This window comes from Camponotus floridanus, unplaced genomic scaffold, assembly GCF_003227725.1.
Source record: "Camponotus floridanus strain SB8 unplaced genomic scaffold, Cflo_v7.5 scaffold52, whole genome shotgun sequence".
NCBI lineage: Eukaryota > Metazoa > Arthropoda > Insecta > Hymenoptera > Formicidae > Camponotus > Camponotus floridanus.
Window position 1 is genome coordinate 71,300 of NW_020229681.1, and position 222,365 is coordinate 293,664.

Genomic DNA, 222,365 nt, shown 5'->3' on the forward strand with positions numbered 1-222,365 from the left:
TAAACTTTAAACAGGTAAATAGAGAATTCTCATCGACGATAAGAAAGAAGATAGGAAATTTAGGATAATGCCGCTGCAAAATTTTTCAATTGCAAAATCACGAAATTATGATCGCGAGTCACTGTTTTTCTCGTGAGAAAATTATGACACATCGCTTGCTGCGATTCATCACATGCCATTACACGAACGGAACGTGTTGTAAAACTATCGACAGGTAGCCAGTCGTGGTAACAGTTGGCATCTGTCTATTGATTGATGAAGCGCACAAGCGAGGATATCGTTGTCTATGTATGTTGTATCTAGACAACGATATATATATATATATATATATATATATATATATTTATTTATTTATATATTTATATATACACATATATCTACCATTCATGTCATTGTACTTGTGGCATACGTAACCGGTGCACAGAGCATTTGATTTTTTAACAGAGTTCAGAGGGAACGCTTTGCTCTTGTCACTATCTGCTGTCCTGAAAAGCAATGCGTTCTAATTTACGAGAGTGTTCCAGCAAATACCAGAAAGAGCATATGTTGCTTTGTATCTAATATTATTTATCTATACAATAGTTATATTATTTATTTAATATAATATAAAAGAAATCAAATTTTGAACGAATTTATATATCTCGACGAATTTATATTCATGATACATTTATAGTAACATTTTGTTATAATCTGATTTTATTTTATAGAGATAGCATTATAATTTTTAAATTCTTATAACAGTAATATTACAATAAAATTTTGACATCGTAATAATAAATGTAATAATAAATGAATTCCTGCGATAACACGATGCTTTGGTATTAATTTATTTTTCTACAAAGAGAATGTGCTATGTGAAAAAATTCGTAGAAACGCACACAATGACGCTAAACTTTTCTGTTTTGTATATAGCTGCGTCGAAACGTCTCTCGAATTGCAGAAGCGTTATAAAAATAAAATAGTATTCGCGTTTTATTAACGACTTCTGGAATTTGAAGGCGTATCCGATAAAAGCAATCAATGAAATTCACGCGAAAAGCGTGCCGACCGAGTTTATCCTCCCTTCCTTCCTTCGGCAACACATAGAGGCAAGTGTATCTTTTTTGTATCCTATTTATTTCATTTTACATTGATTAACGTACGCGAAAGCACGGACGCGGATTCCATTAGGGATTTAAAAAATTTCTGTTCTTTCTCTCATATTTGCTATTCTCTTCATCAATTCCAATCTCATCTCTAATAGGTTTTTTTCTCATCTGCAATCCCGATGTACGCACGATACTTGATGTATATTAATATATTGGTCATATACATATATATATATATATATATATATATATGTATATATATATATATATATGTATGTATGTAACATAATCGACATTTGTGTGAATTTTATTGGAATTAATCTTGCGACTAGTGATAAAGTTAGATATTTAATTTTAATTTATTTTCATTTTACAATATTTCTTCGCTATTTCTTTTTTTACAAAATAAATGAAAAAAATATTATGTAGAATATATATATATATATATATATATATATATATATATATTATATAGCATATTTAACAATATCTGCAAATGAATACATGATATTCTTGAGACGTTATATCTAGACTATGATAACGAAGTTTGCGAATTAATTTAGTTAAAATATAGGTCAAATTTGATTGTGTCAAGAAGGTGACAGAAAGGTGTGTTGTGTGACAGAAGCTACATTATATGGACTTTCAGCTTTGATCATCATTGTCTTTGCGCGCGCTGTGGAAAGGTAAACAGAATCTTACCCAATTTACGGGACGCTTTCACCGGGCTCGATTTCATCGCGTCTGCTTTTCGCCCCGGCTTTACCCGAGAAGCGTCGTGAAAGTTTTCGAGTAAAGCAAGTATGAAGGTAGGAGAATCGAGGAAAAAGGGGAGAGCGAAGGGAAAAGATTCTTGAAAAGCCCCGTGCCATGGTATCGTACATAAGGAACATCTCGCTTGTAAAGTTTAAGCGGCCTTGAGCGCAGCATCTTTGAACTCGGTTGCAGAGTCTTCTTCTTCTTCTTCTTCTTCTTCGATCACAGGCAGGAAACCGATAGTTCGTCGAGTATCTTTTCTAGGGTAGTCCCTCGCGAGCATCTAATAGATTTTGCAGTCGTAAACAAAGTAACCGTCCCGGATACTTCGTACAGTCCGACGAAAACTGTCTCATCTCCGAAAGTCGATAATATGTCTTGTTGATAACAAAATGATATTTTCGTCATGCAGATAAAATTTTGTTTTATTCACGGCGTAATGTTTAGCTCCAAATGTATCTTCCACATAATCCGCTTAAGCTACTAAAGAGAATATATGGATGTGTAACGTAGAACGATACAGCCAGAAATAAAAAAATTGTGCTCTCTCTTTATGTAAAAAAATCAGGATACATTTAGAGAAAAATTAGTTTTAATGAATCCTCTTGCCGAGAGAGATGATTATATCCTTTTCGCGCGTTTCTTATGGAATTAATTATTTGACATTTCATGCATTTGAAAGAAACAGGATTAATCGCTGAAAAAACGAATTGAGTGATAGCTTATTATAATCTTTTTGTAATGTTGTTAATTTATTGAAATCATTGCTAAGTTAAATGAGCAAATCTTTTTTGAAGATATTCATAAAGTTTGTAATTTAAAATAACAACTACGCACTTTTTTTATAAAAAAGGAAGAGGATAAATGTGTAAACGATTTGATAAAAAAGAAATAATTATGATATTGATTTTGTTAAAAAGCGATAATCTTATTATTGGAAAATTATTTTGTTGTCCAACAATCCAATCTCAGTTTTAATGCCAGTAGTTAGCAAGTATTGCGCGATGATATTTTTCGCCGTTGTTTTTTCATCCCTCTTTTCTTGACGTAACTTATCTTTCTCTTTCGGAAATATACGTATCTCAGAAAATGTACATCGACGAAGAAGAGCTGCACTTTACCATTTCGAACTTACGATCTCACGATTTAGCTGTTCGTGACCGGGATTTGAAGCGGTCATCTAAGTGATTGTGCTTCTGGCGTCAATTTAACGAAGAGTTTCGTGATGCACAAGTTGAAGCGTGAGTTTACGTAATATCAGTTACCGATAGGAAGCTTTATGCGCTATATATATATATATATATATATATATATATATATATATATTTTGCGATAAATTAAACACTCGACGATTCGCAAAGTTATAAGATCGGGTATTGCTAATAATAGTTTGCCAAGTAGTATTCCCGAACTAGTACACTCTAGAATCTAAACATTTTTTAATTAATATCATTTTAGATCGGTTTCTCTCTCAAACTGACATTACATATTACATAATATATTACATAATATTACATAATATTACATAATTCTTCGAATAATATATTACATATTACATAATATATTACATAATATTACATAATATTACATAATTCTTCGAATAATATATTACTGATTTTTAATTTTATAAAAATGCACTCGTCAGGCTTCCATGAACTTTCTTCGTTTCAGTTTGGTCACGAATATACGCCAAAGGCGACGGGGATCGATCCGTTTTATCTGCGCGGTTCACATTTCTTGTAACAATAACTCATCGCTATCGCAATTACCGAGAGAACGATTACGACGCCGGAGGAGATCCGGCGTCTCTATTACGGATTCCGTCATTGAGGTAAGACAGGAAGGGAGGTTGCGATAGGAGAGGGAAAAGGGAAGAGAAGTTCTAACTGTATGCAACGTTTGATTGGGTGCAGTAAGACCTTTGAGGGGATTGTTTAGAACAATATGACCGATCCACGGATCAAACGCATAGTAAGCTAGGCTACAAGCTACTTGCCGAATAAATATTGATTTCCTTCCTTTTCTCTCAGTCTTGTGAGCAGAGACGGAATATATTCTTGGGGGCAACTGTCAAATTCACCAGCGTAACAAAGTAAGCGTGCGTTAACAAAGGTCGACAAGCAAACGGAATAATTTGTGTGTTTACCGGTATTTACCTCCATTACTACTTGTATGGACGACAGAGAACGACCATTTATTCTCTTCCCTAAATCTCTATATGATGTAAAAATATTATCTGTAATCTGAATCTTTATTCTTTATGGGATTTAAATTCATAAATTTTGAACTTATATGGATCTCTTTAAATGTAAAAAATACATTTTAAGATAACGATTAAAAGAGTAAAGATTAATTATAATTATTATTCAAAATAAAACACTCTTTTTCATTCAATTTTAAATAACAGTAACAACATCTTGAAAAAAATAAATCATATCAATAGATAATATAACGCGATTCTCGCTATAGATTTTTTATTCCGTACATGTAAAAAAATCGCAACTCTCATCACGTTAAATTAATAAAAAAAGACAACGATTGCGTGGTAAATGATGATAATTCTTGCATTTTTGGAGCAATAGAGAGTCTCGGGATATAGAAGACGCCAAGTTAGCCGGCGCGATAATATATGAGGTAATTTTCCCGACAATATTCCCAGAAATTTATGAGTTATTAATTTTGTGAACCTTCGACTATCGTCGTATCTAACCGGGCGGCACGTGTCATCTTTACGTAATATCTCTATTATGATTGACTGCTTTTCCGTACGTTCGACAACTCGCAGGCTTCGTTCGTTATTGCAAACTCGTCGAGTTCCAGTTTTACTTCATTGGCACTTCATTATATTCCGTTATGCGTAAAATAAGTTCATTCAAGTCGGAGTATATTTACGATTGTGATTGTTGCATGTTATATCGTATCTTATATTATTATAATTTACATATATACTGAACTTGAATAAACAATTATATAAATAAGTTTCAATTTTTAGGATAAATTTAGGATAAATTTAGGATAAATTTAGGATAAATTTATACTTTATATATAAATATATAAAATATAAATTTATATTTATTTTATATAAATAGATATAAATTTATATAAATTTCTTTTATATAAATTTTATTTATATTTTTATATATTTATTTATATTTTATATAAATTTATATTTAAATTTTATTCTTAAAAATATGAAGATTCACTAAAGATCACAGTAAATATTTTTTCTCTTTGTATTTCTTTCTGTATTGACATTAATTAACCAACCTGCCATAGCGAATAGCCATAGGAAATGTTTTTTTAATAACGAATCTGCGCGAAACATTGGGAAAATTCTTGTAATATTAAATATTAATAATAGTAATATTAATACGTGTGTGTATAAAATGGCAGTAGATCTTGATTCGTATTTATTAAGAACCACGTGTCCAATCAGAATCACATGCCAGTTGCATTTTAATTTCCACAAGTAAACATGAAATAAATGGAATAAATGCTCGATATTCTAACGAAAGCGAATCGAAAGCGAACCTCGAACCAACTCCGTTAGATCGATTTTATCAATTCACCCAGCCTATAGCGTTGCATGTTTTTTCTGCAAAGTTGATTTATGCATAAAGTGCAAATTAGCAGTGTATATGTAAATATTTCTGTGTATTCTAACCTTGGATTTATTTTTTTTCCTCTTCTTTTATATCAAAAGCTAAACTCATCATTTATATATTAAACTTTTTTTTTAATATCTTATCGAGAGAATTTTAACATATCTTTGATGAAAATAATTATCGTTGCTCTGATTTGAGAATTAAAAAATAAACAGGTCACAGCGATATATATATATATATATATATATATATATATATATATCGTTTATTTTTCAATTCATCAAATTTTTTTATTATAAAGATTGTAAAATAAAAAATTAAGATATAAAAATTAAGATAGAGTTCGCAGATAAACCAGTATTACGTACTAACATCTGTGAGCAAACACACATTTGATCCCCCGATAAGAGGAATAGAGCGAGTTTCGATCCTCCCCGATGAATAGGTCTTATCGAGTTGTATACGGCTTTGGGGCATCATTATGTATCGTTCAACGCCGCAATAGCGACATACGTAGTGCGCTGTCTATTGACTCTTGTTTGTGCAGCAGTATTATATATCGTTGGCTCATGTCATCAAGGGAAGAGTGCGAAAGGAAGAGTTGGTTCTATCTACGTATCTCTTATTCGCGAAGGGTTGCGAGATTACACGCCTTCAGATATTGTATTCCCATCTCTCTATCTCTTACACCATCCCGAGGGTTAATCGGCGCGTTGTCCTTTATTTCGAAGTAATGTTGCGTGATAACAAGCAAAGTTGGTTTGACTAAGAGCTAAACTCAGCGAGAAGAATTATCGATATAATTGACAGGTTTTTAAAGATTTTTAAAGAGTACGAAATAATGGATGTGAAGTGCTGAATCATTCAAAGCTCCATGATTATTTAATAATTTCAACTTATTTTTCCTCTATCGTAAAGTATCACGGATTATTTTTTTAATAATAATATATATTTCAACAATATATAAAATTTTAATGTTTTTTAATAATATTTTGTAAGATATTAATTTCAGGCTTAATTAGAAATAGAAATTTAAGTTGGAGGCTTTTAAAGAGATATAAATTGTAAATTAAATTGTAAATTAAATATTTAATTATTATAATGAATATTATATAAAAAAAATTATATAAAAAAATTAATACAGTTTAATATTCAATGGAAATTGTATAATATTATTATATGACTTTGTGAACTCTATTATACTTCGATCTTTTCCCTGCAATTTTGCAGCAACGCCATTGCCATCGCTGCGTCGAACGCTTTATCTTGGGGTAATGTTGCGTGATAACAACGAACGGGTAAAATCGTCCCGTTGGGACGATTATTAGTGCCGTCTGCAGTTCCGTAAAGACTGGCAAGTCGATAAGAAACTTATAGAGAGCCGCGTATTATTATTTCGATGGGATATTTTTATTCGAAAATTTGATTGCATATTAATGAATCCAATTCTTGTCGCGTTATCTTATCGCTTTTATACACAACATTAATATTTATTTTTACTTTCTGCCTTTTTATTCAAATGAAAATGCTTCAAAAATATTTTTCTATTATTTAATCTTATTTAATTATTATTTGATTTTTTGTATTACATATTTTTCAAAGTATTGATTGGTAGCAATTTTATTGCTCGAGAATTGCCTATACTAAATTTTATAACATACGCAAAATATCTTATTTGTGTATTTGCAATAAACAATAAATCATCAGAGAAGTAATGGCAAATGCAATTGTTCAGAGTATCTTTATTATCTCTGAGCTTGTTTATTTTCAAAAAAATAATATTCCAAACGGTCACTTGAGGCAAGGAGAAGAGTGGCTTTAGTCAGACAGAGAAAGTTCTTTTTGTCAACTTATCTTTTGCGAATATAATAAACGCGATATAATAAAATACATATCACAAAGTGGTGGAAAACTGAAGAAGATTCAAAGGTATAAAGAAAGAGGAGTGTTCAAGATTGGATACGACTTATATAGCTTGACTCTTTTCAGTGGTTTACCATCGCTCGTTGGTTTCGTCTGTCGAGTGTCGGAAAAGGATGTGCAATAGGAGCAAAGAAAAACAAGTCCGTCGAGCAGAGAATCACCGGGAGCAGTGAAAGATGAATAGAACTGCTGTGCTCCTGCGCTTTGCCGAATGATGCCGCCTGGTCTCGACCAGCGGTAAGCAAGAATAGCTACTTGTGAAAAATGGATTTCAATGTGGGTTCAACGATTGCTTCGACAAAAGCTAACAATACTACCGCTTTCGGCTTTTCGCATTTGTTATTCCAATTATGTTAGAAAGACTGTCTGTTTCGTTATCGATTGATGTAATTCTCTATCGACGGATGCTATAAATGCAATATTCAACTCGATATTCAGTGAGAGATATTTAATTACGGCAGATTCTCTTGGAACATTTTTAGAAACCTTTCCAGAACGTATATACGGTATACATATATATACATATTTCGGATACTTCGCAAGGAAATAATAATAATTGAATATAATTGATTAATATAATACATCATTAATGATACATATTTAATGACAGAAATATTTTTAATGATGATTATAACTAAACACCTCTCTTTAATTAATAAAATGATTAAATAAATTTCAGGGATTATACATACAAAAATTATAATTCATCTAATCTCTCGAAATAACAGATTTTATATAAATAAAATGTGATATTTTTTTACTAGATGGATATTTTGTTGAAATGCTGGTTGTTCACAATATTTTTTTTTTTAACGCAATATGGATATTGAGATATAGAATAAATATAAATGCAAGTAAACCGACATGACAATATTGATCCTCTTGAGCGGCAAGACTCTAGTTTCTGCGTTATCTTTCTGTCTATTGAATTTCGTTGTATCTTTTTGATAAAAGTTATTGAGGGGCTTTTTCTCTTATCGAAATTGCATTTTACCCGTTTGCAATATACCTGTCAATTACACATGTTTTCTATTTTCATAAGATTTGAAGATTTTTATATTCATATAAAAGGAACATATAAAAGAAATCCGATGATTGTCTTTGATGCTTCTGTAGTGAATATTTATTGCAAACGGAAATATCACGTACGATGACGTTCTGTAATCATGTTTGAAAAAAATCGAGACGCTCGCTTATTAAAATTTTCATGGATGTAGTGTAAAAAATTAAACGAATTGCAGTAGTATTTTCTATCCTGAATTTTCTGTGCTCCCAGTCGTGCATATTATATATAAAATGTTTTACGCGGGATGAGTAAAATTTCAGAGTAACACTGTTAAAAGGCTGTTATGCGGGGGAGAACGCTATCTCCGTAACGATCGATTTCCTTGAAGCGTGAATTTGCGTACCATCACCGACGGTTTTATCGTGGCTGCGATACGGTGGTGGTGAGATGGATCTAGAGGGTGGAAAATGGCAGACGAGAGATAGAACTCGTTCGGTTTTATAATTTGACACGAAATTGCTCACTTCCGGCATGGTTATATACTTACGTCGATGTAATTGCATACTTACAGTAGTGGCTTTCATCGTCAGGGCTCTTCTATCGGTTTTGATATACAACAATGGCTTTATATCATGGTGTCTTACACACAACAGATTGTCGTAAAAAAATATTTAATAAGATGCGAAAGGATGAAGGTGCACTTAATATTTAATTTGAAAAGGTTTCTTTAATCTGAACTACTTGAGATTACAGAATCTTTGGCAGACAATTGTCAAAATGTGCACAATAATAAATGTTACTTTATAAAAAAGTTAATTTATTTTTTGTTATTTAAAATATGACTTATATCTCACGTTATTAAATACAGCCAATTGTTTTATACAAGTTTTATCGTAAAAAGAAGTTTGTATGATATTTGCGAAGAACAAAAAAGGGTGACAAAGATAAAGAGAGAGAGGATTACACGATTCCTGAAATAATTGCTACTTTATTATATACGAATACCATTCATACGTCGCAAGTGAAAAATATTATGTATTCGAAGATCGAGAAGGGAGCCCGCTTATTTTCTCGACACATTTTATTATGTAATATAAACTTATGTGTTATACATCGCTACATATGCTTCGGCTTAATCGCTAGTCCTATCTGCTATCCTTACAGGGCTAGAATGCACAGTGACTTGTACAGAATAATCATCATGGCACTCCGCTTAGCTCCTCCATTAATCTGTCATTGATTTGTCATTGTCACGTAGACCGGAAACGCGCGAAAGAGGAAAGGAAGAATATGTGCATTTTTATATTTGAATAAATGTTCAATAAAATGAATGCAAGACGCGCAAAATATAAGCAAGTTGTCCGATTTATCATATTATTCTTTCAATAATAAAAAAACAAATCGTATATTTGGCGCACAAATTAAATAATTAATTTGCAAAGTCAGGGTGAATTGGAGCAATCATAATTAGATGATAAAGTATACAAAAGATATTTGTGATATTCAGATTGTATCCAAAAGGGAAAAGTTTTGCGATCTCGAGCTCAATTGAGGAATACAAAGAGAAGAATCGCATTTCAAATTATCATGGATCTTGTTATAAATGAACTCTGTGATTCAATTGCACCGAACTCAAATACCTCTGTTCAACGATAATGATTTTACAGTGACTTGCGTCGCTTTTTTTCAAGAGTACACTCGATCCTTTCCTCTTTCCGTGTCACAGAAGCCCCCGTTTCTCACGAAAGCGTTCCCGTTTAGTTTACAAAACGTTTACCCTTAATGCATCTAAAACTGCGAGACGGCAACGGCTCGACCCTCTTTCCTATATATATATATATATATATATATATATATATATATGTATATATCAGAAAAAATGAAGAGAACGGCACTCTCTCTCTGTCTCTCTCTCTTATCGTTATACGGTATTGTTCCAAGATTTTACAATACGCCGGTTGGATTTCCGTCTCGGGGATTAACTCGATCCGATATTTCACTTCGACCGCGCGCTCCCGCCGCCAGCGACGGCTTCCAAGGGATTCTCTCCGGCAAAGATCAGCCGCTAATTATCGCGGACGAACGGGTTTTAACGAAATAAGAGAGAAAGAGAAAAAGAGAGACAGAGAAAGAGAGAAAGTATCATAAGTACCGCCGTAATTAAGGTTGTATCTTCGTCTCGTGCGTTTTTCTATATCTTCGGCTCAAAAGATAAACCGAGAGTTATACATCTTTTATATAAATTGCGTTTTATATTAATGATTTTAAGAGAAATTCTTTCACAAAGTCGATCCTTTCTCAGGGAAAATTTCGAGAGTCGTCATGTTTCGTTTGTACTCAGTTTTATTATGTAGCTATTATTCTGATTGCGACGGCTTTTTGCCTGTCTCTTCCTTGAGAGATTTGCACAAACGATTTCAACAACTTTAAAATTGAAAAAGAAATCTGAGCACAAGAGAGAAAGAGAGAGCGAGAGAGAGAGAGAGAGAGAGAGAGAGGGAAAGGGGAGGGGAGAGCGAGCAAAGATGATTATGTAAAAAAAATATATCTTACTCTACACGAGTATTGTCGAAAGGTGTTGCGCAAATTTTTCCCACTTTCAAGATAATTATCGAAGCGTTCTGAGATGCTAAGCGGCAATTTGAAAACTTTTACACGTAATCGACTCCTCTCACCATCTTTATCCGTTATTATTGCGACGATTAGCCTTTCATTTCAGTTTCAGCGCTATGAACAAACGGAGATGGGTACAGACATTACGCAAGTGTGGCATGGGAGTTTGCACAGTACGCTATATTCTTCGCTCGTACCATTATTTTTCATAGCGTGCTTATTTTAAATTTCGCTAGAACCAACACAACAGGGAAATCATTATTGTTGTGTCACGTCGAAATTGATTTTGAAAATTTACAGTTAGTTATTTTCTTTTATTATGGTGACACATGATAACGGACACAATTGCGCTTTCCATTTTCGAAACATATGATTAAAAAAAATTCAAATAAAAGAAGATTGTATAATTCGGTTAAAAAAAATTGTATAATTACAATACTTTAGCTACGTAAACCTCTAGTCTCGCCACGTGTTTAGCGCTAAACGCGACTACGCAATTTTTGCAAATTAAATGGCAATTATATTATTTTTAAAATTTAATTTAATCAATCATATATCGATCTATTCACGATCGAGCATTTAGCGCTGAATATCCGATGAGAATAGTGGCTATGGACACTAATAAACATGAAGGACAAGCCGTGCGTCGACAATATATACGTCGCGTGCGGAATTCAACATTGAGTTACTTTTAGATCCATCCCTCTCTATGAGATGGCTCGAATTCTTAGTTCGTTTCTTACAAATGAAGCTTCGCGCATTCTTCGCAACCAACGCCGAATTCCGCATCGCGGACGCGATTAATACGGATCTAATAATTAACGAGTGTTACAATTAGACGTTAGTTATTAATTATTATCGTTAAATTTATGCCTAAGATATAATACACTCACCTAAAACGTACCTGATGATATCTTTGTAAAAATTTCCCTATCACGTCACGAGAGAGAAACAAATAGACTGAAAGAGAGAGAGAGTGAATGGGAGCGGAGAGAGAGAGGGAGGAGGGAAGAGAGAGACAGAGAGAAAGAGAGAGGGGGAACCACTCTCGATGACGATGGAGAAAAAAAATCGTTTTTGCGAAACACCCGCTCTATCGGTTCCTGCTTTATTCCACGGTGTTCTCCATCGAGCGAGGAGACGCTTTGCGAAAAACACTCACGCGATTTTGTCTGGGATTTTGAAAATCTGTACGAGCTACCTTGTCTATACGAGTGCGCTGAAAATCGCTCTTACGCTTTTTTTTTCTTCTCGCGAGATATTTTAACTTTTTCGATCATTGCACGACATTTCGAAAAAAAATTGCAAGCGTATCTTGCAAATTCTCTCGAAAATGGAATTCTTTTGCGAACAAAAAAGTTATACTCTATAAAGATTAAACTAAATGTAAAATTCCAAGCGTAGAGATAAATAAAAAAAGAGAATGTACAATTACGGGAAGATATAAAAAGATTCTTTTTTTTAATCAAGAAAAAGATCTCATTTAGATCTTAAGTTAATTATTAACTTTATTTGTACCTTGTTTAAAGAGGATTTCATCGCAAATCTCTCGCAAACAACCGTTTTCGTTTCGCGATAGAAAATAGCGGGCCGATAAAAACTTCGCTTTAAGCTATGTACGAGGTTCCCAGAAACATCGGTTTAATTTCAGCGAGACTATGGTATGGCACGCGACGGTTAAATTTCACCGGAGAAATTCTCGCACCTGAGCGTGTAGTACACGTCGATCATTCGCGGTATATTATTTGTACCGGCGATTAAACTATCGGTTTAATTGCACGTAACGTTTTTCTTCCGGAAAGTTGGGTCAATTTTCCAATTATGCCGAGGTTCATTTCTACCCTCGATCGCGTGCAAAGATCGAGGCGTGTTATCGCCACGTTCCACGTTAAGCTCGTTTTCGACGCGAGTTGAAATCGCGAATTAATTTAATTTTCAAGGCGAGATTCTCTCGTTAAACTAATATATAGATCGAGGAAATCTATACGTGTGCATCCATACATCTTTGGTATCTTTATAATCTCAGACGTGTCGATATGACTAGAGACACATAGGTAATTCGCCCTGTATTAGTGAGATGTTGCAGGTAGATACATGATTTTTTTTCTCTTTTCGTTTTTCATTGTAACTTCACCATAACAAATTCGACAAACACACTGCTCGATTGTTCAATTACTTTGAAAAAAACGAAACACGCTCCGACGAGTGAAAAACGAGCTTCAAACGCATTTTAGTGATACACGTGGAAACGCGATACGAGTTAGCTATTCGGATTTCTCTTTGGCAATCTTTATGTTTTCAATGTTCGGGGGTTTGCGAGCAAGGATACATATGTATCGCAGGGTAACATCAAATGACGATAAATGAGTAATAAATAATGAAGGTATAAGACTCGAAATATAAAATTAACAAATTAGTTTCAATAGCAATACGAGTCGAGCGTCGATGTTATGACACATTTATTTATTTATTATACAATAAAAAGCATGAATTAAAAATAAAAATAAAAAGAAGGAATAGCGAAACCTATTTCGACCCTATTTTTGGGTCATCTTCAGCGCAAATATGATGGCGTGGTAAAAATATAACAAAGGAGTTACATATCTGAATCGATGAGATAGGATGCCGTCCAAAGTAATACTAAATGTCTCGGTATCTCATTATCTTGATAAATGAGTAAAATAAAATCGCCGAGTAATCATGCTTCTCCGATTATGTAATAATCGCGAATATCGTGATTGCTTTGAGCCGCATCAGAAATACATCGTGCATGATCGTTTGCGTCAACATACGTAGTATCATCCGGAATCTTTCAAATAGCCCTTTATTTCCTTAAGATATCAGTTACCGTTTACGAAAATTTTTCTGTAATATATATTGTCAAATCACACACAAATCGCCCTCTAAAGCATAGCCCATAGTGGTACATTTCCAGCGCCAAGTCGATATAAAAGATATTCTCCAACTCGTTCAACCTTACGTCATGTTCTCCGTTTTAATTTAATTTCTCATACGTCACGTCCGTCCCGTTTGCGTGCGCATTTCTCGCATAAATCGCTCCTCACCCGCCTCGTCCGCTTGCCAGCGCGACCTCTCGTCCGAGAGCGAGTCACTTTGGTACACGTGTTCGTGAAAGGAGACCCCCGACGATGACTACCAATGGTAGTCGATGATCGGTTTGCTCTCCGAGCACGGGTTGACGCTGCCGCACCACTTGGTCTCCTTCAGCGGGGGACACGGGGTGCCACCTCGGCGCGGCTTTATCGTGACCTTCCGCGTCCTCTGGGTCTCGCCCACCCCGCAGCTGCGACTGCACGCGCTCCACGGACCCCATTCGCCGACCTTGCAATCTCTCGGTGCGCCTGGAATCACGAGTGCAATTATTCCGCTCGAGCGGGTCTGCGGATCCACGTCTAATCTCGCGACGTGCAGGGAAATTGTTGAACTAAATGACTGTGATAGGTGACCGCAACGAAAATGGAGAAAGTTCTAGCTTTAAAGAGAAGTCTCTTAAATTTTACCCTGATAACTCTCTTGAAGACTAGGTTTGGAAAAAAATCAATTTTTAAATAGTATTTATAGAATTTTTAAATAGTATTTATAGAATTTTTTTAAATTTTAATTAGCTTAAAATCGAAGAATCATGCAGTAATGTTTCTCAAGTCTCGACTAAGATTGTCTTCGAAAAATCACAACTGAAGCGATAATCCTGAGATTAAATTACAACAAATATTAGATTTATGCAAACATAATAATCAATTTTCTCACTCTTTTCTTCTTTATCTTTTAAAATTAAATATTTATTAATTTTTGTCATTATCTTGCAATTTGTTAGCTATACTGTTATCAAATCAAATAATATATACCGCTATGTAAAACAGAATACAAAAATCTTGCACACTAGATCCTCGCACGCGAGGAAAAGGCTGCATTCACTTGGCACAGAAACCAGAACGGCGGACAAACGCGAGACAGAAAGGGTGGAGGCTACAACGCGGATGTGAAAGACGAAAGAGAAAGAGAGAGGAGAAGCGTGGTAGTGCGCTTTGATCATTTACGCGGGAAATATGGCTATTGAGAGCGCTCGGTTCTTTTGCATTAGCTACCGTCAGTGAAAAACTGCATCGAGGGTTTTGTTCGGTTCTCCCGTTTTCGTCATGTCTATTAAAAAGTTAATTAGAGACTCGATTAGATAGCAAAGGCAAAAATATCAGCGAGGGATCGAAAAACATTCTGAATTATGGTCCGTAATCATTCTTTGTCGGATTAGCGATGATCAATAGGGGTGGCTATCGATCGCGTTGCCTCGATATAGTGTCGTTATATCACATAAGATACCATATAAGGTACAAAAAGGCCATGAAAAATATATCATGCAATAAATAGTATTATTCTAAGAAATATAGCTTTCTACTGGATGCACATGATAAAACTTAACATCGCAGGTGACACGATTTGTATTCTGAAATTCTTATACCCACGTGTTCTAACTCGCTTGCCCTTGGACGTCAGCCCGTGATGCTTCATCCTGAGTCTGTGCTGGCGCGGATCCGCCAAGTTGGTCGCGTTGCTCGCGAATGAATAACCGATACTCGATACATTCGACGCGTTCGCAATCTTCCTCTGGATATCCTCGTAGATCTGCGCCTTCTGCGCCTCCGCCGTTCGTCTGTAAGTCTGATAATACGGCCAATCGGATCTTCCTGTCTCGCTGTACTGTCTCGTTTTATCACCGTCGACGGTGATCTTCGAAGTCCGCGGCATCGGGGTCGCGTTGTACCTCGGTCGCTGCCACGAGGCGTACGACGAGGCGATGCTGTTGATGATCGCCGCCTTGTTGTCGCGCGGAACGTCCGTCACGATCTGCTGACCGTTCCCTGTCGTGCTCCAGTATCTGAAGTCAGAAAAACATCAAGAAGACACGTGTCATTAGATCAGGTAACTCCAGCAATTTCAAGGTATTCCCGCTCTATACCTCCTATATCGATCCTCGGGAAGGGGACTCGAGGGAGACCGCGATGTTCACAGGAGGAGCCGAATATAAATTAGTTCATTAAAATAAAATTGAGACTTTTTAATTAAAAGACTCTGGAATTCGGAAATTAGAAATTCGCTAAGTCTCGAAAACTTTCGCGATGCGAAGGTGGAAAACGCGTGTACGTGTGCAATTCCAATTTCGCCATGCACCCCCCGACGATTATTTACGTCAATATGGCGTTTCGTTAATATTATTCGCGTGTAATTGTTATTCGATGCGCGCACTTTGACGACGCATCGGGCAATGCTTTAACGCGAATCGGCAGAATTTCCATTACTATGTCCTGTCCATATACTCGCAATCAATACTCGATGAATATACATGGAGTCGGTCGGCGCGGTGCAGCGAAACGCCACAGTGTAGACAGCGCCTAGACAGTAATAAGTTGGACGAGCGTGTTAGGTAGCAATTACTAAATGGAACTGGCCAGGTATTAGTGGCGCACTGAACTTGTCGGACGCCATTTGCCAAACGTATACGTATTACTTGTATGAAGCACGAGATATGATGCCGTGCGAGACAAAGTTGAAAATTAATTATTTCCAGGAGAAAGTAAAATTCGCGAATTTATCAATAATAAAAATAATTTGATTTGAGTTCTGCCAGTCGATTTGTCGACTGAATTTAACTGGCCAATAATTACAGCTGCGTTGCACAACTTACGATTTTATTATATATAATAAATATATTTATCGATAAATTTAAGTATCGTTGGACTACGCATTGATATTCGGCCTTTGTAAAATCATAATTATTGTTTATTCGAGAAAGAGAGAGAATATACGTACAATTAAAATATTATAAAAGCATGTACATTGTATTTAATTATAATTAACATTTTTATTTGAAAAAGAATAATTAACTGTATAATTAAAATAATATAGTGGCAGAATAATGACTATATAATCTTGAAAAATATAAAATGTAATTAAAAATAATTCACAACGTGATGTATACATATAATAATGACACAAAAGGAAATAATAATAAAAAATAAAAGAAATGTAACGTATTATTTTATATTCTCTCTCTTTTCTCGTAATATATTAATAGATTCTACCTCTAATATCAGTTAAGGCTTGAGTTTACTAGTTGTTCACTAGTGCATTGAGGCTGGCACTTCGTTTACACGACACCTTTCTCTAGATTTTCGCCGCTCGAGCGCGCCGGGATGGAATCGGTCGTTCATTATGGACCGTTTCTACGGGGGTTTTCGTCGTAGTTTTCGTCGGTACGTGCACTCCGACGAATCGAATTTAGCGAGCGCACTTGGAGGCGTGTGGATGTGCGAAAACAATTTCGAAAATTGATTTACGGTTGGCATGTGGTACACATAAGAGAACAGAATCAAGGGGTTGTCCGGCAATCTCGAAACTTGCGTTTCATGCGGGGGAAACTTATTCATCCCCATTTTCTTCCCCTTCTTCTCTCACTTTCTCTCTTTCCATCTTCTCTTTCTATCTTTGGAAAAGAGACAACTTTTGCCCAAAATTTTCTCAATTCGACGTTGGATTCGGCTTTATTTTCGGCTTAAAATAAAGTTTATGACATGTAGATTACCAGTTTCAGAGAAAATGATGGCCAAATGATAAAATAAGTATTATTTATAAGGGTAGAAATAAAAATTTTTACAGGAGTGAAAATTAAATGGTAACTCGGTCCATCTAGAAACTCGTATATTATCCGTAATTTATGCGTCGTAAACTTTATTTTAAACTAAAAATGAAGTTCAACTTCGAATTGGGAAAATTTTGGGCAGTACCCTATGGATACCTGCTCGCACCTTTTTTATGGAAAATTGGCTTTTCGTGTATTTTCGCGCAACGAAATGAAAAATTTTCATCGAGAGCGTTTATTCTCGCGATCGTTGGATGTTTCCCGGCGCGAAATTGCCGAGCGCACGTGACATTTGCGATTTCATTATTATAGCGATTTGCGGTGAAAATTTGCACCGGACGCAATCGATTAGAAAATTCTGTTTAATCATGGTAATTACAAATCCCAATTGTAATTTGTGATCCAATTAAGCAATTACACTTTGCAATATGTAGGCAATGCAATCGGTGCGTATCAGTTTCGAAACGCAGCTACGAATTTGAAATTATCTAATTATCATGATTATCTTCTAATCTGTGAATCCCTCTCGTTGGCCTGCATCGCACGAGTGAATGAATGAGCGATGAAATAATTTCGTAATTAATTTTTTTCATAAATCTTAGCTACATTTTATTATTTATCAACGAATGCATGCCGTTCGAAGAACGTAACTCTAAATTGCATTCGCCGAGATAACTTCTTCTGCTATTAAAGATACGCCGACATGGCTCGTTTAGCATAACTGTATTTTCTACGTGATATTTGCATGTATGCAGATTTAGCATAAGTTTACTTTTTCCTACGCTTTAAATATTCCTCCAGAAAGTTCCAAACTTTACGGTTGGCTAAGAACTCGAGCTGGCGTAGGTCGGTATAATTTTTTAATTAAACTGACCACTGTTGCTCTGTCGTTGTCAAGCGAAAAAATCTACACAAATACGAACAAACGTGAATTTAATTCGCTCTTTACAAAATTTATTGTCATCCAATTACGAACGAAAAAGACACGTTGGGTATTTTAATTCATGGGCACTTTTAATTTCTGTTCGATCAAACGCAATTCAGAATCGAATGTCAACAATTGAATCAATCGTCCTGTTTGAGTTGCAAGGCAATTCGTGGAATTATTTTATCGCAGGGAATCGAACTCTCTATATTTAGATCTAATCGACTCGTTACACTCTACCGGACTTACGTAACGACATCGTCTCCGCCGATTATGGTCACGTCCACAGGAAGTTTGACGAAGTGGGGTAAACAGTATATGTATATCGCTGGCAATCAGTATGGTCGAGGGTGTGGAGACAAGTACAGGAAATTGTCTTCGTTATTACTTTACTTCGTAAAACAGAAGGACACTTTTCTTGGAAATGAAATTTTTCTCTCTTCCTCTCTCCTTCTCCGATCGATTTAACTCTTATTCTACTCTAATATTTTATATAAGAAAAGGGAAAGTGTGAGAAGGAAAACCTTAATAAATCTTCATTTACCGAATAATAATATCGTCTCGTTTGAGGGTTCCCCTTATCGCGTGCCGTTTGCTTTATATTGAGTTTCATTTTCCGGGCGTTGAAACTTATTGCGGGTCGTTAAATCTATAAGAAACAGACGTCGTTTCATTCCATGGCGATGGCGGAAAAGAAGATATTAGCTCTACTTTATTATATATTTTATTTATTATATATTTATTATGTATATTATATATTTATTATATATATTATATACTTATTTATTATATATTTATATATAATAAATAATATTTATATTTTTATATATTTATTTATCATATATTTTCGTCGGACGGAAGTCGAGAGGTAGTTAACAATTTTACAACGATACGATATGCAATGCCCCACGTTTTACATTCTTACTAGGGATTCTCGATCCAGCGTATATTCTCGACGCAATAATTTAATTTATGTCACGCTCATGTGTGGAATTTACAAGCGCGATGAACTTAATACGTGGTAGAACGCGATACAATGGACACCGGTGAATTAATTGCGCGCTAATGCGTTTGCATCTGACGGCAGAAAGGAGAAGTGGAGAGGGGGACTTTGAGCGTTAATGCATGCATTTCATTGTCGGTCTCTCGGATTTTCGTTCCATTATATGCGTTCTCGTCTGCGCGTCTCAATCGCGATAACGCGTAACATGCATGATTTTTAATATAAGCTGCTCTTTTTTGTCGGTATATTTTTTCAATTGTACATGAAGTATTAGGAATTGTGATTTATCGCGCGAATTTCATCAAAAGTCTCTTTCAACGGATAATTTATTTTTATGTTTCTTTTTTTTCATCTTGCGACGTGATTTGTCTCATTATTGATTAATTATTCGTCATTAAAAAAATATGCGTATGCATATATATCTCTTCGCTTTAAATTGAGAAAATTCAGAGTACAATTAAAACGTGAAAAAAAAAATAGTCTGGATTTCCGGAAAGATTCCAGAGATATATGAAATTGTCTAATACGAGTGCGAACTATGGAGATTCTCCAACGGTACGACAGTAATAGCATTTACATTTTGGATTATGCAAGCTGTTTCCGTAGTCCGGCTCGCGCGGATTATCACAGAACTCGTGAGAGATATGAAAAAATGTTTTCAGAATATTGCGGGCCACGCGCACACACATGCACCTATACACACATACATATATCTATAATATATTTAACCGAGAATTGAGGAGGAGGAGAGAGAGAGAGAGAGAGAGAGAGAGAGAGAAAGAGAGAGAAAGAGAGAGAGAGAGAGAGACACACGCAAAGTTATTCGCTGCGATATATCGTTGTGGATATTTCATATCCATCATTGACACTGATGGATTAAGATGTCCAGATCTATTTTTTGGAAACGAGACGTCTCGCTCGGACAAGCTAACTTTAATTTCTTTGACCTCGCGTGCGCACCATTGAAAAATACGCGCGTGGAAATAAATTATGGGTGGCGGGAAATAAATTACGCCGGGTGCATTACGATTGCCGCGGGTTCGCGACTCTACTCTCTCTCTCTCTCTTTCTCTTTCACCTTGCGATAAATACGGAGGCGGAATGCATCGGGTGCGATACCTAAGCACGTCGTCTGTTATAGTTACTTCTTGTTACACTCTCGCCCTCCTATCGCAGTAAATTCATTGGAACGTGCTATATGCCGAATGTTCTCTCTCTCTCTCTCTCTCTCTCTCACACTCTTTCTGTCACGAATGGTACCTATTACGTTTAGCGTGCGATAGAGATTTACGCGGTCGCGTTTGTGCTTCTAGTGAAGTGCACGCGGTTTTATCACTCTGTCCGGTAATTAACTTTATGATTACGCAAAAAGCGTGAACTTCGCACACGAGTTTCATTGAATTCGCAGGAATTCATAAAGCTTGGCGAAAAACGTATTATTCTTTGAAGTTCGCGATTCGTTGAAGTTCGTTATATCAAGATGAATTTCACCGGTAAGTTTCACCTTGAAGCCTTTTCTATTTTTAAAGATAAATGACTTCATTGACGTTCAATTGTTCTATCTCGATCTGTATATTCAGATATTTATTCAGATATTTATTTATATAAGATGATGACAGTAAGCATTATATGTGTTTAACGTCAATAAATTTGTACAACGTAACTTGGCAAATTTTTATGATGGGAAATCATTGTTTTAATCCAAAATTTATTTGTAACTCAAGGATTGTAGTTCAAGGATGCATATATTTATAGTTTTGTTGCAATAAAACTTTCGATACGTACATTTCCAACATTTATATGCAGATAAGCAATGCGGATAAAAGATATTTTTTTGCAGAAACATTGTAAATAACGTATAATATGTTTTCATTCTTTCATTTTACATAATATTTATACATTTTAATGATCTTATCACAGAATAAAAATAAATCATTGTATGCGGTGTGTGCGATTGTTGTCCTGATTTTGATTTATTATTTTGTTCCATCTCTTCGTGTGCCTTCAACAAATTTATGGAACCGGAGACTATTAATTTGTTTATTTGTGCAGTTTTATTGATATATATGGAGTAATATATTTCTCATGATAGAACATCGATGATATGAAAAAAAAACAAAGAGAAACATATTGTTTGGTTAATAGAAATTTTTTTACCGTAACAATGGGGCGAATTATTTTTATGAAAAGAATATAATTCACTATTCTGGGAAGCATAAAATACATATTGGCTTCGGGCACAAAAACTTTTAGCTAAATTGAAATATTGCTGAACGAGATTTACCTTTTATCAATTTGCTTTCCTTTTATTAATTTACAATTATGTATTGACATTACTTTTAGCACATCTAAAAAATCAATTTTCGCGCGCAAACACATATGATAAAACTTATAAAAATTTATAAAAATAGCTTATATAAATTATAACTTATATAAATAGCTTATATAAATTATAAAGTATCGCTATAGTTCTTTCATGACGCTTGTTTCACAAACATAGTTCAATAATGCAGAGATATTTCTTCACGATAAATTTACAATTTTATTCATTACACGAAGAAGGTTTGTGCTCCCTAAGATTAATCTCTGGTTGTTAATCCCTCGAAGAGATCAGTTCAATGGCTGTTCAGTAATGAGATATATCGTTACCATGGTCACATTGTTCCGTTCTGAAACTATCTTAGTGCGCGGGTCCCGGACAAGGAAATGACCGGGATGATCCGGTCGTAAGATTTAATCTGTTAAGACAAAGAGCAGGAAAATAGAAAGATCTCGTCCTAAAGTGGGGCAGTAGCATCAGTAACAGTCTCGAAGGCACAATAGCAATTACCAGAAAACGACGATCGTTCCCTGCCGAGTGGCCAGATAGCGTCGAATGGAATCGAATCTGCGGTAACGTTCCGAGGAGATTGGCTACTCCCCGCAGAAGGGAGGATTACAGATCGATCTCGAGTGTCATCGAACGTAAGCTTTATCGATCTTGACGGCGCGTTAACCGGATATTGGATGGATACTAGGAGAGGCCTGTAAAGCAAATGCCTGGTCGGTTTTCGCATGATCGCTCGCCGATTGTGCGTATCGATTCGATCATTCTCCGAAATATTTTGCGGTCTTTGATACAGTTCCGATCCGGCATCAGGTATCGCAGAAACGTTAATTGTGCAATGATAGAAGAGCACGGAAAATACAGGATATTTTGGAAACCACTGGGTGTATTTTTCGCTGTGAATTTTTCGAACGAGTCGAATAATCGGAATTGTTGAGAGTTACATCTTTCTTTTCGAATGGCATTCAGAATTTTATCCTGATCGGCTTTGTTGCGTTAGTACGGGATATCGAAGTATAAGAAATGCATCATAGATTGGATTTTTTCGATAGGATATGATAGAGTGATCGAAAGAACACGCGAGAGTGAAATAATTTGTTTGGAGAATTGTACGAATCGACGCGAGCGTAAATATGATTGTAATATATTGATAACAAATATGAGACAGCAACTCTTGATACATCACGCAAATACTCGAAACTATCAATCTTTAGTCCGATGAAAATACAATCGAATATAAAAGATGTTTTTCCGTGCAATTCTCGTCTCTCGCTTTTTTTGAAGTTTAAATCTCTTCAGAGCCCTTTACAGTAGTAAACATATTTAATATTAAATATTAAAAATATTAAAAATTAATAGAGAAAATATAATTTTATATATAATTTTTTCTCCCGTATTTCGAATTATTAATATTTAATATTTCATCAAGCATATCTATAAATTAATGACATATATTTCACATCATCCGCGGATTTTTCTACAAAGAATTAACTTTTCGCCAACTGTAATATTTCGCGCTGCGCACGGTCAGCTCTTCAGTGGAGAAAATATCCCCTTTATTTTCCCAATTTCGTCGGACAGCTTGATCGAAATTGGAGGTCATGAAAATCTCCGTCAGCCATGTCCGCCCCAGTAGAAGTAAAACAAGTATAAAATGTCGGAGACGATATAACAGAGAAAGAAAAAGAGATAGAGCAGCACGTTACAACGTTATTTTCAAGTTTTTCTCCTCGTTGATGTCGATATTTTCTGTCGGCTTTTAACCTCCGGTCGGATATTACGGCGAGAACTACCGGACACGGTTGCACGTATCGCAAAAATTGTCGCGAATCATCCGTAAAATTAGTATCGCAATCATCCATTAGATATCAAAAACCGTACACATATTCGATCGCGATTTTTAGAAAAGCTTCTTTCATTCTCGAAAAGCTTTACCGCGCTTTTATAATGCTTCAAGTTCGTAAGAAATATAAATAATATTCGCGAATATAGAAATGTACAGAGTACGAATCCTGTTACGAATAGCGGAATATGTGAATATGGAATATGTGAAGAGGATATAGAATTTTATATGGCAATTGAAAACATTGAATTTATAGCAATTTCAATGCGTCTTAAATACAAAAGATAAGTATAACGTGTATTGTGTATTATACGCGCATATTTATTATATCCCATAAAAATATATATTGCTTTTTCATCAAGGTGCTGCTTCTCTTATTTATAATTATACAAATTTACTAATTATACAAGATTTATAAGCTAAAATTAAAATTCAATATGAAATTTAAAGCACATTAGCAGTATAATTTTTTACTACTTTACTTTATTACTTTACTACTTTTTATTTAAGAAGTACGTTTAAATATGTCATCTATGTTTGAATCGTGTAAGTATTTATTTTCTGATTTTCATTTAAGTTAATGAAAATATTTTATGATTTACTTTTCATTACGATAAAAGTCCGATGAAAGTCGCCCCGGTGGTCGATCTTGAGTAACTTCAAAGTCGGGTCTGAAAGTGCACTTTCCGGCGTGTTCGTAGGTATATAAAAAAAGTGTAAAAAAATCATCGTGCGTAGCACGTAATATTATATCGAGGTAATAGGTTATACTCCATTTGTATTTAAAACATCGAGTAGAATCAGACGCGACACCCACGGACACGCATAATATCGTTATTGGTATTCAATGTTGGCTGCGTCCTTTCCAATCCGACTAGCTGTGTTTCACGATAAATTGCATTTGCGGCTCGAGGGGTAGCTTCAGTGGGATTTTTCGCTCGATAAACAAAACGAAAGGGGGAATATTACTTTTCGTCGCGTACAATACATACATCCTGATCAATTAGCCTATTCTGTTGGCCTTTTATATTTTCCAAACCAGATTTAGATATCTTATAACACGCAATTCTCTACTTTTAGAAGTCGTACGAAAAATTTACTATTATTATAAATGGAAATATGATATTTTTATGTAGTTAAATTTATTGGAGAAAAATTTGTAATTTTTTATATATATTTATTCTGAAAAGATCAAAGTATTATAAGAGTTAATTATGATTAATTTGCAATTGAGAAGTTATATGAATTTTGATCATTATTAAAGTGTATTGTTTAATCGAGTAATGACTAAGTTATATGAATTTCCCATGTCAATATCGGAATTAAGTAATCATTTACTTTTTAATGATCTCCTAGATATAAGGGAGAGTTTTACTTCGGATGTGGAAATACAAGCACATTTTATACCTGCACTGGGAAAGTGGTCTTAAAACATTCCCATAAATTCTCCTTAAACTTTTATTCTCGTGCAATTGGGGCGAACGGTGTTAGCAGTAATTCACAGTTTGCGTACTCATGGTGTATTAGAAATAGAAAGTAGACAATTTTATTAAAGTTAACTGAAGAGAGACTCGAGAAGATGTTGTTGGCGTGATATGGCGAAAGTGAAAAGTTGTGTCGTCGGCGGATGAATTTTCTTCTGAGGACATATTACGGCGGTTTCGCTCCATTATTGCGCAAACGTTATACCGAGTTGTCAAATGTCACAGGGCGAGTACGATGATTTTTCCGAGGGTCGAGTAAGGATGACACATCGTGAGAAGAAAAAAAAAACCTCGCGATCTTTATGTGCAAACCTCTCCCCGAGCTCGAGCTCTCTGTCGTAAAAGTTAAAGAGAGAAATAGAGCGAGAAGGTACACGCTGGAGGGACGGACAAGAGAACAATCTCGTAAGGGCATGAAGAGATGCCGGTGGAAGGCAAAGGAGAACGATTCCTGTCATAAAAGAGAGCGGCGAAAGGGGTTGGATGAATCTCTTCTCGAGCGTGTGTTGAGCCTTTCATAAGACGAGAGAAACGCGAGAGTGACCCAAGAGGAAAGGTCAATACTTTGGCCGGCGACAGTATCGGACACTGTGGAGGGAAAGAAAGTCCCTCACAAATACGTGTCGCAAACTACCTGAGAAGTGCATGGCGATTGAAGGTGGAATTCGAATTTTTTTTATGATTTTTGGGAAATATGTTATTTTCGTATATTAGAAGTATATTTGAAATGCTACTGTGTGTTTTGTAATATTATTTTCTTATCCATTTATATTTCACAAGTTACAGAGAATCAAGCACATTCGAATGAATATCTTTACTTATTGTTGAAAGATACTATATCATTTTTCGAAGTATATGTCAGATTGTTCTCTCGATAAAGATCTGATAAAAAGCAACACATGTCGTTTACTTTAAATATTTGTCGCTCATAAGCAAGGTAACTCAATGCTTTGCACTGTCATAAAATTCCACGACTTTTCGCGCACGTTTGCCTCTCTTACAAGAGGAAAAGCAGCGAGATAGATGCAAAGACCATTTTCGGGCAGTCAATGACGCCGTTTCCAAAATTCGATATCAATACGCGGATGTTGTCAGACGATTGTCGCTCCTCTGGGATGAAATACGCTTGACATGAATGTGCGCGTCCATTGAATACATACTCGTCATTTTTGCGATCCTCTCTCATATCGCTGGGAAAAGGCAACCATTTACTATCTACCGTTCTCAAGTTTAAGAGTTTCGTCTCAAGGTGACATCCTGGACGAACTAAAACTCGAAGAAAACGTACTAGGCTGCTGGGCTTAACGAGCTGACTTGAACTTTGGGCTTCCTCTCGGACCCTCGGTTTTATTAACTGTGGATTTATGACATACCGGTGTCTCCCTTAGTCCTCAATCTAACGTGACTGAATACTCTAAGAAGCGAACATGAAGAAGATATCGCATCGTAAAAAAATATTTAGTCACATGATGTGTCTATAATATTCGCATATATTAGAAATGTCGAAAATTATACATATTTATATAATGGCTATTGTTTTATTTTAAATTATTATATTATATATTCAGATGAAAAATAGTATCGGCCCTATATAATGTAATTTATCGTAGAGTTCGAGTCCTTTTATGTATACTATATCTGTGCATCTAAATTTAATTATACTTCTTTAAATAATGCAGAGAAAAATCATTCATTTATATACGTGAAAAATACTTCATGTCCTACATTCTATAAATATTCTAAATTTCGGTCAAGATAAATTAAAATTTCTCTTTTCAAGTTTTTCTTTTAAAATTTTATAACCGATACGACTGAATCCGAAAACGCGGATACGTAAAACAAGAGAAAATTCTTTTATTTTTTTACAGCCCATTTTGGATTATCAAATATGTATGCGACCCAGCACATACATAAAGTATAACTTTCTGCTCCCGTTAATCCGTAAAATATAAAATTTGACGAAGGAGGGCGAGAAAAGACCGACCGTGGTAGTACGTGGAAATGTGTACCTGTATCTTTGGGTGTCCATTTCCCTTCGTTCTTCAGCTATGGCCTCGTTTAGATCCCTGTTCGGATCGATTCCTCTGGGAGCCTCGTTGTTCGCTTGGAGATTGTCGTTGCTGATGAATTCTACCTCGACGTCGTCTTCGTGATACGATTCTGTCAGGGTATACTCGCGCAGCTGAAACAGCAGCAAGAGCGAGCACACTTTCAATCAACGTTTCACCGGCACATCAGTCGAATAAAAATAAAAAGGAAGAAAATACCATCGGTTCTCTATACCGCGGAATAAGCAATGAGGCATGCATATTTATAAACCAGAAATAAATGTGCTCTTCGAGAGTTTATAAGCATTTCGTTGCGTTTCACATGATCTACATGCGCGCAGTATGCGAATTATGCTCGATGAATAATAAACTTTTAAACATCAATGAACGGATTTAAGAGGAGCGAACTTTCTGAACATCTATCATATTTATTGCACAATACAACATAAGTACTATATATGTGCGTATAATTAATTATAACGCAAGTTACTTTACTTATTTAATTAATTAATTAAATTTTTTGTTGCATTTTATTAATTTTTTATTTTATTATTTTTTACTTTTTTATTTTATTTATTTTTTTTATATTAAATTTTTTTTATATATTTCTTCTACTCTCAAATGTAAATACATACATACATGTATTATCAAAAAACAGAATTAGTCTAATTAAATGTTTAAGCTTTTAGACATCGGCACTATATAATTTTTTTTAATCTCGGCAAAGCATCATAATAATAAGAAATATTACTTTGATGTATGTAAGGTTTCCTCGTAAGTTTGTTATATTTTCATCAACAGATTCTTTTAGCAATCTAAAAGTGGGAAAGAGAAGAACGCAATAAAAAATTAAAGATGAGTCTTAAAAACTTCCAAGATTTAATAAGGGATACAATGAGAATGTATAATATATCCTGATCTATTTAAAGATTAAACATTGACCGACCTTTTTCCCTTCCTTTTAAAAGTAGTTGAATTTTTCATCACCATTAACCGAAAGCCCCTTCTTCCTTTTACGATGAATTTTAATAAATGGGAACACAGGTATTTGTAATTGAGAATACCGGATGATAGATATTACTTGGAAAAACATATGATGTTACCAAATATATAATTTATAATTTTGTTTTAATTACTTTTTCTAATAACTTATTTTTTCTCAATTTAAAAATAAGCCTGAAAATATTGTTAATAAAATAGTTGTTTATTTCTTTTTTGTTAAAATAACTATATATAGTCAATCAGGTGGGCAACGCATTAAGCAATTGTTGACTTGCTTTTAAAGCATCGTAGAGAATGATTGGTGGTAAGGTGCTTTCGTGTTGCAGTAACCTTACGATTAATCACTCCCAGTGGCCAGCAGGGTACGACCGAATTAAAGCCAATGAGACTTTATGGTGCTTTACCGAGCAACATACCGCCGTTTTTCTCCGTTTGCCCCTTAGTCGACTCGTTTGTGTTTCTCGCTGAAATTTTCGTAACTCCTGCACTTACTTCGTTGCGAAAAAACAGCATTTTGCACACGTGTGCGAATAAAATACTTTATATTCAATTTAAATAATGTATTATGAGCTTTTAATTAAACTTTTACACTTGTAATGTTTCCAAAGAAGAAATAGAATTTTATCATGAATTGTGAAAAATACTAGTGGCTTATAAAATTTATTTAAAAATTATCAAGAAAGTAAAACGTGAGCGTAATTCCACATACAATGTGCGACATAATATCAATATATATTTTACGAACATTTTGGGATTTAGGAGAAAACTGTACCCCATTAATGCATCTTGACACTTTTATCCGTATTTTTACCGTTAATATCGGACATTTATTCTTAATGAAGCTTGCAGATCGCTGCAGACGTGCAAAAATTAACGATTTGATATCGATTTCCTTTTAATCAATAAATGATGTAAGAGTCACAATTATAAATAAAAAGTAACAAATATACCATGTATCGAGCGAATAGTACACGGTAAAAAACATTTTGTATTTCTGTTAAAATTTTCTCATGTAAAAATTTATGTGTTAAATTTTTAACATACTTTTATGTTAATGTAATATATTATCGTTGCGTTATTTTGACATTTCTGCGTTGTGTTAATATTCACCGTTTCTAAAAGTTAAAACAACACAATTAATATAAATGCATAAATTTTTGATGAAATATGTTATATGTTAAAATGAACAGATAAGTTGTGTTATTTTTCTCTCTATAATAGTTTCCATATGTTAAATCGACATATCTCTTCTGTTTATTTATCATAAAAATATAAGAATAACATTTTCTTTTAATTAAATTTAACATTATAAATATGTTAATTTAACATAAATTTTATTTCCAGATAAAGTTTAAGTGTTACACTTTTGTGTTAATTTTTAAACATATACTTGTGTTATTTATTTACATACTTGCCTTCTGTTAAATTAACATTAAAATTAAAGTGGATAAATTGGGACATTTGAAATATGTTAAATTTAACACAAAATTTTTTACTGTGTATCAAAAGAATTCATAATCACTGCTTATTATGATAAAATTTTCAGTGGTGTTCTGGTTATTTTAAGCAACTCGCTTTCTTAGATTATAATGCTATTCAAACCAAACTAATTGCCTTACTTTCACGAGTGGTGCTCATTTTAATTATTCGACATACTTTGTTAAGTGGATAATTAATTATACGAAATGTAAGAACAATAGTTTTCTCAGAATTTTGAAAAAAGAGAAAAAAATAGTTATGCATAAAAGAAACATTTTTCATCCATGTTTTATACATTTCTTTTTCAAAATAATTGACACATACTTGAAATCTATGAGAAAAATAGAACAGTTTCCAAAAAAAAAAAATATAAAAGTACTAACATTCTTTTTTTGTATTCATTTATATACTTGTGGAGACCATTGTGATAAGTATTATACAACTTTATCTGCTTGCCTGTGCTAGTAGGGCTTTGAAATTGGAGCAAGCGTTAATTACTGTCTAATTAAACTTTTTAGTCGATAAATGATGTAAGAGCCATCATTATAAATAAAAAGTAACAAATATACCATATATTTTACCGAGCGAGTAATATTAAAAGAATTCATAATCACTGCTATTATGATAAAACTTTCAGTGGTGCTCTGGTTATTTTAAGCAACTCACTTCCTTAGATTATAATGCTATATGCTATTCCAACCAAACTAATTGCCTTACTTTCACGAGTGATGCTCATTTTAATTATTCGACATACTTTGTTAAGTGGATAATCAATTATACGAAATGTAAGAACAATAGTTTTCATAGAATTTTGAAAAAAGAGAAAAAAATAGTTATGCATAAAAGAAGCATTTTTCATACATGTTTTATACATTTCTTTTTCAAAATAATTGACACATACTTAAAGTATATGAGAAAAATAGAAGTTACTAAAAAAAAATATAAAAGTACTAACATTCTTTCTTTGTATTCATTTATATACTTGTGGAGACCATTGTGTTGATAAGTATTATACAACTTTATCTGCTTGTTTGTACTAGTAGGGCTTTGAAATTGGAGCAAGCGTTAATTATTGTCTAATTAAACACCGCGCGAAGAGCGACAGCTTCTCTCTAATCGTGTTTCGGTAATCATTTCGTAAAATCCCTCACGATGCGATAGTAGCGTTGCTTCTATTCGCGATGGAGAGCTAAATCAATAGGTAGATGCAAACTAAGTGCAGCATGTCAGGCAAATATTTCTCAACCTAACATATAGCTTGTTAGATATTCTTGAAATGGCTGCAGTAACACACAATAGGAAAAACAATACAAATCTTCTTCATAAAAATATTTCTTTGTTGAAATATACCGTAATTGATTTATCGGAAATAATAATCTTGATATAAATAGAAATATTCTTTTTTGAAGGAAAAAAATGGAACAATAGAATTCCATTTCTCTCATTTGATTTCACTGGACTTTAAATTCTATTTTTCTCATTCTAAAAACATAAACAGATATTTTAACGAAATATATGCCAATTAAGCTTTTTCATAAATCCTTCATTTTTCAAATAAAGAGTGTACAACGGAAATATTAATAGAACAATAGAACGAATGCTGTTCGTCAATTATACATATAAGTACAAATGTGTATATAATACTTGAGCTACTAATATATATTGTATATACATACATACATATAATTGTAATCGGGTGCTAACAGCGATACTAACTACGATCCGCGATCTCATATTGAGAGTCCGGGAGGAAACTCGCGGTACATGTTGAATTAATAACAGTCCAATTAATAGCCCCTCGAAACCCCTACGTGGTTTCCCAATTAATCGACGATAACATGCGTCCCCTTCGAGAATATCGAACGTCGAGATTATTACTGTTGCTAAGTGCAAGTACATATAAAGCGCGTATCCTAATTAATTATTCAGATAATGAAAAAATCACCTATTATTTATCACCTATTATTACTATTTTGTGTAAAATCTGTGTACCGAATCATCGGTCATTTGATAATAAAATTCAGTTTGTCCACTCACTCAGAGAGAAATTCTGAATTATAATATTAAAGAATATAATTTTCAATATTATTTTAATTTTAAAATAATTAATTCTCCACGAAATATTTTTTTCATTATTTTATTCATTTTTTCGTTATTTTAGCGATAAATATAATATATGATGATTCTATATCGATTAAAATTAATTTTTTTTTTCGAAATTAATTTTTTATATTGAAGATTTATATAGATTAAGACTTGTTATTGTGGATTCTAATATAAGAAAAATTCGTCGAGTTACCGCTGACGACATGCTAGGAACAAAAGGTTAATTATTTTCTGACGTAACATAAATTTACATTTTCTTTTATTCTCTTTCACAGAGAGTATATAATAAAATATCTGCAAACACAAAGCACTTTCACACACTTTTGTTTTCCTAAAGTGTGAAAAATCTAATTTGTATCATAATTTTTTTAGCGGTTGGATGATAGCGCGTTTAATGCTTATTAAAATTATATCGTTTTCAATGTCTTTGATAACAATCATATTCTTCATCCGTAAAAAGCAATCCTCCTTTGCATTCTGTCTTTTTTTTGCATTTTTGTTTTTCTGTCAACTTCTCGCGTATTCAAGTAACAATATCAACGCAATTAGCATTGATTGGCGTCTGCATATAATCGTCTGATGAAATCGTCAAAACGTTTATGATCCGGAAAAAATGGAAGCACGTCGGCTGGTAAAATTCGAAGAGGATTTACAGATCTAATTGAAAAGGTTGGCAATCACAGTGAGTTGCCATCATTTAGAGAAAATAACTCGATCTCTCGCGAGCAAAAATGCAAAAATAACCTCCATTAAAGCAGATTAATCCTGCGAATAACAAGTCTGTTTTTGTCATATGAAAAACCGATAATTGTTCTTCTTTTCTATTTTACATAAAGAAAATTGCGCTAATGGAACGAGCGATACCAGGATAATTAATGCAATTCGAATTTATATTTTTTATTTTTATTTTTATTAGAAATAAACTGATTTAACAGAATGAAATTAATTATATTACTAGCATGAAAATATAAATCTAAACAATGCGATAGCGCATATATAATTTGCACATGAAGCATCTTTTTAACTTCAGACGCACAAGTAGTTTTACGTGCATCTCCCCGATTTTTTTGCCGTTGTTTTTTTTTCCTGAAACGCGCAGCACGTCGAAAATGGCGTTTATGAAAAAAAAAGCTTCCCATGGCGCACAGTCCAGGAGAAGGTCCATCCGAATAAACTCCACCTGGCAGCGTGTTTTGTCTGCGTAATAACTTTTTCGTCGGGAGGTTAGTGGTTTTTCAGAGACGAGGGTTCGATCCGCGGTGGATACATTTTTCAACGGGCGCATTGTCTCCGTCGTGTGTTGTCTCCCTTCTCTCTGTCACTGAAAGGGGACGAGAACAAAAAACGCGGCTGACAGATACGATAGAGAGAGAGAATGAACTTTGTGTCGGGTACGAGGAGCGTTCACGAGCACAGAGGAGGCGATATTACCAGCCAAAACAAACCCCGGATAACCGAGAAAATTAGCTTGAGCATACGTCGCACTACCGAGGGAATATCGAGCTCGATGTAAAGGACCACCTGCGCTGCGTATTAGCGCGTAACTTCGATGCTTGTGTCGCGTTTATGTCTATTTCCGTTTTTACACGATTTTGTTCATCATGCGAAAGGCGACCATCGCTCTCTGTCCGAATGAGGGGCTTTTCTGTCCCGATCTCTCGGCTCTTCGGATTAAAAGTATAATTTAATCGTCATCTCCAAGCAAGTCACTATAGAAAGCATAAAATATTATATATGTTGCGTGATTAAGGGAATTAATTAAATTAATTTTATTGAAATAAAAATATTTTAACGAGCGTACAAGTCTTAATATCCTAAAATTAAATTTTTTTAAACAGTTACATCTCAGTTGAACCCCAAAAGATTTAATTTCCAAATCTCATTCAAATTCCAATTAATAAAGTTTCCAAAGACTTTTAATTGATTCTGTTTTTAAATATGAGATTATTATACCAGAATTAAGGAAACGTAAAAAGAGAGAGAGAGCAAGTATATTGACATAAATAGTCACATGTACTTAACGTTATTAATGACTCAATTATTAAAGTTTGTACATTTAATAGCACGTTTTGCATTTAATACATGCGCGCGATTATAGATATTTATACTCTTATGAAATATTTGCCGGTCTTTAATTATTTTATTACTGCCGATGCGAGGGAGAACATACATAGAGTTATTTGTATCGCGCAGGGTATTAATAAACTTGGCGCACAACTATGTAAAACTACGTGCGTTGTAACAAAGTGCCGCTATAACTGTAAAGAAATGCTCGCTCGCGTCTTGTAACGTTCTCGCACTATCGCTCTCCCGCGCATAAATCAAATGTCGCCGTATGAGATAAAGAGTTTGCAGCGAACGTTACGCTCTTCCATTAACCATCCATGAAAACTGTGTAAACGCGCGTGTTTTTTTTTTCCTCCCTTTTGCAAGATATTAAATGAATGCGTCCTGAGATACTTAGCGAGATGAAGAAAAGATAAAATCTCTTTTGCTTCTTTTTCTCCACACAATTTTGCCCATTCTCAATTTTCATTTGATATTTATCGTTATCCGCTGGACTATAATACGTAGCAATTTATATTTGACGTGAATGAAAGATTATTAGCAAAGATTTAGAAAGATTATTTAGCAAATAAATATGTAAAATGAATAATAAATTCATGAATATTTTCATAATAACTCTTTTTTATTTCTTCATATTTTTTTCGCGGTAGCCGTATTTTGCGTTTTATTTAGAATTTATTTTTTAGATTTTACACGCGCAGATTCCAACTCGCTGTATTTCCGGTAATAGAATCTCTTCACTTGGAGTTCGTGTTATTTCGCTCGCGGCACCCATTCGCGCTTATACTCGCATGTCGCTTCCGTCATGAACCCGTCCGTAGTCAGCGGACGATTCACGATGGTTCGAAACGTAGAATTGAAATCGTAACGACAGTCAAAGTTATATCTCTCACCTTCACGCGATTCCCGCGAATTCGAGGTCCATGCATTTCGAAGCGTCGAATAGAGTGAGAGTGAGAGAGAGAGAGAGAGTGCACTCTAGGAAACTAATTCACAGGTGATGTCGAAGTTGGGTGGAAAATGTAGAGAGGAGAACAAAGATGGAGATAGCAATGAAAAGAGAAGGTTACAGGAATAATATGACATATGAAAAGTGCGTGTTTTTGAAACAAAAAAAAAAATATTCCAAATATGATATTATGAAACAAGTAAATATTTAAGGATAGATATTAAAAATTATCTGAATTATATTATTTATATCTCAGATAATTTCGATATCTTCGAACATATATGAAAGATGATTTGTAAATAATAATAATTGATAAATAATAAGATTAAATAATATATAAGGAATAATAAATTTACGAGTGAGAGAGTACAACGGTACACGCGAGGGGTTTGGAGTAAAATGAGTACAGGAACTGTATGTAGGGAAAATGGCGAGGGACAGCACCGTGAGATAAATCTCGACGCTATTTACGTGGGGTATATTTGCGCGTTCATTTGCCGCGGAGTCGAATGTCGCAGGCTCGTGAACGAGGGAGTCACGAAGCGATGAGCAGACCAAAGGGAGGGTGCAACAAGGGTTGGACTGGCCTGGCCGGATGGCCGGAGGGAAAGAGAGGAGTGGGCGGGGACGTAAACACAAATTTGAAAATTTTCTCTGGGGTCTCCCTCACGTGCAAACGACACCCGCCGTTCATTAGCGCCCCATGTCGTCCGAAACCTAATCTACAACTCATACACACACGTGCGTGCGACACGCGTAGAGGAGAATCGCGCAGGGTTGGATACGACGACAAGAGAGAGAGAAAGAGACAGAGACAGAGGGAGAGAGAGAGAGGGAGAGAGAGAGAGAAGGAGAGAGAAGTCGTTCGTTATTTACCCGATAAATTCAAACAACTCTCATAAATTTGCGCGATCAGTTTTTGGCTCATCGCCGGGATAATCGCAATCGGTTCCCTTTGTTTCTCTTTTTCGGCATCGAGAATTTTACGGAGAATCGCCCAATTTATTTCAGGATTTATTATATTCATACATAGCCGGTTTTTTCATTTCTCAATGATACATTCGTGAACTTTCATGTCAAATTACATATTTTGGAAAGTATATTTTTGATTTTCTTCCCCAATGCGTCAAAATTGTATTAGAAATAATCATCAAAATGGATTTCTTTATTAAAATAAAGATGATTCTGGTTTGAATCAGATCTGTATTTTAGTGAGATTTTATTTCAATACATTTATATTTTTACTTCAACTATAATTATCTGTGTTCAATAATTTTTGCCCAATAATTCACTTTCAATAACTCAAATTTTAAATTTTCGCACAACAGCTTTTATTTCAAATATTCAATTATACTTTATATTTTTATTCAGTCGCTTAATTCACTTTATTTGTCTTATTTAATTTTTATATCATTTTTATTCTATTTGTGTGTGTGTGTGTGCATATATTTAGAGAGTAATTATTCCAGAACATTAATATATTAATGTTAAAGCTCTTAATAAAGAGCTTGTATCTAGATGAAATTTTTGCGAGATCTGCAAAATTAATGATGGCTTTCTCTCTCTCTCTGTCCCTCTCTCTTTCTCTCTTTCTAATACTTTTTAATTATACAATTAAAAATAAGGTACATTAATGATTATTGTGTATCATGTTATACATATTTCGCAGCATTATAAATACCTGCGAAATGTATTATATATTGTTTCTGCGAAATGTATACCGATAATTTGGGTACATGTCAAGCAACGTTTGTAACCATAGAATAGCATTTGAGTTAGAGGCGTTATTACTTCGCAAACAGTGCCATAACTCTGGGAGAGCCATGGTTTCGTCTCCCTGGCTCGTCTCAGACCCTCGGGTAACTGCGCAAAGTTCTATGCACCGGGTTTAGACATCACGTCATCGTACAGTCATACTGGGAATATGTAATTACGTTGAATCATGCAACCTGAAAACGCGACCGATGTTAATATCCCTCAAACATTTTTAAACAAGAACTGATTTAGTCCAAGACTAATTGATACTCTTGCGCACATTATATGTGTGCAGAATAATAAAAACAATTAAAATATTGTAGAATAATGAAAAATGATTTCTCCTAATATTTTATGATACAGTAATATTATGCTTTTCACATCACGATTTTTTAATATTCGCGTTTGCATTTTCAAGCAAGATGTTTACCACTACGTATATCGAATATGCGATTTTCCGCGATTTTTCAACGTTTCTGCATAAAACAGCGCATAATCCGAGGCTCTTTTAATGCGAAGATTTTTGCAATATGAAATAATCCCCATTATTATTAAAGTATTCTGAGACACATTTCGACACGGGCTCTCCAGAGTAATCCGGCGACTTTATTGCGTGCATTTCGTGGAGCGACGTTTTCCAAATCCGCAGTCAAAACGGATCGTGACATTTCGTACGAATTAGAGCTTTCTGCCTGTGAGACTTTGGTATTAAAATTCGAGAAGTCCCATTCAGTCGTTTATCGGAAATGCAGTTCGGTTACACGGTTCGTCTGATTTAATTGCGTAATGTATCGCGCGCGCGCGCTCGTGTGTTTGCCGAGCCAATAAAACTGGCACGCCGATCGTTTTTGTCCGAAAATGGTTCTGATAAAGTTAACTGCAACACTAAACTCCGTTGGACACAATCATCGATTCCTTCGTGTAAACGCTTGCGACGATTTTCATTAGTACAACGCATTGTCCTAGCTAAGAGACCTTTGATACCAGACTCTTTGAGACTGGGAGGAGGTAAATAAAGAAAGAAAAGAAAGAGATAAACACGAGAAACAAAGAAAGAAGAACATGACAACAGGATGAGAAGACTATAAACGGAGAAAACAAGAAATGAGAAAATAAAGAAAAGAATTTCAGATATCTTTTAACGGGAGTAAAAAACGTTAATTTGTTATTAATTGTCATGTATTATGGAATATTTTAAGTGATCAAATATTCCTTTAATTTTATATTTTTCTAACAAAAGTAAAAATTACATATTAATATTGTATTTAATTTCTAGTCTATTATTTATTACTGTATTTATTTTCTCTATTCTATATTGTATTTAATTTCCATTCCATTTTTATTCTATCGCGCGAAATGTTATCTAAAATAAAAGATAATATTCCGTTTAGATTTTTATTACGTGCGTTTATTTATATCTGTTAGCACTATCATGAAAAATCGAATGGATCTTTCGTGTAAAACTTACACTTGCCATTTTACAATTAGCAGTAATTTAAAATTTAAATTACTCGCACTCATATGATTTACATTAAATTGTTTGACATTTGTCAAATGATCTACTGACAATATGTACTTATTAGTCTTCTTTTATTCATGCGATTAAATAAGTTGTGCTGAATTTTTCTCACGTGAATTTGAATGTCGATTAGGTTTCGTTGAAAATTATTTGGACAGTGGAAGAAACAAACATTTTTGATCGATTATTACTTGATTCGATAAAGATCGATGATTTTCGCCATTGAATATTACATTTCTAAATTGATACTCTTTCAGTGTAGTGTTATATTAAACCAATCGTTCTTTTTTTACAAGAAATTACGTCCGAGCTACGATCGAGTGTGCTAAGCGCATTTCGATTACGTCGCTCTCTTTGGCAGGACGATTCATCACCGATTGGCTTCAATTTCAAGCTGTCATTGGGCGATAATTTGCGCGATAATAATAAGATCCGGTGGATACGTATTTTCTCAGTTTTTGAGTTCATCGATCGCGAGAGCACGACTATACGGCATCCGCGCTGAGACGTAAAACGTCTGCCGCGAGTAGCTGGCAATCGGCTTTCAAAGTGCCACTACTACTTACAGAATGACGCTGTAAACTTGACGGAACGAAGCGCAGATGCTCACCCTCGGCCTCGCTGTGTGTCGTGTCGGGGATCATCTCGTCATTCATTCATGGCAAGAGAGAACAGAGAGAACGCGGGACGCTCGTTGCATATAGTATAGAGCGATGCGGCTCACCGGGGTGGAATATCCGCAGTAACCGTTGTTCGTGAGAGCGGCCCGGTGTAAATTAATTCTGTAAACTTTCCGCGCCGTATCGCGGACTTACCGGATGGCGAGGGAAGGGAAGGAACTGTCGGACTTAGAACGCAACGCCCCGCGCTCCGTAAATATGTATTATGTAAATTATTAATTACCGATGCCGCGCGCGCCGAGGAAACCGTGTTTCACTCGCTGTCAGTCTCTTACGTAGTTAGACAGACTAACGAATCACAATTGAAGTCGGGGGAGGGGGGGGGCTTTCGAAGGTGCCGTTAAGCGTTAACAACTTGTTTGAATAGGTGTACCTCTGCACTCGTTCTTTATTTACTTGCTCATCCCCTGTTTACGGAAGTATCAATAATTAGCTTCTACGAAAAGATGCCGCTCATAATCACTTGTTTTTAAACTTGGCTCATTTTCGATGTTAATTTCGATGGCGTAGCGGAAAAGGAGCGATTTACATCTTGAAACTTTTAATGCGAGATGCAATTATATCATAATGAGATATTTAATATTTGGCAATTAAAAATGTAACGAATAATAATTTTGACAGAAATCTGGAGAAATGTCATTTCTCTTCCTCCCTTTCGATTCGGTCTTTGACAGTTAGGCTGATCCAGAATGACGCTAGTTAAATCGTCATTTCCCCTCGACGGAGGAAGGATTTTGGGAGTGACGTTTCGGGAAAGGGGTCGAACGCATTTCCGGAAGCGTTCTAATTTTACATTGCGGCGAGCAGCGTGACGCTCGTAAATCTGCGGTTACTGAGGTCCGTTGGTGATGCTGCAGCCCGTCTACTATTTCTCTCTGAATTACCCGACGTTGCTGGCCACATCGCTGGATATCGCAGTCCGCCGACAAGCGATATCTATCCCTGCCGTGAATGCACGCGTTGCACGCACGTGCGCGAATAGGTGTTTGCATATCCGGCGCGACTCGCCGGATGTCGGTGTGATTCTGCGATGTTACTACTTTTTGTTTATTTAGAGTAAGGATGACGAAACTATGGATCTCATATCTCGGTCCGTAACGATATACATGATGGCAGAGCAACGGAAAAACAGAAAGAAACGAGCGGAAATGTTCAATTAAATAAAGCAAAGTACGGCAAAAATCGGATAGTCAACCTTAAACCAACTCAGTTTTCGTGAAAAAAAATGAGGAAACGGGATAAAAAGTTTGCGCTGTGCACTCTTGTTCCATTAATTTTTAACAGTAAGTACGTCCGTAATATAATACCTTATGCGAGGATGAGAGAACAGATACTTGGCTCTCGATCTACTTACTCGCGTTTCTATTATTTCTACTTGTATTTCTAATATTATCTTTGCTCATATTAAAATTGATTTATAAATCAATTTAAAATTAATTTACAATTCATTGTGTTACATAATTAAATTATTTTCTAATTTACTTTTATTATTTACATATTCAAGTATACGATTATAATATTTTGGCACACTTTTTATGGTCCTGAAAACTGTTGAAATTATATCGCTAATAAAAATTAGATGTAAATATGCGCATGTAAAGGGTTCGAAATTTTATCTTTTAATAATATTAATACATTATGCGATATTTCCATATTTATCTTTTCCCTTTCATATTCTTATAATATATTCGCAGAGTATAATAAGAATATTATCGTAGCATAAAGTAATATACGTTAGTATAGTGAATATTTTTACAGACACGCATGTGTCACGTATACAATGAAAAAATCGATAAATCTTAGAGTTCTCAATTATCGCTCGTGACAATAAATGAGTTATTAATAATATTGAGTTAATAATATTGAGTTATTAATATTATTTATAAAGGTAAATAATTATGACGAAAACGAATTACATAAGTGCCAATACTCATAATTACTGACACTCGCGAAATAATTAAACGTTTAAATCGATTAAAATTATTACAATGTGCGCTCGCGACGTGATAACGATATAATCTCGTTTACATATATAATGCTTATAATAAATTGAAATTATAATGAATAATTGCAGATGAAATTGTCGAATACTGAATATCTTTACGCGTCAACGGTAAGAAATTTTTTTTTACGCGAACACGTAAAAAGAAGATAGAGATGTTAATTTTATCATTATATATGAATAATATTTAATTATTTTTTGTAAAGATAACGAGTACAAGAATTTTCCAACTTTTTTATACAACTTTATATAACAATTAAATATTGACAAGCATTTCTCTCGATTACACGCTGTTATTAATTACTAATGATGAATTAATAATGAGTTTGAAATAATCGAAGCTTTTATTGCTAAATTCCATTAATAATTCAATTTAAATACGTATAATTAATCCGCAATCATTCGAATGACATTAAATTAAAAAAATGCAGATCTCAACGGGTTCGAAGACTTTTAATCCATGCTTTTCGAGTTTCTCTTTTTCAAATTGCTACTCTAAGCGATCGATCATACAGCTTTGCCACATGGCACATTCGATCCTCGGAATCGCGAACTATGATCGCGTGCGTAGCCAGTAATTCACCTCGCGCTCGAAGCCTTTTTGCGTATACCGAGGTGCATGTGCAACGTAAGACAGACCGTATTCCGCGCTATTCCGCAGAGAGAAGCGCAACACCGCAAAGCCACTCCTATATCACCTTGTGGTTTTGGTTAGAGAACAGAGAAAACAGAGAGAGAAAGATAGGGAGAGAGAGAGGAGATAAAAGAGAGAGAAACACGTATCATTCGCGCGTGGATACTGCAGCAAATGGTGATAAGAGCGCCAGCTGAAGAGGTTGCACTGATGAACTATTCTTGAAATGGATTAATGGAATACCACACAAAATTGAAACTATTTGTACTCTCTGCTGAAACTGCCCGTATACCATTTCTTTGTGCGTGTATTTATAATTTCTACAAATTCCTTTATTATAATTTATGAGTAATTTATATTACCATATATTCTCACGGTTCGCATTGCAAAATGATATAATTTCTAGATTTAATATTTTTTTTTAAATAGATCGAATATCATTTAAATTATTAAAAGAACAATAAATAAAATAAAATAAAAAATAAAAAAACTTATATATTTTTAAAACATATTTTAGATAATGATTGATAAATATGTTTCTTTAATTTTAACCTCCCTATATATGAATAAAAATGTATAAGCGAATAATGTAAAATGATATAATTTCTAGATTTAATATTTTCTTAAAAATAGATCGAACATCACAAGTTATTAAAAAAACAATAAATAAAATAAAATAAAATAAAAAACTGATATATTTTTTAAAACATATTTTAGATAATGATTGATATAAATATGTTTCTTTAATTTAGTTTCCCTATATATGAATAAAAAATTATAAACGAATAATAAGAAGTAAAAATATTTCTAATTGCTGTGCAACAACAATCAAAGTTTCAGTTGCAACGATAATTAATTTAGAAAATATTTATATATTTTCGTAGTACCGTTCTAAAGGAACTTCCGTTATTACGCAAACGCGCAATTATATTTTTATAAATATTCCCGGTTATCGCCAATTACGATGAATCGCGATCGTTAGCGCGAAAACGAGCTTCTCGTGCTACTGGTGTGCATCGATTGCTCGACAGTTCCCATTAATCGGATTTGCCCGGCATAAAATCTGTTAATACCGGTGGGGTCCGCGGTAATTAGCAACCGGTGGCCGGCACTGTAATTTAATAATTGTCGCTAATTTTACATCGTTTACTTGCCGGAGGGAAACGAGGGCGAGAGGAGCGGATAGAGTTCGGCGTTTGCGTCGCACGGGAGCTGCTTTTCTCGTGACCACGTTGGTTAGTACGCCGATGGTTAGAGAACCGTGACAAATTGCAACGCGGTATGGCCGATCGAAACGGCCAACTGTAGAGGCGATCAACGAATTTCGTGAAATTGGAAACTGGAAAACCGAATCGAACAGGGGGAGAGGGAAGGGAGAACTCTGGAATTTCCAGATTGACACGCGCACGTGCCAAACCACCATGTATAAATTTGCCAGGCTCATAATTGAATAACGATGTTAAAGTCCATGTCATCGACAGGTTACGTATCCTTATTTTATAATTTTGATTCATTTTTCGAGTAACTTATCGTTTTTTTGTCATTTACATTTTCTTTGTAAACGCACTTTTTTTTAATAAAATTTATTTCTTCTTGTTTTTTATTTGTATACAATCCAGCTAAATAAATCATATTTAAAGAAAAGTTTCTTTCTCACGAAATTTTATAAATCTTATTTTAGCTTTCATATAACAATATTAAACATATAAAATATATTAAACATATATAATATTAAAGATTGATAAGCAACTATGAAATATTAAGTTTATATGTTTTAGAATTTATTTTATTATTATTTTTGATATGTGACAATCACAACGAAAGTATATATAAGTGTAACATAATTATATAATTGAGCTTTTAAATTGTTATATTAATTGAGCTTTTAAATTGTTATATCATGCATTGAATAAATTATCTTCAATTAATTGCCATCGTTGAATATTTCTCTCCGAGTGTCACAGCAATGAAAATTTTACCTACGTCGCTTCCTTATCCATAATGTAGCTTTCCATTACGCGTCAGCGTAATTAGCGTAATTTAATAAAGCTTCGTTCCGTACTGTCACGAATTACTGAAATATCAGTTTATCCGGCAATCGTTGCTTTCGTTGTGGATTTATACGGTTTGGAATTGCATAACAGTCAAGCTACCTCAATAACGAGTATCTCGCGAAAATGTTTTACTTTTTTTTTTGATAAAGTGCATCTATACTCGACAGCTTGTGCAAAGTTGCCATCAACAAATTCTCCTTAAATATTATATCATGTATTTTTTAAAGCACACCTAACAATCTCAGAGATGATGTTTTAATTTATCATGTATATAATTTCTGATTATATACAAGTAGAAATATACAAGTTAGAGCAATTAGTGTAATTTAACAAGTGTGTATCTTGTACGGTTTTAAATTGCTTTGCCATCAAATTTGACTTTATGTGCTCTTTTATTTAATTTACTCCGTGTTATAAATTTATTTGATGTATTTCGTTTGAAATGTCAACATGTCTAGTTTTTAGTTTAGCAAGTCTAATTAATTACAGTATAATATTTATTTCATGTTTTTTGCTTTTTATTAAAATGATTACACGAAATAATTGCTAATGTTAACGGAGATTAAAATTTAAATTTTATATATATATATATATATATTGTGTGTGTGTGTGTGTGTGTGTGTGTGTGTGTGTGTAATTTGCAATTAACAATTCCATATGTTTTCTTTACACTAATTGATTCCTCTCATTATTTTGTACATAAAAGTATTAAGGTAAGATGATTCGAAAAATGAATATTTTACAAGATATTTGATGGTTATGTAAAATTAAGAAATAATTTCAAGCTTCATAACTCGCAAGTACTTCATGGAAAAATAATTTATTATAGTGTTTTGGAAAGCTCTCGAGGTAAGCAAGAATATGCAATGAAAAATAGGGGGTTCCATTAAAAAAAAATGCACTTCTGGTCTGAATCGCCTATTTCCGGCCAGAACCAGAAGTTGAAAATATTCGAGCGCATCCGATTTATAAAGAAAATGTTTTTACTTTTTTTAAATAGTCACTTCTCTAGTTTTTAAATGGGTGGTACGGGTGGTGTGAAACACCCTGTATATATATGATTTTTTAATGTCACTCATCGAAGTGATCATCGCACTAGCGATAATCGCATTTGCAAGGTGTTCATCGATAACGTTTGTCAATAAATTATTAGCGGTGCTTATCGGCACTGCAATGATTTGTGAATTGCAATTTGTCGAACGCGCGATCGTGCATGATTAACGAAAAATCCATTATTGCGTTTGGGTGATACTTAATGACGAACAAATACAAAGTAATATTATTAATGAATTTTATAAATTGTTAATCAACATTGTGAATTAAAAATTAGAAGATATTCCAGAAACCAACATACTTGAATGAGAAATGATTATGTTAATTTACACATAGCACTAAAAATTTCTCATTCGCCTATTGCATTACTTTTGTCAATATAAATTGCAATTTATCTGCTTAACTCTTTTAAATATTTAACAACGCATTGAATATTTAATAAAATATTAAATTCTAACATCTTTCTTCTGTATATCTGCTGCATACATATACACTAAAAATATGCAAAAAGACAATAGATAAAAGTTGCAATTATAAATATTACGTATTAGTTGTTAATATAACATATTATAGGGAGTGCACACAGACGTTGAATTACACTTTGTTTAATAGATGCGATTATCGGTGGTCGATTTTAATACATTTATCATATCACGCGTATCAGTCGGATGTACAATTTATCTCTCTCCCTTTTCCTCCCTTTTCCGATAGGATAATATCGCGTTGCGTTATTATCGCTAATCCGCTTCAGGATCGTTTTGTCGAAATCACACAATGGTGAATTTTGTAAGCGGGTCGGCGGGGTATTGAATCAAAATTGTAATTTCCAATAACACTTTGCACGCGATCGGGCAATGCTGCAGGGATGATCCTATACTAAGCTCGATAATGCGGCCTGAAACTCGATTTCCGAGGTTATTGATATCGAAACTACCGCTTAGGATTTTAAACTTTCGCATTAATCTCGCGATTTCTGCCGTTATATCGGAATATATTGTTAGAATATCTCGGGATTTGCAAGTCTCTTGCGAGCAGAATCGAAGATGAATTTTTGTAAAAAGATTAAAGTACTATAAAGCATTTCCTCTACATCGTTGGAGAATCTGTACCAATGTTTAATGAGATTTTTGGTTTACGTGGAGATAACGGATTAAGTCGTAACTTTGTCTCTGGAGTTTCTCAGACGAAGTTTCGCTGTCGCGTGACTCGAGGAACAGTCATGAAGTTAAACAAAGCGAAGAAAAAAATTTACTTAGAAACCCATTTAACCTCAATATCCCTCGATTTCTCTCACGTAAGTATTACAAGTATACAATCGTGAGTTGGAAGAATAACACGCTGTACACGTTTTTTTTTCTTCCTTTACGTATCATATTTAAAGTAAATTATAATTTACCAAAATATATAAAGTTAACGCGTACACGTCACGTGATGGAATCTATTTGGGAAAAAAAAATTTAGCAGGAATATCTCTCAAGTTTTATTTTTTAACTTTTGTCAAACGAAAAACAGGGAACTTTAAAGAGATGCAGTTTCGGCCACAACTAGAATTAAACCATAAATAACGTGTCAGATTTTTCCGACACGCAGCCAGTATTCATCTCGCTCTTTTCTCGCGATCCGCGAAGCGTGCTCTCGAAAGGCGGTCACAATGTATTCATCGCGCTCGTTTATCACTGTCCCTCGCGTATTTCCACAATGAGAGTCATCGACGACGGAGGAGCGTTCTCGCTCGGCGACAATATGGGGATGCGCCGCGCGAGGGGGATGGTTGCTATTTTTTTATGGCTGGACGAACGTTTAACAATGCAATACGTCCTCCCTATCTTGCGCTGGACGTCTGTGTCGGCTGGTCAATAAAAAAAAAAAAAAAAAGAAAAAAAAAGAAAAATGGAAATAAAAAAATAAACGCCGTCGCGCGGTGCGCCGCAAGCTGCAATTCCGATTCCGCCGGCGGCTTTAAAGTCAAGTTGTTGCACCTGCTGCAGCGGCGACGGCGGCGAGCTCGTGTTCCGCGAGCCGATGAAACGGAGAGAGAGCTAAATTCCGCGGAGTCCATAAATTTTTGCTTCGTTAGAGAATAGCTCCGGCTTCCTCGATACATACACGTACGTATCGGCGGAGCATATTTCACGTGACACGTATACGCTGGACGTGCGAGTATATCGGTGCAACATGGAAAGAGTTATTTGCAGGAAACAATGTTGATATGGAAATGTCAAAGTTCCATCGTGGTCCATTGCGCTGCGCGCGCTATTTCGCCGCGGTAACGATTTTCCGATCGGGTTCTCATTTAATGAATGCAATTCGTTATTGATACAACGTAACGATAACGTGTTAATCCTTATACAAGTTTATTAATGAAATTTTCTACAGGGAAAAATGTATTATCAAATATTTTTCGATAAACATTTTTAGCTTTTTTATATTTAAATGAAAGAAGTGGAAAAATTTTTTTTGTATTTAAATAAAATAAAGATCGACGAATAAAATATATATTTATTTTCCTTTAAATATAATATTATTATGCGTGCAATATAATTAGTAATGGAAGAGTGTTTCTTTATATTCATTAATTTCGATTATGAAAAATTTAGAAAATTGTTCCTCTATACTTTACGTTTTCTTCTTTTTCTTTATTTTTAATTTACATCTCCCTTTCTTTCATTTGTCCATTTCATATTCCTTCAAAATAATATCCGTTCTTTCTAGCTAAAAGCAAATAATTTTACTCATTTATGCACTTCATTATGTGATTAAAAAAGTATTGATCTTTGTGTTTGTATGCTGATAGGTAACTCTATAAATTTTTTCTGATATAAATTTTATATCATCGTGATTATTTTTTTACTTTAAATATATTTAATCTTTTCATTTTTTATTAACTCTTCTTTAGCTTGAAATCGTCGACCTGATATGTTTATTTCAAGTGTTTCATCTAGCCAATTCGAGTCCGCGCGATACTCGTTTATTTCATTATTGATTTTATATAAATCGCGCAACCGCGCTTGGTAACGTCCTCGTCTTATTTTCATGCTTCTTCGGGAATGAGGTCGAAAGTATTCCGCACAATTCGCAGGTATCCGCTTGTGTACGAATACGATACTTTTTCGACGTATATAACCTCGGTCCAGAGAAAAGTTTATCCTAAGTACGCGGCGTGACTTCTTTCCAACTTTGTGCGCGAAATGCCAGAAATGCCTGCGAACGAAAACGCAACCGTTGTGAAAATAAATTTCTACGGGGTTGAGAAAAGACTTACGACGTGTCACCAGTTATAAATTCTTGCGTTTTCGCCGATACTTCGAAACAGACGAGATGAACGAGGAGAAAAGTAACTTTATTGGTCGGTTCTTCTTGCTCTCTCTCGTCGTCTTCGATTGCAAGTGAATTAAATTCGACGAGTTCTATCTTTTATAAAAGCCAACCTTAGTTTCCTCTCCAGTAATTTTTCGTTCGTTGAAAAATAATGTTTCTACAGTATTTTTTCCCAAAAGTAACGGATAGGACTTTCCATCGTTAATATATTATACTGATTTTCTTTTAAAAAGGGTATTTGAATGTTTCAACACATTCGCTTCCTTCTCCTTCATAAATTTTATCGTTATCTTATTATAACCAGAGAAAGAGAGCGTGTTCATCTTTCTTCTGTCCACGTAAATCCCTGTACCGGTAATAACTTGCACGTGATGCATACGGAATATTACACATTTGTATACATTCTCACGACAGCGCGAGCAGAAAAATAATCACGGCTCTCTTCATGCGGAGGAGCGAAAACACGTAGCCGGTACTTTCGAAGGTACACCCTTGATGTTTGCTCCGTCGATTGCGTGCTCGGAATTTTCGTCGGATACACCAATGTATTCCGCCATTTTTCCCTAACCGAAATCCAATTTCCAACGTCCTTGAGACGACTTGACTGTATAAAAGGGCAAAAGTTGTAATCATATTTTTGATAATAATTATCTATAATACTTCGTAAAGCTTGTAATCAATCTAGAAGTCATTCAGATAATATGCACTGCCGTCTGTAAATGTCAAAAAATAGAGCGGCATAAGAACGTGTCATAAATTCGTGAATCATCGAGAAGCGAGCCATCCAATGTAAGGATATCGGGAAATTCGCGCAAAGTCGGGAGATTTTGGACATAGAATATATTTTCATGCACATACATGCACATACACACGCGTCGTCTTTACCGAGGTGGTTCCTTATCGCGAAGTTTAGGGCGTTGACGTTGATGGGGTGGCACGGGGGTTGAACTGCCTCCCCCGTGCCGAGAGGCAGGCAAACGGCCCCTACTGCCTCGGCTTAATCTGTTTAATCTGCCTAATCCGTTCCATGCCGATTCTGCTCGCCGCCGCGAGTTTAACCCTTTATCTGCAGCACTCGACGATAGTAATTCATGCATTACCAGTCCCCAGAGCACGATCACGTGTTTCCCCCGTGGGAAGATTTCGATATATCTATTCTGTAATTCGGATGGTATTTTTGAGCTTGGTAAATTAGCATATATTGCGTCTGAAGAGCAGTCATTGAATAATTTTATTCTGATATTCGAATTGAGTTGATTCATAAATAAATAAATTAATTCGCGAATTAATTGTTAAAAATAATCGATTTGCATTTTTCCAGCATCGATCCTAGTGAGAAATACAGGCTTGACAGATAAGATATCGAGAAATCGTACCTTCGATATGCAGAGATATGTATATATTCTCTAACACAATTATAATATTTACATTAATTCGACGCTCCGCATCATTTTCGAGTCGATTTAACTAATTTGCCTCACGATTAGACGCACCGCAGTCGTAGATTACCTCAATTTATCCATATCCGCAGCCAGTAATTCATACTCTAGCATGTCCGCGCGCAAACCTCAAGAGGAACACTAATTATCTCCATGTGAACAACCGTATTCGAGAAAATTAACACGCGCGTATTAGCTGTCCGTATAAAATTCGTGTTGGCGTCAATATTAACAACTGATAATCAATCAAAATAAATATTAGCCATCTGCAAACGTTAGCTAGTCCACTTTCTGTCCACAGATACCTTGTGTTTAAGAAGTAAATATTATTCAGTGGCGATCTCATCTCATACTGGCTAAGAAGTATCATTAGATAAATCAATTTATATAAAAGTCTTTTAGAGCTCTTAATACATATAATAATTAATTATTTGATTGAGAAAATATTGTTGAAAATAAAATTATAAAATATGTTTTAAATAAAATTAAATATAAAATTATGAAGTAAAAATCAATTAAATATATAATTACACATAAAAAATATTCGTGTATATTTTGTCATTTGAGAACGACGTCATACACATTTTGAACCATTATAAAATGAACTTTATGTTGTATTTTTATTTCGATCGATATAAAATTATGAATAAATATTCAGAATGCAAATAAACATTTTCAGAGAAAATTTCGAATTAAAACCGTATATATATTGTTACTTTTTAATTAAATTTCTTTTTCCACCTTCATAATTTCTTTTTTTCTATTTGAGAATTAGACACATCTTATTGTTAGTCTCTTTGCGCAGATGCCAGTGTGCAAGTCGCATTTTTCGCCAGAAATTTAATTTCGCGCGAGAACATGTTATCCATAATAAAACAAATTTTTACTACAAATAATATGTTAATAATATGTTTATTTGTTATTTTAGAAAATTTATAATAAGTAAAATAAGTAAATTTATAATAAGTAATAAGTTTTTTTCCTCCTTTTTCATCGGGTTATTCCAGTTTCTTTTTACATTATTATTATTATATACTCTTTACGTGTGCATATAATATATATACATAAATATATTATTAAAATAAAAATGTGAACTAAGAAAATTACTAAATCGATTATCAAGATGCCGCACGTATCTTAAGCGTGTTTCGCAACAAAATTTATAGTTTATTTTAATTTTAATTTCTCTACTTAACTCCGTGCCACCGTTGTTCAAAGCTCTCAAGCAGTCAAGTGGCGTAAACAAACGTCCTCGATTTCGCAAAGCCGGACACTTTGGGGCGATAATGGGCGCGTTGTTGTACGAAATGGGCATTACATTAGGCGGTCTGATTTTCACTTTAATGGAGTTCCGGAAGCGTGAAGTTTAATGGAAACAGTGGGGTTGCGAGCGCAGTTGCGAGAGCAGCTCTCTTTCTCGATGGGGCTGAAACTGGCTCTTGATAGCTACTCGTGAAAACGCGTTACGCGTAGAAATATATCGATGCATATGTGTTACAGTGATTATATAAATTTATTTTGGACGCCAGGTTCTAGGCTAAAAAAAGTGCAGCACACGCCAAGTAACGACGTTTCTGGGAAGATTTTTCGAATAAAATGCAAAAATCCTCGAAAATGTTACAACGTTATTCCGTTCAAGGCCCCTAATGAGTTTGAAAACGCTCAAATATCAGAAACGGAGCCAACACAAAATAAAATAAAAGTAATTAATAATTGAAAGTATATTGATTTATATCTCTAGCAATCAGCAATGTCACGTGCGATTCTTTTTCTATCTTTGTATTTATACAAAATGACAAAAAATCTGTCGGAAATATTAGTAAGTGTAAATCACGTAATCATAAACGAGGAAAAGTCAAGGAGGAGGTGAGATGGCGAGAAAACGAGAGGCGAATATCGGATTAGCGACAAAAGTTTGGTAATTGAGTGATAAGTGAGGCCGAGAGCAAGGGACAGGAATTTAGTAGACGGACCATCCCTTTGCTCCAAAACGGAAGCAAAGAGTGACACGAGTCAAAGAGAGGTCGGAAGCAAAGAGGTGAATGATGAGGAGGAGTAGGAATAAGGGAAAGAAGGAGATAGAATTAGACCGTACGCAGTGATAATTAACGAGTTAATGCGTTGTTGCCTCTCAAATTTCCTTCCCGCAAGTGTCATGATGTGGTTAGAGAAAAAAATCTCGAGAGACTGCGCTTCGTCTGAATTTCGGATCAACTTAAGTTACTTAAGTATTCATGTACGAACGGAACGAGCGTAATCTCTTTTCGCGACATCGCGATTAAAATATTTATCTCAAGCTTTATTCCTTATAAATCTTTAACACGTACGCGTCTGGAAGCTTTATTAAAGTATCGATTGCTTATTATTCGCTAAACGATGATTAAAATCGTGTATTCTTACACATTAATTTCATTCTTAAAGTACTTATACTTTATATTTAAAGTACATTCAGATTTTGTAACGAAGTTTTACGTCTGAAACAGTTTTTGCCGTAATGTTAATATTTAACTCTCGGATAAAAAACTGGGTTAGAGATATCAGTTTGGCAATGAGGAGGAAGATACTTCGCGGAGATAGCTTCGATGTTTGCAGGAACGCAAGGTGGAGAAGTCTGTTCGTATAGCTTCGGAAAACAAATATTTACGTTGAGCCAAGCCATCCTTCTTGCGCGTCAGAAACGTATTTAATGCCAGCAATAAGGAAAGGGATGCGGGATGATAAAGGCAAAACAGCTCAGCGATCTTGTTTCGAAAAAAATTCATCCATTGCGAAATATCGGGAAAAACGTCGATATACCATTAATCTTTTTAAACAAATATTTAAAATATTTTTAATTAACTTATTTTAATCCATTTTTAGAAATCAGAAGTGTATAATTTCAATATTATACTTTGTGCTTGATATTCGAAAAATTAACACAATGAAGCAATATCCGGTCTCGTCTATTCTCGGGCCTATTATTGGGTCATCTCGTATAAGAAGAATTATTAGATTGTTTAAACAGTGAATTGCATTTAATCAGTTTTATGCTGAAACTGATATTGTCAGAGCATTTATTATACGCAGCAATATCAATATCGGGGAAATAAATTAATGGCTATTATCGAAGCCCGATGTTCTTTTAATGGGCTGCTACGCTATGCATGCATTTTATCAAACGACAAAAGGGTTCTTATGAAATCGAGATATTAAATGCATAAACGAACGAGAGATAATATTGAGCTATTAAAAAACGTATATAATTTATATAGCCTAATTTTAAAGAAGGAAAATACAAAAAGCTTTGAACAAATAATTAATATAAAATTTCATTTATCTTATTACTTTTTTTTCATGATTTTACATCAGGAGTAAAAATTTTTAAATTTTATATCACGTCAATAAGTAATCAGATGGTTTATACCAAAATTTGACTTTATATAAAACCGATAATATAAATAATTATCTCGCGATAGGTCAATTAATAACGGAGAATAAATGATCGTACATATAATATAGAGAGTAGTGTAGTTAGTTACGTACCTTGGTGAATGTGAGGGTGGCTATCGGTGGTAGACGAGGTAGATTCGGATAATAGAAGCTTCCCGCGGGATGTGCCGGATATCGGGATGTGATCCTGTAAGCGATTCCTTGGGGCTGCGTCGGCCAGTTGGCAGCCGTGAATGTGAAACCGTTATCCGTGCCTCCATCCAGCGGGTCGAGCTGTTGAAAAAGGAACAGCGGAGAGTGGTTTAAACGGGGACGTGAATTTCCAAGCATTTGTGGATTTTAGCGAAATGACAAAGCGCGCGGCGCGACTTGCGGAGATAAATGTATGAATTATATTTCGCGACCGGCGCGATACACGAATGCCTGACTTTCCGGAGGCTGATTCAAACGCGATTCACGTTGTATCCACGTATGTATGTACATAAATATTTCATAATGTCACGTAAATTAAAGCGCTTTGATATGTTTTCCTTACAAATAACGGTGATTCAATAACCTCGAACAAATAATATTGATCATGTAATGCAGAGATAATTTCTCTCTCACGTTATCTCTCGACATTTTTCGGATTTCAAGCTACGCAAATTTCGATTTTACCGATTCGACCGACAAAGCTTGATTGGCAGAAATGATTTTTGAAAAAAAAAAAAAAAAAAAAAATACATTTCAACATCCTCTTTCACGCGAGACAATTTTCGACCATATTGACACGTTTCGGGCAACATTAATTTGGCATCGCTAGACGTAATTACCTCGACGGTTACGGTATCGACCCAATTGCCCTCGACGCACAATTGGAAGGAATCCACGCCTACGAACCAATCGGGACTGGGATTGATGCGCGCCATAATGCTAATTAGAGTGTGATTGCCATCCAAGAAGGCTCGAGTGACGCTCGTGCCTTCGCCTTGAGGTATCGGCGGGCCCGCGAAGGAGTGCAAGCTATTGGGCGAATCCCCGTCCGTGTCCAATCCATCGGCTCTTCCGGTTTCCACGTACAATCTGACGCCCGTAGACAGTCTCTCGCCTAATCTGTAGAGGGTGTAAGTCGAGTCGTGCGTTCGACCTGCAAAATAATACGCAATTGCACCTTAAAATATTTCAACTTTTTCGAAAAATTCCGTGATAAATCCTTGCATCGTTAAAGGAGAGAAAGAGAGGAGATCCTCTCTCTCTCTCGATGATATACATCAGACATATTTCGCAATATGAATATTTCATTCGCCCGAAGCGGCGCCTGTTTGTTCACGTTACGAAACGCGACGATTACAGTGTAAGCGTCGGTATAATCCTTATCCAAGCGGCGGCGAAACAACGACCGCGCCGCGATGCAAATGCATTTAACAATCAATTACTCTTGCCAAGCAGCCCGAACCCGGGAAAACCGTCTCTCGTCGTCCCGCTTTCGTTGCGGGGCACGCTAAATAGCGCGCGTTTAAGGCGCTTCGTTAACGGTTTCCTCCTTTTGTAGTCGCGAGCAGCCGCGGACGACGAAAGCCGCTCTCGAGATAGCCGAATTAATTCTGAACGAGAGAGAGAGAGAGAGAGAAAGAGAAATATGGAGAGAAGGAGAAAGAGTACTGAATTTATAGTCAATTAATGTACCCCGCTCGAAAGTCGTTGTCCGCCATTCCGGAAATAATGCGCCACCCTTACAGAGCCTTACGCACAAACACACGCACATCGACTTCCCCCTCACGCGACTACATATGCATACTAACGCAATCCTGAAAAATCCCTCGGACGATCGTCTCTGACGCTTTTCACCCCGTGTCTCGTCGGTTTCACCCCGGACCGGCATTCATCGTCACACACGATTTAACGATCGATCGACGGCGAATAAACTACGACCCGGGCGCCTCTGAAAAACTAACGTCGCTCCAGACAGGGGGGAGGATTTTGCGGTATTGTGCGCTACACGTGCACAGCTTCCGCTGCGCCATCCGTTCGCTTCGCCTCCACGCGAGTCTCCTTTTTACCAAGGACTCGCGGAATTTTAAAACAGGGATCGGCAAAACATCCGGCGCAATTAAACGCCGCGCGTCGCGCGACTCTTGGACAATTTTTGCGGTGCTCGTGCATTTTAAAATACGATAAACGCTTGAAAGTTGAATAGGAAACAATTGTTTTAATTAATTAATCTCCATTTGCAAAGTTTCACATATTTTAGGAAAGGGCAAAATAATTACACGCTTGGCGGATGGATAATAATTGTAAGATTTTTTTTGTCTACGCTGTATATTAATCAGCTGTATTTTTCTAATGCGTCGAATTAATCGCCGAAACGAGTTACGCGCTGCGGCTTCTCGTACCATTGCCACGAACAAACTCGAAATGTAGCTTTCAAAGGGATCGAAATAGTTCCCCTGCCGAGTTCGAAGGAGACGTAATTAGTTACGAAATTAGTAGAAACCGCGAGGGATATGGACTGCGTGCGTTGGCAGATTTTACGCAGAAAGTCCGAAACAGACTGTTTCGTTGCAGTTTCGACGTGGCCCCGTCACTTTGTCGTAAGAATCGAAGATTGCAAAATTCGATGAGAGAACATATATTCGGATATTATTATTTTTTACTCTGTTACTTTTAATTAAAAAATTATACTCTACGTTTCTCGAGCACAAACGTAAAGATAATTTTCATATAATTTTTGCGACTTACAAATTGCAAAATGACATCTTTACTTCATTTTTGTTTTATGTTTTGCTTATGATACGATTCGATAACTTTTGTACATGGCAATGTTATATGCTCCCTAAACGAGAGCGAAATATTTCTTCTTTGATTCGTTAATTAAATTGATATATTTTCCATTTTCAATTAAATCTCAGTAAATTATAATCCTTTGTACAACTCTTTGTGCAGCGCGCTTGCGAGCTAATTCAATGGACACGGTAAAAATATTAGTCATTTCGTTCATGGTAAAAGTAAGCTAAAAAAGCTATTAGGATCGGCTCGTGGCTTAAATTTGCCTCTTTAATTAGATTAATTAGTATCGACCCGCTTCTCACAGTCGCTCCAATCTGATCCCTGTCTGTCTTGCAGCACCTTCCCTTCCATCTTGCTCTCGTGTTCGCCTCGGGCAGACAGAATTTATGAATGAATATTATCCCGTCCCTTTGAAGCTCTCTCTAATCTGTCTCTAACCGGCCGGTAATTTCATCAAGACTTAAATAGACGTTGATTCCATCCCGCAAATTACATTCGCAAACAGTGGCGTTTTATTAATTCCGCTCGTTACTGGCGAAGTCGCCTCTTTTCAGCCAGTGCCTCGTTCTTTGGGCGAACTTGTATTAATGATCACTATTCAGGAAAATCTTCGGAGACACGTCTGTTTTATATTCCGTGAATCGCGGAAGTGAAGAATAAGAATTCGCGGGAGGAGATCAAAATAAAGTGAACGTACAAATAAGAAATAGAGTCCTGTCTTTTTTATTTATTAGATTTATAAAAGAAAAATACTAAGTCAACGCGTTTGATTTTGCCTTCAAATTTAATTATTTTTTTGACACGCGTCATGAGAAATAAATGCGAATAAAATTCATGGTTAAAATTAATAAAGTGTATTCTCGCGACCAACCGGAAATTTATAGATTTTTCATGGGTGATTTTCTCCACACATGCGAAATTTTTGCGCGACTGATAAAATTTAATCTAAGAGTTGTTCAATGTTATTAAAAATTGAATATTTTTGAGAAATACTCGATAAAAATAAACGAATTTTGCCGTAAATATTTATCATAAATTTGCGCACGTAAGTTTAAAATAAATAAGAAATTCGATTCGATCAATCTATCGAAACTGTTCGAAACTTCTATTCGCTTGCTCTCTCTTTTTCTGTTTATATGCAGCGACCTCCATATTCGAGTGGTAAGAACAGGAGCTATGAAGCTTGGAACGAAGATTGACGACACGACGAATACGAATAGTGATCTTGCGATTCGACTCGCGAAATTCAATGTCACTGGATTTAAACTTTCTACGACAAAATCAATCCGCTCTAACGGCTATCATAATTTACCTTGTCGAAGAATTCACGCGAGGCGCTGAACCGCGAATCCTTTTACGATAATTGTATCCTTAAAACGCGATTCGATGGAAACGATCGCGTATTATCAAATAATTCACGAACAGTATTAAAATTTCTATTTATTTAGCAGAAAAACTTGATAAAAATTCAACAGTACATGTATATTAAAAAAATAAATTATTAAATTTATTTTAACCTTTTAGTGTAATTTTCAGCATCTCGAAGAAATGCATAAACGATAATATCAAATGAAACACGATGATCGCTTTTCGAGAATATTCTAGGAGTAAATCTCCGCATAATATTCAGGCAGGTACTATATCAAACATATCCCGTGTCTTAAAGCGGTCGAATTCCTGATGAACAAGAGGGATAAGAACAATGTAGAGCCGGCAGGAGAAGAGAGCTCCGGACCACCCGGATTGGCTCGTGGTGCTTCATTCAACGAAATCGACCGGGCCGTAATTGAAATGCGAACAAAGCTCTCTCGTGACAATACGCGACCTTTAATTAGTACCGCGGCCTAGGAACGCGCCAACGGCGACGAGCGGGATTCGTCGAACTTATCCGTGAAGTTTCGGGAAGTGCTTAGCGCAAACAAGCGTGATTTGACAAATTGCTCACGATCGCGCCGAGAAAGACGAGATCGTTCATTCCGGTGGCTGAAGAATGAACGTCTCGACAGCGCGCGTCGACATCGAGATTGATAAATTCGTCGGCGATGGCAGAGGGTAGAAGTCGGATTGATGGTCGCGCGGAGCTGAGTTTCGAGCCGACTGTAAATGTTTTCGGTTCCTTCGTGTCGGGGGGGAGCAGGAGAGAAAGCCCGGATTGGACCGCCCGGATGAAAATCCGGGAGCAGGAAGACCAGCTCTCCTCGTCTCTCTCTTTGCCGGCAATTTTCTTTGTTCGTCTTCATTTTCCCCCGGAATTGGCGCCTGAGAGAGAAACAACTTTTCAACTCTTTCCCGAGAGTGCCGAGAGGTCACGAAGATACTCCGCCCTGGAATAGAGGAGAGAGGCGGCGCGAGAGGTTACGCTACATATATTCGATATTCGATCCACGAAACCCTCCTGTATTCCATGAAATGTTCTCCGGAGCTCGGATCATGGAAATTATAAGGATCCGGGAAGAGAGGCCAAGTCTCTTAAGGACGTGCGATACCGCGCACAGATCTCTTGCTCCACTTTTTCCACTCTATTCCTCTCGACACATTCTAATATTTCGAGGATTTTGTCCTATTCCCGCGATCCTATTATCTATTTGAAAGCGCACTTTCGCGCTTCGTTCTTTGTTCGGTTGAATATCCATTGAATACGGTTGCGTGCAGCTTAAAAAGTGAAATATATAATAGAGAGAGAGAGAAGGAGAGAATTTTTATTTTAGCCCATCGTACCTATTTAAGATGATGTGTGTTTATTCGCGTTTCTTAGCTGCGCTAAACTACCCTGTATGTGAATCATCGTCTTCAGGCGTATAATTTAACTGTCACAATATATTTTCCGACGATGAAGATCAAGCGCTATTCCTTTATTATCTCTGCTCCAGTTTCCACAGCGAGTTTTAATATCTCGAGGATTTTATTTCAGTTGTATGATTATTATCATTTCAGGAGGCCTATCTTTGCGTCACCTTCTTTATTCTCCGCCAAAATATCTCTTGATAGTTCAACAGAAAATAATAGTCACTAAAGAAAGGCTTTATTACTTTTTAAGATCATAGCTGTGAGTGCTCTTTATACTTATAAATCGCATTTCTTCTACTGCGAATAATTAAACTTTATTTCTTCTACTGCTTTATGTATATTGCTAATTATAGCGGTATCATTTCATTAAATACCACGCACTAGTGCAATCCTTTCTTTCACAGCTTTGTAAGAAACGTTTCACACTAATATTCTTTTATTTTATCGACTCAATTACTTTTTTTATAGACATATCTTTTCTCATCGTATTTTCGTATTTCAGTTAAAAGATTTCTCAAACATTTCTTTTTATGTAGTTTAAAAGAAATAACTATATACATTGATCAGAAGTGTAATAAATAAATGACATAATAAATTAATAATATAATAAATTAATATTAATGATAAATTAATTTAAGAAATACGGATGTATATTACTTTAAACAAATGGAATATACTTTTCATATTTAATTTTATGATATTATATAAATGTTATATAATACATTATATAAATAAAAAAATATATTAAATAAATATTATATTATATATAAAATATTAAATAAATATATATATATATATATATATATATATATATTTAAAAATTAAATTAAAATTAGCAAATTAAAGCCATAAAATTTTATTTAAATATGTTACATATTTTTTCGTGCAAATGGAACATTTCGCGCAGTGAGATAATATGAGCGATAGACTGAAGTTTTCGCACAATTTCTACATATCGCTTCCATCTTTATCGGTATTTCGACCTTATATATCGCCAACTTGAAATCTGTTGCATTGACAATAGGTTTTCTTCTCATCGATTTCTTATACGCTGCAGCGGCCCTCCTTTCAAACTACATGTCTATACTTTCCAATTTTACTCTACATCGTTATCATGCTTTCTTAATCTCGTGTTACTTCACTCTATAGCTATCTAAAATTTTATAGGGTAGGAATTTATATGCTAATACAAGGTGCATGCTTTGAAGGAAGTTTAATATTTTTGACGGAGAAAATTTTTTGAACGAATTTCCTTGTCTACAATACTTTCTAAAATGTATTCTTAACATGTATAATGATGATGCTAAAAGAAAAAGAAGAGACATTTCTTATTTAAGATGGTCCTCGCTTTTTTTATCCTGTTATAAAAATTGAAGAAATTTTTCGTTGATCGAAAATTGCGCATCGACATGCATCATCCGTCAGATTTAGAAATAACTATCAATTTGTGTCCGACATTCCGTACGTTCTTCAGCGAACATGTCTCTATCCTTCGTACATCTACGAAAAAGACGATAAGAACGAGTCGCGTTTCATCTTCAGAGATTTAATAGAATATACCGCGAGAACCTACATTTTGGCACCGATGCCAAGATAATAATATGCCGACAAATTTTCTCGGAAATGTATATACACAAAAGTTTCGCCTAATCAGTTCATTCGTATAAGATTTTCTCATTTCATGAGATTATCTCGTTTTATTCTGTCTGACCCCAATCTGTACTCAACTCCTTGAAGCGTAATGAATAATTTATTACAATATATCTTGTATACTCACACTAAATCATTATGTTTTATATATATTATATAATATATTATTCTACCGGATTTTATATATGTACTATAAAATAGATAGAGATTGGATAAATTTCAGAAGTAAACGTGCATAGAACTTCAAATTTGGACGTTTAAAAGTTTAAAGTATTAACGTTTCCACGCTACCTGAAGTAGTTACAAAAACGTCGGAGCAGCTCTCGTTCAGTGTCCAATAAAATCGTGTTATGCTGCGAATGGATGGCCTAGTTTTCGTACAATTTCGCGGCGATAAAGTCAAAGAAGCTTTTACCGTGCTGATGTAGCACACGGCGAAAGAAATTTATGCGTAGCCATATGGCCAATAAATTGTAGCTATATTTTTCTACACAGATACACAATACATACAAGCTACGCCGAAATGAACATTAGCGAGGGAAGCCCTTAATTCCTAAAAATTAACAACAGAGATTATATGTGTTAAAGAAGAAGAAATATCATTACATTTCTCTTGTGCCTTTTATTTTTGTATTACATACAGAGTGTCTCAGTTATCTTCCGTCATCTTTCAAAGACAGATTCCTGGGATCATCTGAAGACGATTTTTCCTCAACGAAAATGTCGAGGCACTAATAATTTTCGAATTATAAGTGATTGGAAATAAGGGGTTTTTCGTAAACTAAACTTTGTAGAAATAAAATACTAACAAAACCACATTCTTTGATTAATTTTAAATAGAGTTTACTTTAGTTGAGTTTTAATTTAAGACTTAATTGCAAAGATATATGATGACAAAAATCGGGAACATGCAAATAATGATGGCCTTCATTGACATTTTCGCTGAGGAAAAATCGTCTTCAAATGATCCCAGAAATCTGTCTTTGAATGATCACGGAAGATAACTGGAACACCCTGTATATTTTTTAATGAATATTTTAAGTCTTACAGCATTAAAGGATATTTTATTTTTCTCGAAACGAAGTTACTGTATCATGGGTCGCACTCTCTTCCGTCTTTGTTTCTCTTAATCAATTAAGCTTCTTATCATTCAATTCTTAATGAATTAATTCCTCCAAACTTGTCCTCAGTTCGTAAGATCCCTCGGTGTAAGGAGGCACTCTCGTGCGAGGTGGATCGACGTGTCCCTCGCGAATTTAATGAAGTACCGCAAGACTCTCCATTCTGGCACCGATGCCAAACTCTACCCATAATAATACGGGTAAATCTACTCTGGCGCGCGCCATACATTCGCATGCACACGCGTGCGCGCGCTTCCGGCTTTCCTATATGTGCGGGTCGTTTCGGGAGGCAAAGGTTGGCGAATACGGGTGACGTTCCGGGGGATTTTGGCCCGGTGGGAGGGTTACGGGGGGGAGACGATACGGAGGAGCTCTCGAGCGAAGTCTCTCCGTGGGTAGCACGATCCAACTTGATACAACTTTCCTAACAAGCCGGTCTTAACTTGGCGAGCAACCGCGAGTCGTCTGTGCATCGCTTGCAACTGCGCCTCGCACTGCATCTTCCTTCCTCGTCTCCTCCCCGCGACGCGTGTCCACGACACCTGCACCTGTCCCTGCCCCTGCCCCTGCTCGACCGAGTCCCTCCGCGGATGTTTGAAACGCGCGAGCGGGCAGAAACGTGTTCCTGCAAAGTGGATAAACTAATTTTGTCGCGATGATACTGTTATTTCGCGCAGTCGACCAGCTTTGTACATCGTGCGCTCTAAGTTACGAGCATCTTACTGTGTCGAGGGGGAAAAGGGTGAAAAGAGACGATTTCTCGACGGTAGTTTACGAATTTTGGGCTATTAATTCGTTCCTTTGGCGAATAATCTTTGAAATCTAAACATCTATCAGTTTTTTAAGCTCCTATAAATTAAAAATCCATGTATATTCTTTTTTTATTCAGATCTCTTAAAAGATATCTTATACTGAGAAAAAAAATTGTTAACACTCGATTAAACCATTCAACTAAATTATTACTCTTTTAATTGAAATATTTGACTATTTAAATTAAATAATACATATTAAATCTAACGTGACATCTTTTTAAACTTAAATATTTCAATATTTCAATTAAAAAAATAATAATTTAGTTGAACGGTTTTTTGGTCAAGTTAACAACTTTTTTTTCTCAGTGTATAAATAAACCAATAAATAAATGTTGTATGTGTGTTATAGATAGTTAATATATTTAAATCTAATCATACGCATGGTTGAAGAACCATAATTCATATGTACAGAGAAATTATATTACTATTATATATACGTCTATTATCAAAATTATATATATGTGTAAATTAGGCCGTTAATTCCACATGAATTACAGTATCGAGCATATTGAATTAACGTTAATTAATTGAATATCTGGCTTATGATTGCGGTAAAATTATTTAATTATTATACATCGAATTTTACAACTTAATCTTCGCACAATATATTTGCAACTATGTGGATGATAATATCAAATCGCAGTTATAATTAGATAATTACAAGTAATTATGCCAAATTATGCCGCTATTTAACATTTTAATACAATTATGTAATACATTTATTCCTCTATAATATTGCTTATATTATTATATTCTTCTAAAAAATATTTTATGAACTTGCAATGTATAGAGTTGATTTTACTCTTCTATTTGTCAATATTGTGTAGGACATTATTTGCTTTCTTAATGTTAATTTTTCCATTCTCCAGCGTAAAAATAATTACCGTAGCATGTTAAATATAGTATCGATGCGGTTTCTCACTCGGATCGTTAAGGACATCCTTTCATTCGCCGCGAAAACGTTAAGGAAGATTTACAGCTGCCGGAATTTGAGAAACTTCCGTCCAGTCGATTTACCGTCGCTTTTTCCAACACGCGTGCTGCAATATATATCGATATCGATCCGTTTTTCCCTTATCGATGAACCGGCAAATGGAAGGTAACGTTTTCCGGAAATGGGACATTTCGAATGCCGAAAATTGAGAGCGACCACCACTGCCCCAGTGACGGTGGCTCAACGAAAAGGGATTTACGGAGCAGCGGCTTCACGTTTAGGAAGGAAATGAACATTTCGTTCGCCTAGATTCTCCGGGAAACGAGTGATTATTGAACGCGTAACCGAAGGGCACGATTGGCAGAGACGGAATCGCGGGTCGCGCGGGACTAGAAGCCGGTTAACCGGTTCTGTCAGTGAAATTTATCGGAAGCGGCAATTATCGTAACATCAAACGAAACGATCGACGATCTGTGAAGCCGCGCGAATCATTTCCCTCGCGAGTGAAAGGGGGAGAACACAAATGATGTGCCGTTGTTATCATTGAATATCAAAATAAACAGAATTATAAACGAAATACGTGCGATTACGAAAAATAAAAGAAATCGATAAGTATTTTCGACACGTAAAGTACTTCAATTTCTTTCTAATAAAAAAGGACCCAATTTGACAATTAAATAAAAATTCAATCAAAAAACCAATTAATTTACACAATTAATTTTTCAATTACTGTGCTGCATTTCCATTTTAGTTAATTTATTTATATATCATTTATTTTCTATTTTAGTCTTTTTATTTTTTATTTACTTTCTATTAAGAAAAATATATCGTTGATACTTTATTTCGTACCAAATGCAATTTTTCATCAAGAATATTATTGTCATAAGCATATTCATTAATTAAATAATTGAGCATGCAATACAATTTTTATATATTTATTTTATTTATATTCTATGTTTATATTTTATTTATATCTTATATTTTATGCCATGCTAGAGAGTTTTTATTACTTCGCTCATATATTATTAACTTTATTCACATAAATCTTCTGTCTTTTTCATCTACTTTCCTCTTCATAAATGATATTATTCCCCTTTATTTGCGTTTTATACTAGACCAAAACAAATTATCTATCTATCTATGCAATTTACACACGGATGATGATGTCGGACGATATTGAATGAGCACGTGGTTCATTTCCATTGGAAGGCTCGGGAAAAATCGTGTCTGCAACATCAATATTTACACGATCTGGCTGTCGTCGCTCAATGGAATAATCGTCCATTTCGCGTGGAGGTCGCGCCGCGAACAGCCATATAACGTGCGGTGGCCGCAACGCGCCGAATTTATCAGGAACAATAACTAATTTCGCGTAAAGCCGTATAAATTATGAATCGCGCCGTCCTCCACCTCTCTCCGCGATAGGTCGTGGACGCTTTTCCGGGCGCTTCGATTACCGTAAAACCCGACGCGCTGCACCGCGAGAGCGTGTTACAAGCCGTGCCAAACAAACGGGTCTCTAACGAACCCGTCGAAATGTCCGCGTGAACCCTACAATTGCGAAACGTCAGAATAGGTGTTCGTCGCTCGACTAGATGCGTTTTGTCAACTCGGTTCCGAAGCTCGATCAGAATTTGTTCTACGAGTCAACACGAATTATTGTTTTAAATTCCAAATACATTAAATTCTATCTCAGATCTCTATATTAAAAAATATATGGAATTTGTATTACATAATATTAATATAATATATATATTACATAATATTTATATTACATGTATTATATATTTATTATATAATATTTATACAGCATATGTATTTTATTATTATCTATTCTTTTTTTCTTTTAGTATAAAAATGATAGATCTTTCGATATAAAAAAATTGATAAGTGGTGGAAGATATATGATTAATTTTTTAATAATTTATAGAGCTATAGTGACTGAGAAAACCAAGTTTGTGTAATGTAACAATTTATGCCGAGATATTGCGAGAGAAAAATCGATGTTTATTCCCGATTTGGCGCTCACTGCACATCATCATTCGACTGCTAATCACTGTCATTTCGCCATTATCGATTCGGCAATCGTGTCGCGAAAGTACGCGTCGTTTTCAAGCGGTTAAATTGCGCTCGATAATTGTTTCACGCGCTGAACAAGCTGAATAAATTATGACGACCGCGCTTGATGGCAATTCTCTCTCTCTCTCTCCTTCCCCCTCTCTCCTCTCCCTCTCTCTCTCTCTCTTGCCCATCGATTAAAGTAGATTTTACATGGAGCGACATAAAGCGCGCGCATAGAGATCGCTCGAGGTCATGCGATTGGATGCGATGGTATATCCACGCGAAATAGCGTAAACAAGCGGCAAACCGACATATTCACCAAAAGTACCGTATCCCATTTCGTAATTCACCGCGAAGCATTTAAACGACACGCATTAATGTCGCGGATCCTCCGCGCGCGTGACTATTTCATTAGAATTTCGAAACTGTAACAGAGTTTTACCCGCGTTAACCGTATCCTCGTATTTGCGGCTGGAGATAACGATTGCGAAAAGATGTCGCGAGATACCTGAAAGTATGTTGAACCCGCTATAACCGCTACCATTTTATTTTTGTTCAACCTCCCTGTAAAGTCGAATGGATTTTTCTCGGATAGAGAATTCTAATCTGAAATTTGTTCAATGGAAAAAACATGCGAGAAAGAGAATAACCATTTTGTTTAATCTTTTTAATCCTGAGATGTCGATTCCGACCTTTAAATTGCTCTATTACGTTACAATATTTATTATTATATACAGTGAATATAAAATTCGTACGTATAATCATTTTCTTAAATATTTGGAAATTTATTTTAAATTTTGTTATAATTTTTAAATCTTAAAAGCTATATTTAGTGTCAAAAACCTACGAGAAATGAAAGCTCTCTTTCTTATATTAAAAAAAATATTTTTTTATTAAACTGTGCTAAAGATACTTAACAAAAAGTGATGACAACAAATATCCATCTAGCTAGAGGAAAGTTGTTCTCAATTTTACGTCAAAGAACGAAAGATTCAAGATCGCATATACTTTTAATCTTAAATGTGTAACAATTTGAAAAATGTAATAAAATCATATTAATTCTTCTCTCATTTCTATAGACTGCGATATAGTCTCGGAATATATATTCAAGTGGACTCCAAGAGATTCCATTATCGTCATCAATTAAGATAGGGTAAATTGCAATTGCGGGGTCCTACCGAGGCAGTCGCTATCGCGTGCGTCAACGATCGAAGTTAACGTCGAACACGGTGCGGTCTAAGTAATTGGAATTAATTATCGATACCGTTCCGGAATTCGTACACGTTGCGCCATTTTGCCGCCATTTCGTGCCGCATCCGCAATCGCGGTCGTTTCTCTTGCGCGAAACGATCGATCGATCTCGGTCGGGAACGAATTAACGTCGGATAAATATTTTCTAACGAACATTAGGCAGCAGTGGGTCGGCAATTTGATCCTTAACGATTTCCGGTGCACTCGTCGATTATTTTTCCTGCGATGTTAACGTTGATTTCTCACCAATCTGGTGATTCGTCAATCGATGGATGGATGCGGATCATCAACCGCGGTTATCCATTAAAGAGTTTTAATTTGCCGTTGACGGTTCTCGTATGTATATAAATCGAGCCGCAATGAATTGTGTGTTTCGTGAACCAACGGAAAGTGTCATTCGTCATGATGATAATGATAATGGAAATCGTCCGGTATATCGAACACACGATTCATTGCTGCTGCCATTGTACCCGAATTTTCCATTGTGGAAAATTGGTCGATGAGCAAAAAAAAAAACACGATTTGTTCTCGTCAGATCGTGTTGTTTTGGAACATTGTAATCCTTGATGCAAAATAGATTGAAATATTTCGATATTTTGCTTTTTATTAATACGTGACTCGATACATTTTGCACCGCTTAACCGCGTGCGGTTAGAAGAATTAAATTAGTTTCATCAGAGAGAGAGAGAGAAAGAGAGAGAGAAAAAGAGAGAGAGAGAGAGAGAAAGAGAGAGAAAGAAAAAAAGAGAAATATTTTCCAGAATTTGATTTGCGGTGTATATGACATGCTACAAAGTTTATTTTCGATAGTTAGCTCGCGAATATAAAGTGAACATATGATTGAACTGTCAATAAAAGCGTAAACGCTAATGTATAATGTGTAGTATAAAATAATTCAATAATTGTTTAATAATAATTTAATAATTTAATTTAACAAATAATTAAATAAATAATTTATTAAATAATTAAATAAGTAATTTAATTTAATAAACCTTCTGCAGCATATTAAATTATTGTTAAACTATTATTGAATTATTTTATATTATAGTATAAGAATTTTGCTCAATCTTAAATAGAGAGAGAGAGAGAGAGAAATATATTAAAATTTTCGCAAAAATCTGTCGGATGTTTCAATATTGTGCCGCGATTTGTTGCTCGCATCAATCTATAACGTCAAATGTGCGACTTCTTGTTGGGAATCAATCATTAATCGCCGTCGATTCTATTCGCGTGTAGTAGATCGCGTTGAACATGGTCGCATAAATCAAGCGAAACGGGGCACTTTTTACGTTGCTAACGGCTGTACGGAAAATAACGGCGCATACGTATCGATTAGGCAATATGGCAGAAAAAAAAGATTATTTACGACAGTCAACAGCGATTATTGATATACCAACTTTATCCTTTTCATGAAAAAAGCTCACTCTTTAACAAATTTATACGAATTAGAAGAATATCAATGAAGAAAATTAATAACAGAGGAATTAAAAATCAATTAAAAATTAAAAAAACATATTTTGCGACGAAATACACTAATGCAATTAAATATTTATACAAGCACTTTACATGTACGTAGCATCGTATATTATTTCTCTCTCATGTTAAAATGTAGTTTTATAAAGAAACAAAAAATTAAAAAAAGAACCAAGAGGCTCTTGCTTTTGACAAGACTGAAAATAACATACACTTTGTGTTGGCGCGAAAGTCTAGAAACGTAGCAGAAAAAAAACACGCGTTTCTATGCAAGCAAGTTCTCTTGCACGAGTTGCTTAATCTGTCCTCTGCAACGAAGAGATATTCTTTTCTCAGCATCGCACGTGAGCGTTTTTAACTCGTAAGAGATAAAAGGAGAACAATTTCGCGTCTTCGTGTTAAAGCGCGAATGCAATAATCTACCTTCTGCCGTTACGTTCTACAGTTATGAAAATGGCGAGTTCGCGAGCAGTGAAAGAGAGGTATTCGCGCTCGCGACAACCGACTAATGCGCAAGAAAATGCGAGACAAAAGCGCAAAAGTTGAAAACGCGACGGCTTTTCATAAAACCGTTGAATTCAGAGTCACAGAGACTAGGCTACTCAATCTACAGGCAACAAAGAGAGTTTAAACGCTTCGTACTGTTTTAAATCTTTGACGACATATGATATATAATTCAATTGTACAGAGTATGACACGCAGAAGGTAAGCGAAAATTCCGCAATGATATGCGCGGCTATCTTTAAATTAGCTTTATTTTGATTTCTATTTAAAATTATATAATTCTATATCTTAGACATCAAAATATTTATCGTGTTTTGCGAAATTTTTATAAATAAATAGAGATAATATTTGTACACCTCTATATCAAAATTTAGTGAGTAATCATTACCATGCATAAATTTTTAGAATTTTATATTTTATGGAAGAATGCGAATATGATTAATATTTTTTGTGAAATTTCTCAGGAGAGATATATACAGAGTGTTTTTAGGAGGATAGTAAATATTTTGGGAGATTGTAGTATCGATTATTTTGCGTAAAAAAGTTCATATAAACATGTGTCAATGGATGCAGAAATACAGTTGTTTAAAAAACGATAAATGACTTATTTATATTTATTGACTATTTGAATGATAAAAATTGACAAATAATTTACAGTCAATTATATAATATTAATTGTTCGAAAATTCCATCGTCAATCTCAATGCATTTTGCAACTTTTATAGTAACTCATGTATATACATGTTATGTATACATGTTATAAATTATTTGTAAATTATCTGTCAATTATTTGTTTTGTATCATTTATAAATAGCCAATAAATACAAACAATAATTATCGTTTATCGTTCTCTGATATCTCTCATAATTGCTTTGTACACAATAATTTCAAATATCTGGCTGTATCTCTATCACTGACAATAGGATATATTTATATGAATTTTCCTACTCAGACTAAAATCGATCTACAATCTCCCAAAATATTTATTATTCCTGAAGCACTTTATATGTATGTGGCGAAAATCTCACGAGTATACCTCGACGTCGATTACAAACTCGCAGTGAAGCGAACATACGAAACGACCGTCGAAATCTCGCTTCCACGAGCCCCGTTTCACGCACCAAAGTTCAAATGACGGGAATGAGTTTAAAGCATTTCCTTCACGAGTACATACTACGCGGCTACACTGATTCGCAGCGATTCGAGAGGCAGAGAGAGAGAAGACGAAAATGAGGACTGGAAGGCGGTTAAAGAGTCCTGGAGCGTCAGCCAGGTGCGAGGGAGGATGAGGGCCTCGCGAGAAAAAGATGAGAAGACGGTGGCAAAACAGACGAGAAAGTAAGACAGAAAGAAGGAAATCAGAGATATAGATGGAACGGGGAAGTGGAACGAGGGGTGGTTGCGCACCTCTTGGAAATGTTACCCACTTATGCACGGCACATTTAACTCCATTCCGCGTTATAGTGCAAGGAGCTCGGAACCTAGCCAGCTCTCTATGCGTGACGTATGCACATGCACGTGGAAGAGAACGCGCTAGCCGGTCTCATGAAAGCTGTAGTCGGTAACATAATCGCTTGTTTTAACACCTCTGGCTTTTGTATGGCTTATGGGTGTCCATAAAGATACATGGAGAAGACGAGGGCGAGGTTCTTCGCATGTCGCTCTTTAAAACATATGTTTCTTTCGCAAAAAAAGTTAAACTTTTGAAACATATGGATGCGCTTTTTGTTCATATATCGCGAAGGTTAGTTAAATTTTCTGAGACCCAAGTAGGATTGCACGAGGTACCAAGATTAGTCTTGATATTGTCTTGTCTTGTCTTGAATTAGAGAGAGACAAGATTAATTTCTGTTTTCTATGAAACAGTAAATGTTTTTTTATGTAAATAGACGGCATTTATATCGATTACATAGTAATAATTATAATTAAAATATAATACAATAGTCATAATTATTTCAAATTATATTACAAAAATTATGTTAAATATTATTTAAATAATTTTTTAATATTAGATAAAAAATTGTTAATAAAATCGAGACAAGACAATACGAGATTTTTGCTACCAATATTCACTCAAGACCAAGACAAGATTTAAATTTTTGAAAATTTTCAATACCAATACAATATTTTTACGAATATTGTCTTGTCTTGCATCTTGTACAACCCTAGACCCAAGTGTATCGCGCACGCATCCGTATTTTTCTATGATCGTTGCCGCCGTATGACAGATAAATCAGGTCTCACCCGCGAGACGCGAAACGACAAATGGTGAATTTCTCGCGATCGGTCATCCGATATTCATGAGCGTACGCGAATCGATGTATAGTTCATATACCGGGTCCATATATACATGGATTCACGTACACAACGACACACGTGTCGGAGTCGCGCGCCACGTGGGAATAGGAGTTATTCGCGGGGGAGGAGGAGGAGAGGGGAAGAGGGAGGGGGCGTGAATATAAATGAACCGCGTGCACGCGCGCGGTGTAATATCGTGTGCCGGCTGTAATTTCCAATGTAGCTAACTAAGTTATGTATACATACACGCAAATGTGCAGTGCGTGCAGCCATGAGAATCCGAACGTGCCCGCGGCATCGCGCATTGTTCCGTAGATGCAACTGGAAAAGCTACCGCATCGTTCGTTCGAAGCGAGATCGATATTTCGAGTCGGGTTGAATTTTCAACGCCCCGAATATGGAATAATTTTTCTTTCTTTTACGCTTCAACGATTGCTGGAATAAGCAGGCACGGAAAATATGTTTAATTGGAATAAATTTGGCACTGGTGGTTGTTCGTTTTTTCCACGCAATTAGACAATTCGAAATTGAATTTGAATACCATTTATTAAATGATTTATTTTTTGCGCGCGTACAAAAGTTGTGTATTTTATATGTCGGTTTTTTTTTATATTTGTGTCGTTCATGCGTCTGAAGAGCATTTTTGAAAAATAATATTTTGTTGCGCGATATGAATACTCTATATGCACATACTAGAACATATGGAATATTAATTTTCCGCTATTTGTAATTTTATATTTTATTCCATATTTTTAATATATTAAATATTTTCCGAAGAGAGAAAAATTCTCCAAATTTTTCCTAATACCGATTCAACGGGTGTGTCGCTAAATTAGCGAGCATTCGTGCATGGTTCGTTTGTCTGGTCGAGGGACGAAACTCGACGGCACTTTCTCATCTATGAGGATCCTTCAGATCGTGACTCAGTTTAGAAGTCGCGAGGACTTCGTTAGTGCGGCTTTTCAAGCTAAAAGTCAAACATCAAGCAACTGGTGTGAGGGGATTAGGACGCTTTGTTACTTCCCCTCTTCATATAGATAAAGGCATATCTTAGCTGATGAACTCTAAAGTAGACACGCGCACATCCTATAATTCGTCATTTTGTGAAAATTAATTTCGGTGGGAAATATCGAAAATATTCATTCCAATCGATTTGTTTCGCATATGCATTATGTATAAACGGGTTAAATTCTCTGCGTATTTCTCTCTCATTATCGATAATTTTATACAACTAATATAATCGTATATAATTACGTTCGAATTGTATTAAAATGAATTTTCAGCTTTGTAATTTAATTTGTTTATTCAATATTTAATAATGCAATGTTATACGCGATCTTTTCGCAGTATAATATTTTAATTTCATTACATTATATTTATATGTCGATACAAATTTATTTTAGCACATAATATAAATTCTAATTTTATAAAATTGCGCATTTTCAGCTTTATGGTTTATTATGCAAAAATTCTTCTCTGGTCCTATATTATTCTGCAATTGCAAAATTCATTTCCATTAAAAGGTCGTTTTGCAAGCTCTTCTAAATAACTAAATAAGAGTCATTTGGCGGAGATTTTTTTTATTTCAACAGTAAAGCGCACAATGAGTCGAGAATCGTACATCAAACGGCATAAATAAATGCCTCACATGGTCGTTTTTTTCCACCTTATTCGCGGTATCGCTCGACCATTGTTAGTGCTTCAACATGCACGGCGGTTAAGTGCACGTTAAAAGAGAGCCGAGAAGCGGGCAAAAGAGAATGATGCTTAGAAAGGATTGCAGTGCCACGCAAAAGCAGAGGTGGCTTTAGGCATCGCGACAAAATCTGCGGCAACGGTTTTAAAGGCGCCACTGCAATTTGTCAGGCTTTCTTAGGTGGTCACGAGATCACAGGCACGAGGTCAAGTGTACTCTCGCGATAAGAAACGTAATAACACTTCTTGCATCTTCTGTTTTTCACGTTGCAGTCGCGGATATTCGTGTGAGTTAGAAGTTAAATAGCTTTAAGATATTTCATATACAATGTTGATAATATAACATACAATATTCACTCTTTTAATTAACCAATTAGTCTATCTAAATGAAAAATTCTTTCATATAATAATGGAAAGGATGCGAATTATTTTGCATGATGTGAAACAAGTAACAAGAAGTTCATTCAATACGCTGATAGGCAAAATTTCTCTAAGTATTTAGTTCCTGAATCAGGCATTTAGTTCCTAAATGACATTTCTAATAAAGCTCTCTTGTCCATTGGCGAATTATTCTTGACAAGTTGTACATGAGCTCAAATTCTCATTATGTAGTTCGTAGTCGCGGAAAATTACTTCTGTAGTCATGACATACCTAGTCAAAGTTGTTAGAGTAGCGTTTGCGGATTACTATCATGAGAGAACTGTTGCGAACATCTGAACATTCAGTTCGCCAAGTTGCATGAATTGTGCAAATTGAAAAGGTAGAACTATGTTAATCCGGCAAAAATGTTGGGTACAGTTTAATCGGTATGATATTATATACAGGGTGTATCAGGGCAATCTGTTCCCAAAAAAGTTCTTGTAGGTTATCTCGAGAGCTTTTCCAAACACTATAATAAAGTATTTTTTTCATGGAATACTTTTCGAGTTATGGAAGCTTGAAATAATCTCTTAATTTTACATAAACTATAAAATATCTAGTAAAATGTTCATTTTTTTATTATCTTACCTTAATACTTTTATGTACAAAATAATGAGAGGAATCAATTGGCGTAAAGAAAATATAATTGTTTCGAAGAAAAAATATGTAATTTGCAGTTAATAATTATATATTTTTTTTCGAAACAATTATGTGTTTTCTTTATAATAATTACTAATTGATTCCTCTCATTATTTTATACATAAAAATATTAAGATAAGATAATTGAAAAATGAATATTTTACTAGATATTTTATGGTTTATAAAAATTAAAAAATTAAGAAATTATTTCAAGCCTTATAACTCGAAAAGTACTCGATGAAAAAATACTTTATTATAATGTTTTGAAAAGTTCTCGAGGTAAGCTACAAGAGTTTTTTTTAGAAAAGAGCTTTTTTTAGAAAGAGGTTGTTCTGACACCCTGTATATAATCACGATGATAATGTACATATATGCATATTTTTAACAATTAGCAATTGTCAATTATCGAAATGATAAATTGACGAAATAATTCAAAAGAATTATATATAATAACCGATGACTCAAATGTATAGCTCAAAATGTAGCAAACATTCTTGCGCGTGTTTATACGATATACATATAAGATTAGATATGACTGAATACATAATATACGAGGGGTTGTTCCATACTAATCAAAATACATCACATGAAGTGTACGTGCACATGTAAGGATCTTGGTAGTAAAATATGAGGAGACGCCAAAGTTCCTTCTGCACAAACAGTTTAGCTAATAAATCATTAAGCAACTCGTCACCCGAGCAGTGTCCTCGACGAAGACGAATGATATTAGATCCGCAGAGATGCTCTTCGTCGAATGGTTAATTCCTTAAGTAACTCACGTGTCTGCGCATGCATGGCGACGACTTTGCTCCGAGAGCGAAATCCTTGCAACGGTGCTTGCTAAAGGATATTTGTTTTTGTTTAATCACGATCCATCGCAAAGATCAAAAAATCCATAATTTATCTAAAGTCTTATGTATAAATCTAAAGATTAATTATAATAAATCTTAATTCAGATATAAAATCGTATTTGAAATAAAAAAATTGTAGAATAAAAAAATTGTAGAATAAAAAATTATACGAATTGTGGTTTTATTTCACACATAATTTTGTTCTGTATAAAATAAAATTAAAACGGAATGTTTTAATAATATGTGTGTGTGTGTGTATGTATCTGCGCGCGTACAAGTATTGTATAAACTTCATTTTCTATATAAAGATGATCTCTTATCCAATTTTTATAATTAACTGTCTCGTTTCTTTTGCTGGGAGATAAAAGTATAAAATAAAACGATGATTTTTAATCTAACTTTATTCCTCAATCAAAACGTAATATTATCGATTCGAAAGAGAAATATATAGAAATTTTATTAGATTTTATCATGTTACTTTTGAAGCACAGACATACATTGAAAATTACTGTTTACTTTCAAACTGGAAAACAGTGGCCAGGAGGCGGTTACGTATTATTCTACAGACAGCAATAATTTTGCCTACATTGCACGTAATTCGTTTTGAATAAAACAACGAAATAAATTTCACTAAATTAAACAGAGAATTACGAACCATTGTGCGCGCAGTATAATAGATACAGTTACGTTTCAACAGGTTAAAATGCATCGTGCGTGCAAGTTATTTTTATATTTTTTATTTTCTCTACCGGAACTCACGAACCTGGTAGTTGCGATAAAATATGGCCAGCATAGTTGTTTATTTACTATTTTTATGACTACCTCAGGCCTGCATACCGGAATGTCTAAACTTGACATCTTTTGTTCACGTTATGCGGACCAGGGTGCCGTGTATCACGGTCGCGATATGAACTATAAAAAAGCGTTTCACTAGCTGACCAAAATTCCTCGCGTTGTGTGACTTTACTTAAAATAACGCCAAATTTAATAAAAATTTGTAACGGAGTCGACGATGCTTGTCACTCGAGGAACCATTTGCTTTCTAAAGTAGAAAAGAAGCAAAATTGCGCTTCTCAGTCAAAATTTCAGAGATGTCCCAGCCAGAAAAATTTGGAGTATACGTACGCAAGTCGCAAATTTTCACAACATGTGTATATATGAAAATATGCATAAATTTCCGTGAATCCTCGCATAATTTTTTAGAAATACAACGTAGAAAATATTTCGAAAATATTGCCAGCGCAAGACTAGGCTAAGAATAAATTTTAAGACTTAATTCTATATCTGTTAAGAATGTTATGAATGGGAATTTTTAATTTCATCGTGGAATTTGCAATCCTAAAATTATCAAGTCCATAATTCAGATCAAAAATTGCGTTATTTTTATCACGATATGTGTTAACAGATAAGATTAGAAAAATTCATTTGCATCTGATCAATGATACGTATAATATTAAAGTACATTCGCAGCTGATGTTTTATATATTTTCATTCAATCATTTGTAATTTCTTGTTATTGAAAAGATGACTGAGGGAAAATTCATACTTGAAGCGAGCGAGTGTTTGTGCTTGTTTCGATTCATTCATGAAGGCTTTCTTACGCAATTACGCAAGAGACAGTTAGAGAATGACAACGTTTCGCGCATCCAGCGGTTACTTTGGTCCGGCTCCGGTCAGGTTGGCGCCTTGTATATTTATAGATTGACCTAATCTCTCTCGAAGAAGAGCGAGAACGAGGAGACATGCGACAGATGGAGAGTTACCGCGTATCTCTCGGCTCTACGTTTTCCGTGAACGCCATCATGTCGCTGGCATCCGTTTTCGCCACTTTGCATAGGCGAGGCAACGACGAAATTAACGCCGAAGAGGTGAGTAACCGGCTCTGCTTCGGCAACAGCTTCTTGCGCCGCTTCTCCCCGCGGACGTCTTTACTTTATATAACTGTCCGCGATACTGAGCTTAAAGCTCTTATTCTTTTTTTTTTTTTTCATTTTCTCTACATCATGATTTTTTTTACATATTTTTATAAATTTTGATTTTAAACCATTATATGACATTTAATATACACGTATATATTTATGTGTTATATAAATGTGTTATATAAATTCGTATATATTCGTAAATTGATTGAATAATTTATTTTCAAAAAATTCAACTATGATTGTGTCATGTTACATAAAATATTATTAATTTTGTTAAACTTGTATTTAAAATGAATAAACCTAAAATATAGGTGAAATAGAAGAACTAATACGTAACATTTAAAATTCATTATACAAATTTATATAACGCAGAAGCGATAAAATAAATTTAAGAGAAATATATATATATTTCTCTTATATATATATATATATATATAAAGCCCCTTACATCATCTTGTGAATAAGATGATGGAGTTGCCGCGATTTCGGGTTTTGCCGACTACATCGCATCTTGCGGAAACGCAGCGATTTGTTCTGTTTTCGAATGCGAGTTGCGTAAACAGTGGCAGAAACGAAAAATAAAGGATGTATGTACGTACGTAGCTAAGCCGTGATATCGTCTTATCCCCATGGGAGACTTTAAGCCGGCCAAAGCTTAACGATCGCGGGAAACGACGGCCACTTTGGCGAAGGGAAAACGACTGCTCGTTCGCCGTTTCTCCTCTTCGTCTTGAGAAAAAGAAATCCTCCCTCGTCGACTTACCCTCCCTCCCCTTCTGACGGCCAATTAAGACGACCGATTACCCTCGCTCGTATTATTCGTCTCAAATAAAATTCGTTACGTTTCTCTTCCTCTCCTTCTTTCTTCATGTCGAATGTCCTCGCGAATGTTCACAATCGCGGAGACACTTGTAACAGGAGAATGCGACGTCATGTTTAAAGCCGCAACTAGTTTAAAAAAAAATTTCTTTAAAACTTTTTGATTTAGGAGTCGTCGCGCTTTTTTTTCTGTCGCGAAAAACCCCTTTCACGCAAAATTATACGGTCTCGGCGAGGCGTTAAAATTTTGCGCGCGCGCGCGCACACACATACATACATACATTTTCTCGAATTAATTTTAACAGCGCGCGCGGTGCACCTACAGTATTTACGTAATAATGATACTACTTACTTTCAATTTGAACAAATCTCGTGAATATATAAACTAAGAATGACATAAATGACATAAATGACTATAGTTTTTCAGATGAAAGGGATGAAAAATATTACAATTATACGGTGAGAATCGATCTATTTGATCGAAAGGCGCGGTAGAATTTCGTATCTTTTTTTTTTTAGGAAATCGAAGCGAATTATTCGAGGTGTAATCGACTTCAAATGATGCATTAGAGCGCGATGCTATCGAATTAAGCTTCGTTTCACGGGCATTCCTCATTTCTCTCGACAAGGGACACGAAAAAAGGGAAGAGGGGGGGAAGGGGGGGAACGTCGTTTAGGGAAAAATCATGAGCTCTCTCTCTCTCTCTGTGAAACTAATCGCATAAATCTGTCTGACCAATTATCCTTTGAGGTGCTTATTCGTACGTAACGTTGCAGCTCGCATCCGACTCCGCTTATTTCATAAGTTAAGAGGCAAAGGAGAGTAAGGGGGAGCTAATAATATTCATCATTCGCTCTTCTCCCGCGAAAATCAACAGTTATGTATTCTGTTTGCCGACATCGTCTCGCTCCGCCGCTTGACGTTATCGAGAGGAAGAGTTAGAGGGGGGGGAGGGGAGGGGGACGAAGAGGAGGGAGGAGTCCTTTGATCTTCGCGATGAATATCGTCCGTTTGCGTCGACAATTATGAATTGAGTAATGAAATGAAATACGTGGCACCGACGAGACTCGTCTATCAACGATACGAAATCAAGTATTTGAGTTTGCGATTCACATCCTTGATGCAAATTATCGTATCTTGCAGGTATCATCTTTTCTCGCAAGCTCGATAATCTTATATTCGTATAATTTCGCAAATATATCATAGACACGATAAATATGTCGCAGCGGTGTGTGAAATATCAGTCGTCTCTCTCTATTTCGTTCTCGACACGCGGATAATCCTCGTGCCCTTCGTGCGATTCTCGCCATGAACAAAGAGAAAATGGATAATGCTTGACCATTTGCGCATACCGGCTGTACATTACTCGCCTCAAAAGCACCTCTGTTACCACTGAAAGCGCCCTTCGAGGCTATTTGCCAAATGATTTCCCGCTCGAGATACTCGTCTGTTTGCTATACATGCTGCATACTAACTATAATGCAGCATTTAGGGGAGCTCGCCTATTCGTCTCTCTCTAAGGATGCTTTGATGATAGAATGATCATCTCTATCGTCCTTTTACAAATCATGCGTAGCAAAATGCAAAAATAAAAAACGCATACAAGCACACATGTTGCAATATTTAAAAAATATTACGAAAATTTAGTTTCTAAATATATATGTATAATATACTTGGATACATTTTTAGATTAATAAATTAATGGAAACAATTATATATTATATAATTATTTAAATTATATTTATATTATAATATGTTCCTTTCGCTTTTATTTATTGATTGTGCTTCAATTTTGAGAGATAAGAATTAGTTTATTTATATTAATATTATATAATGATAATGATATAATACATAATTACATATACGCTTAATTATATTTCGATTATTCTATAGTCTGCATTAATTCTAGTTAATAATTAAATGATTACTGCGTGCATGCAGTTGCATAATACTTTGGGATTAACCATGATTATGTTATCTCGTTATTCGATATTTGCACATTAATAGTGTATGTTGTAAACGAGATTAAATATTAATATTTCCTAAGAATTTAATTTTAATTTAAACAAAAATAAGCAATATGCTGATTTTCAAGCAAAAATCTTTTGCAGCCGCTATTTCAAATTTCAATATATGTGATCATGTTTTTGTTCTCGTCTGTTCCTTTTAATATCGTGTTTGGCTTAGTCCGAAAGAAGAATGACACGACAAGCATTAATGAAATGAAGGCGGCTTTTTTTAACCTTTTAGCCTTTATCGCCGAACACTGTGTTTGGTACCAGACGCGAAATTCGCGTAAATATAAAGCTCTTTATGTTTTTTACATGTGTTAGGCATTCACGGACGCCACTGAAAAGCAAGGCTCTCTATCGCGACGATAAGGATTTTCGTCCCTCCCTATAACGCGCATCATAGCGTTATAACAGCGACTATATCCTGTAATCTATACATATATGTAGGTAAAGAATTTCACGTTGAAAAAATACCTAACATAATGCCAGGCAAACTCAATAGATAGTAAAGTGTGGCATAGATTTTTACAACGTGTTAAAGTATTGTTTTATAAAGTTTATAATTCTGTACATATATGACAATTAAGAAAGTAAACTAACAATTACTACAAGGAAGAAAGCATAGCAAAGGTCACAATTATATCACAAAAATGTTTTAATTAAGTTTTTTTTTACTTTAATTTTTTTGAAATATATTCTAATGTTTAATTTATTAGCAGCGAAAAAAATGTATCAATTTAAATAATTATATAATACATAATTATTTCCATTAATTTATTAATCTAAAAATATATCCAAGTATATTATACATATATTTAGATAAATAAATTTTCATATAATTTTTTTTAATATTGCAACAACACATGTATGTTTGTATCCGTTTTTTTATTTTTGCATTTCTTTTCTAATGTTTAATTTATTAATTTAATTTATTTATTTGAAACAAAGGCTAATCGTAAAGAAATTTATAATTATATAAATATAAATGCTATATATTATAAGAAAAGAAGATAATATTTGTATTTTCTTCTTTGTTCAAAAATGTAGAATTGATATTAAACTTTTCACCAAGAGATATGCAAGATCACGATAAAACCAGTTGCTTGAAGAAATCGTAAAGAGAGAGAATTATCGCGACGCGAAAAGTTGAAATCTCTATAAAACCCCGGTGATAGATCGAAATTGTTAAATATTATCGACAGAAAGTGCTCCCAAGGTTTCCGTCGAATAAAAAAGAAAGAGCAGCTCCCCGTTACGTAGTCTTCGGAAGACTTTCGGATAACGAGCCGTCTTTGCCTCACCCGAAACGACCCAATTCTCCTGTGGGAATCTTCGGAGGTGGAGGAAGCGATAGTAATATCGATCGCGATAGACGGAGGGGGAGAGCATCTGTCAGGAAGAGATGAACCAACGGCGAGTAAACGAATCGAACGAAGAGGGCTTGCGATCGTTTGTCCTTCCGTCGCGTTTGCGGTGGAAAAAAATCGAGCTTATCGAGCAGGAAGGAATCCCTTCCGGGTCACTCTCTGCAAAAGACAGACTGTGGATAGGAGGAAATAATAAAGGGACTTTGTGACTGCAAAAATGTCGTATCGCAAATGCAATGCAGAAGCGCACGATCGATCGATGAATTATATTGGTATATGAAAATGTACCGGTTGATGTACAGACTAACGTAAATGTTATCATAGGTTCACTCGCTGTTTCCTCATACATGCTGATTCGTTGTGATAATAAATGATAAGAGAAATAAGAATAACAATATCGAAAAGAGAGAGAGTGAGAAAAGAAAAATAAAGATATTCGATAAAGATATTTCTTTGTATAAAAATAGAGATTTGATTGATGAATTAATTAATCTCAGTTTGTAATTATTAATTAAATTTAAATACACTTGTCAAAAATATTACATTTATCGTAATCGTAAGAAATTTGAATGTCTTGTAATCTTCATCCTTTTACATAAAAAAATATCAACGGGATATATTATCATAATCACTTCCCTGGAGGATTCATCAGAGTCCCGACAAGAGGGTCGAGTTCGAATAAGTTCGCCGCAGACGGTTGGTCGTTCGTCCTTTTGTTCCACCCGATCGAGAGAAAAAATAATCAAGTTTACCGAACCCCTTGTGCTTTTCGGGAAATTCCCTGTGAAGATATACGTAGGGCAGAAGGAAAAAAAAGAGGAAGCGTCCCTCTTTGTTTCATCGTGTCGTGCTCTCCTCCCGTTGTTGGATTTTCTTCCTCACAACCCTCAAAAATCCGCGGTAGTTTCTCTCCCTCGCGAATCTAGTTCTTTTTATTTCGCTCGATTCACTTCGTCTTTTTTCCCACCCTTCCATCGCGACCTTTCTTTCGTCATTTGGTCTATCTCCTATAACCCCCTTGGACTTTCATCGATATCTTCTCTCGTGACTTCTTACATCGCGAAAATATCCTTTCTTCCAAAATCTATCTCTTTTCTTCCAGCTTGTTTTCTTAGTGTATCTTTCATTTACGTTTCCGTCCTTTTGATTATCTTGTCTGCTTTTTTGGCTTGTTTCTTTTCACCAATTTTTGCTTTTGCCCGAAAAAACACTGATTTGATGTATTATTCAGAATTCGGTTCGGAAAAAAATATTCTTTTTTCTTTTTATCTTCTTTCTTTTTTCTACTACAATTCTTTATTCTTCACTTAATTCTTTTTTCGTTTTTTTTAATTCTTTTACTTTCTTCATCTTTCCTCTATTTATTCTCTAACTTTTTTGGTCTCAAAAGGCTAATTAGTTATGTTACTAGATGAAGAGAAAGCATTAAGTGGAACGGAGATGCGTTAGAGACGAAGACTAACCGCATGCAATATACGGTAAACATTTGTGGCACACATATTCGCTGAATTTTCGTGGAATAAATTGCACCGCGACCGTGGCTGCTTTCGATTTGAATATTTGTAGCATGCTTGGTTTACACATATTCCGTATGTGTATATTTAATGGAAGTTCTCTCTATAGAGTTTGTCCATACTGTATTGACATTTCAGGCTATCGCAAATAGTATTGTTTTATACGGTTGTTTTATGTGCGACTACGGCACATGCAAATGAATAGACCAGTCCAATACAGTAAAAGTTACATATTCGCAGCGACGGAGAAATTTATTTATGTCCCATTCGGAGAAATCACATGCTGTAAAATAGTATTCATCAAAATATATCAAATGTAAAAAAAAAAGAGAAAAATGGAAAGCTTTTATTTCCTGCAATCCATAATATAAAGAGGAAACTGAATAGTAGAATATAAAAAAAATGTAACAATGAATTTGTATATCCCGTGCATGTATCACGCATACATCCAATCTTGCAATAACAATTCCTGACGACCAGTCTTGAAACGAGAGTTCCGGACGTGAAAATGTATAGGACGCGGCTCGACGTAAATGTAAATGTAAATGCAGAATATTTCCGGCCGTGTCGATGGGGATGGTCCAACGATACATCAGAGAGGGAGCGGCGCATGACCTGACGAATTAATTAAGGTCGGGATTATGGTACTCAATGGCATTGTTTCGGCTCACTTTACGACCGGGGCGTTCCCAATATTCAGGGAACATCGCGTATAAACGCGCAAATTTAAATTGTGCATGTCTAGAATTCGCTTGTAAAAATTAGACTGAGCAAATATGATGTTTGCATAATTATTAATAAGAAAAGTGGATTTCTTACTAAATATTTGGTGTTAATTGTTTAATGGAAAATTAGTCTCTTTTATTATCATTATATAAAGTGTACTACTTATTATGCAGGTTATTATAAAATGGAAAAAGAAAAAAATGCTATAAATTCTTTTTTCAAATTTAAAAAAAATTTCCTTAAATACATAAAAAACAATATCTTAAACATTATGCTATTTAAAGAGAATTGTACAGAATTTTTCATTACTGTGAAATTAAGTTAGGGAAATTAATTAACTGTTTATTAGTAATGCAATTTCATTACGAATAAAAATGCTTGAAAGACTCTCTCAATGCGCAGCTTAATTGAAAAATGTTCGTGTTGTGGTTTGTTAGTCGTTGCAATATAAATCAACGTTTAATGTAATAAAGTGCCGAAATAGCTCATCTGACTGTAACACACGATAAAAATCCTAATTTTAAAAACTCGAATTATTGCCTGCCGCACAAAATCGCTTTTTGATGGTAGATTTTTTTTTTACAGTAAATCATCCAATCATAATCTTCATATTTTTTAATTTCAAGGTACTGTGAGCGATGTTGTTATGTTTGAATAAATTGTATTGATGTGAGCGATCATATAACTGAATGAATATAACATCAACAATCATACGTTTACACACAGTATGTTTATCAAGACAGGTAATGCGTAATAAATTTCATATCGACGCGAAATCAAATTTCTACTTGGTCAAATTAACTAAATGAATTCTTATATTCCATGCAATGATATTTACACGCGTATGATATAATAGTATATCTGTGTATATCTATATATCGATAATAATCTGTGTTTGACGTAACATTAAATTTTGCTTTTACTTCATTAAATTATTCGAACCATTTTCATCCACGCGAATTTATGCATCTCAATAACATATTCGTACGTATATATTTATGTATAATTTACGTTTAATGCGACATAAAATTTTCCTCTTACTTTGTCGAATTAACGAATTGAATTGCATAAGTAATATATGCTTTGTGTTCATTATCGAATGATACACGCTAAAAATTATATTTTACAAAATCCAAATATCTCACACGTTCTTGCAAAGATAAAAAAAAATTTCAGTTTAATTCTTTAAAAGTGCAAACTAATTTTATTAAGTACTATGTGAAATTTGATGGTTTTTGCAAAACTGCGAATTCCATTAAAAAAATTTTGACATTTATTTATAACATTGCGAATATTTTTCATTATTCAAACTTTCGAAATGTCTACTTTATTTATTGTTTTACATGCGCGCGTGTATTTTGTTCGTATTTTATTTAAAAATGAAGCTTTTATATCTTCTCGTTACAGAATGAACAGGTTTCGATTAAACGCGAATGTACGTTCGCGAGAGATGTGTTAAATCTTTGGAAAAAATACGTCTCTCCCGAGAACATTTGCATTAATTAGTCAGAATATCTAAATCCAATCGCATCCGTAATCATTCCCGTAGAGCACCGGAAAGCCTGCACCGAGCAGATTGACCGTTCACCGGCGCTTTTCCGTCGTCCGTTACAAATGGTGATTGGCAGAGAGTGATGTCGACGTCCAATCGACAGCCGGATATATACCGCTGAGAATTGGCGACCGCTTATTGAGCATACAATCTGCCGATCCTGACCGCAGGTAATTCGCCACCCTCCCTCTCCTCCCCACCCCCGCTGGATCGCGTATTTCGCATTCGTACAACGCGCACTGCATCTCGTTGCAGCTTGTTGTTTTTCACGCGTAGCGCCGCGCCTCGTCGGACGGGCTTTGAGCTGGGAATTAACACTCTTTTCGCTCTATCCGCTGCGATATCGGTGCATGTTGCCCATGCCAATAGAATTCTATCAATCACCGATAAAAAAAAGGGGCTATCATAATCGTAAAATTTCAAGCGAGGGCAAAAATATAGTTCTTTATTTAAAAAATATAAGAAAATGATGTAAATTTTCTTACATAGGGTGTTAATAGTGCGAAAAATTTTGGGAAATGATTCTTTGTCGAAAATTAAGGGGGATTTTTCATATAAACATATACTCCTACATCCCTCCCCCTGTGGAGTTACACTCCTCCAAAAAGGTTTTTAGGTTTTTATTATAATTTTGTTTTTGTTCCAATTTTCCTAACATTTACTCTAATTTTATTTTAAAATTTAACTTCTTGTAATTTGAAACCCATATGCTATTTAGCATCGTGCTGTGTACGATAACGTATTTTTTTTTTCTTGAAAACTACCGATTTTATGAAAAAAATAAAAGAAATAAAAAAGTTTCTAAATAAATCAAACTTTTTAATACATATTTTTAGATGATCATATTCCGGCCCATTAAAATTTTAATAAAATTTTAATAAAATTTTAATAAAAAATTGAATAAGGTTGAAAAAAATATTAATAAATAACCTTTTTATTAATAGAAAATATCCACCTAATTTCATTTCTTTAATTTGTTCCAAATTTGAGAAAAAAATAACTTAATTTTTACCTCCATTTTTGGAGAACTTTGTAACTTCACACGGAAGGATGTAGAAGTATATGTTATATAAAAAACCCCCTATAATTTTCGACAAAAAAATCATCTCCTAAAATTTTTCGTACTTATTAAGAAACGCTCTGTATATTTTATTCAACAGAAAGCTATATTTTCTATCTTCATTTAGAATTTTGCGATTATGGTAATCCCTTTTTTTATCGGCGATTGATAGATTTATAGCTTTCTTATAAAAATGTTACTTCTTATACATATAAATATTATTTTCTTACATATTTCTTTTATAATATTTATACAGGAAAGTATTTTTTTACACATTAGAATATTATTCTTGGGGCAAAATATAAGACCGGAGAAAGAAATAGAATATTATGTGGGGACATAGTAATATTCAAAAGTATGCAATGCGATAACCTTTGGAAAAGATTATTGCAGAATTCCAACATTGTTTCCCGCGATGGAAAATAAATATGAGACATTTATATCGTGGTTGCGTGTAATATAAAAATTCGCGTTCGCAATATGATATCGGTCGTGAAAAAATGTCACGAATGTGCGCCGGATATTACGAGAGCGAATTCGAGATTGAAATGTTCCCGTGCTGTTTGATCATTTTGACGGATAATTTTCGCAGCGCAGTCGAATCGATGAATATGATAACCGAAGTCAAAAAAAAAAAGATTTGCGCATAATGGTGCGTTTTGCTTGCTTATTTTCATCCACATTCGACGATGAATAACCGTCCTCCACTTATTAACGTTGCATTCGTACGGTGTAATTCGCGTCGCAATTTCATTTAACCTGAATTGAAATTAACCGATGAAACGTACAATATCGCGTTACACGAGCGCATTTATTGTAAACTTTATGCTCGCGTGTAATCTCGTAATTATTTTAGCTTCGCGCGCGTTTCCTTGATACACCATGTAATTCGGTTGATAACAATAACAATTGCAATGTAACGATTATCGCACGGCCATTCTCAAGAGTATTTCACGCGCGCTGCATCGCGGTTTCCCCGCCGCCCGTCCTTCAAATTAATGACTTTGCAAATACGAGGTGCATCGAGAAACACGCACCTGTTTAAACAAGCTGATACTCAAATCCAAACTTCCCCGTGTGTATATAACGGTTATCCATCAAGCATCCTGTCTTACCATTGTTAATAGTGCCGTATCGAGACCCGCCTATCCACAACAATACAGTTTATATTGCTCCCACTTGAGGGTCGGTTTATGCGTCCGTAAATTAATTTCCATCATAATTTCGTACGGCTCACTCGCGATAATTAGTCACGAACACAACGTGCGTATAACTTTGTTAATTATATATCATCGTATGATATAAATGAAATCAATTATAACTGCATCGCGAGGGTCTCTCGATACGTAATATGCAGCCTTTTCTCATGCGATTTATGTCGGATATACCAAGGTGCTAGTATAAATATATTAAAGGGTAATAATTTAGGTATTGTTGCAAATTATCTGGGAAATGTAAACTGGAATGTGTTATACATATGCGTTAGTACAAGTGCGTCTACCTTCGCCTCAAGCATATTGAATCATTCAGAGGTCATTAGGCCTTCTGAGCGGCCTATTAGCCGTGTACTCGGCTCCTCTGTAAACCGGCATGTTGCATCGCATAAATACAATTACCGCGATATATTACATAATAGCAAGTTAAATTACTGGACGTCTCGAAAAAAAAGAAAAAAAAAAAAAAAAAACAGTCGGAAAACGCGATCGTCGCGCGTGCGAAACGCATTCATTTACTCATTCACTCCTACCCTCCCATTCCTCAGTGAAGTAATCCGTTAATGAAAATATTAAAAATCCGATCGTTCGGATCTCGCTGAGGGTTTTTTCAAGCGTTTAATCACGAAAGAGACGAGCGAATTAAACGAGCGACTATCGATCGCTCGACCGGATTTCCAGGTCGAACTGCAAACGTCGACGGTTTATAATACCCACCCCCTCCCCCCGCGTAATTCCCGCGGACTCTCGCGGGTGGCGGACGGTGCAAGTTGGTTGCAACTGGCAGCCAACGAGTGAAACGCGAGCATTTTCGGCCGGCTGCGGAGATTTGACACACTGCCTCAGATTCTAACCGATCGAACCGTGAGAGAGGGTGCGGAGAAGCGAGAGATGCTCTCGTCAAGTGTACGTGCATACACACGTACTGCGTACCGCAATACACGAGCGGGGTAATCAGCCTTTTGTTCCCGCGCTAACGAGGTGTGGCGAGAATCGCGCGGCTACACGTGTATGTATAAAGGTTCCGTGTACCGAACCCACGTACATCTGCGTGCTCGCACTTGGTCGAAATGTTAAACACGTACCGCGAGAGTGTACTCTTTCCCCCTCTCCCTCCTTCGTCGCGCATGCCTTGAAACAGCTGACGTAAACCCTACCCGCGTAATTACCCTACATAGACAATTCGATTTTTAATTACATCCAAATGCGAGAATTAAAAGCTATCGCGCAGTTTCTCTTCAAAGTAATATTGTAATTTAAATTTAAATTGATTGAAATTAAACGATAAAGTGCGCATATAAAGTTTTCATTTTAAAGAATTTTATGCGTATTATGGACAATTTCGAAACATGATACGCCATATGGCTCGATAATATATGTACGTGGTCGTATAATGACTGAATTTGCAAAATTATTTCCTTCATAATGATACGATAAACAATTGTTATATTATAATAGTAAATTATCAATCGTCGTCGGTCTACGAATTAATTGCAAAATTAAGAGCTATTATATGAAAAGAGACGCACGTTTCGCCCGCGTCTATTATGTCCGCGCAGAATACATTTCATTTCCAGTTCCAACAATTAGTTTACATAGTAGAATTTAATTTTGCGCGTTGCGATAATGTACTTGTTTTCCGAGTAAATGAAATTGACCTGATGTATATGTTATGGCGGCGCATTAGTCGACCGTTCGTTAATTATGCGTTTGAAGTAATCTCTCCTTTGCAAGAACGAAGTACATTAACGTACACGTATAATATTAGTTTATAAAAAAATATAATCTCCGATATATATACATACATATATATATATATATATATATATATATATATATATTTACTTTGAATTCAAATAAAAATTTGCGTAAAGAGGATTAAAATAACACATGTGTATATTTCTCTCTTTTTTTTTTTAATATCGTCCGATATTGAATTTCCGTAAATTTGTACTGTACATTTTATGTTTAATTTTCTGAAATATTTTCTCTTTCCACATAATAGCTCTTAAAATATTCCCTGTATTTTTAGAGAGCGAACGTACCTGTTATTGCTATCCGATGCATTTAACGCGAAACGTCTACGCGAATAAAGTAATTGAAGCAACATGGCCGATCATCATCAATCAAATGTATTTCGTCTGTTCAATAACGTCTGTTCAAGCCCGATCGTTTCGAGCGATTGAGCCGATCGATCGGTCGACCTATCGCGACCTATTGGAGGCTGCTGATTTCCGGCGAGTACTTGGGCCCGAAACTACCGGATTTTCTCTAGCGGCGATGGCGAACAAAAACATCGACCAACCCCGAAGAATGCGGCATCATTTAATCTCGCTATGGGACCGCGCTATATCGGCTACGGTTGGCATGCGCCATCGCTCGATTGTACCATCCGAACGGCCGTCGACCCCTCGGAAAGAATTTTAATGAAAGGTTTTGGAATATTTTTCTAAACATCGCTCGGAATCAGAGAGATCGCGAGCGAACGAGTTACTCTGTTTCCCTTTCTCTATCCAAGTACTTTCAATTATGTTAGCGGGAACGTGAGAATTTTCCAACAGGTATTTCTCGACAACGAAAAATCCCTTTTTATATCCCCTCTTGAGAATCTCCATGTATCTCTATTTTTTCATTTCCGAAATAAAAATTCGAAAATAAAAATTATCTCTCGTTTCCGTTCGAGGGAGATTACGTCCCGTATAATTTCCTTTAATTACGTATCTCTAAAGGGCATGGCTTTGTAACGCAACATCGATACGTTCGTTGCAAGTTTAAGATAATCAAAGAAAAAAATACTTTTGTCACGAAAGAACCTTCGATATCTTGATATTTACAATAGAGGGGAAATTCCCGAGTGCTCGAGAATGTAAAGAGTTAATAAAGTGAAAGTCACAAACTGTGTTCCTTTTGTCGATGCTTGCGCGAGTACGACTGCAGTCGAGAGGAGGATACAAAGGACCTCGGACGAAAAATGAAAACGTAGATGTGCGAGGAGAGGATCTCTCAGCAAATACAAATGTATCCTCCGGTATCTCGAATGCGGTTGTCCCGGGTATAGGGGAGAATCTTCTCCCTCTCGACTCCGACACAAATAGGTTCTAAAAAATCTCTTAATCGGCTTCACCCTTGTAGCTCGTGATCTCCTCTCGTTGTCAGGATATAGGGGGACGATGAATGCGGTAATCCATCTCGTGTCTCGTTCCTCCCTGAATCCGATTGTATATCGAGGCTTCGAATAATTCGAATAATTCCTTAATTGATACAGCATCGTTCGCGATAGTGGCTTGCGGAAAAAACTCGCTGTTAAAAAAATAATTGAAAAATATATATTTAATTAGGGGAAAATAATTAAAAAAAATAATTGAAAAATATATATTTAATTAAGGGACTTTTAGCAAATATATTCAAATGTATAATTTCACATTTCTCTTCTTCTAATTTCTCTTCTAATTATCGAGTGAATGTTTCATATCGCGTTTCACTATGTTTGAAAATAATCTCTTATTTATGTTATGACTATTCATGACGCGCGCATACGTTTGCAGCGCAGAGGTCCGGTTTTACCCGGCGCGAACCGATGATGCGGTATGCCGCGTGCGGTAATACGCTCACAAGCCAATCGGATGGCTTGCGGTGGTCTGGCGTACCGCATAGTAACGCGTGAATAGAATTAAGCCTTACGGATCCCATCCCAGGACCGGCCATGTAGCGCAGAGATATATGCTATATTTACATCCCTATGCGATTACTCGGGGCCTAATTTGTATAAATTTGTGATGCAATCGCTAGGCGCAGAATTACTCATCTACTCGATCGATCTGTTTATCTCGGAATCATGTATAGCGAGACATGTGGACATGAATATACAAATGTGATCGTATCCCTTACTATGCAAAAATATTTTGTACAAAAATGATAAGTAAATTATATAAAATTATTATTAAAATAATAATAAATTGTTGTTATTAATAAGTTGTTATTATTAATAATAATAAATTGTTATTAATAATAATAATAATAAGTCTTTATTTTAAATTATAATAATAATAATAATAAGTTATTATTATTCTGTATTATTATAAGTTATTATTATTCTGTATTATTATTATTAAAATAATTAAAGTATTATTATTATTAAAATAATAATAGTAATAATAATAATAAATAATAATAAGTCAGAAATTATATTTATATATAAAACATTAAAGTAAAATTATTTTGTAAAAATTACTCGAGCAATATTAAGATAAAAATAATAAGTTTAAAAAAGTGAGGAGATTCGAATGGATAATAAATTCGACGAGAGCAATTACTGGAAAGATCGGAACATCTGTTTTGCGACGTCGTTTTATCGACGGCCTTAAGGCGTGCACGAAATTTATGAAATATCGCTTTAACGCGCGGGTCTCGATCCGAACGGAAGTATATTGGACCGGCAGTTCGTGTCTACGAGCAAAATGAAACGGTCGGCCGGCGGTGATGGTGGTCTGGATGGTGGTGGTGGTGGTGGTCGTAGGATTCGCGAGAACAGATGGAGAAGGAGAGCAGTATTTTATATTTCCTTCGGACCCCGTGCTTTCTCCCTGTAACCAGCAATCTCGCTGCTTTCGACGCCGTAGCCGCCCGGAGACCGAAACTTTATTCTGTTTGCAGTTCGTCCAACGCACTTTGCTCGCTTACGTTTCTTTCGTCTCCTCGTCGCCCAAGTTTTCCATGAAGATTGCGGTGTACCAAGCCAAAACTTCAAATGGATGCTCGCGAGTGTGCCGCGATACAGCATCGGGGATTTTCCTCTATTTTTCCTTCCCCCCTCCCCCCCACTTTCCATTGCTCGGTCGCTTTTACCTGTCTCCACCGCGTACAGGGAAATTTGTTCTCGCAAATTACTTTTCCGCTCTCGCGCCCTCCCCGACTAAATTCGGCACGTATCGAGCAGACCCGTGTCTCGATCGTCTCGTTTATTTCCATTTCGCGCGTTTTCCGAAAATTGATACGTCGTTTCCTAACAAGCGTTACGATCTATCATCTGCCACATTTATTTAATAAATTGTCGAAATGTTGAAATATACATTCGAATCATCGATAAAATATCGACGAGAATGATATACGCTGCGATGAGAAAGAGTATTCATGGGGCGCGAATCTGCTAACATTGGGCGGATAAGCCGACTATCTGCCTTGCATAGCGCGGCTCTTGCCACATACCTACTTGCAAATAAGGGAGGTACGAGTTCCTAAACTACTTTCATAAGTATTATTTCCCTTCGGCTGCCGAACGGCTTCAAACTTCTATCCGCTCGCAAAAGAAACAAGCGAGGAGTTTAGACGACTCTTCACGCGCGCGCGAGAGAGCATAATGCAGTCGGAATGCATTTTCCATGGGGAGAGATCCTGGAGACGTGCGCGCGAGGAGTTTCTCGCCAAGCTCCTCGTTTAATCCGCGCGCGTAGCGGCTTTCCCGTCCAGAATTACACAATGTATCTACGAGGCGAGCATCTTCACGGAAATCGTATACTTGTAGCCAAAGAAAGGCGAGATCGGTAAAATAAGAATTCAGCTCACACACACGCAAACGCGTACACACGTTCTAACGACGAGTTTTTAAATGAAACTCCTAATTTACCTAATAAAGTAAAGTAATTGGAATCCAAATTAAAAATTAAGAAATTTTCTTAAGACGTCGAGTGTCTTTAATAAAATTTATTTAAGAAAAAATGATTTCTTTTGAAATTTTCATAAAAAGGAGAAAGAGAGATTGGATTTTTGCTTTCAACGTGTCGTGCTGATTTAAACTGCGATTGATTCTGATCGACGCGAGAGCCACGACTGCGACAGCTTGTCCGATGATTTTCTCACGACTCGATGAGATTCATGTGAACGGAAGGAGCGCACGTTCGAGGATTCAGCTTGGACCAGCTGTTCTTCACGAGAACGATGAAAAACGTTGAAAGTCGGGTTGTTATTCATTCGAGGAGGGGGAGGGAAGACAATTTTTTCGCGGAACAAGAGAGGAAGAGAGAGATCAAGCGATATTGGCTTTTCCGCAAATGTTTCCATTCTCCGTAACATGGATACGCGACGCACGAGCCAATAAAAAAGCGTTCTCTGTTAAAAATTATTATTTCACGTATGCGTGCGGAATATATATACAGGATGTTTCTTAATAAATGTGAAAAATTTTAGGAGATGATTCTTTGTCGAAAATTAAGAGGGATTTTTCAAATAAACATATACTCCTATATCCTTCCTTGTGGAGTTATACTGCTCCAAAAATGGGAGTAAAAAATAGGTTATTTTTTTTCTCAAATTTAGAACAAGTTAAAGAAATGAAATTAAGTAGATATTTTCTACTAGTAAAAAGATTATTTATTAATATTTTTTTCAGCTTCCCGTATTATTATAAGGGGATGAAACTAGCAGTCCCTATTCAATTTTTATTAGAACTTTTTAATAGGCCGGAATATAATCATCTAAAAATATGCATTAAAAAGATTGATTTATTTAGAAACTTTTTTATTTTTTTATTTTTTTATAAAATCGGTAGTTTTCAAGAAAGAAAAATAAAATACGTTATCGTATACAGCATAATGCTAAATAGCATATGAGTTTCGAATTAGAAGTTAAATTTTAAAATAAAAATAAAATTAGAGTAAATGTTGAGAAAATTGGAACAAAAACACACAAAATTAATAATAAAAACCTAAAAAACCTAATTTTTACTTTATTTTTGGAGGAATATAACTCCACAGGAAGGGATATAGGAATATATGTTTATATGAAAAATCCCTTTAATTTTCGACAAAGAATCATCTCTTAAAATTTGTCACACTTATTAAGAGACACCCTGTATATGTAGACACACATATAAATTTTTTTCCTTTGTTGAATGCTTTGTTAATAATACTATGCTTTGCGTGCGGAAAATCTGCCGATGGGTCGCGTGGACAACAACAGCGGTGTCAACGGCAGATTCCGCAAAAGCGGCGTGACATTCGGGTTGCACGCGCGACAGAACGTTTACGTTCGTGGCCGTTATTTAGAAGTCGATGCACCGGCCGCGCGAGCGAGATCTGTGAGTTTTTAAACGAGCGAAACGCTCGAAACAGAATTGAAAATTCGCGAGCCCACGGGGCGTTTTAATTCCACCTATCTGGACTAACTTTCGAGCGGATATACACACCCGTGGCATTTTATTCCCGAACTCTTTTGGCCGATCACGTTCAAAAGAGAAAGAGAGAGATGGGGAGGGGGGGGAAGGGGCGGAGGAAAGGGGTGAAACGATGTCTTCTCGACGGCGCATCCAGCCAGGTCGATATAGTTTTGCGGCGGTCGCTTTTGCGATTCCACCTGACGTCACATCCTCCCGTAGGCAGCAGCCGGTTATCCGGTAAATACCTGTCAGTCATAAGAGCGGGCAGGATGGAATTGAAAACCGTCGCCCTTCGCGACGCCGCTCGCTGGATTCGACGATTGAGAAATGTGGCGTGCGAACTATGCAGACACGATGTCACGAGCATATTGAATGTGCTGGAAAAAAATGTGCTATCTCACTGCGAATGATGGAGGAAGGTGTGTCTCGATTTGCGAGAATGCCATAAATTAATTATTTTATAAATGTATAATTGATTATATCATCTCACAGGAATATTATTGCATCACCCGCTCGAATGACGGAGGAAGGTGCGTCTCGATTTGCAAGAATGCAATAAATTAATTATTTCATAAATGTATAATTGATTATATCATCCCGCGTGAATATTATTACATCTAGACGCGCAGTTTGATGATATAATAAACTTGTCAAATGCAAAAATCGTTTCGGAGCTCGCTTCTTTTAAGTCGATTTAACTGCTTATGCGAATTGAACGATCATTTATTGAATTTCACGGAGATTTATCGGTAGTTTTTTCCAATTTAATTCCCGCCTTAATTAATATCTCGAAAACGCAAATCCACACGAGGAGAGAGTAATATTTTTTCATTTAGCACAACGAGCTTGAATTATCTGACAACACGCTTTTATCAGACATTCGGTTGCGTTGCAGCTGCCTTGTAATGCTTTACACGTATTCCGTTCACGTTGGGGAGATCTGGGGGGGGGGGCGGAGGGGGAAGGGAGACACACTTCTCCGTGCACGCGAGGAGGTCGCCGAACCAGCAGATATACATTCGCGACGTGGGATGGTCGACCGTAAAAACACGAACGGAGCAATTGAAAACTCGGGTTCGTGCAGTTTATAGATATTCCTCCCTCTTCCCGCCCCGGGCTCTCTGTATATTTCTGCGGTGTGCGTTTTCCGCAACGCGCGCGAGCGGAAACGCGTATTAGAGGCGAGGCGAGGCGTGCTATTCTCCGCGGAAATTCCTATTCGTATGCGCATCGATATGCGAATTCGCCATGGTAATGCGAATCGGGGGAGATCGGCCACCGGGCGGCACCCTCGAGGGCGCTTACAATTTTTTTTTCCTCCCCCCTTCACCCCTCCGGCTCGATTGCGATCGTCGTGCGGTCGGGTCGGAACATGAAAGATCGGAACTTTTCGGGAAAACCACGAAAGGCCCCTCGAAACTGGTCGATGCCTATGGCCGATCGGACTGTCGGGTTCTTGTTTCATTCGATGTGCGCCCATTCATCTTCCAACTCGTCGATAAATTTATCCGAAGCGCGCCGTTCAGTCGGCGAAGGAGCGAGAGAGAAGGGACGAGAGGAGAACGGCCGGCCATATCGTGCTCTCTTCCCCTCGCTCAGTCGGTCGGAGTTGAAAAGTTTTCAGTCATCTCGTGGAAACTGGGATCGGCATGAAGGCTCGTCAATATCGGCCTGTGCACCTTTAAAAAGCCTGGCACGTCTAGGCGAGAGTGTCCCGCGACTCAATTCTAATGGCAGGTACTCCGACTCGATAAATCAGCAGTTCACACGGGGAAAAAAAATAAAAAAGGAAACGAGAAATCAACATTATTTACAAGAGAGAAACATTTTTACTGTTTTAATTCTTTTTACAACCGGTCCGCGGCTACGTGAATTATTTTTCGGACCTGACCCCGCAATAATTCACGTCGCTCCTGCGTGGACCCACAGTCACCACTCGCTCTACCTATCTATCTCTCTTTCATTTCGCAGCGTTGTCCCGCAACCCTTCCAACTTTTTTCCCTCCCTCGATTCCCCGTCGATATGTTTGTCTCTCGACGTATGACGCCGATTTTCCGAGAGAAATTTCGAGAGATCGATGCTCGGTGAAAGCATCGAGACGGGCGAGAAAAATAGGAGAGACAGTAGGTTAAAACAAAAAGCTTAACAGAGGGTTTAGAGAGAATCCGCTGCATAACAAGAATTTATATCTCTTCGCTAGGAGACTCGCTTCTTTGTGTTTCGTAATTTTAAAAGTAGGTGAGCGTTGACGTACGGGAGATTGGTTTCTTTTGCCCGTCCAATAAAGGAAGGACGAATGAATATTTTCGCAGGTGAGAAATCTCCATCACGAGAGTGAAAGTCAGATGTCAGATGTCAGGTGTTCGGAAATAATTACGTGACGGTTACTCGAACGTTACTGTTTAAATCATTAGAAATTTTATTTTTAGCGAGGAAATTGACGGATATTGATCTCTGTCGAATCGGGAGGAAATTAATGCGACGTCAAAGCTGTTATTATTCGAATTTTGCATACAAGCCAAAATGCACCGACTACTCGAGAATATTTTCCTTTTCTTGTCAGATCTCTTCATCGCGAGAATTCTTTATGCTCTTCTTCCGAAGAATTTCTCTCGTACGATTGTTCTCGGAGAAGAGCAAGGAGATTTAAAAATATAATTTTCCATAGAGAGAAGAAAAGAGAGGAGAGAAGAAAAGAGAAGAGAGAAGACAGTCTGGAAAATAACCTTGTGAAGTCGTTTCCATTGATTCTAACTGTCTCGAAAATTTCATATCTCTGCTTCGCTGAACCGATTTAAAGCGATTCTACCTGGCATTCGTGATCCCCGAATGCTTATGTCGCGATGGTCGGTATAAACCTGCCAATCCTTATCACGTTTTTCCGGCAATATACTGATCGAGATATTACAAGCCATATTTTTACGAGGTCGCTCTATATTCCTGCTCTTCAATATTCGCGGAAATATCTCTTGATAAAAGAACTGTCGTATACGGAAGAAATCTTTTATAATATTTGAATGTCACACACCAAACTCTCTTTCTCTCCGTCTCGATGTTTTTCGTCGAAAATACTTTATACGTCAAACGAACATCGTCTACCTCGGAAAAAAGTGAGCTTCCGTAACGTTTGTCTTAAGGAATTAATCGGTTCAGCGCGTCTGAGTGGGACTCAGACCAATTATCGATCGAATTAGCAGGATTTCTCTTTTCTTGGCCGGAGAGCAACGTTTTCTAAACTCGCGGAGAGCCGTCCAGCGGAGAGTCGCACGTACAAAACAAAAGATTCAATTGGGAGTAGAGTCGATTACACGGTGGATAAAAAGCGCCGGGTATCAGAGAGGTTTGCCCGAGGATCCCTCGGTCCGGTCGCTCCCTCGTCGTTAGCGGTTACCGAGGAATTAGTACGACTTTTCCTTTTGCCGCTTTTCCCCTCCCACCTTTTCTCCTTACTTCTTCGCTTTTCCGCCGTCTATCCGTTTTCCGTTTCCGACAAGAAACTCGCGAAGACGCTGCGCCGGCTCGTCCGCAAGCAAGTTAGTTACATTTAGGTGAAATTGTTTGCCGATCCCGGTTGGTTTGTTTAAGCGCAAAATTCCGAACGGTTAATTCCATTTACGTCGAATAAAGCGTCCCGCGGAAACGTCTTGTTTTTCCGTCCGCCATTACTTGTGAAATGTAGGTAACGCGAACTATGCACCACGTAGCGACGTAGATCGATTGCGAAGAAATTTTCCACGAAAATTGTCGAGATGCAGAAAGAAATTTGTAAAATGTGTACATGTATTTTTGTTAACAATTTTTCCTCAAAACTACACCTTTCTCAGAGATTCTCAGAAAGAAATTTGTAAAATGTGTACATGTATTTTTGTTAACAATTTTTCCTCAAAACTACACTTTTCTCAGAGATTATAAATTCAATATAATGCACCTTTTATTTCTATAAAGCGTATAATTCCATAACAATAATAGAAAAAAAGTTGTAACTTTTTACCCCGAAATATCTCTCCTCCATCATGCGATACTGTTGTTATTTTACAATATGACCGTCACGGTATAATTCTGATTTAGGAGACTATTCGTATATTTAATCCGAATGGGGGGCGACGAGGGGGCAGTGATGTAAAGACACATGCACCAAGAATTCCTAATCTTTTTTTTTATATTCCACAATTTCTATGCCACGAGGACTATTTTGCATCCGAATGGCGGTTGATCGATCATCCCCCGAACGGTAAAAATTGAACGGTCGTGATCGGCAGAAGTCACGCGATACGATCCCCGTAACCACCGTGAAATTCGAGGCAACCCCTCGTAGTATGCAAAGCGGATCGGCCGCGTGACACGGGGCTCCGATGTTAATAGCACGAAGGTTTTACTTGGGAAGAGCACTCCACGAGCACGTTCGATCCGCTGGGAATTTGTTGGAACTAAAGTTTCGTCGCGCGCGCCTAAAAAGTCCGAATAAAACGTGGCGAGTTATGCACGTGCAGTGTCATGCATTAATTACCGCTGCGATGTAACGACAATTGAATAGCATATTGTTAAAACGGCAATTAAGATAACGTTACCTTTGCTAAATAACACCGGTAATTTCTGGCAATGAATTATTACACGACCAAGGAAATATTCAAATATTCTTGTCGTTAAAATACATTTAGAGCCCTTCAGACACAGAGCACGATTTTTTTTTAATTAATTAGTTTATTATCGTGTTTTATATAAAATGTAAAATGTTGCGTTACGCAATTTCTAATTTTGCCGTAATAAAAATATCGCGTTTCTACCGATTGCCTCTGTTAATTGCCTCGTGGATACACTTTTATTAATTACCTCGTCGATGCACTCTCGTGATATACGCCTACACGCGCGTACGGCAATGTGTACGGACGCAAATCAATATACGCTATTTGTAAATCGCCCCTCGCTTCTCTGTTAACTGTTTATCGATACTGCAAACGATCCCACGCTTGACTAACCGTTGCTTGGTGCTCTTCGCAATAACGCTTTAACGTTGATAGCTTCCTATCGGGAAGTCTACAAATCTTTGGTACACATTCAATTATATCGCAATCAATGTATAATTCTGTATGCTTAGAAACATCGGAGGTCATTTTCGTGTGCCCGTTCGCAATTATGTAGATCAAACGGTGCGTATTCGACTTTGAAGAGTTTAAAATCGATAAGAGAAAATTTCAACAAATTTAACTCCATTTAAAATTAAATAGGAAATAAAGAAAAGAAAAAGATAAAGATTTATTTCTCAATTTGTAAAAATATTACAAAATTATAATTGGTTATTATAATTATAATGATAATTTTGACCAATTATAATTTTGTAATATTTTTACAAATTGAGCAATAAATCTTTATCTTTTTCTTTTCTTTATTTCCTATTTAATTTTAAATAGAGTTAAATTTGTTGAAATTTCTTCTTATTTGTAACTGAGATAATATTGATGCTCAAGCAACATTTTTCTAAAGTAATAATTTATAATTTATTAATCCATCAAAGAGTGTATTTAGATAAAAGAAAACGCAGAAAATCTTGAATGTGCTATTTTCACCTTAATTACATTGCAAATAGCTTTCAAAGATTCAAGACGGATGACTATCTTAATATGACTCCATTCGAATTCTGTCAAAAGAGGAATTAAGATAATTACCGAATAAGAAGCCGTTAAAGTACTAAAAAATTGTATCATAATACATTTTCATGCACGGAAACTGAAATGCAGAGCGAAAAATAACGTATATTAATATTGCAAGAATAAAAAATTTAAATAACGCATTAATTTTATAATATTTAAGTAATATTTAAACTCTGTCGAATATGAGCTCTATATTTTCAAACTAAAGATAAATAATGTAAAATATTTCAAAAGCCAGAGAAACCGACATTTTTCCGATATTAAATATTTCCGCTTTAAAAAAAAAGAGTAAAAAATACATACAAAATTCGCGCTAAATTACTATATAAAAAAATCTCTCTTAAATAAAGCAATTTCTACTTAAGAAATTATTTAACATTTAAATAATTCAATCTTTTCTATCTATTTGAAAATATTAAATAGCTGAAGAAAGTAAACAGACGTTCAACGTCATTACAAGTTTCCAACAAACACGCTTTTAGAAATATAAAAACGGATCAAGAGACCGATAAAAATTGGAGTAAACTCACGCGCGAGTGATCCCAATGTGCATAAAGCGAAAAGCAGTACAGAATCAGGGGGAGGGGAGGAGGTTGATGCACACATTCGCGATCGTGACACGGGAGAATTCGTCTCCTAAGGGAGCTATCGAGAGAGGGAACGGCGTCGTCCTCTTCCCTTCATCAACTCCCTCCGTCCCCCTTTTCTCCCTTCCGTTTCGCATCGTGCAATTCTCACTTTCTCGAGAGACTGCGCCGAGTGTCGATCCTTGTTGCCCGATGCGATCTCCGACGTTTCCTCCACCCACGTTTAGATAACGAAAGCGACGAAGGTCGACGGCACGAAGTTGAAGAAACACGACGCTCCTCAAATACCATACCGCGGCCCTTTTCTCGACGACGATTCAACCAGCCGCCTCTGTCGTTCCCTCCTCCTCCCCCCGACAAAACGACAAAGAGAGCTCGCCGAGCGTCTCGTATTGCCGAATCGTCGCCGGAGAATTGCACGGGGATATTGCTTCTCTAGAATTCATAAGGTTGCCGAGATACAATCTTTCGGCGAGGTGCATCGCATGAACCAAGGGCGCGGAGACCACGAAGTGATCAAATGCAGATATTATTATGTTTTTTAGAACAACTTTCTCTGATGAAAATTTATATATTAAAAAGGTACAGGCTACTATAAAATTAATTAATTTATATTTGTGTAATTTGCGTCGGAACCACTGAATTACGCTACATAATTTGTTAAATTAAAATAATATTAATACTGAAAATATTCAAATGAAAGAGAATTCTGATGCAAATAAAGTGTAACAATATATTATTATATTATTTGTCGGTATGTTAATAATATCAAAAATAAAATATATTAATATAGGATACTGTTTCAATCGATAAAATTTTTATCTATAAACATTTTTTTTTAACAGAATTTTGTATTTTCTCATATTTTGCACATATTCGCGAACAGTATGCGCGACGATGGCATTACAGCGTATCACAGTTTCAATTTCCGGCTCGTAAATCATGCATCATTTCCGGTTATTCCGATGATTGGGACCACAGAGATTTTTTAGAATTTCAATGATTAAACTCTATTTGCGAAATATATATTCTAAATTCTTCATTATTTATTTATAGATAACATTTTTTAATAGCAAATGAGCGCAATTCTTGCTAATGAAAAATTCTTGCTGAATGAAAAAAAATTATCTTTTAATCGAATTTTTTTATTAATTCTATAAAAATATTTTTCGATCGATATCTTCGGTGCTTTTGATTGTCCCATTTATAGTATCGTTTTTGTCAACTTTTGTCGCGATCATTTCTCTCCCTTGTTCCAAACTCAACCTCATAATGATTGAGTTGCTCGCGAACATCCGGTCCAGCGTTTGCTCATCATTGCTCGCGCTTCCGGCCGGATTTACGACGTGGTTGTACGCTCGTTTCGTGCCGTTAGTCGAAGGGTCACGCGGATAAATGGCGCGCCGCCCTGAAGAAAAAGTTCCACCGTCCCTTCTTCGCGCGGTGAACACGTAGGGCGAGGAAAAAGAAAGGAGGGTTGAGCGATAAATGAGTTTACTCTGTTCGCTGCGTCGCGTCTTGAGCTGGTAATAGTGCGCTTATCATGATAATCGGGCAATCAGCAGACCGACATCCTTAATTTTTCAACTAAACATGGAGAGGAAACGCGATTACATCGACAATCGTTTGTTGCGCGGAATTATTTATGATTCACATTTCGTTTCTCGCATTTTATGTGAAAAAAAATTGATTATCATTTCCATCGCTCGTTTATCGCCAAATATGCCTATTTGCGTTTCTTCACAACATAATTCAAATTCGTCGCGGATATCTCCTTGTCAGCGAATATTCGCGCGCATAGGTAGGTATATCGGCCGTTTGGCCGACGGGGCTGCTGAATTATTGGCGAAAATTCGGCAGCGAATTTTAAAATCGTTCCATTATGGCCGCTTAATGTATGCATGGAACGCCCGAAGGCAACGCGGGGGCAGATTATACGGTATAATAATTGGAATAATATAGCGCGCATGCGCCCCGCGCATCGAAACAATTTTGCCGCAGTAATTAATAATGCGTTAAATAACGCGTTCTTTGTCGGTATCTCGCAGCGCGCGTAATTCCCCGCTGTAAATACAATGAATGTCATATTGCTCTCTCCGGCATCGCGCGACCAGACTCGAGCGCCAAGCGTTTCTGAATTAGCTATGTATGACCTATTTACTTGCACAAGAGAGCAAAGTCTGCTGTATTTTACGGCTAAAATGAGCCGACGACTACTCGACTGTCGTTGAATACGAACCAGCGGGGATGAAATGCACGCTAAGAGCGTTTTAAGTAACGCTCGTAAGAACCGTATGGGAACTATGAGGAAGTTATAATGCGATTCAGAATCGAGAATATATTTTAAAGGTACTAATCCATCGTAAGAAATACGACGAGATATATTTTATCATCTTGAGTGGATAACTGGGGAATCGAAACGGAGGACTGAATATTTTATCTCGCGAAAATAACATCATGTCGGTTCGAAAGGATTCTTCGATGAGAAATAGTACACAGAATTTAGAACAACTATATAAACTAATAATACAGTGAAATGTCGAAAAGTCACCTTCCGTAGTCTATTTTTATACAGTTATATTTTATATCAAATATCAAAAGTCATGCTTATTTTCTTAATTAATGTTGCACACCAAAACTAGTCTTGTGGTATTGTCTTATCTCAAAATTCGAGGCAACATTAAGAAAAAATTTTTTAAGTTATCAAAAGAATACCAAGATTAATATTATCAAAATTATTGATTTTTTTAAAAAACTAAAATATATATATATATATATATATATATATATATTTGTAAATAATGAAAAAAACTCACTATATTATATATGAATTTATATAATTTTATTTAATAAATAAAAACATTTATATTAATAAGTTTACAGAAACAATTAATAATAAAATAAACAATATAATATAATTAAGAGATTAAATAAAATTTGAGATAATCATTACAAAATCATTAGTTACAAAACTTTGCGTACAGTTTATGTACGTGATTTTCTGGTTGTGTATGTATGTGAGATGAATCTGCTTTTTCGTAAAAACAACACGCACATATATATATATATATATATATATATATATATATATATATATATATAAGATAATATATATCGTATGTCAGAAAATGACGATTAAATATGAAAAATCTTGTCCTGATCTTGTTTCGAAAAAAAATTTCGAGATAATATAATATCAAGACTAATCTTGATATTTCGTACAATCCTAATTAGAAATAAGAGTAATTTTCGCCTTTATATAAAATATGACTGTATAAAATATAGTCTACGTATTAGCTTACGAATATATAGTTTATGTTTCAAATTCTGTATACTATTCTCCGTACATTATTCTGTATACTATACTGTATGTATTCTGTATATTATTTCTCATCAAACAATCATTTCGAATATAATGTTATTTTCGCGAAATAAATTTCAGCTTAAAATATTTAATCCTCTATTTCAATTCCACAATATCAAATAATAATAATAAAATAATAATAATTATAAAATAATAATAATTTAAAATAATAATAATAAATAATAATATGTTATAAAGATTATATTAAATATTATGTTAAATATTATTTTAAGTGTTTAATATTAGATAAAAATTGTTAATAAACCCGAAACAAGACAAGATATAAGACGAGATTTTTGCTATTAAAATTCATTCAAAAATAAGATAATTTAAATTTTTGAAAATTTTTAATACCAATATAGTATTTTTACGAATATTGTTTTGTCTTGAATCTTGTGCAATCCTATTTCCGATCACTGTACTATTTCTATATATATATATATATATATAAAGTTATTATTGGACAAGAGTATTACTGGCGTAAGATACTGGATTTATACTTAGACTTTCCTGATTTAAGATGGGAATTCGCATTGTACTCATATATATGTATATATGTGTATATATATGTATGTATATGTATATGTATATATATATATATATATATATATATATATATATACAGTGTATTACTTAATTGGCGCCCACTATTTATATAGCGATATTCCTCGTGGAAAACTGAGTCGAAAAGTCCCGAACCATTTTTTTCTATAATGAAAAAAATTTGAAACCATTTTTTTCTTCTATAATGCGAAAAACTTTATTTTGCATTAAAAATCATATTTTTTCTGTTAAAAGCGTTTCCTTAAAGGAAATTTAGTTAAGGAGGCTAAAGGTCGATGCTTATTGGCGCAACTTTACTCAATAATTACCGCTTTATTAAGCATTCTTCAGAAACGACTCAGCGCTTTCTTAAGTTGTCGATTTCGAGCAAACATTCGATTCAATTGATTTATTATTATTACCGCTGTCGATTTGATCTGTCTTATATTCCGTTATTTCAAATTTCCGAACTTATTGTGAATATTCTTTCTCGTTTTGATTTGTTATTTATCTTATTTTTATATTATTTTCTTTGTAATAAATCTGTTATATTTTTCTTTATTAAATCCGCGTAATTCCGTTGTGTTTGTTGAATTTTGAACGAATTTAGCTGAATCTCGCATAATCAATTAACTTTTTCCAAGACCCTGCCCCTCTACCGTTAGGCGAGCTAGTCAGCCCGTGGCGAAACAGGCCAGCGTTTTTCGCGTTCTTTTGGGGTTTAGCGAAAATTGATGCGTGAAAGACCGTATCTGGCCCAACTTCGAGATATCGAGACGACTTTCGCTTCACCGCGGCTCGTGCGCGAACATCCCTCCATCCCTGTTCCTCCGAAGCGCGAGTATTCTCTATTTGCCCTGTTTTTGTCGACGTTTTCGTTCCCCCTTGACATTCTCCTCTCTAACACCTCCGAGGAAAATCGAAAAATTAAATTGAATTGAAAGAACGTCGCAATATATATACATTAAAAATCTTTTAAAATTCTCCGAATACAGTATATAATTAAATAGAGGAAAAGAGGAGGGAGCTTTCATACTTAAAAATACATTAAGAAGATTCCGCAGTTTCGTCGCGTTCCATTCTTACGATGGTCTCTTTCGCACGTTAATTCGTGTCCGAGCGAAAACAAACTTGCGAAACAAAAGCGCAATAAAGTATCGAGACACGTGCTTCGTTTCTCGTAGATATTCAATTTGTATGGGGCGTTCGTGCTTCCAGCATCCTACGCGGATGGTATGCAGATAGAAGGGAGCTGCAGAAAATAAGGCAACAAAGGGAGATAACTGAAAAAAGAATCAGACTCCCGATTGTGTCTGCGATATATATATATATATATATATATATGTGTGTGTGTGTGTGTGTGTGTGTGTGTGTGTGTGTCGTTTGCTTTGTGTAAGTAATCATATTAATAAACATCTTTTCGAGAGAAATTCTCCGCTCTCTCTAATCCTTTGCCGGAACTAATTTAAACTATGTATTACCCACCGCATTTTGAGATGTATACAAAGTAAAGTCCATTTCAAACTGTTTTAGAGCAAGCATTATAGTATATATTTCATTCAAAGAACCTATTAGCTGGATTCCCAGAATTTGTAATAGTTTCTATACCGGCAATACGTTGCACCTCTCTCATTTCGCGTTAAACAAGAGAAACTAACTACATACGAGCGGGTAAAATCAAGGGGATATTACACACAACAGCTCGCGGATAACTAAATAACTCGAATACGCGATAACATACTTCTGAAAGTAACTAACTTTTATGCTTAGCCGTGTCTGCATCAGCGCGGAAATGGAAACACGCGCGTAAGGAAAACCGCCCAAAAATACGTGAGAGGGCTAGAAAAAGAGTTGAATGATTTAATGGTGGAAAAACTCTCGCTCTCTTCCACCCTTCTATATCTCCATCACATCAGGTCGAACAATTTCCACGGGCTCAGTTCCGGTCAGTCGGTCCACAAAGCTAGCCGGGCTTGACTAGACTAGGACAAAATCCCCCGGGATAGTGAAAGCGACGGATCGAAAATCGAGTCAATCCACCTCTCACCCCGTCCCCTTTCGTTCGTCCGGCTGCGAGTCGAAAGAGCCATAGTATGCCATCAAGTTGCAAGCGATATTGGCTCTTTGAGAAAGAGCTTTAATGCAGTATTAATCCTTACTGATACCACACATGGGAATCGAAAGTCATTTTACGACGACGTAGTCGAATCGAAAAATAGAAAAATTAAGAATATTCGACTGAGAGAAGAATGAGTTTAACGTTGTAATATAATTTATTCAACAATATTTAAATGCTTGAAAGGAACCGACAAGGATACTTAAAGAAAAAAAATGATATTTTGAGTGAAGAGACATTTAAAATTTCGCGAGTGCACGTCGATAAATATTCGACTAGTTATTCAGATAAATTATGCTAAAAATTATTTAATTAATTTACTTGTGTACAATAAATAATTATAAAAAAAAATTTAATAAATTATTTAAACACACGAAAGATGCTTATGGATGCGGTTAATAATTGACAAGTAATATCATCAGATTATTAAGATAATACACTCGACACTTAATTTGTACTTTAAGCAAGTTTGTCAAAGGACGAAAGATGAGAAAAATGAAAAAGAAATTAATTCTCCCGCTTTTATCTCGCAATAATTCTGCTCCTTTCGACGCGTGATTAGCGGGATCTTGTGCGAATTATAAAAAGTGCCACGAAAGAGAAATACCTTTCATCGTGTGCACGGATACGGTAGGAACAAATTTTTCCACTTTCTCGCCCGAGAGAAGAACAGAACGATGCTTGGACGCTCATTAAGCGTAATCTGATCAAGCAACGTCATTAATCTTTGTCCGGTTACTCGTTGAAGAAGAACGCTTCTTTGTCGCGAAACAAGATCGGATCACTAGCCAGGCAAAATCGGCTTCGATCCTGTCGCTTTATCGATTAATTATATTCTAATCACCGTCACCGTTTATTAGTCGTCTCATTTTTTTTCCGCCGCCTCGTTTGCGCAACGACGATGACCCTATGTAAATGCACCTTTCCTTGACCACCGTAAACGCGATCGCTTTTGTTTTTCGACGCATCACAGCTACGTCAACCGCTCGTTCAACTACGTCAAGTCGTATAATTGATTACCGCCGAGAGAGAAATATCGGATGCCGCGGTGACAGCCGTCTATTTCTGACGAAAATAAATGCGATGATATTTTCGAAAAGTATTGCAATCGCGATTCTATTATGCAACGTATACAGTAAACTGTCTTTTTTTCCCAAAGCTTCACGCTCGATATTCTGCGATATAAATGAAACTGAACTTCTTAAAAATACACATTTAATAATATACGTTATCTTCTATGTTTTTATCAAGTTTCCAATTTATTTAAATTAAATATAAATAATACGCACAGTTCTTATTGATCTTTATGTCTTTAGTAAATTTTTAGTATAATAAATAAACGTTTGTCAAAACGTTAATTACTAAATATGGGAGAACTATAAGTGTAAATATCGTTTGCGGTTTGACAAATTGAGAACAGCCGGTCGCCAAAGTGGAAATGGCAAATCACTTACGAGGTAGTTTGGATCGTGTAACTTCATTCGGTTAAGTATCGCTGAAATTACTCTAGCAACTGCCGACCGGTGTTACTTCAATCTGCATAACAATTGAGCATACGATCATATGGACTACTGGACTGACTAGACAATCACCACTGGACGCAGCAACGAGGAAGTGAATTATTTCGCGCTCGATTCCGCGATGTATCTTCCGGAGACGTCGCATAAAACTCGCGCTGATAGAGTAGTCACTATAAAATAGGAAGTGAGAAAAGTACACTCGCATTCTCACGCGAAGAAAATATTCTAGGTAATATACGATACATGTATCGTATATATATTTTTTTTTAATCACACATACACACAAATCTTTGAAATATTTCAAAATAGAAAGGAGGATAAAAGGAGGATAGTGCAAATTCGAAAACTTATATATATAAGACGGAGGAAAAGGAAGGAGATGAAGGAAGGTGATGAAATTAGTTGTCATTTTTCGAAATATATTCGAAATATATTTTCTATACAATTTTATATTAATATATATTAATATAAAATTGTATAGAATATATTATTAAAATAAAATTGTATAATACATTATTAATATAATATATTAATATTGTATTAATATAATATATTAATAATATTATTAATATAATATATTAATAATATTATATTAATAATATATAATACGCGGCGTTCTTCACAGAGTCTATTAATTCATTATTTATTTTCTCCTTCTGAACACTCTAAGATTTGCATTTCGCATAAATATTATGCCCGCCTCCTTTCTTTTAAAAAATTCTAACGTTCATTATTTTCCTATTAAAGATGTGAAAATTTTTCACGCCTTTTATTTTTTCTATTCTCTTTAATATAAAATATATTAGATTAATATAATATATAATATATTATATTAATCTAATATATTTTATATTAAAGAGAATAGAAAAAATAAAAGGCGTGAAAAATTTTCACATCTTTAATAGGAAAATAATGAACGTTAGAATTTTTTAAAAGAAAGGAGGCGGGCATAATATTTATGCGAAATGCAAATCTTAGAGTGTTCAGAAGGAGAAAATAAATAATGAATTAATGAAATATTATCTCGAACGGACACCCGACAGAGTATATGACGATCACGAATAGCGTCTAATGAACCGAGGCAGCCATAAATCGCCGTGTCTTTTTATAACGACTCGATATATCCTGGGCGTTGTCGTTTTCGTTTTCAGGACCTCGTAAAAAGCTTCAGCAATTAACGAAGTTTCATGGTCGCGGTACGGTTCATAACGAGCGACGTGACAAAGTTTCGCGCAGTAATGAACTATAATCGTCGTGAAAATGGAGTCGAAAATCGGTCGTGTTCAATGTTGAAATTTTTTTTTCGCGTATCAATTGTCGGTGATCAAAGATAATCGAACTTGAGAAAAAGAAAAACACTTTATGCGATTTAATCGGTAGCTATAATAGCCGAATATTGCAGGATTGTAAAACGTAATATCAAAATTAATATAATTATACGTTTTATAATCTTCACGACCTGTTTTTTATATCTCACAATAACCAAGTAGATCCTGATACTATCACCAAAAATATAATATTCAATATTAATTATTATTCATAAAATAGAGGAGCCAGTATAATAAAATAAAATTTAATAACTTAATCAACTCGAACTCTCTCTGATGGTCCATTTATCGTTCTCTCGACGCACTCTTGTTATCATCGCCCATCTAAAGTATCCAACGTCATTCTTCTCGATTGACTATATGCACCGAGGAAGCTCAAGTCCTGATTGCATCACCGAACCGAGCACCACCTGTTCCGACCGCTTATACTGTCGCTTTTGTAGAATGCCCTGGTCTGTGCCCAGACAAGGGTCTCATCTTCGACGGTGGGTGGCTCAACGTCGTTATTAATGACGCGCACTCGAAGTGCGGTAAGATGCCGGGGATTTATAGACCTCGGGATACGCGAGTCAAGTTTGAGAGAGAAAGAGACAGCGGCGACAGAAGGCGCGGGCGAGCAAAAAGAGGCCTCGTTTTATCGTCGGAAACTTTCCCTCGTGGCGATGCTTCCAGAAATGATGGCGGACGGGTCAAAGAAGAAGGAGCGGTAGCTGAGTTTTTCTCCGGGCGATCCATTCGGCTCCGGGTCTGCGGTCGTTTCTTACCCGCAGGAGAAGAGAGTAGATACGGAAAAGGGGTGGGCACCTTTACCTCAGTCGGTTTGTCCTCGCGGCGGGTTCTTTTTGTTTCAGATGCGTCAAAGACGTCGCTGAACGCGGCGTTCTTCACAGAGTCTATTAATGCGCGGTTGAAAAATTCATGAACCCCCTCATTCTTGCGACGAGGTCGACGGCGGGTTTGCATTATTTTTCCGCGGAGAGATTTGCGAAATGTCCTTTTCACGAAGCGTTCAAGACGCGTGTGTTTAGAAGCAGCGCTTATACTTTTCAAATCCACGAGCATTGATTGCCAAATGAACGTGAAGATAAATTAGAGTCTTAATTTTGTATATTTCATTTTTTTCATCCATGAGAAACATATATATTCTCCATAAATATAATTCTCTACAGAGAATATCATCCTGCATCCTAAAAACTGAGACTTTGTCGCAAATTCCTCATTTATGAAGTTACATACTTTGATTTAATTGTAAATTGTAATTCTGTGAAACAAAGTTTCAATTAAACTATATAAAAAAATAAAATAACATAAAATTTAAGATTAAATTAAATTCAATTAAAAAAAAAATAAACTTTCGTCACGTGTCTATTCTTTTTCGAGATTTAATTCTCCTATATTTTTCAATTCTTAATAGAATAGAAATATCTATCATTGAACAGAAATATCTATCGCGATAGAAATATCTTATCATTGATACAACAAAAATCGGTCTGCTTAAAATTTATCCATCGCTTCCAGAATAAATTAGCGAATAAATTAGCAGTTATCGCTTTGAAAAGTCGCGGAATATGATTCTTTTCTTCCTCGCGAAAACGTTATGACAATCGCAATAATCGTTGCGAGTTCAAGGAGCTTGACAGAAGCACAAGAAATTCGCGCAGGCCCTTTTGCGAACCGCGTTAGCTCCGATTGCCGCCCAGACGATGACTGCGCACTTAATACCTTTAATATCGCGTTTTATTAAAATCTCGTGCCAGGAATGAAAGATGGACGAGACGCGGCGAAGAGGAATCGCGGACGGGGTTTAATAAAAGCGAAACAAGCGGCCGAATCAGCCGATAGGGAGAATATTTGCCAAAGAAATAATTACGGGTCAGGAACGTGAAGAGCAGCCAGATCAAGCCCAACAAAAGACACGCGAGTACATTCCATCTCTTTTCAAGTATCGAGAAATACATCACAAGAAATGCGAAATGCCTTAGATCAAAAAGCTGCTTCATTAAAATCTCTCCTTTTATTAAATAATCTAATTATTCCACCAAATTAATAAAACTGTCATGTCATAAATAATATATTTATCTTGAGCAATTTTTTATTTTGTAACATTTAAAATTATTTGTAGTATATAATTATTTGTAGTATATTTGATGAATACTGAATACATGATGAGTGACGAATGCACGCTGAAAAATTGTATTAATTCGGAGGAATATTTACATAAATAACTTAATGTAAAGTAATGAAAAGTTGAGCGAGGAATCAAGTTCTATCTACGCTACTGTCGCAAGGCATCCCTTTAGCATGTCTTACCATTCCGGCTGCGCGTATAATACACTTGCATTCACGTCGTGCGTACACGCACGTGCGACACAGACACCGAAGTACCGGTTAATTGAGTATTTGCATGAAAGGGATTTAATTTGTACTCGCGGAACTTCGCCAAGTACCTTGTGCGCGCTTTGTAAATTGAATAAATTAAATACGTGAGGAGCTTTTTCATTGCTTTTGCGTTTCCGCTTTCTGTTGAAAATATTTGTCCAGCAATTCTGATATTATCGTATCCTTCACTACAATAAAATTAATAAACAGCTAGCGAGAAAGACTAATTAACGACTAATTAACGAAATTGCGATCGAAGGATATAAAACAAAGACGAGAAGCTAATTAAACGAATGATAATCGCGTCTACACACACAGTGATAGCTAACGTGTGTAGTGTAAAATTGCCTGTGTAGATTGTTAATGATCATAATTATTCGAAATTAATTCGCAGTACGAGAAAAAAACTCATTCGTAAATTACGCTTATGATTTACGGTCCTAATATCGCATTGACTCAACTAGGTCTTAATTAATTGCTTCCGTTTATTAACATAATTCATCACAAATATTAATTTCACCGTAATCTAATCATTTTATACAAGGATTATTTTATTATTACATATACAAGTCCTTCTGTAAAGGAAGAGATACTTTTAGTAATAATAATTATTAATGCTCGTTATACGCATCCATCTTTTTATTCATTATTTTATATTAAAAAGTACTATATATTCCTCTCATTATTATACTACAATAAAATATGAATATTATACTAAAATAAAATTTAAATGAATAAAATATGAATATTACACTAAAATAAAATATTAAAAAAAACAAAATAATTGAAATATTATTTTGTTATAAATACCAACGCATACAGCATGTAAAATTGATAAAATTGAATTAATCAAAGTTTAATTTATTTTAAAGAGACAAAAATGTCATGTAGTATAATAATTATTATTCAGGAATAAAAACGTTATATCGGAGAATTATGATGAAATTTCTGTTAGTGTACTATAAATATTATTTCACCACACATGAAAGTTCAAAAGAGAAATGTTCAATGTGATTATAATATTCTCGTACGCAAGATGCTTCTCATATTTCTAAAAATACACAGCGACTGTGTAACTATTTTGAAAGAAACTTGTGAGGAGAGACATTTTCAAGAATTCTCGTCTGAAAAATGCTCGGCTCGAGACTAGAGTCTCGAGTAGCAGAAAGAGAGAGAGAGAGAGAAAGTCCCGATATATTCTAAAGTCATGCCGGAGGCGTATGTGAATCGAAAAGTTTGGTGGATACATTTCCATACATATACATTAGGAAGACAGAAGACACGAAGTTCAATAACTTGGCGCGTTACGGCGGAAGATCGATGATTCTTTGTTAAAGCAGGAGCTTTGATAAGTGCAACAAAGGCGAGCTCGCTGTATCTTTCTCGGAGTAACAACGACAACGACCGTGTTCAATGTGTTCCGTCACGTGGAAAGAAAGAGCGTGTGTCGCGTCGTCAGTCATCGTCGGAAGAGACGACGAGGCGAAGTTTCGCGCCGTCGGAATCTAGGGTTACCCGCCGTCAACCTCCTTCCCCTGTATCCGCTAAGCTGCCGCGCTCTCACAGGTGGCACGACGTTTATAAGCGACGTTTCAATGACGTTACAATGGGAGTTATGAATCTGGGTATCTTGCTGCGGCCGCATTTACGAAATGTCATCCTATATTACTGCGGTTTGAGATAGTTTAATGCCGTGACAAGCGTACTCTAACGAAGTAACTGTGGACGTTCCCTCTCTATTTTTTGCCCCTCGACAATTTATATCATCTCCAATAATTGTTAATTCAAGAAATTAAGTTCCTCTGTGAAGATCTTCGCAAGCAGAAAATCGAAGAGAGATAAGAGAGCGAACTTTGAGCGATAAATTATTCGGTCCATGATGCGGATACAACCGGGCCACGTGTCGTACAATCGAGGGCATCAAGCGTTCACGGGTTATAACGGGTACTCACACTTCGCCGAGTTCGCAAGTTGGCGAAGTTGCCTGCAGCGCATGATAGGTCGAAGAAGACGGCAGCCCAAGTGGACAGAACGTGTTTCGTAATCTACACGAGTCTGTTGCTGTCCTCCGGGTTTTCCCGCGACACGAGAGTCGCCGGATGCAGCCGATTCGATTCCCACGGATGTCGAACGGAGCACCCGCTTAATACGGGGACTATTCTCGTAGCACACGTAGACGTAAAAGAACGCTCGAAGGGTATCGATATCGGAGCAACTCGAGAGATACAACGAAAAAAAAAAAGATTTCTGACTTGGTCATTTCCGATATCAATATTGCCAATATCATTTTGCCAATATTCCTTTAATTAGAACGTTAATTAATTAAAATATATATAATCCTCTAATTAAAATTTATATAAAATTATATTTTAATTAGAATTCAGATAAAAAAATTTTGCAATATTGAATGCGACAATAATAATGTAAATAACAATGCAAGATTTAAATTGAAATTAATGCTATGCGTCAAAAGATAATTTTTCTTTATAATTTATAACTAATATATATATATATATATATATATATATATATATATATATAAAGTAGTAGGAAATTATAAAATTCCTATTATTGAAAAGAAATACAATTTTAATTTAAAAAAATATTATTTCTTATTCGCGTTTCTTCCGGCAATAATTTCAATTTTAATTGCTGATTTAATGAGTATTACACGCACGTCTATTGAATAATACTTGCAATATTTAAATTAATTCATTAATATTGATATTACGTTATATATTACATGTCGTCATGAACACAACGCGATTCAGTTGTACTCATTCGTAAAAAGTAATTTATTATACGTATTAAACGCAGGCGACGCACGACTAGCAATACTCGCGATTCGTATTTAAAACTGGTGATATCTGTATTGATTGAAAATGCGTCCGGCCGAAACGTTTAAAACTAAAATTGATTACAAGCGTTAGAGTATCGATTCCAATTTGTGAAAATAATTTGGCCGCTCGTATCAGTCGCGCCGATGTTTTCGGAAGGTTAATTTAGAGATTGAAAGCTTTTCACGAAATATTATCGTTATACTTTCAAAATAATCTTTTTTAGCGTGTGATCAATTAGCGTGTATAAAGAGAAAAGTTTTATTGATCGGTCAATAAAAATATGCAAACGCTCATAGATGCAGCTGCAAAGTTCGCATGTTTTAAAATATGTTTTTCTAATCAAGAGAAACAACTTGCCAAAAAAAACAAAAAACAAAAAATAGATAAATGTTTGATATTCTCACAGAATTAGATTTTTAAAATAAAACATGCGATTTCTGAATAGATAATCCAACGTGAAGGCTTGAACATTTTTCGTCAATTATGTTACATCACACATTGCAAAAAAATCAAAGTCTTTAAAATTGTTGAAAAACTTCCCTGTATATAATTTTCCGAATAATTTTTATAATTTTTATATAATTAAATTATATAATTATATAATTTTTATATAATTTAATTTTGATATAATCTTTCGAATAATTTTTATCTTTAAAATTACTAAAGAAAAACACGCGAGTTGGGATAACATATTTTTCTCGGGCGGATCGTAATAATTTTACCTCTAAGCCCGCAGGTGAAAATATCGCCTCGTGCCAGACAATTCGTTACGCGGTAATTAACAGCCCTATCGTGTCGTGTAACACTTATCCGTGGCTTAGATTTGTCTTCCTCGGTAAATAACAGAAGAATGATCCCGCTTGCGAGAAAAGCGAATTTTGACGGCGGTTCGACCCGGCTCGGCTCCAACGTTCGCATGATTGCCCAGAATCCACCGCAAATCCATGCTCCATGCTCGCCTAAGGCGCGTCGGGGATCAGGGGCGTCTATAATTTAAGCTCCGCGTATCAATCGCCGTGGGGCGAGTACGGCTGGAGGAGCAATTTACGTGATCGGAGAGGATGAAGGTGGAGAGATCGCCGTGGTGGACGCGATGGTGAGGCGAGTCGAGTTGATGGTGGAAGTAGGGATTTCCAGAGGGTGGATGGGGAGTGACTGACTGGAGTTCGAGGCCTAGGGGATGATTTCCCGATGGGGCTGAGAACGGCGGCGATCCAGACGACCAGAGGGGGGAGGGGCTACGTGGTTAGGCCCGTGTATATCGATCCCCCGCGCGTCACTACACGCTTCGCCCTGGGCTGGCTCCTCTTCGGTGGAAATAAAACCGCACTCTTCTGCGGTTTTACCTGTTTGCGCGCGAGAGTGATCCTTTTAATACCCTTGCCTCCCGAGCGGCTGTCTCGCTTCGGCGATCGCGAATACGTGCGCACGCAACGACGAAAATTGCAAACTGTAACACGCCGCGATCTGCCACAATCTCGCCACTCGCGATTGTGTTGGTTTCCCTTTGCCGCCTCGCTTTTGTTTGCATCCCCGTTAGTGACGCGTCGCGGAGATTCCATCGGCTTGCGATTTCACCGATACTTGTGCGCGTTTGTTTTAAAGTCTGTCGTACATTCGTTCTCCGAGCATTGGAAATGTTTTTGAAACTTTTCCGCGGGTTTATCGATTTGTTAAATAAACGAATTTTAATCTCTCTTTTGAAACGTATACACCGTATGTATTCTGTGACATATTTTAATTAAAATTGTTCATATTTAAAAAATAATGAAACATTTAAACATATTTATATCGTTATTTGTATCGTTAATTCGATGTTATTATCATAATATTTAGACTTGAACGGAGCGGGGTAAATTCCATTCGATTTATTCTTTTTTAAAAGTATTAGATTTATATAATATTACTTTTATTAATAGATCTTTTCTTCCATCAAAGTAAGTATCTTAGAAGAATTTTTAGATCACGTTACAGCCGCTTACAATAATTAGCCGCGACGTTATTCTTGGGAGACTCAATCGAGCTATAATGAGTTTCTGCCGACCCCGCGCGAGAGCTCCTGTCTCATCCTGTTAAGGATTAGGACCGGCTGCGAGCTACGGAAGTGGCTGCTGCAGGATGGAGCAATTGAGTTACTCCGTAGTCCGCCATATTGGCGGCACCGAAATTTAATAAAGCTGATTGGTAAATTGCCACCGAGACCTCGTAGAAGGAAGAGAGAGAGAGAGAGAGAGAGAGAAAGAGGGGGGGGGAGGGTGAAGACACGAAGACTCTTCCCTTGGATTTCTGCACACGAGAGCAGAGATGTCCTCCTACGAAGTTACCGTGAATTATTAACGGAAGAGGACACTGAGAATAAATGTCGAAGATTAGTATTCTGAAAAGATAGAAGGGGAACCTGAATACGCAGTGATTATCGATACTTTTGATTCACGATTGACTTTGAGACTCTTTTCTATCCACTCATCGAGGATATAGTAATTTTTCTCGTTTCACACATGTCTAATTGCAAATAAAACACAACTTGTCGATCCATTCGTTTTATCGTGTTCGTTTTCTAATCAATGTGTATGACGCTTAATATTACCCGCGAATGTTCATCATTAGGTAGTGGCGAGATGAGATGATCAAGCCACGCGTTCAACGTTATTATCATCATGAAACAAGCGGGCTTTAAACGGGACTCCGGGCTCGAATTGAAGATCGAATCTTCCGGGCCAATCGCAATACCCATTAACGTGCTGGAATTCAGAGATGATGGTGATGATCGCGGTGATGGTGGGTCGTGTTGTGGTCAACGACGATCAATCGCACTTTCTCTCTCTCTCTCTCTCGCTCTCAGAGATTCCTGTCACTCGTATTCCACTCAAAATACAAGGTTCTACTCCAGATAGATGGAGGGAGGAAGTTCGACAGACGTTAGCTCTACGAGATATGCGCGTTTGTTTCACGAGTACTGATGACGAGACAATTGAACGATCGATTTTCTATTTGCGAAAGTGATTATTGCTGGTGACTAGGTTACTAGGTCGCTGATTACTAATTAGTGTACTATTGAGTGTGCGATATTACACTAGATTATAGTCTAAAACGAAAGGAGATTTTACTCTTTCTTAAAAATACAATTCGACAAAATTGAAATACGAAAAATCAAATATCTTTTTTTTAATAAAATTTGTTTCTCTCTTTTGATATATATAGTATATATGTGTGCATTTAATCATTATTACGTAATCCTCTGATATAGTGGTTTCGAAAAAAGACGTGACTATAACTGCAGATAACGTAAATATGATATATTGTACATAACGCTTGGAAAATATTTTCGTATCGAAGAGATGACAAGTGACCAGCGAATAGATAAAAGAGTTATAAAAAAGAATGAGAATAAATGGAAAATTCATTGACCGTAATTGTCATTTTTGTGATGAATATATGCAAGGATTTTTGCAGGAAATTTTTGCTTCTATATTTTTATGAATTATATAAAAAAATTTTAAATATTTTAATTATCTTGTAAATATAAATCTATGGATCTCTATAGATTTATTATATATGTTAAAAATATATTTTTTTCAAAGATTTCAATCGAAATCGATTGATATAGATATTCCCTTCCGTACATTACTTATTTTTACTTATTTTTAAAATATTAAAATGAGAATTATTAACTTTCCAACTTTTCGCAATTCTTCATATCTGCAGATTTTTACAAATGCATTCGAGACGATGCAATTCTATTTTTGAATATTAGCCTCAATTTATGCTAACCAAGCTCCTAACATCGATTCTCAGACGATGGAAGATGCGAAAACCTCATAGTGCTCAGAGCACTATCAGTGGAAAATATTAGAGTCGACTAGTCACCTGCGTAAAATAGCTGAGTAACCTTCTAGAAAATCGCGAGCATCAATCTTGCGGAAATTTACATCTTTTCTCTATAGCTTTGATGCAAACAACATTATGTAGGACGCAAAAATTGTATTACTTTCGTCGCATCTATCTTCTAATAAAATGTTTTCTTTATAATTTTCATATATCGATGATATATTACATTATCTCTCCTATTATTCCTTATATCAGAAAAATACGATAATATTTATATCTATCCCTTATCTTTATATTTTATTTTCATCCTTCGTGTGATGGTATTTTTTTTTTTTTACGTTCCTCGCATTCTCTATTTTTATATTTTATTATGCGTTTTCTTATAGCGTCGCTAAAATTCCGAGACGCAAAAGTATTGAACGCGACGATAATCCCCGAACGTGCAAATAGCCTCGCACGAGGCTGCGCTCTAAAACACTCACGCAGCTTGCGCAGGACGCGCGTAAATCGTATATTTCTTTTCTGCCGTGCCGATAACGCGTCATCCGGCGTTATCGCTCCCCGGTGTGTTTATATCGGGGGGATTTCGATGGCGTCCAAGGAATTCGAGATCGCCGGGCGCTCGCGTTATTTGATTTATCGTGGGCTTTCAGGACGGACGAAAACAAGGAGCGCGCCAATATTAATCTGCAGCCCTGGGGGTCGCTGTAGATTACGCCATCGGCGAGCTCTCGTTCTTTCCCAATTCGCTGGAATCGTGCGGGGAGCGGACCGTCATGTCGCGCAATCTGCATGTCCGGCATTCCCTATCGCAGACTTCTATATTTCCTGTCCATTTTTCTCAGTGATGTATAGCGCCGGTCATTAATTGGACTCGACACGAGAGAAGAGCAAGTATACGTATGTTCGCAATTATTTTTCCGTTAAAGGGGATTCTACAGACGCGATTTACGGTCATATGTAAAGACATATATATAAGAAATATTGGTAGTTTTATTTCTTCTCCGTATTTTAATATATATTACTATTACTATAATTACTATTACTCGTTGCATATAATTTGCTTGTGAAATAAGCAAGATATATTATTATTTTATTTTTATATTTCATCTTATTCTGTCGCGCGCTTACGTGAAGTACGTAGAGGGAAAAGAGAAATCTGTCAGCGGCGCGAACGCGACGAAGTTTGCGAACTGGGTCACAACGACAGTACGTCGATCGTACGTCAGTAACTCCTGCAATTCACCGTCTTCGAAATCGGGACTCGGAATTATGTAATCCGCGTAGGGCGGATTCGGCCGACTGGAGTATCACGCTTGGCTGGCCGAGCGTCGACCGTTACTACTTGAAGCGCTGGAATCGTTCGCTCTCGCGCCGCATTTCCTGCTCGTCTCCTTGTCTTTATCCGATATTTCCTCGCGTATTCCGTTTCCCTCGTCTTTTCTTGCTACGACTTCCTCTCGCTCTTCTTTTTCTCGTGTCCTCCCCTGTTTCCGCCCGTCCTTTTCTTCCCCGGCTTCTACTTCCGCTCGTTCCGCTTTCTTCCGCGACCTCTCACCGCGATCCGCCTAGAGTCTCCTCTTTTTTCGAATTAGCCGTGAGAAGTGCTGCTTAATGCATTACTGTCCGTGCACGGAATTTGAGGACAAAAATATCGCGAAATCTAATCGGCCACGGGTGTAATGGCCGGAAAAATTGGAGATAAATAGTGTTTGATGCTTTGATTCACGCGCATGGTGGAATTACTTTATATTGATCGAGTAATCTCGATGTATCTTTAAAGTAAATTCGATTAAATATCGGTTCAGAAAATGTTCAATAATGTTCGTGTCTGATGAGTCTAGTATTGCGAGAGCGAAAAATATATTTCGGAAAAAAATACTCGTTAACCTATTTATTTCAATCCACGCAGATTTAAAACGTGGAGCGTTACGCATAAAATTCGAGAGCGTGAAAATTTGCGAGCATTATCTCGGTTTTTCTGCGATGCGTTAATCCGTAAAACACATCCGGCAAATCTGCGTTACGATATTACGCGCGAAAGCGATGGAAACGATTAAACGTCAAACTCGCTCGAGGGCAAAAAAAAAAAGAAAGATATGCGCGGTCAGAATTTGCGATCAGGAAATCGATTTTTGCGAGATGTAACATGTAAATGCGCGTCGTTTTGAATAAATTGATACGCTTTATCGCGGCAATTCAACAGAGCTCGAAAAATAACGATGAAAATGTATTTTAAATTTAATGACGTACCCTGTGCATCAGCACAAATTAAGCGGATTTCTTTTACAAAAAACGAATAACCATTATTATATGGCTATTATCTTTGAATCCCGAGAGGTAGAAGAAAGCGGACGAGCTCCGATACTGATTAATGGTTTAGCGTATCTCGTTTAATAGGATAGGGATCGTAAAGAAAATTGCCAGGATGATAGTACGGCTCCAGTCATATGTATTGGAGCACGTAAACAATCGAGCTCGCGAGCTACCCCTTTGTATTTCACGATAATACGATATGTCACGTGCGAACGGGAATAACTTCGATAATCTCGATTAATCACTTCGAACGATAATAATCTAACGGCGTAAGAGACACGTGTAACCGAGAGATACGAAACAAATGTAGACGAAACAAAGTTACGTCGCGCGGTAATAAATTTCTGAGGGACACGCGTCATTCCTTTGTCAAATAGTTTCTGACGAATTAATGGAGCGAGGGGAAAAGCGCTAATATTGAGTTGGTAGCGTCAGCTCCGACGTTGGTAAACTTCGTGTCGTGTGTTCGCGAAATTGCGGCCAATTCCGGACGAAAATCATTTCTGACAGTTTACTGGTCTCTTCCCTTCGACCGAGTGCGACTAATGGGAAATTCCTGTTGGACCACGTTAGATTTTCGGATGTAGAGTCGCGAATTTTAACTTTATTCCCGATAATGATTCTATCCACTGTTCTAGGCTCGTATTCGACATTCTTCACCACTTTTATATGAAAATAAGTGAAATTTTTGTTTTGTAGAAAAGAATGCATAATTAATTACAGAAAAATAATATCATAGTTAATTAATTGTATAAGTAAAAAAGTATTACAACGTAAAAAACGTTTACGTTTTTACTTGATATTTTTAATCCTTTAATATTTTAAAATAAAATGAAAAAAATATATAAACGGTTTAAAAAAAAATACATAATTGATGATGCAAAGTTTTCGTATACATAATCTTCGTGGTATTGCGACAAGATCAACTTGCTAGCTGGGTGCTCTTCATCAAGTACCGGCAGAGTTAATAGGTCAAGTTGATTTTGGAAGCTCGAGTGCGAGATATTGGCATTTCAGGCGATGAAGGGTACTTCTAGTAGCTAGGAAGACGAGTAAAACGGGAGAGCCGAGCCATTTTTAAGAGCTCTTCGAATGAAAAAGAGACAGAAAAATGAGAGAAAAGTTGAATTTTTCGATAATATTGATTCGACCGAACGGTTGGCACGAATCCATTGAGAATCTGACAAATCGCAGTCTCGCGAACGTAATCACCTGAGCTCTCGTATCAGAGATACATTTCTGCGAACGTAAAAATAAGTTAAGTGCTGCTTTTTTTACAAGTGATTGATATTAATGAAACGCGACGCAGGCAAATGTATGTCGCGAATTTTCCGGCAGAAACTTTCACCATCGTAAAATTCGATGCAACGTTTTCTCATAGCGCTGCAAGCGATTTCCCTCTGAACTGTAACCATTCGTTACATCCAGGCGCACCAACGCCATTCGTCCACGGAATCTCTCTCGGATAAGATCTCTCGTCGCCATTTAGAGTTGCCACGCAGACAGAATTTCGTAAATTTTCCCTGACCTTTTCCCTCCCGTTTATATACGTATATGAAACTCTCTATTTCCCAACAACTAAAATCCGAGTCCTAAATATCATTACGAATATTTTAAGAGAAGTTAATGAGAAGTTAGTAAATATTATAATTAAAGTAATTTTGATATTTCCTCATTTAATTATTTCTAATCTAATTATTATTATCAGTCATTGTTTATAGTAATTGAGTTAATTACTACAAATGTGTTTCACATTATTTATTATAATTTTTTATAATATATGTATAATGTGAGTCATGTGGGGGTTTATTAATAATAAAAAAAATGATAAAGGAAAAAGTTGAACAGCATAATAATAACCTATTTTTCATAATCGTATTTTTTAGTCCACAAATGCATTCACATGAAAGGTAACTGCATCTTTTTCTTAATATTTTTATATAATTTAATTCTTTAGAATATTCTGTATAAAAAGTTATATATAAAGATAAGATACCCAAAAACTGAATAATTTATGAGATACTTTGCATCTTAATCTAACATATTTTAACTTAAAATATGAAATAGCTTATAAAATATACATTTTTCAATGATTTTCCTTTAATATTTTTACACAAGAATAATGAGATAAATTTGTTTAAAGTAAAAAAAAATACAATTATTTTTGTATGTAAAGATATATAGTTGTATAGTACGTTGGAAATTGCATACGTTTAAAAAAAAACTAAAAAAAATATTAAAACAAGATATTAATAACTGAATTTTTTACAGATATTTCATATTTGATGTCAAAATATGTCAAATTAAAATATACAATATCTCATAAATCACTCAATTTAGACAATTTTACTTTTATAACTTTTTATATTCTCAGAAATCAACTTACAAATTAAACAACTTAAAAATTAAGAGATTCTACTTAAAAATGTATTTTTCGCATTGTTACACGAAAAAAATTAAGTCATAGAAAGAAATTATAGTCTGCATGACTCATTTTATGCGTGTTAAAATATAAAAAAAAATTATATTTAATAATATTTTATTAATATTATCTTTTTAATATCATTTATTATTCTATTTCTACTAGGAAATTTTTCTGATTTTTTAATTTTATTAATTTTTCTAAATCTCGTAATTTTTTTCTAGACTTCTAGGAATTCTATTATTTATATTCTATTGTTCATAAATCTCACGAGTTCTTGTCGATATATCGGTGAAGCTGACATTGGTTGGCCGTCTGGTTCAAAAGAGTAGTGCACTGCATCATGAAATATTTCTTGGCAAACATCGGTGGACATTTTATGGCGTGGCCACAGTGTGCGTTACGTGATGCTTAGGTACGCGTGCGGCAATATCCGCACGTTCTTGTCGACGGGTTGGCTATAAAACCCGCAGTATTAGTTACGCCGCGCGACATAAAAAATGTAGGGCTTTTATTGTTCCGCACCCTTTCGATTTTTTCGAGCCACAGACGACCTCGTCTAGAGATCCCATACATAAAGTTATCGTAAGTTTTGCAGCAGATGGAAATAAAGCGAAATTGCGACGAAAGAAGTGAGACTATACAATCTAGAGAACTCTAAGTCTAAAAAAGCCTCATTATAAAATATAAATTTGAGCTCATTAATTTTTAGTGGTTTAACGATAATCTTTTATATTTGTATCCGTACGTAATAAAAATTAATATAATAATTAATAAAATAGAGAAAAGTCTTAGTGAGAGAATTAATGAAGCAAATATGTTGAGATAAAATAAAGTAAAATAAGATAGAGAGGAAGATGTGCCTTGCAAATACAAGTGATTTTATCTCAGGTAAATTTCATATAATTTATGAATATTTCAATATTTGCGATATTATATTATAAAGAAATCATATAATATTTTATATAATATATTTTATTACATTATGAAGAAATAATATAATTATGTTGTAAATATAGATAATTTCCCATCAAAATGATTATTTTAAAATTTTGATATTAATTTTACGGACTTATATATAAATTATTTTCTCCTTCAAAATTTAATAGAACTTGTATTAATCTTCCTAGTCCTCAGAGGTTTTCTCTTATTTCGGAAATATCGATCATATTTTATTTCTGTCCGTAATTTTCTAGATTTCTTCCTTTCCTATTACAGAAATAGGTTGAGACTATTATTATCATCAATGCTAGAAACGTGCATGTTTTCTCAAGAATAAATAGATTTCCGCTCAGAGGCCGAAATGTCGAGAATAAAAAATAAAAGACAAGAAAAATAAAAAGCGTATAAAATAAGGAAAACGAAATACATGATTCGCAATATTAGAGATGGAATTCACATATTACTCTACTATTCTTTCCCTTCAAGATAGTCATAGATACTTATGTGAAAAATCTTTAAGAATGTTCTTCACACGAGTATAAATTTGGAATCTTCTTTCTTTAGCTTATATACGTTTTATTTGTAGACAATAAACAATATATTTCATTTTATACTTCTATCCTCATATCCTAGTTAAATTCTTGTTTTGTGAACAATTTGTAACAAAAACAAATACCAAATCTAAAGCGTAGATGGTTACATTAATGCAATTCGTGTGAACGCTCGTGGTTTTGCTCGCATAAAGATTGGATCGTTACATTTATTTGCTGCTCTTCTTCTGCGATTCGAGCAGCCCTTTTGCATTTGAATGCCGACTAATGCATTTAATCGAGTCGCGTTTGTAATGCCGATAGTATCGCGTACATAGCTGTGATTCGATACCCATTTAGGCTTTTTATTTTTTTTTTGAAATTTTATGCGCAACTTTGCGACAAACAAACTCATGTATACAGAATGGTATGTGTGTATTCTATTGATTTTCGATAATTTCTTTTCAACTGTATATATTATTAATATAAACTTTTATCGCGCAAAAAGTTGTATTTTCACAACAACTAATTTTCTAAACTAAAAGATTTTGTTATGAAGTTAATTTTATTGTAAAGCTAATTTAAAAAAAAAATTTTCCAATGTCTTATGATTCAAAACTTATTTGTGGTATTATATATATTTATCACGAAAAAATTTATGCTCGGAAAGTAGACTCAAGAAACTATATGTGAAACAAGATTGATTCTATGACATCCTGTATATTTTGCTGTAAAATTTTCCTGATGTAATCAGTAGGGAATCATCTTATTCATCGCCAATTTCATTTGTCGGTGTGCATTTCGTTCGGATATACTACGTTATCCAAGAAAAAGCTTTGTAAATTGAATATGCAGACGAAAGAAGAGATAGAAAGGAATAAAGAAACGAAAAATAAGACAAGATTGTAACAAGCGCTATGTTCGAGACGAATCTGCCGTGTCTACACTGAGAAAAATCGTTTGATTGTACCAACAAGATAATTGAAGGCATTTTGGTTAAATCAAACAAGAATTTCTAGTTATCATGATAAGACTCGATTTTTTTATAACTAGTTTTTTTATAACGTTTAATAGATTTTACTATAAGGATTTCGTTAGTATTTTCTGGTTGGATTTATAAAATTTCTTGTTACATTAATTTCTTTGCTTGCCGTTAGGCGACGAGCCACTCTTAACTTAACTCGTATTCAATATTTGCCATAAAATGTATATAAAGAACTAGTATTAACATTAAATCCAAAGTATATTTTTTTTCTCTTACGAGCAGTAGTGCTAGAAAGAGGATGCTAGCTCTCTGATTGTGTGTGTTTGAGCTATACCCTCTTCACTGTTTATCAGTTTAATTTCTAACAAACTGTATTTAAAATAATTTATTCAATAATCTGGATTGAATTTATCCAATAATCTTGTTGGAATTCAGAATGTTAAACAGACTTCTGAGATTAGATGGAAAAAATTTTGGACGATTTGGTGCTGGGGAGTTTAGTATCATTAACCAGAAAATTTGGTAAATTTAACAGAAAGAAATCAGATTCATCTGGTAATTCCTACAAAAATTCTGGTTCGTCCATTTTTCAACAGACATACTGGTTGAATCTACCATAATTCTAATTAATGCAACCAGATTTTTTTCTCAGTGTATCTTCAAAAAAAACATGACAGGAGTAACCCTACTGTAAAACTTTACCGTCGAATTTACTACATACAAATTAATAAAACGATGTGACACTTAATCCTCTTTTAAGTCCTCGTCGAGCACAATCCCGAATTTTCCTTGCTCTCCTTTTCGATGACTAGTAATCGCCAAGAAACCTCTAGTACCAGAAGATCCACCGTAGTAGAAATTTTAGAAAGTTCGCGCGATCGTAATTTCGGACCTCTCGTTTCCCTTTTCTCCTCTCTCTCTCTCCTTCTATGAGCTTCGCAAGGTTCTCCACGAGCTTCTCAGAAAGGACGAGCAAAAGGAGTCGTTCCAGACGAGAGGGAACTTTGGTTCGTTACATAGAGGAGGATCTGCGATTGCAGTTGTAGCCGCGGTACAATCTTGTCCGAAACTTCCTGTAAGCGCTCGGGATTGCATCGAAGATAGATATCTACCGGATAGCGTGCGCGACCCTTAGGGGTCGTATCCTCGCCCTAAGGGGTAATTTCTGACCCAGCTGGAATTTCTAGCGGCTATTAAATTAGATCGTCCCTCGCATACCGAAGTGCCACCTCGAGTGAACCTCGGCGAGGAGTACGTATCTCCGTGTATGGATGGTTACACAAATACACATGCACTAGGAATGCGTATGAGACTGCTGGATCGCATACATTACATATACATTCGAAGCATTGCTTAACGTAACGCCTGGCCACGCGCGTTAACCGCCTGAAATATCTGTTCGAAAGTTTCGATAATGGCGATCGCTCGATCGACAACGATGGCACTTTGAACCTCGTCAAGCGAAAGACCTAAAAGCGAATAATATGCGGAACGAGCATACCGGTATAGAACTTTCGGTATTAGACTTTCGCGATTACTCTCTTGGCGAAGAATTATTGGTTAAAATTTAAATGAAAATTATTTTTTTTTAATTTTCATTTAATTCAATATTTTTTCCAACATTGGATATAATAAAAAATTTCAAATAGATGAAAAGAAAAAAAAATTTTTTTAATTTGCAATTTGTCGGAGAATTCATTATTAAAATTAAAAATGAATCCTGAATAATTAAAAAATAAAATAATTAAAAAGAAATCCCGAATATAGCAAGAGAAATAGTTGTTACATTTTTGGAACTATAAGCTTTGCTTGTAAGATAATACGAAACTTGCAACAAGGTTTTTCATTTTTCATAGCACCACTGGATGCTAAAACATTTGTTACTATTACCCAAAGTACATTTATCGTGAGAACATCTTAGCATGTTGTTTCGAAACATCCGGACTAACGAGGGATTAAGATCTAATTTCATGGAACTTAAATAATCTAATATTCCCATTTCTCTCTACACTATGCGCTCAAATGCAGGATCTCGTTCGACGCGGGATTTTGTACTGTGTGCTCGTTACTTGTCCTGAACGTTAAACAGCGCAATGTATTCTGAAATGTATCTGTAATTGTAGAAAAGGTATAAGTAATTTTTTCATAATAAAATGTCTTGTTCTACGCGAGAAAAATATCGTGCTACGTTTATTATGTAAAATGTAAAATAATCTATCTTGTATTGTAATATAACAGCTACTTGCATAATGAGAGATTCTATAATATGATAAAAACTGAAGAGAACAATAACATATAATATATATATAATAAAAAGCATAAAATAAAAAAGATCCTTAAAAATTCATTGCTCGGCTTCATTAGAAATTAAACGATTTATAAAAGAGAAATGAAACTTTTCAAATCACAAAAAATAACATAGAAAAGTTTGCAAAGAAATTGTTGTCGGTTCCCTCTTGTCGCAAGTATTTCTGACGTAGCGTTTCACGAATATCTCGTCGGAATCCCAAGAAAATTTTGCATAATTCACGGGCGAGCGCGGAGCGCTTTGACTGGGAGATGGTTGCCCGGGAGCTTCTCACCTTTTAACCACCCTTAATCTGTCGTGCAGCGCACGTTGTACGCTCCAAGCGCCACTTTTCCGCTCTAGCGAGTGGCTCTAAGACTGTGCCAAGAACGCGTTTCGGTCCAAAGAAGAGTCATCGGGGCGATACCTTAAAGAAGGCTGGGCAACGAGGAGAAAAAGGGAGGGAAGGAGGAAGATGAGGTGGAGGGAAGGAGGAAGATGAGGTGGAGGGAACGATGGCAAAAGACGGATCCGAGGATCTCGGGTAAACGATGCCGGGAGATAGAGAGAGGATCGCACGTGCTAAAGTCGGCGAGGTATGAGCTTGTCGCCGGCGCGAAAGAGACGAATAGCGACGTATATAAAAGGACGAGCTAGAGAGACGGATAGAGATACGAGCATAAGGAAGAGGCAGGCATGGAAACATGGGATGAGTAAGGGTGGAAGGCCGCGCAAGTGGCACGGCAGCTCGTGGAAGTTATGAGGCTGTGTATTTATCCGGGCTTAACCTACGACCCATCTAGCGCAACCTTCTTGCTCCCGATGTGATCGCGTATCGAGTAAAAGAGAGAGAGAGAGAGAGATAGAGAGAGAAAAGAAACAAGAGATTAGATGAAGCAAGATAGAAAGAGAGAGAAAGAGAGAATTACTGAGTTATGCCAAGTGAAAAGAGCGAGAGAAGGTGGATGACGAGAAGCCAAAAGGAGAAGTGTTGAAGGAAGAATGAGAGGGGAGGATGGTAGAAGAGATCGCTGAAACTACGCCGGAACTAACTGTTCGTATAAATTTGTGCGGATTCACTCGCGTTCGAGTGTAAGAGAGATATGGCCGGTCCCAAAGTCGAACCAAGCTAGTCGAACTAATATTGTATCGCTTCGTTCTCTTCTCTCGCTGTATATCACTCTTGCCAGTAGACTTACTTCGGCAAGGGAGCGAGTATGCAAGTCCAAAAACTCCATTTCAAACCGATCGCGGTTTTATCCGAGAAGAAGAGATATTATAAATTGAAAGGACTTTTTATATCGCTAATAAATTATAGAAATTTTAAATTACGAGTTTCTAATTTAGATAATATTTAGAGGAAACGTGTCTCCCTTCTTATCTATTAATATTTTAGTTCGTTGATTCCCCTAATACGCTGCACAAAATAGTTTCTCACAAAGTAATTCCGCTTTGCTGAATTTCTGTTATACATTACAAAGTACAATTACATATGGAAAGGCATATTATCATAATAATTCAAGAATTAATAAACGATATAAATCATGATATGAAAAAGAATCTATTTGCTTTAAATCCATACTAAAAAAAATAAGTTTAAGACAGTTTAAAAAAGCTCTTCATATATCATTATTACGTGAGCAATATTTCTTTCCAACTTTAAGACAGCCTTCCATAAGTACTATTAATATAAATAAAATTATTTTTAGATATGTCTAAATGCTTAAAAAACGTTCAATATATAAAAAGTTGATATCCATATCTTGAGACATTCTCTTTAAAATCGTGTTACCTTTATTAGAAATCTTCTAATATTTTTATTAAAAATTTTTCTATCTTTATCATTGAATTATTAGTACTTTATATTTAATTTATTGAAAAATAAATTAAATATGATTTGAAATCGTGCGATTAAAAAAAATTATATAATTTTATCAAAAGTAACAAAAACGATCAGAGAATTGCCAGAAAAAATTGATCTTATTCAAATATATTCAAATAAATTAAAAGATTCTATATAATTAAAATTCAGAAAAAGTTTAGCAAAAGTAAAATGCATCAACCAAAATGTAATCAATAATGAATCCAAATATAAAAAGCGTAAAAAAATTAAAATATTATCTAGCGTTACAAAAAAAAATATAAAAATAAGTAGTTTTGTTTTATGATTTCGCATCCGTTCCATTAACATTTTGAAAATAATAAATAATTATCGCGACTACAGGTGAACGAAAAGTACAATGAACAGAAGCTGTCGAATCGTCACATCGAACGTTGCAAAACAAGTAGTTCGAAACCACGTCGTGGCGCGGCAAAAATCTGGAAGTAGTAACGAACCGATAGTGCCAGACGACGCGTGGCGATATAGACTTCGACGCGACTACTTCGAGCGACACTGTTCCTCGTTATCGGCGAACGCACGTGAACCGGAATAGCCGATAAGAAGGATATATTTTTTTCTCTTCTATTCCAGAAATAGACCGAAGCCTTCTCGCATCAAAATCACATTGAAACGACGGATTTATCCGTCTCCCGTCTCCGTAGTTTGCGGATCACTTTAGCATCTCTCGACTATCGGCGCGCAGTCGGGGAAGGAATGTTTTATTTATCGCGAAGCAAACAGCAGATACGACGGAATAAAATATTGCGTTATCGATATAAATGTTTAAATCACGAGCCTTTCAACGTTAAGAAGAAACATGACAATTGCATCTCCTGTGCTTTTCGAACAACGTAATGATTTTCCATGGGATCGATAATCGCCAAAAGAAATAAATTATATCGCGCGGAAATTTATTGCCTATTTTTCCAATCGTTTCCATGATAATACCATGTGAAAAAAAGACGCTAAATATAACGCTAAGAATAATAAAGCGCATTTCCGTTCGATTCGCATTTCATTATCGTATATCCCATTATCGCACAATGCTGGAACAATGCTGTAATCGGACATTGCTAGATACCGCAGTCACGTACACGTTAGCAGAACAGGGAACATACAAAGCATCTACCGTTAATGACACGCGTCGCAACGAACAAAGCCTTTTCGCGATATACCTGATAGTGCCCTTTGATTTACACGATAATATGCATTCGCCCTTTCCCTCTCCGCGATCCTCCCTCCCTTTCCCCTCCAACCCTTTTCAAAAAAAGAAACCTTTGTGAGAGCTTTCCTCGCGCTGCGCTATCGGGCTCTCTTTCAGCCTTGGTCATATGGAACGATCACAGAACTCGTACGAGAAAACATAAAGCACTATCATTGTTCCATCGACATTGATATCGTTATCGGGCATGTTCGGCGCTTTGTGTAATCCCGCGAAATTAGCGAAATTGCCGCCGACCGCATCTCGTCGCATTATCGCGTTTTGTATCATTCTGACGAGATTATCGTCCGCTTTCTGCATCCTACCCTAGCGATGACGTACCTAACCAGATGTCGCAATGCAGTCGAAACGGAAAGAAAGAGGAATGGGAAGAGAAAAAGGTATTCAAAGAATGTGAAGGAATAGAAGAGCAAAAGACGTAGATACGAAGGGACAAGAGAAAAAGGGAAGAAAAATGGAAAGGAACGCTTTATGTATTTTATTCGGCGTAGAGAGCACACGAGTACAAATTATGATACATCATCGTTAAAAGTCACGGAACTCTCGACGGCAAGAGAAGCGTAACAATCGACGTCGACGTCGTCGATGTAAGATGAAAGAACGAGGAGCCCTTTAAAAATTTCCTCGTTGGAAAAATTCTCAATTTATTAATTCACATCGCCGTTCTATATTTCTCTGACATTCTGTAATGGAGGAAAGCGCAATCTATGAACAGTTGTAAATTACGCGCTTAACGCGCCCATTTAAAGCATTAATGTCGCGGCCGCGACATTACGACCGTGTTCAACGGCTGTTCGGGATAAACCCAATAATTACCGGAACATGACAACGCGCTCGGGCTATAAACGCTGATCAAGATGCGCGCTAATCGATAATTATAGCGCGGAATGCGCGGTACGCTTAGTATTAACGAATTGTTAGCCACGTGATCGGCGTTCGGTGGTAAAATGTATAGGGAAAAGCAGAAATTGCGTGGAATACTTTGCACCGAGCGTCATCTAAAAATACGACATGGTATTTGCAATTATGCAGATGACCGAATTAACAAGCGACAGATAGCGGATTTATAACACGATTTCCATGCATGAAGATAACAGGAATAGCGATTCGATCGAAATATATATCATTCAAACGCGAAATATTCAACGCTAAGTACAATAAATATGTATGGATGCTTTATATATATTAATGTAATTTATATTAATTTATATTAATTTATAATTTATTTACAATTTATAATTTATAATTCATTTATTTATAATTTATATTTTATAATAACTTTTAATCGAAACTTGTGCATTTCGTTTAATATTCAGCGACAGTCAATAGATAAAAAATTATCGCTGCGGCAAGTGCTCGAGAATGATTTGGTCCCCCGGATGATTTATTAATCCTTAAGTCTGCCGCGGACAATATACCGACAATATGCCCCGGAGCTCATCATCGTCCGTAAACCCTTTTTCTATCAAGCGCGATCTCGCTGCTTAAGTACGTTCGCGTGCATCACTCAGAAAATGATTAATATAATCGCAAAGTGTCAAGTAGAGGCAGACTGGTTCTTGCCGCGTTGCTGAAGAAGCGCGCGAAGAGGAAACTCTCCGACGAGCGGGCTTCCTTTTTTTTTTCGACGACGAAACTCTTGACGAGAGTAGCTGCAAATGACTCGACCGAGGCCCGTGCTCCGAGAGAAATTCTGTTTGCACCCCGCGCAAAACCTTGCAAGAGAGAGAGAGACATGGAGGGAGGAAGAGAGAGAGAGAGATGCGGTACTCGAGAAACCAGTTACCATAATCCCGGGTATGGCGTTCCCGAGCGAACACCCTGGGAGTCCGTTCACCCCTTCATCCCCGTTCATCCCCCATCCCCTTCGTCCGAGGTCGCGAGAGGCTTTTTGCCAGTGCGCCGTCGCTGCAAACGAGCCCCTCTTAATTGCTAATTTCGGAAAAATTTCCCCCGCATGCCTTCTTCCCGCAAAAAAAAACGGGTTGTCCGGCGCATGACGATCGACTGCTATTCGCCTCCGTCGAATTACCTGACCGTCTCCTGGGACGGCGCGACAACGTCATCCCGATTTCGCGGAGGAGAGCACTTCGGCGTCATCGAATAACGTTTCTAACGACCGACCCACCGCGTCGGTAGAGCGACGACCTTTAACTTAATTGCAAACGAGACGTTTTTCTAGAAATTCGCACGTCGCGCGATCGTCGCCTTGACGAGTTCGCTCGAGAGCTTTCCGATCTCTCGGTTTCTCTCCTCGGCACGTCTCGAACGTTAATTAACGCGGGCGTATATCGAAGATGTAATTAATAGCACGAACAATAGGCGCTCTCGCCATTGATGATGAAAATAATTATTTAAGAGGAGACATGTCCTCTCGCATCTAATTCTTCGATTTCTTTGCCATTGCTTTTCTTGGACAAGGAAAACTCAGTTGCTCGGATTCTGTCTCTGTGTAATCGTTCTTAATCAAGGAAAAATCGACATTGTGATTTTTAAAGAAATATTTTTTTAAAACGACACGACAAGAAACTAGCGAATAAGAGCTACCGCGGATGGTAATGCGTAAATTTTAATTGTTCGCGATAATTTAAACGAGCACGAGACATATGCATATGTTTCACTTGGTGCATTTACCAAGATATAGATTCTCATTTTTGAGAATTCTATAAACCCTCTTTACCCCCCTGAAGAGATGTAGACGAGAAAAATATCGGGGCGAAGTCGCTGAATCGGGAATCGAATCCGAGTCTTTCGCTTGCCGGGCGACTGCTCACCACTGATTGTGAGCTATTCAGCCCCACACCGATATCCCCCTCATCTATTTGTTTATATCGTTTAAATTATCGCGAACAATTAAAATTTACGCATTACCATCCGCGGTGGCTCTTATTCGCTAGTTTCTTGTCGTGTTGTTTAAATACATATAGAGCCTAACTCCTTTCAATTTATTTAATTCACGCGGAGCTGAAAAGATCGCGTTTCATTATTTCTTTAGATATAAACAAATAGACGAGGGGAATATCGGTGTGAGGCTGAATAGCTCAGTGGTAAGAGCAGTCGCCCGGCAAGCGAAAGATTCGGGTTAGATTCTCGATTCAGCGACTTCGCCTCGATATTTTTCTCTTCCACATCTCTTCAGGGGGGGGTAAAGAGGATTTATAGAATTCTCAAAAATGAGAATCTATATCTTGATAAATGCACCAAGTGAAACATATGCATATGTCTCGTTTAAATTATCGCGAACAATTAAAATTTACGCATTACCATCCGCGGTAGCTCTTATTCGCTAGTTTCTTGTCGTGTTGTTTAAATACATATAGAGCCTAATTCCTTTCAATTTATTTAAATATTTTTTTCCGATATATATAGAATAAATCGTGCAATTATTGACTGTCAAGCGAAACTAACAATTTTAAAGTTTCTAAGCTTGCAAATCGGACAAACACGACGTGAAACGGACATTCTGAGCAAAAATATCCCGCGTTTCATACATAAAATAATCCTTTCCTCTCGCAAAAAACGAAGAATTTTCTTCTCAAAAGTATTTTCATCGCAAACATCCCAAGTCTGATAGTTCAGTGACCTTTTAGCTGTTTTAGTTCTTTTCGGTCATCCCGGCCACTTGTTTAATCTGATGGTTAAGTTACTCGAGACACAGCGCCTCGAAGGAGCTCAAGAGCTATCAAGAAAGCGACGCGGGCGGTAGAAATTCACGAGACAATTATATTTGATGGATAGCCCGGGCGAGTTGCAGTCGGATACACCGGGATGGAGAGAATGGAGAGTGTGAAAGTGACGGAGATGGTGTCGGAAGTTGAAGGCGGAGGCTCCAATTTCGAGCGCGTTTCGCGAAACAAATGGCCTTGCGCGCTCTTTTTAATTTTCATCTTTTTCTCCCCGAGTGTGTATACATATATATATATATATATATATATATATATATATATATATATATACATATATTATACATATATATATATATATATATATATATATGTATGTATGTATGTATGTATAATATATGTATATATATGTATACGTATGTATATGTACGTATCATATACATCGTGCTCGGAGAGCTAACGCTTTGAAATGATGAATTATTCATTTCATTCTCCTAGGATTGCGCCTGGATAGAAGCCTGTAGAGAGATCCGGTATAGTAATAGCAGTTTGCTCTGCGCGCAAATATTTGCTATTGAAAGATTACTCGACAATGAACTTATCGGTTAGTCGTACGCGCACGCTCACTTTCGTAATCTGTCACCGTGTATCAGCAGTAATGTTATTCTTGCCGTTGCATCATCGCACACAAAAGTTGGAGAAACGTGCAATTAATACGTAAAGCGTGTAAATAATTTTGACAATTAATTTTTGCAAAACGGTTAAATAATTGTTTCCAGTGACAATTGCATTATTCTCGAAAATTATCGTAAGATGCTTAAATATTTATTCAATCTGTCTTTGTGATTATTGCGATTTTATTTCGACTTCAAATTTTATTTCTTCAAAATATAGTTAATTACTGCGCGGGTTCACATACGTAGTAGTAAATATGAAAGAATACATGTATTTATGTTATGTTCTTTAATGTATTAATATAATGTATTAATGTATGTATGTAGTAATGTAAAAAATTAATGTATTAATACATGTACACGTATGTATAAGGGAAGATAAGAATTTTTAAATTACTCAGCTTCCGCTCTCAGCTCATATTTAATAAATGATATTAATGAATAATGCCGCGTGTCCCTGTGTTTTTAAACCGCAAAATATTACAGCGGAAAAGGTATTCGCAGAACTGTGTGCAACGTGCGAAATTATTGTATCCGTATGCAACTCGGGGATTTCATTTATCCCACGTTCCATCCGCCCGTTGTAAAACTCTCACTTTGCGCGCTACAAGTGGACGTCTATCGAGGTTAATTTGTTGAATGTGGGAGCTATACTATAGAGAGTTACAACTACTAAAATGAATTAAACTTTAATTGCGTTCGAATTGCATCGTCCCATTTCCGAGTTTGTCACAATAACACGTGTGTGGATGTACGTATACGTGAGGTAAATATACAAGTATGCAATTAATTATTTGAGAGACATCTCTTTTTTAAGCATATGATAAATTACTTCTAGTTGATTAATTTAACAATTATATATAGCAAAAACTTCTAAACATTTGAGTTTTTTTTTCTCTATATAAGATAGAGAAAAAATAGAAAAAAATTAATAAATCAAACTATTATTCCATACAAAAATGTTTCAATTTTAATGATATGTAAATGATAATTATATATTATTTATATATTTCTTATCATATTTATTATCACATATTTATTATCTTATAAATAAAGTACGATTTTTAAATGAATCTCTCCTCTTGCAATCCGCAATTTTTACAGTCGTAAAAATAATTGGATTATATATATATATATATATATATATATATATATATATATCACACACGAAATATGACGAGTGGGATATTGATTTGATTGACTTGCACGAGTATATCTGAGAAATCGCCGACCATCTCAGAGGCACCAACGACCCTCGATGCCTTTTTTGCTCGCCTCTTCATTCCGTCATTCCTGACGCTCCACCCTCCCATCCAGATATCATATCAGCAAGATCCCACGGGGGGAATAATTTTTCCCTCGGCTAGCAAGTTGCTGGTGACACATTTTGGATATCTATTAATCTCCGGGCGATGCGACGCTTTGAGAACAGCCGACAACAACGATCGCCGTAACGCGAGACGCGCGGTTCTACGTGTCGCCTGACAATTATTATAAAAGATGATGCTTGTTACGGGCAGCTGCCGGTTTTCTTCGCATCTTCCTCTTTCGCGCACTCTCTTATGTCATTTTACCTAATCGAAACGATCATTTTTACGTCGTCGGATAGCATCAAACGAAAAAAAAATAAGGAAAAACTCGCTTTTGTATAACATAAGTTTCTTTGAAATTTTTTCATCGATATTAAATACTTATCTATTTCGTATGAGACACAAAAATTATTGTTAAGAACTTGTTGACAATTTTGGCAACCTGTGTATCAAAAATATTTCATTGGTTAATTAAATAGAAAGAACAACGCAGAAATATGATTTATAGTGTACAAGGAAAAATATATGCAAATATAACGATTATTAAAATTGATGAATGCAAATAGAAATGTACAGCGAGAGTGCCTGAAAGCTCTGACAAAAATTTCGGAAGCACGTTTCATTCATCAAAAGGATGAAAAATATTTATATAAATCTATGTGTCTGGGAGGAAATACTGTCCTTTTGAGTTATAGCCCTTTCATTATAGCCAGACAGAAATGCCAGTCGCATCCGTACCAAAGAACCAAAAGCGCAATGATTCCGTATGCGTTATAGTAGTAGACCTATCTCGCAAAATAATGCCTCATGCTATCTGCGTAATACTTTTCCTCAATATGCATACCTATCGGTTCGTTCTACCGTTACACGCGGACAAAACTTTGTCGCAGGGGGTTAACAATACGATCCGGATCCCAGCATTGAAAAAGGAAGACGGCGAGAATCAACGAAATTCGATAATTTTACCGTTGCAGGAAGTTCGTCATATCCGATTCCGCCGACTCTCTCCGCCCGTAAAATTGCCGATAAAACTCTCGAATGAGAAAATATCTCGAGCAAGACCGAGAATTGTGCTCGCATGAAGGCATTATTACTTCTCTCAAGATTTTTTTTCGCTCGGCTCTCTCGCATATCGATGTTACAGTTCATTCTCCAGACCGGAAGGTGCATATTTCGCATTCAGGGCATGAATCTTGAAGATCGCCGTGATGAAAACTTGGGGCTTTATGCGGGAAAGCGTTTTTCCGCGACGAGGATCCTCCAAGATCCTCAGCGGGTAGGGCGTAACTTGGAGAAATCGTGGACGCAAAGGCGCGAAACAAGGGAGCGAGCCTCCTCCCTCTCGGGGCGCGTTGAATGGAAATATAACGAAAGGGAAGCGAAAAAAAATCCGATTTTTTCTGCTCGAATATACTTTCACCTCAAGTTATACTCTCACCTTTGTATCATGAAAGACGTTCTCGTCGGAATACATAATTAAATTCCGCCTTTTACGATGCGAACAAACTTCCGCATCGAGGATATTTCATGGCGTCGAATCGCCTGCGATTGAATTAATTCCTTTGTTGTTTATTTCGCCGAGTCTTCGCGATGGAACTCTTCGAACAAAAAAAGAAAAGAGAGACACAACGAAACGAAGAAAACGTGCTGCAGCATCTTCAATTATTCCGAGCCGAAGAATACTAAGGATTCTCTTTCTCGACCGCAACCAAGATTTATTTGTCGATTAAAGATAGCGGTACGGGCTAATTTCTGCAAGAATACGGCAATCCGTTCCCCATAATGTTCGCTAGCCCTCCGAACTTGTATACATTTTGTGGATTGAAGGGATTAAGCAATTAAATCACATTTGTTTTGTTAAGCAAAGATACATACATATATATATATATATATATATATATATATATATATATATATATTTAACAATGAGAGAGAGAGAGAGAGAGAAGGGAGATAAAGTAAAAATTTCTCTAGTAAATTTTTTTGAATTTTATGCATGTATTTTAGAAAGATCCTGCTATCGTCATTTTTTTCTGGGAGATATCCGAGGTCTTTATCAGCATTATTCGTACCTTCCCCACGAGTTATTCAATCAGAACGATAAATTTACCCGATTCCTCGATTAATTGAATCTGGAAAATAACGTCGGGAATCCTATAGAAGGGCTCTTAACGATCCTCACGGGGACGAAGGGCCAGAGAGATATTCGAAGGTTTCATTAATTGACCAAGATCCGCGCGCAGATTAAAGCGATCCACACCAACAGCGGAATCGCGGGACAGCGAGAATTGCAAATCTCACGAGAGCCTTCCCGAAGCCTTTCTCCCTCTCTCTTTCTCTCTTTCTGTCGTGGAATTAAAATTATCCTCAACTAATGAACACTCCGACTCTCTTCTCTTATATTTGTTTAGGACTCATCAGAAGTAATGGATATAGGAAACGTAAACGGATAATTTAATAGTCAATTTTAAAGATGAATGTATAATAAACTGTAAAAATGTGCGCTCAAGATATAATATTTATTTAATTTTCATATCAATTTATATTGCATCTTTAATCAGATAATTAATTATCTACCTGAGCAACGTAGATTAACATTTTCTTCATTCCTATAAATGGAATCGCGAGCGCAAAACCTTTATTCTTTTTAAACACAAATATATAATTTGATAAGATGAGCATTTCTGTGCATTTTAATCTCGCAATTTGTCAAATATTTTTTAAATATTCCTCCACATTTTTCCTAAGATATTTTCAATATATCGGGAATAACACTGTATAAAGTGCAATCTTATACCTTGATAAGATGAGCATTTCTGTGCATCTATATTTTAATACATTTTAATCTCGCAATTTGTCAAATATTTTTTAAATATTCCTCCACATTTCCTAACGCATTTTCAATCGAGAATAACGTTATATAAAGTGCAATGTATACCTTGATAAAATAAGCATTTCTGTACATCTACATTTTAATCTCGCAATCTGTCAAATATTTTTTAATTATTCCTCCACATTTTTCCTAAGATATTTTCAATATATCGAGAATAACATTGTATAAAGTGCAACCTTAAACCTTGATAAGATGAGCATTTCTGTGCATCTACATTTTAATACATTTTAATCTCGCAATTTGTCAAATATTTTTTAAATATTCCTCCACATTTCCTATCGCATTTTCAATATATCGGGAATAACGCTGTACAAAGTGCAACGTCGGTTATACTGTGGCTAAAATGTATTTCGCAGAGAGGCGACAACAATTGCTTATACCGGTAACGGACGTGACGTCGACAGGCGTGCAATTTGCTTGCCTGCACGGAATTGCTTCTCGATACACCACTACCGATCCTCGCGTCCTCCATCGCTATCCGGCACGCGGTCGTCAGCTCTAAACAGCGCGTCGAATTCCAGAATTAGCTCCTATTGGATCGTGTCCTCGTCGGTTAGCAGCACTCCGGAGACTTTGTCGGAAACTCACGCGGTGATATTACGTACAAATTTCATTTAGGGTTAATCAACGTGGAGATTTCACTCTTCCGTTACGCGAGCGACGCAAGCTCGTCACGTCAATATTATTAACCGTCAGTATCGTGCAATACGATTCACTTCGACGAATATATTTGGTACGATATATTTGGTTGCAATGCCATCCCGAATACCATTTTGATACGATATGTTTACTTTTCATTTTTGTATCCGTTTGCACGAGAAAACATATGCCTGGTTTTTTTTTCTTATTTTTTTTTTTATATAGAAACCAAACGCGAAGATTTCAGTTTCAGCGCAAAATCTATTTCACGGTTGACTATAGAACCATTTAATTTCCATCGCACTATTCGCCGTACTTTTTTTTGGATTTGAAATTTTTTACATGCCCATTCGAACGAGCATCCACCAAAAATCTATCGCTAATTGTCGATTACAGCGCGATCGAATCGTCTAAAACGTAGCGTTTCAAAGATAATCCCAAGCTATGGAAGAGTCCGATGATTAAAATTGTTTACCGTGTTATCGGCACACGAGAGAGAACCGCGGATTTTTATGTGAACGTGCTAGTGGTTCTGTAAAAATTTCGCACGTATACAATACATTCGCAAAACCAGAAAGAGAAAAAGAAAGAAGAAAGATGGAGAGATGCGGTGAGCTTTCAATAACACGATGCAGAGCCATTTTCAAAATTGAATTTTATCTTTCGCATATTACGTTGCCTCGTTTTACTCCGTTTTCAAGATTTTCTTTACGTCGTGTTCACTCGTTCGTATCTTTTGCCGATCGTGAAAAACTTTTTTCGCTGCCACCGCGCATATCAGCGAGAATATTTTATTCTTAGCTGTCAAAAATAGTGAGAAAGAGAAAGAGAGAGCCGTTTGTACGTACGCAAAGCGCTACAGAAACTTGTAATATTCTAAATATTTATTCCGCGCGAAGACAGAATAATACAAGCATCTAAGTATTATACAATGAATATGGATTCTACAATGTTATCCTATTTATCATAATTGATTGCTGGAATTTAATCGAAATGAATTAGTAGTTTATTTCAAAGGACTGCATTGTCGTGCGACTCAGCACAACTCACTTTGTCGCTCCAACCGGATAGAAGAAAGCAGAAATAAAGAGCAAACGAGTCTTATTACCAAGTGCAGCGAGTTTGTTGAGCGAAAATACTCCCGGGATGGAGAAGGGAACGAGAGAAAAGGGGAAGTTGCGAGATACGGCAAAAGGAAAGGGGAAGAAGGAGAAAAAAAACCTGAGAGTAGAAAGGGGAAAAAAAAATAACGAGGTCGAGAGAAGAAACTACAAGAAGCGCCGGGCGGGCGCGGGGTGCATCTCGAAATCCCACAGGAAGCGGACGTTAACTTCGTCGTTTAATTTCAGTTCCTCTACTACGGGTCAGGGATAATCCGACGTTCTTCTGGCGGGGATGTAATTTTCCAGACGCGGAATTTCCCGTGGACTCCCGTCTCGCGACGCAAGAACAAAGAAGTCGGATGACAAATACTGGCCAGAGATTGTCAGTATTCGGAAGCGTTCTATCGTTCGGGAAGAATAGCACAACAAGCAGAGCGCTATAAGACGTGTCGTGTTAAAATTAAAATTAATTGCACGCACTTATAATCACGTTTATTAGAGAATCGAGGTTCAATAAATAGATACTGAAAGAGTAATGAGCGGAACATCATCGGGGGAGAAGAACGAGACGATGGAATATTTCATGGTCGAAAACCGTACGCTCGCTGGACATCAAGGTCCGAAAGGGAAAGGGTCGGCCAGTCGGCGGAGATGGACGAGCGTCTTGGAAAAAGGTGCAAAAATCCCGAGAGCAGGGTGAGATTCTCCCTCCGACGAATGGAACGTACGCGGGAATATTTTCTCGAGCATTCAAGCCCGACCGGCGAACTCTCGAGGAGAACGTGAAGCGAGAGGGAGGATAAAGAAGGGAAGAAAGATGGTAAGATACGAGAGAGGCTGGAGTCTGAGCCAATCAGTGTCTCTTCGGAGCTTTTCACTCTGCTGCCGCCAGACACGTTGCGGGAGAAGAGGAAGGGGAAAACGCGGGAAAACGGACGAGGGTGGAAATAACATAATAAGGAATGATTTTATTTCCGTCTATATATCGGCACGCTCTCGTGCGGAGGCCGTTTCTAATTTTATTTCACCGCATTCTCCTGCAGCGGTTTCCTATCAGCGGCGTCATCGACGCGGGGTGACAATCGAGAGAGGCGTCCGTCCCTTCATCCATCTTTCATTGTTCTCGATTTCTCTTCCCTACACAAAAACTTGGAGCGAAGATAAAAGGACGAAGAGACCGGAAATATATACTAAAATAAAAATTCACGGTCCAATATATTTATCGTTTCAGAAAATTTTATAGAAAAAAATTAATATAATCTTATTGCATTATTTAGAGATTTATGATCGTTAATATTCATATAATTAAAATTAATCTTCAAATATTATTAGCGCAGATATTTTTAATTTATCGTTTCTTTAATGCCTTAACAGCAATACTCAATTTTTAACGTTATTTTACAAATCAAATAATTATTTATGTACAATAAGAATTTTAAGAAATCTTTTCTAAAGAAATTCAATGGTCTATTGAATTTACATGTCCGCGACGTATATATTTTTAATCCCATCCTGCTGTCAACATCTCGTCGTGGACGAGAGATTTCCTCAAAGTCCCACAATGCTCTAGAATCAAGGCAGGCCCGGTAAATAATGGTTCGCGGCGGGTGTCCCGAGTAAGAACAAAAAAAAGAGGAAAAGAAAGCAAAAGAAAAGATAAAAAGGGGGAAAAGTCGGACGTTGAAGGAATAAATTTGAATGCGGTCTTACCCGGCCGTGGCATCGCGCGGCGCGACGTGGCCGTAATCGAATGATATTCAAATTTAAATGCTCGGCGCAATAAAGTGTTTAAGAATTTAAAACTTTATTTGACTTTCAAAGTGGCTGCGTTGCCCTCTTCTCTCGTGTCGCCCGCGTCCCCTCGCGTCCAAGAGACTCGGATAGGGGCAAGGGACGTTTCCTCTCCGGGAAAGCCGTATGACCTCTCTCGGGCTCTCACTTCCGTCTTACGATCCGAGTCGCGGGAAGAAAGACGTAGACTTCGCAGTTAATTTCGCATTTCGTCGCTTTTACCGCCGGTCTGCCACTCGTTTCCTTTATACCCCTCGCGCGATTCCACGCTAATAGGACTTTCACGCAAAGAGAAATGTCCCGCTCACAGTCGGGTTTCGCGTCGTTCTCGTTTAACGGATGCTCATTACACTGTTCTTCGCCCTATCGTGACGTACCGCGTGAATCGTTCCTTCGATAAAACTTTGATAAAATTAATCAATTAGCTTCCGAACGCTCGGAGAGATGAAATGTTGGACTATATGCGTTTTCGTTCGTTCATGTACAATTTCATTGGACAGAACTTTGCAAAATTTAATTACAATGTGAATAAACGGAAAATTTTACCATTGGTTTTTGTTCGACAACAATACCGAGATAATCGATGCAATCGATGCAATTAATTATAATTAATTGAATAATTTTTTAAATTACTACAATGAACGTCGCGTTTATTCTGTCGCCAGTTATTTCTCTCTTTCTCTGCATACTTTATTACGTAAGTAATAATTACGTGTCCTTTTAAAAAGACCGTGATTTCTAATGAAGCGCGCGATTAATTAAAATACACTCCGATACGCTTGGCATAATTTTTCTCCGCTTAATTAACGATTGTCCTATCTGCGAATACGCATTCGCACTAGCGTGACTGCGTCCTCTCTTTCACGCACGCCATGTCGTAAATTCGCGAACGTGCACGCGCGCGAACGCATCGTAAATTTCGACTACGCTATTGAGAGTCCATTTCAATAAAATTTCGATAATAAATCATCGACGCGCCTCGGTCCAAGCCAAGTAAATTGAACATACCTTTTTGGACAAAGAACTTTGCCGCGCTGTTCTTCTTCGACGGTAAACGCTCGCGGGGCACTCACGCAATTATTTCGCGTGACGTGCGACAAGAAAAATTGCCCCCGATTTGTGTAGTTTGCAATTTATGCGCGAATTTAGTGACGCGCGCGCCGATAAATATTCATCCGATGGATAAAATGTTCTTCCATATTGATTTGGCGATAGCCATGCGCTCTCGTGTTTGTTTGGCTAAAAACAATTGTAAACGCTACGAGAATAAATCCCGCGCACTTGGAAAAATGAAATTTGTCAGTGAAATCTGTTTTGTTTTCTATTTGCGACATATCGAGCGAGCTCTCCCAAAAGTCCCGGTTAATTGTCGTTAATAAAAAGTCATCGACAAAATGACTGTTTAATGCACATTCGAAAAAGCATCCCTTCTCTGTCTCTCTTACTCTAAAAGAGCAAATAAATATTAAAAAGTTGCAAAGAAAATTGTAGAGAAAGGATGTAATATCGAATTATTTCGAATAAATGTCAATTTCAAGTTTATCAAAAAAAATTTTCAACTAAAATTAAGATTGAAAGATTCTTTTGAAATATTTTTAAATACACTTTAGACTCATAATTTTTTTACTTTACATGCATTCCGAAGATTGACATTATTCTCGCAAAATCTAATCCAATATATCTCGACAGTGACACATTTTGTCATCTTATCGCAAATGTCTGACAAATCAAATATGTACTTGAGTGACATGACCGTTGAAAGGACGACGTGCTACGACAGCGCGACAATCATTGCAAAATGTGCAAATTAAGGCCGTATATTTCGCACTGCGACATCGGATGCTGGTGTGCGAAGTACATACATCCGAATACATTAATTCACTTTCTGTATTGAATGCACCCAACGTGTCACTTTCTCGTCTATGTTCACTCGATTCGTGCTCATTCAACAGATTTGCGTCGTGCGAATTGTGGGGTGCATTTTAAAAGATGCTGAATATAATATTTAGTTCTATTTATATATATATATATATATATATATATATATATAAATTTTGGAAAATAATTTAATTATATTAAATAGAACGCAAACAAGCTACGTTGTTATTTATCTATAATTACGTTTAAAAAAGATTGTTATTTAAAAAAGGTTGTTACGTTTAAAAAAGTGTCTTACGAATTGGAATTGTTGTTTTATATTAAGTGTATATAATATAAATCTATATAATCTAAATGTATATTTAATTTATTGTTAATTAAATTATTTTTATTTTAATTAATTATTGTAAAATCTTCCATTTCTCATCTTCTCTTCTTTTAATCTAATCATTAATATTCATAAATGATAATAACAAAAAATAATAAAAATACAACTATAGAATTGCAATCACATCAAGCAAACGTAATCAACTGACTTCAATATTGTATTAATGCATAGAGTACGAGAATGAAACGTGCAGAACGTGAGGAAAACAGTTCGCGGCTATTTTTGGGAAATCCAATTTGACGAACTAGAGGCGGTACCAGAGGCCGGATGGTACATATTTTATATGCAATTCGTAAAGGGACCGTCGCGACGAAACGTGAGGAGACGAGGAGAAAGAAGAAAAGAAAAAAGGAACGAACGTAGAAAAAAATGCAAAGCCAACTTGGGGAACCGGCGAGCGAACGAGAGTCGCTCGTAAAAAAAAGCGAAAAAATGAACGCGAGGTGGCTCGTTCGCCTCTATTTCCTGCGGATTCTCCATGCTTTTTTGTATTTCGACTCACCTAACTCGTCGTTGTATCACGGTCGACTTCAATTGGCGTTATAGAAAGCAATTGCAACTATGCAATGCAGGTTTTAAATAATAATGAAGAATGAAAAGAAAACTTAATAAACGTTTAAAAAAACAAATTTAACACAATATATTTGATTAACTTGAAAATACTCGTATTGAATTAAGAAAACGATAATGTAATATTATGTAATATGAAAAAAAAAATTACAAGCTTCTGTTAAATATCAAAATTTTAAAATAATCTTAAAACATGAAAATTTAATATTTTATTGTTAAAGAATTATTAAAGATTGTTAAAATATTATGTTTAAATAATGTGTGCTCTCTTTTTTCCTTCATAAGTAAAATATTTTCCTAGTTTCTCAGATATCATAATAAAACTTTATATAATAAATGTGACATTATATTAAGATTATTTTCTCATAAATCTTCTAATTTCGAAATATCTGTTTTTAAATCATATTTTGCTGAATTTTAGTAAAAGTTATATCTAAATGTCATAACATAAAACTTTACGTAATAACATTATTAAGATTATTCTCTCTCATAAATCTTCTCTAGTTTCGATATATCTCTTAAGTCTATATTTTACTGAATTTTAATAAAGATAATACCTGATGAAGGGATAAAGTCAGTTTGTACTCGGAATCTCTTAATCCATTGTTATATCGAAGAAAGAAACACCGGAGATACCTTGTTCGTCCCAATCTTTGTACTTTTTTTTTTAAGAGTCGTGTCAATCCCCGGGCTTTCGTCGTAAAGCTTGCGGATTGCGCGGGACAAAGAGGGTCGAAGAGGGGCAAACGGCGTGGGAAATACATCGCGATAGGAAATCGTAATCCATGCACTTTCACGAATGTCGGCTCGCGTTTGCGATTTGTACCTTTTGGAGAAATCGAGGCAGGTGAGCTTGTTTGAGCACGGCTTTGAAATATCGAGCAAGGAAAAATACCGTGAAGCGAGGTGAACCGGTTAACGTTCGACTATGCAAATTTTGATTTCATGTTTGCAAGAAAAAATTGTGAATTTTTGATATTTTTAATAAGTTTAATAAATAAGCGATATTAAAGAGAGATTTCAAAACTAATAATTTCAATTGTATGGAAATGCATGTCTCTCCCTGAAAGGAAGGTATACATTTCGCTTTATAAAAAACAAATCGCTTTATAAAAAAACTATACACCGTTGGAACTGATTGCCGGCTTATTTTTGAAGGAAGAACGATTTCTGTTTCTCGGATTCGTCTATATTTGACACGCAGGAGAGATTCAAGAGCGGCTGATTTTGCAGAGTATTAGGGTGGTGGGTCAGGCGAGAGGATCAGAAAGCGGATTCAAATCGAAGAATAAACAGGGGAATCGTGATTCCGAGTTTACCTACTGTTTACGGAGCCCTTCTCCGTATGGAAGAAAGTCCCTCTTCGGGGAACGCGAATAATTTCGGCAAACACGAAACCGTGGATTACGCGGCAAAATCGCTTTCGCTTCTGCGCGCTTTGCCCTCCCCCTCTAACTATGTATGTGTTCTCTCCCGTCCCCCGCGCGAAAACCTTGGCGAATTTATATCCGGAATAATTCGGGCGCCATTTATTAAAATGAAAATTTATGCATTCGGCTTTCAACCCTCTGATCCAATTTCATAAACCGAAATTTCCAGCCGGGGACCAACCGCGAGTAACAATGGCGTTATGCTGATATGTGTCCCGACTCGCGGAAATCATCATAGAGTGCAGTGGCACTCCGTGATAAAATTTCTTATGCAATCGGGATAGAGAGGAGGAGAGATAATTTCAATATTCCCCGGAATAATCGATATAACATGACTCCGTCATGTGCTGTCGATTGTACGATTCTTTAAACAGATTTAAATGCATTCTCGATATTAAATTAATCCGTCACGATATTGCTCGCAGGCGCGATGTGTTTTCTTCGAAGCACGAAAAACCATTCCTTTCATCCCGGCGAAGAAAGCGCTGGTCAGTTTACACTGAAATAAAATCATACGCTATACGTTATATTCCCACTAACGTAGGTGAATATATATATATATATATATATATATATATATATATGTGTGTGTGTGTGTGTGTGTGTGTGTGTACACATATTCTTTTTCCCCTTCGTCCTCATCCCTTTTCACCATCTCTGACTTCAACCAACCATCCCTTTGTGTGGCTATGGTCGGGAAACGAAACCCTGCGCTTCCTCGGCGCAAAAGGTCGAGCTGGCCCGAGTGGTTGTCGTCGTCGTTGAAAGTCCCATCACATCCGGATCGAAGGAAATAGAGAAGACCGATGTAAAAAAAAGGAAAGAAAGAAAAGGACGCGACGGAAAGGCGAAGGAGTTTAAGAAAAACGATATACGTCTTCGCGATGGAAAGTATCTCGAACACAATATAGCGACGACTCTTTTCCCTCTCGCCTCCCGGTAGATATCTCTTAACGTTTCTTTAAATAGAATGACCCCTGAATTTTATTCCCTCCAAGTTGCTCCTGCGAAGCTCGCAGCTGACAACGATAATACCTTTTCTCGTTTCGGCGTGTTTTCTTTAACCCGCTCGTTGCTGCAACAAGCTCTGAGAAATGCTAATGCAAGAAAATTAGATCTACTGCAAATAGAATTTGCGCGAGTTTTTATTGGTTATATAACGTATTATCTAGTGAAAAATTCAATCGACAAATGTCATTCTTACTTTATCTTAGCTTCCAATTTTGCCGTGTGTTCTAAATCTTTAAAAATTGTCTATTTAAAAGAGAATTCTTTCGTGCCACCTGTATAATAATACGATATGGTTATACGAATGATCTTACGAATGTGGGACGCGAATGAAAGAAATCTCGATAATCCCGGAGGGAATTGACAAAATATGAGAATCGCGACGCGTGTCACGCATGGCGAAAATCAAATGGAAAATTGGTGGATGTCGACGAGGCGAGACGTGGTGGTACTTTTATTAGCAATATTGGCGGGAGATCGGTCGACATAAAATTCATAATGGCATTCCGCGCGATACGCTTTTGATCGCGGTACATTTTCCCGTATATGATCGTGCGGGGGGATGTCCACGCCATTATGATCCTTTGCGCGCTTTATTCTTGGTTCATTTTATTCTGACATAATATTACTCGACTTTCGTCTGAGCATCAAATTTTTAATTTAATTTTTAATTATTATTAATTAAAATTAATTCAAATTAATTCTTGGTGGATATTTTTCTATACAATATGTATGTCGTTAATATCATGTATTTTATCTAAAGTAATGTACATGAGATTTAAAATAACATAATCTAATTCAATCAATTCGAGTAAGAATAAAATTATGATTGAAGTATATGATATTTAGAAATGCAATGAAATCGTAAATATAATTGCTATAATACGTGTGCTTTTATATCACTGTGTATGTTATTTTTTCATAATTCTATGTATCTATTAAATTTACTATCCTTTTTCAAAACTTTAATTTCCTATTAATAATTATTTCTAAACTTCAATAAGTAATTTGTTCGCTAATTAATTTATGATAGCAAGTATAACTAAATTATTTTAATAAAATTTTAAATAAAATTTAATTAAAAAAGTTGAACACTAGAAGATGTTTTTATTTTCACATATTTACATTATCTTTTATATTACTTAAATTTTTCATTTTTTAAAACTCTTTAATATTAAATTATTCGACCATTGAGCCGCAGATTAAATTTTTACCGAGAGATTATTAAAAGAAAATTGCTGGAAAATTTCTTTTCTTTTTGTTTGAATTTTCCGTAGACGCTTTTCTACGCTGAAATGTTTCTTGTTACTTTTCGCTGATTCTAGCAGCTTTCATCGGTTCTTTCGAAAGCCACTTAATCCATGACGTTGCGCGTCTCAACCCGTAAAAAAATCCTAAGCAGAATCATCAGGGCAAACTACTTCTCATGTTCACCGTTTTTATAGAACTGTTAACACGCACACGCGCCGAATACACACGTTCACGGCCAAGTGCGTGTACGCGTCGGCACATGCCAAGGGAAAAAAGATGAGGTGGAAAGACAAACCTTAAATGGAGCGTAAACCCTAAACAGCATCCCATAATAGTTTCCGGAATATCGACCAGATCCTTTCTCTTAAAACTCAATCGCGCCATTTCCTCAGAATACTCGACGACATATCAGTTTACGAGATATCATCTAGATGTTATTTCATATTTCCGTCCGATTAAATTGTTATCTTCAATTTAATTCATTTATTTCATTTTAGTGAATCTTTCTTACATTACCAGAAAATCTTTTCATAAATTTTTTCTTTTGATAAATTTCAAAATAATATTCCAATTACTCGATACTTGCATATTTAATGTCTTCAAATTTCCAATACAAATAATTTAAATTTTTTTTTCCATTAAATAAAAATCTCAAAATCTTTTATATGTTTAGAAAATTAATATTATTATACATGTTTAAAAAATAAATGTTATAATATTTATTATAGATGCTAGGTAATCTATGAGAAAACCAATCTTATAATTAACTGTGAAAAAGATACCCGTAAAATATACGAATTCTGTGCTTGCTATACATGTAAACCGCAATCTGAATATATTGCAGTGCTTAAAAAGAATTATCGTATACGACTTGCGACACAATGTCGGTCGTGACGTTCGCCATTCCTACGCTGGAGACGGCAAAAAACTAGGCCAGTCGAATGAATAGAAACACTGCTGGGACTTGCAGCCTGCGAAAAATTCCATGATACGGGACTCGCTCGATATAGCTCGCTATTATTCTTCTCTTCGGCCGTCAAAGTAAAAAAAGAAGAAAGAAAGAAAGAAAGAAAGGAAAAAAGTAGATCACCGGTGATTCTCGCGTGTCGCGCGATCACAATAAAAATTCGATCTGGCCCTTTCAACGGCACGAACAAAAGATTTACTACCGTCGATGAAAGCGTCCTTACGATTGTAAATCGCGGTACGCTTGGAAACGTTTTATAAATGTTATACGCTTCATCGATTTTAAAAAACTCGCTCTCGACCTTAAGTTTATTTTATTTAATCCTTTCAGAAGCGCTAGTTTAAGCACCTTCTCAACCCAAATGCCTATTTCCATCACTAATATATCTCGCTTCTCTATCGATTTCGCATTCACGAACCACTTTATTCCTTCCGTTATTCATCCATTTACGACCGCAGTATCAATAATCTCTCTATATATCATTATAATACGATTGTTTAACTGTGTCGATTCTTTTTTACTATTTATATCATCCCCTATAACTCTCTCTTCGCGATCAATTTATTCTCATAATCTTATTTATATTTCTTTACGTATTGAACTTTTTTTTTCAAAGAGAATCTATTTATTCGTATTTATCGTAAAACGCTTTAGAGGAGGTCTGGCAACGAAAAAAAAGCGTCGAGAGTCTAGTAATAATCGTGTTCGCTTTATGACGCTTCGCTAATAATAAGTCATCTTAGATTTGAAATACGGACGACGGCTTATGATCTATCCGAGGAGAGGCTCATTTCCGGAGAGCCACTCCGATCTTTCTCTCGTCGACGCTGCCCTCTTCATTCAATCCAGGAGGGTAAAGCACTAGTTAAGTGCAGCAGAGGCGCAGTTACTCAGCAAGCGCTTGTTATATATAAACGAGGCACTCTTAGAGGAGCACACTTGACCTAGTGAATGCAACGGTGAGTTTAATTCGAGGACAATAATACCGGTCGATATTGACGGCATCGGTCCATCAAGAGGCGAGAATTAGGAATATAAACGTGAGATTGCGAGCGAGGACAAAGTTACGGAATTCGCCGAGTGGTATTCCAATAATTTTTATCTTCATGATAACTGCATAAAGTCGAGCAGTTTATCATAAATGTTTAATTAACGTGAAAATGGCTTAATAATGGAAAATAGATAATACTAATCATTTATAATAAAGATTGTATCTCTTAATCATCGGTGATGTCACATATATAATGAATCAATATAATTAAAGTTTTCTTTATCCGATCGATCGATATGATAGTATTTTGATCATGGTCCAAAAAAATTTTTAATATTTATAATTGCCAGAGATATTACCTGTTTTCCTGAATAGTTGTTGGATATATTTCTTAATCACTGACATTTAAAACATTTATAAATGTGCTAAAGTATATTTTAGCATTAAATGTTTCCATTATTTAATATCACGGTTGAAGAAAGCTTTTATCAAGAATATTGCAAATTAGCGTAGAATCGTCCCAGTAAATGGCCGCGATTCGACACAAACAAGCAGAAACGCACGACAAACATATTAACACGAGTGCACGAACTGTATGTACAACTGCGTTGCGACTGTTGGTGACGCAATGCACAGCGCAATATTCGCAGAATGGAGCGGTTTAGTCGGCTCAGCTGTTTGGGTCGAGAACAGCCGGGGCTTGATACGGAAGACTTGGCAGCAATATAACTCTTGGAGGGTAATTTTCCGGATGTAACCATCCTGTAAGGAAGATTGAATTGTTGCACGGCGTAAACGGCGCGGAATTACCTTCAATGTGGTTCAAACGAGTATTACTGCGCGGGAATTCGACGTCGAAAAGCGACTATTTTGGACTCGTCTAGACCGGATAGATTGGATGCTCGATAGAGAATCAGAGTCTCGCCTCTCCTTTCCATACATATATTTCCAGGCTCGCATTTGTACTTATGACACAAAATGCCAACAAAGTTTGGCGGGGGCAAAATTAATTTCGGCGCACGGTCTTAATTAAACGCTAATGCTATTAGCGTGCTTTTGCAATATGAATCGCGGCCGAAACCGCGCGGCGATGTTCACCGGGAGCTGAGGTTACGGGAGATGCGCGCCTCCAACCTCTACATCCCGCAGAATACGAAGTGAAGACGCGCCTACGTCCTCGAGATTAATACGTAGACGATACGCACGTAGTCTGTCTCCCTCTATCTCCCCCTTTCTACCGTCTACACGTGTCTACATGGCTGCGTGTACAGATACGGTTATGGCGCGTGCGGTTCGAAATTGGTTACATGCATCAAGGGATGCAACACCACCGCCGAACGTCTTCCGTTCTCTTGCTCCTTCTCGTCCTCCTTCGACGAGGATAGCTCGAGCTGTCGCGTCTTCATCCTCTCTCCCGTATCGATTAAGCATTATCTCTTAACCATAACGTCGAGGGGCAGATTCGCCTCTCTCTCTCTCTATCTCCTTGTCGTTAACAGAACTGAATTTAAATCATTTCTCTGGCAATTTTCGAAAGAACAACGTGATTTCAAATTAGAGCGATGTATGTAGAACGAGATGATTAACGATATCGATTTTATATCTTCGATTTTGTTCAATAATGTTTGATTCCTTTCTTCGGTCGCGAGAACGAATACGAGATTCAGCTTGGCAAATAAATTCAGACGCGAAGAGAAAATCCTTCGAACGCGGGATTTCTCCTCTCGGCCATCCGCGGAATTCGCAGAATTTTCCCGTAAGGCGAAATCTGCAGCGTTTCCTTAATTATTGAAAATCCAAGTCTCGTTGAATTCGAGAAAAGAGGTTTCCTTGAAAGATTGAAGAATTTCTCTAATCGGAAATTCAGAGATCCGACGATTTCGAGATTCTGCAACGTGAACGCTCGCCAATCTCGGCGAAGGAGTCGATAATCCATTCACTTTGAAATCACATACTAAAGATGTATTAAAAATCCAAAAATTCTGAATTGCCGAAAAATCAGAGTGAAGCTCGAGACGAAAAATGGAAAATATCGCGTTAAAAATAAAAAAACTGCATCTCCTCGCTCGCGTGAAGATTTAACGTACGCTAAGATGAAATATTTCGTCACATTACGCAATCATACGACGCGGACGTAGGATTCCCGACCAATCGGTCTCCCTGTAACTCTTACGCGACGTCGCCCCTCAGAAATTATGCAGCTGCAGCGGCAGCAAAACTGCAGAGGCGCCAGCATATGGTAGACGGGTTGGCCCGGATACGGCGAGTTCGCAAGTACGTCGTAACTGCGCGAATAACGTGTCGTTATACGGCAGCAGGAAGCGGAGGTTGGCGCAGCAGGGGTTGCTGTACCGTGCAAGGCCATTTGTTTATAATTCCTTCGGGGACCGAGAGCTTCTGTGGCGGTCGGTCCATCCAGCCCCGTGTCTCGCTCTTTCTTCTCGGTCTCTCTTCCTCGTTCTCGTGATGTGAGACGAGTCGAATTTAAATTTCCCGGATTCTGTGCTCGCTTATTCCGCCACCGGGTCTAACGACTTTCTTAACGACCCTCCGTAGAGTCGCTCCTCCTCGCGTCCTCCTCGTATGTAACTCTGCACGTTTCTTTACCGTACGTTCCCGGGACGATTTAATGAAGACGACACACACGTCGCGAATCGTCCACTCCGTATGTTAATCAGTCGACTTGTAATCAAGATAATTTTGAATTAATCCGCGATCAGAGACAAATTTGCATAAGTGAGCTTCAAGTAATGAATGTGAATTGTACAGAAAACAAGCAGTTCTTTTAAAAATATGCGATCGAGGAAATTTCGATTCGGTTTCTTTGTTAATTTTATGTTTTACGATGAGCGATAAAAAGATGTTAAAATTAATAAATTAATAAATTATTATTATTATTATTATTATTATTATTATTAATAAATTAATAAATTAAAAATTAATAAATTTATCGAGTTAATAAACTAACTCATAAATATTTATATATAAAAATCATGCATTTATAATGTTATTTATTGCGACTAATTTAGCGCTATGAAACTATGGAAATCATGTTAATACAGTGCAAAATTTGTAGGGAATTTTGCTTGGATCATAAAATTGATCTTCCATTATCTGATACTCTACTAAAAGATTAATTCTCCATATATGAAATTATTTAGGAATAATCAGTGCGCCCGAAGCATAATCGGTAAATTATGTTGCGAAATTAATAGAGTCAAAGGGATGTTTGTTATTATTAGAATCAATGGAAAAAGATGCACATTTTATAAGCATATAATATATGCTACGAAAATTAGTTAAATATGTATATCGATCAATTAGTGATTTCAAAAATATAAATTTTTATTCTAAAAATATCACTGGCTATATCTTTCGCACAAAAACAATTGTCTCTTCTTTCTTATCGTACTCTCTTACTCCACTGATACAAAATATATGCACTAGATGTATTCTTTTTTTTCATTCCGTGGATCGAATCATTTTTCGTTTTCGCATCTCGTCCCGCTCACCGCTCTTTTTCGCTCATCGTCGTCGGCGGAAAAGGGGTTGAGAATTTATGCGGGAAATTCAAGGAATTCGCTGCGAACGAATCGTCCAGAAACCGCCGGATCGTGCTCCCCCGAGATTTCAAAACGATGTTTTATCCGGCGTCCAACATACCCGGGATTCCCATTCTTCGTAGGAGAGAACAATAATTTCATTCCACGCTCGGCATTCATTCCGCATAATTTTCTGCGCGCGCACGTACGATCGGAGAATTGAAGTTCCGGCCGTGTGTATAGCTTGTATTACAATCGTGACCGGGTTCGGGGAGTCTTGCGCGACGACGACATCCAGACATTCCGCACACGGGGACCGAAAATCCGTATATACCACCGGCGCGACCGTCGTTTTACAAATTTACGCGCAACCCCCGTCGAAGAGGAAACGGAACACCCTCCCCCTCCTTCCTCCAGGGTTCCTTGTTCGCGAAACTTCGTGCCTGCCCCGCGGTCGTGCAGTTTGCATTCTCGGCGTGACTAGCACAGTAAAATTTCATCTCATAATGGCTGCTACCCGCCCGACCTTCTCTCTCGCTCTCTCTCTCTCTCTTTCTCCGTTGCCCTTTTCGCCATCTTCTCGGCGCGACGGTGGTCTCCACGGTGCGAAAAGTCGTTTCCGTTTTATTACGCAAGTTCCCTCATAAACAGGAAGCGGATCCGCGCTGTTTTTGACTGGGTATTTATTATGTTTTTACCGTCGCGTGATAATGCCTTTCTCTCGTGGGAGAGAATTCTTTTTGTTCCGTCTCGCGACTCTCTCGCGAAATAAGAATGCGGAAACATGCTAACCTTCGTCGCGCTAGCGAGTAATCGCGATAATACATTATTCCTACAAATGTATGCGGTTCTAATTAGATTTCTTTGAAAATGAGTTTTTTTTTATAGTATTTAATTATAATATAAATAAGCTTTTAATTGTAAAAAAATTGTAATAAAAGTGTTAAAAATGAGGATCATTGTGCGATGATTAAAAGCGGATAAGATCCGTTGAACACGATGATAACAATACTCCCAGGCGGAAGATAAGTATTGTTAGTCAATCAAGTTTTGTAAGCGTACCTGACTGCTCCTCGTTTCGTCTAGCTAGGAGAGAAGCCTTTAATTAGCGAAAGAAGCTATCAAAGACTGCCGCTAAAATGGAACGAGATCTCGCCGCATCTCTCAGTCTACATAATTGGACGAATCTCGTCTCGAGTATCGCGTTTCCAGAGCGAACACGGTGGCGCAAGAAATAAACATTTTTAAGAGAGGCAATTGGTATCTTTGAAGATCGCTGGTGCATTAATTACCATCTTTGCGATGATGGAGTCGCGCGTTTCGCTCGTATTATCTATGCCTCTACGAATTCGATGCAGACGAGGATGACGTCGAGTGACGTCTAAGCCGATTTGCAAGCATAAATTATACAAGGAAGTGCGCGCACTTTGATTCACGAAGATGAAAGCTGTATGTCGTGTACAGTTATATATGGGTCATATTAACCTTTACTTAATACCTCTTACTAACTAACATGTGATAAGCTGAGCATGTTATCATTAAATATAAATTTATTAACGTCAAAAGTGAACTTACCTCCGGAACTTTTATAGAGCTTAATTATTATTTTAACACGCGTAATTTGAACGATGGAAATAACATTTTTATCTACATTAGATAAAATAATGGAAATAATAATTACATCGATAGCATAGATCAAACAATGGAAATAACATTTCTATCTACACTTCATCTAGATAAAATTCTATTTTCATAATAATATTATAGATATAATAGTATTATAAAAAAATAAAATAACAGTATTATAAAAAATAAATGAATAAGTAATTATTACTTTTTTATCGCTGCATATGGATGATAATTGCATTATCAAAAGCTAAAAAAAAAAGCGAGAAGATATTTGTACAGATTTTATTGTTCGAATCAGCGCGCGCAGGATATCGGCTTTTCTCACGAATACAATGGAAAGAGCAACAATACCGAAATGTCGTGTCGGGGATTGCCAGAAATCCCGTGAAAATCTTGATAAGAAACGGATTATATATGTCGTACGTTTCGCGAAATCAATGCTGTTAGTAATCACCTCACATTTTAAAATGATATTCGAATCAGATCCGTGCGTTTTTCCGCATTTTTCAGCAATATATTTTGCTATTTTGATCAATATTAAATTTCCAGTCACAATTAATTTTACATATTAAATTAACATAAAGATGAATTCCGCCGGGATTTAATAAAACATTGGATTTTCTCACAAAAGACGAGCAACGTTATTAATGTCTCTCGAGTTATTTTATTAAAAATTCTACTCTCTGTAATCTCTTTTTTTCTGAGATACACATTAATACACTCATTCATCCTTTTCATTGCATCCATATTATTATTCCCATACAAGCCATAATTTAAAATGTTTCTCCGCAAAAGGATTGAAGGCGAGCTACATTTTCATAAAATAAAAATAAAAAACTTAAAAACATAGTTATCTATAAACATAGTTATCGTTTGCTCGCAACAAATATTTGAAATCCCTCTTTATATTCATATACTTTATATATAAACTATCAGTTCTCTCGCAATTTGAGTAGATTAAAAGTGGATCGATATTCGCGATTATATATTATTGCCATTATATATTATTGCATTGATACTTTTATTAAACATTATACGATTCTTCTCTTTGTGGCGCATGTATGTTCTTTTTTTGACAAAACAATTTGTTCTTTTAGCTCAAAAGCCGTGGATGAATTCATCGTAATGAACCATGTAGCAGTCTAAGAGCCGGCACTGCGTGTAATGCTTTCCGCTATTCGTGCGTAAAAAAAAATTCACCTGCGTCCAGAAAATTTTTTTTAATTATCTCCGCATATTCACATAACGCGGAAGAGAAAAGCTTTCGTTTCTTTCATACCAATGCGGGTGCTCGTATAATCCCTCCGTCTGTAAGCGCGCAAAGCACAGGTACTAATTTAGCGTCCGCATGGAAAAGCACGCGATACACATCGCGCATAAAAAAGGATGTGAAGGGATTACATAAATTTTCGTTCGCTATTAACTCATTCTGCACGAAATAAATAATAATTAAATATTTTTTCAGTAAATTTATAATTATATTTCGAATAAATTTCCATTATTATGCCTCATTGTGTTTTCGCGAAACACGATTGTTTAATCAACATATGATGGAAAAAGAAAATACGATATAAAATTTCCTGATTTTTATACTTATGTTTAATGCACACCGAGGCAAAAATCATGAGAAAAAAAATAGGGGGAGGCTCATCAAACTGTAATTCAAGGATGACACCGCTGTTCAACTCTCGCCTTCAGTTCAATCACGTACGACATTTTTTCGACCGCGGCGGAATTTAAAACGAACACGTGACGGCTGTTTGCTCGCGACACGTGCGTGGCACTCGATTCCCGCGAAGTACCGTTGTCCCTAAACGCGCTCGTTCCCAGTCGGGGCACGATTTTTCGGGGCGTGTTATCGCGGCTCGAAAATGCACCCTCTTTGAGAGGGTGAGTTAACGTCGAGGGACGGCAGTCACGCAAATTTCGCGGATGAATTCGCCGTAATAGAGCATCGGCTTGTTCATCGCGTATCTCGCAGCTCGGCAAGGGTGGAGACCCGAGGAGGCGATGCGGATAGCGGTTCTCTCGCACGTGACACGGAAAAGAGAATGATAGAGACCATTCCCCATAGACGGTGCGCGTCCGGGGATCCGTCGGTACATAAATACAGAGTACAGCGCGACGTCATCAACAATTCATCGCTATTATTAGCGGCGTCCTAACGGCACTCTGCTCTCTCTCCCTTCCTCCTCCTCTCTCTCTCTCTCTCTTTCTCTCCGCAACCGAGGCTCCCAAGGGTGGATGCAAGCGAGGGAAGGAACGAGGGTGGTGTACGAAGCAGTTGGAATATACGAGCAAAGCGGGGATGGTGGCGGTCGCTCCCGAGCTTGCGGACGGCGAGAGAAACAGCTTCTGGAACACGCACGACTACACGAACACGCGGACGTCTAATCTGCATGACTAACTATACAGTTTACCCCTTGCGACTATCCAAGTTGCTCGTCGCCACCGCCGCTGTCACGGAAATTTGCCGCGTGCCGAAAACAGATCGTTATTAACTGGTCGCTGGGTAATTTGCGAGCGTATAAATCACCCGATTTTATCCGCCGTGAACGATTTTATCGTAACGCAAATCAGCTGTTAAATGAACTATTACATGATACACTTAAAGTTATTATCATTCGCGTGACACTCTCTTTTTTATAATAAAAATCATTAGAGCACAAGCGGTTGTGCGATAAGACGATGTTGGAACCATTTTGGAAAAAGTTTTATCGGACTTTTGTGACTTTTTTAAGTAAAGAAAAAGAATTAGATTTTTATTAAATGATATATTTTCTTGCTTGAATAAATTGCATCCTTGATTTTATTGATAGAGTAATATTAATTTAAAGAAATTCAAAGAGGGCCGTTGCATGTAAAACAAATAATTATTGTCTGTATTTATTTCTCCTCTACACAAATATTTAAATATATAATTCAGTGTGCATTAATAATTCTAGTGAAAAATATTGCCGTCTGTACATTAAATTGTTTCTCACCAATAAATACTTGAATTAATCATATAAATTAATCGGTTATATGAAACAATTGCTTCGAGATATATTTGTTATTGATGCACTGCGCGTAAAAATATACTACTGCATTTTATTATGTTAAAACATGTTGGAGCAATGAAAATATAATTCAGCTTCAAAAATAGTTTCAATAAATAAAATTATTGAAGAGATTCATTATATTTCTTTTCATTAATTATATTATCAAAATCAACTTTGTGCATTTAAATTTGACTTTGACATCCGAAAAATATTCGGATCTAATGTTTATCAAATTTTCGATCTCGATTAAAATATATCATTGATATATTTTATTGATATATTCATCTTATTTTTTATCTCATATTACAAACTATCAATTCGTTGAATTTAATTCGAAACGCGATAAATGGAGGAAGAATGTTCGCATTATTTGTTCGATTGAAATTTTCCTCGACTTTCGCTTTTAAAAGACGCGATTAAAATAACATCGCGACTAATGGTGACGAGGAAAGCACATTCACGCTTTAATTTCTACATAGTTAACGATATTTCGTAAATGGGAGCATGTACCAGCATTAAGGGAAACATGTCGAGCGTAATCACATAAAGAGGAATGGATCGCAATTTTTCCTTTCCTACGTGACCCCCTAACTCGACATCGTCGTCGTCGTCGTCTTGAGTACGTCGAGTTCTCACGTTTCACGACGGTATTAAAATTAATGACTCGATCTAAAATTCTCCTTCTTATTTCCTCTTTTCTTCTCGGTGTAATGAGCGTTAACACGGCGTGTACATTTGTAAAAGACAAAAACAGCTGGATATCCGACGTCCTTATGATTAATTGACATTTGATGTCGTTTCGTCAATTAAAATAGCATTATGCAACGTTTATCGAATTTTTAAGAGTTGAATAAAATTTTAAGCTCCTTCTTAATTTAAATATCGTTTATCATTTCTAATTTTATTATATGCCAATCGAGATATATTTATTTATAGAACGCAGCTGTGAGAATCGAGTATCGATTATTCTTCATTTCTTGTACGAGGCATATTTTCTTTTATATAGAGTGTCAGGGCAATATCTTCTCAAAAAAAACTCTTGTAGCTTACCTCGACAGCTTTTCAAAACACTATAATAAAGTATTACTTCATCAAGTACTTTTCGAGTTATGAGGCTTGAAATAATTTCTTAATTTTACAACCATAAAATCTAATAAAATATTCATTTTTCGATTATCTTACCTTAATACTTTTATGTATAAAATAATGAGAGGAATCAATTGGTAAAGAAAATACATAATTGTTTAAAAAAATATATATAATTATTAATTGCAAATTACATATTTTTTCTTCGAAACAATTATGTGTTTTCTTTACACCAATTGATTCCTCTCATTATTTTGTACATAAAAGTATTAAGGTAAGATAATCGAAAAATGAATATTTTACTAGATATTTGATGGTTTATGTGAAATTACGAGATTATTTCAAGCCTCATAACTCGAAAAGTACTCGATGAAAAAGTACTTTATTATAGTGTTTCGAAAAGCTCTCGAGGTAAGCTACAAGAGCGTTTTTTTGGAAGAGATTGTCCTATATATATATATATATATATATATATATATATATATATATATATATATATACACACACACACATATATACAGGGTGTCAGGAAAATCTCTCCCCAAAAAAAGCTCTTGTACATATATATATGTAGACGAAAAAAAATACAAAGAAATAGTAAAACTGTCGCACGTGTTCGTTAAGGAAAAGTCCCGACTGTCGGTCGCGCTAACGAGTTTTGTCTAGGTGAAACGTAACAATAGGTTGCTTTAAAAGTTCCGCGTAGATAGAGGACGAACGACAAAATTATAGCTGGAGTTAACTCTCGCAAAAGTTTATACGAGTTAACTTGTCCGTTGAAGTCTTCACGCCCCGAACGCGGGTGGCGCGCTTTATAACTGGAGGCCGCCGTGATCTCGCTGCCTCCTTTAATCACCGACAATGAATAAAGTGTGCATTTCTAACTCCAGTTAGCTGCTCCAGCAATTTAGTACGCCGGATAAGGATTAATTAGTATCAGAAGCCATAATAAGCCGCTGTCGCTGCCTTCGAAACTTTCATTCGGCGGCGATTTATCGCGAACCGACAAGAGAATTCATAGACGAAAAATCAAATGCGCAAGGGGAATTTCTCCAGCGACTTTCACTATAGGAATATAAACGGAAAAATATTTCGCATCCAGCACACATACTAGGAGAGCTCAATTCTCATGCAAATGCGAGATGCTTTCTTCTTCCTCTTTTTCTCTCCCCACTCCTGCCTATCCAATAGCAATCTTTGTTTCATTCCGTGTATTTCAAGGGACTGAAAAAAATATGTATATACTCTGGGGAAGACTGTCTGATGCTACAACAAGAATCGTGCATTAAACTTTTGTCGAGACCTCGCGACTTCTAAATCTCCCATCTCTCGCCATAAACCTTAATGTCCAAATCGATATTCATTTCGAACCACCTTGCCAGCGGTGCTTAAAAGTATCGTCGACGCGTTTCGAATAAAAGTCGAGACCTTTCGCGGTATCCATCTACAGAAACGGAATATGGGACAAACTTACAGGGGAATGCCGCCGTCGCCGACCCAAACTCATCAATTCAAATAAAACTTTGTGAATACGTAGAATGACTCGCGAGACGAATAATGGTATGCCTCATTCGTGCCCAACGGTCCTTTAAAGCTCTGATATCCAACTTTGAAGTTAAACTCAAGTAATGTCACTTTTTTCGTAAATATAATATCTAAAATATATCTGAAATAATAATAATGTAAATAAATTATAGACGATTAGCAAAATTAGTAGCAACACGCGTATGTAATAAATATTATTATTATAAATTTTATGAAGAAATATAAATTATATACAAATATAATTATATAGATAATTTTGTTAAGGATATTTCTTTTTTTTTCCTTGTGTCGAAAAATAGAAATTTCTAAAACTTTTTATTCGTATTAATTATAATTTTATTTAAATAAAATCGGCTATATAATTATATTTGTTATAAAGATCTGATACTAAATTATACTTCGTATGTTATCGTGATAAAATTGCGCGCCTGGATATTTCAAGATCCTGATGAAATGTCGACGCATTTCCGATTCTTCCTGAAATTTTCTTTCACAGACGAGAAGCTTCGCTCGTGATGAACGTACACGGACATTAACCCAGCGTCATGCGAGGAATTTCTCCGATCGATTTTCCCGAGGAAATTCGACGTTACGCAGACTTACGAGGACGGAAATATATTCCGGGCACGTTTCAAACGGGAGAAGATCCACCGACGGTCTCGGTGTCGGCAAGGGAGTTCTCCTTTTCCGTTCCAAGAGGATACTCGTGCTAGAAACTCTGTGCTTTTCGTACTCTTGTACGACCCGCAAAAATCGCAGTGCTTTATAACGCCACATTTAACCGGCAATCTTCTCGTCTGCTGCAACACGCGATGCTGTGAATCCGTTTTCCCGGAAATAACGAAAGATGCGATCAAAAAGAAACGTCGATAAAACTTTTAATTGCTTTCGTTAACGCAAAAGGTTCGAAGGAGAGATACGCACCTCTATTAGTCACCCCCGATCGCCGTGACATTTGTGAAAAGTTGCGTGACATTTGTGGAAATCTTGTATCTAAAAGACTCATGTATCTATCTAAATAAAAACTAACATTGAATTTTCCTCTTACAGGTTTGTTTTTACATCTCCAACATATAATTATAATTTTTATTCATTTAATTACGTACGATTATAATTAGCTTTGCATGTCGCAGTTACAGACGCAGGAATACGCTATATACGATGGGAGCCATCTTGCCGCGTTATAAATACTTAATTAATTAATCCCGTAAGTCTCGTAGTTTATTGACGGCTTCTCTGTCCTTCTCCTTTTTCATTCCCGGACTCGGTTATCTCGGTTACTCACGCGGAAGGCTTAATTAGAGCGGGAGGGCCTTTATATAGTTACAGCGGAGAGCGACGTCGTTAGATCTTTGTTGGACCTTTCGAAACGAAAACAAAGGAAAAGGGACCGATATTGCTCGAGGAAACCGGCAGCGAAGTTAGGATGCTCGTCCACCCACGCAGGATGTTACAGGCGACGCGACGTGAGTTCTGTCAACTCTCAGAAACCAGAAACGTAGTGAGTTCCGAGTTTTCGTGTATCACCAGCTTTCCCTCGAGTCGCTTCTGTTTCTCTCCCTCTTTTTCTCGGCTCTTCTTATTACTCCGATCGGCCGCGAGACACGACCAGATTCGAGAAACAAACGAGGGATGACTCCGGGGAAAGCGAGAGTGTATTTATAAGTTTTAAAAGAAATATTAAGTGGAGACTTCCCCGCGGCGCAACGATGGTGGCCGTAAGGTAATGCAAGTTGAGTTATCGAAGCACTTTACATAATTTATCCTGCTCGTAATACTGTCCTTTCTACGGAATAGCGAGAGAGAGAGAGAGAGAGAGAGAGAGAGAGAGAGAGAGAGAGAGAGAGAGAGAGCGAGAGAGAGAGAGAGAGAGAGAGAGAGAGAGAGAGAGAGAGAGAGAGAGAGCGAGTGAGTGAGTGAGTGAGAGAGAGAGATTCTCGTCACAAGCCGACATCGATCGAGAGCCTGAGCATTGTTACATGTGTTTATTCACTACTATTCCTCTCGAATCGTGTAAACAACGATGCGAGCTATCGATCGATCAAAGTGCCATTAAAATGCGATGTGTTTTTCGAGTATCGCCGGAATCTCGGCGCCTCACGATCATACTCGAAAATGTTTACTCTAGAATCGAGAAATCCCTCACATACATGTCTGTATGTATGAAATTAATAACTGTATGCGAAAGAGAGAACTGGATTTCATGCAATTAAAGCTGTAGCCCAGCATGTATAAATGTTTGCAGGTCTCGTTTCGATTCATTATCGATGAAAAAATAATTCCAGATTTTTCAATTTCGATTTAATTATTCAAATACCTTTAATATCCGCGAAAATGCCCGATTCAGTAGAAATGTTAAAGATGCGACTTTCGAATTTCGTTAGATATAGAAGATGAAGCGTCGAGAAAAAGCGAAACGTACTCTTGCCCGAGACGTGACGAGATATTGAAAATCTTCACGAATCATCCCCACGAGAGCCTCGGGTTGGATTTTGCACCAGGTAAAAGACGGCTTCTCACATTCCGTTCCTAAATCTGCAATCTGACGATCTGCTGTTTGCTTCGCGAGCAGAGGAACGAAGCAGAGTCGCTTTTGATCGCGACACCAAACGAGGATATATACAACCGCTAGGTAGTGGTATCTCGTTCGCCGTTCAAGTTCTCGTTCCGTCCAGGTTTCTCGCGGAATCTTCAACGCGGTCGTGCGTTTTCATCTCCCGTTGGAAAAAGTGGCAGAAGCCGTCTGAAACGGGCGTTGCAAATCCGCCGCGCGTGTACGGCAGATATAAAATGGCTGTATCGCGTCATGTAGTAACATATCGTAGCAACACAGGTGCCGACAATAGTGTATAACACGGTTAATCGAACGGCGAGCACCTCTCCGCGCCCGTAAAAAAAAATGGTAATTCGTTTGTACGTTAACGCGACGAATTATTACTCGCCTAATGAAAATCTCAAGATGCCGTAGAGACGAAATTACACGTGAAAGTATTAACGCTCTAAATTATATAATATAGATAATCACAATATTGTTATTAAAAATGCAATTGATACAAAAATTTATTTTTATTTCTGACAATTATAGATTAAAGAAAGATAAAATAATTCTCCAGAATATTGAGAACAAATAATACGTCATTTTAAGTTCAAAGTTGATTGTTTTATCCATTCTCAAGGATAAACGAAATAATAAAAATATAGAATAGTAAAGATTTTTTTCTTCTTTTTTCGATATTTCTCTTTTATCGTTCATTTTTGGAGGCAATCAATGACGAAACTTGCCGAGTTTGCGTTTATGAGATAAAGGAAAATTTATATCCTCACCCGATTGTGAGAATGTGCGTGAACAGAATTTCGCGCATAACTGCCATCCTTATTCAAGGCAATATTTGAACCACGTACAAATGGTATAAAAAAATCTTCCACAAATGCTTACTGGTGTTAAATCTAAACTGCAAATTATTAGGTAAAAAATGTGATAATTTCGAAATTTTTCTTTCGTGTTAATTTAAAAAAAGCGAATTTCCACATATCAAGATTGTGTAAATTATTATTGTGTAAATTTCAGAGATGAGGTCCAAGAGAATTATTTGAAATCGTCAACGTTGACCGACACAGTTGGAATGAATCACCCGAGTGCAAAATGATCCTACAAAGTGAGTCAGTAGTTCAACCGTGATATCTAACTATAGCGAAGCTATACGTTTCGCATCCTAAATATTCGTCCATAAATTATCGTGAGTCTAGTTATTCGGGATAAAATTATACACTATGAATCATTCATAAATAAATTTAACTTTAACATTAGATCAGTAAATCTAATAATTACTGAAAGTTATTGGATTTCATAGAGAGAATAATAATGTAATAATTACACAGCAATAAATACACTATAATAAATATTTATTGCACTATAATAAATATTTATATACTCCTGGACTTCAATTGACTTAATCAATATTAACGAAATTTTAAATTTTATATCAAAATTAATTTTTTTAATCATTTCGATGGTTATAGAAAATTGTGAGGCAATAACTATTGTATAGAAACTCCGTAGACTTTTCGTTTGCGAAAATACATAAATTCGTCAGTAGTTCATTCCGATGAACGAAACAACGTGGGAATCTTGGATAGGTATCAAATATCATCAGTATGCCTTTCAAATAACGCGACACTAGCACATGTACGCCAAATAACCAGGGCAATTTCAGAAATGAAATTCTACCTACGTAGCATTAAATCGTAATTAATATCGTGTTTCCGCCAAACTAGCTCGTTAATCAAATTTTATTCCGCACAAGGGCGCATTATTATGACGATCGCATAACCGGAAACGTGGCTCATTACGCAAATGGCAGTCACAGCGGTAAATACGTGTACGTATTTACATGTGTATATAATCCGTGCACGTGTATGTGAGATCACTGTTGATAGCGCAAGCACGGACGAGATAGCCTCCAAAGGGTTAATCCTGTTTCGTAAGGGCTCGACGAGGGAAATAATTTATTAATGAAACGTGTGTATTCATAACGTAATGCCTTTATCAGGGACAGAGATTTCTCACGTGGTATAACGGACCGGAGTTCATCCAAAAAATTGGACTTGAAATATGACTGTGATATTTGCAATTAAAATTTGAAGGGGTTCTAACAGACGTAATCTCCCTAAAATGTAAAACGTCAGCAATGATTTTACAATTTTAACTAAAAATTGATTAAATTTTAATATTGAATAATATTATCTCTAAATAACATTTCATTTTATTAACTTCTTTGTTTATTTTAAAATAATTTGACGATCATTATCATATAAAGATCGTGTGAATAAATAGATTGAGTCGCGTTAACGCTCTTTAATTTCATTCTACTTTATCGCAAAAACAATCATTTTTCGAGATCAACGGAATCATGAGAAAGACGAGATTCTTGATTCTCATTCTAGAATCGAAGAACGAGAAAATGCGGGTGATTTGCTCCCCGTGCCAATCGCCGAGTTGCAAGAGCCGTTCGTGAAGAAGGGTGGCACCATTTGAATAATTTCACAGGAAATTACCACTTGACACTGGTTGCTCCTAGACACTGAAGGGATAAGGATCTTCCGACTCTATTTGTCGAGTGTGCGGCTCTATTATACGGGGAATATTAAAATTCAAAGGGAGGATCTCTCTCTTCTGCCCCGATAAAAACGCATAATATCGTAACGAGGGAAATACGATACAAATGTCAGGGAAGGAAGAGGAAAAAGAAACGCGATGCGATGTAACGGGAGGAGAGTGCCGTGCGAAAAGAAGCAGTTGAGTAACGAGTGAGGGTAATTACAGCCGCGCGTGCAAAATCGCATACGTAAAATCCCGTACTTTGTAATCCAATCGGAAATGGCGGGTTCGCGAATTCGCGCAAACGTTCATGAACGGGTAGATCACCGCGCCGCCGTGCTTTCGTCTCGATGTTTTTGCGAATCATGCAAATGCATGCTCTGCACTGCGACAAAGGGAGAGAGGATTTCCTTTTTCCCCCTTTCTTTGTTCTTTTTCTCTCGCTACCCAAAGCTCGGACATTGATTCGCGCGTAACGTAATCCAAAGCGCGGTAACAAATGAGTGAACCGAGTGACTGAAACGGAAGGCGAATATAAAACGAGTAAAAATAAAGAAATATATATAAAAGAAAAAAAAGAAGTAGAGAGAGAGAGAGAGAGAGAGAGAGAGAGAGAGAGAGAGAGAAACGTAGACGAAGGAGGAAGGAAGAATATGACAATGGGTAGAGTGAGTCTGGGACTGGTGAGCTCGAGGGCTGGCGTTTATTAAATCAACAAAAGCCCCTCGAGGGATGGTTTTCAGATGCGAGTACTACATCTGCTACAGAAAGCTTTCCGTCGTACTTGTTCCTCTATCTTTCTCTCTCTACCTCTCTTTCTACCCTTCCCCCTCTTTCCATCTCCTGTCGGTCGCTTGTTCTGTAACTAGGCTCCTCCTTCGTTACACTTTGCGGTTTGTTCTGACTGGCGATTACGACACTGATAAGGGAAAAGATTCGCTTCTGAGAGGAAAACCTCTCTCGGGATAGTCAAAACCAGAAGTACCGCGGTGCTTTTAATGAATTACTTCAGATTTAAGATGCCTTTCTGTCCTTCATCCTGGCTTCGCTCTCGACTTTCATCCGTCAAATTCTTGTCATTAAAATCGAATTCGTTTTACACGTTACACGACCAGGACTCGGATTTTCGTCGCTTTTTTTACACGTATAAGACATGATTTTTTAAATGCATATTCACATGCTGCTATTTTAAAATGCAGCTCTATACATAATGAAGCAACGTAGACGGCAAATAAAAATTGTGTGAAACAAAAACTAATATGACGCGCGCATACAACTTCATATTTTATAATGCGTTATAAAATGCGTTAGAAAATAATGCAGAAAGATATGATGACGGAAAACGTCCTTAAGTATTATTCATTTAACAAGACTGATTCGAGAACAAAACAGCGCTCGTTCCAATTACTGAAAACGCTGAAAACGCGTTAATAACGAACACGAGGAAAACTAATTAAGCGTCAATTATGCGCGCACACATGGTTATTTTCACCGCAGAAATATGTCGTATAAATATTTTCTCGTGATAATCGCGAGAACGATTCTCTTCGATCGGTTGTCGCGACAGTAAAATAACGCGGACATCGTGTATCGTCGGAGACATCATTATTAAGGTGCCGCCCATTTCCTGTCGTCGCAAATTATTATCCGCATTATCGCTGTATCGTCGTCGGCAGCATGTTTACATCGTGTGACATCGGGACAAATCGATACTCGCGCGCGTTATTCCTCGAGAGTTTCGAGAGTAAACAGATCCGAGATCTTTCCTTGGCTCTTCCACTTCCACGCTTCGATGATGCTCTTATAGATATAATTTTTAACAATTTAATTTCTTTGCGAGCACAAAAAAAATGCACGTAAAAATCTCCACGTATCTCGTCGAGAATCGCGACCACGGAAATGAGAACGAATTCAATTTCCACTGCAGCCAATTGCGTAATGATACATCATGATACGTTTCGAATCGCGTTATCGCAAACTGGGCGAAAAGTCTCGAGTCCCGCTCAATTAGCATTACGACTTGAACAGGCGGTAATTATAAATCCGTTCGTTCTCTCTTTCTCTCTCTTTACATAACGTTCAAGCACCAAGATGTTCCACAAAGATGAACTGGCTCGGCTTTTTAGATTCGCCTGAATCTGCGCGTCCAACTAGGTTAGCCAATTACAGCGAGGAATAAAGTCGGGGAGAACCGGTCTCACGTTGGATGAATAGAGAAGCGATGAATATTATTATTTAAGTTTAGTTCAAATTGTTTTAATGGTCGTTCTTCTCGTGTAATTTATATCCAAGTTGAGAGGTTCACTTAACGCGCGTTACCGGGTATAAAATATATTCTTATAATGTAACTTTGAAATTTTAAGCAATTTCCTCTCTAAGAGGTGAGCGTAAAACAGTTTTATACATTATTATACAATTAATCATGCAATATCACAGATGGCAATCTTGTTAGATTGCTCTATACATTAATATAACGTGGATTTGTAACGTTCTTCGAAACGATATACTGGCTTTTTTGTTATTATATAATAGATAATCAATAGATAATAGATATTCAAATATATGTATAACGAACCGTAAAACGTTTGCAAATGACACATAGTCCGCTAATGAGTAACTAAAAACAAGTAGCCACTTTGATAGCGTGAATAACGAAGGAAGACCGAGTGTCTTATATTCTCGAGATCAAACAAGGGGAAGTAGGCCACAGGTTGGACAGACTAAAAATTGTCTGGATCTCTCTTTCAGTTCGTCACAGCAGCTCGAAACGCAGCACGCGGAATGCTCTTCCGGTTTTCTCAAAATATCGGATGACGAAGAAAGAGTGAACGCGTCGCGATCGGTCCAGAGGAGGATATGTATGTCGCGTTTTAGCGATTCCGTCACATCAGAAAGTTGTATAACGTCGTTACTCCTCGAGTTATATACTTTGAGAGGTCGTTGAATTTAACGCGGAATTAACTGCCGCGTTATATAATCTTTTCACGAAGGCGAGGGAGGAGCCGGTGATCCGTCCTAGTCATGACGCGAAGGTACCTCGCCAAGATTCCAATCTTAACAAATCCGCTGACAATGGCGCCTTTCCCTCCTCTCTTCCCTCCACCAGCTTCTTCTGCTTTTCACCGTCAATATGGGTGCAGCCGGTGTATACGGGAAAAGAGAAACGGGAGCGAAGGGAGAGAAGAGCTCGGCTTTCTCGGGTCCGGACTAAAAATACACCTCCCCCTCGCCCGCCCCACCCCTCGTATTCTCACCCTCTTCGCTATGCTATTTCTCTCTTTCTCTTTCATCGTTACTTCCTTCTCGCTTTTTCTGGATCTCTACATCGCACGTTACCTCGCTCGTCCAGTCAACTCCCTCTATCCCTCACTTGTACCAAGAGCCGTAGCTCTATAAATAAATAAAAAAAAAAAAGATAATGAGAGCATCGCGGGCACATGATGCGGGTGTCTCGAGAGTGGAATAATTAGAAGCGGCCTTTGACTCATTCGAAGAGAAGGGAACTCGCGTAAATGTTTTCCATGATTTTCAATTGTCAAAGTCGGATTTTGATAGTGTGTCATTTCTCTCTGTGATATTCTATTACTAGAAATATATTTCTTTAAAAAGCGGTGAATTTTAAACGTCCCGAGTATTTTGCACTTTATATAAAATTTTGGACTGTCTTTTTAATCCCAATTCTCAGAGAGATAAAATATACATAATTTTCAAGCTTTTTTAAAATTATTTTAAGCTTTTTACTTGGCTTGCGACGTCACCGAGAGTCGAGAGGATCTTGTATAAGCGAGAATAAAATCCAACGAAGAAAAGAAAATGTTCCCGAGGTAAACACATGCGAACGTATATATTTTGAAAAGTTCTCGCGAAATTAGCGTACTTTGCGTGAACGTGCGCGCAAGTTTTATACACGGGGCATCATTCGCGGCAACTTTATCCCTCCGTTCCCTCTCCGACATCGCTTCGCGTTGTATGGTGTACGCGTGGCCCCGTTCCAGAGTCTGCTTTACCTCCGACGAAGTTCCAAGACGGTCTGTCGGCGGTGTCTAAACGCGGGAAACTCTCTCTCTCTCTTTCTCTCTCTCTCTCGCTCTTTCGCTGAGAAATCTATGGTATATTGTGTACGTCGAGCATCAAGTTATATTAAACACCCTCTTACGCTCGGTAACCGCGTTTGCGTGATCAAACCTTACCCAACAGAAAAGTTGCGCGTAACAACGCTTAACGAAATGTCACTCTTTTCGTTAATGGAGTAATTTTAGTCTCGATATAAATTATCATTATATTATTAAATGATTTCTAATATAAAATAATATAACAGAATTTTCGTCATTTTATTAATATCTTGTAGTTTTGAAATAGTAATATAAAAATATATAAAATTTATACATGCACTGAGAAAAATCGTTTGATTGTATCAACAAGACGTATCTGATAGAAGGCATTTTGGTTAAACCAAGCAGAATTTTTTATAATTAGAATGTTTAATAAAATTTACTATAAAGATTTGATTAATATTTTCTAGTTGGATCTATAAAACTTCTTGTTATATTAACTAAATGTGGACACAGTGATGCCATTCTTTTGTAAATTTAATATTATTACCAAGATAATTTGGTAAATTCACCAGGAAGAAATTAATCATACTCATCTGGCAATTCCTAAAGAAATTCTGATTCGTCCATTTCCAACAGACATAATGATTGAATCTATCAGATTTCTGATTAATGCAACCAGATTTTTTCTCAGTGTGTTTTTCTCTGGTTCTCTTAAAAATAGAAATATAATACTGTAACATTTTAGATGTTGAATGATTACAAATGAAGGCGATTATTCACAAGGATTAACGATCATTTATAGTGAATCTATCCTCACGCACGTTGACATCGCAAGCTGGCGTTCACTAGAGATATTTTTGGGTCGCCTTAGACGCGCTGGATGATTCACGCTACGAGAAAGAGAACACTCGACACCCAAAAAGACTCTACATCGAAAGACTCAAGGATGAATTGTGAGTACACGCGTAAATATATACGTGCAATTCAAAACACGTCCACAAAATAGTACACACGATACCTTTAAACGACGATTTATCTCGCGCTTCGTCACATCAGGTCTACGAACTGTCAGTGATGGGGAAAAAGCGTTCTTTCTCGTTCGCTGTTATGGGGTCTATTAGCATAGCGGAAATAGGGAAACTTTCGCATATACGTCGGAGTGCTTTTCAACTTGATGGCTTCGGATGCGATCCCTCTTTTCCCTCGAGTAGCCCGAACTTTCAATGTGTATCATCGTCGCCGAAGAACGCGGTGAACGTATTCAAAAAAGCATATTGCCATAATAATCCCACGTGTATGAGATAAAAATCTGAATATCGACTTTTTATCAAAAGAATAATTTAACATTGGAACGATTACTACGTCAATATATTGACAGTGTATGTAACGCGATTGCTTTATATATATTCTTGTGAAATGGGCACATTTGATGCTATTAAAAGGTGTTATTATAAAAAATCACGATACGTTCAAATATTTCTTTCCGTTCTCGTTTTTCTCTTTAATGTTTCAGCAAAATATAAGAGATCAAGCAGGAAATTAAATTCGCGATTCCTAATTAAATTCCACGCAGATTGCATTTTATGTCTGTCAAAAAATATTTTCCATTCCTGCACATCGCGCAAAGACGTTTACAAGATTTTCCTTGTTATTTGATATAATTCGTTCTACCTCTGAAGAAGATATTTGTTCGCCATTAGCGTAGTGTCTACCGTGCATTAGCGACGCTATTATTATCGTGTTTGCTTTGCAGATACGCGCACGCGGCCCTTTGTTCTTTGGATATGTGCAAGTTGCAAGGGGCTCATAACCGAGTAAAATGAACATTTATTCCGACCTGGTTCAGTTATGGATGGTTTCAACGTATTTATATTTGATTCTCGTTTCAGTTAAAGGCTACTTTCCTTAAAATGCGCCATTTTTCTCGTGAAAATATCATGCGTTATTTCTTGCTGTACGCAATGTTATTAATTATAAAGGCTGCCTATCGAAAGAAAATATCTATTTTATTGTATCAATTTTTCTTGTTAATTAGATACTATTGTCATTTCATTCTCGGAAATAAATAACTTTAATAAATAACTTTAAATTATAATTTTGTTAACGTTCATGTATCAACTGACAACTTTTCTTGTATTTCTATCTAAAAGATTTTATCTTTATATGTATAAAACCTAGAAAAATATATGTTCTGTATCTAGATTTGACTATGTGTAAAAAAGCGTTATCGAATAATGATTGTGATCTCCATTTAAATCCAGAGTTCAAGAACGCAAGACAAAGAGGATAAATTGAAGACCGAACAGAAGAAAAAAAAATATGGATCGAGAGGAGAAACGGCAGAAAGCGGAAAGAGGAAAAAAGGAGAAAAACTCGAATTAAATCGACCATATCCGGAGCCATGAAAGGAAAACAACGACAGTGCGCGGGCAACAGTTTTACGATTCGGACGCATGGTTGAAGGTACCTCGGAAACGACGGAGGGTGTATATACGACGAAGAGATGCGAATTCCATTCCATTAGTCGGCCGTTAACGATCGAACGTGTTCGCCCGACTGTGTGCACGCAGGATATATCCACAGAGAGGTCCTGCGGAATGCGGAGAGAAACCTACTACTACCCTCGGTCTCCTCTGCCTCGGTATCACCCCCGCGTCGTGCCTCGTCCTTCCCGATTTCTCCCCGGAACGGCGTAAAGGATTTTCGATTACGTTTTGTCGCTGCTTTTGTTCCGCTCTGGTCGGTTTCGAGCCCACTTCACGTGGCCCTTCCTCTCCTCCCCCCCCCCTCCATCGTATTACACGAGAAAACTCAACCCTCCTCTCGTCTCCCATTCTTCATCTGACCATCCTTCGATCCTCTTTCCGGACTAACCTATGCATTTTTCCGTTTTCTCACGCGTCGTGTCTCTTCTTTTTTCCTTAATTATACGTAAACTTTTCGCAAAATTTATTTTCCAGAATGAATCGCAACGTGACTGTTAAAACTTATGACCGAGGCAAACTCGGACGAATTTTTTGATTGCGAAAATAAATTATGGAAACATGTATATTTGAAAAATTCAACACTATTTATTAAACGAAGGAAAATAATTGTGTAAAATTTTGAATTAAAAAAGTTACTCTCCCTAATTAAACCATAAACAAATATATTATTCGTCAATTATTATTGAGTAAAAATTTTCCAATTCATATAAACACAATTTATAAATCATCATTACTTTTCAATCATATTCGAGCGAAATATTTCAGAAAGTAATTTCGAATCGCGAGTTACCCCTACGAGACTGGATCCGGCGAAAGAGGAAAACACGGCCTTTCGTATAGTGCCATCGGGCGGAATCTCTCGACTATGCTAAAGTCTGGAAATTGAATTTCGGCGGCGCACACGCGGCTTTCTAATTCGAATTTGAGGTTTCTCGCGGAACATTCGCTCGTACATTCAGCAAAACGGCCGGATCAGGTCCAACGGAATTTATTCGACTTTGCTACACTACGGAAAGGGACTGGTGCTGGGCGTTGGGGAAGGAGAATGAGAGACGAAGCGAGAACGAAGGGTCGCGACCACAAACACCAAGCGAAAGCGCGAAACTATGGAGGCTAACTGATGGCAAGCGGGGTTGGGAGGGATTTATAGACCGACGAAGACTTACGACACCTGCTCGTACTTATATACAGGGTGTCCCAGGAAGCGACAATAAGATCCAGATCTTTAATCAAGATTGCAGTGAATTTGTAATCGAAAGTTATCACTTAATGTCCGCGTGTTGCAATCTCGATTGATAGAAAGATTTAAATAACGATTATATATCCCGAAAAATTCATCTACACATAATAGAAAAATCGGTCCTTTTCGAGAGACACTCCATGTATACGCGCTCTGTCATCACTTTGGAGGCATCCGTGCGAAGACATCTCACATTCATGTCAAACGACTGCGAAACGACTGCCAGTAATGCGATAATTCCCAACTTCTCCAATTATTGTCTGATCCCCATCTTTGCGCTTTTCAAGTCGAAAGACCGAGAAAGGAGGTCGCGAGCAAAATAAACTCGTAGAATAAGACTGATGTTGCCCGAAATCGTTCGGGAGAAATAAGTATTCGTCGTGATCGGAATCGCGTGGTATCTGCGGGAATTTGATCGAATTAAAGTTTCAGCGATGACGCATGAGAGATCGTCGTCGAGAGAGTCGATAAGCCGGCAGACAGCTCTCACGAGAGAGATCTCATTAATTAACGCGACGTTGCTCTTTTATGAATGATCGTGTTACTCGCGAATCGTGTAGACTCGAAATAATTAGAAAAAATCTAGCAGATCTCAGCTCTTTCATCTCGGCATCCTCGATAAATGAGATTCAAATCGTCCCAGGAACAATTTAATCTAATTTTGCATGACGTCGCGTTTGATTAAAACCGTATTTAATATCCTGTGTACGTAAAGAGGGAAGTATTTCCAACGTGGATATTTTACATTTCAATCTTCATACGCGTCAGATCCATATGCGTTGCAAATGATATATTAGCCTTTAAATTAAATTTCATTACTGTAGAAAAATAGCTCTTAATGTGTAAAACTGTTTGTGATTCTCTTTTCATAAGTGCGAGTTACATCATTTAAATCATTTTAAATCTATCCATCAAATATTTCTACGACAATTATTACTGCAGCATTTACCCTAAAATGGTACTCGTGCTTGTTTTTTTTTAATTTTTTAAAAATTCAAATATATAATATGCGAAGTTTTTGAAAGCATTTTCAAAGATAAATGAAATAATATATATCTTTCAGTAACACATAAAATTCAATAAAATAAAATTAGAAAAACTTGAAGAATTAAATCGCTTAGAAAACGTATATATGTATCCTTTACAGAGAGAGTACCATTCTTAGGGTTAAAATGATCAAGTCCTGTTTCATGCACAATTAATCGAATACTCATTTGACACACACAATTAAAACTCACCGATCAGTTTGCCGAACTGCGCTGGGGGCTTCCACTCCGGATAATGTCGTGGGAATCGCGCCCTCGACCAGTAGGTCCTCAGGGTAACCTTGTATAGCGCCAGCTTGTCCTGCTTGTCCTGCTTCTCCTGCCGGTCCTGGACGTACGATCCGCATTGTCCGTGGATGGAGAGGAATCGCGTGGCCAGCAGGAGCAGCGAGAGCACCGACCACCGGTGCCACGTGCCACGAGACATCCTGCGCTGACATCCGCACAAGTAGGGAAGGATAAAAAATAAAATCGCCGTCGTGCCGAGCGCTATTAGCCCAGTCGTGGCGCGCGGTATGCGACACGTGTTAACATCCGCCCTACGTATGCACGCACGTATATGTGCACGTGTTGCATACTTGGGTCGCTCATTCCGAAACGCGACCGCGCGATGGAATTCGACACGCGCGCGCGTCACACCAGACGATTTTCCACGCGTATGTGTGAGTGAGGGTAGGTTTGTGTGTGTGTGTGTGTGTGTGTGTGTGTGTGTGTGTGTGTGTGTTGTGCGCGCCAACGAAATATTAAGAGGAACGCGAAACTTTTAAAGTGCTCCGTATAAGGAAACGTCAAGGGAAGATAAAGCTGCGAAACGACCTACTACTAGATGCAGCTACTTCGGATAGTAATTTCTACCGTTACTACTATACGATACTGTCGGGAAAATATAAAGCTTATCTCTTATCGGTGGACTAGGATAAAATGAAACGGGGCAACAATTCATCATGTCATTGCGACCGTACAATCATCTGTTATAAGAGTCTCGGTGGGAGAATAACTTCGTCTCTAGAATTATAAGCGAAATGCCATTGTCTGCATCTTGCATAATCGAATATACATATAAGTAGAAAATAATATTTTTTGAAAGTATTTTTCTTTATTATTTAATTGTAAATTTTCTCTCTTCACGAGAAAAATTTCTTCGCGGAACGAAACTCTATCGTTTAATTAAATCACAGTGCATATTTTACTTTCATAGAATTTTAACATTTTTATTCCTTTTTCAAAATTCTTGCCGAAAGTAAAATTCGATTTCAAGTTTCTCGAATAATTCATCACGAAAAAAGCAACTTTTCTCCTGGAAGTCTTCCGATTTCAATTACAATAATTAATGGCGTATGAGCGCACGATGAAAGAGGCACGCATAATTCAGTACTTTGAAAGAGCTTGAAAATTATATTGTCAAATATAACTTTGCTGTGGTAACCTGGTTTCGATGCGGTAAACAAAATTGATCCGAAGGCATGTCGATGGAAGAGGGAAGACGACGCGCTTTTCCCTCGCGTAACTGCTGAATAATTCAGGGGCCGCCCGAGAGAGCTCGGTGGGGGTCCTAAAGTTCTTTTACATGGACGCAATCAAAAGGATAACGCGATATTACCACACGGACGAATAAAGTGCTGCGTAAAAGGCGATGTTCGGTGGGATGTCCGTGCCATTACACCCCCTCCCCGTTCCCTCCTCTCTCTAACCCTCTATTCGTTGCGCTTAAGAATGTGCCGATTTTTTTTTTCTAAGTGAATCCATTACTCGAGGGAGAAAGAAGGGAACGTCTTCCAATTATCATCTCACCCGCGGACTCATCGAGGAAAAGTGTCTTGTCATAAAAGCAGGGATGTAATCGCTACTCGCATATATATATATATATATATATATATATATATATATATATATATATATATATATTTGCGAGACATAAATTTCGTCGTATTTGAAAATCCGTGTAAATCTATCGATCAAAGATCTCGGAAGCGATCGGCTGTCCCTTTTGCCGGATGCGAGCGGCGACACAATTGACGTTGCACGACTACGCGATCGTATCTCGAGAGCTTCATGTTTACATATGCAGATTCGCGCATTCAAAATTCAAATCACATTCGAATCGTTTCCGATAGGCCCCGACTTGGTCAACCAATCGTGTCATCGCGAGTCGTCGAAATTTCACGGCGCTTCCGACCCCCCCGTTTTTTTTCCGGTTGACCACTCGGCTTCAAGAAAAATCACGTCGCTGGAATCGTTCCAATGGATTTCGAAATGATTGGTGACCCATCATGCGGCTATTTAATATTTAACAGAATATTTCTATCTCGAATAGAATTCGTCATTGTCACTAGTACACAATTTTTCATAGACAGATAAAAATGCAATATATAATAAGATATAGAGGTGTACTTCATTTTGATAACAAAATTAAATTGATAATAAAATTGTATATGACTGATCTTTTTTATCAAATTTTGTATTAATTAATTTTTATTTAAGAAATTGAATATGATTATCTTGGATCAAGTGCATATAAATATTTCTTCTGTATTATAAGCACTTTCAGGCAAAGAGAGAAGATTGTTTGAAAATATTAATTACGGCGTTAAAACTTGGAAGCTCTTTCAGTAAATACAAATTTGAGCTTTAAGATAAACGTCTTGTTTTTTGTAGCTAGCCTTTCTGACGAGAGGCTAAAATGTAAACCGAACAGTTAATGAAAAGCACACGAAAAATATTTATATCCCTTGCGCTAAACTTTACAAACTTTGCGAATCCGTTAAATACTTCTTTACGCCCCGGTACAGCGAGATAACTACGGAAACTTTCCATGTTTCCGATTCAGTATTGATCACGACGCTATACGATTGTAAGAAACAGAATTCGAAAGCAATACGTTTCAATTTATTTGAGAATTCATCTTCTACGTCTCTTAAATATTAGTTTTTACTGCTTATCGTAAATATACAACGGATTTATTTCACTATTATTATTACGTATCTGTAAAATACTAAAAAATCATAATTTCATTTTTTGTTAAAATAATTTGCATTTAATCTTTCATTAAAAAAAATTCTCGGTTCCGAAGTTCCTACTAGAATAAATATAATTTGCGATCTATGCATTATAAAACTACTGAAAAATCAACGAAAATTATGAGAGGAAAGAAATTTTTAGATTAATTTTTCCCCAACGCGAGAAAACTATCTACTCAAAATTTTATAATCCTTTCACCTCATGCAAAAAAAGAGATACGCGTACTCTCGCTCTATTTTTCTCTACGATGTATCAACGTAGAAATGGAGCGGTAGTGACCCAAGTTAAGTTTTTCCTCGAAAACTCAATTATATTTTTACGCGAGAAAATATCCGTGGCAAACACTTCGCAGAGGAGACCTCAATTCGCGGCTCGCGTCAGTAACGCGTTGCGTAAAAATCCATAATTATAGTACGCTCTTGAGAGAGAGTCGGGGCGAGTCGGAGCATCTCGGGGGAGGCGTATCCGGAGTAGAGTTCCGCGGAATGTTCTTGCGACCGACATGAGAGGAAAAGAGGGATGAAGGAGAGAGAGAGAGAGAGCAGAGGGAGGAAATATTATTTAACCGCGGTGGTGCAAGTCGCCGCACTCTCGGAATAGCAGCGGCATTAGCAGTTGGGTAACTGAAAGCCTTTTTTTGCTTTTACATTTCATTATGTTTCATTAGAGAGGGAAAGAAGGTGAAATAACTCACGCGAGTCGCGAGTTATGATCCCCTTCGCGCGCGAACAGGTACCCGTTCTCTCTCTCTCTCTCTCTTTCTCTCGTGACATATGGAGGATCTGCATTGTTCATTTTTCAACCCCGGTGACCTTATTTCGTCGTCACTGTCGCCGGAAAAGTGGGAGCGACGACGATCGAGGGAAAATTGCGACAGCACTGTACGAACGACCGCGGATGACGCGAACTTCAGACCCGGGGTCCGTGTTTTCCTGAGGTCGAGCGGTTGATTAATTTAATGGCCGCGGGAGCTGATTCCTCTCTTTCCCTCTTTCTCTCATCCTCTATCTCTCGTCGGTCTATTAGCGCGATCCTCCGCCCCGGTGTCTTCGAACTTCGCCTTTCCGCGCTTTCCGGTAAGCAACAAGTTGTCGCAAATCTGATTATTTGTTGGCACGTAAATAACGAAAAGCCCGGGGAATCTTGTCCGAGAGGAAGGGGTTTGCATGAATTTGGAGAAAACGTAACGCGTTTCCCCGATAAATCTTAATATGAAACAGATGACAAAGATTATCTCTCCTAAGGCGAGATTCCTCGAGAAAAAATTTGAAAGCGAAATTATTTTTAATTTCGATGCAATCACGATAACTTTGTTTTATTTTTCTGTATATTTATAGGAATATTCCGATTATATTTTGTAAGACCAATCGATTTTATTTTTCATAATCTTTGCTGCAATCACGATAGAATTACTTTTATGTATATTTACAGGGTGTGTGAGGGCAATCTCTTCTCAAAAAAAAAGCTTTTGTAGCTTACTTCGACAGCTTTTCAAAACACTATAATAAAGTACTTTTTTTATCAAGTACTTTTCGAGTTATGAGGCTTGAAATAATCTCTTAATTTTACATAAACCATAAAATATCTAGTAAAATATTCATTCTTCGATTATCTTACCTTAATACTTTTATATACAAAATAACGAGAGGAATCAATTGGTATAAAAAAAAACACATAATTGTTTCGAAGAAAAAATATGTAATTTGCAATTAACAATTACATATTTTTTTTTTCGAAACAATTATATGTTTTCATTACACCAATTGATTCCTCTCATTATTTTGTACATAAAAGTATTAAGGTAAGATAATCGAAAGATAAATATTTTATTAGATATTTTATGGTTTATGTAAAAATTAAGAAATTATTTCAAACCTCACACTCGAAAAGTACTCGATGAAAAAATACATTATTATAGTGTTTTGAAAAGCTCTCGAGGTAAACTACAAGAGTTTTTTTTAGAAGAGATGGCCCCGACAACTTGTATGTTGACCTCTTCCGATTATTTCGTAAAAAATCAATCGATTTTACCCTATCATTTTAACGAGAATCTCCGCAACATCGTAAACAGTGTTTCCTATGTGTGAGCATGAAATTACGTCTTCATACACAAATCCATGTTACGGATAATTAGCTTCGGAAAATTAATACTCCCATGCATCGAGGAATCTGAGACGGAACCAGATGTAGAGCCGGAGCGAGCTCGGATTCAGGATCCAAATCGTAGTTAATGGAATCCCCCTCGCTAAAATCTGAGCTGTGCATCGCGTGAATACGTAATAGTTACTGCGTAATAATAACCTTAACTCGCGCGGATACAACTCGGGTTACACAATAATGGAGCTCTCGTCGGACACCAGGTATCATCATCAACTAATAAGTCTGTTCTTTTGTGCCATTAAGTGCACATACTCAAAATATATATAAAATAAAAAATTTATATAATCATATCGGATAATCATGCAATAAATAGCATTACTTATCGCGAGGGATATCAAATATCATAATCAGTTAACGAGCCGAAAGAAAGAACGTCATGAAATGTATTTAACATTTATACTTTTGCACCATTAAACACGCGCTCGGAATAAATATAAACAAAATAAAAATTTATATTACAGTTCCTGTTTGAAATGAAATATTTATTTAGAATTATAATAAAAACAATTGCCAATCATTTGAAATATCATGACATTAAAAATTTATTCTTTTGTATTATTAAGTATACTCGGAATAAATAAAATAAACAAGTAAAAATTTATATGGCACGTGACTTGCGTGATATTTATTTAGAATCACAATTAAAAATAATTATAAATAAATATATTTATCTGAAACTATTTTAAATTGTAAAAAAATCGAACGTTTTCACGATCATGATAAATCAAATAACGAATAAAATAAAGTGAAATTCGCGCAATATCTATCAATGAGCTCGACAGAGAACGGAAAAAATTGTATACACGTTTTAAATCGTTGGCGACGCATCGGCGCATGGATCTCAATTTCACGTAAAAAGGATACCTTCAATCTTCTATTTAGCTCCGCATTGAACGAGTAGCTGCTCAAAGGACTCGAGCTTTGGCGTAAAAAGAGGGATAACGACACTCGCTTAAATGTTTTCCGAAACAAATTACCTCTACCTGCGCAAATCATTTCTGCTCGCAATCATTCCCACCGCGGTGTATTCCTTAGGGAAATAAATATATTTATCGCCTCTTAAATCTCCGAAAAATACATTTATTATTCGATAATAAATATAATATTCTCTCTATGATATTTTCGAAAGCGTTCTTTGCGAAAGTGTTCTTTTATAAACTATCAAAATTGAAAAATATAGCTCGATAAAAGAGACGTGCTTTGTGTTTTATACGCGTTTCTTCGTAATAAATATGGCGTATGTGTACGAGTGTGTACATGTATGTATATGGCACGAAAAAACCTTGCGATCAATTTCTCGAGTCACGCGAAAATCGCAATTCAATCTCTTGCGGATTAAATTCAAAATCGTCAAGATTTAACATGATATATTGACCAAGTTCTCGTCTATTCGCGAGCGTCTTTGTAAAGGTAAACACAGAGTAAGATCGAGAAATTGACGTCACGTACTTCGAAAAATAAACGCTCTTACCTTGTCGACGATCCGTCTCCTTCGATCAAGTCTCGTGCTCACCTTCCGTCTGCAGTTTTCTTCTCGGATTCCAAGCCGAAGATGCAAAAGTACTCGCGAAAAAACACTTTTCACACGTACGTATCACACAGAGACATCGCGGATCGTGTTACGAGTCGCGGCGCGCGGAAAAGGAGGTGGTGGGAGAGGAGGTGAAAAACGGCAACTTCAGGACGTGACAGGAGCTGTCTTGTCCCGACCGATTGTGTTCGCCGAATTCGCGCGAGATTTCCTGCCGCCTTCCTCGCGAGGAAGCGTCGCGACGACGACGACGACGCTCCCGCCGACACGCGCACGAATTTGGTCACGGACGATCCCGGGGAGAGGTTCTCACGTTTCACACAAGTATACGCGGCCTCGACCGGCGCGTCCACACGGTGGCGCAATCCCCCTTTTGCCGGGTGACAGCGCCAAGACTCACGTTGCTTCTATCTCGAGGGTCGCCGCGGTACTGCGAACGAGTGAGACCGCCGCGCTCCTCGTGAGGCTTCGGCCGCACATGCGCGCGCGTCGCGCCGCGCCACCACTCGGCGCCGCGTCCATCCATTTCAAACTTGCCTTTCCTCGTGCGTTGCTATGTTCGCGCTTCGTATAAACAACATTCCTTCTCCGCTCGTATAAACAATCGCGAGTGAGTGTTTCGGTTCATTTACGCAGCATAGATCATTTTTTTCTTTTGACGTATAATATTAGAGAGAGAGGGTGCGTAGAAGGTAAATAATGTACGCTTTGAAGGACTCTCTTTTTGCCTCCTGAGATTACGATTTTGAGACATTTTCAATAGTATTTTTACAAAAGCGAATGTAGTTTCAATAACCCAACCAATAATTCTTGTTAACTTTCAAAAGATTCTTATTATTGTTACGTCTTCAGTTATTCAGATTAAGTTACTCATTATAAATTTTTATTTAGAGACTTAAATATGTAAATATATCGAATTCATTAATTTTAGACTTTCTTTTGTACGGAAAGTTTCAAACTAATATATTGTATAAAGTTTTATTTTATTATAAAGGAAAGAGACGTGAACGGGGGAGAGGGAGGCTCTAACCGAAAAAAATTAAATTAATTCGAACTTAATTTCAGTTTAATCGCAAATACATGTAAATTTATTAAGCTTAATTTTTTTGAGATGTACAAAGTATTACTTACAAATGTATTCTTTGCTAATATATGTCAAAAGAAACATAATCCATGCTGTTAATGTAAACATTTATCTAATTGTGTGTTTGTTGTTGAGTGCTATTTTTAATAATAATTGTGTTGTGAGTGCTATATTGAATAATAATTTTCTTCACATATTCGAGAAAACCAGTGTCTTCTTGTACAAAAAATTAAGAGATATAGATAGAGATAAGAGATCAAATATATGTGAGTATACTCAGTTTTAAATAATAATTTTTATACAATGCAATATACGCAAATAAAAATACCGATAAATATTTGCATTAACTTACAAAACATATTACTTTCCTTTTAATTATAAATTCTATTATAAATTTTAATTACAATGTTGAAATATATATATAATATATATAAAATATATATAAAATATATATTTATAATTACATATAAATACATATATATTTGCATATGTACTTTTCACATTTGAAAGTTTACATCTAAAGTTTTTATTTAATAAATTATTTTTTCGGAGTTTTATGGAAATATATTTAATTATATTCATAAATTTTTAATTACACACATGCATAATGAAAAATATATTCGCAAGCTATAAATTGCTTGATATAGCAATTACATAAAATATATATATCAATGTTAAAACAAAGAAATAGCTAATTTTAAATAAATTATACATGTTGCAATCTCTGTTACTATATATATTACAAATCTGATTACTTTGTGTGACACTGCTAATTTCATTATTAAAGGTATGTTTTTTATATTTATATTTTATTTTTATATTTTTTATATTTAATATGAATCATTTCTTTATTATACGAATGTGTGCTATAATAAACGCGATATAATCGAGCTTATGATGACATCTAATATTTGATAATTAATGTTAAAATGCAGATAAGTGTACAATTCTTTGATAGCATTACGCAATGTCTGTTATTACATTTCACGGTCTTTTATGCTTACATATACGCAAAGTCGTAAAAAGGTACGAAATACTTTCCGCAGAAAAGCAACGCTATTTTCTATACTTTATCTCCGGAGCCAGAGTTGGATATACAAATAACCATCCATATTGTCGGACGTACATCTGCGAATAAAGTTTACCAAAGGAAAGTAACAAAAAAAGTTTCAACAGAGGAAGAACGATTGATTTGCGAACTTGCGATGTAAACTCGGTATTTTTTGTTATCGAGGAGAGATTTAAAGTCATGAATTATTAAATCGTCAATGAATAAAATGTTTCTAAATGTCTCGTGCTATGCTTCGCTAAGAGTACGCCAAGTTTTATTTTATTCATTGGGTACAAGACATTCTTAATTTTTATCTCATCGAGTGACATCATCTTTACTCCCGCTTTTTTACTCCCGCATATAAGCCTGTTGAAATTTTTTTAATTTTTGTTGGAGTTAATATGCTAATTGTTGGCACAGAATGAAAAAGAAATAAATATTATTGATAATGTTAACGATGAAAAATGTTTTTATTCAATTTTTTTTTATTTTTTAAAAATAATATATACATAACTTTGAATAATATTTGATTTCACATTTAATGTTTACTAAATAATATAAAAGATATAAAATTCTTCTGATATGACATTTATTATGCAGCTCTGATCTTGCAATTATAACGTGTATTTTTCTAAAGATTATTGAAATATTTATACTGTGCATTACGTATATGATATTGCACAGCGCAAGGCAACGATGTCTATCGAATGAAATATATTGCCCCGAATAGTAAACAACCGATTTTCATTCAAAAACTATTTTTCCATGCGCGATTTCCGCATCTCGTTTTTCCTCGCTCGTGCGAGATTTCGCTGAGCTTTGCTTCACCGAACAAATGAATTCCGCTGCGAGCATCTCCACTTCAAACATGCGCATACAAGTTTGCTGTTTCTTTATTTACACTTACAGATGAGACTTTTTCTATCGAATACATTCACCTAGTCTGGATTTAACGTAAAAGCAGATTAAAGAACATAGTGTCATATGCACACGCGTAATTATAAATATAAAAAATGCACTGAAATGTGTGTAATATTATGAGAGAAATATTTACAATTATAATGGAAAAAATATTACAGCTAATTATTATTATGTCCGCGTTGAAAGATGTCCAATATTTTAAATATAATTTTTTTCTCAACATTAGCAAAAGGTGTTTGTATTAATTAATTTTAATTTTTTGAAATTTTTTGAAACATCTTATTTATGTAAATTTAGCATTTCTTTAAAATATTATATTTTTAATATTATTTAAATACTATATTTGTCCTTGACTACAAACAAATTTATTATAATTACAAACGAAATATTGTCATTTTCTGCACTAAAAATTTAGCTTATTAAAATCAGAGTGCTAAATTCACATAGTGATTGTTCCTATTTTTTACTTATAAATAATTTTTAGAATCGAATGAGGTTATATTTATTTATATTTATGAGAAATATATTTGATATATTTTTATCGATTGTTTGATCGCGATCTTTAATATCTCTCATTACAAATAATAATGCCGCGACAACGCGAGTATGTAAGGAGGGAGCAAAACGCAATTTACGATAAGACGCGCGTCGCACATCAAGGGAACGCTCGACTTATGAGAGGGGAACTAATTGTTAATTATGTCTGCCGGTAAATACATATACGGTTAGGGTATGTGGAGGGAATGGGGGAGGGATGAAAAGGGAATTCCGACACACAACGATCCAAACGCCCGAAGAAGACACGCACACCCAACACGTACGCAAACAAATACGCAAACACACACGCATAGAAACACAAACACACGCGTCATAAGCGTAAGCGAGGGTGCGAGAGTGCGAGGGTGGATGGGAAGAGCGCGAAATGGCTGGGAAGTAAGGCTCTAATTCGACAAAGCTTCGTCATTACGGCGCGTTTGTTCTTACCCCGTTGCTCTCGCTCCTTGGTGGGCGAAGTGAGATGAGGATCGATGCCACGGAACGAACAGCGAGAAACGACGAGCACAGTCGGAGAGAAGACGGAAGGAAGCGTCGTTTAACGGAACGCCGCCGCAGTCGACGCGATCGCTTCCCGAGAGCCACTTAACCGAAATTATCCGATCCGATGGAGGTGAGAGAAATCGCCGCGTCTGATCCTCGGGGCTTGATCGAAATCCTGTGAAATACGACATATAACATTGATCGCAGATGAGCAACAGTATTGAGAGTCGATACATGATGAAGATTGGCACTGAGATTAGGATCGTTATCTTCGACAAAGCTATAACAGCGGTTAATGGAATTGAATTGATATTAATTGATATTCGAATTCCTGCAAACATTCATGCACTAATAGACAAATAAAAAGATATACAGAAGGCGAATATTGTAATGGGAGAATATTTTGTTTCATCAAATTAATTAAATTAATGCGTACATTAAAATTTAGCAATTGATAATTTTATAATTGATTTTATTTTATTTTATTTATATGTTTTTTATTATATATTTTATAATATTTTATTTTATAATATTTTATAAATTGATAATTTTATAATTGATTTTTATATACAAATAACTCATACAGTTTTTTAAATTGAATCGGTGAAAATGGAAATCAATTAAATCAATTAAAGGTGATTCACTGAAGATCAGTAAGATTTCATTGATCTTTAGTGAAATTAGTCACAGTTTGCTCCTCCATCTCTCTGCATCACTAATTATGGCAATAAGATTCCATTTAAAAAGTCAATAATAACCATATTTTACAGAGTTTAATTGTTTTAAGATTTATTCTACTTATTTTAAAATACTATTTTTTGAAAGAAGTCTACCTATATATATATATATGCACACACTATATACACACACATATTAAAATTGTGAAACATATATATAATTAATACTGAAAAATTCATAATTATATACATATTACATTAATTTAAATTTAAAATGAGATACACAAAATGAATATAAAACTCCTAACAAAAATTTTAGATATTTCTTTTTAACAAAATATATATTATGAATTTATTTAATATTACAAGACGCATTTTTAAAATATCACTGATTGAAATAGCTACTATTACTGGTTGATTATTTCAAAAAAATGTACACCGTATACTTATTGAAATTAATTTTCAGTGATTATTTACTGCTTTTTAGTAATAAACGTGCTGATTCCATTTAAGAGATCAATATCGTGTAATAGTTATATCTCTAATTGAGTATAGAAAAAAGAAATTACATTGAAGAATAAAATGGATTATGTCAATTTTAAAATAAATCTTTCAATATAATGAGATTAATTAATTATCATAGTTCCTTTTGCGACAGCTAGATAATTACAGCATTATTTAATTTTTTTGGTATCGAAAAATCATTACGTCGTTCCATTTATTAAAATACTTCAATTATCGTCCTTAATTTTATCAAAAAATATGTCATTAAACTATCTCGTGTAGTAAAATAAACGATAGCGTCTTTCTGTACTAGTTAACAGCGGCCGCAAATAACATCAACATGTTTTATGCATGCTAAATTAATGGAACGAGGTTATCTCTCTTAAAAACGCCTTGCTAAATAACCGCTGGGACTTGACAATGTCAACAGAATTTCATTTTTATACTTAAAACTATTAAAAAACAGTTTTATCTAGGTGCTTGCAAAAATATACGCTATCTTTATCACAAGCAGCAATATCGATTACCAATATTGTCAGAACAATAAAAGCTCAATAACACTGGTTTATTTTAATATCATATAAATACTTACTAATATATATTAAACTAATGTTATTTAACAATAACATGAATTTGTTCTTTATAATTATTTAATATTATTTAGATTAAATTAAATTTATTGTAATTAAGCTACTTTAATTTTTGTTATGTCATTTTTAACCGTATTTTTTCAATTTCCTGTTGGAACCTATATAAATTAATTTAACTCTCTCTCTCTCTCTCTCTCTCTCTCTCTCTCTCTCTCTCTCTCTCTCTCTCTCTCTCTCTTTCTCTCTCTCTCTCTTTCTCTCTCTCTCTCTCTCTCTCTCTTTCTCTCTCTCTCTCTTTCTCTCTCTCTCTCTCTCTCTCTCTCTCTTTCTCTCTCTTCTCTGTTAGACAAAACTCACAGTTTATTTTACGTAATATAATTTCCGAAAAGCTACAATAATGCGTTGGAGTATAATATTTGCTAACAATTTCCGATACTGATAACGTATTCGGCATTTTTAAGAGAGAGAAATTAGTTTAGATTCTTAATTAAATGTCTACTGTGTAATATTCGAACGGTAGGTTGCGGAGAGAATCCTTTCGTTACTCTTTCGTCGCTTTCAACTATTCTTTATTTTGACGTCTTCGCGGAAAATTCAGATTACGAAGTTAGCTTGACGCAGACGAAGAAGAAGCTGCTCAGCTGTTCGGGAAAGAAAGGAGGACACGCCACCTTCGCAAGTAGCGGTTCTCGTGACTTCCGACTAAAGAGAGAAAGAGAGAGAGAGAGAGAGAGAGAGAGAGAGAGATGCAGAGCAGCTTGAAGAAAACTTTTGCATCTTCACGATCCAATTCCCCTCTTCTTTCTTTTCTTCCTTTTTTTTTCCCCTTCCGTCTCTCATCCTGTCTTTCGCGCGGTGGTAGTCAGTCATTCGGTCCCGTCTCATTAATTCTTTCCTGCCTTCCGGGAAAGTTGTATCTCGGATGTTTCTTACCCGCTCGGAACTGCCGGCCGACTACGTTCTCTTCTATCTCTCTCCCTCTCCCTCTCTATCTCTTTATCGCGCTCCTTCCCGCCCTCTCATTTTTCATTCGCCGCCGCTTGGAGAAAAGTGCACTTTAGCCATGTCACCTGTAGACAAAGATACAAAGGAATATGCCGTGCATTTGCAAATATCACGTAGCCGGGCCACTGGAATATTTCATACGTCGTGAGTGCATGTCGTTGCTCTTAGGTCCGTATTTATAACCGACGACGTTTAGACCGAAAACACGCGCTCGTCCGTCGAACATCGCTTTGCTTGCACCGAATATCTCTTCTTTCAGTGTACCTTAAGCTTCCTTGTATGCGAAAACTGTGAACGACAATTCGGAATGTTTGGAGGAAGGTGAGTAAATTCTTAGGTTTTATCGGGATACGCATCTCATTAAGTTAAATAGGCCTCTAAGTTTCTTCTGATTTCGCGAAAAGTTGCGATAATAATGCACGTAACTTTTTGTACGCAATGCGTGATCAAATCTTTTATAATATGTTGGATAAATTTGTAGCATTAAGTACATATGTGCCGGATTTTTTTATTTTTAAAAATGTGACAGATATTTAAAAAACACATGATACGTAAATGATAACTTCTTAAAGACGCATTTCCGCACATATTAATTTACTGGAATTTTTCTACTGAAAATTGAACTTTCCGTTCAATCTTTGATTTTTCTCGTCCGATTACGATTTGTAAAAGCACTCTTCTACTCTCCCGAAACATTTAACGATTTATCCTTCGACGTTTCGCCTCTCGCTCCGATCTCGCGGGTAATTGTTCAGAAAGCTATGCGACTAGATTTTAAGTAAATGGGAAGGACCGAGGAGCAAGGCGAACCATTCCGTCACGAACTCAGAAAGTAATTTATAGAAAATGGACATCAAGGGAAAAGAGAAAGAAAGAGAAAGAGGGAAGGTCGAAAATAAAGCTTCCGTTCGATTAAGGCCTGAAGACGAATGCCTGCGAACGAAACTTACATTTTTCCGTCAGTTAATCTATATACTTACGTTAGTATTTGACGAACGTCGAAGAAAAAACTTGCAAATCTTATTATTAATAAAATAATATTACGAATAAAGTGCAGAAGTTTCTTGACGAGCCAAGGTAATTTTGATCTTATTAAAATAAAAGATAAAACTTGGTTGAAGATATATCATTTATAAATATGCATTAATAAAATCTGAAATATCAAAATTATTCAATTTTTTAAACATATACAAAATAATGTAAAGAAAACAAAAATAAACACACATATAATAATAGAAATGATATTTTACATGAATATGTACAACGCTAATATATCTATATAATTAGATATATAGTCTTAAATTAATTAGCTACATGAATTATTAATATCCAATTATTTATTAATCACATTAATCAAAATGTATTATTAAAACTATTATATATATTTATTCTGCATGTGATATCTATTTATTTGTAAATGTATAATAATAAAATAATAAAAAAAGTAACGCTGTTTTTATAAAACTTGAAATAATAATAAAATGATGAAATATAGAAAGCGCACACTTTTTTTAAACGTTTTTTTTTTTTAAAGTTATTAAAAATAGAGCTTATTCCATCGTTTATTTCTATTCTGTCTCACGTCTCATATTAGTTAATATTTTTGTTCGATACGAAAGAATCGTCGTTGAAAAATTGGAACGCTTATTGAAGTTCGGAGTAAATCTTACTAAAGTTCACCATCGCTGAATGACGGGCCACTTTATCGAATTGTGGACGAATGATGGATCATCGGTCGCATCGTTAAATCTCGAGCATATTGCAAGGTAGGCGTTGAATTTTATCGATTGCGACGCATTCGAGACACACTCGGGCACTACATTTTGCAGTACATTCTCAATGCTGTCGTATATTAGCGAGAGATTGCGCGCCGTTGATAACCCGGGATAATGTATGCAATGTTTATCCTTCCGGGAGCGCGCGATATTACTTCATTCCCCGTAATATACCCCCTGTGAAACTTCGCTGAGATCTTTTATTAAATGCAATAGCGTACATATCGAGGATTCTGGGTTAACATTGTCTGCGTTCTTAGCTCGTATATTGCTTACTAAGTTATGTATCTTTCTGCGAAAGAGGCAAACTATCAAAATATCAGGCGGAATAAAATACTTTAAATCGCTGAATATTCCCTCGAATATCAATTCGTTGTTGTCGTGTCGTACAACGTCACTGACAACTTCTCGCGAGCACGCTTCGGTCGATATATCGGCTTTCGTGTCGGGGCATCTAAATATTTTCTCATGGGAACCACACTTTATATCGGAATGTGCACGAAGTTCCGACAAAACTGGTTCACGCGACAAAACTCTTAGCACTTTCGCTATCTTTTCCATGCTTTCGATTTTTCAAGCGTGTCTCATCGCAAGCTTTATTTAAATCACATTTTATGCGCTATTTTTGTAAAATTGGCAATATGAGCAACGAAAAGAATATAATTCTCTTGCATTATATATTATTCGATAACCGAGCGAGATAATTTTCCTCGACATAATTATTTACTATATTAATTTATAAAATAAAAATTAGATCGAATATATAACGTGTAAGTGTATTTTCGTATGAAAATGTTTGTTTTAAAGGAATAAATTGCGGCAATTTAATTTACCTTCAATTCGATATATACAGAATGATAATTATCTCGTGATCTTTATGTCGGACTAGATCTGTTTAGATATAAATAATTTTCATTTTCGGTGTGTAAAATGGTTTACTCGCATGGGAGAAGTAGACAAATACATCCCTTTCGTGCGAAACCTCGGTACATTCTCCTAAAAGCTCGTAATAAATGCCTTCCATTATTCACAAAACCGATAATTTACACGAGAGTGAGCTTGTCGGATTCTCTACACGCGCGGTTGCTAAAAAAATCCTTCGCTTCCTGGTTAATTAAACTGATAACTATATCTTCAATCGTGCTAACATTATTAGTCATATTGAGAGAATCCGTGTCTTATTTGCCAAGTTAAATATTACATTTTTATTTCGTACGATCTCGATCGTACAATTGACCATCTCATGAACTCTCCTTTTTCAAACTCTCCAACAGACATTCTCCCTTTTCCCATGATACTTTTATCCTGCTCTTTTTTCCCGTATTCTATCTCGTCGTCTTCTTCCGCTTCGGGACAAAGTCAATGTCAATGGCTTCTTCGCCACGACAAACCCCTCGGTTTTTCTTCTTTGCCTTTCCGGTCTCCTTTTCTCCCTCTCGCTTTGTCGCGGTCGTCGTTTCACCTCCGCCAGGATTTCAGGATTATGACGAAAATCTGACGAGCGCAAAGGTGGTTCCCGTCAGACACATTTCGCATTTTTCAGGCACCGCCTGGCGAACGCGTTTTTCCGCTTCGCCAAGCTGGAACTCTCATGGCCGGATGGTTTTAAAATCGCTTTCTCGCCATCCTTCCAAAGGGTGATTCCGCAGGGTCGAATTTATACATAATTAAATAAAAAAAGAAAATTTTTCTTAATATTATTTCAGTGAGAGACGATAAAACATCGAAGCTATTTATATCATTTAGATCATGTCATTTTCAGAGATATTGAATTTTACTATTATATAATTGAATTAAAAACAAATACTCTACATATATTTCGAATTTTCTAATTTCTACTCTTTGTTTCGTACTTCTAATTTAATTATTCTTTTATCTTTTTACAAAATCCAAAGGATATTTCGTCTTGATATTATGCAGCAATTTTCCAAAGGTATTGTTTCGCGCAATGGACGAGTTGCTCAAATTTTCCGAACGATTAAATTTGTATCGTATTTTCCAGGATGAGAAACGCTTGCAAATGACAGACGTTTCTCCAAAATGGAAAGGAATCAATATCAATTTGCACAATTGTTCGGAAAAGAGGGCAAGGGATGCAGAGGGGAGGGGGAGGGGGAGAGGACAGAAAGAGAGAGATGTGAACAGTTCAAACTTTGTGTCCCAATGCGCCGATAGTCCCACGGCTTTTTCACTCCGGCTTTCGACTCAGAGAATTCTTCGGAGATTCCAATTTTCCGTAGCAAGTGGCCCTCTACGTTGTCGGTGCAATTGAAAAAGTTTGTTCAGCGAATTAACAATGGCCGACGTACGACGGTAAGTAAATGTCGAGTGTATCTCGCGACGAACAAAGCTTCAACGAGACGATATCCTTGGCCCCAAGAGATATGTCTCTCTCTCTCTCTTTCTTCCTCTGTCTCTACCTCTATCTCCCTCTTTCTCTATCGCTCTCGTTCTATCTCTTCGTCCTCTCCTTTTGCTAGTTGCACGAGTGGCAGCAACTTTAAATGATTCCGCGACGCGTTATGAAAAGAACGTGCCGCACATTCGCAAAGAGATAAAAGTTCTTCGCCTGCACTTTAGTACGCTCGCGCTCGTTTCGGTATTTCCTTTTCTTTCGTTTGCTCGCATCTCCTTCGTTTGTCGCATTATCTAATTGCCTTCGCCTTTACTCCCATAATTTTACACAATCTCATTATCATGATCAACATGTCATAGACGTCATTTGTCTCGAATTGTCTCGATTATTTCATTTTATGCATTTCGCTTTTTCGTAACGAGCAATTAAAGATCGATTATAAATTTTATAGCAAATTTGTGCGAAAAACTGTGGTTAATAATTTTATATATAAAATGATACGCGATGTTAGAAGAGTTTGATACGCGCGATAACGTCTATGTAAATTAAAAAAAAACTTGTAGTATGTAAATAAAGAATACACACAGCATATCCAATGTGGATATAGAATACATATATTGAAATATATTTGCACTCTACGCGTTACTTTATTTTCCTACATCTCGTGTTTGTATTTTATCGATTTGTATGTTGAACATCATTGCGCAACTTTTTAATATTATATGTATAAAATAGATCAGCACAGGAAGAATTATCATTTCATTTCTACGCCTTTTTTTTAGAGAAGAAATGATATTCGCATGTCGCACTTGTTTTCAATGCTTGTTCTGAATTGCGCGAAAAATTAGCATGAAACGTGTTTAATTACAAGTTTCATTTTATGACAAATGACAACCTGAATAATTAATTAATTAAAAACAATTTATATGCAGAATGTGAGAATTTTACTCACAAATTGCATAAAATTTTACTTTATTTTAATTTGTTGGCAACAATTGACAACAATTATTTAACTAAACAAATAAAAAAAGTATTAATAAAGAAAAAGGGTTATATATTTTCATAATTATTTCAATAATGTTATACATTAAACTCTCAGATCGATAAAAGTAAAAATAAGAACAATATCAACAGATTATAAAGTTGTATAAGAAATTGCTTTTTATACAATAGGAAAACAGCGGCATCTCGTCAGAATATAATGCAATGGAAACAAACAAGAAATTTTGTAGATTGAAAGCTTTAGACTTCGGTGTTTCAAACTTCAACAGACAAATCGAACAAGGCGCATTTGAAACTTGCACACAGAGAATAACGCGTTCCCGCTATTTCTCTGCAATTTAAAATATGTACGCGCCGCTAGTATATCATCTTAATCGGACATATGCAGATTATGCGCAGATAAATAGATTAATAAATAACACATCGCGTGTGTGCGCGCGCGCGCGCGCGGTGTTTGGTTCATCTTGGTATCATATGAGTTATGCTGCGTTATGCAACGATAGGGAAATGCATAAATCATGGGGCGCACTTTCGGTGCGATCGACAAGGATTGAGGCGCAATGAAATAGAAAAAGCCGATATAAGCAATAGGAAGAATAAAATACATGTATTATATCTTCCATTAAAAAATAATATATACACTTTAAACGCACATGTTTTTTTAGATGCTTCACGACATGTCACATCTTTTAATATCGAAAAGTATATTTTTTTTAAACTGACAATGCGCTATATTATTTTTATTTTTGTATATTTTATTTATATATATTTATGTATTTTTATATTTATATTATTTTATTTATATATTTTTATGTTTATATATTTATATTTTTGTAGATATATTTATATATGTTTTCAAAGAAAATTTATATGTTGAATTTTCATGCGGAAGAAATCGGTTTTTAAATAATAATCATAATATCGAGATAAATATTCTCAGAAGTTTATTCGTGTCGTACAAATCCAATTGTCGATTGTATAGGATGATTTTTATATTTCATCGTCCCTGGAGATGTTGCATTTTAGAATGGATCGCGGACAACCAACGGTCTCAAATATCGAGAGAAAGAGAAAAAGAGAGATACGAGTATTCGAGAGATCTCACGTCCTTCCAAATCGCGGGAATATCGCCCTTAAGTGCAGCTCGATTCTTCCCCTGGTAGCAACTAGAAGCTCGATGCGACGACGAGCGATGCCCCGCATTTTCCGGAATATACTCCCGTGGTGCATGCATAGACGATCGCGCTGACGATCTCGTCTTTTCTCACACGGAGATTGAATTCGTCGGAGTAAACTCTATTCTGCATCCCCTCGATCGCGCGCGCGATCTCCTTCCACCGAGAAAACCGAGCAATCCCCTTTCGCCCCTCTCTCTTTCTCCTATCGTTCTTTTTGCCGTAAAGTTCCGTTTGTATACTGCTCGATACTTTGTATTCACTGTATAGACGGTGGTCCCCGACAGCTCGAATCAATCCGACTGCACCGACGATGGCGAGCGGTGTATCGCTCAAGTTGCGGGCGCGACTCCGCGAACGTTGTTTACTTCACCGGTGGTAGTTCATCACCGGGTAGATTGCTGCACTTATACTTACCTCGATGCAGCGTGGCAGATCTCATGTTCGTGGCACATTTCTCTAAGATAATAGAATTAGTAATTGCCCTCTCTCGTTCTCTTGAAAAGTTGTTCGTGACTTGTTAATAAATATATCTTGTAATTATCTTATCGCTTTTCTTTACATTTATGGTAATTTAATCGTTTTCATCGTAAGTTTAAAAAATGATTCAATATCACGCTTATCCTTGCAGCGCCATTATATCGATTAACCCACTTGAGAAGCACACTTTTCGGAGAAATATAACGTATCGATTGTCTGTTTCATAATCATGAAGGGAGTTACTGTGAATATTCGAGCACTTGGTAACGAATAACTTAAAGAGATCGATATTTTCCACGCCTAATGATGTTCTTATACATTCATAATGCAGGTAAGATCGATTTTAGTGTATCGACGTGCTCGGACTTACTTCTGAATACGGCCGGATGTATCTCCGGAAATGGAGATATGCAGATTAGGTGGATACCAATTTCATGTATTCGTGACCTCCATCAAATGGGATATGACGCGTAATGGAGAGATGTTCGTAAATAAGACAAACAGTGGTTGTTCTTGTAGCCCATAAAAGCGCGTCGCATAATTTTTTGCATAGGTCGTTTCACACGAACCATTAAATATAATATAATCGCTCTTTCGATAGTAAAGCAGTATTTCAAATAAACAATTAATTTTAAGACATCTAACTATAATATTAGCACAATTATAATTTCAAATATACAAAGACTTCATAATGTTCTATACTAAAATTTTTTTACAAGATCATTGTTTTTGTTGCCATAAGAAATATCTTGAAATACTTGAAATTAAATACTTATCCATGAATTATTATAATTCTCCTGTAGAATTACAATTTGAGCTTTATCTGAATAATTGCAGGACTACTGTCAATATACAAGATAATTTATATATGTATTTGCATTTCTCTGTTCATGTCTCGTTCATCTTCATCCTTTTCTGCAAAAATCTAATCTTCTATTCGAACACAAATTTCTATTTCATGCTATAAGCTAGTGAAAAAATAGTAAAATATCGACACTGTTCAAAGATAAAAATGAAAGGCTAAAACACATAAAGATATGATTAAATTTTTAACAAATTGATATTGAATTTTCTCACGTGTAATAGTTCATCGCAAAATATACCATGAATTTCCAACAAATATTTCAACAGCACCGGTTGTGAATTCTCGCGGTATTTAAACGCGAGATTTGTAGAAACTGCACAAATCGGCTTGGCACAGCTAATCTCTCTTCGTCACGAGTTATCTTGCAAAAATAGCGGAATGAGTCCGAGTCTGTCCAACACGCGCGTTAAGCAAAGGCAGGAATAAAAAGGATTAAGCAATAGGGAAGTAGAAAAAGCTTCGACGAACGTGAAACAAAGTTCGAGATTCCACTACTTTTGTGAAGTTAGTCCCACATTTTCGAAAAATAAAAAATATTATTATAAAGTTCTGAATGCTCCTGCGAAGAATTCTAGAATTCTCAATCAATTTTACAAAGAATTTTATCATTTAAGGAACGAAAAATCCGAATGTAAAAATTCCGAAATTAACATATGATATTAAAATTGCAATTTTAAAGATTGCAAATTGCATTTTTAAAGATTTTAAAGAGATTTAAGATAGTTCTATATTTATAGATATATATAGCTACAGATTTAAATCTAAAATATGTCTTTTTTTTAATTATTAGCAACGTTAATTTATTCAGGATTGTCTGTATAATGTTTCTTTTCTGAACGCTGCTCAATTTTCGAATAGGAGATATATATGATTATATATACGATTGTACATTCTTTATATTTAATCTTTATATTTAATCTTTTTTGTTATTCTTTCTATTAGAATTTTAACTGAATTAAATAGTGAATCTATAGATTTTATTGAAAGAGAATCAGAGATAGTATTTGATAGTATTTATAGTATTTTAATTATAGTATTTTAATTATTTTAATATGGATTTTAATCGTAGATTTACATTAATTTTTGTAGCTTATTAACAACTAATCTTTTTTCTAGATTAATATACGATAAGTTCTATAATACTTCAATCATTTAACAAATAATTAATCTATATTTTAAAATGCTTATATAATTAAATATCACACAGTATATGTATAATATTATATATATATATATATATATATATATATATATATATATATAATATGTATAATTATACATATACATATAGATGTCACCGCATAGTATATACAATATTTTAGCAACAAAATAATAATAATACGGTTTTTATGATGCATAGCGCACTGTTTACATGCCTCGGTTCTGTTTATATTCGCGCGACAGCACTTGAATGAAAAAATAGTGGTGCGAGATACTACGTCGAATTGCTTTTTTGAACGCGATCGCGACCAATATTGAGAAATTATTTACTATGATTAATAATAATTAATAAGTAATTAATATTAGAATGGCTTCCGGATTTGAACCGTGTAAATTATTAATTTAAGAACACTCTGATACCGTATCAGGTTGTTCTTGCTTAATGAAGTGAACTGAAATATTTATGAAACATTGGAATCATAAAGAATTTACGCGGCTCAAACCCGGAAGCAAATCTTAATATTCATGTACACCGCTAAAGCCTTAAATGTCAATGAGTAATTAATTTTTAAATAATATATAATTACATATATTGCGATAGTTTTCGAAATTCATATTCCATGTATTTACTTAATCAAATTATATAATCAAATTTAAGAATCATTGTAAAAATTCAAAATAATAAATTATCGTATCGTTGCGATTTTTATAGAGAATAATTATTTTTCTAATGATTCTTAAAGTCAAATATATTATGTTCTCGCGATATGCGTGTTTTATTCTGTTCTAGTTTTCTATGATTTAAATATAATTCGGATTGAAAATGCATAAGTAAAATAAGAAGAAGTCAAGTCAAATAATTAAATATTTAATAGAGGTCAAAGCTGCTTTATCTATGTAAATAGCCAAATTGAATGCGGTCAGAATTAAAGGTAGGTTTAATACATTAGCCTAAAGAATGGTTTAGGTAAGATAATAAAAGTAACGAATATTGCTTAAAAGGCATAGATGATACATATGAAGGAAAAATACACGTATTTTTGCATACTACATTCAATGGCACGTAATCTACTTAAAATAAATATGTAAAATAAACGAATAAAATAAACGAGTACGCGTAAAATAAATACTAATCAGTAGAAAAGATAAATATAAAGAAATAAACAGAGATGCAAAAACTGAAGAGATAAAAAACACTACTGATGCGTTCGTAAATTAAATCTTGATTAGGGTATATTCCCCAAAAACCTCGAGTAATCGCGAATTCCCGCACAACCACTATTTAGGATTATTAAGATTGCCAGGACTATTAAAATTGCTAGGGCTGTTAGGATTTTTATTATTATATAAAATATTATTAAAATATTAAAATATTAAGCTTTTTTGGATTAAGCTTTGTAGGATATTAAAATTTAAGATTATAATTTAATAAATCATAAAATTAAAATAAAATTAAATATAAAATATAAAATTAAAATAAAATTAATTATAAAATTAAATATAATTTCAAAAATATTCAGGATTTATATTATATATAATATTATATATATATATATATATATATATATATATAATATTATATATATATATATATATAATTTTTGAATTTTATTTTAAATATTCATATTGTACATGTAAATGATGAAACAAAAAATAGTCAAAAACGTATTCAATGTATATATTTTAATGAAAGTGAATATTTTGAAATATATTAATAAAAGAGAAAAAAGAAAAATTTTTTCTTCTTTCTTACTTAAATTCTTCTCACTTAAATTATCTCGCTTTGGTTGTTGCACTTTTGTCACTTAGTAATTGTTATTACTTTGAACCAATTTTCTTTTATTTTTATTTTGGATTTATATAGTTTAACCGAAAGTAATTTACATTAATTTAAATTCGACAACAAGAGAAATGCGAGGAGCTCATGTTACTCGGCCGGATCTCTCTTGCTCTAAGGTACGTCTCTTTCGCAAGGGTGGTTTTTTTCAAACTTTGAACTTTTATAGGATACCTGTACTATGCAAGAGACGAGTATTTGCGTAGGAACAACCACTATCACGCCGCTTGCGATAAGATGTTATTACGTATATAAAAAAATCCTCATTCCTGCTATCTTCCTAGTAACTCAGCTTTTGCCGACTCGAGCGAAAATATTAAAATATCGCGCCCTTAGCTGCCGATGACTTTAACAAAATTCAAAATATTGTACCGCCTCTTTCTCTTTTGATGTATACCGCGATATTTACAATCTCTCGTATATGATAGCGCCACGTCATCTATAAAATTATACGATAAACATGAGTACTCGCATCAATCTTGTATATGTGTGGATGAGTGCAACAGAAACGAGAGACAAGAAGAAAATGTGTGAAACGTGAAGTGATAATTAAACATGGCTACATGATATAAATAATTAGCAGAATCTTTAAATTAATTATGAGATTAATACTTGTCGTGTTTGAATAATCGTGTGTGAATAATTTTATAAAAATTATTAATACTATCTCTAAAAATTAGATTCGTTTTCTACTCATTTAACTTGAGAGTAATTATTTTTTTTTATAAGTTTATTAAAAATGTAGAAGTATATTATATTAGGTAGATATATGTATATTTTAATATAATGCATATACATATATATATATATATATATATATATATATATTTCTTTTTTAAACAAAGAGTTTATAATATTCTTATAAATTATTGACTTTCACATTAATTTTCCAAAATAATTGCGAAGGGCATAAATCTGGCTAACGAAATATAACATATGCAATACGATGAACAGCTGATGTGAAATATGCATTTTTATATAATCGATAAACGCTTCATATATAAGAACACTCTAGGATAAAATGTTGCAATAATAGATATGTAACCTGGTCACGACAATATATGTGTTATTTTATGAGTGAAACCATAAAATACTATATGAGGATAGTGCTTCGATATAACACTAAAAGTGGCATCGTTCCAATAAAATTGCTTTACTTAGGAAAGCTTCTTCTAACGCAATATTTCTTGAAATTGCTCCGTATGCATGATTCGACTATTCCTAGGTATAGATGCGTAAGAATCGTAGGATAGCGAGGAGAGATTTTCTTCCTAGATAGATTAAATTGATTGAAATTTTAATTGAGAGCACATTGTCTCTGTATGATATATGTATATAAATAATATATAATGTAATATCATTTATTTTTCATTTTATATCATTTTAGTCTAGATAGATTTAAATATCGTAGAATGTTGAGAGAATAATATATATATCTCACAATATTTATACATTTTTGTGTGAATTAATATGGTTAAATTCGGATCTTGATTTCTAAACGCGATGCTGACTTTAAAAAACGATTGGAAGCTGCCGGCTAGCGTCTCCGGTTTTCGCCGACTCATCTCCATCAAATCGTGATTTGGTTAGGGTAAGGGTCTGCCTAATAAGATAAATCGAGTGGATAACCTGACGGATGAAGGGCGCGCACGCTCTCCCTCGGAGAGCTCACGAGACTTTCGCCGAATCAGGAAAATTATAATTCTCGTAAGTGCTGCTGCTTCGTCGCGATCGAAATGAGTTGATGATGAGTCGACAACCTTATATACTACCGTCCTTGTATGAGGGAACACTTTCGATCGTTGCGTGATTTCTTGTTCAAATAATTTCCCGAATATTACCCCGCACTCATCTGGCCGGATAAAATAGTATGACAAATTGAAACATATTGTTTTCGATATACCCTATACAGAAATATATTGGAAGAAACGTTATTGATGCTCGTGAGATTCATTTCGGCGACAGAATCAAGAAATCTCATCTAATAATTCTTTTTACACGATAAGAAAAAAGTATTCTCATCATTTTCATAAATGAACAAAATTACGGTGTAATAATTTGAAGAAAATGATTTAGAGGAAAATTATTATAAGGAAAAAATAGTGTCATATTATTCTAGGATATCTTTTCTTTCTACTTTATATTGTGTTTATTTAATCGAGAAAATGAGAAAATGATTATCAATATAAATTTAATAAAAAATATGACATGGCATGTAATTATCATTGTATAATCAATGTGAATGCATAAATTCAGAGTTCATCGAGTCGATAATTTTATATATGTATAGAATATCTGAATTCTCTCATTATATACGACAAGCGGTGTGAAGCGAAATGCGCAGCCAATTTGCACACGTAACATTTCTCTATTTTTAATCCGCTGAATGTGTCACGGTTACTGATTAAAAAATTTACATTTTGCTTCGAAAACTGGATATAAAGCAATTTTAGATAAATTCACCGTTGAATCAAATGCAATTTGAATCGCCATTATAAAATTGTCATCTCTGATAAATGAAAAAGGAAATAATTTCATACATATTATACTTTCATATTCAATTTTCATATTATGTATCGTATTAATTACTGCGTGGTTTTATTTTTAGCAAAGCGCATTTATATTTAATAAAATTAAGTATGATACTTAGTGATTTATATGTATACTTATTAATTTATATTTTCGAGATTAAACAGATTTATGAGATTGATTTTGACATCATTAAAACAATGGTTTAATTGAAATATCATGTACAGCAATACTGGCTTATTTATAGCTTTTTCTTTTCCTTTAGACTACGTATTTTTAAGTAATTTGCAAAAATGAAGGAGAATATATCGTCCTACACTTCTCTCAAGTAATCGTTTTATCTTCAACGAGGCTTTTTAGACGCATGTAGCAACTCGTTTAAGCTAAACGAATTTTAAGCACCAGCGCTTTGATCAGCTTTTAAATTTAACTTGTGTAATGTACACAGAAAAAAGTAACTCACTGATGATCCCATAAAAAGATACGTCAGATACATCGAGAACAATCGCAAGATTTCTTCTCCTTTTAATAATCTATGCGATGAATATAGATTATAAACGAAAAAGAGAATCAGTAATTAACAATGAGAAAAATTAAACAATCAAATGAAAGAATACACGAATATATAATAGAAAAATTAAACAATTGAAATACTATACGTATATTGATATATTTTTATGATATATTTTTTTATAATATAATTTGAATATATACATTATATACATTATTATAGTTTATCTAATAAATACTTGCAATTAATAATAAAAAACTAATAATAAAAATACTTGCAATTAATAATAAAAAACTAATAAATAATTGGTGTCAGTAAGAATTAATAAATAAAATTAGCTATACTAGTATCAGAAAGAGACTAGCCTTGCCTAAGTAAAATATAAAATGTTCTTTTAAAAATCAGCATAATTTTATCATGGCATAATCGATAAATTAGCGATACAAAGCGCATTTTTTTTCTTGTACATTTGCGAGACTAGATTAAATATGATGTAACACAAAAATTAAAGTACGCAGTGTCGACTGCATGAAATGGCAGGAAAATGGTGAGTGGAGTAAAACTAACCGCCTGAGCAAAAAAGCGATACATATTTTAGAACATCATCATCGGGGCGTCTCTAAGGATGGGGTTGAAAGCTGTTTATTATCTCCTGAGTGCAGAAAAAAGCTAAGGAGCCGAGAGTTAGCAATGTTTTTTTAACGAAATTAGACACACACGAAATTGGAGCACATTCAAGTGTAAAAGAGGAGCATATCATAAAAAAATTATTACTTAAACGAGCCTCGGAAAGTGATTGTAAGAAAATAATTTTTTAGGATCTATTTCGCTGATATTTCACTTATATATTAAAAAGGAAAAAATCTTTAAAGGAAAAAACATTTGCGGAAAATGTCTTCCGAACAGAATATCCTCTTGTCGTTCTATTCTTCGTGTCATCATTAAATTGAACAAGACCGATACTACAATACATTGACAGTGAGAAAGAATTACGCGTAATAGAAATTCATGACGTACGAAATATTTTCGAACACATCGAAATATTTTTCGAATCTAGTTCGCGAGGAAACCACGTTTTTATTCTTCCAGAGATCTTCTTTTATGGTCGCTTCGACATCTCTGTCATTATTTATCACATTCCGTTTCAGCCTCTGTCTATTTCCCAATCACGGACAGTTGGCTGGTTAAACATTAACCAGAAAGACATCGTTGGAAAGAACTTTTGGGAATCGAGATGTGTTGTTAGTTGAGCAGTAAAAGTGGATAAGGTCGAAGGGTCCACCGTAATCGAAAGAGAGTTTAGATTACACTTAAGAAAGATAGGTCGTTATCGATTACACTGTTATATATCGAATCATTCTTGACGTCATAAGCTCGTACTTTGCGTGCAAGATAAAAGTGTCGTTGACAATTTAAATTGACATCCGTGGAAAACCGCGACGTTAATTGGAACGGAGCGCTCAGTCTAAAAGCTAAATTAGTTTTTTTCGAATAAATAAAGCGTCAGTTTACTCAACAGATGATCAATCAGATATATCTAATTGTGTGTGTCGTAAAAATAATGATTTTATATATTATATGACGTGCTTTATAATCGAAATTTTAAGCGATATTCTTTAGAAAACTTTTTACAGGGGCCTTTCATGATGCTTTTAATTTATAATGATTATAAAATTGGTGTACCTTAAGTGCATATGATCATGGACCTATTATTCATATATAGGCTATATTAATTTAATGAGAATGCCATCGCATGATGAAAGCCCGGAGAAAGTGGTATAGTATAGGCTATAGTAATGACATTTAATCAATAATGCACTTTGTGCGTTAGTTTTCCGTATTCGTAGACATATAATAAAACTAGATTTAAGAAAAGTATATGACTCTGGTGACACTAGTATTCATAATAAAATGTACAAAATTATTAGTTTCAACCCAACTTAACGTCAACATTATAAATAATTAATATGTGTTATAATAATTAATATCTGTATATTAGATAGAAATTGAATATTTAGAATATTTAATAGAATATTTAATAGAATATTTAATAGAATATTTATTTTGTTAAAATTATTTGACGTGGACACAGATGAAGCCAACAAAACTTGTATATATTTTTTACTATAATTCTTGATTCTCGAATTTATTAAAAGATTCCATTAATTTCCTTTGTTTTATAAAAGTAATCTTCAATTAATTCTCATGAGAGAGAGACAGGGAGAGAAAGGCGATTCTTCGCCGAACGAAGTTTGAGGAGGAATCCACCGATATCGATGATACGCGAAGACGATCGCCCGGAGGCGAATTATCGCGAGACATCCGGTTCGCTCTTCTCGAAATAATCTTGTCGTCGAGGATAAAAGGATCGCGATATCGAGGATGTTTAACGAAGTAAACTCTCGGCGAAGAGGAAAGGATGGGGGAATTCAAGCAGGTAAACGCACAGCTGCTTACCGACATACACATATCACATACATACACGTGCGTCCACGTGAATCAGGGCCAGATTTAAAGATGTGGAGGTCCTGGGGCAACGAAGAGGTGGAGACCCCTAACTATTTTTAAACCAAAATCAAATAGAAATTTTTACGTTGTTTAAATAATTTATTGTGAAATAACAAGATCAAACAATATACATAGATCTTGTAAGTGTTGTATACCATTCGATAGGAAATTTTACCTAAAAATTTGTGTTGTGGAGGCCCCTGGGCTTCAGCCCCTGTTGCCCCCTTTTCCCCTAAGTCCGACCCTGGTCAAATATAAATCATTCGTGACTCTTTATCTATTTTTCGATTATTTAAATGTAATTCAGATTGAGATCGTGTAGTAAAACGATCGAATCATAAATATAAATATACATTTAACATAATAAAAGCGATCCTTCAATAAATAATCTATAATATAATTAATCTATATCATTTAAAATCTAAATTTCTATACTTTAAAATATTTCGCGTATATATTTGTCAAAATACGTAAAATATTTCGAACAGACAATAATACAATGTTGCCTTGACGGCGTATACATTAGCGCGCTATTTACATTCCGCGATCTTGGTATTATTCACACGGCGACACTCGAGCAAGATAGTAGTGCGAAACGATACTCTTCGTATATTATCGAATTTATTATTAATTGAACGATTATCATGATTTTCAATTAGATTAATTCTTTTATTTTATAATTTCGCGTATATATTTGTCAAAGTACGTAAATTATTTCGAACAGACAATAATACAATGTTATGGCCTTGATGGCGTATACAATAGCGCGTTATTAATGTTTACATTCCGCGGTCTTGGTATCATTCACACGGCGACACTCGAGCAAGATAGTAGTGCGAAACGATACTCGTCGTATATTATCGAATTTATTATTAATTGAACGATTATCATGATTTTCAATTAGATTAATCTTTCGATTTTATAATTCGTGTTAATATAATATTAATAAAACGGAGCATTTGTAATGAGTAGTGCATGAATTTGAAACTTTATATAAATATCGAACGAAAATAGTACTTCTCTCGTGTCTTCTATTTTTTACAATATGTTAAAAAGTGCGTTTCTCATGTAATTATTCCGCGACCGGGAGTGTCGTGCAAAGTGTCTCGTGATCGTTCCATATATAATTAATTATTATTATTCGTATTTTCAGAAGTGAATGTGAGTGTTACGAAGAAATAGCAAAGGACGAAAAAAAGAGAAAAGGGAGAAAAGCATCGAACAACACATACGGAGCAACGAAATATAAAATGTAAGTCATTTATAAATTATTTATCATTCATATTACTTTTAGACATATTGTCTGTTCCTTTTTCACCTTTTCGAATTTATTCTTAATTATCATCTAACATATAACGCATATATAAAAAAAATATTTCAGTTTTTATTTTAAAATATTCCAAATAATATAATAAAATATTTTTCGTGTTGATATTTCAAGATAGTTCAATATTTTATAAAATATTTCACAATAATGTAATTATTATATACTTTATATATAAGAATTAGATATTTTTAAATAGACTGAATTTTTATTAAAAGTTTATATTCAAGATAATGCTTGATAATTATAATTTACAATATTAAATATCTGTTTAAAAGGCAAAAAAATTGATTGCGCGTAATAATTAATTTTACAATCAATTAATTTAGATACTTAATTTTATTAGAAAATAAATTTATAAAAATATTAAAATTGAATGTATTTGCATTTAATTTGTGTTGGCCTTTGCGTAACAATTAAAATTCACGTGATGTTCCATATATCCGTAGCATCCCGAATTTTTTCTGACCTAAATAATCCGCGAGGACTGCTGAGCTAAATACTCCACGCGGACTCAATCGATAGCCAATAATCATAGACCCTCGATCCTTAAATCCAATAGAAAACTCGGACTTTGTCACTCGCGAAGTATCTCGCGTCTTATTCGCGTTTCTTCTCGCATCCTTGTCGTACCCTCGTTGCATCCTTTTCTCTAATTGCTTTTAAAGGCCAAGCTCGAGCGAGCCTCGACTCGGCTTTATCTATTGTAACTCGATATGCAGATAAAAACTAAACCAAAATAATACCGATTTTCATGTTCGCCTGTCATCACTTTCTTATCGCGTACAAGATTTATGTCTCAATTTAGTTACTCGCACAAATTTACTTCATATATTTCAGTTACTTACACACTCGTTTGTAACGGTATAGTTTTGAGCATTTTCTCTTTAAACTCGATTTATTAAAGGTGCACTTTATATATTATTCATATATTACAATTAAAGCAATCAATGTCATCTGTATAAATGTTTAGATATACATATATTTTTTTGTTTTTCAGCTATAAAATATTGTTGTAATTAACGTACATTAATTCATTGATAATTTCGATTTGCATCTAGGAAAAAATATATTTAAAACATTTTAAATATATCTTCTAAAAAATTATTTGCAGATTTTAAAAACATTAATTGTTCTATATAAATAATTCGCAAAAAATGTTATAAAAAGACATAATGCTTACTTAAATGAGAGATACGTTGTGTTACATTTTTAATCAATAAAAATTTTCATTGATTCAGTTTAAGATAGTATGTTTTATATATACAATTAGACAGCTTTCTTATCCAGATTGCTTTTATCTTCCGGTTGATATTTCGCATATAGATACGAAAATAAATAATAAGAAAAAGAATTAAGCAGTTATGTATTAATATGAACGCTGTTGCAAATCTAAGGAGCAGCAATTGTGATAATAATTATTATATATAATATACACAATATAATATTATATACAATATAATTATTATATAATTTTCTCATTGTTATTTATTAGTCTAATATCTCTGTGAATTAGATTTCAATTTTTCTTTATTAAAGAAAATGATCGTCATGTACCTAATCTTTTATTCAATAATATAAGTCGACATTACAATGAGAAAAAAATTTTTATTTTAATTAAATGCTTACTAACTTATTTCGTACATGACGTAAAAATCGGAAGCGCTATAATGAGATTACATTATTGAATGATATAATCAATCCCACACACAAATTATATAAAATTATATATAATATATATAATTTTTTATATATAATATATAATATAAATTTCTCTCTTTCTCTTTCATATATATAAATTATATTATATTATAAATTTATAATTATATTATATTATAAATTTATATAATACAACCCCCCACGGGTACACCTTGACGCGGTGGGGTGGCTCAGTACTTGGATGGTGCCTTGAGGTTTATTTTAAATTTTTATTTAGGATAAATCTCAAGGAGCCTGAAGGGGAAGCTAAGTACCCAGCACAGCATTGCCACGAGTCGCACAATGGCTCATATGTGACACGTGCATTTGATGCGTTGGACGCATTGTGTCGTCGATTTTCCGTCGTCGGTGCCGTCAACGTGTCGCGGACGGCAACGTCTCGTTACCGCGTTTTCGCGTTTAGCTTTCTCGCGTCATCGCGTTTTCGCGCTTCCGCGTTGGACTTTTCGCATAAAAATCCCAATTTCATTATTGTTACGAGTCTCTACTTCCGATGCCAATTAACTAGGATTTCGAGTTTGCACACGTTGCGCTATGCAACGTACACTCGTGTTTCGTGCTCCGTGAGTTCGTCAAGTGATTCGGTCCAAATTAGTTAGAACCCGATCGTTGAACCCGTCGATTGTTCGGAATAGTCGTCAATGGGTCCCTTCTCTTTGTTCGTCTACAGCCATACGCACTGCGTGTTAATCCTGTCGAGGAGTCGAATGGATTTAGGCATGATTTTCACTCGGTAAAAGAGGTTGCCTCCCCATTTTTTAAATTGCTGATTGCTAACATTTAAAAAATGTGGGTATCCTCTTCTTTTGCCGTCCACCAGCCTGGTGTAGCATATAGCAACCGCGGGAGGCATAATATATCCGGGCGAAGCACCTGAAATCGTGCTTAGCGGGTCCAGGTTCGATACGAGATAGGATAATTATTCGCGAAAAAGAGTTGGTGAACTTCATTTTCCTTTATTTCCGTCAATCGTTTCGTCTTTTTTCCGGTTTGAGCTTAATTCTTGCTCGTTGTATCGTTGCATTCCCGACTTATTGACTCGAAGTGGATTCTCGTAAGTGAAATGGGATTTTCGCTCGTGAAAGTACCGAAACCGGGAGTGCCGTTAAAAGTATATACATATTAAGTATATACATCGCGCGATCAAATATAAAATTTTTAATCGCATCGAAACAGTGCGGGAGTGCCGTTCAGTATCGCGCGTAAAAGTGCGAAAATAGCGATAAAAATATCGCTCGTGAGTGCGGGAGTGCCGTAAAGAATCGCGCGTCCAAGACTGAGAGGAGGAGGAGGCCTAGGAAAGGCATCGGGTTCCGGCAGAGCAATCTTCTGGTAAATAATTTATTTATTTGTAATTGTATATTAAATATTAAATATATTTATTATAATTTAAAATATTTAAATTAAACAATTAATCGCGTAATTTGATTTTTTATTTATATAATTTAAATAAGAGAGAATTTTGAAGAAAAAGATTTTTATATAAAATCTATAATCTTATAAAATTAGCTATATATAAGCTTTTATAAAGTATTAGAGAATTATTAGTAATGTTTTTTTCTAAAATGTATAGAATTATTTTATTAATCTGCTATTATTATATGTATTGAATGTAAAATTGAATACATGTAATAACTTTTGAAATATTAATTATTTGGATGTTATTACAATTTAATCTTCTGTTTGTTATAGATCAACCTAACAATCCTGATGATCTGAGAGGAGGCGCAGGCCTAGGAAAGGCATCCTGCATCGGCGGAACAACCTGATGGTGAGTAATATTTATATTATTTATTTGTATTAATTATTATATCGTGTACACTTATTAATTTGAGTCAATTATTTGAATGATGAAATAAGAAAGATTCAAAGAAAAAAGGTTGTATGTAAATAATCCTATAAAACTTTCTATTTAAAAAAATAGATTTTTCAGAATTTAAAAAATTATTGCATATTTATTTATTTGTTTATTATTGTACATATCGGATATAAAATTCGGTGGGTACAATAATAATTAAATATAATGAAAGATTAATTATTTTAAGAATTATTTTAAGCTGCTAATTATGAATTTTATATTTGTTACAGACAACGTAGCTTCAATATTGACAACTCCGCTGTTGCGCATCAGTGTCGGTGAGTGAAAAACTTTTATTTAATTTTAAGGAAACGGATTTGTGTAGAGCTTGTAGATGTAGATTGTAGATTGTAGATTGTAAGTCCGTTACCTTAAATGGATGGGCTAGAACAAATTAAATCATATAATTTAAAAAAATTTTTTTTTCGATATACATTAAAGCTCATTAAAAATGCAAAATTGAAATATTAATTAAAGGAAAATTTCATTTTTTTAGTAATTTTACATTATAATCAATTATTTATTTTATTTAAAATAAATAATATACATAAGTACAAAACATAAAGAATATACTAATAATTTTATTTTTTAATACTATATAATAATTTACTTTTATAATGCATACTTACTATACGACATTATTTTAATTTTTTATAGTCCATCATTTTTATGTAGTGTAACATATTAAAAAACTTTGCTTTAATATAAATGCTTTGATATAAATCTAAATAAATTATCAATCTATTGAATCATATGTTATGTTTAAAAAGACCAATAAATGATACTATAGAGTAAAAATATCATTTAATTTTGATTAACTTGACACTATATAGCATTATATTAATTAAAGCAAAGTTATATTAAGACGATAATAAATGGTCATAATATTACTGTAAATGAGCATAAAATAATGCTCATGTACCGGTGAAAATAAGTACCCAGCAAACGGAAGGAGTTTTTATCCTTGGCTAAAAATAGCCAAATACCTAGATATTCAAAAAGTAAGTTAATCCAAAAAAAGGAACAATGGCACATAATAGACGCGTAAATTAAACGGATAAAATAAACGGGTACGCATAAAATAAATAATAATATATAAAAATAAACTCAGAAACTCACGAAAAATAAAGAAACACTGCGTTCGTATAATAAAATCCTAATTAGGGCATATTCGCCAAATCTAAAAAAATCACATATTTCCGCTGGTTTAATTTGCAGAGCAATTAGGGCTGTTAGGATCATTGAAGCTATTAGGATCATTAAAGTTAGGATCCCTTAGTAGGATTGTTAGGTAGGATCATTCAAGGTTGTTATGATCGTTAGGATTGTTAAGATCACTAGGGTTGTTAGGATCACCAAAATTGTTTAAGATGATTAGGATTGTTAGGATTGCTAGATATAATATTTTATATAGTGGGATTGTCTATTTATTATAACTTTATTATACTTAGTTTATTATACTTAATTTTAATATACTATAAGGCTTTTCTTATAGAATATTAAAATTAAAAGTTATAACGTAAGATCAAAAAATTATATATCATTTTTACAAAGCTGTACAATCAAGATTAATGTATAATGTTTGACATCATTCTTGATTTTTAAAAATATTTACATTGCATATATAATGCGAATTATATGTAATGTGAATGTTTAATAATGATTATATTATATAAGTTACGTTCTTTTTTACATTGTATAAATTATATTGTTAATTATGAGATATTGTAAATTGTTTTTATAAAAATTTTACATAATGTTAAATTCAGATGTAAATATTGTTAATATTTAATAATTTCAGTAATATTAAATAAAACTAAATTATATTAGAATACGAATAATTTCTTGAAGATTTTTAAAATTTTTAGTTTATTTAAATTGATAAAATATTATCATTATTTAATTAATTTAAATAATGTCGAAATGCATTTTTATTATTATTTTGAAACATCTTTGCAAATTACTCGCAAACGTTAAATATATCGAATTATTTGATATTGATAGCATCAATTTATATCTAAATTATAATTGATTATAATTTATATATTGCACATTACAATAAATAAATAAATATATATATATATATATATATATATTGTACTGTGTAATAATATGTAATCTTACAATATATAATAATATATTGTTATCAAAATAAGCATTTACATATACATAAATATTGTAAATGTAAAAAAATGGAAATATGTAAATGATAATGTAAATATGAAGATATTATAAATGCTAAGTTGCACGAAACTGAAAGGATATAATAACACAAAATTTGTTAAATTAATATATTTGATATGCTTGTTCTCTTAAAGTTTTTGCTTTCAAATTATTCTTATATTTAATAGTCTATTTTTTATTAAAGCCAATAAATATAAGGAAAATTTTTATTTTCAAATTCCGTGATTTTATTTATCTTGTTAATTAATTTAATGTATAATATAAAAATGATTAAAAACAATGTATATAAAGATTTGACAATGTATGTGAAGATTTGATTAAGCCAACGATTCAGTATTAGTTTTTCATTCATGAAATTTAACGTCTGCTCAATATTGTAAAATCGCGAATCGATAAAATGATTGAAAAATTCAAGATTTGATATGAATTAAATGTATTCGCAAATTCCGTGTTGAAATTAAGTATTTGTTAATTCAATAAGTTATATTGCACATTTTTTTATTCTTTTGCTTGCACGATTATTGTCTCAACACTCAATAAAAAGGAGTTTTATCGTTGTATATTATGTCGGATTAACGAAACGTAAGTAGTTTGTATTCTTCTGTTGAAAAAAGAAGAATTAAAATAGTCATTTATTGTGATAAAATCATTTCTCGTCGATTCTTATGGGATTCATCTATGACGTCTAGTTCGATGTCTCGTTGAAAATTAGGAGTTTTCGTTACAGAGTTGAAATTAAACCCAGGTTTTCTAGACAGTTCCTGAGAACAATGATTTTAACAATGAGTTAACGACTGATTTTTTAAAGTCGAATCATGAAATCAATTAAATAGTATTTTGTAAGAAAAGTTTCTTCTTTTCTTATAAAGTTTTTCTATTATTATTATTATTATTAATATTGTCTTTATATTATACTTTGAAAAAAATTTAATAGTAATTTTATAGATAATATATAGATAAATATTACTTGTCTCTGGCGATATTTTTGACACATTATACGGTTACGAACGAATATATTTTATTAGTTAATTTTTAATTAATTTCATTTTTTATTTCTTTTGAGAAATCGTTTCTAGGTATTGGACATCCCGCCATTCCGAGCCATGAATATTAATTTTTAAATATAATTTATTAGATATTCTATATATATATAATAAAATATATGCAATATATGATATATTATTTAATAAAACTTTTTTGTTAATATTATAATATTAATGTACACAAATGTATAACATAAATGTCCAAGTACAAAAATATTCGAGGCAAATCGAATGGGTACCCTGATATCAGTAAGATATGAAACACATTAAAATACTCAAAAAATCCAAAATGTAGTTTAAAAAATCCAAAATGGATAATTATTTATTTTATATCATGAAATATATAAATGTGAATTTTTTTAATCTTGCTGATATCGGGTTCGATTCGTCTCGAACAGTTGGTACCCGAGAATTATTGTATTTGTACATTTTAAGCAATAAATACGCATATATTTAATTATCCTTAAATATACTCGTTTGTAACCATATTTTCGTAAAAATAATTATATCCATTTATTTTTAATAAAGAAATAATTTTTGAATAGTAGAAGAATGTTTTCTCGCATAAACTTTTATCTTATGAATTGAAAATAATAATGATATTTGTCGTTAATGACATTGAAATATTGAAATCATTGCTATTGGGAACAGTTCAGAAGATTCAGAATTCGTTTCATCCTGTAGCGGGATTCTTGATGTTTGACGGGTCGTTTAACTTTTCTTTGCAAATCAATTCCATAGGATCCGATGTAAAGTAAAATACATTGCGATCGTTCTATATAATGCGCTTAATATATCGTTTTTTTATTTGTCAAATACTAACTCGCATTTAAGAGGTTTTGATCTCTTCTCAAATCATCTTCAAATTATTTGTGAGTTAAAATATTTTATTTAAAATATTTTAATCGCAATTATTTTTTTATTTTATCATTGGCTTACATCAAAATTTCACTTCAACTTATTTTTTTATACATCAAATTTTCTTAGAAAATTAAAACGAATATAATTGAAGTATTTTAATATAATTTAAGTATCTTTTTTACAATAAAAATAATGATAAATAATTGATAAATGAATTAAATAAATGTATGATGACTTTTTCATATCGGGATTTGTTTGTATAATGTAATCTTTAAAAATTTTGTCATCGAAAATCGAAAATTGATAAATATCGCTTAATTAAATGTTCGATTTGAAGACTTTGAATAAATTTTGTGTTGTACACTTTTCAGACATTTTCGTGTAATTCTATATACATATATGAAACGATATTTTGTGTATTAATCTATTTAAAAATATTATTATGTTGTAATTGCATATTATATATTATATACTTTCTTTATTATATAATATGAAATAATGTATTTAAATATAATATTAATAATAAAAATTGTACCTCCTCGATGGTATCTCTACCTTAACGAAGGCATATGCCGGGTGAGGAGGTTTGAGTACTCTAATGAACCAGAGAGCTATGCCGACTGTAAGGCCGGTACAATTTGTTCTTATATTTAATCATCTTAAATAGGATCTTCGATAGCGTCTTAAGATTCTGTTCAACTAATGAAAAAAATATTTCCAAATTTTACTTAAAACGATCTTAAATATAAAAATAAATATGAACACCGGCCATAATTACTGGCAGGGTCACCCATGTCGGACAGGTCGAAGGCGAAGAGTCAGACTAAGAGAGATACCGTAATTATAATTATTATATTAATATTTTTGAATGAAATGGAAGGAAAGGATGATCGAGAAAATAGAGAAAAGTGGCTTCAATGATTTAAACATCTTTTACCAGAGCCGGATTTAAAGATGTGGAGGCCCTGGTGCAACGAAGAGGCGGAGACCCCTAACCATTTTTGAACCAAAATCGAATAGAAATTTTTACGTTGTTTAAATAATTTATTGCGAAATAACAAAGTTAAGTAATATACATAGACCTTAAGTAAGCAATATACATAAGCATATAAGCTAATTAAGCAATATACATAAACCGTAAGTGCTGTATACCATTCAATAGGTTTTACCCAAAAATTTGTGTTGTGAAGGCCTCCTTCTTGTGAAGGCCCCTGGGCTTCAGCCCCTATTGCGTCCCCTCCCCCCCTAAATCCGGCCCTAACGTGAATGCTGGGATCCTGGCCTCCTAAAATCCGAGCTATCGTGTATAATCTACTTATGATGAGCGCAACGTATCGGACCTAATGCAAATCCGTTTAATCGTAGCTCTCGTGGAATAATGCGATTATCCGAGATAGATCCCTCACTCACGCAACATTGTGCGTGCACATACGAACCGATCTGGCAGACTACAACCGAGAAGAGTCGACCAATTCGTCACGTTTTCCCTTTACGATTGAGTTTTCGTTCTTGGTTCTTATTTTCGCGAAACGAGCCGCGGCCGCTTTGCATTTCCAGTCCAGTTTGCGCCCGCGATTACGATTTCCCTCATCCTTTACGCGATTCTATTGTTTATTAAATGGCCGCGCGCGATATCCGGTTCTAGGTCTGGCATCAAATGTAATCGCAATAGCGATAGAATTTCACCTGCCGCCTTTTGCCTCAAGTTTGAGCGCTCTGCCAAACGCGAAATTAATTCCGTCATTTTCTACAACCGCTATTTACGAACGCTGGAGGCCATAGACGCATAAGGCAGGTATTACAGCGGAAAGCAGTGTAATACCTAGGAAAATTAAGCTTGTAGATATATTAAGCTGTAAACTAACATTGTCTCCTTGCGCGTGTGCTCTCGAATGGAAATTGTTCTCCTACTTTTAATTTCAGTTTTCATCAACATTTCTACTGTCTTTGATACTTTAAACAGTTGGACTTTTTAAAATTATTTTTTTAATCTGTAATTTTGCCGAACGCTCCTTTTGTCCAAGTGAAAAACTGATCGTTTACTATATGCCTACCTATTTAAAGTATAAAGTAGAAGTTTAATTCCTATATAAATTAAATCTGTCTAAATCCTCTAGAGTTAAACGTAAGAAAATTGAGATTGAAAATAAGACCAAAATTTCGATTCTTGAACTTCTTTTTATATTAAATTATATTAAATTATATTGTTATATTTTGAAGAAGTAATATATATATTGTATTAAAATTATAAACATTTTTATAAAAATATTACTGTACTTGTCAATCGAATGCAATGCTTGTAGGATCTTTTAAATTTGAAACATAATAGGGAATGATAAAAATTATAACAAATATTATGAAATCTGTATGTATTTATATACTTGAATTAAATTTCGATTTTCCAAATCAGATGTGTCATTTTGGAATAATTTCGTTAAAAAATATTTATATATATGTGATATAAAATGTTTAAAGATTTGTTTATATATATATAAAGACTTGTTGGTTTTTTTAAAAGAAACATCTCATCAACGCGAAAGTTTGACAGCGCGACAAGTTTCGTTTTCCCGACACGCGGCTTAAAAAAGTCCGAATCGCCGAGACTATTCGCCAAAGCGTCGTCGTCGTCGTCGCGTGACGCGAATTCACCCGGGGTTTCCGGCGCGAGTTTTCCCGCGGCAATTATTTCTCGTTTAGCGCGGCGGCCGTTCATCAGATCGACTTGCCACGGTCGGGGCGAGTCACGTATCGCGCGCGGCAATATCCAGTCGGGATCCTTATTCTTTCTTATTACTTAATATCCTCGGTAACGAGAACAAATGCGGCGCTCGGTCGCCCCTTCCTCGCTTGCTTCCCCGCACCTAATTGGCCCTGGTACATTCCATCCATGTTTCTTCTTCCCTTCATCGTCGTCAATCTGTATCCTGTCGGCCTGGCGCCGCAGGACGAATGTGCTCGATCGAGGAGTCGAGGGCGAACACTGTTTCCTTCGTTTTCCCCGTGGAATCCTTTCTGCGGATACGGAGAATGAAATATGGCAGAGAACCGTTCGTTGATGTACGCCAATCGAGAACTGGTTGGATCGTTGAACAATCTAATGAAGAATTAAGGCCATTGTATGTATACGTTGATAGATAAAGGGTAATAAAATAATTGATGTTGATGTTATTTAAAATAAAGTTAATCTAAATAATAATTGCTCTGTGTGGAAAGAGCAAGATGATTAGATTACTATGTGTACTTGCATAAAAATTTTCATTTTTATCAGAAAACTAAAGAATAAACTTTTAATAGAGTTTTAATAAAGAAAAATTATGTTAAATAAAGGCGTTTTCCATTTTCTTGTGCGTCCGAGCAGTTTATTACTCTTCCTACGTCGGAACTTGTGCATTTAGACGGTTCGGTTCCTAACAAATGAGAGAGATAAAGAGGGACAAAAAAAGATAGCGAAAATCTTGTGATAGAATTGAACTTTATTAGCTGCGTTGATTGCAACGTGACACACATGTTATGTGTGAGTTGAATGAATTAAAATGTAATTCCGTGTCACTCCGGGTGCTAATAGCTATGGTGCGTGTCAAACAATCGGCGGAATCAATTTAAATGTTCAATTTAATATATATATCCAACGAAACGAATGAGGTCATTCACAAAAAAAACATATTGCATATTTATAAAATTTTATATATACTTTTTATAAAATTTAAATAATATAAATATTGAATACGTTATAGAAGGTAATATTTCATGCACATATATTAATTAATTAATTAATTAAAAATTCGAACAAAGCTATAGTCGCTTTTAATATCACGTATGTATTACACGAATAATTTATGTGTATATATTATACGAATAATTTATATGTGTATAATATACCATATAAATTATTCGTGTAATAATAAAATTTTAAAAAATTAATTAATATTTTCGAAATATGTTATATAATTTTTATAATACGTCCAAATAATCTTTGTAATAAAAAGTACAATCGACGATTTCATTAGAATCGCGTTGAACTTGTTTTATACAAATTTTTCGTATTTCTCTCCTTTTAGAACACACACGGATATTTTAGGATTTTTTAAACACTCTGACACGAAATAGTATTTAGAAACACCTTTTCGTTTTTAATTACAATTCCTAATATATCGTGACATCATAAACTAGTAATAGGCAATCTGGTGCTTTCTAAAATCTTATTTTTAAGTTTTTATATGTAATAATTCTATTGCAGATATTAATAATATTCTTTATAATGTTTTCAAAACTTATAGTTTTATTTGGAATAATAAAGAAATCGAAAATGATCTCATTTATAATGCAACGCGATCGAATAAAGGCTAACGAAACCACCCATTCAGTTGAAATGTTAAAGTGCAATCAAGCGACAAAAATATTGTAACAAACGCATTTGATCGGAAACGAATGAAAAGAAATTATGCTATAAAAAAATTGTCATACATTTTTATCGAAAATCGTTGATCTTTAAGAACGAAACGCACATTGCAAAATTGTTATATTTTCTTTGGTCGTTTCAAATTTGGTGCGACTCGTGAAGAGAGATTCTTGATTAAGATTTAGGAATTTTTAATGTAATTAAAGCGAGCGCAATTCTGATCCTCGGTAAAGCGAAGATTTCCTCGCTGCCAGTTGGATTGCTTTGGAAACGAAACGAATGGCTTAATTCCGTCGTCACGCGAGGAGCAAGTAGAACGGGCAAGTGAAACAAGCTCGTAGGAGTAGACGGTGAGGAAACGCAGACGGTGGTGAGCAGACAGTAAGACGCGATAGATGCAGACAAACGCCGCGAGCCGAGATCCGCAATTTTCAAAACAATTCTAATAGATATTAAGAGATCGATGTAGTCGTGAAAAAATTAAATAATAAAGACATCAAACAAGGGTAACATTTTCTTGCATAATTTCTTCAATTATATTCAACGATGAATTATTGTATGGATTTCGAAGCATACTCTTATTATTTCTTATTATGTGAAATAATCAATGTATCTCACCGAAATTCAAAGACAATTAAATTAAATTATATAAGAGTGATGAAGCTCGAAGGATATAAACTCCAAACAAGACAATGTCTATTTTATACTCTTTTTAATTACATGCGCACATTGATTAGACACAGATGCAATCAATGAGCAACTGTATAACGTTAAAAGACATTATCAAGAATAAAGAATATTTCTTTAACGATTAAACAAGTGCAACACTCAATTTAAAAGGACATCTAATGCATTCTTCGAAATGCTTTATATAAACGTGTCGTATATCATATTTGTATTATTTTCAATATTATCGGTATTTTCAGTGAGACAAAATAGTATTAAAATATGAGGAGAGAGAACCGTCTTTCTATAATTTTTAACAGATTCGTCGATTCTATTTCAATCGGCGTTTTAGCGCGTGCAAAACTCGCTGGGAGTAAGTGGGACGTTTGGGATTCTTCTAGAATTGAATCATAAATTGAAGCGCATTTGTTTCGTCGACGGAAGCTAGCGCGTCGCTGCATCGGTAATGCCACGGCGGATGAAAAGAATGATAAAGAGTTGCGAATTGGATTCTTTTTTTCTTGAGAATTCAATTGAATTTTATCCATTTTTAGCGGCATTATTCGATCTCGTCGACGGAATGTCTCACAATAGCGTAATTATAATTATTTCCTCCCGTCAATTTAATATGTATTATAATCAAACTACTTTATTAGCAAAGTTATGCATATGTGTAAATGTTTCAGTATAATCATAGCTGAGTATTAATTATTTACGAATAAATATTTGGTTCATTATAAACATGATATTATTTCTTTAGATATGGTAAAGTATCGAAATGCATAAGAAAAGTATCATTTTTTTTTTAATTCTCGTATAATATATTCTAGAAAATTTCTCAATCATTTCTCATCATCTTAATATTTTTAACAGCAGGTCGGCGACCTGCCAATTAGAGCGTTAATTAGTACCCTTCATCCTTTGTGCTAAATTTGCGCGTCGCCTGTCGAATATCAAAACACCGACGAGCGACAGGATTTTATCACGCGGTATTTATCGATATTTAGCATATCCTGGGAAAATCCGCGCAAGAGCTATGGGTTAAACGGTTCGATAACGCGAACAGTTGAATCGAAACACGAAGAACGTGAAGAGGAATGGAAAATGCAGGAATGGCGTCGCGTTATTAATTAATCCGTTTGAATTTCACATTGGCCGGCCAGTTATGGGGGCCGAAATTAGAACTTGCGATTGCGGGGGCACGAGAGGGACACCCCACTGGCTCTTCGACAATGCTCGTGTTGTAGAATGCCCTGCTTTTGCCAACGAAGCGTTATATCGGGCACATCGTAACGCGAAGTATTGTTAATTAATGCTCTTTAATAGCCGGAAGATAATTCGCATTATTCCGGATGAAATCTTCAGCTGAATATGCGTTCAAATCTCGAGATTAAGACTTGAAGTCGACATTTATATAAATGATATGATATAAATGTCATTATATATATATTTAAAAGTGTCACATTAAATATATATAATAATATTTATCAATTTATCGCGTGAGTAAAGAAGAGAGGAGAAAATTCGAAAACTCAGACCATAAATATACGTTCATCTAATCACGTCGTTCAGACTCGTATACTCTCTCGACGGCTCTCGTGCCCGTCTAATTTCGATGGTCCTCGTTATTTATTTAACGCGAACGTCCGGTGCGAAATAAATGACCATGTTCAGCGGTAAATGTATAATGAGAATTGCAGCAGGACTACGCTTTTCGCGAGAAATAGAGTCCTCGATTTCCTGTAGAATATAGCCGTTCTCTATGTAATAGTTATCTAACAGCGAATGAAGCTATCTTCCGTAATTGGCCGATTCTCAAGAAACTTGAATTTTTTTTGTCGAAAATAATTAAGATTTTCCGAAAAGGATATTTTTTTCGAAATGTTTTGTGTGACACGAGAATTTTTTAAAATACCACATATTACACCGTGTAAAAGTACATGAGCTGAGCAACATAATAACTTGTTTTCCCCTTCAATTGTTGATCCCTCTCGGTTACCTAGAACCACGTTCTGTACATGGCGCAGTAAAACGTACACAAAATTTTACGATCGCAGACGCGTGGCATAAGAATTTATTGTGCGAGAGAGGAAACAGAGAGGAAGGCAACAATTGCGTTTATGTGCACAAAAGATCTTTGCTGGATATCTATGTATCGCAAGATGAAATAATCACCGTGTTACGTCGAAAAAAATCTAGATTCTAAATATATAGATAATAAAACAAGACAGAGATAAAATGTGAAGACTTAAGTAAAAAAGATTTAATTAGATTTTCCAGTGAAATGTTTGATAAATTTCTCAATGTATTGCTTCGCATCAAGAGTCCAAAATGCATTATTCGTGATACAATAAGCGGCTATCATTGCTTTTGCTTAATATTGTAAGCCGTGATTTTCGCGAATATTATTCGTCATTGTCATGTCTGAGAAACGGTGTAGAAGAACTTATCGTCCCGTTTGTCGGAGCACGCAGTGGATAAATCTTCGCAAAACGTAGAGAAAAATTTCATACTGCGCGCGGTCGCGTTTGACATACATCGTATAAATCAAAAAAGCGTTTCCGCCGAACGGATAAATACGTTTGGATTTTTTTCCTCGCACTATGGCACTATTTTACGGTAACGTATCGTTACTTGTTGCGCTCGTCACTCTTCGAATTCTTGCAATGCATATTTTGATCTCATTTTTGGCGAAAAAAATGCAAGCTTTATATTAGATGGAAATAATTTGTTCTTCATAACATTATCAAGAATTATAATTGCTTTGGAACTTTAATAGTTTAGTTTTTAGTTCATTTCAGGGAAAAATCGTTTTAAAAACAGATTCTTTTGAAAGTCGTTAGAAAATATGTCGCATCAAATTTTAATCATTCCATTTTCGACGAGGAAAATATCTCCTTCCTTTCGAAATACAATTGCGTTGCCACGGTATAAATTCACTGTTCGCGAGAAAAAATTTGCGGGATTCTGTCGATATCGGTGCAATTACGGGGATTAGAGATGTGACACAGATGTTCGCGAGAATTTTACCGAGGCTCGCGTAATCGTAATCTCTCTCCTCCTTCACCTTCCCTCGCGAAATGAGATCATTTTTAAACCGGGCACGTACCATCTGTTTATTCAAATTTTCGACACGCATACGAAACTT

General features: G+C 35.4%; 1 protein-coding gene across 2 annotated transcripts; it reads right to left on the reverse strand.

The window, feature by feature from the left end:
• Positions 1 to 9,217: 9,217 nt before the first annotated feature.
• On the reverse strand, positions 9,218 to 182,514 carry LOC105250464. Of its 2 annotated transcripts, none has more exons than XM_025412567.1 (7): positions 182,035 to 182,514; positions 175,578 to 175,813; positions 53,574 to 53,887; positions 52,855 to 53,034; positions 27,237 to 27,409; positions 15,473 to 15,885; positions 9,218 to 14,353 (listed from the first exon to the last, which is right to left on the reverse strand). In XM_025412567.1, exons 2-7 carry the CDS (start codon positions 175,810 to 175,812, stop codon positions 14,145 to 14,147), a joined length of 1,524 nt encoding a protein of 507 aa, XP_025268352.1. In that variant the 5' UTR covers position 175,813; positions 182,035 to 182,514; the 3' UTR covers positions 9,218 to 14,144. The 2 variants fall into 2 exon arrangements, with proteins under 2 accessions (XP_025268352.1, XP_025268353.1); XM_025412568.1 differs by having other exon boundaries at positions 175,578 to 175,818.
• Positions 182,515 to 222,365: the final 39,851 nt, after the last annotated feature.

Bases quoted from the DNA above. Each gene is read 5' to 3' on its own strand.
- LOC105250464 (XM_025412567.1), bottom strand. From the start codon at position 175,812: ATGTCTCGTGGCACGTGGCACCGGTGGTCGGTGCTCTCGCTGCTCCTG. The intron at 15,886-27,236 runs GTACACATTTCC...TTCTGACTTCAG, and splicing joins ATGGACACCCAAAGATACAG to ATACTGGAGCACGACAGGGA. The intron at 14,354-15,472 runs GTGGGTATAAGA...TCGTGATTCCAG, and splicing joins GGGCAAGCGAGTTAGAACAC to GCGCACCGAGAGATTGCAAG.